The sequence below is a fragment of the Salmo salar genome, chromosome ssa06, assembly GCF_905237065.1.
Source record: "Salmo salar chromosome ssa06, Ssal_v3.1, whole genome shotgun sequence".
In the NCBI taxonomy this organism is placed as follows: Eukaryota; Metazoa; Chordata; class Actinopteri; order Salmoniformes; family Salmonidae; genus Salmo; species Salmo salar.
Window position 1 is genome coordinate 54,211,619 of NC_059447.1, and position 288,358 is coordinate 54,499,976.

The following is a 288,358-nucleotide window of genomic DNA, read 5'->3' on the forward strand; positions in this document are numbered from 1 at the left end:
CAAGAGCAGAACAACCACCAGCGCAACTGGTATGCCACGGTTGTAGCCGGTGCCCTTGCGCTCTACATGGTGTTCATTACGCCCTCCTGTAGTCCTAACATGGACCATTGGTGCCGTTCAGCGGCCAAGCCCACAGACTGAGGCAGTGTCGTCTCGGATGCTACAGAGTTACCCCGGCCTGAGCCACCAGGTGCAGTTGCCAAGGTGTCCCAGACAACAGAAGAAAGCTGAACCAGGGTTGTCTGGGCCAGTATGGGGCCACCAGCATCAAACGATGCTCCGCCGGGGCAACAGAGTCTGCAGGTAGGCCTGTAGCAGCATGGCCGTGGCGGCCAAGAGAGCAGAGGGACCCGTATGTCCAGTGCAGTGGCTACCCGAGAGAGTAGGCTCCTCATAGCCTCTCGAGCTGCTGGGGGGCGATGAAGCCTGGCTGCCGGCTTCTGATGGCCTGGTTGCCCGCTCACGGTGGTGAACAGTGCCAGCATCGTCCCCCAGGAACAGCCTATCCGACTCCTGCCACCGTCCAGGACTGGCAGCAGATGGGCTCTGCCTTCGGTGGCTCTGGCCATGCTTCCTGGGTGGGGTACTGGGCCCAGTAGAGGGACTAACAGCTTGCTGGCGCACAACTCCTGAGGGGGGGGAGCTCGTCCCCAGCCTGAGCCTGGCCGACCCACTCGCGCATGGCCTCCAATCGCGCCAGACGCAGGCGTTCTGAGACCCAGGGGGGATGCCACCATCACACCTGTCACAAAGGGAAGCCATAAGCTCAGCCTAGCCAACATGGCCACGGAGCAGGGGTCTGACGCCCTGGGAGAGCTTATGTTGTGGCCTGCTTGGAGGAATAGGAACCCGGTGAGGGATAAATTACCCAGTACCTCTGCATAAAACGGGGAAGACCCATGTGGGAAAAGCAGGTAGACAAAAAAACAGCAACCAGATAATGGATTTGATATTTTTTGTGTGTGTGTGTGTTTCACCAACAAGAAAAAAACCTGCATGGTAATTAGCAGAGAACCCGTGCGGGAGCAGCATGTTAAAGCAATTCACAACACACACAAAGAACAAGCCAGTCAGCAAGTTGTGTAAGGTAAATTACAGTTTGTGGCAGCAAGAGCCACCATACTAATGGATGCACACGGAGTCGTAGTGTAACGCTAACGAAACACAAGTACAACAAACCACGGGCGGAAGATACAGATCAACCGCATGCAGCGAGTGGAGCACTCGAGGAGGGGCTGGTTATGTGGCCAGCTGCTCCAGGCTGCAAACAGCCAGTGAGTATACTCCCACACAAGATATTACACTTATCAGTGACTTACCAAGCGAACTTCAGAAAGTGTGTACCTCAAACGATACAGACGTCCGCCGAGAAAATGAAAGAGAACGTGTGTCGAGGTCATGTGGTCTATATATGGGGGCAGACCCCAGCCATGACACAGGTGTACACGGGAGTAAATCTGTAAATCCTCACCTGGGATGTATCCCTCTGCCCCGGAGTGATACCAATATATTGGAGTGATCCAATATAGTGAAGCATAAGCTTGAATTGTTTACCATGTACGTTCGTTTCCTGAGTGAGTTTGAGACTGTGTTTGTTGTTTTTCAAGTGTACTGTGATCCTGCGACTACCGTTTCTCAGTAAAGTATTATGTTTATCCTTAACCACTGATTCCTTGTTTGGTCTCTTCTCTGCACCTGGGTCCAACCTCACCACGTCACACTAGATAAGCTAGATGCAGGCAAGAATGTGCAAGGCGGTATTGAATGTGTCAATGTCTGTCACCTCGATAACTCAAATTTGTGCACTTAAATTGTATTGCGGAGTGCTTGCCAGTCGATCTTGAGATGATTATTCATCTACTAAAATTCAGCCACACAAATCAATACCTATAATTGTCACGTCCTGACCAGTAATAAGATTATTTGCTATTGTAGTTTGGTCAGGACGTGGCAGAGGGTATTTTGTTTATGTGTTTCGGGGTGATGGTTTATGTAGTAGGGTGTTTGATTTATTATTTCCGGGTTTTTTGGTCACTGCTCTATGTTAGTCTATTTCTATGTTCTTTCTAGTTAGTCTGTTTCTATGTTTAGTTAGTTGGGGTGTGGACTCTCAATTGGAGGCAGGGGTTGTCTAGTTGCCTTTGATTGAGAGTCCTATATATTAGGGTGTGTTTGTTTGTGATTTGTGTGAGGTTGTGCTTGTTTAGCTGTCTATGCCTGACAAGACTGCATTTCGGCGTTCATCATTTTGTGATTTTTGTATATGTGTTTGTTTGGTTTTCTTTCTTTCTCCTATTAAAAGAAGATGAGTATACAACCCGCTGCGTTTTGGTCCTTTCCAGACGACAATTGTGACAGAACCTCCCACCTAAAATGGACCAAGCAGCGGAGTAAGGAGCAAGGGGAATTCAATATGGACTGGTGGGAGAAATGGACGTGGGAGCAGATTCTGGCTGGAGAGGGCCCATGGAGGAAGTCTGGTGAGGACCGGGAACGCTACCGGGGAACACGACTGGCGTTTAAGCCCGAGAGGCAGCCCCAATAAAAAAAATTGGGGGGGCACATGGGTAGTTTGGCTGGGCGAGGTTTGAGCCCCAGGCCAAATCCCCATACCTTTTCTGGGCAACCAGTGAATGGACAGGTCCCGTGCTTCGGGGTAATGGGTACTGTGGCGAGGCCAAGTATTTTTAGGCCGGTACGCGCAATACCCCACATTTGCCAGGAGGAAGTGGGCATCCAGCCAGTTAGAGCGATTTCAGTTCTGCGCTCGAGACCGCCAGTACGCCTCTACGGTCCAGTGCGTCAGCCCAGTCCGACTCGTCCTGTTCCCGCTCCCCGCACTAGCCCTGAGGTGCGTGTTCCCAGGCTGATACCTCCAGTACCAGCACCACGCATTAGGCTTCTAGTGCGTCAACCCAGTCCAACTCGGCCTGTTCCCGCTCCCCGCACTAGCCCTGAGGTGCGTGTTCCCAGGCTGATACCTCCAGTACCAGCACCATGCATCAGGCTTCTAGTGCGTCAACCCAGTCCGACTCGGCCTGTTCCCGCTCCCCGCACTAGCCCTGAGGTGCGTGTCCCCAGACTGGCACATCCAGTACCAGTACCACGCATCAGGCTTCCAGTGCGTCAGCCCAGCCTCGAGAGTTCGGCAATAGTGTGCAGTCCAGAGTATCCGGCAACAGTATGCGGTCCAGAGTATCCGGCAACAGTGTGCGGTCCAGAGTATCCGGCAACAGTGTGCGGTCCAGAGAATCCGGCAACAGTGTGCGGTCCAGAGTATCCGGCAACAGTGTGCGGTCCAGAGTATCCGGCAACAGTGTGCGGTCCAGAGTATCCGGCAACAGTGTCTAGTCCGGAACCGAGGGAGACTGCCTGCGACCCGGAACCGAGGGAGACTGCCTGCGACCCGGAACTGAGTGAGTCTGCCTGCGACCCGGAACTAGATATGTTTAACTGTATATCGAATGAGTCTGCCTTCAGTATGGAACGGAAGAAGTCTGCCGAAGATCCGGAATGAGGGGAGTCTGCCTACGGCCCGACACTGATCAAGTCTGTCTGCATTCTGGAGGACAGTAGGCCGGAGCCAGAACCACCTCTGGTATAGGTGGGTTGGGGAGGGGGGGTGTAGCACAGGTGCCGTCGTTGACGGCAGCCACCCTCCCTTTAGTTTAGGGGGAATTTTTATTTTTGTTTATTTATGAGGTGCATCCGGGGTCTGCACCTTGGGGGGGGGTTAGTACTGTCACGTCCTGACCAGTAATAAGATTATTTGCTATTGTAGTTTGGTCAGGACGTGGCAGAGGGTATTTTGTTTATGTGTTTCGGGGTGATGGTTTATGTAGTAGGGTGTTTGATTTATTATTTCCGGGTTTTTTGGTCACTGCTCTGTTGCTCTGTTAGTCTATTTCTATGTTCTTTCCAGTTAGTCTGTTTCTATGTTTAGTTAATTGGGGTGTGGACTCTCAATTGGAGGCAGGGGTTGTCTAGTTGCCTTTGAGAGTCCTATATATTAGGGTGTGTTTGTGATTTGTGGGAGGTTGTGCTTGTTTAGCTGTCTATGCCTGACAAGACTGTATTTCGTCGTTCATCATTTTGTGATTTTTGTATACGTGTTTGGTTTTCCTTCTTTCTCCTATTAAAAGAAGATGAGTATACAACCCGCTGCGTTTTGGTCCTTTCCAGACGACAATTGTGACAATAATCTCTTTCTGTTTTAACATTCGACAGTCCTCCATTCACAGCAATGTCTGAAAAGTCACGTGATTTACATAAAATATGACCAGTCCCTGCCCACTAATTGACTTATGCCTAGTTAGCGAGGTCAGATGCCACACGCCAACTCCTTGTCACGGTGATGCCAGGCAGGTAGCTAGCTAGCTAACTTTGTAGTCAGATATGTTCTTAAGTTGTGTGGTCGACAGCAGCAATAATAATACAAAAACAGAAAACGTATAATTTCCACAAGGAATGGGAGGGTTATTTTTTCGTCATGTGAAACTCAAATGTGTGTGCCTCATCTGCTATAATAGAGTTGCTATCCCAAAGAAAGGTAACAGAATGACATTTTAAAACCAGACAAAACCCAGAAAATAGTTTTTCCAGCAGACTGAATTACGAAGAAAAAAGGTTCAAGAACTAAAAGAATCGGCAACCATAGCATCTTATCGTGTGAGTCGCTTTCTTGCTAAACATAAAAATGTATTGAAAGATGGGGAGGAAGCATTTATTGATCAAGGAAGCATTTATTGAGGCTGCATCAATGACATTCAGTTTTCCAGAAATACGGTGAAAAGAAGATGTGAGGAAATAGCAGAAAACCTCGAGGATCAACTGAAGAAGGATATTGACAACTGCGAGTGTTATTCCCTCCAGTTTGACAAGTCCACAGATATGGTAGATATGGCACAGTTATGCATTTTCATCAGAATGGTATTTGACAACATGAGTACAAAGGAGGAACTACTCGCCATTTTGCCACTGAAAGGTCATACAAGGGGTGAAGATATTTTTCAAGCTTTTATGGAGTTTGCTAACAAATTCCAACTGCCTTTTTGTAAGTCTCCATTACTACCGATGGGGCACCCGCTATGGTAGGCCGCATTAGTGGGTTCATTGCATTCTGCAAACAAGATGATTCTTTCCAGGACTTTCTTAGTTATCACTGCGTAATTCATCAGCAAGCTTTGTGCGGGAAGATGTTAAACATGAAACAGGTGATGGATGTTCGATGAAGATTGTGTGTTCTATTCGAGCAAGAAGCTTACAGAGGAGGATACTTCGCTCTCACTTAGAAGAGACTGAAGCGAGCACACAGACCTGCTGCGCACGGATGTGCGGTGGCTGAGCCGAGGTACATTTTTAGGGAGATAGAGTGAGATGTTGCCTGGAATCAAGGAGTTTCTCAAGGTCTCCAAACATGCAGAATATGCGCAGCTAGAGGACACACAGTGGCTCCTGGATTGAGCTTTTCTCACTGACCTAATTTACATGCTTAATGAATTGAATGTAGAGCTGCAAGGAAAAGGAAAACATGTAATCGACATGATCAGCTCTGTGGACACTTTTAAATGCAAACTACAACTGCCCACATGAAAGCTGCAACACATGCATTCAGAACTTGAATGTCAGGGCAAGGATACAGCACAGCTTGATAGTGCACATTACATGGAGCAAGTCCAGAGCGTCTTATCTGAGTTTGACAGTCGTTTCACTGACTTTGCATCACTTGAGCCTATTGCCACTTATGTGCTTTCCATTTGGCACAGACAAAATTGAAGTTACCTGCTGCAGTACACACTATATATAAAAAAGTATATGGACACCCCTTCAAATTAGTGGATTCACCTATTTCAGTCACACCCATTGCTAACAGGTGTATAAAATCGAGTACACAGCCATGCAATCTCCATAGACAAACATTGGCAGTAGAATGGCCTTACTGAAGAGCTCAGTGACTTTCAATGTGGCACTGTCATAAGATGCCACCTTTCCAACAAGTCAGTAAGTCAAATTTCTGCCCTGCTAGAGCTGACCCAGTCAACTGTAAGTTCTGTTATTGTGAAGTTGAAACATCTAGGAGCAACAACGGCTCAGCCGTGAAGTGGAAGGCCATACAAGCTCAAAGAACGGGACCTCCGAGTGCTGAATCGCTTAGCGTATAAAAAATCTTCTGTCCTCGGTTGCAACACTCACTACTGAGTTCCAAACTGCCTCTGGAAGCAACGTGAGCACAATAACTATTCATCGAAAGCTTCATGAAATGAGTTTCCATGGCTGAGTAGCCACACCTAAGTCTAAGATCACCATGTGCAATGCAAAGCGTCAGCTGGAGTGGTGTAAAGTTCACTGCCATTGGACTCTGGAGCAGTGGAAACACGTTCTCTGGAGTGATAAATCACGCTTCACCATCTGGCAGTCCAGTGGACTAATCTGGGTTTGGAGGATGCCAGGAGAATGCTACCAGCCCGAATGCATAGTGCCCGAATGCATAGTGCCACCTGCCCTGACCTCAACCCCATCAAACACCTTTGGGATGAATTGGAATGCTGACTGCATGCCATATCTAATCGCCCAACATCAGTGCCCAACTTCACTAATGCTCTTGTGGCTGAATGGAAGCAAGTCCCTGCAGAAGTATTCCAACATCTAGTGGAAAGCCTTCCCAGAAGAGTGGAGGATGTTATAGCAGCAGATGGAGGACCAACTCCATATTAATACCCATGCTTTTGGAATGAGATGTTCAACGAGCAGGTGTCCACATACTTTTGGTTATGTAGTGTATTTCCGAGTTCTGTGTTCAGCTCTTTTTCCGGCAGTTGCTCTCGGTGTGTCGTACAATGCATCCATATGGCAGAGGGAGACATATTCATAACTAGAGTGCATTGGCCTGCCAGCCGTCCCAACGTAGATGGAACCCCATTTGTCCAAAAGCCCACCATTCAATCCCATATGGAATATTCGTCAATATAGCCACACAGCACACTGAACATCCCATATGCCGTTTCATGCTCGTGAATCGTGAGACAGAACAATATGTCCTCGTGAATAGCATCCTCCGGACATGTACAGTGGGGGGAAAAAGTATTTGATCCCCTGCTGATTTTGTACGTTTGCCCACTGACAAAGAAAGGATCAGCCTATAATTTTAATGGTAGGTTTATTTTAACAGTGAGAGACAGAATAACAACAAAAATATCCAGAAAAACGCATGTTAGAAATGTTATAAATTGATTTGCATTTTAATGAGGGAAATAAGTATTTGACCCCCTCTCAATCAGAAAGATTTCTGGCTCCCTGGTGTCTTTTATATAGGTAACGAGCTGAGATTAGGAGCACACTCTTAAAGGGAGTACTCCTAACCGCAGCTTGTTACCTGTAAAAAAGACACCTGTCCACAGAAGCAATCAATCAATCAGATTTCAAACTCTCCACCATGGCCAAGACCAAAGAGCTCTCCAAGGATGTCAGGGACAAGATTGTAGACCTACACAAGGCTGGAATGGGATACAAGACCATCACCAAGCAGCTTGGTGAGAAGGTGACAACATTTGGTGCGATTATGCGCAAATGGAAGAAACACAAAAGAACTGTCAATATCCCTCGGCCTGGGGCTCCATGCAAGATCTCACCTCGTGGAGTTGCAATGATTATGAGAACGGTGAGGAATCAGCCCAGAACTACATGGGAGGATCATGTCAATGATCTCAAGGCAGCTGGACCATAGTCACCAAGAAAACAATTGGTAACACACTACGCCGTGAAGGACTGAAATCCTGCAGCGCCCGCAAGGTCCCCCTGCTCAAGAATACATATACATGCCCGTCTGATGTTTGCCAATGAACATCTGAATGACTCAGAGGAGAACTGGTGAAAGTGTTGTGGTCAGATGAGACCAAAATGGAGCTCTTTGACATCAACTCAACTCGCCGTGTTTGGAGGAGGAGGAATGCTGTCTATGACCCCAAGAACACCATCTCCACCGTCAAACATGGAGGTAGAAACATTATGCCTTGGGGGTGTTTTTCTGCTCAGGGGACAGGACAACTTCACCGCATCAAAGGGACGATGGACGGGGCCATGTACCATCCAATCTTGGGTGGGAACCTCCTTCCCTCAGCCAGGGCATTGAAAATGGGTCGTGGATGGGTATTCCAGCATGACAATGACCCAAAACACACGGCCAAGGCAACAAAGGAGTGGCTCAAGAAGAAGCACATTAAGGTCCTGGAGTGGCCTTGCCAGTCTCCAGACCTTAATCCCATAGAAAATCTGTGGAGGGAGCTGAAGGTTCGAGTTGCCAAACGTCAGCCTCGAAACCTTATTGACTTGGAGAAGATCTGCAAAGAGGAGTGGGACAAAATCCCTCCTGAGATGTGTGCAAACTTGGTGGCCAACTACAAGAAACGTCTGACCTCTGTGATTGCCAACAAGGGTTTTGCCACCAAGTACTAAGTCATGTTTTGCAGAGGGGTCAAATACTTATTTCCCTCATTAAAATGCAAATCAATTTATAAAATTTTTGACATGCGTTTTTCTGGATTTTTTTGTTGTTATTCTGTCTCTCACTGTTCATATAAACCTACCATTAAAATTATAGACTGATCATTTCTTTGTAATGGGCAAACGTACAAAATCAGCAGGGGATCAAATACTTTTTTCCCCCACTGTAGGTAGGCCGAAAATGGGACGGCATTACAGAGAAAACCTAGGGCAGATGAGTCGAAGTTGAATTGGGGTAAGTAACTGCCGATCTGAAGTTCAAAAGTTATTGTCGGTTGTAAGAAATAATAGGGCATATATTAGGAAAATAAATTAAAAATGAATGGAAATTTGTCAATGTTACAGTGTGTGATGGCAACACCGTCGTCCTTCTACATACCGTTCTTCAGTATACTCTGTCCGTTTGCACACACTTTAAATATATCTTACATAACCAAGCTTCATATGCATAGGTAGGGGCTCTATATTTAAAAAAAAAACAGCTGACAGACTTTCTTTTTTTCTCCAGTGACTCAGCAGGTCAGACGCCAGGCACCAAACACACCAGGAATTCTCTTCAGGTATTTAACCTGAACATCCATCGTCACACCTGACATGACTCCTTTGACGGGGGCTCTGCTCCGAAGTTCAAAGCACAATACTTATGAATTCCAGATTATTTTGAGGCCCACTGCAATCTTCCTCTGCTCTTTAGAAACACAATTAATTAAAATAAGACCACTCCTGTTTACTCTGATGGACTCCACTTTTCTCAGCGCATACTTCACCATTTGACACCTCCAATGGATCTCCCACATATGCATCCTAACTCAACGCATCCCAAAAAGAAACAATTCATTATCCAATCATACACTTATCCTACACTCCAAATGTCCTTTTTGTTCCATTTTCCCACACTACTGTTGTCCATTCAGGACATTCAACTTCACCAACTTTGCTTGACGCGCTGCTTGATTCGAACTCAGCATCCACTTCCGCCGTCTCTCACTCAGTCGCCACCTCTCTGACATGCACTGTCAACTGTGGGACCTTATCTAGACAGGTGTGTTTCTATCTAAATCATGTCCAAACAATTGAATTGACCACAGGTGGACTCCAATCAAGTTGTAGTGACAGCTCTAGGATGATCAAAGGAAAATGGATGCACCTGAGCTCAATTAGGATTGTTATAGCAAAGTGGTGTGAATACTTATGTAAATGACATGTTTCTGTATTTTCTTTTCAATAAATTAGCAATAATTTCTAAAAGCATGTTTTTCACTTCGTCATTATGGGGTATTGTGTGTCGATCGGTGAGAAAAAAATGATTTCACCCATTTTGAATTCACGGGTATAAATAATATCTTAAGGCACTGTACATTACACATGTAGCAGAGAACTGATTTAATCCATTTTGAATTCAGGGGTATAAATAATTTATGAAGGCACTGTACATTACACATATAGCAAGTAGCAGAGAACTGTAATACCTTTTGGAAATACTGGATAAGAAATGTAATAAATTTGTACCTAGGAAATGTGTAAAATGTCCGGTCTTATTTCCATTTTTGCTTTCTTGTGAATATTTAAGGCACTATCACCAGGTTCACACTGTAACACCACTTCTGTGAAATGCTGATATTGCCAGAGAAAGTAGACCTGCTATAAGCATATGACAAGGAGAGCGATTGCTGCTGGGTGGAGTAGTTGTCAGTCAGTGCAGGGTCACATGTGCTCCCTCTTCGGCCTCTAGGTCACCACCTGCGTGTCATCAGACGCACCTGGACTCCATCACTTCCCTGATTACCTTCCCTATTTTTGTCACTCCCTTTGGTTCCTTCCCCAGGTGTCATTGTTTCTGTTTCTTGTCTGTGTGCTATTAGTGTTTCTTGTTTTGTATTATGTTCTGTTTATTTTATTAAAACACTCACTCCCTGGAATTGCTTCCCGACTTTCAGCGCACATCGTTAACAGTGATGCTCCACTTATACGTCAACCAAGCTTTCTGTCCTTAAATGGCTACACACAAATATCCCTCCACCCCCACCACACCGAAAACATAATAAACGTGATGTTAAATGGCAAGAAAAAGTATGGATTACCTAGATTTCTGCGTACATTTTACAGAAAATTTGATCTGATCTTCATCTGTCACAACAATAGACAAACTCAGTGTGCTTAAACTAATAACACAAATTATATTTTTGTTGTCTATATTGAATACATAATTTAAACATTCACAGTGTAGGTTGGAAAAAGTATGTGAACCCCTAGGCCAGGTGTGCTCAACCTTCTTTGATGTGAGATCTACTTTTTCATTTGCCAGCCTGATGAGATCAACCAGTCTCTAAATCTAAACCAACCAACAAAATGTATGAAATGCAACACACCACTGAGTATGGACCTGCTGCTATGATACCTATTTGATACCCAAATATAATGTGGACCAATAACATGTTTTCCACAAATAAGTGCAACTAATTTCATTTCCTACCTTACTGTGACTTTTGGCATTGAGTGGAGGCAAGTAGTTTTTCATAGTCAGGGCTGTAGCAGACTCACAGGTGTAGGTTGCAGACTCACAGAGGTAGGTTGATCCAAAAAGGGCTGATAATCTTATCTTATGTTGGGATACTTCTCGTCTAGCAGTAGCTCCCAGAATTCTTCCTTCATCTCAGTGGTTTCCCTGGATTTCAGCTGAATGTCACTTTGAAGGGTGAGAATTTCAGTTTCTGCTATAGTTGTGTCCAATTGAAAAAGTGATCCCATTTTGGAGGCAATGACTTCCACATGTACACTACCGATCAAAAGTTTGGGGTCACTTAGAAATGTCCTTGTTTTTTATAGAAAAGCACATTTTGTCCATTAGTTAATCCAAGTTTATCATTTTAAAAGGCTAAATGATCATTAGAAAACCATTTTGCAATTATGTTAGCACAGCTGAAAACTATTGAAGCAATAAAACTGGCCTTCTTTAGACGAGTTGACTATCTGGAGCATCAGCATTTGTGGGTTCGATTACAGGCTCAAAATGGCCAGAATCAAATAACTTTCATCTGAAACTCATCAGTCTATTCTTGTTCTGAGAAATGAAGGCTATTCCATGCGAGAAATTGCCAAGAAACTGAAGATCTCGTACAACGCTGTGTACTACTCCCTTCACAGAACAGCGCAAACTGGCTCTAATCAGAATAGAAAGAAGAGTGGGAGGCCCCGGTGCACAACTGAGCAAGAGGACAAGTACATTAGAGTGTCTAGTTTGAGAAACAGACACCTCACAAGTCCCCAACTGGCAGCTTCATTAATAGTACCCGCAAAACACCAGTCTCAACGTCAACAGTGAAGAGGCGACTCCGGGATGCTAGTCTTCTAGGCAGAGTTCCTCTGTCCAGTGTCTGTGTTCTTTTGCCTATTTTCTTTTTTTTTTTTTAAATTGGCCAGTCTGAGATATGGCTTTTTCTTTGCAACTCTGCCTAGAAGGCCAGCACCCCGGAGTCGCCTCTTCACTGTTGACATTGAGACTGTTGTTTTACGGGTACTATTTTACAAATACAGCACGCTAACTAAACATTACAAAATGGCCATTTGTCAGTTGTTGTGTCACTGTAATATTAGTATTGACTATAATTCTAAAGTCCCAAGGGGTCCCCATTGGAATTCTCTTGAATTCTTCCATGGGAATACCATAGGACTTTTCCATAAGGGATGCACTATAGGCCCTGTTGTCTGTGTGTGGGAGTTTATGCACTTTGTACTGTGAACCATCCAGAGGTGTGGTGGTCAATGGGAGTCAGATGCGGGGAATCCCCACCAACATCACAGGGTTCCCCAAGCACACCTATTATTACCGGCACAGGTGAAGGAACGGGAGCAAAACGCATAGGAGAAAAGAGAACAATGGAGACGCAGGAGAGGAATAACGCATGGGAAAAGAAGGAGAAATATAAAACGAAGAAACCAGAAAAGAAAAGAAGGGGACATTGACAGAAAAAGACAAAGAACAGATTAAAAGATGAAGACCGTGCGTGAGTCATTCCCGTAGCTGAGAGCCAAAGGCAAGCCTAGCCACAAAATAGTATTTAATATGATGATTATCGAAAGACCCTTTGGTTTACAAGTGAAGTGCTCTTAACCAAGATAGGTTTTTATTTCCCCTTTCTTGAACCAGCCGAGTGCCATGCTGTGAATATCAAATATATAATGTAGATTTTTGCAACTTAAAAAGCTGACTCTTCCTCTGTATACACCACACCTCGCTACCTCATAGACTGGAACCCCTTTGGACCAATCACAGGACATACATACAGTATATCGCTGGTTTTTGATATGGTATGCCTTGAACCCACATCTCATAACTAATGTATCTAATAGACAGTTGCGGCCAAATATACTGCCACCCTTGCACTTTTCTTAAATAATTCCCTATTTCTTCTTCTTCTTCAAAAAAAAGTTTTACTTTTGGTCTCCACCAATATTCAACATTGCAGAACCAATTTTAGTTTTGTGAACTTAAGTTTACATTTATAATTAAGAAAAATTATTGGCACCCCAGAGCTAGTACTTGGTTGCACAATATTGGACCAAGAAATGTGCAGACAAATGCTTGTTGTAGCCATCAATAAGCTTGCTGCACCTTTCTACTGGCAATTTGGCCCACGTTTCTGCCGCAAATGCTCTAATTATTCCATGTTTGAGGGGTGCCCTCCACCAACTGCTGTTTTCAGCTCTCACCATAGGTTATGGATGTGATTCAGATCTGGACTCACTTGCCACTCCAGAACAGTCCAGTGTTTCTTCTTGAAATATTCCTGGGTGCTTTTGATGTTTGTTTGGGTCATTCTCCTGTTGGGAGATCCACAACCTTCAATGAAGATTCAGTTTTTGGATACTGGGTTGAACATTGGACTCAAAAACACCCGATAATATGCTGATTTCATGATGCCATGATGCGCACGTTCAAGACCCCCAGTACCAGAGCCAGCAATGCAATCCCACAGCATTATCAAACATCCCCATGTTTGATTGTAGGGAGGGTGTTCTTTTCATTTAATTATTAAAATGTTAACTTCCTCCATTTTGTACTTTACTTTTTATAGATGCAGACCTGAAGATGTTCAAGCAGCACCTTGAGAGCAAGCATCCCAAGTCTCCAATGGTCCCAGTACTGGTTGATGTCCAGGCCTAAGTGACCACACACACTCAAATGGACCTACAGGAATAATATTCTTACTTCATTCATACACAGTAGACATAGTATAAACCACCATGCTGTCAACAAAATGCTGTCCTCAGTCCTTAAGTTGTATTGTCTATGGCTCAATTTGTGGAAATGCTGAGCTCACTCATCGTCTTTAATGTTGTGATTCACAGACCTTTATTAAACCAGGTAGGCTAATTGAGAACAAGTTCTCATTTGCAACTGCGACCTGGCCAAGATAAAGCATAGTAATTCAACACATACAACAACACAGAGTTACACATGGAATAAACAAAACATACAGTCAATAATACAGTAGAACAAAAGAAAACAAAAAGCCTATATACAGTGGGTGCAAATGAGGTAAGTTAAGGCAATAAATAGGCCATAGTGGCGAAGTAATTACAATATAGCAATTAAACACTGGAATAGTAGATGTGCAGAAGATGAATGTGCAAGCAGAGATACTGGGGTGCAAAGGAGCAAGATAAATGAAATAAATACCGTATGGGGATGAGGTAGGTAGATAGATGGGCTGTTTACAGATGGGCTATGTACAGGTGCAGTGATCTGTGAGCTGCTCTTACAGCTGATGCTTAAAGCTAGTGAGGGAGATATGAGTCTCCAGCTTCAGAGATTTTTGCAGTTCATTCCAGTCATTGGCAGCAGAGAACTGGAAGGAAAGACGACCAAAGGAGGAGTGAGATATACCTGCTGGAGTGTGTGCTACGAGTGGGTGCTGCTATGGTGACCAGTGAGCTGAGATAAGGCGGGGCTTTACCTAGCAGAGACTTGTAGATAACCTGTAGCCAGTGGGTTTGGCGACGAGTATGAAGCGAGGGTCAACCAACGAGAGCGTACAGGTCGCAATGGTGGGTAGTGTATGGGGCTTTGGTGACAAAATGGATGGCACTGTGATAGACTGCATCCAGTTTGTTGAGTAGAGTGTTGGAGGCTATTTTAGAGATGACATCACCGAAGTCGAGGATCGGTAGGATGGTCAGTTTTACGAGGGTATGTTTGGCAGCATGAGTGAAGGATGCTTTGTTGCGATACAGGAAGCCAATTCTAGATTTAATTTTGGATTAGAGATGCTTAATGTGAGTCTGGAGAGTTTACAGTCTAACCAGACACCCAGGTATTTGTAGTTGTCCACGTATTCTAAGTCAGAGCCGTCCAGAGTAGTGATGCTGGATGGGCGAGCAGGTGCGGGCAGTGATCGATTGAATAGCATGCATTTAGTTTTACTTGCGTTTAAGAGCAGTTGGAGGCCACGGAAGGAGAGTTGTATGGCATTGAAGCTCGTCTGGAGGTTAGTTAACTCAGTGTCCAAAGAGGGGCCAGAAGTATACAGAATGGTGTCGTTTGCGTAGAGGTGGATCAGAGAATCACCAGCAACAAGAGCAACATCATTGACGTATACAGAGAAGAGAGTCGGCCCGAGAATTGAACTCTGTGGCACACCCATAGAGACTGCCAGAGGTCCGGACAACAGACCCTCCGATTTGATACACTGAACTCTATCAGAGAAGTAGTTGGTAAACCAGGTGAGTCAATCATTTGAGAAACCAAGGCTGTCGAGTCTGATAATAAGAATTTGGTGATTGACAGAGTCGAAAGCCTTGGCCAGGTCGATGAATACGGCTGCACAGTAATGTCTCTTATCGATGGCGGTTATGATGTCGTTTAGGACCTTGAGCGTGGCTGAGGTGCACCCATGACCAGCTCTGAAACCAGATTGCATAGCGGAGAAGGTACGGTGGGATTCAAAATGGTCGGTCATCTGTTTGTTAACTTTCGAAGACCTTAGAAAGACAGGGTAGGATAGATATAGGTCTGTTGCAGTTTGGGTCTAGTGTCACCCCCTTTGAAGATGGGGATGACCGCGGCAGCTTTCCAATCTTTGGGAATCTCAGATGATACGAAAGAGAGGTTAAACAGGCTAGTAATAGGGGTTGCAACAATTTTGGCAGATAATTTTAGAAAGAGAGGGTCCAGATTGTCTAGCCCGGTGATGTGTATGGGTCCAGATTTTGCAGCTCTTTCAGAACATCAGCTATCTGGATTTGGGTGAAGGAGAAATGGTGGGGGCATTGGCGGGTTGCTGTGGAGGGTGCCGGGCAGTTGACCGGGGTAGGGGTAGCCAGGTGGAAAGCATGGCCAGCCGTAGAGAAATGCTTATTGAAATTCTCAATTATAGTGGATTTATCGGTGGTAACAGTGTTTCCTAGCCTCAGAGCAGTGGGCAGCTGGGAGGAGGTTGTCTTATTCTCTATGGACTTTACAGTGTCCCAGAACTTTTTTTAGTTAGTTCTACAGGATGCAAATTTCTGTTCGAAAAAGCTAGCCTTAGCTTTTCTAACTGCCTGTGTATATTTGTTCCTAACGTCCCTGAAAAGTTGCATATCACGGGGGCTATTCGATGCTAATGCAGAACACCACAGGATGTTTTTGTGCTGGTCAAGGGCAGACAGGTCTGGAGTGAACCAAGGACTATATCTATTCCTAGTTCTACATTTTTTGAGTGGGGCATGCTTATTTAAGATGGTGAGGAAGGCACTTTTAAAGAATAGCCAGGCATCATCTACTGACGGCATGAGGTCAATGTCATTCCAGGATACCCCGGCCAGGTTGATTAGAAAGGCCTGCTCGCAGAAGTTTTTTCGGGAGCATTTGACAGTGATGAGGGGTGGTCGTTTGGTCGCAGACCCATTACGGATGCAGGCAATGAGGCAGTGATCGCTAAGTTCTTGATGACATCTATGAGGATGCCCGTGTTTACGGATTTGGGGTTGTACCTGGTAGGTTCATTGATAATTTGTGTGAGATTGAGGGCATCAAGCTTAGATTGTAGGATGGCCGGGGTGTTAAGCATGTCCAAGTTTAGGTCACCTAGTAGCACGAGCTCAGAAGATAGATGGGGGCAATCAATTCACATATGGTATCGAGGGCACAGCTGGGGGCAGAGGGAGGTCTATAGCAAGCGGCAACAGTGAGAGACTTGTTTCTGGAAAGGTGAATTTTTAGAAGTAGAAGCTCGAATTGTTTGGGTACAGACTTGTATAGTAATACAGAACTCTACAGGCTATCTTTGCTGTAGATTGCAACACCGCCCCCTTTGGCAGTTCTATCTTGGCGGAAAATGTTATAGTTAGCGATGGAGATTTCAGGGTTTTTGGTGGTTTTCCTAAGCCAGGATTCAGACACGGCTAAGACATCTGGGTTGGCAGAGTGTGCTAAAGTAGTGAGTAAAACAAACTTAGGGCGTAAGCTTCTAATGTTAAAATGCATGAAACCAAGGCTTTTACGGTTACAGAAGTCAACAAATGAGAGCACCTGGGGAGTGGGAGTGGAGCTAGCCACTACAGGACCTGGATTAACCTCCACATCACCAGAGGAACAGAGGAGAAGTAGGATAAGGGTATGGCTAAAGGCTATACGAACTGGCCGTCTAGCACGTTCGGAACAGAGAGTAAAGGGAGCAGGTTTCTGGGCACGATAGCATAGATTCAAGGCATAGTGTACAGACAAAGGTAAGGTAGGATGTGAGTACATTGAAGGTAAACCTAGGCATTGAGTAATGATGAGAGAGATATAGTCTCTAGAGACGTTTAAACCAGGTGATGTCATCGCATATGTAGGAGGTGGAACAACATGGTTGGTTAAGGCATACTGAGCAGGGCTAGAGGCTCTACAGTGAAATAAGACAGTCATCACTAACCAGGACAGTAATTGACAAGGCATATTGATATTAGAGAGAAGCATGCGTAGCCAAGTGAACATATGGGACCAGTGAGTGGTTGGGCTGACTGGGGATTCAGACAGTTAGCAGGCCGATGACCACGATTTGAATCCTGCAACTGAGACGGAATAACGTTGAGGGACAGGTTGAGACCCCGAGTATGACTGAACATGGCCCAGTTATTTGTGACAACAACCTAAAAGGTGTGCGGAAGCACACCAGCACCTCACGTTATGTTTATTCCATGGCCAACCACCCCTTATGGTCCCTCAACTTCAGACACTTTGGAATTCTCCATCTTATCTATATAAACCCACCATACCTCCACCCATTTTCCCTATGCTGCTTCCTTCACTTGTTCTTATCAAATAAATATGCGTATTCATTCATGATTATGGATACATTCTGCAATTAGTTAATCTGGCTTTGAATCTGCAATAGAACATGTCAACAAGTTAAGTTCTGATTTGCTTTAATACAGCAGTGCATTCTGACACCATTAATTTAAATAGATTTCAACTTGTCATATAGTTGGCAGAAATTAGAAGGGAATAAATAAAGACCTCCACTGGCTAAAGGAGAAGAGGATCTGGTAAAACAAGGGTATGTTTCTAATATCGTCTTGGAAGGTAGCTAGCTAGCTACATAGCTTCTTTGCAAAAGACAAGACTAGTATTTATGGCACATGAAAAATATCTGACTGCTACTAGGATAGTATTCTGTACGAGACACAATACCAAATGCATAAATAAGAAAACAAAAAATGACTTCAATTAAATATGGAAGAGTAAATTTAAAATGTTCTATATAGCTTCATTTTTCGATCAAGGTACCATCATCACCTCCTGTTTCAACATGATAATGCATGGCCCCATGTCGCAAGGATCTATACACAATTCCTGGAAGCTGAAAATGTCCCAGTTCTTCCATGGCCAGCATACTCACCAGGCATGTCACCCATTGAGCATGTTTGGGATGCTCTGATTCGACATCTACAACAGCGTGTTCCAGTTCCCGCTAATATCCAGCAACTTCGCACAGCCATTGAAGTGGGGTGAGACAATATTCCAAAGGCCACAATCAACTCTATGCGAAGGACTACATGAGGCAAATGGTGGTCACTGTTATGAGTGTAAGTGATGTTATGGGCACAGTTATGGGCACAGTGATGCCATCTGTTGGTAAATGTTAAGTAGTGCAACTCCAGTGTTTTTACCGGTGTGCTTAATATACCTAGATGGATTGTAATGTACTGAACAAGACTGGTTACTCTCATCAATGCCTCTGTTTCGTCATTTAACATCCAAACATGGCGTCAGAGAGTTGGATAACTAACCATGATTTCCGCAAATTAGAGTAAACTGTTCTGGTTTACAAAAAAATGCTTCTGTGAGTAAAATTTTGCTGAAATTGGCCTTAGGTAGAGTGAGTTTGCTAGTTAGCAGTTAGCTTCAGTGTTGTTAGCACTGGTTAGACATGGCAGTGAACATTCCCCTCCTGTCATTATGAAGCTCAGCAGAGATTAGAGCACGAACTGGGATACGTTTAGAAGTGAATGGGAGGACTATGCACTAGCCTCGGGACTTCTGGAATAGGATGATGATGTAGTGACTGCCACTTTAAGGACTATGATGGGAGCTGAATGCCGACACGTATGCTATCTATGAGCGTTATGTTTTTGGTGTTGCAAACAGGAGGACGGGGAGTCCATTGACAGCTTTGTCACTAGGCTAAGGGAAAAGGCAGCAACTGTGAATATGGTGCTTTAAGATGAACTGATCAGAGATCAGATGGTGCTTGGTATAGCTGATGAGGGCACGTGCAGACGTTTGATGTAAAATGGCGCCGGAGCAGAAGGCAGACGTTTTACGTGCCCCCAACCGATTGTGTTTTTTTTGTTTGTTTATCTGCGTTGTTTGTAACTTGTTTTTTGTTGTTGTTTTTTTTACTATTTTTGAACATAATGTGCCTGCTTCCATCTCTTATGACAAAAACAAACTTCTAGACATCAGGACTGCGATTACTCACCACGGTCTAGCAGAATCCTTTTTCTTCTTTGACGACTCTGACGAGTCCGAGGCGGAGGATATACGGCTCCCTCGGAAAAAGGCCCTGACCCCAGTGATCTGCGTGACGAGGAGGCGGAGAAAGAAAGGCCAGAGGGCGGGCTGCCTGCTGAGGAGTAGGAGGCGATCGAATAAACCCCCACTTCCCTCAATTCTGCTCGCAAACATGCAATTTTTGAACAATAAAATGGCCGAGTTATTGGGAAGATTAAACTACTAACGGGATATTAAAAACTGTAACATCTTATGCTTCATGGAGTCGTGGCTGAACGACAACAATATCAACATACAGCTGGCTGGTTATACGATGTACCGGCACGATAGAACAGAGGAGTCTGGTAAGAGAAGGGGCAGCTGTCTATTTCATTTTGTAAACAATAGCTGGTGCACGATATCTAAGGAAGTCTCGAGCTATTGCTCACCTGAGGTAGAGTTTCTCATGATAAGCTGCAGACCACATTACCTACCGAGAGAGTTTTCATCTATATTCTTTGTAGCTGTTTACATACCACCACAGTCAGAGGCTGGCACTAAGATAGCATTGAATGAGCTGTATTACTCCATAAGCAAACAATAAAACGCTCACCCAGACGCGGCGCTCCTAGTAGCCGGGGACTTTAATGCAGGGAAACTTAAATCCGGTTTACCTCATTTCTATCAACATAATAAAATGTACAACCAGAAGGAAAAGAACTCTGGACCACCTATACTCTACACACAGAGACACATACAAAGGTATCCCTCACCCTCCATTTGGCAAATCTGACCAGAATTCTATCCTCCTGATTCCTGCTTACAAGCTAAAATTAAAGCAGGAAGCACCAGTGAGTAGATCAATAAAAACGTGGTCAGATGAAGCAGATGCTAAGCTACAGGACTGTTTAACTAGCACAGACTGGAATATGTTCCGGTATTCCTCCAATGGCATTGAGGAGTACACCACATCTGTCATTGGCTTCATCAATAAGTGCATCGATGAGGTCATCCCCACAGTGACCGTATGTACATACCCCAACCAGAAACCATGGATTACAGGCAGCATCCGCACTGAGCTAAAGGCTAGAGCTACCACTTTCAAGGAGTGGGACTCTAACCCAGAAGCTTATAAGAAATCCCGCTATGCCCTCTGACGAACCATCAAACCAGCAAAGCATCAATACAGGACTAAGATCGAATCGTACTACACTGGCTCTGACACTCATCGGATGTAGCAGGGCCTGCAAACCATTACAGACTACAAAGGGAAGCACAGCCGAGAGCTGCCCAGTGACACAAGCCTACCTGACTAGCTAAACTACTTCTGTGCTCGCTTCGAGGCAAATAGCACTTAAACATGCATGAGAGCACCATCTGTACTGGAAGACTGTGTGATCACGCTCTCCGCAGCCAAGTAAAACCTTTAGATAGGTCAACATTCACAAGGCCGCAGGGCCAGATGGATTACCAGACAGTGTACTGCAAGCATATGCTGACCAACTAGCAGGTGTCTTCACAGAGATTTTCAACCTCTCCCTGTCCGAGTCTGTAATACCAACATGTTTTAAGCAGACCACCATAGTGCCTGTGCCCAAGAACACTAAGGTAACCTGCCAACATGAATACCGACACGTAGCACTCACGTCTGTAGCCATGAAGTGCTTTGAAAGGCTGGTCTTGGCTCACATCAACACCATTATCCCATTATCCCAGAAACCCTAGACCCACCCTAATTTGCATACCGCCCCAATAGATCCACAGATGATGCAGTCTTTATTGCACTCCACACTGCCCTTTCCCACCTGGACAAAAGGAACACCTATGTGAGAATGCTATTCATTGACTACAGCTCAGCGTTCAACACCAGAAAGCCCTCAAAGCTCATCAATAAGCTAAGGACCTGGCACGTCCTGATCCTAGTAAGATGTCATTTTCTATAGTAGAGTAGGTCAGGGCGTGACAGGGTGTCACGTCCTGACCAGTTTAGGTATTATTTGTATTGTAGTTTGGTCAGGACGTGGCAGAGGGTATTTGTTTTGGTTGGTTCGGGGTGGTTGGTTGTGTTTAGGGTGTGTGATTTGTTAGTTCTGGGTGTTGGGTATGTTCTAGGTTGTATTTTCTATGTTCTGTCTAGTTTAGTTTTTCTATGTTTAGGTTTGGGTGTGGACTCTCAATTGGAGGCAGGTGTTTCTATTTTCCTCTGATTGAGAGTCCTATATATAGGTATGTGTTTGGGGTTGTTAACCTCTCTAGGGTAGGTGGGACGAAATCGTCCCACCTACTCAACAGCCAGTTGAATCCCATGGCGCGTTATTCAAATACCTTAGAAATGCTATTACTTCAATTTCTCAAACATATGACTATTTTACACCATTTTAAAGACAAAGCTCTCGTTAATCTAACCACACTGTCCAATTTCAAAAAAGCTTTACAACGAAAGCAAAACATTAGATTATGTCAGCAGAGTACCCAGCCAGAAATAATCAGACACCCATTTTCAAGCTAGCATATAATGTCACATAAACCCAAACCACAGCTAAATGCAGCACTAACCTTTGATGATCTTCATCAGATGACAACCCTAGGACATTATGTTATACAATACATGCATGTTTTGTTCAATCAAGTTCATATTTATATCAAAAAACAGCTTTTTACATTAGCATGTGATGTTCAGAACTAGCATACCCCCCGCAAACTTCCGGTGAATTTACTAAATTACTCATGATAAACGTTCACAAAAAACATAACAATTATTTTAAGAATTATAGATACAGAACTCCTCTATGCACTCGCTATGTACGATTTTAAAATAGCTTTTCGGTGAAAGCACATTTTGCAATATTCTCAGTAGATAGCCCGGCATCACAGGGCTAGCTATTTAGACACCCACCAAGTTTAGCACTCACCAAAATCAGATTTACTATAAGAAAAATGTTATTACCTTTGCTGTCTTCGTCAGAATGCACTCCCAGGACGTCTACTTCAATAACAAATGTTGGTTTGGTTCAAAATAATCCATAGTTATGTTCAAATATCCTCTGTTTTGTTCGTGCGTTCAAGACACTATCCGAATGGTAAAGAAGGGTGACGCGCACGACGCATTTCGTGACAAAGAAATTCTAAATATTCCATTGCCGTACTTCGAAGCATGTCAACCGCTGTTTAAAATCAATTTTTATGCCATTTTTCTCGTAAAAAAGCGATAATATTCCGACCCGGAATCTGTGTTTAGGTTCAAAGATGATAGAAAATAAAAACATGGGGTCGACTCGTGCACGCGCCTCAGCCCATTGTCCTCTGGTGGAGCACTTGCCAAAAGCGCTAATGTGTTTCAGCCTGGGGCTGGAATTACATCATTCAGCTTTTTCCCGCCTTCTGAGAGCCTATGGGAGCCGTAGGAAGTGTCACGTTACAGCAAAGATCCTCAGTCTTCAATAAACAGAGTCAAGAAGCTCAAGGAATGGTCAGAGAGGGCACTTCCTGTAAGGAATCTTCTCAGGTTTTTGCCTGCCATATGAGTTCTGTTATACTCACAGACACCATTCAAACAGTTTTAGAAACTTTAGGGTGTTTTCTATCCAAAGCCAATAATTATATGCATATTCTAGTTTCTGGGCAGTAGTAATAACCAGATTAAATCGGGTACGTTTTTTATCCGGCCATGTAAATACTGCCCCCTACCCCCAACAGGTTAATTGTGGGTAGTTGTATTTCGCACTGCTGTTATTATTGTAGCCTGTGAAACTGTTGTTCTTTGTTTTCTTGTTTTCCATGTTCACGTTTATTTAATCAATTATAATGATGAGCACGCAACCCACTGCGCCTTGGTCCTCTCTCTCCTATGACAGCCGTGACACAGGGGGTGTTTTTGTGTTTTTCTATTTCTATGTTTAAGTTCTAGTTTTTCTATTTCTATGTTGGGATTGTTTGGGTTGATCTCTAATTGGAGGCAGCTGATCCTCGTTGCCTCTGTTTAGAGATCATATTTAAGTAGGGGTTTCTCTGCCTGGTTTTGTGGGTAGTTGTTTTCTATTTAGTGTATTTCACCTGACGGAACTGTGGTCGGTCGTTTTGTTGTTTTGTTCTAGTGTCTTCATAATAAAAGTGAATATGAGCACTATACACGCTGCGCCTTGGTCCCCTTTATACGACCCACATTACAGGACCCTGGGACTAAACACCTCCCTCTGCAACTGGATCCTGGACTTCCTGACGGGCCGCCCCCAAGTGGTAAGAGTAGGCAACAACAAATATGCCACTCTGATCCTCAACACAGGGGCCCCTCAGGGGTGCTTGCTCAGCCCCCTCCTGTACTACCTGTTCACTCATGACTGCACGGCCAGGCACGACTTCAACACCATCATTAAATTGGCCGATGACACAACAGTGGTAGGCCTGATCACCGAGAACAATGAGACAGCCTATAGGGAGGAGGCCAGAGACCTGGCCGTGTGGTGCCAGGACAACAACCTCTCCCTCAACATGATCAAGACAAAGGAGATGATTGTGGACTACAGGAAAAAGAGAACCGAGCACGCCCCCATTCTCATCGACGGGGCTGCAGTGGAGCAGGTTGAGAGCTTAATTTTCCTTGGTGCCCACATCACCAACAAACTAACATGGTCCAAGCACACCCTGACAGTCGTTAAGCGGGCACGACAATACCTATTCCCCCTCAGGAGACTAAAAAGATTTGGCATGGGTCCCCAGATCCTCAAATGGTTCTACAGCTGCACCATCGAAAGCATCCTGACGGGTTGCATCACTGCCTGGTATGGCAACTGCTCGGCCTCTGACCACAAGGCACTACAGAGGGTAGTGCGAACGGCCCAGTACATCACTGGGGCCAAGCTTTCTGCCATCCAGGACCTCTACACCAGGCAGTGTCAGAGGAAGGCCCTAAAAATTGTCAAAGACTCCAGCCAGCCCAGTCATAGACTGTTCTCTCTGCTACCACATGGCGAATGGTACCGGAGTGCCAAGTCTAGGTCCAAGAGGCTTCGAAACAGCTTCTACCCCCAAGCCATAAGACTCCTGAACATCTAGTCAAATGGCTACCCAGACTATTCACATTGCCTCTCAACACCACTGCCACTCTCTGTTGTCATCTATGCATAGTCACTTTAATTAACTCTACCTGCATGTACATACTACCTCAACTAACCGGTGCCCCCGCACATTGACTCTGTACCGGCACCCCCCTGTATATATTGTTATTTTTTACTGCTCCTCTCTAATTACTTGTTTCTTTTATGTCTTATTCTTAGCTGCATTTTTTGAGACTGCACTGTCGGTTAGGGGGCGCGTAAGTAAGCATTTCACTGTTGTATTCGGCGCATGTGACTAATAACATTTTATTTTATTTGATTTGAGAGAATGTGACCTGACGCTGATCTTGGCAGTGGAAACATGCCGTGCAGCAGAGCTTACTGATATATGGATAAGGTCCATGGCACTATAAAGGCAACATATGGGAAATGTCAATGCTACATTCAGGCAGCCAGTAAAGAAATTCCCCTTTGCCACAGCTAATGCTAATGCTAAAACTACAGCCAACTCTGCAGTAGACAACCCCAATACGTGCAGATGTTGTGAAATTTCTCATGGACGGGGAAAAGAACATTGCCCAGCCTATATGCAAATCACCTTGCGAGGGTCTGCATGAAAAGCAAGAGAAATTAGGGTAAAGTGCACTCCATTGAAACAAACACAGTCGTGGCCAAAAGTTTTGAGAATGACACAAATATTAATTTCCACAAAGTTTGCTGCTTCCGTGTCTTTAGATATTTCTGTCAGATGTTACTATGGAGTACTGAAGGATAATTACAAGCATTTCATAAGCGTCAAAGGCTTTTATTGACAATTACATGAAGTTGATGCAAAGAGTCAATATTTTCAGTGTTAACCCTTCTTTTTCAAGACCTCTGCAATCCGCCCTGGCATGCTGTCAATTAACTTCTGGGCCACATCCTGACTGATGGCAGCCCATTCTTGCATAATCAATGCTTTGAGTTTGTCAGAATTTGTGGGTTTTTGTTTGTCCACCCGCCTCTTGAGGATTGACCACAAGTTCTCAATGGGATTAAGGTCTGGGGAGTTTCCTGGCCATGGACCCAAAATATCGATGTTTTGTTCCCTGAGCCACTTAGTTATCACATTTGCCTTATGGCAAGGTGCTCTATCATGCTGAAAAAGGCATTGTTCGTCACCAAACTGTTCCTGGATGGTTGGAGAGAGGTTGCTCTCGGAGGATGTGTTGGTACCATTCTTTATTCAAGGCTGTGTTCTTAGGCAAAATTGTGAGTGATCCCACTCCCTTGGCTGAGAAGCAACCCCACACATGAATGGTCCCAGGATGCCTTACTGTTGGCATAACACAGGACTGATGGTAGCGGTCACCTTGTCTTCTCCAGGCAAGCTTTACCCCAGTCCTCAGCAGTCCAATCCATGTACCTTTTGCAGAATATCAGTCTGTCCCTGATGTTTTTCCATCCTCCAGTTATTCAAACTTAATCAGCATGACAGAGTGATTTCCAGCCTTGCTCCTCCCTGACTTAGCCAAACTACCCATATGCCACCCAAAACATTTTTGGGGGGGCTGCCTCTCAGCCTCCTCTTGCCGCCCCAGCCGTTCCTCCCAGTATCGCCGTTCCGCCTTCGCTGCCTCTATCTCCTCCAGGGGGCGGCGATACTCTCCCGGCCTTGTCCACGGTCCTGCCCCATCCAGGATTTCCTCCCAGGTCCATGACTCCAAGCCGTAGTGCTCGGTCCTGCTCCTCCTCCCACGCTGCTTGGTCTTCTTTTGGTGGTTGGTTCTGTCACAGACGTCGAAAGGATTAGACCAAGGCGCAGCATGTTGAGTGCTCATTCTTTACTTTTAATTCAGTAACACTTCACTAGAAAAAACAAACGACAGCCAACAGTTCCGTAAGGTACACAGACTATGCGGAAAACAACCACCCACAAAACCCAAAGGAAAACAGGCTGCCTAAGTATGGCTTCCAATCAGAGACAACGAAAGACACCTGCCTCTGATTGGAAACCATACTTAGCCAAACCTGGAAAACGAAACATAGAAAATGAAAACTAGAACACATTCCCCTAGAAACAAACAAACCAACCCCAAAACACACAAAACAACCCCCTGCCACACCCTGACCATTCTACTATGGCAAATGACCCTTTTCACTGGTCAGGTCGTGACACATAGGTCCGCTTTCATGGGCACATATTGTCCTCCACCGGATTGAAGGAGGATCCTGAGTTAGTGAAGGCTGCCTTATAAATGCTCCCCCACCCCTATCTGATGTGAAGGCATTGGAGAGCGTCGTCGAATTAGCCAAGTTCCAATCGCGGCTCTCTGGGGTGTGTGAGCCACTCAGGAGGCTCATGGACATGGACAAGGAAGGCATCTAGCATTGGCTCCTAAAACACGACGCAGCGGTGAGGGAAATAAACAACTGGTCACCCAGACACCTGTACTGTGATACTATGATGTGTCAAAACCTGTCACGATTCAGAGTGACTCGAGACAGAACTTGGCTGTATGCAGGAGGGCCATCCTGTGGCATTCGCCTCTAGGGCACTCACTACAATAGAGCAGAACTATGCCCAGATAGAGAAGGAGTGCCTCAGCATTGTGTTTGCATGCCAACACTTCCACCTTTACCTGCACGGGCGTGACAACATTACCGCAGCGACAAATCACAAGCCCCTTATTGTTATATTCAGCAAGCCTCTAATGAATGCTCTGAAACGACTGCAGAGCATGCTTCTGGCCCTACAAAGCAACAACCTCAAGGTGGTGTATAAGCCAGGGCCGGAGATGTATGTGAGTGACAGGCACAGCAGGGCTACTGTATCAGGCACACACACACGCTTCATGCATGAACAACACGCAGTGTGCAGCTTACAAACAGAGCAAGTGGATGTTGAACACATCAACCAGGCTGACTACCTCAATGTTACGGACCAGAGCCTTATACAAATCAGATAGCACACAGACAGGGACGAGCACTTCCAGGCATTGAGGTCTGTGATTCTGATGGGCTGGCCTGACGGCAAGGAAGAAACTGCTCTAGCCGTCAGAGAATATTGGCCAGTCAAAGAGGAGCTCAGTGTTCAAAACGGAGTAATATTCAAGGGTCAGAAAGTCATTATTCCCCGGTCTCTGCGCCCTGAGATGTTGGCACGCGTGCACTCAAGTCACATTGGAGGTGAGGCCTGTTACAGACAAGCACGTGACACACTGTATTGGCCATAAATGCACAATCTGCAATGAATATGCCATTGAGCAACCTAGTGAGACGATGATGTCGCATGAGCTACCGATGCCCCCCTGGCAGAGAGTAAGTCTAGATCTCTTACAGCACAGTGGCAAAGACTTTTTGCTGGTAGTCGATCATTATTCAAACTTCTGGGAGAGTGACCTCCTCCCCGACCTCTCAGCAGAGACAACGATCAAATGCTGCAAGGCTAAGTTTGCCCGCTATGGCCAGCCAGATAGGGTAATCTCAGATAATGGACCCCAATTCTCTGGATTTCAGTTCTGAAAATTTGGAGCAGAATGGGAATTCGAGCATATCACCTCAACGCCACAACACCCCTACAGAAGGCATGGATAGCAGCCAGGCCCAGCGCCTCATGGCAAGGCACTTAAAAGCAGCTCTGCCAGTAGCCAACACTCTTCTAGAGCCCTGTGTGGTGACAGACGTGCTGGTGAAGCTACCTCACAGAAGACAGGTCTCCAAGCTCATCTATGACGGGCCTCTGGAGACTCGGATCTTGTGTACAGAAAGTGGCACCACGCTCCTACTTGGTCGAAGTGAATGGATCACTGTACCGTCGTAACAGGGTTGACCTTCGGATTGCTGAGCCAGCACCTACTCAAGACCATGATGGTCATAGGGGTTGCATGACAAAGGATGGAACCCCAGCAAATCACGTGGGGCCTGAGGCACTGGGCGAAGAGCCAGGGGATCACAGTTCGGCCGCTCTCTCGCCCATCAATACTCATCTTAGACAGTCAGGTGACACGCCTGTGTGGGAAACCGCAGTCCTCGCAGACAAGCCCCCTGTCTTTTCACGCTGCGGGCGTCTGTCTCAGCCACCTAAAATACTAAATCTGAAGGTTTCCCATTTGGGATTGTTGACAGAGATATAAAAATATAGAAAAATTGGGAAAAGTGAAGAAACTATCAAAATGTGTTAAGTTAATACCTGAAAAAAACCTAAGCTGTTCATGTTGGAAATTATTACTAGGTTTGTTTTGTTAGTGAATTGACAGCTGCTGTCCTATTTTATAAAAGGCAGATGTTATGGGTGTAAGATGGCACAGTGTTGCCATCTGTTGGTAAATATTAATTACTGCAGCTCCAGTGTTTTTACCAGTGTGCTTGATATACCCGGATGGATTGTAATGTACTGATCAAGACTGGTTACTCGCATCAATGCCTCTATCTCGTCATTTAACATCCAAACAGTCACACCAGATACTGACAGATTTTCTGATCCATGCCACTACCTTTTTTTTAGGTATCTGTGACCAACAGATGTATATCTGTATTCCCAGTCATGTGAAATCAATAGATTAGGGCCTAATTCATGTATTTCAATTGACTGATTTCCTTATTTGAATTGTAATTCAGTAAAATCTTTGAATTTGTTGCATGTTGTGTTTACATTTTTTGTTTCAGTGTAGCTACAGAATTGTAACGTGATATGTGATGCTCCATATCATAGTGTCAGATGTAAATGTAAATGATGTAAATATATTGATAAAAGTCTCCTTGTCCGAGATAGATTTACATGGTTATCAAAACATGTTTCAACAATGGATAAACTTAATGGTGAAAAAACTGTTGGAAACATTTCTGTGTTTGACCGCTAGGTTTTATCGGTATTATGACGCGTCCACTGTGGGGCTCAGTTGGGATGCAGCTACCCTCATTTCTCTTCAGTCTAGCCAGTCCATCAAAGAAGACAAAGTTAACAAAACAGAAAAGAACATTTAAATATGTGGTTTTCAGCGATGGCTTTATGGGATAGCTAGCAACTTGTAAACAATGACCCATTCCTAAGTACTATTTTAATAGTAATGTTAAATAATACACATTGGCTGTTAAGCCAATAATATCATATGACTGTTGCCTTCCGTTTAAGTTTATTGGGATGGTAATGACGTGTGTTTTTGATTATAATTATTAGGTGGAGGTCGCTAGCTACAATAGTATCTTCAACCTAGCCTAGCTTTAAGTTAGCTAGCTAGCTGCTCTGCAGTTCAAGCTAGCTTGACTTGCTATAAAGTTAAAGAAATAAGTTGAGGAAAAAGTAACTAAACGAAACATGTTTTATTATCACCTGAAACAATATATATATCATGTCTTGAATAAAAAGGTCATATTTTGCAATCTCCCAAAATAAATGCGATCTCTGATGAGAGACAGGCTCTCCTCCAGTGGTGTGTATGGAATGGAATGGGTAATTGTTTACAAGTTGCTAGCTATCCCATAAAGCCATCCCATGAAGCCCACAGTAGATGCATCAAAACAGCACCCCATATAAAATAATGTATCTTCCGTCTCTCTGTGCTTCATCATTTTCCTTCAACTCGCAAGAGGCTGAATGTATCTCACCGGAGAAAGCATCCGAGCGAGGGAAACTGCGCCCCTCTGTCTCTGTATGTGAAGCCCATTTATCTGATGCTGTCTGGTCAAAAATAATATGATATTGTTGCATTGAATACAAGGGAAGCCAGCGAGCATTTGGCCTCCAATGATATATATTTTTTTATAATAGCCAATCAATGTTGAGCTAATCTGAGAATATGAATGATCCTGGTGCATCAAAAAAAAGGGTAAAGGAAAGCCAATTTGGATTTGGCTTCACACCAATCACATCACCTCAAAAGCCAAACGTCATTTACAGAAAAAACCTTAGGCCTATGGTAATGTCATTTGTTTTTGATTATAATTATTAGGTGGAGGTCGCTAGCTACAATAGTATCAAGGCACAGTGTCAAGGCATATGAACGAACAGGTTATAGAAGAAACAACACAATTATAACACATAGATTGTAATATGGCTTTTTTTTCCTGGTTTAGCTTCCCATGTGATTTTCCCACACTTCTCCGTTCAGGTTCAGCCGTGGGGAAAGACTCCATGAAGATAACCTAAGATGTAATGACATACGTGACGATGTAAACGGGCACAAGACTCCGTGAAGATGACGTTTGGCGTAATGAAAAACGTCACGATGTGTACAGGGCATTATTTGATGTGTATATTTTCTGACACGCAAAGACCCAAAAAGCGTTCCATATGAAAGCACCATTGCTCCCAGTGTCCGTCAATCATCCATAGAGTTTCCGGTGTGGGCAGGCGGGGGCTCCATGTTCCCTGGTCTCGACTCTTCTGCAAACTAGAGAGAGACAACGCTGGACACGATTTCAGCCACACCGGCTACTATTGGAAGCTATTAAGAAAAAAATGTTTAATCTTCGAAAAGACAGCCACTCCCCAATTTTGTGGGCATACCGCTCTTTAGCAGTGTTGAAGAAGATTTATTGGGCATGCGAATAAGTAGATAATCCGACCGGTCAACCTGAGATTCGACGGGAGGAAAACACGACATCACTTGTCGGGATTAAAGCAAATGGGACCCACTGGGCCTCGAGTCTGAGTGAAGGGAATACGGTGGCGACGCTTAGAACAAGGCAAATCTATGGATAAACATTGTTTATCAAAATGTCGGTATTTTCTTTTTTCTAGCTAGCTAGCAAATTGGAGTTTGGGATTTCAGGGGTGTATTCATTAACTCTTGTAACGTTAACTATTTATTGTTTAAGCACTAATCGGAAGCAAACAGTGCAAACTAAACGGGGAGGGACCCACCTGAATGTGTCCAATAAACTCATTTTCCTTTCAAAACGTTTCCGTTTGGAGTAAGCGGTTTCTGTTTCAAAACGTTTTGCAACATACTCGGCATAATGAATACACCCAAATGCTCCACTTTGGCAAAATAAATCTTTACTTTTTCGGTTGCGCTTGAAGGGGGTAGGGTTAGATTTCTTCTTCCATACCAACTCGGGGAGCGATTTTTCGAATAAGAGAGTGGTAACTAACTTAGCTCATTGATGATAGGAAAATGTCAGCGAAGGTACGCCTGAAGAAGTTGGAGCAATTGCTCGTGGACGGAACCCAAAAGAATGCAAGTTCACTGAGCGTCGAGACACTTCTGGATATACTGATATGTTTGTACAACGAATGCAGCAACTCTCATTTGAAACGAGAGAAGCACGTGACAGACTTTCTGGAATGGGGTAAGTTTTTAAATTTGATAGCCTGTTCTGATTTCACGGTCTGTGACAGGGCTCGTACTCTTTTTGTGCAATTATACATTCTCCGTTACTTGTAACCAATCTATGCTAACTCTGTAGCTGACAAGCTAACTGCATTTCTGATAATGGGATGGCCTAACTCAGTCATTTGGAATAATTACATAAAGCTTTATTAACATACTCGCACTTAAACCAATTAGCCTAATTAGGCTACTTCTATTTAGTCATGGTACATTGTGCATATAGTTGGTGAAATAACCAATACCGTCATGATCATTCTTTGTCGAAACCTCTTTACACTAAACATTCGTTTCTGAAATGTGGCCTGGTTAGTGTTCTCTTACAGAGGTGAATGTACTGTTTTTATTGGATTGCTTGTCTATCGTGACTAAGTGTGTGTGGAATCAAAATACAAACAGAATGCACTCAAAAGGATTGTGTTTTGTCAGGGAAACCAGTTGCTGATTTTTGGCCTTGCTTCAGCCTGTCTTGTCAGGCACTGTTTACATTTTACTTGTCAGAGCTGTTCTACAAATGTGACCACATCTCCAATTTGAACCTCATGCCCAAGGAATGGTGTTCAGAATCAGGTGAGGGTGAGGCTCATAACCTCTTGGTTTATAGTTTCCAGGTCAAGGGAAATGGAGGAATGTTCCAACTTAAAGGCATTCATTTAGCAAAATAGGCAAATTGTTATTATTCAGAATAAATAACAAGCAAACTATTCTTTGTGACAGAATTCCTCATGTTTTATGTCAGGACCCCCCCCTTCCCCTCCCCCACACACACACAAACTGTAGTCCACCCTGGCCTTTGGGCTGCAGTCATTCGATACAATGAGAGGTTTCTCTAACTTGGGCTTTTCATTGACACCATTAATGAGATTACACCCCAGTGTGTCAGCTCCTGAAAATACGGTTGTTGTCATCAGAAGGTGCCACAACTCCGTTTTCACTGTCCAAGAGAGTTCAGTGCACCACTCACTCCTCCTTTGGTCCTGAAACTGTCTTAAGTCAGCATCTTAAGAGGGGGTGAGAGAGTATGGCTGCACAGATTCCTGCCCTACCACTGGATTCATAACATGGGCTCATTTGGCCTGTTTGTGAATGGTCCTTTTGGAATTCAACCAGGGCAGCTAAATTATACTGTAGCGCAGGGCTCCCCAACCCTCTTCCTGGAGATCGACAGTCCTGTGGGTTTTCAGTTCAACCATACTTTAACACAACTGATTCTACTTATTAGCTGCTCAACAAGACCTTAACTAGCTGAATCAGATATGCTAAATTAGGGTTGGACTGAACCTACAGGACAGTAAATCTATAGGACCATAAATCTCCAGGAAGAGGGTTGGGCAGCCCTGCTGTAGCGTAATAAACTAGTCCCAAAACCCTACACATGATATGTGACCGTCATGTCCAAGAGTCAAGTTTATCTCTGTGGTCTTGGTCAGATCGAACACCTCAGGGTTGTGTTCAGTTATCACAAAATGGGTGAAGGGTAGAGCGATATACGCTACCGGTCAAAAGTTTTAGAACACCTACGCATTCAAGGGTTTTCCTTAATTTTTTACTATTTTATACATTGTAGAATAATAGTGAAGACATCAAAACTATGAAATAACACATGGAATCATGATGAACCCAAAAAGTTAAACAAATCAAAATATGTTTATTTGAGATGCTTTAAATAGCCACCCTTTGCCTTGATGACAGATTAGCAGGCTCTTGGAATTCTCTCAACCAGCTTCCTGAGGTATTCACCTGGATTTGCATTTCAAATAACAGGTGTGCCTTAAGTTAATTTGTGGAATTTCTTTCCTCTATGTTGGAGCCAATCTGTTTTGTGAAAGTAGGGGAGGTATACAGAAGATAGCCCTATTTGGTAAAATACCAAGTCCATATTATGGCAAGAACAGCTCAAATGAGCAAAGCGAAATGACAGTCCATCATTACTTTAAGACATGGTCAGACAATGCATAAATTTAAGAACTTTGAAAGTTAAAGTGCAGTCGCAAAAACCAAGCGCTATGATGAAACTGGCTCTCATGAGGACTGCCACAGGAATGGAAGACCCAGAGTTTCCTCTCCTGCAGGGGATAAGTTCATTAGTTACCAGCCTCAGAAATTGCAGGCCAAATAAATGAGTTCAAGTAACAGACACAGCTCAACATCAACTGTTCAGGGGAGACTGTCTGAATCAGGCCTTCATGGTCAAATTGCTACAAAGAACTACTACTAAAGGACACCAATAAGAAGAAGAGACTTGCTTGGGCCAAGAAATATGAGCAATGGACATTTTAGACCAGTGGAAATTTGTCCTTTGGTCTGGAGTCCAAATGGGAGATTTTTGGTTCCAACCGCCGTGTCTTTGAGACGCGGTGTGGGTAAATGGTTGATCTCTGCATGTGTATTTCCCACTGTGAAGCATGGAGGAGAAGGTGTGATGGTAGGGGGGTGCTTTGCTGGTGACACTCAGTGATTTATTTAGAATTCAAGGCACAGTTAACCAGCATGGCTAACACGGCATTCTGCAGCGATACGCCATCTGGTTTGGGCTAGTGGGACTATCCTTTGTTTTTCACCAGGACAATGACCCAACACACCTCCAGGCTGTGTAAGGGCTATTTGACCAAGGAGAGTGATGGAGTGCTGCATCAAATGACCTGGCCTCCACAATCACCCTACCTCAACCAAATTGAGATGGTTTGGGATGAGTCGGACCGCGGAGTAATGGAAAAGCAGCCAACAAATGCTCAGCATATGTGGGAACTCCTTTAAGGAAAAAAAAAGCATTTCAGGTGAAGCTGGTTGAGAGAATGCCAAGTGTGCAAAGCTGTCATCAAGTCTAAGGGTGGCTATTTGAAGAATCTCAAATAAACATTTTTTAACACTTTTTTGTTGTTGTTGGTTACTGCTTGATTCCATGTGTTATTTCATAGTTTTATGTTTTCACTATTATTCAGCAATGTAGAAAATAGTAAAAATAAAGAAAAACCCTTGAATGAGTAGGTGTTCTAAAACTTTTGACCGGTAGTGTACATTTTGCATACAAGGTACTTTTATATAAAGCAATCACATAACAATAATACATTACCAAACAACATAAGCGCTTTAATCTTACCCCTCAGTCACTGTCAGCATCCCACCTATCACCCTAGACCACCCTTGTTTGGTTTCCATGTGCCATATATTTTTCAATTGTGCTTTAATGTTTTAATTTTTTTTACCTTTCCTGAACCTGTGAACAGAAACAAGCTACATAGGGGCAATACCAGAATAAAATTATCTATTGATTGTCTCTTCGCAGCAAAATCTACAGTGCTGAGATTGGTGTATGTGTATGTATGTGTGTGTGTGTGTATATAGCTCTCTCTCTCTCTCGCTCTCTCTCTCGCTCTCTCTATATAGCTCTCTCTATATAGCTCTCTCTATATAGCTCTCTCGCTCTCTCTATATAGCTCTCTCTATATAGCTCTCTCTATATAGCTCTCGCGCTCGCTCTCTCGCTCTATATATATATATATATATATATATATATATATATATATATATATATATATATATAATCTCATTCTGCTAGTAGCAAGAATTGTATATCATTTAAATTGAAAAACTCTTAAGAGTTGAATCAAGGGTAGTTTTTTTGTACCAGTTCATAAACCATGTGCCATGGAATTGGTACATCGAATGCTCTTCCCATTTATTTTGCAACCTGTATTGGGCAGCCAATTTCTATCTTAAATATATGGCAGGCAAACAAGTTCCCTACCTTTTGCCTTTTCCATTTTTGCGGTAATGCTGTAATCAGTTGGTTGTAAGTTTGGATTGAGCAGACATTCCCATGTATTTTCGATAGCTGCACATGTGACATAACTCCACTGTTTATATTCATTAACATAATACAATAAAATAAATCCATGTTTATATTAATCAGTATATTTGAGTTTAACCATAACAATTGTTGTTTTATTTGTTATATATTTTCTGGGGGATAAAACTAACATTTTAACCAGCTTTGTATGGCTTGTTTAAGAAAGGACGATACTTTAAAAAAATGTCATTCTTAATTAGTCGTAAATTAGAAATTGCAATCTGTATAAAGGCAAATGCAATTTTTGAACAAAGGATGAGCCTTTTTTAATAATCTACTGGTGAACCATTTTGGGTTGAAGTATGAGTGAAGCTTTTGGTGAGAAATTTAAAGCTTTAATATTTACATTTTTTAGCCCCCCCTAGTTCATATTCATTATATAAATAGGCACGTTTAATTTTGTCTAGCTTAGCATTCCAAATAAAAATATTTTTTCCTCATATGATTTAAAAAAACAAGTCGTCTGGAGTAGGCAGCGCCATTAGTAAGTAAATATGTAAACTATCATAGGACCGAAGAGTTAATCAATGTGATTTTCCATCAAGTATTTACCTCTCCATGGTTGCAGAATCTTAACTATTTTTGCAAACTTTTTATTGAAATGAATTGTGGTAAGTTAATTTATATTTTTTGAGATGTGAATACCAAGTAGGTCTACTTCACCATCCGCCCATTCTATTGGTAAACTACAAGGTAGTACAAACACTGTCTTTTTAACGATCCAATATGTAATATGGTACTCTTGTCATTAATTTGGTGTTAGTTCAGAGAGGCTAGAAAAGTGATCAAGCTTCAATGACACTGCAGGGATCTAGATTGTGGACTTAAGAAAAACATTGATACATTGATACTTTTTTGTTTTTATCCCCTCGATTTCTAACTCCTTGATGTTCATGTTGGTTCCTATTTTAATAGCTAGCATTTCAATGGCCATAATAAATAGATATGGAAACAATGGACACCCTTGTTTTACTCATCTTAAAAGCTCAATACTTTCTGAAAAGTGACCATTATTTACTATTTTACATCTGGGGTTGCTGTACATAACTTTAACCCATTGTATAAGAGATTCAGCAAAATGTAAAGTCATCCTGGTATTTATATATAAATTCTAGTCATACTTTATCAAATGCCTTTCAAAATCTGCTATGAAGACCAGGCCTGGTATCTTTGTTTGTAATGTTCAATTGTTTCAAGTAATTGTCATTATCTCCAATATATCGTCCATTTAAAAAAAACTGTATGATCAGGATGAATATATCTGGTAAAACCTTTTTATTCTATGTGTTATGCATTTAGCCAGGATTTTTGCATCACAACATTGAAGTGTAACATTTTAAAAGGACTGGATATTTATACTTTTTTAGTAGTAATGAAATCAGACCTTGTTGTTGAGTACTTGAAAGTCTACCATTTTTATAGGAGTAATTAAAACAACCTAATAATGGATCTTTGAGTACATCAGAAATGGTCTGATATACAGTGGGTATATAAAGTCACCACCCCTATTCAAAATGTACACCTTTTGCCTTACAGCCTGAAGTGAAAACACTATCAGACTATTTTTCAGCTTTATTTACACACAGTAACCCACTATCCTTGTGAAGGAAAAAAAAAATCCCGAAAATGTATTAAAATTAGAACCACCTTGTGCTTGAATTATAGCCATGAGTCCCTGAATATGTCTTCACTAACTTTGCACACCTAGACTGTGCAATATTTGCCCATTCTTCTTTGCAGAATTGTTCAAGCTCAGTCAAATTGCATGGTGACCTCTCATGGACTGCCCTCTAGTCATTCCACAGATTCTCTGTGATTTAGGTTGGGACTCTGACTAGGCCACTCAAGGACATTCAACGTGTAGAGGTAGAGTGTTCACTTATCCAAATAGGTTAATTTACTGTTACTTACACATTTTTCCCCCCAAAAATGTAAGTGTTTTCATTTCACGCTGTAAGGCAACAAAATGTGAACATTTTGAAAAGGGGTGGTGACTTCCTATACCCACTGTACGTGGTATACCATCAAGCCCTAGTGTTTTTCCAGACTGAAAAGATTTAATAGCCTCAGTTCCTATTCTGTAAATTGGTCTTTCTGGAAAAATATTAATTTTACTTTTATTATTTTTAGGAAGTAAATCCTTAGATAACATTATTCAGTGGAAATGGAGGAGACTGAAATATTTATATGCTTATAATTTGGTGAATCATGGATGATATCTAGGTCTGTTGTCACCAAGACCACCTGACGCACCTTTGTGTCCTAAGGCAAACCCTTGGCCGCCAACTGGCGTAGGCCAGAGGGAAATATGGGTAGTCCCGTGATAACATAATTCAATACTGACACCCTTCACTAACACATTCAAAGCCCCGTAGGTCTATTGCATATCTATGAGGGTGCTTTTGAAGAGAACTAACCAAATTAACATGGAAAACAGTCAGAAAAAAAAATAGTAACAATAATAGATCATATTAATAGAAATAATAACAGCACAATATTTATAGATCATATTAATAGAAATAATAACAGCACAATATTTATAAAGTCATGCTCATATTTAGAAAGTCCTAGCAAGGCTATAAGATTGAATTGTTTTGGAGAAAAAAATAGAAAAAAAATGAAGAGAACTGTATGTATCAATCACACACAGTTGAAGTCGGAAGTTTACATACACCTTAGCCAAATACATTTAAACTCTGTTTTTCACAACTCCTGACATTTAATCCTAGTAAAAATTCCCTGTTTTAGGTCAGTTAGGATCACCACTTTATTGTAAGAATGTGAAATGTCAGAATAATAGTAGAGCGAAGGATTTATTTCAGCTTTTATTTCATTCATCACATTCCCAGTGGGTCAGAAGTTTACATACACTCAATTATTATTATTTGGTAGCATTGCCTTTTAAATTGTTTAACTTGGGTCAAATGTTTTGGGTAGCCTTCCACCACCTACCCACAGTAAGTTGGGTTAATTTTGCCCCATTCCTCCTGACAGAGCTGGTGTAACTAAGTCGGGTTTGTAGGCCTCCTTGCTCGTACACGCCTTTTCAGTTCTGCCCACACATTTTCTATAGGATTGTGGTCAGTGCTTTGTGATGGCCACTGCAATACCCTGACTTTGTCTTTGAGCCATTTTGCCACAACTTTAGAAGTATGCTTGGGGTCATTGTCCATTTGGAAGAACCATTTGTGACCAAGCTTTAACTTCCTGACTGATGTCTTGAGATGTTGCTTCAATATATCCACATAATTTTCCTCCCTCATGATGCCATCTATATTGTGAAGTGCACCAGTCCCTCCTGCAGCAAAGCACCCCCACAACATGATGCTGCCACCCCTGTGCTTCACGGTTGGGATGTATTGATCAAAAAGTATTTGATCCCCTGCTGATTTTGTACGTTTGTCCACTGACAAAGAAATGATCAGTCTATAATTTTAATGGTAGGTTTATTGGAACAGTGAGAGACCAGAATAACAACAAAAAAATCCAGAAAAACGCACGTCAAAAATGTTAAATTGATTTGCGTTTTAATGAGGGAAATAAGTATTTGACCCCTCTGCAAAACATGACTTTGCCAACAAGGGTTTTGCCACTTGTTGGATTTTTTTGTTATTCTCATCTCTCACAGTTCAAATAAAACCTACCATTAATATTATAGACTGATCATTTCTTTGTTACACTGGCAATACTAAAGTGCCTATAAGAACATCCAATAGTCAAAAGGTATATGAAATACAAATCGTATAGAGAGAAATAGTCCTATAATAACTACAACCTAAAACTTGTTAACTGGGAATATTGAAGACTCATGTTAAAATGAACCACCAGCTGTCATATGTTCCCATGTTCTGAGCAAGGCACTTAAACGTTATCTTTCTTACATGGCACATATTGCACTTTTACTTTCCCAACACTTTGCTTTATATTATTTAAACCAAATTGAACATGTTTCATTTATTTGAGGCTAAATTGATTTATTATATTAAGTTAAAATAAGTGTTCATTCAGTATTGTTGTAATTGTCATTATTACAAATAAATACATGTTAAAAAAATCGTCCGATTAATCGGTATCGGGTTTTTGGTCCCCCAAATAATCGGTATCGGCGTTGAAAAATCATAATCGGTCGACCTCTAGTAGCTATCACTCTCAGCCACGTTGTAATCTTCGAGTCCTTCAACATTTGGTTGTTTTACATACAATTTATCGACCACTAGACGAACATTCTGCTTCTCTGCTCGGAGCCTTTTGAAAGTGGGGTACAGGGCATTTCATAGGGAAATTGTTTATTAATAAAGAATGGGGTGTTCTTCAGTTCCCTACCCTGTTGTAACAAAGCAGTTTTCATTTTGTAGTGAGTTGGCATATTGCTACGATCGGATGGGGGCTTCCCTAACCTCCCCTCTGCCACCGAAACTGAGGCCTTTGAAAATCAATTGTATCCACCTATTCTTCTGTCATCTTGGTTCATTTTCATCAACACCTTCACTTTTTCCTCCTTTGACTGATAGTTTTTGTTTTCATCCTCCTTTATTCCCGTTATAACAATATTTTTCTTCATTCTTCTGCACTTTAAAACCTCTTTGGGATAGGGGCAGTATTGTCACGTCCGGATGAAAAACGTGCCCAGAGTAAACTGCCTGCTACTCAGGCTCAGAAGGTAGGATATGCATATTATTAGTATTTGGATAGAAAACACTGAAGTTTATAAACCTGTTTGAATGATGTCTGTGAGTATAACAGAACTCATATGGTAGGCAAAAACTTTAGAAAAATCCAACCAGGAAGTGGGAAATCTGAGGCTGGTAGTTTTTCAAGTGAAACCCTATCCAATTTGTAGTGTTAACGGGGTCATGTTGCACTTCCTAAGGCTTCCACTAGATGTCAGTCTTTAGAATGTTGTTTCAGGCTTTTACTGTGAGTAGGGAGCGAACAAGAGGTCCTGGAACCAGGTGTCCCAGAATAAGGCACGAGTTCAGTCACGCGCTCGGCCTTGGGAGCGAGCTGACTTCATCTTCATTCCTAAAGAAAGGAATCGTCCGCTTGGAATTATATTGACGATTTATGTTAAAAACAACCTAAAGATTTATTCTATACATCGTTTGACATGATTCTACAAACTGTAGTATAACTTTTTTGACTTTTCGTCTGGAGTTTGCATGCGCGCGCCTGGAGTAGTGAACCTGACACGCGAACAAAATGGAGGTATTTGGACATAAAGGATGAACTAAACGAACATTTATTGTTGAACTGGGATTCCTGGGAGTGCATTCTGATGAAGATCATCAAAGCTAAGTGAATATTTATAATACTATTTCTGAGTTTTGTTGACTCCAAGATGGCGTGTTTCTGTTTGGCTTGTTGTTGTCTGAGTGCCGTACTCCGATTATTGCAAACGTGTGCTTTCGCCGTGAAGCTTTTTTGAAATCTGACACAGTGGTTGCATTAAGGAGAAGTTTATCTATAATCCTATGCATAACCCTTGTATCTTTCATCAAAGTTTATGATGAGTATTTCTGTAAATTGATGTGGCTTTCTGCAAAACCACCGGATGGTTTTTAGAGGCAAAACATTACTGAGCATAACGCGCCAATGTAAACAGGTTTTGGATATAAATATGAACTTTATCGAACAAAACATACATGTATTGTATAACATGAAGTCCTATGAGTGCCATCTGATGAAGATCATCAAAGGTTAGTGATTCATTTTAGCTGTATTTCTGGTTTTTGTGACGCCTCTCCTTGCTTGGAAAATGGCTGTTTGGCTTTTCTTGTTAACCTGTTAGGGCTAGGGGGCAGTATTTACACCGCCGGATAAAAAACGTACCCGATTTAATCTGGTTACCACTCCTACCCAGTAACTAGAATATGCATATACTGATTACATATGGATAGAAAACACCCTAAAGTTTCTAAAACTGTTTGAATGGTGTCTGTGAGTATAACAGAACTCATATGGCAGGCAAAAATGTGAGAAGGTTTCATTCAGGAAGTGGCCTGTCTGACAAGGTGTCGTTCTTCTTGTCTCTGTTTATTGAAGAGTGAGGATCTTAGCTGTCCCGTGACACTTCCTACGGCTGCCATAGGGTCTCAGAAGGCGGTAAAAAGCTGAATCGTGGCTTTGCAGGCTCTGGCTGAAAAAAAGTAGCGCGTTTGGGTAGTGGCTGGTTACAGTACTGTGAGACTCAGGCTCGTGCCCGCGTCGACCGAAAGCTTTGTTTACTTTCCTCTGTTTAGCTAAAAGGAGATTCCCGGTCGGAATATTATCGCTTTTTTTACGAGAAAAATGGCATAAAAATGGATTTTAAACAGCGGTTGACATGCTTCGAAGTACGGTAATGGAATATTTAGATTTTTTTTTGTCACGAATTGCGCCATGCACACGACCCTGATTTACCATTTCAGATAGTGTCTGGGACGCACAAACAAAACGCCGCTATTCGGATATAACGATGGATTATTTTGGACCAAACCAACATTTGTTATTGAAGTAGCAGTCCTGGGAGTGCATTCTGACGAAGACAACAAAAGGTAATCAAACTTTTATAATAGTAAATATGATTATGGTGAGTGCTAAACTTGCCGGGTGTCTAAATAGCTAGCCCGTGATGCCTAGGCTATGTACTTAGAATATTGCAAAATGTGCTTTCACCAAAAAGCTATTTTAAAATCGGACATATCGAGTGCATAGAGGAGGTCTGTATCTATAATTCTTAAAATAATTGTTATGCTTTTTGTGAACGTTTATCGTGAGTAATTTAGTAAAATGTTAGCGAATTCCCCGGAAGTTTGCGGGGGGTATGCTAGTTCTGAACGTCACACGCTAATGTAAAAAGCTGGTTTTTGATATAAATATGAACTTGATTGAACAAAACATGCATGTATTGTATAACATAATGTCCTAGGGTTGTCATCTGATGAAGATCATAAAAGGTTAGTGCTGCATTTAGCTGTCTTCTGGGTTTTTGTGACATTATATGCTAGCTTGAAAAATGGGTGTCTGATTATTTCTGGCTTGGTACTCTGCTGACATAATCTAATGTTTTGCTTTCGTTGTAAAGCCTTTTTGAAATCGGACAGTGTGGTTAGATAAAGGAGAGTCTTATCTTTAAAATGCTGTGAAATAGTCATTTATGTTTGAAAAATTGAAGTTTTTGTATTTTAGAGGAGTTTGTATTTCGCGCCACGCCCATCATTGGATATTGGAGCAGGTGTTCCGCTAGCGGAACGTCTAGATGTAAGAGGTTTTAAGTTGCTGACGAGCTATTTATTTTCATGAACTGAAGTTCAATTTCAATAGGCAAATGAGGCAACCTTGCTAATACTCACAAGGATTCCTAAGAGTAATGAAAATGACTGCAGGTTCTACTGGTCATTGTTTTCAGGCTGGTTGTATTGGTGCTAGCTAGGTACCAAGCTAAAGCTAGCTACCCCAGAAGTTGCGGTTTAACAAATGCTTTATTACTAACGTGATATTGTAACTGCATCGTTCGTGGCCGGTGTTTGCTTGTTTGCAGACTTTTTTTGTCCATAATTCCACTTTGACATTATGGGATATTGTGTGTAGGCCAGTGACATAAAATCTAAATGTAATCCACTTTTTAAATTGACTAACACAACAAAATGTGGAAAAATTCAAAGGGTGTGAAGAGACTCGGGTGACGAAATTGAATTTTGAAGTATATTACATTATTTCTCACTGGTAATACATAGTAAATCTGAGTTTGGTGAGTACCAAACTTGGGTGTCAAAATAGCTAGCCTGTGATGGCCGGGCATCTACTCAGAATATTGCAAAATGTAGGACATAGCGATTGCATAAAGGAGTTCTGTATCTATAATTCTTAAAATAATTGTTATGTTTTTTGTGAACGTTTATCGTGAGTAATTTAGTAAATTCACCGGATGTGTTCGGTGGGAATGCTAGTTCTGAACGTCACATGCTAATGTAAAAAGCTGGTTTTTGATATAAATATGAACTTGATTGAACAAAACATGCATGTATTGTATAACATAATGTCCTAGGGTTGTCATCTGATGAAGATCAAAGGTTAGTGCTGCATTTAGCTGTGGTTTTGTTTTTTGTGACATTATATGCTAGCTTGAAAAATGGGTGTCTGATTATTTCTGGCTGGGTACTCTCCTGACATAATCTAATGTTTTGCTTTCGTTGTAAAGCCTTTTTGAAATCGGACAGTGTGGTTAGATAAAGGAGTCTTGTCTTTAAAATGGTGTAAAATAGTCATGTTTTTTTGAGGTATTTGTAATTCGCGCCACGCTCTACCATTGGATATTGGAGCGGTGTTCCGCTAGCAGAACGTCTAGATGTAAGAGGTTAAGGTAAACATGCTTAAATTATATTTAAAGCGTCCTCTTTAACATCTTGCACTGCACGTCCACAAATCGTAGTTGCTTTGACATGAATGGCATTCATTTAAGGCTACCAGTAATCTATTTAATTAAAAGACAATGGTTCTTCTTTCCATCAGTGTGAACAGCTGATGCCTCTGTCACTGTGCTGCCCGTTCTCCAAGTGGCACTGTCCTGTGCCAAGCGTATACTCTCTGGATCTGTTTGGGAGGCTAAAGCAGCTGTCAAAGCTGCAGGCACCCTCCTGCATACTGAACATTCTAAGGCATAAAGAACTACCAACTACCGAAAATGGTTTAAAGTCACGCTGCTAGAATTGTCGAAGTACTCTCTGTACTGAATACATTTTTCCAAAAAAGCAGCTCAAGTGTAGGCAGAGACCTAATTAGAGTTTGAGCTATGAATGAAAAAGCAATAAACTGCTCTCTACATTTCCATTCACGCTATTGTGATGTTTGCCAAAAAAGTGCAAATAATTTAATGTTTGCGGAGATTGGGTGCTAAATTTGCAGAGGGACAGTGGTCCTATAAAAAGTACATTAATACAAAGCTTCTGTAGCTGGTGTTTCACTTTCAGCATGTAATCATTCTGATTGCCGGTGATGGGAGTTTATTGTAATTGACAAGATGGGGTTTTTGTGAATTACAGAAATAACACAATTTAGGCTGAGAATATGAAAGGCTGGTCTTCGTCTTCAAAGGGTTTTGCTTTGATAATGTTGGCACTTCAATCGACATAGGACACCTGATGGTTGTGTGAAGACACTAGTGTGCAAGTCATTTTCGTTGTCACTTTCCTTATACTAACAAGGCCCACGTGTAGGCCTATCACTGTCGCTCTCTTGTTATGCATATGCAGAGCATCAAATCGAGATTATAATCTGAGAGCTCATTTCATAATGATGGTTTACGGAATCGTTCAGGCAATCCAGTGTTTGTGTTTGGGTGATTGGTGGGTGGTCACTTGGCCCACCGCTATCTGCTCTGTCTCAAGGGGACACTGCCTACCCACATTTTTATTGGTTAAGTAAATCCTCACCACCTCACCCAATGTCTTGAATGCTGCGAGGCTTCAGTGAAACAGTAGGGACCAATCACATCAGGGATTTAAAAAAACCTAACAGGGATCTGAAGGCAAAGGGTGCGCTCAGTTTTAAGTTGTCAAAATCATCAATGCTAATGGTCCACAGTTTTTAGCATGCACGTTTGTTACATTTTGTGGTAGCCATTACTCCACACTTCATGCGTGTATCGTGACCCTTTTGTGAGCTCCATTGCCGAGCCGTAAACCCGTCATTCTGTGTGTAGGCTCTGAAGCATCTGCCCAGTGAGAGGAACTGATGCCTGATTTCCACCACAGAAGGGAACGAATGTCTCGTCTGTTTAAATGAACACAGCCGAGAGGCAGGTTGCTCCCTCTGTTTAGAGAAAAAGGCTTGGGAGTGATAAACGCACTGTACGCCATCCCTCCTCGCAGGCTCGGCCTGCATGTCCTCATATGGTGAGGAGTGCTGAAGATTGGCTCCTCGCAGGCCCTGATTGGGTCCGTGCCAGCCCTCCCACAGAGCCTTGTAAACCTGGGAGGAGGGATGGCGTACAGTGCCCACAGTCTGTGGCTGTGTTGTGAGGTCTGTTGGCCATACTGGCTCATGACTTAGTCTGCTGTTTTGGTTGTCTGTCTTGACCAGATCACTATGGAGACAGGTTTATTTTCCAAGTAAGCATGCTCAAGTTGATTTGGCTGCCGTTTCCCAAATAGTTTGGAGTTAAGGCATATTTAAACAAAGAAAAGTATCAGCACTTGGAAGCTAGGGATGGGCACGGTTAATCGAATATCCGAACGGAAAAAAATATATAGTCCTATTTTATCAATGGAAAGACTGTCTAAGTTAAATAATTATCTATATGACATTGCTACACACAAGGATATACTATGACATATGAAATTCCCACAAAAACTTTAGTTTTTTTTGACAGTCATACCGTAGCCTACACGGGTTTCACGCCTTTGTTGTTATTGTCGGGCATTCAAAGTGACACTAGGCTACAATCGGGCTCCATGTTTAGCTATCAATGTCCGAGACCTCTAATCAATGCAAAATGGAATTAAAATTACAGAATTCAATTGGCTAAATGAGGAGTAGGCTACAACAAGCAACCATCAGGTAGGTTGTTTTTCATTTGAATTAAGTCGTAGACGAGGACGGGAAGCAGCATAATATGGCTGGTGATCTTTGTTAGCTTCGATTTTAAGCAGTCAAGAGAAGCTCTACCAGATGGGATGATGGATAATATATGGGATCTCCAAGTTTGTTTCAGTAGCACCAGTCTGTATGGCTCTCTCCGTCCTGTGTGTAACTGACCGGCCCTAGCCCATCCCCCGCTCTGCTGTAAGCAGAGCTCCCAAGTCACGCAGGCTGCACATCAAGCTAGTTCCCAACTTTTTAACATTTTATTTTGACTATCTGGGTATCAGAAAACATTTCATGATTATTCAAATAGTGATATTATTTTAAATGCCCATCCCTATTGAAAGCCTAAGTAACATTTTCTATGCAGTTGCTAACATTGCCGCAAACCCTCTGATCCCATTTTGTATGTAACACATCAGCATGACAAAGATAAGTTCATTGGATAATGTTGACAAATGGTCTAATGTAAAACATCAGGGTCTTTGAAATTTGTGTAACAACGTGTGGATATTCACACAGGTTCGTCCTATGGTTGAGAAACTTTGAGGTACACAGACCGACTGCTCGTGCTTCATGCATGTGCTAGCAAGGCTCATGTGACCGAACTGCTATACTAAAACAGATTCACCTAACATATGAAACAACAGGGATATTATATTTACATTTACATTACATTTAAGTCATTTAGCAGACGCTCTTAACCAGAGCGACTTACAAATTGGTGCATTCACCTTATGATATCCAGTGGAACAACCACTTTACAATAGTGCATCTAAATCTTTTAAGGGGGGGGGGGGGTTAGAAGGATTACTTTATCCTATCCTAGGTATTCCTTAAAGAGGTGGGGTTTCAGGTGTCTCCGGAAGGTGGTGATTGACTCCGCTGTCCTGGCGTCGTGAGGGAGCATGTTCCACCATTGGGGTGCCAGAGCAGCGAACAGTTTTGACTGGGCTGAGCGGGAACTGTGCTTCCTCAGAGGTAGGGGGGCCAGCAGGCCAGAGGTGGATGAACGCAGTGCCCTTGTTTGGGTGTAGGGCCTGATCGGAGCCTGAAGGTATGGAGGTGCCGTTCCCTTCACAGCTCCGTAGGCAATCGCCATGGTCTTGTAGCGGATGCGAGCTTCAACTGGAAGCCAGTGGAGAGAGCGGAGGAGCGGGGTGACGTGAGAGAACTTGGGAAGGTTGAACACCAGACGGGCTGCGGCGTTCTGGATGAGTTGTAGGGGTTTAATGGCACAGGCAGGGAGCCCAGCCAACAGCGAGTTGCAGTAATCCAGACGGGAGATGACAAGTGCCTGGATTAGGACCTGCTCCGCTTCCTATGTGAGGCAGGGTCGTACTCTGCGAATGTTGTAGAGCATGAACCTACAGGATCGGGTCACCGCCTTGATGTTAGTGGAGAACGACAGGGTGTTGTCCAGGATCACGCCAAGGTTCTTAGCACTCTGGGAGGAGGGGACAAGGGAGTTGTCAACCGTGATGGCGAGATCATGGAACGGGCAGTCCTTCCCCGGGAGGAAGAGCAGCTCCGTCTTGCCGAGGTTCAGCTTGAGCTGGTGATCCGTCATCCACACTGATATGTCTGACAGACATGATGGTGTAATGTGAGCTAGGTGTATGCCTGAAGTTTATTTTTTCCCATTTGTTTCTTGCAGTGAAGCCATTCACCACCACCGTGAAGGAGATGCGTCTGCACAGGGAAGACTTTGAGATGCTCAAGGTGATCGGCAGGGGAGCATTTGGCGAGGTAAGACTGCCTGAAACAACCAGTCATGCTTCAATTCAGTATAAAGCTTTATTGGCATGAAATACATGGGTTAACCTGTCACTATCGTGAGTGGAAAAGCTTTGAGAGCCAGAGAGGAGGTATGCCAAAGTTTGTCAAATGTTTTCAGACGTCCCAGGGCTACCTAGTCCCCCTCCCAGGGCTATCTATTTTGTAGATCCATATAGCATGCAGATCATATTCAGTGATGATATTTTCAGTGTTATCCACATAATTATTTTACGTTGCTATGGGCACAACCAAACAACGTAAGTGATGGATTCGACTTCGGCTTTACTTTCCTACTGCAGTGTGCCGGTGGCAAACTTCCTGAGTAAAGGAGTCAATTTATATAGCATTAAAGTAAACAAGTGTAAGTATAATTGTATATTTTTCATTAATGTTCACTAATGTTAGCTACACAATGTACTGAACAAAAATATAAACTCAAATATAAAGTGTTGGTCCCATGTTTCATGAGCTTAAATAAAAGATAGCAGAAAGTTTCCATACACACACAAAGTTTCTCTAAAATGTGCATAATTTCATCCCTGTTAGTTAGCGTTTGTCCTTTGTCAAGATAATCCATCCACCTGACAGGTGAAGCACATCAATAAGCTGATTAAACAGCATGATCGTTACACAGGTGCACCTTGTGCTGGGGACAATAAAAGGCCACTCTAAAATGTGCAGTTTTGTCACACAACACAATGCCACAGATGTCTCAAGTTTTGAGGGAGTGTGCAATTGGCAAGCTGACTGCAGGAATGTCCATCAGAGCTGTTGCCAGAGATTTTAATATGCATTTTTCTACCATAATCCACCATTTTAGAGAATTTGGCAGTACGTCTAACTGGCCTCACTACCGCAGACCATGTGTAACCACGCCAGCCCAGTACCACAACATCAGGCTTCTTCACTTGTGGGGAACGTCTGAGACCTGCCACCCGGACAGCTGATGTCGGTTACGACTCTGAACTGCAGTCAGGTCAAGACACTGGCAAGGATGACGAGCACATAGAGCGAGCTTCCATGAGACAGTTTAGCTTTGCAAAACCTAATAATTTCTGACCAAAACTGTCTCATGGAAGTTCACTCTGTGTGCTCTTCATCCTTGCCAGTGTCTTGACCTGACTGCAGTTCTGCGTCGTAACCGACGTCAGTGGGCAAATACTCACCTTCAATCTCCACTGGCAAGCTGGAGAAGGGTGCTCTTCACGGATTAATCCCAGATTCAATTGTACAGGGTAGATGGCAGACAGTGTCTATGGCGTCGTGTGGGCGAGCAGTTTCTGATGTCAACGTTGTGAACAGAGTGCCCCATGGTGGCGGTGGGGTTATGGTATGGCCAGGAATAAGCTACGAACACAATTACATTTTATCAATGGCAATTTGAATGCACAGAGACACCGTGACGAGATCCTAAGGCCCATTGTCGTGCCATTCATGCGTCGCCATCACCTCATGTTTCAGCATGATAATGCATGGCCCCATGCTGCATGGATCTGTACACAATTCCTGGCAGCTGAAAATGTCCCAGTTCTTTCTGGGCCTGCATACCAACCAGACATGTCACACATTGAGCATGTTTGGGATGCCCTTGATCAACGTGTGCGACAGTGTGTTCAAGGTCATGCCAATATACAGCAACTTCGCACAGCCATTGAAGAGTAGTGGGACAACATTAAACAGGCCACAATCAACAGCCTGATCACTCTATGCGAAGGTGTGTCACACTGCATGAGACAAGTGGTGGTCGCACCAGATACTGATTGGTTTTCTAATCCCCGCCCCTGCTTTTTTTTTTCTGTTACAGTATCTGTGACCAGTTATGTGAAATCCATAGATTAGGGCCTAATGAATTTAAAATTGACAGATTTTCTTATATGAACTTACTCAGTAAAATCGTAGAAATTCTTGCATGTTGCGTTTATTTTTGTTCAGTATATTTTCCTTTATTTTCCCCTGACCCTACAACCGCGCCCCTTATTGGAGTAAACTAATGGACAACGACAGTATAACATTACACTGTTGTAAAACGATTCTGTTTCGGATAGCAAGATTTTTATAGTTGAATCCTTATGATATGAAGTGATTGATACTGCATGAACACGCAGTGTGATTAAAAACAATTACCTGATAGCTATGTCAGTGAATTAAATCAGAAGGATGTACGAAATATGATTTGACCTTAACCAGGCAGGTTTCAAGGCAGCTCAGTCAACTGAGACCGTTCTCTGCTCTAGAAAAAGCTGACTCTCTCCACTGTTCTCAACCTCCTCGATCTATCTGCAGCCTTTGACACCGTGAACGATCAGATCCTCCTCTCCACCCTTTCAGGGCTGATTGTCTCAGGCTCTGCACTCTCCTGGATTGCATCCAACCTGGCAGGCCATTCCTACCATGCAGCGTGGAGAGTATCTGTGTCTGTACCATGTGCTCGCTATACTGGTGTCCCCCAGGGCTCGGTTCTGGGCCCCCTCTTTTCTCTTTACTTCAATTTCTCTGCTCTGTCATATCCTCACATGGTCACTCATCATTGCTATGCAGATGACACTCAACTACTTTTCTCCTTCCCCCAACCTTCCTTATTCTCCCATGTCATCCTGCTATTGTGGATACTCCACTGGCTTCCAGCCGAAGCATGCATCATCTTCAAGACCCTGGTGATTGCCTAGGGAGCAGCAAGGAGAACTGCCCTCCTTACCTTCAGGCTATGCTCAAACTCTACATCCCAACACGAGCACTCCGTTCCGCCACCTCTGGTCTTTTGGCTCTCCCACCCGTATGGGGGGGCAGTTCGTGCCCAGCAAAGCTCTTCTCTGCCCTACCTCTTTGAAGGGTATCTTAAATAACTCTCATGGCACCCCAACACAAAAATTGGTTATACACTAAGGGCCACATTGAAACAGAGGTGGTCCCTGCAGATATCTCCTTACTATTAACCTCTTGGGGCTAGGTGGGACGCTAGCGTGCCACCTGTGGTGCACTCCATCAACAGCAGGTGCATTTCAAGAGCGGCAAATTTGAATCCAAATAAATGTCAAAATTCAAATTTTTCAAAAATACAACTATGTTACACCATTTGAAAGATAAACATCTCCTTAATCTAACCACGTTTTACGATTTCAAAAAGGTTTTACGGCGAAAGCATAAATTTAGAGTATGTTAGGACAGTACATTTACAAGAGTTGTGTGTAATGTTTTGTCAAGTCAAAGACAGGGTCACCAAAACCATAAAACCAGCTAAAATGATACACTAACCTTTTACAATCTCCATCAGATGACACTCCTAGGACATTGTTAGACAATGCATGCATTTTTAGTTCTATCAAGTTCATATTTATATACAAAAACAGCGTTTTTCAACATTGATGTTGAGGAAATCGTTTCCCTCCAATAACCGGCAGTCAAGTCAGCGTCACAAATTAAATAATTAAAATTAGAAAACATTGGTAAAATATTATATTGTCATTTAAAGAATTATAGATTTACATCTTTTGAACGCAATCAACTTGCCAGATTTAAAAATAACCTTACTGGGAAATCACACTTTGCAATAATCTGAGCACTGTGCCCAGAAAAATACGCGTTGCGATACAGACTAGACGTCATGTTGGGGAGATCTAAAATCGAAAATACTATGTAAATAATCCATTACCTTTGATTCTCTTCATCAGATGTCACTTCCAGGTATCACAGGTCCATAACGAATGTAGTTTTGTTCAAAAAAGCTCATCATTTATGTCCAAAAATCTCCGTCTCGTTAGCACATGATGTAAGCCAGCCGGACTTCTCGTCATGAACGAGGGGAAAAAATATATTTCCGTTCGTTCAAACATGTCAAACGTTGTATAGCATAAATCATTAGGGCCTTTTTTAACCAGAACATGAATAATATTCAAGGTGGACGAATGCATAGCCTTTTATAACGTATTGGAACGAGGGTACCCAACATGAAGTAGCGCGCCAGGTGTCTAATGGGACATCACCGTTCCATGGCTCTTGTTCGGTCAGATCTCCCTCCAGAAGACTCAAAACACTTTGTAAAGGCTGGTGACATCTAGTGGAAGCAATAGGAAGTGCCAAAATATTCCTAAACCCCTGTGTTTTTCAATGGGATAGGTTTAAAATCAATACAACACATCAGGTATCCACTTCCTGTCAGAAAATGTCTCAGGGTTTTGCCTGCCAAATGAGTTCTGTTATACTCACAGACACCATTCAAACAGTTTTGGAAACTTTAGAGTGTTTTCTATCCATATATAATAAGTATATGCATATTCTAGTTACTGGGTAGGATTAGTAACCAGATTAAATCGGGTACATTTTTTTTATCCAGACGTGCAAATGCTGCCCCCTAGACCCAACAGGTTAAGACAGACTTCCCTCAAGAAGGCAGGGGCTGTACTGGACATTGAAAATGAGAAGGCAGTGATGTTTAAACACCCAGTGACCCTTGAACTTACTACCTCAGGACACTATTGTGTACATTTTTTAGACAAAGACGACGTAGAGTCCGTGAAAATCTGATTCGGACAGACACAGAAAACATGGAGATTCTGACAGTCACAGAGAACATGACCACAGAGGGAAAATACAAAGTATTGTTAACTTCACAAACAGTTTGGACATGCTAGAGTTGACAGACTTCAGAAATTAATCAGCGGTACTGGGAGTAATGATGAGTATTTCTATTCAACGGCAGATAGTGAGCATGTCAATGAAACATGCCAGAAGTACAAAAAACCTAAGCCCAGACTTGCTTTTTTTTTGTGCTGGAGGTCTTGTGAACACAAAGAAACCCAGTGAAGTCATCAAGCACTTCATTCATGACTGGATATGTGTGCGTGGCCCTGCCCCAGAAATTGACAATGGAGAAGAAATCAACAATAATCAAATGGCAGACAAATTCAACATGGAAATAAAGACTGCTGCATCCAGTCCATAGAGCACTGGACTTTTGGAGAGACATAATCAAAGACTCAGAGATTATGCTGAAAGTGAAGCAAGACAATGAATGTGACTGGGAAACAGCCCTAGATTGGGAGCTGATGGCAAAGAACTCAATGCACAATGTTCCTGGCTACAGCCCATACCAGCTAGTATTCAGGCAGAACCCTAATCTTCCCACTGTACTGGTTGACAAGCCACCAGCACCAGAAGCTTAACTCAAGCTGACACTTTCCGTTACTGAGTGTCTTTAGGAGCACCAGATCCGATGCTTCTTTTATAGTCAGACAGTCACAGAATCCGCTGGGGGACTGCACCTTTCAGCACTACATGCAGCGAGAAAGGCATTCACTGAAGAGGTGTTCAGAGAGAATTTGCAGGGCTCTGTGTAAACAATTCTGTCCCACAGATGAGAAGTACGAGACTGGAGACAAGTGTACCACAAACGAGTTGACTGTCGAGGGGAAAGGACCCGGAGTCGTTATTGGCCAAGATGGTATGGTGATATATTTGAGGCACCATTGTCTGGGTGCACAACTGAAGATTGCAGAAAGTAAATAAATTATCAAGAATTTGGAAGGGCTATTGCTGAGAATCGGCCTATCGAAAATGACACAAAGGTCATAGACACAAACCTACCAGATGTCGCATCCACTGATGTGGACACTGAAACTGACACAGGAAATGGAGCAGAGACCTTCAACCATGACACAGGTAATACTGTTGATGAAAACATTGAACAGCAGCCACATGTTAAAACATGGTTGTTCCAATCTGAAAACTGCACACTAACCTTTGACGATCTTCATCAGATGACACTCCTAGGACATTGTTACACAATACATGTATGTTTTGCTCGATAAAGTTCATATTTATATCCAAAAACAGCATTTTACATTGGCGCGTAATGTTGAGGAATGTTTTCCCTCCAAGCCCTCCGGTGAATGAGCACACATATTACAGAAATACTCTTCATAAACTTTGATCAATATAGAAGTGTTATGCACAGAATTATAGATACACTTCTCCTAAATGTAACCGCTTTGTCAGATTTCAAAAAAGGTTCACGGCGAAAGCACAATTTGCAATAATCTGAGTACAGCCCAGAAGACACCAATAACAAGCAAACAGAAACCCGCCATCTTGGAGTCAATAAAACTAAGACATTACATTATAAATATTCACTTACCTTTGATTATCTTCATCAGAAGGCACTCCCAGGAACCCCAGCTCCACAATAAATGTTCGATAAAGTTCATATTTATTTCCAAATAATCCATTTGGTTCGCGCGTTAGGTTCACTATCCAAATCCACAACGCGCATGCTTACTTAGTCCAGACGAAAAGTCAAAAAAGTTATACTACAGTTTGTAGAAACATGTCAAACGATGTATAGAATCAATCTTTAGGTTGTTTTTATCATATCTTGAATAAAATTCCAACTGGACCTATCCGTTCTCTTTAGGAGTGAATATGAACTCAGCTCGCTCCCAAGTCATTGCGCGTGACTGAGCCCATGCCTTATAATGGGACACCTACTTCCTTGTGCTGTAATTCCCATCAAATTCACCATATAATCTTCAAACACTGTTCTAAAGACTGTTGACATCTAGTGGAAGCTTTAGGAAGTGCAAAATGAACCCTAAGTCACTGTATACAATCAAGGCAATCACTTGAAAAAACTCCAACCTCAGATTTTCACCTTCCTGCTTGACATTTTCTCAGGTTTTTGCCTGCCATATGAGTTCTGTTATACTCAGACACCATTCAAACAGTTTTAGAAACTATATATATATATATATATATTTATTTTTTTATTATTGTAATGATGACAATTACAACAATACTGAATGAACAGTTATTTTAACTTAATATAATACATCAATAAAATCAATTTAGCTTCAAATAAATAATGAAACATGTTCAATTTGGTTTAACTAATGCAAAAACAAAGTGTTAGAGAAGAAAGTAAAAGTGCATTATGTGCCATGTAAAAAAGCTAACGTTTAAGTTCCTTGCTCAGAACATGAGAACATATGAAAGCTGGTGATTCCTTTTAACATGAGTCTTCAATATTCCCAGGTAAGAAGTTTTAGGTTGTAGTTATTATTGGAATTATAGGACTATTTGTCTCTATACGATTTGTATTTCATATACCTTTTGACTATTGGATGTTCTTACAGGCACTTTAGTTTTGCCAGTGTAACAGTATAGCTTCCGTCCCTCTCCTAGCTCTTACCTGGGCTCAAACCAGGAACACATCGACAACAGCCACCCTCGAAGCAGCGTTACCCATGCAGAGCAAGGGGAACAACTACTCCAAGTCTCAGAGCGAGTGACGTTTGAAACGCTATTAGCGCGCACCCGGCTAACTAGCTAGCCATTTCATATCGGTTACACCAGCCTAATCTTGGGATTTGATAGGCTTGAAGTCAAACAGCGCAATGCATTGCGAAGAGCTGCTGGCAAAATGCACAAAAGTGCTGTTTGAATGAATGCTTACGAGCCTGCTGGTGGCTACCACCGCTCAGTCAGACTGCTCTATCAAATCATAGACATAATTATAATATAACACACAGAAACACGAGCTTTAGGTCATTAATATGGTTGAATCCGGAAACTCGCGTTTATTCTTTCAGTGAAATACGGAACCGTTCCGTATTTTATCTACCGGGTGGCATCCCTAAGTCTAAATATTCCTGTTACATTGCACAACCTTCAATGTTATGTCATAATTACGTGAAATTCTGGCAAATTAGTTCGCAACGAGCCAGGCGGCCCAAACTGTTGCATATACCCTGACTCTGCGTGCAATGAACGCAAAATGACACAATTTCACCTGGTTAATATTGCCTGCTAACCTGGATTTCTTTTAGCTAAATATGCAGGTTTAAAAATATATACTTCTGTGTATTGATTTTAAGAAAGGCTTTGATGTTTATGGTTAGGTAGAGTCGTGCAACGATTGTGCTTTTTTTGCATATGCGCTTTTGTTAAATCATCCCCGTTTGGCGAAGTTGGCTATCTTTGTTAGGAAGAAATAGTATTCACACAGTTCGCAACGAGCCAGGCGGCCCAAACTGCTGCATATACTCTGATTCTGTTGCAGAGGTGACACATTTTCCCTATTTAAAAGAAATTCATGTTAGCAGGCAATATTAACTAATATGCAAGTTTAAAAATATATACTTGTGTATTGATTTTAAGAAAGACATTGATGTTTATGGTTAGGTACACGTTGGAGCAACGCCAGTCCTTTTTCGCGAATGCGCACCGCATCGATTATATGTAACGCAGGACAGGCTAGATAACTACACATGGTTGATGATATTACTAGTTTAACTAGTGATTATGATTCATTGATTGTTTTTTATAAGATCATTTTAATGCTAGCTAGCAGCTTACCTTGGCTTCTTAACCTGTTGGGGCTAGGGGGCAGCATTTGCACGTCTGGATAAAAAAAATGTACCCGATTTAATCTGGTTACTAATCCTACCCAGTAACTAGAATATGCATATACTTATTATATATGGATAGAAAACACTCTAAAGTTTCTAAAACTGTTTGAATGGTGTCTGTGAGTATAACAGAACTCATTTGGCAGGCAAAACCCTGAGACATTTTCTGACAGGAAGTGGATACCTGATGTGTTGTATTGACTTTAAACCTATCCCATTGAAAAACACAGGGGCTTAGGAATATTTTGGCACTTCCTATTGCTTCCACTAGATGTCACCAGCCTTTACAAAGTGTTTTGAGTCTTCTGGAGGGAGATCTGACCGAACAAGAGCCATGGAACGATGATGTCCCATTAGACACCTGGCGCGCGAGTTCATGTTGGGTACCCTCGTTCCAATACGTTATAAAAGAGTATGCATTCGTCCACCTTGAATATTATTCATGTTCTGGTTAAAAAAGGCCCTAATGATTTATGCTATACAACGTTTGACATGTTTGAACGAACGGAAATATATTTTTTTCCCCTCGTTCATGACGAGAAGTCCGGCTGGCTTACATCATGTGCTAACGAGACGGAGATTTTTGGACATAAATGATGAGCTTTTTTGAACAAAACTACATTCGTTATGGACCTGTGATACCTGGAAGTGACATCTGATGAAGAGAATCAAAGGTAATGGATTATTTACATAGTATTTTCGATTTTCGATCTCCCCAACATGACGTCTAGTCTGTATCGCAACGCGTATTTTTCTGGGCGCAGTGCTCAGATTATTGCAAAGGGTGATTTCCCAGTAAGGTTATTTTTAAATCTGGCAAGTTGATTGCGTTCAAGAGATGTAAATCTATAATTCTTTAAATGACAATATAATATTTTACCAATGTTTTCTAATTTTAATTATTTAATTTGTGACGCTGACTTTTGTATTTGTGTTCATGCCTTGTCTCAGCTAGACGTCCTTGGACTACTACTTGGTACTATTTAAAATGCACACACACACACCGAACACACACACACACTTGGCACAAGGAGGTCCGGACAACAGCCCTGCTTCCAGGAAACCCTCAGGAAAGGAATACCGTAACCAAGGGGGAACTGCCCAAAATAGTGTTTCCCTTAACAGATAATGTCCCGCACACACTGATAATGTGCCATTTCACATAAACTGGGCAGGGCCATTTAAGTTCAGTCCAGTGCTTTGGCTGCTAGCTAGGATGTGGTTTGTTTGCTTTAAGGGGTGCCATCTTGAGGGTGGTAACACTGATAAAGTTCAAACTTTATGATACTTTTTGTGAAACCAATACTCCACGTCACTTTTTGCTAGTTAACACAATTAATTCAACCATTGTTATTGTCGATTTCAAAATATAAGACCTAGTTGTAAGCGCTAATTTAATAGCTTGGTCACTCGTGTGTGTGTGTGTGTGTGTGTGTGTGTGCGCGCTGTTACTTTGCACTTTCTCACTGTGAGTGTTTCTATGTGAACAAGGCTGCGAGTCTCTACGTCCTGTTAGCTGCTGTTGCCGTCGACTCTGCCCTACCTCGCGCCCTCTGCAGTTTCCCGTGGGCTTGTAAGTTACATGATGCCTTTCCAGATAAACAGGAAATGCAGGCCAAACACTTATGATGGATAGTGTCTCCCTCTCTGTCTCTCTCTCACCACATTTAACAAAGTCCTTTTCAGGGAGAAATGGCGGTCAGAGAACCGTCCCTCTCCGACTAATGCCAAAAAGCTCACTCCGTCTTGACTGTTCCTTCCTCCCTCTGAAACTCACCCTGCATGACTTTTAAAACAAGGGAGAGCAAGAACGACTGTGATAAAAGTGAGAGGGAAAGAAGAGGGAAAGGGAACCAAGAGACGGGAGCAAAAGCCTGATAATCACAGAGAGAGTGATGGATGAGTAGAGGGAAAGGGAACCAAGAGACGGTCGCAAAAACCAGATAATCACAGAGAGAGCGAGGGATGTGAAGAGTGAAAGGGAACGCAGGACACAGGAGCAAAACACAGATCCTCACAGAGAGCGAGGGATGAGAAGAGGGAAAGGGAACACGGGAGACGGGAGAAAAACCCAGATAATCACAAAGAGAGCAGAAAGAATAGGGAAAGGGAACCAAGACACAGGAGCAAAAAACAGATAATCACAAAGAGAGCGAGGGATGAGAAGAGGGAAAGGGAAACTAGAGATGGTCGCAAAAAACAGAATCACAGAGCGAGCGAGGGATGAGAGGAGGGATAAGGGAACCAAGAGAAGGGAGCAAAAGCCAGATAATCACAGAGAGCGAGGGGAAAGAAGAGTGAAGGGGAAAATAGAGTCAGAGGGGGAAGGAGAACACAGATGGATGCTGAAGTGGATTTGGTCCGACACCCACTAGACCGGCTACTTTGCATGCGCAACTTTTTTTTTCTTTCTACATGTACATGTATTTCAATCAGTTCACCCACACTGCTTGCGCCTGTCAACCAGTGTTTGTGTTGCCAAACACCCATTTACTTTTTCCACATTTTGTTACGTCACAGCCATATTCTGAAATTGATTAAATTAAAAAAAATCCTCCAACCACAATACCCCATAATGGCAAAGCGAAAACAGGGTTTTAGAAATGTTAGCATATTCTAAAAAAAAAACAGATACCTTATTTGCTATGCGACTCGAAATTGAGCTCATGTGCATCCTTTTTTCATTGATCATCCTTGATGTTTCTACAACTTGATTTGAGTCCACCTGTGGTAAATTCAATTGATTGGACATGATTTGGAAAGGCACCCACCTGTCTATATAAGGTTCCACAGTTGACTGCATGTCAGAGCAAGTCAAGCCATGAGGTCGAAGGAATTGTCCGTTGAGCTCCGAGACAGGATTGTGTCTCGGCACAGATCTGGGGAAGGGTACCAAAAATTGTTTGCAGCATTGAAGGTCCCCAAGAACACAGTGGCCTCCATCATTCTTAAATGAAAGAAATTTAGAACCACCAAGACACTTCCTAGAGCTGGCTGCCCGGCCAAACTGGACAATCGGGGGAGAAAGCACCTAAAGGACTCTGATCGTGAGAAACAAGATTCTCTGGTCTGAATGCCAAGCGTCAAACCTGTCCTTGAGTGACCAAGCCAGAGACCGGACCATCACCCGATCGAACATCTCTGGAGAGACTTGAAAATGGCTGTGCGGTGGCGCTCCGCATCCAACCTGACAGAGCTTGAGAGGATCTGCAGAGAAGAATGGGAGAAACCCCCCAAATACAGGTGTGCCAAGCTTGTAGCGTCATACCCAAGTAGACTCGGATGCAACTGCTGCCAAAGGTGCTTCAACAAAGTACTAAGTAAAGGGTCTGAGTACTCATGTAAATGTAATATTTCAATTTTATATTTTTTATAAATTTGCCAAAATGTCTTAATCTGGTATTCCTTTGTCATTATGGGGTATTATGTGTATATTGATTAACCTGTTGGGGCTAGGGGGCAGTATTTGCACGGCCGGATAAAAAAACGTACCTGATTTAATCTGGTTACTACTCCTGCCCAGTAACTAGAATATGCATATAATTATTGGCTTTGGATAGAAAACACCCTAAAGTTTCTAAAACTGTTTGAATTGTGTCTGTGAGTATAACAGAACTCATTTGGCAGGCCAAAACCTGAGAAGATTCCATGCAGGAAGTGGCCTGTCTGACCATTTCTTGCCCTCCTTGATCATCTCTAACAAATACAGGGGATCTCTGGCATGACGTGACACTTCCTACGGCTCCCATGGGCTCTCAGAAGGCGGGAAAAAGCTGAATGATGTAATTCCATCCCCAGGCTGAAACACATTAGCGCGTTTGGCAAGTGCTCTATCAGAGGGCCATTAGACTGAGGCTCGTGCATGAGGGGATAGCATGCTTTTACTTTCACTCTCTTTGTAATAAAAAACGATTTCCCGGTCGGAATAGTATCGCTTTTTTACGAGAAAAATGGCATAAAAAATAAATTTTAAACAGCGGTTGACATGCTTCGAAGTACGGTAATGGAATATTTAGATTTCTTTTTGTCACGAAATGCGCCATGCTCGTCACCCTTATTTACCCTTTCGGGTAGTGTCTTGAACGCACGAACAAAACACCGCTATTTGGATATAACAATGGATTATTTGGGACCAAACCAACATTTGTTATTGAAGTAGAAGTCCTGGGAGTGCATTCTGACGAAGAACAGCAAAGGTAATATCATTTTTCTTATAGTAAATCTGACTTTGGTGAGTGCTAAACTTGCTGGGTGTCTAAATAGCTAGCCCTGTGATGCCGGGCTGTCTACTTAGAATATTGCATAATGTGCTTTCACCGAAAAGCTATTTTAAAATCTGACATATCGAGTGCATAGAGGAGTTCTGTATCTATAATTCTTAAAATAATTGTTATGCTTTTTGTGAACGTTTATCGTGAGTAATTTAGTAAATTCACCGGCAGTGTTCGGTCGGAATGCTAGTCACATGCTAGTCACATGCTAATGTAAAAAGCTGGTTTTTGATATAAATATGCCACAGAGGTTAAGAAAAAAAGTACTTTGATCAATTTTAGAATAACGTAACGAAATGTGGAAAAAGTCGAGGGGTCTGAATACTTTCCGAATGCACTGTATTTTTGATGCTAGAGAGAGAGACTGCGAGAGAGTGCCGTGCAATGATTTATAGCAATGATATTCGATTGATAAGCTGTATAAAACTCTGCAGCTGCCATTAAAAATAAAAAAATATATATAAGGTGACCCTGAAAGCCAGGTGGAGATGTGTAAATTAGACGCGCATCCGGTCTTTACATTACTGTAGAATAGGCAATGCTGCAGCAAATGCAGGCCTACCTGTCACAAGAAAGTTACCATGATGAGATGATACTGTAGGTCTACACACTGAGACGGTCTGTCCCCACCATGAGCATTGATGATTCATCATGCAGAGGGCAATAGATATGCCGATTTAGACATCACTTCATGCTCATGGTGGGGACAGACCGTCTCAGTGTGTAGACCTACAGTATCAAATCATGGTAACTTTCTTGTGACAGGTAGGCCTGCATTTGCTTCATCACTTCATGCACTTTATGCTGTTCATATAAATAATTTATTATAATTTACTGGTTTCTCGCAGTTATTTATCCTTAGAAAAGTGACTGGTTTTGAGGGGTAAATCTCGCTAACCGGGTTCCCGCCATTCAACCTTAGTAGCGTATGATTCAAAAAGTTAGCTACATTATATATATAAAAGTATATGGACACCCCTTCAAATTATTAGATTCGGCTGTTTCAGCCACTTCCGTTGCTGACAGGTGTATAAAATCGAGCACACAGCCATGTAATCTCCGTAGACAAACATTGGCAGTAGAAGAGCCTTTCTGAAGAGCTCAGTGACTTCCAACGTGGCACCGTCATAGGATACCATCTTTCCAACAAGTCAGTCTCAAATTTCTGCCCTGCTAGTGATGCCCCTGTCAACTGTAAGTGCTGTTATTGTGAAGTGGAAACGTCTAGGAGCAACAACGGCTCAGCCACAATGTGGTGGTCCACACATGCTCACAGAACGGGACCGCCGAGTGCTGAAGCGCGTAGCGTGTAAAAATCGTCTGTCAGTTTCAACACTCACTACCGAGTTCCAAACTGCCTCTGGAAGCTTCATCAGCGCAGTAACTGTTCTTCGGGAGCTTCATGCAATGGGTTTCCATGGCCAAGCAACTGCAAACAAGCCTAAATTGAGGTCAGGGCTTTGTGATGGCCACTCCAATACCTTGACTTTGTTGTCCTTAAGCAATTTTGCCGCAACTTTGGAAGTATGCTTGGGGTCATTGTCCATTTGGAAGACCCATTTGCGACCAAGCTTTACCTTCCTGACTGATGTCTTGATGCTGCTTCAATATATCCACATAATTTTCCTCCCTCATGATGCCATCTATTTTGTGAAGTGCACCAGGCCCTCCTGCAGCAAAGCACCCCCACAACATGATGCTGCCCCCCCCATGCTTCACGGTTTGGATGGTGTTCTTCGGCTTGCAAGCCCCCCCCCCTTTTTCCTCCAAACATAACGATGGTCATTATGGCCAAACAGTTGTATTTTTGTTTCATCAGACCAGAGGACATTTCTCCAAAAAGTACCATCTTTGTTGGGTGGGGATGGTTTGTCCTCGGGGTTTCGCCTGCCATTTCAGTTCTGTTATACTCAGACATTATTTTAACAGTTTTAGAAACGTTAGTGTGTTCTATCCAAATCTACTAATTATATGCATATCCTAGCTTCTGGGCCTGAGTAGCAGGCAGTTTACTTTGGGCACGCTTTTCATCCGGACGTCAAAATACCGCCCCCTAACACAAAGAAGTGAACAAGAAATTTGTGGAGTAGTTGGAAAAACGAGTTTTAATGATTCCAACCTAAGTATATGTAAACTTCCAACTTCAACTGTAAGTATCTAACCCCTGTCCCCAGATGTATCTGAAGCACCATAACTGTTGGTTTAGATGTATTTGGCCGGTAAGTGCTTGTGTACGGTTTTGAATTTGCATCTTAATAAATCCATTTTCTCCAATTTCCGCCTAAAATGACATACCCAAATCTAACTGCCTGTAGCTCAGGACCTGAAGCAAGGATATGCATTTTCTTGATACCATTTGAAAGGAAACACTTTGAAGTTTGTGGAAATGTGAAATTGTCGGAGAATATAACGTAAAAGATAATACAAACCAAAAAACAGGCTGTTTTTTTTTCCATTTTTGAAATTTAAGAGAGAGGCGTACATTGAGGCAGGGATTCTAGGTGTAATTTAGATGTTGTCCACAAGATGGCAGCAGTGTATGTGCAAAGTTAGACTGCCACGAGTCCCAAATGTGCCGACGTGGTCAATTTATACATTTTTAAGTACATAACTATAGAGCACATACAAAAATGACATGGTAATACAACATTTAAGTTTACACACTCCCAGGAATGTCATACATGATGGATTATTAGCTTCCCTACAGAATAAAACACTAACCTTCACACATCTGGATGGCCGGGCGGGGTGGGTGTGGAGCCAGAAACAGCAGTGGGGTCTAACTGTAGAACCCAGTTCGAAAATATAAAAATTGATTTTATCAAACAAAATTATGCTACATTTTATCTCTGGGACCCTTAGGATGACAAGTGCAAGATTACTGAATGTAAGTACATTGTTTACTTTCAGAGGTGAATGTTTTTCACCATTTGCCGTGATAAGTGTTTTGTTCTGCACTATCCTCAAACAATTGCATGGTATATTTTGGCTGTAATAGCTACTGAAAATTGGACAATGCAGTTAGATTAAAAAAGTTGGCTGTTTACAACGTCATTCTAGTCACATTATTGTATATTGAGCAACAACTGTCCTGGTTTAGGGACACCAATTCTGTAGAGGTAAAAAGCTTTTATGTCTTTTTAATCATAGCTCATTAACAGCTCTCATACATATGTCTAGGGCCAGAACTATTTTACGGACCAGAATCTCCACAAGCCAGCATACTACAGTGTTTCCCCTAACATTGTACATATGGCTTTTTGCCCTCCCACTAAGCTCTGTCCCACCCCTGTCTAAAATATTTTGGCTTCAACATTTTTGATTTTAGGGCCTAATTGCGCCCCATCTGGAAAATAATCAAAATAGGCCCTCACATCAAAATCCAAAATGTTTAAGCCAAAATATTTTAGACGGCGGGACAGAGCTTAGTGAGAGGGCAAAAAGGCCGTATGTACAATGTTAAGGGAAACACATATAGGCCACATTCAGTGTCCAGAAATACCGATTTCCGATTGTAATGAAAACCTGACATCAGCCCTAATTAATCGGTCGACCTCTAATCAAAACACTGGCTGCCACCCAAATGGCACCCTATTCCCTAGGGCTCCCGAGTGGCGCAGCAGTCTCAGGTACTGCATCTCAGTGCTAGAGGCGTCACTACAGACCCTGGTTCCATCCCGGGCTGTATCACAACTGGCCGTGATCGGGAGTCCCATAGGGCGGCGCACAATTGGCCCAGCGTCATCCGGGTTAGGGGAGGGTTTGGCCGGGGTAGGCCGTCATTCTAAATAAGAATTTGTTATTTAACTAGGGAAGTCTGTGAAATACATAAAAAATAAATAGTGCATTTCTCTTGACCAGGGCCCAATATAGCTAATATGGTGCCATTTGGAATGCACCCACTATCTTAGAAAGTAGTGGGTCCTGGGGGAGACTCCTAGTTTACAGTAACTAGGCCAGTAGTAAAGTGCAGGAAACATCAATAAGGAAGAACCGGCAATTCTCAGCTCTCTTAATTAGGCTGCATTTTAATTTTAATTTCTCTCCCCGTCTCTAGGTTGCGGTGGTGAAGATGAAGAACACAGAACGCGTGTACGCCATGAAGATCCTGAACAAGTGGGAGATGCTGAAGAGAGCAGAGGTAAGGATCATACTGTAGTGTCCAAAATCTCCAATTGAAAGCTATAAATAGAAATGCTAGATGGGATATTCCCAGTCAAGTCAAGGTCTTGTAGTTTTATTTATATGTGATAGAGCAGACCCATTTCCGCATACTGATTTGTGCTCCCAATAAGTGCTCAAGGCTTCATTTTCATGGTTGACAATGATTATGTTAGCCACGCTCACCCAGACAAACACTTGTATTTATTATGGATCCCCATTAGCTATTGCCCTCTTCCTAGGGTCCAGCAAAATTAAGGCAGTTTATACCATTTTAAAATCATTACAATACATTCACAGATTTCACAACACACTGTGTGCCCTCAGGCCCGTACTCCACCACGACCACATATCTACAGTAATAAATCCATGTGTATGTATTGTGTGTGTTGCTTCAGTCCCCGCTGTTCCATAAGGTGTTTTTTAATCTGTTTTTTTAAATCTAATTTTACTGCTTGTGTCAGTTACTTGATGTGGAATAGAGTTCCATGTAGTCATGGCTCTATGTAGTACTGTGCACCTCCCATAGTCTGTTCTGGACTGTGAAGAGACCTCTGGTGGCATTTCTTGTGGGGTGTTAATGGGTCTCCGAGCTGTGTGCCAGTAGTTTAGACAGACAGCTCGGTGCATGTCAAACATGTCAATACCTCTCATAAATAAAAGTAGTGATGACGTCAATCTCTCCTCCACTTTCAGCCAGGAGAGATTGACATGCATATTATTAATATTAGCTCTCTGTGTACATCCAACGGCCAGCCGTGCTGTCTTGTTCTGAGCCAATTTCTATTTTCCTAAGGCCTTTTTTGTGGCACCTGACCACACGACTGAAAAGTAGTCAAGGTGCGACAAAACTAGGGCCTGTAGGACCTGCCTTGTTGATAGTGTTAAGAAGGCAGAGCATCACTTAATTGTAGACAAACTTCTCCCCATCTTAGCTATTACTGCATCAATATGTTCTGCTTAAATGACTACAAACCCGTAGCACTCACGTCCGTAGCCATGAAGTGCTTTGAAAGGCTGGTAATGGCTCACATCAACACCATTATCCCAGAAACTCTAGACCTACTCCAATTTGCGTACCGCCCAAACAGATCCACAGATATTGCAATCTCTATTGCACTCCATACGGCACTTTCCCACCGGGACAAAAGGAACACCTACGTGAGAATGCTATTCATTGACTACAGATCAGCATTCAACACCATAGTGCCCTCAAAGCTCATCACTAAGCTAAGGATCATGGGACTAAACGCCTCCCTTTGCAACTGGATCCTGCACTTCCTGATGTGCCGCCCCCAGGTGGTAGAGGGTAGTTAGCAACACATCTGCCACGCTGATCCTCAACACTGGAGCTCCTCAGGGGTGCGTGCTCAGTCCCCTCCTGTACTCCCTGTTCACCCACGACTGCGTAGCCAGGTACGACTCCAACACCATCATTACGTTTTCAGACGACACATCAGTGGTAGGCCTGATCATCGACAACGAATGGACAGCCTATAGGGAGGAGGTCAGAGACTTGGCCGGGTGGTGCCAGAATAACAACCTATCCCTCAACGTGACCAAGACTAAGGAGATTATTGTCGACTACAGGAAAAGGAGGACCGAGCAGGCCCCCATTCTCATTGACGGGGCTGTAGTGTCCACATCACCAACAAACTAGATAGTCGTAAAGAGGGCACGACAAAGCCTATTCCCGCCTCAGGAAACTAAAAAGATTTGGCATGGGTCCTGAGATCCTCAAAAGGTTCTACAGCTGCAACATCGAGAGCATCCTGACTGGTTGCATCACTGCCTGGTACGGCAACTGCTCGGCCTCCGACCGTAAGGCACTACAGAGGGTAGCATGTACGGCCCAGTACATCACTGGGGATAAGCTGCCTGCCATTCAGGACCTCTACACCAGGCGGTGTCAGAGGAAGGCCCTAAAAATGTTCAAAGACCCCACCCCAGTCATACTGTTCTCTCTGCTACCGCATGGCAAGCGGTACCGGAGTGCCAAGTCTAGGACCAAAAGCCTTCTCAACAGCTTTTACCACCAAGCCATAAGACTCCTGAACCGGTAATCAAATGGCTACCCAGACTATTTGCGTTGTGTCCCATCCCCAACCCCTCTTTATACTGCTGCTACTCTCTGTTTACCATATATGCATAGTCACTTTAAAAGGATCGGCGTTCCGTCAACGGGACAGTTGTAAATCATGCAGCGCGTTATATCAAGATAGCAGATTTTAGAGTAACAGCAAATGTTGGTACATAGCAGTGTCTTACATCGGCTGAAAGCTTAAATTCTTGCTAATACACTGCTCAAAAAAATAAAGGGAACACTTAACCTGTTAGGGCTAGGGGGCAGTATTGACACGGCTGGATAAAAAAACATACCCGATTTAATCTGGTTACCACTCCTACCCAGTAACTAGAATATGCATATACTTATTACATATGGATAGAAAACACCCTAAATTTTCTAAAACTGTTTGAATGGTGTCTGTGAGTATAACAGAACTCAAATGGCAGGTCAAAACCTGAGAGATTCCTTTACAGGAAGTGGCCTGTCTGACCATTTCTTGAACTTCTTTTCCATCTCTATCATTTACTAAGGATCTCTGCTCTAACGTGACACTTCCCACGTCGTCCATAGGCGCTCAGAGCCCGGGAAAAAACAGAATGTCGTCATTCCAGCCCCAGGCTGAAACACATTATCGCCTTTCTCAAGTGGCCGATCAAGGGACACTGGGCTTAGGCGCGTGACCCGACCGCCCCCGCCTTTGTGATTTTTTTCCTCTGTTTGCCGAAAAGGAGATTCCCTGTCGGAATATTATCGCTTTTCTACGAGAAAAATGTCGTAAAAATTGATTTTAAACAGCGGTTGACATGCTTCGAAGTACGGTAATGGAATATTTAGAATTTTATTGTCACGAATTGCGCCATGCGCGCGACACTTCTTTACTATTTCGGATAGTGTCTGGAACGCACGAACAAAACGCCGCTATTCGGATATAACGATGGATTATTTTGGACCAAACCAACATTTGTTATTGAAGTAGCAGTCCTGGGTGTGCATTCTGACGAAGGCAACAAAAGGTAATCAAACTTTTATAATAGTAAATATGATTATGGTGAGTGCTAAACTTGCCGGGTGTCTAAATAGCGAGCCCGTGATGCCTGGGCTATGTACTTAGAATATTGCAAAATGTGCTTTCACCAAAAAGGACATATCGAGTGCATAGAGGAGGTCTGTATCTATAATTCTTAAAATAATTGTTATGCTTTTTGTGAACGTTTATCGTGAGTAATTTAGTAAAATGTTAGCGAATTCCCCGGAAGTTTGCGGAGGGTATGCTAGTTCTGAACGTCACATGCTAATGTAAAAAGCTGGTTTTTGATATAAATATGAACTTGATTGAACAAAACATGCATGTATTGTATAACATAATGTCCTAGGGTTGTCATCTGATGAAGATCATCAAAGGTGAGTGCTGCATTTAGCTGTCTTCTGGGTTTTGGTGACATTATATGCTGGCTTGAAAAATGGGTGTCTGATTATTTCTGGCTTGGTACTCTGCTGACATAATCTAATGTTTTGCTTTCGTTGTAAAGCCTTTTTGAAATCGGACAGTGTGGTTAGATTAACGAGAGTCTTGTCTTTAAATAGCTGTAAAATAGTCATATGTTTGGGAAATTGAAGTAATAGGATTTTTAACGTTTTGAAAATCGCGCCACAGGCTGCCAGTGGCTGTTACGTAGGTGGGACGCAAGCGTCCCACCTAGCCCATAGAGGTTAAACAACACAATGTAACGCCAAGTCAATCACACTTCTGTGAAATCAAACTGTCCACTTAGGAAGCAACACTGATTGACAATAAATTTCACATGCTGTTGTGCAAATGGAATAGACAACAGGTGGAAATTATAGGCAATTAGCAAGACACCCCCAATAAAGGAGTGGTTCTGCAGGTGGTGACCACCACAGACCACTTCTCAGTTCCTATGCTTCCTGGCTGATGTTTTGGTCACTTTTGAATGCTGGCGGTGCTTTCACTCTAGTGGTAGCATGAGACGGAGTCTACAACCCACACAAGTGGCTCAGGTAGTGCAGCTCATCCAGGATGGCACATCAATGCGAGCTGTGGCAAGAAGGTTTGCTGTGTGTCAGCGTAGTGTCCAGAGCATGGAGGCGCTACCAGGAGACAGGCCAGTACATCAGGAGACGTGGAGGAGGCCATAGGAGGGCAACAACCCAGCAGCAGGACCGCTACCTCCGCCTTTGTGCAAGGAGGAGCAGGAGGAGCACTGCCAGAGCCCTGCAAAATGACCTCCAGCAGGCCACAAATGTGCATGTGTCTGCTCAAACGGTCAGAAACAGACTCCACGAGGGTGGTATGAGGGCCCGACGTCCACAGGTGGGGGTTGTGCTTACAGCCCAACACCGTGCAGGACGTTTGGCATTTGCCAGAGAACACCAAGATTGGCAAATTCGCCACTGGCGCCCTGTGCTCTTCACAGATGAAAGCAGGTTCACACTGAGCACATGTGACAGAGTCTGGAGACACCGTGGAGAACGTTCTGCTGCCTGCAACATCCTCCAGCATGACCGGTTTGGCGGTGGGTCAGTCATGGTGTGGGGTGGCATTTCTTTGGGGGGCCGCACAGCCCTCCATGTGCTCGCCAGAGGTAGCCTGACTGCCATTAGGTACCCGAGATGAGATCCTCAGACCCCTTGTGAGACCATATGCTGGTGCGGTTGGCCCTGGGTTCCTCCTAATGCAAGACAATGCTAGACCTCATGTGGCTGGAGTGTGTCAGCAGTTCCTGCAAGAGGAAGGCATTGATGCTATGGACTGGCCCGCCCGTTCCCCAGACCTGAATCCAATTGAGCACATCTGGGACATCATGTCTCGCTCCATCCACCAACGCCACGTTGCACCACAGACTGTCCAGGAGTTGGCGGATGCTTTAGTCCAGGTCTGGGAGGAGATCCTTCAGGAGACCATCCGCCACCTCATCAGGAGCATGCCCAGGCGTTGTAGGGAGGTCATACCGAGCCTCATTTTGACTTGTTTTAAGGACATTACATCAAAGTTGGATCAGCCTGTAGTGTGGTTTTCCACTTTAATTTTGTGTGTGACTCCAAATCCAGACCTCCATGGGTTGATAAATTGGATTTCCATTGATTATTTTTTTGTGATTTTGTTGTCAGCACATTCAACTATGTAAAGAAAAAAGTATTTAATAAGAGTATTTCATTCATTCAGATCTAGGATGTGTTATTTTAGTGTTCCCTCTATTTTTTTGAGCAATGTATATAAAATGGCAAACATTTCTAAAAACTGGTTTTGGCTTTGTCATAATGGGGTATTGTGTGCAGTTTGATTAAAATGTGTATCCATTTTAGAATAAGACTATAACGTAACAATGTGGAAAAGGGAAGGGGTCTGAATACTTTCCTATTGCACCATGTATGATAAATCATTGCTAGCATTGGTTACAAACTGCCACTGCTACAATCTGCCAATAGCAATGCGTCAGCCATATGAGGGGAAGGTAGGCCTCGTTGAAGATGGCTATCTTAATTTACACCATATAAGTTAAAGGTAAATCTGAATAATCTCATGAAAAAAAGTGACTAAAATGACTGTGACTAAAACTAGATTAAAATAGTCGAGGTTTAGTCGACTGATAAGAACTAAAATTAAGAGGGATGAAATTACTAAAAGTGGACTAAAACTAAATCTAAAATACCTGATGAAATGTACTAGTTACAAATCCAGTTAGAACACAGTACATTGTTTGTCATAAGGTTTGGCCCTGGATTGTGACGTCAGTCTGGTAAAATACTGTAGATACAAACAGTTGTTTGAGTATGCCCATTGCCCAATAGGTTATTGCTATTTTGTTTATTATTTTCAGTTTAGGAATAGATTTAGTAAGCATCTGTATCTTTTTTTTAACGTAATGTTTTGCAATTGAAAATTATTGGCCAAGTTCAGGTTGTAAAGTAAGTAGCATTTCAAGAGCCGGAACGGCTCTTAGGAGCAGGAGCCTATCTCCTGTTTCTGTAGCGTGAGGCAGCGTGACGTAGAAGTACACCCTCTGGACGGGATGCTAGTCTGTTGCAGGTCCTTGCCCCTAATCCACCTCTTTAATGCTTAGTGCCAAACAGAGACTCATAGGCTCCCATTTTTAGTATTTGGTATGACTTTGCCGGGTTTCAAACTCCCAACCTTCCAATCTCAGGCGGACACTCAAACCACAAAGGCACCGAGTTGGTACATTTATGTAGTACCTTCAATGTAAAAAAAAAAAGAAGAAAAAAAAGTATTATTTGTTGGCATTTAGCATGCCCAATTAGTGAACTATTTTGATAATATGGACAAAATGGACCTATTAGGGCATTAAACACTGAGTGTACAAAGCATTAGCAACACCTGCTCTTTACATGACATAGACTGGCCAGGTGAATTCAGGTGAAAGCTATGCTCCCTTATTGATATCACTTGTTTAATCCACTTCAATCAGTGTAGAGATGGATTTTTAAGCCTTGGGACAATCAAGACATGCATTTGTGTGTGTGTGTGTGTGTGTGTGTGTGCGCCATTCAGAGGGTGAATGGGCATGACAAACACCTTGTTCAGTCCATGCTCCGACGAATTGAGGCTGTTCTGAGGGCAAAAGGGTGTGCAAAACAATATTAGGGAGGTGTACATGCGGAGTGTCTTTTAGATGCATTTCAAATTTTGCACACAAAGTAGGTTTGCAAAATTCCCAGAAGCTTTGCTAAAGTTCCCACGTTTTTCCAGAGAACCTGTTTGGAGGATTTTTGGAAATGTGGGAATAGCAAACAGCACTGAACATACCGGTAATCCTGTTTACCCCCATGACATCAGTCTTGACATGTAATAGGGTGCATGAGTGAGAGCAAGCAAGTGGGGGATCTATGAATGACCATTTGTGTGTGAGGGAAATTGTGAGAAAGAGACTGCTCGAGTGAGAGTATGAGTACGGGAACTTAGTGACTGAGAGGAGGAGGGTTAAATATGTGGTTTTTAGTGACTGAGCGCAGGAGGGTTCAAAGATGTGGTTTTTAGTGACTGAGAGGAGGAGAGTTAAAGATGTGGATCAAATCAAAGTGTATTTGTCACGTGCGCCAAATACAACAGGTGTAGACCTTGCAGTGAAATGCTTACTTACAGGCGCTAACCAATAGTGCAAAAAAGGCATTAGGTGAATAGGTAGGTAAAGAAATAAAACAACAGTAAAAAGACAGGCTATATACAGTAGCGAGGCTACATACAGACACCGGTTAGTCAGGCAGATTGAGGTAGTATGTACATGTAGATATGGTTAAAGTGATACTGCATATATGATGCACAGAAAGTAGCAGTAGTGTAAAAGAAGGGGTTGGCGGGTGGTGGGTGGCGGGACACAATTCAGATATCCCGGTTAGCCAATGTGCAGGGGCACTGGTTGGTCAGGCCAATTGAGGTAGTATGTACATGAATGTATAGTTAAACTGACTATGCATATATGATAAACAGAGAGTAGCAGCAGCGTAAAAGAGGGGTTGTGGGGGGGGGGGGCACAGTGCAAATAATCTGGGTAGCCCTTTGATTACCTGTTCAGGAGTCTTATGGCTTGGGGATAACAACTGTTGAGAAGCCTTTTTGTCCTGGACTTGGCACTCCGGTACCGCTTGCCATGCGGTAGTAGAGAGAACAGTCTATGACTGGGGTGGCTGGGGCCTTTGACAATTTTTAGAGCCTTCTTCTGACACCGCCTGGTGTAGAGGTCCTGGATGGGTCAAAGATGTGGTTTTTAGTGACTGAGAGGAGGATGGTTCAAAGATGTGGTTTTTAGTGACTGAGAGGAGGATGGTTCAAAGATGTGGTTTTTAGTGACTGAGAGGAGGATGGTTCAAAGATGTGGTTTTTCAAGAATTCCTCAATCAGACTGACCTGTATGAACTTGACCTTTTTTAAAATAGTATTTTACTGTTTTCCAATTCTCTGTTGATCCACATTTGTGTGTGTGTGTGTATTGCGCGCCTGTGTGTGCACGCAACTAGGGAATATGTCATAGCTGACCCCTCGATGTCATTGTTTCCTACACAGACGGCGTGTTTCCGCGAGGAGAGAAACGTTCTAGTGAACGGAGACGGTCAGTGGATCACCACCCTCCACTACGCCTTCCAGGACGACAACTTCCTGGTAACAGCTTTACACACACACACGCACACATTATGTTCTTCTATCCTCGTGAGGACCTAAAGTATATTTTCATTCAAAATCCTGTTTTCCTTAACCCCAAACCCTTACCCTAACTCCTAAACCTTACCACTAAACCCTTACCCTAATTGTAACGCTGAACCTAAAATAGCCTTTGTCCTCATGGGGATGTGGGAAATATCCTTGTGGGGACATTTGGGGATTTTTAGGTCCCCACAAGGATAAAAGAACCAACACACACACACTTGTGTATACTCTGTCTGGGTGTGTAGTATCTGTGTGTGTTTATGTATACAGTGCATTCTGAAAGTATTCAGACCCCTTGACTTTTTCCATATTTTGTTACATTACAGCCTCATTCTAAAATGGATTAAATGCATTTTTTTATGATTAAATATTAAAAACAGAAATACCTTATTTACAGAAGTATTCAGACCCTTTTGCTATGAGACTCGCAATTGAGCTCAGGTGCATCCTGTTTTCATTCATACCTAAGAAGACTCGAGGCTGTAATCGCTGCCAAAGATGTTTCAACAAAGTACTGGGTAAAGGGTCTGGATGCTTATGCGAATGTGAAATTTCAGTTTTTTTATTTGAATAAATTTGCTATAATTTCTAAAATCAATTTTTTGCTTTGCCATTATCGCTGCAATACCTGGTGATGGACTGCTGTGTGTGTGTGTGTGTGTGTGTGTGTGTGTGTGTGTGTGTGTGTGTGTGTGTGTGTGTGTGTGTGTACACTGTAACCCATACCCTGTCTCTCCTCTGTAGTACCTGGTGATGGACTACTGTGTGTGTGTGAACACAATATAACCCGTCTCTCCTCTGTAGTACCTGGTGATGGACCACTGTGTGTGTGTGAACACAATATAACCCGTCTCTCCTCTGTAGTACCTGGTGATGGACCACTGTGTGTGTGTGAACACAATATAACCCGTCTCTCCTCTGTAGTACCTGGTGATGGACCACTGTGTGTGTGTGTGTGTGTGTGTGTGTGTGTGTGTGTGTGTGTGTGTGTGTGTGTGTGTGTGTGTGTGTGTGTGTGTGTGTGTGTGTGTGTGTGTGAACACAATATAACCCGTCTCTCCTCTGTAGTACCTGGTGATGGACCGCTGTGTGTGTGAACACAATATAACCCATACCCCATCTCTCCTCTTTAGTACCTGGTGATGGACTACTATGTGGGTGGTGACCTCTTGACCCTGCTCAGTAAGTTCGAGGACCGTCTCCCAGAGGACATGTCCAAGTTTTATGTGGCCGAGATGGTGCTGGCCATCCACTCTATACACCAACAACACTACGTACACAGGTAAGAGGGATGTGTGTGTGTCAGTGTATCTGTGACCGATTATATAGAAAGGCAGATCTCGCTCTGGAAGTGTTTGAAGAGAGTTGTGTGTGGATGTGAATCTGTAACAGGTACAGAGTAGGCAGAGCTCTCTCTGAGAGGGAACTGAGTGTGGAAGTGCTGAAGTGTGTGTGTGAGGGGGTCTCTCCCCACATGACTGGCCCCGTACCTGATGCCAGGGATATGTCTGGTTGTGGGATATGGAAGAGTCTTTTCCTGGAAGCAATGCCCCCTGGGCAATGGAGTCCTGGCCAGCCATCCTGCGCTGCTCCTTCCTTCCTGCCCGACCCACAGACAGAGGCTGCTCTCCCATTCTTTATTACTCTACCCTTCTCCCCGAAGTGTGCACTTGTTCACTCCCCCTCATGGATTTAAAAAGGAAAGAAGGGACTTATTTGATGATTGTGCTGAAAAACTCCCTGTAAGCCCCATGCTTACACAAACCTATTCCCCCTCAGGAGTCTTAAAGTGTTTGGCATGGATCCTCAAAAGATTTTACAGCTGCACTATCGAGAGCATCCTGATGGGTTGCATCACTGCCTGGTATGGCAACTGCTCAGCCTCAGACTGCAAGGCACTACAGAGTGTACCACTAGGCTACCTGCCGCCCCAGTGTGGGTGTGTGTGCGCGCATACGGCCCAGTACATCACCGGGACCAAGCTTCCTGCCATCCAGGTCCTCTATACCAGGTGGTGTCAGAGGAAGGCCCTAAAAATCATCAAATACTCCAGCCACCCTAGTCATAGATTGTTCTCTGCCAGCGCACGGCAAGTGGTACCGGAGCGCCAAGTCTAGGTCCAAGAGGCTTCTAAACAGCTTCTACACCCAAGCCATAAGACTCCTGAACTTCTAATCAAATGGCTACCCAGACTATTTGCATTTGATCTAATGCTTTGGAATCTGTAAGGAGGACTGAACGGGGAGGGAATTTGACCACAGCCAGAGAGAGGAAGGGTCTGGTACCATTTTGACTTGTAGTCCTTTTCCCTTAGCCCCTACCCATCTGAATGGGATAGGTAGGTGTAATCGCCCACAATGTGGGCTTTCCAATTGGGCTAAGTGGAGCCTAATGCATATTGCTTTTCCCCCTATGGCATCCTTTCAGATTTGGGAACACCGGAGGGGCCAAGGGCCAAAATGGAACGGGCCGTATTAGACTGATGTACTGCAGTGAGATAGAGGGGGAAACTGAGGGAGAGGGACAAGATTAATCAACAGAGGGAGGGAGGGAAAGAGATGGAGGGTGGGATAGAAGGGGAACGATGGGAGAGGGAGAGAGATGAAGTGTGAGAGAGAGGGAGCAACAGAACGAGAGAATGAAGGTGTTGGTTGAAGCCTACTTTCTCTCTGTCACACACACACTCCGAACACACACACACACACACACACACACACACACACACACACACACACACACACACTAGAGCTGGGACTATAAACCGAAAATGATTCACTGACTTTATCGATTAGTTATTGCAGGCATTTTGCTGATATCATTCGTTGCGATAAGTAGCCTATACTAGAGAAATGTGAAGTTTGAAATGAAATACGTTTGCGAATATGAGTGATTGTTAACCCTTTACACTCGTACCTGTACACGGGTTGAAAATGGCAGATATGTGCTTAAATTGGAACGTAGAGGCTGTACAGTAATTGTCAGAGCTCTGGCTCTGCGCTTCATGGTGCGGTATGGGTTTTGACTGACAACCGTTTTGAATTTGAGCACCACGTGTGACAGGAAGTTGTCCCCATCCCTCCCTGTAGGGCAACTTTTGCATTTTTTTGTTGTTGTCTGAGTGAGGGAAATGCTGATGACTCAATGAAAGATGAGACTTTTTGAAAGATGAGACTTTGAAGATTCTAATAAATAACCTCTGATGTCATGAAAGCGAGTTCAAATATGTATTTCACATTTCCAAATCATAAATCTCCTTTTGTATACAGTGTAAATGTTTATGATCACTATGTTCGATGCACAGTTACAGGATTACCTGGCGTCATACCCTAGATTGTTCTGAACAGAATTATTGCGAAGAAAATTTGCCACGGCACACACACCTGAATGCACTCATGACTCCTTTCTCTCCGCACCGACATTACGATCTGGTTCTCTGAATTGCCTTGTGAAAGCCTAACACTGTAAGATCGTATTTTATGACTTAGCGAGTCATGTTGGCAATAGAATAAGCTTTAAAATCATGGCCACCTGAACCAGGGTACGATTTATAATGGACCGTTTTTGGATTGCGTAAACAACAACAGCAATTGTGTGATTGCAGGGATGTGTTCCAAGGGAAACAACTGCAAGTGTGCTTGCTCTTAACGGCAAAGCAAGGAGAGCTCAAAAAGTAGTTTCTAGTTGACTTTTCGTCAAGTCATAAAAGTAAATTGAAATTACTTGGGGTCTGTGCCCACTTTGGAGAGGTGTGTGGCCACTTAGAGACACCAGTTAGTCCTCTCACTCAAACCCTTGTAATGTTTTGGTCCTATGTTGCATCTACAGTTGAAGTCGGAAGCTTACATACACTTAGGTTGGAGTCATTAAAACTCGTTTTTCAACCACTCCACAAATTTCTTGTTAATGAACTATAGTTTTGGCAAGTCTGTTAGGACATCTACTTTGCATGACACAAGTCATTTTTCCAACAATTGTTTCCAGACAGATTATTTCACTTATAATTCACTGTATCACAATTCCAGTGGGTCAGAAGTTTACATACACTAAGTTGACTGTGCCTTTAAACAGCTGGGAAAATTCCAGAAAATGATGTCATGGCTTTAGAAGCTTCTGATAGGCTAATTGACATCATTTGAGTCAATTGGAGGTGTACCTGTGGATGTATTTCAAGGCCTACCTTCAAACTCAGTGCCTACCTTCAAACTCAGTGCCTCTTTGCTTGACATCATGGGAAAATCAAAAGAAATCAGCCAAGACCTCAAAGAAAATTGTAAACCTCCACAAGTCTGGTTCATCCTTGGGAGCAATTGCCAAACGCCTGAAGGTACTACAATAATACGCTAGTATAAACACCATGGGACCACGCAGCCGTCATACCGCTCAGGAAGGAGACGCGTTCCGTCTCCTAGAGATGAACGTACTTTGGTGCAATAAAGTGCAAATCAATCCCAGAACAACAGCAAAGGACCTTGTGAAGATGCTGGAGGAAACAGGTACAAATGTATCTATATCCACAGTAAAACGAGTCCTATATTGACATAACCTGAAAGGCCGCTCGGCAAGGAAGAAGCCACTGCTCCAAAACCACCATCAAAAAGCCAGACTACGGTTTGCAAGTGCACATTGGGACAAAGATCGTACTTTTTGGAGAAATGTCCTCTGGTCTGATAAAAAAAAAAAAACGTTTTGGCCATAATGACCATTGTTATATTTGGAGGAAAAGGGGAGGCTTGCAAGCCGAAGAACACCATCCCAACCGTGTAGCACGGGGGTGGCAGTATCATGTTGTGGGGGTGCTTTGCTGCAGGGGGAACTGGTGCACTTCCCAAAATAGATGGCATCATGAGGGAACGAAATTATGTGGATATATTGAAGCAACATCTCAAGACATGTAGTTAAAGCTTGGTGGCAAATGTGTCTTCCAGATGGACAATGACCCCAAGCGTACTTCCAAAGTTGTGGCAAAATGGCTTAAGGACAACAAAGTCAAGGTATTTGAGTGGCCATCACAAAGCCCTGCCCTCATTCCCATAGAAAATGTGTGAGCAGAACTGGAAAAAGTGTGTGTGAGCAAGGAGGCCTACAAACCTGACTCCGTTACACCAGCTCTGTCAGGAGGAATGGGCCAAAATTAACCCAACTTATTGTGGGAAGCTTGTGGAAGTCTACCTGAAACATTTGACCCAAGTTAAACAATTGAAAGGCAATGCTACCAAATGCTGAGTGTATGCAAACTTCTGACCCACTGGGAATGTGATGAAAGAAATTTAAAGCTGAAATAAATCATTCTCTCTACTATTATTCTGACATTTCACATTCTTAAAATAAAGTGGTGATCCTAACTGACCTAAGACAGGGAATTTTTACTAGGATTAAATGACAGGAATTGTGAAAAACTGAGTTTAAGTGTATTTGTCTAAGGTGTATGTAAACTTCAACTGTGTGATATATATATATATATATATATCTCTCTCAGGGATGATCAATGGAAACAGGATGCACTTGAGCTCAATTTAGTCTCATAACAAAGTGGCTATATATATATATATATATATATATATACAGCCACTTTGTTATGAGACTAAATTGAGCTCAAGTGCATCCTGTTTCCATTGATCATCCCTGAGATGTTTCTACAACTTGATTGGGGTCCACCTGTGGTAAATTCAATTGATTGGACATTATTTGGAAGGCACACAGCTGTCAATATAAGGTCCAACAGTTGTCAGTGCATGTCAGAAGAGAAACCAAGCTATGAAGTCGAAGGAATTGTCCGTAGAGCTCAGACAGTATAGTGTCAAGGCACAGATCTGGGGAAAGGTACAAAAATGTTTTTTGCAGCATTGAAGGGCCCCAAGAACGCAGTGGCCTCCATCATTCTTAAATGGAAGAAGTTGGGAACCACCGACTTCAACTGATTCCCACATTTTCCAGGAATATTCTTATCATGTTACTAAATGTATCCGCAGTATTTTCAGGTTTCGTTATCAACAAATGCAGTGAAAAGTACTGTAAAATGTCACACAAAATAAACAGTGGTAATGTTTGGATTCAGTCTTGTCAGGTGTAAAGGGTTAATGGGACAATTGATGGCTACAACCATCATAGTAGTTGTTTAAAGGATAAAAGAACTGTGAAAATAAAGGAGCCATGGTAGATTGCTTTAGTGCACTGATTGACAAACACACCACCTTACACTTTGTTTGTTCTCTACTCTAATGGTTGTGTGTGGATGCTTCGGTTTGTGGGAGAGAGAGAGGGAATGAGTATCTGTAAAGAGAAATGTATGAACAAAGGTGTGTGTGTGTGTGTGTTAGTTTGCGTTGGGATGTTTGTGTTTAGGTGTTCATGCCGTTCCCACTGTGCCCAGCATGGTGCCAGGATTAGTAAAACAGAGGGCACTGCCATGGAGCGGGAATAGAGGGGGAACGGGGGAGAGAGAGAGAGGGACGGTGGATGAACAATGGCGAGTTGTTCAGCTCAGACAGCCACCCGGGAGAGAAATGTTGAGGGGAGGGTGTGTGTATTGAGCCGTACATTTTATCCGATGCACTTTAAGGTAATCTTTAAGACAATGTCACAATTATATACAGGGCTATATATCGGTGGAGAGGAGACATGGCCAATCCGAACCATTTGTCTCTCTCTACCTCTCTACCGCTCTCTCTCTCTACCTCTCTACCTCCTCCTCCAGAGATATCAAGCCAGACAACGTGCTGCTAGACATGAATGGCCACATCCGGTTGGCCGACTTTGGCTCCTGCCTGAAGATGATGCTGGACGGCACGGTCAGTCAGACACACACACACACACACACACACACACACACACAGATTTAGCCAATAAGTAAAATTGTTTAAAGTTGGAATCTGCCTTAGGGGGAAACCGCTCCACTGGCTGCCCCACCACCATTGTTTTTGATGCCGAGCTGAGGAGCTACGGACAGCATGGTAAAAAGAACACACTGAACAGCACTGGCACTGCAAACTGCTTCCAGAGGGAGATTGCCACTGCTAGGAAACAATACAGATCATCAGCTTCTCAGCGTACTCATGCTCTTCGTGGGACAGGTTTTTGAAAAAGTTGTTCAGGGCCTGGTCATCACGATCAAAATAGTACGCCATGGACAGGTAGACATATGAAGGGTACAGCTCCAGGTTGAGAGAGGATGGATGCATCACAGGGTCACCTACAGTGCAGTGCCCCTGGAGCAATGTAAACCTCTCTAGACCCATAGGACTTGAAGCCTCTCTTTCTCTAGACATACTAGCCCCTTAGCTCCAATAGACAGGAAAGCACTATTTTTTTACATTTTAGTCATTTAGCAGACGCTCTTATCCAGAGCGACTTACAGTAGTGAATGCATACATTTCATACAATTTCATACATTTTTTTCTGTGCTGGCCCCCCGTGGGAATCGAACCCACAACCCTGGTGTTGCAAACACCATGCTCTACCAACTGAGCTACAGGGAAGGCTGTAGCTCACTATGCTTCTACTACTGTATGTGTGTGTCACGTGTACACCTGTGACAATGACATAACCCCACAGGCTATGCCTCATCTTCAAAATACGTCACAAGCATAGAATGCAATATACAGAAGTTCAGGCTTTTTTTCTAACTGCCTGACACTGTTTCCCAAATGGCATCCTTTTCCATATACAGTACACTGCTTTTGACCAGAGCCCTTATTCGTTTACTAGAAAGCATCACGTTCGGATGATGCATGCGCATCCCGGTACCAAAAAGCTCTGTAGCATGATAGCTTAACATTTAAAGTCGGGACCTTGACAAACTTAAGTGAGTGGGTGATGACCATGAAAACAAGCTTGACTGCCTCTGGCTTTATCTAGCTCTTTGTGATATTTTACCTTGCCTCGCTAACTTGCTAGGTAATCCATCCTCCTCTGACATATGCGATGATGAAGTTGCATGTGATTTGTATCCACTGCTTGGTAAACAGAGGTTTCTGATGAACTGCACTCGCTACTTTTCATGACGGGCTGGTAAATGGATCTATAGGGGATGTGGTGCTATTTAGCATGCAGACAGAGTGGTCAATAAGAGACTCTTACGCTTTAGTCAGGTCAATGAAGATGTCAATGAGGAGTGACTTACAGTAAATACTTCCAACCATAGAAATAGAATGACTAGAGATTACAATAGATTCTAATTATTTACATGCAACAAGGACCTGAACAGTCTTATATAGAACTAGTAGCAGAAGTAGAAGCCACATTCAAATGCAACAGTCTTGCAGAACTGTGCAGCAGCAGCACTCCGGGTGAAGTTTTCCCTAGGAACAGATCTAGGATCAGCTTTCCCTTCCCCCAATCTTAACCTTAACCATTTGTGGGGGGAAATGCATAACCGATGCACGATCAGCGTCTAGGGGCAGCTTCACCCTGCTGCAGCAGCAGCAACTTTAGACCGATGCGCACCAACGAGGACATATCTACAGAACAGTTTACACACAAACTGTTTCACACTCCACAGCAGCTAACATCATCACCCAGTTTTAGTAGATTAAAATGGTAATGGTGGCTATATAATCAGATTTAGGAGGCTTCACTTTAGTGTCTTTCACAGAACCTGATTAACTGACAACAAGAAATATGCTCAATTTGTGTTTAGCCAATAAGTAAAAATTATATTTTTAATCAGTGTTGTTTAAAGTTGGAATCTGCCTTAGGGGGAAACAGGGCCACCACCATTGTTATTGTTGCCGAGCTGAGGAGCGTCACGCAGCATGGTAAAAATACCCTCCAAGGATGCTCAATCCTCTCCCCAAGCTTCCTCTGACTTTGCAGTTTCCTACATTTCCCACAAAGCCACTCAGGATTCTGCTCTCTGAGCAACTGGGCAGCACCATGCAATAGGAGAAATGTGATGGACCCTCTAAATTACACATTTCTCCATGTAAGAAGATAGGGGGAAAAAAAGGATCAATGGCTCATTCAAGAAAATACAATCTTCCTCTTTGACATCGGCCAGCATTGAAATCTGACATGTACGATAGACATTTTTGCGATCTAAAAGTCATCTTTCTATTAACTTCTGGTCTAGTGAGAGTGGCTTTATCACAATGCTATGTCATACCAGCTGTAAATCTTCCTGCGTGAACGGCAAGAGCTCATGAAAACATGAAATGACCCGGAGAATCTATAGAACATGCTCAGAGAAGCCCCAAAAATATCTATCATTTAAAATGGGTGAATCTTTCCTTGAAGGTCTGACTATATGCCTCTGGTCTCTAAACTTCTTACACAAAGATTAACGACAGTCCAAGCCGTGTATGCAACGCCAAATTACCATTTGAACTTGATTAAAAATCAAAGTAGCTCAGGAGTAGGCTTAATCTGTCTAGGAATCAAGCTCTTAATTTTTTATTAAGATTTGTCTCCCTCTTAAAAACCTAGCATCTGTAAATGACTTGATATGCCGAGTGCCCTCAGAGTTCAACGGGTGTAAAATGGAAGGGTTGCATCCCAAATGGCACCCTATTCCCTACTATAGTGCCTTGCAAAAGTTTTCATCCCCCTTGGCGTTTTTACTATTTTGTTGCATTACAACCTGTAATTTAAATGGATTTTTATTTGGATTTCATGTAATGGACATGCACAAAATAGTCCAAATTGGTGACGTGAAATGAAAAAAATGACTTGTTTCAATAAATTCTAAAAAATAAAAACCGGAAAAGGGGTGTGTGCATATGTATACACCCCCTTTGCTATGAAGCCCCTTAATAAGATCTGGTCCAACCAATTACCTTCAGAAGTCACATGTGTTCACCAAAAGGCATGTAGGAGACTCCCCTAACATATGGAAGAAGGTACTCTGGTCAGATGAGACTACAATTGAGCTTTTTTGCCATCAAGGTAAATGCTATGTCTTAGGCAAACCCAACACCTCTCATCATCCCGAGAACACCATCCCCACAGTGAAGCATGATGGTGGTGGCAGCATCATGCTGTGGGGATGATTTTCATCGGCAGGGACTGGGAAACTGGTCAGAATTGAAAGAATGATGGATGGCGCTAAATACAGGGAAATTCTTGAGCGAAGCCTGTTAGTCTTCCAGAGACTTGAGACTGGGACGGAGGTTCACCTTCCAGCAGGTCAATGACCCTAAGCATACTGCTAAAGCAACACTCGAGTGGTTAAAGGGGAAACATTTCAATGTCTTGGAATGGCCTAGTCAAAGCCCAGACCTCAATCCAATTGAGAATCTGTGGTATGACTTAAGATTGTTGTACACCAGCGGAAGCCATCCAAGTTGAAGGAGCTGAAGCAGTTCTGCCTTGAAGAATGGGCAAAAATCCCAGTGGCTAGATGTGTCAAGCTTATAGAGACATACCCCAAGAGACACGCAGCTGTAATTGCTGCAAAAAGGTGGCTATACAAAGTATTGGCTTTTGGGGGGGTGAATAGTTATGCACGCTCAAGTTTTTCAATTTTTTATCTTCTTGTTTCACAATAAAAAGTATTTTGCATCTTCAAAGTGTTAGGCATGTTGTGTAAATCAAATGACACAAACCCCCCAAAAATTTATTTTAATTCCAGGTTGTAAGGCAACAAAATAGGAAAAATGTGAAGGGGGTGAATACTTTTGCAAGCCACTGTAGTCCACTACCTTTGACCAGGGCCCATAAGGCTCTTGTCAAAAGTAGTGAACTATATAGGGAATTAGTGTGCTGTTTGGGATGGAGACAAGGGCTCATAGTTCCTAATGTTTTTTATGACATGGTGTAAGGGAATTACAAGCGGTTAGCTGAGCGCTAACAGGCCAAGGTTTTATTGAACAATGTTTCAAAAATAAAGATTAAGATGGGCAAAAGAACAGTCACTGGACAGAGGAACTCTGCCTAGAAGGCCAGCATCCTGGAGTCAGCTCTTCACTGTTGACATTGAGACTGGTGTTTTGCGGGTACTATTTAATGAAGCTGCCAGTTGAGGACTTGTGAGGTGTCTGTTTCTCAAACTAGACACTCTAATGTACTTGTCCTCTTGCTCAATTGTGCACCGGGGCCTCCCACTCTTTCTATTCTGGTTAGGGCCAGTTTGCGCTGTTCTGTGAAGGGAGTAGTACACAGCGTTGTACGAGATCTTCAGTTTCTTGGCAATTTCTCGCATGGAATAACCTTCATTTCTCAGAACAAGAATAGACTGACGAGTTTCAGAAGAAAGTTATTTTGTTTCTGGACATTTTGAGCCTGTAGTCGAATCCACAAATGCTCATGCTCCAGATACTCAACTAGTATCAACTTGCTTCTTCGGACAACAGTTTTCAGCTGTGCTAACATAATTGCAAAAGGGTTTTCTAATGATCAATTAGCCTTTTTAAAATGATAACTTGGATTAGCTAACACAACGTGCCATTGGAACACAGGAGTGATGGTTGCTGATAATGGGCCTCTGTACGCCTATGTAGATATTCCATAAAAAATCTGCTGTTTCCAGCTACAATAGTCATTTACAACATTAACAATGTCTACACTGTATTTCTGACCAATTTGATGTTGTTTTAGTGGACAAAAAAACAAGGACATTTCTAAGTGACCTCAAACTTTTGAAAGGTTGTGTACATATTACCTCAACTAACCATTGCCCCCGCACATTGACTCTGTATTTCAAAAAAATATATATTTACTTCTTAAAGCATTGTTGGTTAAGGGCTTGTAAGTAAGCATTTCACTGTAAGGTCTACACCTGTTGTATTCGGAGCATGTAACAGAAAAATTTGATTTGCTTTTAAATGTTTCTAATATTTAAATGTTCAAACTTGATGAGGTGCTTGAAGGCCATAGTGGGTTTTTCAAGTAGTATTTGAACCGTCATATCAGAGCCAACTCAAACTGGGTTTTTAATACTTGAATAGGGTCTCATTATACACACACAAACCTCTGATTTCATCACAGCAGGACCTCTTTACAAGTACAATGTTAAATCGTGCTTCTCTGACAACCCTTCAATTCCACCCCTCATTTGTAGTTCCCAACCTCTCTCCCCCCTCTTTCCTATCCTATTCCAGGTAAAGTCGTCTGTGGCTGTTGGCACTCCGGACTACATTTCCCCTGAGATCCTGCAGGCCATGGAGGACGGCATGGGGAAGTACGGCCCAGAGTGCGACTGGTGGTCGCTGGGGGTCTGTATGTATGAAATGCTCTACGGGGAGACGCCCTTCTATGCAGAGTCACTGGTGGAGACCTATGGCAAGATCATGAACCACGAGGTAAACTTGAGGAAACTGGCTGACATTTTTTTTGAAAAGTTCAGTTTGTTGCGACAATGTGGTGAGGTGAAGCTGAAAGCGGGCCTTGAAAGTCTATGCTTTCACACATTTGTGTCCATTCCTGAACACAAGGAAAGGATGCTGTGCAAGAGAATTGGGTCACAGGTATGGGTAGGGAAATCTGGTCTTAGATCTGTGTTTAAGGACCAGCATGTTGCCTACCTCTGAGGCAGGACAAAGTGAGGGGGCCCTAGTGACAAGCTTGCAACAATATAGGGAATTTAGCTTGTGTGTGTGTCATCAGCATCCAAACTGCCTTAGTGACAGCTAGCAACTCGCATATGCTTTTCCTGCCTCCTTTTCTGAATCTATTGGCCAGCAATAAGTGCTACATATTCCAAACAGTTGAATAATGAATTTTTTTAACCATTTATTGATTGTTTACTTCCAAATGTACAGTATTTCACAGTTACACGGTACACTTATCAAATATTACAGGCATTTTAATTATGAATGGGTTGAAATAGTCTGTCATGGTTTATAGATTGTTTATAGAATACTGCCTTCACAAAGTATTCACACCCCTGGACTTTTTCCACATTTTGTTGTTACAGCCTGAATTTACCATTTTATTGAGATTTTTGGGTCACTGGCCTAAACACAATACCCCATAATGTCAAAGTGGATATAAAAAAAGTATTTTTTTTCAACAAAATAATTACAAATGAAAAGCTGAAATGTTTTGAGTCAATAAGTATTCAAACACTTTATTATGGCAAGCTTAAATATATTCAGGAGTAAAAATGTGCTTAAGAAGTCACATAAGTTACTTAACTCACTCTGTGTGCAATAATAGTGTTTAACATGATTTTTGAATGACTACCACATCTCTGTACCCCACACATACAATTATCTGTAAGGTCCCTCAGTCGAGCAGTGTATTTCAAACACAAAGATCAGGGAGGTTTTTCAATGCCTCACATAAAGGGCACCTATTGGTAGATGGGTAAAAATAAAAAGACACTGAATATCATGCATGGTGAAGTTATTAATTACACTTTATATGGTGTGTCAATACACCCAGTTACTACAAAGATATAGGCATCCTTCCTAACTCAGTTGCCAGAGAGGAAGGAAACCATTCAGGGATTTCACCATGAGGCCACTGGTGACTTTACAACAGTTGGATCAACAGCATTGTACAGTCCTGGCCAAAGGTTTTGAGAATGACACAAAGTCTGCTGCTTCAGTTTGTATGATGGCAATTTGCATATAATCCAGAATGTTATGAAGAGTGATCAGATGAATTGCAGTTAATTGCTAAGTCCCTCTTTGCCATGCAAATGACCTGAATCCACAAAAAACATTTCCACTGCATTTCAGCCCTGCCACAAAAAGACCAGCTGACATCATGTCAGTGATTCTCTCGTTAACACAGGTGTGAGTGTTGACGAGGACAAGGCTGGAGACTACTCTGTCGTGCTGATTGAGTTCGAATAACAGACTGGAAGCTTCAAAAGGAGGGTGGTGCTTGGAATCATTGTTCTTCCTCTGTCAACCATGGTTACCTGCAAGGAAACGTGCCGTCATTGCTTTGCACAAAAAAAGGCTTCACTGGCAAGGATATTGCTGCCAGTAAGATTGCACCTAAATCAACCATTTATCGGATCATCAAGAACTTCAAGGAGAACGGTTGAATTGTTGTGAAGAAGGCTTCAGGGCGCCCAAGAAAGTCCAGCAAGCGCCAGGATCAGGGCACCACCAGTGCAGAGCTTGTTCAGGAATGGCAGCAGGCAGGTGTGAGTGCATCTGCACGCACAGTGAGGCGAAGACTTTTGGAGGATGGCCTGGTGTCAAGAAAGGCAGCAAAGAAGCCACTTCTCTCCAGGAAAAACATCAGGGACAGACTGATATTTTGCAAAAGGTACAGGGATTGGACTGCTGAGGACTGGGGTAAAGTCATTTTCTCTGATGAATCCCCTTTCTGATTGTTTGGGGCATCCAGAAAAAAGCTTGTTTGGAGAAGATAAGGTGAGCTAGCATCAGTCCTGTGTCATGCCAACAGTAAAGCATCCTGAGACCATTCATGTGTGGGGTTGCTTCTCAGCCAAGGGAGTGGGCTCACTCACAATTTTGCCTAAGAACACAGCCATGAATAAAGAATGGTACCAACACATCCTCCGAGAGCAACTTCTCCCAACCATCCATGAACAGTTTGGTGACGAACATTGCCTTTTCCAGCATGATGGAGCACCTTGCCATAAGGTAAAAATGATAACTAAGTGGCTCTGGGAACAAAACATCGATATTTTGGGTCCATGGCCAGGGAACTCCCCAGACCTTAATCCCATTGAGAACTTGTGGTCAATCATCAAGAGGCGGGTGGACAAACAAAAACCCACAAATTCTGATAAACTCCAAGCATTGATTATGCAAGAATGGGCTGCCATCAGTCAGGATGTGGCCCAGAAGTTAATTGACAGCATGTCAGGGCGGATTGCAGAGGTCTTGAAAAAGAACAGTCAACACTTCATGTAATTGTCAATAAAAGCCTTTGAGACTTATGAAATGCTTGTAATTATATTTCAGTGTTCCATAGTAACATCTGACAAAAATATCTAAAGACACGGAAGCAGCAAACTTTGTGTAAATTAATATTTGTCATTCTCAAAACTTTTGGCCACGACTGTAGTTACTCCACAATACCAACCTAATTGACAGAGGGAGAAGAAGAAAGACAGACTGTACAGAATAAAAATATTCCAAAACATGCATCCTGTTTGCAGCAAGGCACTAAAGTAATGCTGCAAAAAATGTGGCAATGCAGTTAACATTCTGCCCTAAATACATTACTTAGTACCACTCTCCATATTTTCAAGCATTGTGGCGGCTGCATCATGTTATGGGCATGCTTGTAATTGTTAACATGCGGAGTGCCAGAATTGCATAACTGCTAGAATGGCCATGATGGTCATTTTGACTGTTGATATTTCAATTGTAAAAATATTCCATAATAAATAATACCTTCCTAAATAAATGCATTTATTATGTTAAAATAGGTCATAAGAAACCTGACTGGAAGACAAGTTGCTGGCCCATCCAGACTACACCTAAACAATATTGAAACTAATTCCACACATATAATAATAATAATAATAATAATAATAGATGTGGCCTAAAGACAACATTAAATTGACAATAGTCTGATGGGTGACAAAATTATAAATTGTTGAATGGAGAGCCTGATGACCTGCGGAGAACGTATTGACAGCGTGCATTGACAAAGAAGCAAGGACCTTACCAAAGAGCACTCCTTCCATATCATTCTACAGAGGTCCATGCAGGCCAGATGTTTTGATTGCTATACCCTACTAGAAAGAGCAGATTTCAAGGTTTCTAATTAACCTATTTTTGCCAAACAATTGAACAGATTGTCTTAATGCACATGCTTTTTGTTTCATAGTTGAAACAAAGGCACTCCACGAGTGAAATCAATTTTGTATTTGAAATGATGTACAATGCATTTGGAAAGTATTCAGACCACTTGACTTTTTCCACATTTTGTTACATTACAGCCTTGTTCTAAAATTTATTAAATTGTTTTTTTCCCCCTCATCAATCTACACAAAATGCTCCATAATGACAAAATGTCACATTTACGTAAGTATTCAGACCCTTTACTTTGTTGAAGCAGCTTTGGCATCGATTACAGCCCCGAGTCTTCTTGGATGTGACGCTTCAAGCTTGGCACACCTTTATTTGGAGAGTGTCTCCCATTCTTCTCTGCAGATCCTCTCAAGCTCTTTCAGGTTAGATGCACAGCTATTTTCTAGTCTCTCCAGAGATGTTCGATCAGGTTCAATTCCGAGCTTTGGCTGGGCCACTCAAGGACATTCAGAGACTTGTCCCGAAGCCACTACTGTGTTGTCTTGGCTGTGTGCTCAGGGTCATTGTCTGAGGTCCTGAGTGCTCTGGAGCAGGTTTTCATAAAGGATCTCAATGTACTTTGCGCAGTTTTTTTTCCCTCGATCCTGACTAGTCTTCCAGTCCCCCGCTGCTGAAAAACATCTCCACAGCATGATGCTGCCACCACCATGCTTCACCGTAGGGATGGTGCCAGGTTTCCTCCAGACGTGACGCTTGGCATTCAGGCCAAGAGTTCAATCTTGGTTTCATCAGACCAGGGAATTTTGGCACACTCCAAGTGGGCTGTCATGTGCCTTTTTACTGAGGAGTGGCTTCCGTATGGCCACTCTACCATATAGGCCTGATTGGTGGAGTGCTGCAGAGATGGTTGTCCTTCTGGAATGTTCTCCCATCTTAGTGGAACTCTGGAGCTTTGTCAGAGTGACCATCGGGTTCTTGGTCACCTTCTTTGTCACCTCCCTGACCAAGGCCCTTCTCCCCCGATTGCTCAGTTTGGCTGGGCGGCCAGCTCTAGGAAGAGTCTTGGTGGTTCCATACTAATTCCATTTAGGAATGATGGAGGCCACTGTGTTCTTGGGGACCTTCAATGCTGCAGAAATGTTTTGGTACCCTTCCCCATGTCTGTGCCTCGACACAATCCTGTCTTTGAGCTCTACGGACAATTCCTTCGACCTCATGGCTTGGTTTTTGCTCTGACATGCACTGTCAACTGTGGGGCCTTATATAGACCTTGTGTGCCTTCCCAAATCATGTCCAGTCAATTGAATTTACCGCAGGTGGTCTCCAATCAAGTTGTAGAAACATTTCATGGATTATCCATGGAAACAGGATGCACCTGAGCTCAATTTCTAGTCTCATTTCAAAGGGTCTGAACACTTATGTAGGTAAGGTATGTATATTTTTTATTTTTCAAAACATTTCTGAACCTGTTTTCGCATTGTCATTATGGGGTATTGTGTGTAGATTGAGAACATATTTAATCAATTTTAGAATAAGGCTGTAATGTTACAAAATGTGGTTAAGTCAAGGGGTCTGAATACTTTCCGAATGCACTATATAGCCTACATTAACAAATGAAGGAAATTATGTTCTTTCAAGTATTTACATTTCGTATTCGAATGTTGCCGAATACCTTCATAAACACAACCAAATGACATTGGTTCGAAGGGGGGGGTCCAATGAGGCCACGCTTTTGTTGTTACATTTATTTATTAAACTGGTTGGCTATTTGTGTTCCTCGAGGCCCGGTTAAATATACATATGGTCATTGTGACCTTCATGGTGCTTTGAGGATCAGTTTTTGTATTTTGTTATATTTGTCTATTAATACTGCTAGTGTAAAATACACATATTTAGGGAAAGGTGGGTTCAAGGTTTTTATTGTAAATGGTCAGATTGGCTGTTTTTTAGCAATTCTAGCATTTAGGATTTGAGTTTTTCAGGATGGAAAAGAAATGTAGTGGAGCTAAGCACAGACAAAATCCTAGAGGAAACCTGGTTGTCTGCTTTTCCACCAGAAATTAATTCACCTTTCAGCAGGACAATACCCTAAAACACTTGTCCAAAATTGTTGTCTAGCAATGATTAACCTCTTGGGGCTAGGTGGGACGCTAGCGTGCCACCCGTGGTGCACTCCATCAACAGCAGGTGCATTTCAAGAGCGGCAAATTTGAATCCAAATAAATGTCAAAATTCAAATTTTTCAAAAATACAACTATGTTACACCATTTGAAAGATAAACATCTCCTTAATCTAACCACGTTTTACGATTTCAAAAAGGTTTTACGGCGAAAGCATAAATTTAGAGTATGTTAGGACAGTACATTTACAAGAGTTGTGTGTAATGTTTTGTCAAGTCAAAGACAGGGTCACCAAAACCATAAAACCAGCTAAAATGATGCACTAACCTTTTACAATCTCCATCAGATGACACTCCTAGGACATTATGTTAGACAATGCATGCATTTTTAGTTCTATCAAGTTGATATTTATATACAAAAACAGCGTTTTACTATGGCATTGATGTTGAGGAAATCGTTTCCCTCCAATAACCGGCAGTCAAGTCAGCGTCACAAATTAAATAATTAAAATTAGAAAACATTGGTAAAATATTATATTGTCATTTAAAGAATTATAGATTTACATCTTTTGAACGCAATCAACTTGCCAGATTTAAAAATAACCTTACTGGGAAATCACACTTTGCAATAATCTGAGCACTGCGCCCAGAAAAATACGCGTTGCGATACAGACTAGACGTCATGTTGGGGAGATCTAAAATCGAAAATACTATGTAAATAATCCATTACCTTTGATTCTCTTCATCAGATGTCACTTCCAGGTATCACAGGTCCATAACGAATGTAGTTTTGTTCAAAAAAGCTCATCATTTATGTCCAAAAATCTCCGTCTCGTTAGCACATGATGTAAGCCAGCCGGACTTCTCGTCATGAACGAGGGGAAAAAATATATTTCCGTTCGTTCAAACATGTCAAACGTTGTATAGCATAAATCATTAGGGCCTTTTTAACCAGAACATGAATAATATTCAAGGTGGACGAATGCATAGTCTTTTATAACGTATTGGAACGAGGGTACCCAACATGAAGTAGCGCGCCAGGTGTCTAATGGGACATCACCGTTCCATGGCTCTTGTTCGGTCAGATCTCCCTCCAGAAGACTCAAAACACTTTGTAAAGGCTGGTGACATCTAGTGGAAGCAATAGGAAGTGCCAAAATATTCCTAAACCCCTGTGTTTTTCAATGGGATAGGTTTAAAGTCAATACAACACATCAGGTATCCACTTCCTGTCAGAAAATGTCTCAGGGTTTTGCCTGCCAAATGAGTTCTGTTATACTCACAGACACCATTCAAACAGTTTTGGAAACTTTAGAGTGTTTTCTATCCATATATAATAAGTATATGCATATTCTAGTTACTGGGTAGGATTAGTAACCAGATTAAATCGGGTACATTTTTTTTATCCAGACGTGCAAATGCTGCCCCCTAGACCCAACAGGTTAACAACCATTTTGACACAGCTTGAACAATTATTTTCAATAAAAATGTGCAAATGTTGCACAATCCAAGTGTGGAAAGCTCTGAGAGACATACCCAGAAAGACTCGCAGCTATAATCACTGCCCAAAGGTAATTCTACAAAGTATTGACTCAGGTTTGAATATTTATGTAAGTTAGTTATTTCTGTATTACATTCTCAATAAATTAACAAACAATTCTTAAAACATGTTTTCACTTTTTCGTTATGGGGTATTGTGTGGTGGCTGATTTTTTTTTATATATATATATATATATATATATATATATATATATATATATATATATATATATATATATATATATATATATATAAAAAATCAGCCACCTCCACACAATACCCCTATATATATATATACTCCTCAAAAAAATAAAGGGAACACTTAAACAACACATCCTAGATCTGAATGAAAGAAATAATCTTATTAAATACTTTTTTCTTTACATAGTTGAATGTGCTGACAACAAAATCACACAAAAATAATCAATGGACATCTAATTTATCAACCCATGGAGGTCTGGATTTGGAGTCACACTCAAAATTAAAGTGGAAAACCACACTACAGGCAGAACCCTCATGGTGTCTGTTTCTGACCGTTTGAGCAGACACATGCACATTTGTGGCCTGCTGGAGGTCATTTTGCAGGGCTCTGGCAGTGCTTCTCCTGCTCCTCCTTGCACAAAGGCGGAGGTAGCGGTCCTGCTGCTGGGTTGTTGCCCTCCTACGGCCTCCTCCACGTCTCCTGATGTACTGGCCTGTCTCCTGGTAGCGCCTCCATGCTCTGGACACTACGCTGACAGACACAGTAAACCTTCTTGCCACAGCTCGCATTGATGTGCCATCCTGGATGAGCTGCACTACCTGAGCCACTTGTGTGGGTTGTAGACTCCGTCTCATGCTACCACTAGAGTGAAAGCACCACCAGCATTCAAAAGTGACCAAAACATCAGCCAGGAAGCATAGGAACTGAGAAGTGGTCTGTGGTCCCCACCTGCAGAACCACTCCTTTATTGGGGGTGTCTTGCTAATTGCCTATAATTTCCACCTGTTGTCTATTCCATTTGCACAACAGCATGTGAAATTTATTGTCAATCAGTGTTGCTTCCTAAGTGGACAGTTTGATTTCACAGAAGTGTGATTGACTTGGAGTTACATTGTGTTGTTTAAGTGTTCCCTTTATTTTTTTGAGCAGTGTATATATTTTTGAATTCAGGCTGTAACAAAACATTTGGAATAAGTCGAGGTGTATGAATATTTTCTGAAGGCACTGTATATCGCTGTAATTCTGTTGATTTGCCCTTATCTTTTCCTGCGGTCTTTCTGACTTTCTCTTTGTTGGTCTCACTCTGTTGTCCTCCTTCTACTTCCTTTGCCGTTCCTGTGCCTCATTTGGTCAGGCTCCCTAATGTTACCCCCTCTTTCTCTGAACTCTCCTTCATCGCTCCCCCTCTCACTTTCACCCCCATTCTTTTTTTTTTCATCCCCTCCTGCTTCTTTTGCAGATATTTATATGTGAGTGTTTTTGTAATGAATGCTATTGACACTATAAAGGAGATTTTAAGTCCTGATTCCCCTCTTCCTCACTTCCCTGCTCTCTTACAGGAGCGTTTCCAGTTCCCCTCAAACATCAGTGATGTGTCGGAGGACGCCAAGGACCTGATCTCGAATCTCATCTGCGGCCGCGAGCGCCGCCTGGGCCAGAACGGTATCGGTGACTTCAAGGACCACCCATTCTTCGCTGGCATCGACTGGGATCACATCCGCTCCACCGAGGCGCCCTACATCCCCGACGTCAGCTCCCCATCTGACACCTCCAACTTCGACGTAGACGACGATATTCTTAAAAACCCGGTGGGTGGGCTTGGGGAAACAAGCTATCTAGCTAAAGATTACAGAAAAATAGCTAACTAGCAAATGCTACCTAGACTCAAGCTAGCTAGTTAACACTAACTGGAAAGGAGCTAGCTAATTAATGCTAACTGGAAACAGCTAGCCAGCCAAGCTAAAGTGAATGAACTCTATTTCACTGATTGGCCAGCGAAAGACACTCAGTTATAGTCCCAGGTCCCTGGTTAAAAATGAAAAACAGAAGTGTTTTTGTCCTCCACGACCTCAGTAGTTTAATTACTTCTTCCCTTGGTCAGTTTGGCTGTTCAACTCTAACCGATCTCTCTCTCTCTCTTCCTCTCTCCTACCCAACAGGACATTGCCCCTCCAGTTACGCACACCGGCTTCACTGGCCAGCACCTGCCCTTCGTGGGCTTCACCTACACCACGGACAGCTGCTTCTCGGACTGCGGCAGCGTCAACAGAGCCGGCCTGTCCGACGGGGGCTCCCAGGAGGGCGGTCACAGGGACCAGGAGAGGGAGCTGGGGGTGGAGGTTTTCGAGAGGAGGATCCGCCAGCTGGAGCAGGAGAAGCAAGAGCTGAGTCGCAAGCTGCAGGGTGAGAGGGCAAAAAGAAACACACACACACAGATCGCATGCGTAGACACACACCAGCGAGGCCAGGAGAAACATGCACACACAGACACCCTTGATACACACCCTTAGTGACCCACAGTTTAAAGTGAACATGACTTCTGACCCTTGACCTGTGTTTCTTGCCCTCTCTGACCCACTCCAGAGTCCACTCAGGCTGTGCAGTCTCTCCACGGGCCTGGCCGTGGGGCCTCCACCCAGGGCCGAGACAAGGAGATGAAGAAGCTCAACGAAGAGATCGAGAGGCTCAAGAAGAAACTTGCAGGTCAGTGTCTCTCAATGTAACCCAATCTGGCAAACCAACATCATTGACTGGCAACTCAACACTGTCTGGGCGTTTTAAATCAGGCCTGGCTGGAACACAAAGGTCAAATACCTGAAAGTGTTTGATGTGCCCTTGGTTTACTTTTGGGGCTATTCCAGCGCAACACAAGTATCCTTTCACCTAAACCCTTTAGATAGCTTTACAGATCTCCTTTTTGAGTTATTTTGAACTGCTGATGTAATTGCATTTGTGTGAACATATTCTAAATAATTTGGAGTTAGAATGTTACACATCACCTGAAAGGACACAACCTCTACTATCTACGTGTTTGTCTGTTCACAGCTGTTAGTCAGCAGATAATGACATTTGAAAACATCACTAATCTGAGAAGATATAAGGCACCGAATTCCAGTGGCCTTTTAGGCAGAGATGCACGTGTAGTTCTGAGTACCTTCTCAAAAGTCCAAAATCTGTAATAAATTCCTGACAACTGGCCTCTGAACATTCAAACTGCAAAATGGATAGATTTGGATAGAAAACACTCTAAAGTTTCTAAAACTGTTAACATTATGTCTGAGTATAACAGAACTGATATGGCAGGCGAAACCCCGAGGACAAACCATCCCAATAAAAAAAGTTTTCAGCCTACCACTGTTTTCAATGGCTGTCACTTTTATTGACTGTCACAATGGCTGTCACTTTTATTACTTTTATTAAGGCAAAATCCTCCCACATTGCAGTTCCTAGGGCTTCCACTAGATGTCAAGTCTTTAGAAAGAGTTTCATGCTGGTTTTTTGGAAAACTGAGCCAGAAATTGTAATTTTTCTAGGTGGCTCCCATTTTGGCTGTAGTGTTTCCAAGCGCGTCGAAGAGAGCACATTCTTTGGTATTTTTCTCTGGTAAAGACACTAACGATTCTCCGTCTTAAATTTGATTGTTTATTTATGTATTAGGGTACCTAAGGTTTGATTTATAAAAGTTTTGACTTGTTCGGAAAAGTTTATTAGTAACGTTTGTGATTCATTTTGTATGCATTTTGATGGAGGGAAACTGGGTGGATTATTGACTGAAGCGCCAGCTAAACTGAGTTTTTATGGATATAAAGAAGGACATTATTGAACAAAATGACAATGTGTGATGTATCTGGGACCTTTTGGAGTGCCAACAGAAGAAGATCATCAAAGGTAAGGCATTTATTATATAGCTATTTCTGACTTTTGTGGCGCACCAGCCTGGTTGAAATATGCTTTTGTATGCGGGGCGCTGTCCTCAGATAATCGCATGGTGTGCTTTCGCCGTAAAGCCTTTTTGAAATCTGACACAGCGGCTGGATTAACAAGAATTTAAGCTTTACTTTGATGTATTACCCTTGTGATTTCATGAAAGTTAAATATTTATAATTCTGTAGTTTGAATTTCGCGCTCTGCAATTTCACTGGATGTTGGCCAGGTGGGACGCTAACGTCCCACCTGCCCATAAGAAGTTAACCCACATAATGCTTACATGGATAGACCCTTCATTAACATCTAAAATGGTCTCTGATGCTTATGATTTGCTGCTGTCTGTTAACATCCCACATAATGCTTACATGGATAGACCCGTCATTAACGTCTAAAATGGTCTCTGCCACTTATGATTGGCTGCGACCTGAACTGGGTTACCATTTGGGAAAAAAGATTTGTTACCTCTAAAAACCCAGCACACCTGCTTATACAGTATAAGCTTATACATAAGTTATGCAACCCCATTTAGGCGTTTTAAGATGAAGCTGATTCCTACTCCAATATGTGATAGATGCCGTATGAATGCTGTTGGAACACTAATGCACATGTTCTGGTCACATGTTTCAGATTTCCTTACAAAAATGATGGGTTTCCCAGTGAACAAAGATGCACCTTTATTTTTATTGAGTGATGACTCTTCACTTGTACTGCAACTGGTTCAGAAAATAATCATTTATGCAGGGTTAACAGCAGCAAAAAAGGTTATCCTTAGTGCTTGGATAAACCCTACAATCCTCTCGCCTCAAACATGGTTATCATATTTTCAAGATATGGTTCGTGTAGAGCGATCAGTGGCCGTTATAACAAAGCTCGGGCAAATCCAATTGATGCAAGGGATCTATTATGCTAAACTCTATCAGATATCAACGACTCTTGACCAAGCAATGGACCTACATGGTAGAGGAGTGGGGGGGCAACATTTTATTTTCTGACAAGAATATAGTTTTTTTTATTGTATACTCTACTTCCTTTCTGTATATGTCATATTGTGCACTCAAATAATTGACTCCTGACAGTATATAAATATACTGCTCAAAAAAATAAAGGGAACACTTAAACAACACATCCTAGATCTGAATGAAAGAAATAACGTTATTAAATACTTTTTTCTTTACATAGTTGAATGTGCTGACAACAAAATCACACAAAAATAATCAATGTAAATCCAATTTATCAACCCATGGAGGTCTGGATTTGGAGTCACACTCAAAATTAAAGTGGAAAACCACACTACAGGCTGATCCGCACAAAGGCGGAGGTAGCGGTCCTGCTGCTGGGTTGTTGCCCTCCTACGGCCTCCTCCACGTCTCCTGATGTACTGGCCTGTCTCCTGGTAGCGCCTCCATGCTCTGGACACTACGCTGACAGACACAGCAAACCTTCTTGCCACAGCTCGCATTGATGTGCCATCCTGGATGAGCTGCACTATCTGAGCCACTTGTGTGGGTTGTAGCTCGTCTCATGCTACCACTAGGAGGAACCAGCACCGCCAGCATTCAAAAGTGACCAAAACATCAGCCAGGAAGCATAGGAACTGAGAAGTGGTCTGTGGTCCTCCCCAAAAAATGAAGGGACCCACCGACACAGCCACCGATCTGAAATGAAAGACTTATTAAATACGTTTTCGGGTCTCCCGAGAGTTGAATGTGCTGACCGTCACTACTAATCAGTGGACTCTAATTATCAACACGGCACGGTGGATTTGGGCTGTACAACTCAAAATTGTGGGGAAGCACAACCACCTGACGGCCCTCATACCACCCTCATGGAGTCTGTTTCTGACCGTTTGAGCAGACACATGCACATTTGTGGCCTGCTGGAGGTCATTTTGCAGGGCTCTGGCAGTGCTTCTCCTGCTCCTCCTTGCACAAAGGCGGAGGTAGCGGTCCTGCTGCTGGGTTGTGCCCTCCTACGGCCTCCTCCACGTCTCCTGATGTACTGGCCTGTCTCCTGGTAGCGCCTCCATGCTCTGGACACTACGCTGACAGACACAGCAAACCTTCTTGCCACAGCTCGCATTGATGTGCCATCCTGGATGAGCTGCACTATCTGAGCCACTTGTGTGGGTTGTAGACTCCGTCTCATGCTACCACTAGAGTGAAAGCACCGCCAGCATTCAAAAGTGACCAAAACATCAGCCAGGAGAGCATAGGAACTGAGAAGTGGTCTGTGGTCCCCACCTGCAGAACCACTCCTTTATTGGGGGTGTCTTGCTAATTGCCTATAATTTCCACCTGTTGTCTATTCCATTTTGCACAACAGCATGTGAAATTTATTGTCAATCAGTGTTGCTTCCTAAGTGGACAGTTTGATTTCACAGAAGTGTGATTGACAGGTTACATTGTGTTGTTTTAAGTGTTCCCTTTATTTTTTTGAGCAGTGTATATATTTTTGAATTCAGGCTGTAACAAAACATTTGGAATAAGTGGAGGTGTGAATATTTTCTGAAGGCCTGTATATCGCTGTAATTCTGTTGATTTGCCCCTTATCTTTTCCTCTTGGTCTTTCTGACTTTCTCTTTGTTGGTCTCACTCTGTTGTCCTCGCTACGCTTCCTTTGCCGTTCCTACTGTGCCTCATTTGGTCAGGCTCCTAATGTTACCCCCTCTTTCTCTGAACTCTCCTTCCTTGGCTCCCCCTCTCACTTTCACCCCATTCTTTTTTTCATCCCCTCCTGCTTCTTTTTGCAGATATTTATATGTTAGTGTTTTTGTAATGAATGCTATTGACACTATAAAGGAGATTTTAAGTCCTGATTCCCCTCTTCCTCACTTCCCACTGCTCTCTTACAGGAGGCGTTTCCAGTTCCCCTCAAACATCAGTGATGTAGCCGGAGGGCGTAAAGGACCTGATCTCGAATCTCATCTCACGACGCTGGCGCCGCCTGGGACCAGAACAGTATCGGTGACTTCAAGGACCACCCATTCTTCGCTGGCATCGACTGGGATCACATCCAGCTCCACCGAGCGCCCTACATCCGGCGTCAGCTCCCCATCTGACTTACTCCAACCCAGCGTAGACGACGATATTCATAAAAACCGGTGGGTGGGCTTGGGGAAACAAGCTATCTAGCTAAAGATTACAGAGAAAGTAGCTAACTATGCACATGCTACCTAGACTCAAGCCCCCAAGCTAGTTAACACCTAACTGGAAAGGAGCTAGCTAATTAATGCTAACTGGAAACAGCTAGCCAGCCAAGCTAAAGTAGAATGAACTCTATTTCACTGATTGACCAGCGAAAGATTTCTCAGTTATAGTCCCAGGTCCCTGGTTAAAAGTGAAAAACAGAAGTGTTTTTGTCCTCACGACCTCAGTAGTTTAATTACTTCTTCCCTTGGTCAGTTTGGCTGTTTAGCTCCCAACCGATCTCTCTCTCTCCTTCCTCTCCACCCAACAGGACTATTGCCCCTCCAGATTACGCACACCGGCTTCACTGGCCAGCACCTGCCCTTCGTGGGCTTCGCCTACACCAGGACAGCTGCTCGGACTGCGGCTTGGCGTCAACAAGCCGGCCTGTTGACGGGCTCCCAGGAGGGCGTCACAGGGACCAGGAGAGGGAGCTGGGGGGTGGAGGTTTTTCGGAGGAGGATCCGCCAGCTGGAGCAGGAGAAGCAAGAGCTGAGTCGCAGCTGCAGGGTGAGAGGGCAAAAAAAAACACACACACACAGATCGCATCGTAGACACACACCAGCGAGGCCAGGAGAAACATGCACACAGACCACCGCTTGATACACACCCTTAGTGACCCACAGTTTAAAGTGAACATGACTTCTGACCCTTGACCTGTGTTTCTTGCCCTCTCTGACCCCACTCAGAGTCCACTAGGCTGTGCAGTCTCCACGGGCCTGGCCGTGGGGCCTCCACCCAGGGCCGAGACAAGAGGATGCAGAAGCTCAACAGAAGAGATCGAGAGGCTCAAGAAGAAACTTGCAGGTCAGTGTCTCTCAATGTAACCCAATCTGGCAAACCAACATCATTGATCGGGCAACTCAACACTGTCTGGGGGCGTTTTAAATCAGGCCTGGCTGGAACACAAGGTCAAATACCTGAAAGTGTTTGATGTGCCCTTGGTTTACTTTTGGGGCTATTCCAGCGCAACACAAGTATCCTTTCACCTAAACCCTTTAGATAGCTTTACAGATCTCCTTTTTGAGTTATTTTGAACTGCTGCATGTAATTGCATTTGTGTGAACATATTCTAAATAATTTGGAGTTAGAATGTTACACATCACCTGAAAGGACACAACCTCTACTATCTACGTGTTTGTCTGTTCGCAGCTGTTAGTCAGCAGATAATGACATTTGAAAACATCACTAATCTGAGAAGATATAAGGCACCGAATTCCAGTGGCCTTTTAGGCAGAGATGCACGTGTAGTTCTGAGTACCTTCTCAAAAGTCCAAAATCTGTAATAAATTCCTGACAACTGGCCTCTGAACATTCAAACTGCAAAATGGATAGATTTGGATAGAAAACACTCTAAAGTTTCTAAAACTGTTAACATTATGTCTGAGTATAACAGAACTGATATGGCAGGCGAAACCCCGAGGACAAACCATCCCAATAAAAAAAGTTTTCAGCCTACCACTGTTTTCAATGGCTGTCACTTTTATTGACTGTCACAATGGCTGTCACTTTTATTACTTTTATTAAGGCAAAATCCTCCCACATTGCAGTTCCTAGGGCTTCCACTAGATGTCAAGTCTTTAGAAAGAGTTTCATGCTGGTTTTTTGGAAAACTGAGCCAGAAATTGTAATTTTTCTAGGTGGCTCCCATTTTGGCTCGTAGTGTTTCCAAGCCGTGATTAAGAGAGCACATTCTTTGGTATTTTTCTCTGGTAAAGACACTAACGATTCTCCGTCTTAAATTTGATTGTTTATTTATGTATTAGGGTACCTAAGGTTTGATTTATAAAAGTTTTGACTTGTTCGGAAAAGTTTATTAGTAACGTTTGTGATTCATTTGTATGCATTTTTGATGGAGGGAAACTGGGTGGATTATTGACTGAAGCGCCAGCTAAACTGAGTTTTTATGGATATAAAGAAGGACATTATTGAACAAAATGACAATGTGTGATGTATCTGGGACCTTTTGGAGTGCCAACAGAAGAAGATCATCAAAGGTAAGGCATTTATTATATAGCTATTTCTGACTTTTGTGGCGCACCAGCCTGGTTGAAATATGCTTTTGTATGCGGGGCGCTGTCCTCAGATAATCGCATGGTGTGCTTTCGCCCGTAAAGCCTTTTGAAATCTGACACAGCGGCTGGATTAACAAGAATTTAAGCTTTACTTTGATGTATTACCCTTGTGATTTCATGAAAGTTAAATATTTATAATTCTGTAGTTTGAATTTCGCGCTCTGCAATTTCACTGGATGTTGGCCAGGTGGGACGCTAACGTCCCACCTGCCCATAAGAAGTTAACCCACATAATGCTTACATGGATAGACCCTTCATTAACATCTAAAATGGTCTCTGATGCTTATGATTTGCTGCTGTCTGTTAACATCCCACATAATGCTTACATGGATAGACCCGTCATTAACGTCTAAAATGGTCTCTGCCACTTATGATTGGCTGCGACCTGAACTGGGTACCATTTGGGAAAAAAGATTTGTTACCTCTAAAAACCCAGCACACCTGCTTAAGTACAGTATAAGCTTATACATAAGTTATGCAACCCCATTTAGGCGTTTTAAGATGAAGCTGATTCCTACTCCAATATGTGATAGATGCCGTATGAATGCTGTTGGAACACTAATGCACATGTTCTGGTCACATGTTTCAGATTTCCTTACAAAAATGATGGGTTTCCCAGTGAACAAAGATGCACCTTTATTTTTTATTGAGTGATGACTCTTCACTTGTACTGCAACTGGTTCAGAAAAATAATCATTTATGCAGGGTTAACAGCAGCAAAAAAGGTTATCCTTAGTGCTTGGATAAACCCTACAATCCTCTCGCCTCAAACATGGTTATCATATTTTCAAGATATGGTTCGTGCAGAGCGATCAGTGGCCGTTATAACAAAGCTCGGGCAAATCCAATTGATGCAAGGGATCTATTATGCTAAACTCTATCAGATATCAACGACTCTTGACCAAGCAATGGACCTACATGGTAGAGGGAGTGTGGGGGCAACATTTTATTTTCTGACAAGAATATAGTTTTTTTTATTGTATACTCTACTTCCTTCTGTATATGTCATATTGTGCACTCAAATAATTGACTCCTGACAGATATATAAATATACTGCTCAAAAAAATAAAGGGAACACTTAAACAACACATCCTAGATCTGAATGAAAGAAATAACGTTATTAAATACTTTTTTCTTTACATAGTTGAATGTGCTGACAACAAAATCACACAAAAATAATCAATGTAAATCCAATTTATCAACCCATGGAGGTCTGGATTTGGAGTCACACTCAAAATTAAAGTGGAAAACCACACTACAGGCTGATCCAACTTTGATGTAATGTCCTTAAAACAAGTCAAAATGAGGCTCAGTAGTGTGTGTGGCCTCCACGTGCCTGTATGACCTCCCTACAACGCCTGGGAATGCTCCTGATGAGGTGGCGTATGGTCTCCTGAGGGATCTCCTCCCAGACCTGGACTAAAGCATCCGCCAACTCCTGGACAGTCTGTGGTGCAACGTGGCGTTGGTGGATGGAGCGAGACATGATGTCCCAGATGTGCTCAATTGGATTCAGGTCTGGGGAACGGGCGGGCCAGTCCATAGCATCAATGCCTTCTTCTTGCAGGAACTGCTGACACACTCCAGCCACATGAGGTCTAGCGTTGTCTTGCATTAGGAGGAACCCAGGGCCAACCGCACCAGCATATGGTCTCACAAGGGGTCTGAGGATCTCATCTCGGTACCTAATGGCAGTCAGGCTACCTCTGGCAAGCACATGGAGGGCTGTGTGGCCCCCCAAAGAAATGCCACCCCACACCATGACGGACCCACCGCCAACCGGTCATGCTGGAGGATGTTGCAGGCAGCAGAACGTTCTCCACGGCGTCTCCAGACTCTGTCACGTCTGTCACATGTGCTCAGTGTGAACCTGCTTTCATCTGTGAAGAGCACAGGGCGCCAGTGGCGAATTTGCCAATCTTGGTGTTCTCTGGCAAATGCCAAACGTCCTGCACGGTGTTGGGCTGTAAGCACAACCCCCACCTGTGGACGTCGGGCCCTCATACCACCCTCATGGAGTCTGTTTCTGACCGTTTGAGCAGACGCATGCACATTTGTGGCCTGCTGGAGGTCATTTTGCAGGGCTCTGGCAGTGCTTCTCCTGCTCCTCCTTGCACAAAGGCGGAGGTAGCGGTCCTGCTGCTGGGTTGTTGCCCTCCTACGGCCTCCTCCACGTCTCCTGATGTACTGGCCTGTCTCCCTGGTAGCGCCTCCATGCTCTGGACACTACGCTGACAGACACAGCAAACCTTCTTGCCACAGCTCGCATTGATGTGCCATCCTGGATGAGCTGCACTATCTGAGCCACTTGTGTGGGTTGTAGACTCCGTCTCATGCTACCACTAGAGTGAAAGCACCGCCAGCATTCAAAAGTGACCAAAACATCAGCCAGGAAGCATAGGAACTGAGAAGTGGTCTGTGGTCCCCACCTGCAGAACCACTCCTTTATTGGGGGTGTCTTGCTAATTGCCTATAATTTCCACCTGTTGTCTATTCCATTTGCACAACAGCATGTGACATTTATTGTCAATCAGTGTTGCTTCCTAAGTGGACAGTTTGATTTCACAGAAGTGTGGTTGACTTGGAGTTACATTGTGTTGTTTAAGTGTTCCCTTTATTTTTTTGAGCAGTGTAGTTTTGTGTGTGTAGCCAAACACATTTAAACTCCGTTTTCCACAATTCCTGACAAACATTTCTGAAGGCTTTTGTATATAGCTGTAATTCTGTTGGTTGCCTTATCTTCTACGGTCTTTCTGACTTTCTCTTTGTTGGTCTCACTCTGTTTGTCCTCCTTCTACTTCCTTTGCGTTCCTGTGCCTCATTTGGTCAGGCCTATCTACCCCCTCTTCTCTGAGCTCATGTACTCCCCTATGCTTTCACCCCATTTCTTTTGTCCCCTCCTACTTCTTTTTGCAGATATTTATATGTGTGAAATTATTTTGTGTGAATACTATTGACACTATAAAGGAGATTTTAGAGTCACAATTCCCCTCTTCCCTCTACTTCCCTGCTCTCTTACAGGAGGCGTTTTTAGTTCCTCAAACATCAGTGATGTGACGGAGGGCATGAGACCTGATACGGGAAATCTCATCCTCGAGGCCCACGGCGCCGCCTGGTAGAAGCAGTATCGGGTGACTTTAGGATACCATTCTTATGGCATTGTTCGGATCATCAGCTCAAGCCTACATCTGACGTCAGCTCCCCATTCGGCACTCCAGCAGCGTGAAGCGGCTGGTATTCTTAAACCGGTGCAGGGTGGGCTTGGGAAACAAACTATCTAGCTAATTACAGAAAAATGGCTAATTAGCAAATGCTACTAGACTCAAGCTAACTAGTTAACACTAACTGGAAAGAACTGTGGTAATGCTAACTGAGAGCAGCTAGCCAGCTGGCTAAGTGAATGAACTCTATTTCACTGATTTATTGTGAAAGACACTCAATTATAGTCCCAGATTCCCTGGTTAAAAATATGAAAAAACCAAGTATTTTTGTCCTCCACGAGCCTCAGTGGATTTAATTCTTCCTTGGTCCAGTTTGGCTCATTCCATCTATAGATCTCTCATCTCTCTCTTCCTCTCTACCCAACAGGACATTGCCCATCGGTGCTTTTGGCTACTGTGTACCTACCATTGATGAACTACCTACGGTTAACTGCTTCTGGTTCATTTGGCTAATCCAACAGAGCTTGACACATCAGCAGAACTCAGGAGGGCAGTCACAGGGACAGGAGAGAGGAGAAGCGGGAGTGGAGGGTTTCCGAGAGGAGGATCCACCAGCTGGAGCAGGAGAAGCAAGAGCTGGTCATAGCTGCAGGTGAGGCAAAGAAAACACACACACAGATGGCATGCGTGAGCCACACCCAAGCGAGACCAGGAGAAACATGCACACACAGACACCGCCAGTACACATGTTTACAGTTTAAGGTGAACATGACTACCTGACCCTTGGCCTGTGTTCCCTGCCTCTCTGGCCCTCCAGAATCCACTCAGGTGCAGTCTCTCCACAGACCCCTGGCGGTGGGCCTCCACAGAGCCGAGACAAGGAGATGAAATATGAAGAGTCGAAACCAAGAAGAAACTTGCAAGGTCAGTGTCTCTCAATTACCAGCAATCAGCAAATAACTTGTGACTGTATCAACACTGTCTGGGCGTTTCAATCATGGAAGCTAGCTTTCGTTTAAAGGTCAAATACTAAAGTGTTTGATGTAACCTTGGTTTACTTTTGAGGCTATTCAAGCGCAGCACAAATGTACTTTCACTAAACTAGATAACTTTACAGATCTCCTTTTGAGTTATTTTAGACTGCTGATGGTACATTGTGTGAACATATTCTAAAATAATTTGGAGTTGAATGTAAACATCACCTGAAAGGACACAGCCTCTACTATCTACGTGTTTGTCTATCGCTGTTGATCGGCAGATAATGACATTTGAAAACATCACTAATCCCCAAGAAGATATAAGGCACCGAATTCAGTGGCGCACAGGCAGAGATGCGCGATGGTTCTAGTACCTTCTCAAAAGAAGTCCAAAATCTATAACATTCTGACAACTGGCCTCTGAACATTCAAACTGCAAAATGGATAGATTTGGATGAAAACACTCTAAAGTTTCTAAAACTGTTAACATTATGTCTAGGTATATGAGAAAGAACTGATATGGTAGCTTAGTAAACCATCCCAATAAAAAAGTTTTCTTCCACTGTTTTCAATGGCCATCACTTTTAATGACTGTCTAATTGCTGTCGCACATTACTTTATTAATTAAATCACTCCATTTAGGATTCCTGGAAACTGCTAGATGTCAAGTCTTTGAAAGAGTTTCCCAATGCACGGTTTTAGGAAAACTGGTAGGGGAAATTGTAATTTTTCTAGGTGGCTCCCATTTGGCTGTAGTGTTTACAAGCGGCATTCGAAGAGAGCATTCTTTATTTTCTCTGGTAGAAACACTAACGATTCTCCGTCTTCATTTGATTGTTTATTTATGTATTAGGGTACCTGAGTTTGATTTATAAAAGTTTTGACTTGTTCGGAAAAGTTTATTAGTAACGTTTGGATTCATTTTGTATGCATTTGATGGAGAGCTGGGTGGATTATTGACTGAAGCGCCCAGCTAAGCACAAATTTTATGGATATAAAGAAGTTTTATTGAAACAAAGCAGCAGTAATGTGATGTATCTGGGACCTTTGAGTGCCAACAGAAGAAGATCATCAAGGTAAAACATTTATTATGCTTCTTCAGCTTTGTGGCTAGCCTAGTTGAAATATTCTTTTGTATGCAGGCGCTGTCTCAGATAATCGCATGGTGTTAGCTTTCATACAGTAATGTAGAAATCTGTTGTGGCTGGATTAACAAATTTAAGCTTTTACTGATGTATTGTAGTTTCATGAAAGTTAATGTTTATAATTCTGGTTTGATTAAGCTCTGCAATTTCACTGGATGTTGGCCAGGTGGGACGCTAACGTCCCTGCCTCAAAAGTTGCTTATAATACTTACATGGATAGACCCTTCAAGTAACATCTTAAATGGTCTCTGTTCTTATGATTTGCTGCTGTGTTAACATCCACATAATGCCCATGGATAGACCGTCATTAACGTCTAAAATGGTCTACCACTTATGATTGGCTGCGGCCTGAACTAGGTGTTATATTGGGAAAAAAGATTTGTTACCTCTAAGCCCTTTACACCTATATACAATATAAAACACCATAAGTTATACAACCCCATTTAGGCGTTTTAAGATTAAGCTGATTCCCTACTCCAATATGTGATAGATGCAGTATGAATGCTGTTTGGAACACTAATGCACATGTTCTGGTCTTACATGTTTCGGAATTTCACCACACAAAAATGATGGGTTTCCCAGTGACAAGATACCTTTATTTTTGTTTAGTGTTGACTCTTTCCGCATACTGCAACTGGTTAAAATAATCGACATGGGTTAACAGCAGCAAAAGGTTATCAACAATGGCAGATACAAACCTGATCCTCTGCGCCTCAAACATAGTTGTCATATTTCGAATGTGGTTCCGTGTAGGCGATCAGTGGCCCCGTTATAACTAAATAGGGCAAATCCAGTGTGATGCAAAGGATCTAATGCTAAACTCTATCAGTTATCAGCGACTGTGACCAAGCAATGGGCCTACATGGTAGAAAGAGGTGGGAGACTTCTTGTTTATTTTCTGACAAGATATAGTTTTTTTTATTGTATACTCTGCCCTTTCTGTATGTCATATTGTGCCTCAAATAATTGTCCTGACGGTATATAAATATGCACTCAAAGCAAGGAACATAAACAACGCACATCTAGATCTGAATGAAAGAAATAGCGTTTATTAAATACTTTTTGCGCAGATTTGGATAATAGCGACCATAAAATCACACAAAAATAATCAATGTAAATCAGTTTATCAATAGGAGGTCTGGTTTGGAGTCGCACTCAAATTAAAGTGGAAAACTTACACAGGCTAACCCTCATGGAGTCTGTTTCTGACCGTTTGAGCAGACGCATGCACATTTGTGGCCTGCTGGAGGTCATTTTGCAGGGCTCTGGCAGTGCTTCTCCTGCTCCTCCTTGCACAAAGGCGGAGGTAGCGGTCCTGCTGCTGGGTTGTTGCCCTCCTACGGCCTCCTCCACGTCTCCTGATGTACTGGCCTGTCTCCTGGTAGCGCCTCCATGCTCTGGACACTACGCTGACAGACACAGCAAACCTTCTTGCCACAGCTCGCATTGATGTGCCATCCTGGATGAGCTGCACTATCTGAGCCACTTGTGTGGGTTGTAGACTCCGTCTCATGCTACCACTAGAGTGAAAGCACCGCCAGCATTCAAAAGTGACCAAAACATCAGCCAGGAAGCATAGGAACTGAGAAGTGGTCTGTGGTCCCCACCTGCAGAACCACTCCTTTATTGGGGGTGTCTTGCTAATTGCCTATAATTTCCACCTGTTGTCTATTCCATTTGCACAACAGCATGTGACATTTATTGTCAATCAGTGTTGCTTCCTAAGTGGACAGTTTGATTTCACAGAAGTGTGGTTGACTTGGAGTTACATTGTGTTGTTTAAGTGTTCCCTTTATTTTTTTGAGCAGTGTAGTTTTGTGTGTGTAGCCAAACACATTTAAACTCCGTTTTTCACAATTCCTGACATTTAATCCTAGTAACAATTCCCTCTCTTAGGTAAGTTAGGATCACCACTTTATTTTAAGAATGTGAAATGTCAGAATAATAGTAGAGAATGATTTATTTCAGCTTTTATTTCTTAATTCACATTCCCAGTGGGTCAGAAGTCAGGTTTGTAGGCCTCCTTGCTCGCACACACCTTTTCAGTTCTGCCCACAAATTTTCTATGGGATTGTGGTCAGGGCTTTGTGATGTCCACTCCTATACCTTGACTTTGTGTCCTTTTGCTACAACTTTGGAAGTATGCTTGTGGTCATTATCCATTTGGAAGACCCATTGCGACCAAGCTTCAACTTCCTGACTGAGATGTTGATACAATATATCCACATAATTTTCCTTCCTCATGATACCATTTATTTTCTGAAGTGCACCAGTCCCTCCTGCAGCAAAGTGCCCCCACAACATGATGCTGCCACCCCCGTGCTTCACAGTTGGGATGGTGTTCTTCGGGCTTGCAAGCCGTCACCCTTTTTCCTCCAAACATAATGATGGTCATTATGGCCAAACAGTTATATTTTTGTTTCATCAGACCAGAGGACATTTCTCCAAAAAGTACGATCTTTGTCCCAATGTGCAGTTGCAAACCGTCTGGCTTTTATATGGTGGTTTTGGAGCAATGGCTTCTTCCTTGCTGAGCGGCCTTTCAGGTTATGTCAATATAGGACTTGTTTTACTGTGGATATAGATACTTTTGTACCTGTTTCCTCCAACATCTTCACAAGGTCCTTTGCTGTTGTTCTGGGATTGATTTGCACTTTTCGCACCAAAGTCCGTTCATCTCTAGGAGATAAAGCGGTATGACGGCTGTGTGGTCCCATGGTGTTTATACTTGCGTACTATTGTTTGTACAGATGAACGTGGTACCTTCAGGCGTTTAGAAATTGCTCGCAAGGATGAACCAGACTTGTGGAGGTCTACAATTTTTTTTTCCTGAGGTCTTGTCTGATTTTTGATTTTCCCATGATGTCAAGCAAGAGGCACTAGGTTTGAAGGTAGGCCTTGAAATGCATCCACAGGTACACCTCCAATTGACTAAAATTATGTCAATTAGCCTATCAGAAGCTTCTAAAGCCATGACATAATTTTCTGGAATTTTCCCAGCTGTTTAAAGGCACAGTCAACTTAGTGTACGTAATCTTCTGACCCACTGGAATTGTGATACAGTGAATTATAAGTGAAATAATCTGCCTGTAAACAGTTGTTGGAAAAATGACTTGTGTCATGCACAAAGTAGATGTCCTTACCGACTTGCCAGAACTATGTTTTGCTAACAAGACATTTGTGGAGTGGTTGAAAAACAAGTTTTAATGACTCCATCCTAAGTGTATGTAAACTTCTGACTTCAAGTGTATGTATATATATGTGTGGGGGTGCTTTTCTGGTGACAGTCAGTGATTTATTTAGAATTCAAGGCACACTTAACCAGCATGGCTACCACAGTATTCTGCAGCGATACGCCATCCCATCTGGTTTGCCCTAAGTGGGACTATCATTTAAACAATGACCCAAAACACACCTCCAGGCTGTGTAAAGGCTATTTGACCAAGAAGGAGAGTGATGGAGTGCTGCATCAGATGACCTGGCCTTCACAATCACCAGACCTCAACCCAATTGAGATTGATTTGGGATGAGTTGGACCGTAGGGTGACGGAAAAGCAGCCAATAAGTGCTAAGCATATGTGGGAACTCCTTCACGACAGTTGGAAAAGCATTCCTCATGAAGCTGGTTGAGAGAGTGGCAAAGGGTGGCTACTTTGAAGAATCTCAAATATATATATATTTGTTATTTCATAGTTTTGATGTCTTCACTATTATTCTACAATGTAGAAAATAGTAAAAATAAAGAAAAACCTTTGAATGAGTAGGTGTTGTCCAAACCTTTGACTGGTACTGTGTCTATATATAAGGCCCGTCTATGGTTCTTCATCTGTAGGGCTTAGTTCTTGTCACCTTTCGCATAAACAAAGTATTATGTTTTATTCGTTATGTTTTTTACAAACTAAATCAAAGGTTTCTCCCTGAAGCCCAGTCTGAAGCCACTGTCCAGTAAAATTGTGACCTTTTGGGAAACATTGACCCTAACCTATCACCATCCCGCTAACCAGGAAGTCCCTCCCCCTTTTGCCGTCTTTCAGACTCTGATAAGCTGGAGCACCAGCTGGAGGAGGTGGTGACGCTGCGCCAGGACTTCGAGAGCTCCTCCTCCAAGCTGAAGACCCTGGACAAGCAGGTCAAAGCCCTGAGACTACAGAAGGAGGAAATCCACAAGGTAACATCACTCTTCTCTTCCCCCCCTGACCTTTAAACCCACCCCCCTACTTCAGGGTTATTTTCATTAGTGCACACCATGTGTTTGTTATTGGACAAGTTCAGGCAGCCATAGAAACCTACCATTTTCACATCTTGGGGTGGAGCTGGAGATTATGAATTGAATGTTGAAAAAGGGTGGAATTTCCCTTTAAAGAATTTGTACAATACTAATTGTCTATGTACGTTTATAGTGTCAGTCAAGCTTATAATTGATAGTACACTGATTACTTTTTCTTTCTCTCCTGATTCCTCTCCTCTCATGCTGTCCTCCTTTCTCTCTTTCTCTCATGCTTTCGCTCCCTCTCCTTATTTCATCTACTCACCTTTCATTCTGTCTGGCTCTTTCCCTCTCACCATCTCTCCTGCCTCCTCTGCGCGCTCTCTTTTCTTTTGCTGCCCTCTTCCTCCCACCCTTCCTTCTTTCTCTCTCCTGACTCTTTCTTTCTCTCAATTTCCCTCCCCCCTCTCACCTACCCACCCACCCTTTCACTCGACATTTCTCTCCCTTCCATCTCTTCCCCCTCTACAACCTACCTCCCCCACATCTCTCACCCTCCTTCCTTCTTTCTCACTCTCTCCCTCCCTCCCTTATCCACTCTCCCCTCCTCTCTCACCCCCCCGCTTCCCCTCTCCATCTCCACCAACAGCAACTGGTGGAGTCCCTGGAGCGCCTCAAGTCCCAGACCAAGGAGCTGAATGAGGCCCATAGCCAGCGGAAACTGGCCCTTAAGGAGTTTTCTGAGCTGAGTGAACGAATGGCCGAGCTGCGTTCCACCAAGCAGCGCCTCTCGCGCCAGCTCCGCGACAAGGAGGAGGAGATGGATGCTGCTGTAAAGAAGGTGGACGCAATGCGCCAGGACATCCGCAAGACTGAGAAGGCTCGCAAGGAGGTGAGACGTAAAAGTTGACTAGCGCGCTGCTCACTAATGCTAACACTTAAAGTGCTAGCATTTAGCTTTCTAACTAAACACTTAGCTTAGCTAACTAACAATTTGTTTGGTTATACTTAGCTTTATAACACTTTGCTCGATAACAGTTAGCTTGCTAAACTTTACCTTGCTTGTACTTAGATTGCTAACTCTTAGCTTGCTAACGTTTATCTTCTTTGCTTGCTATGAGTCTTTGCTTGGTAGCATCAATGATGGTGGATAATTTAAGAGTTCACTCAGGCCATTTACCATTGAAAAAAAGGTGTCAAGGTTCCTGTCTGTAAGTGGTCGTTCCCTCTCTCTCGTGAGCATGCTTTCCCGTGTGAGCTCACGGTTCCTTCATAATCTCTGGCATGCTCACACAAGAGAGGGAACAGCTGCTTCTGGTCTACTTATTGTCCCCACCCTGACCAGAAACAATTTGCCAGTGAGATGTCTCTTTTCTCTATAGTCTCTGGGACACCACCTCTGCAAAACCTCCACCTCCGAAATTTTTGCAAGGTGGAAAATTTCGGAGGTGGAGGTTTTGCTTTCTCTACCATCTCTGGTAACATTTGGCTTGCTAAGTCTTAGTTTACTAACATTAAGTTCACTAAAACTTAATATGCTAACAATTGTGGATAAAGTTAGCATGCCGGAGGCGGAATAGCAATGTGTTAGCAACATTAAGCTAATTAGCAATGTTTCGTTTTCTGTGATGAGGGCATAATTGAGTGTATTGGTTGTAGAGGTCGACCAATTATGATTTTTCAACACCGATAACGATTATTGGAGGACCCAAAAAAAGCCGATGCCGATTTCTTCTTTTTTTAAATTTTTTTTTAAAATTTGTAATAATGACAATTACAACAATACTGAATGAACACTTATTTTAACTTAATATAATACATCAATAAAATCAATTTAGCCTAAAATAAATAATGAAACATGTTCAATTTGATTTAAATAATGCAAAAAGTGTTGGAGAAGAAAGTAAAAGTGCAATATGTGCCATGTAAAAAAGCTAACGTTTAAGTTCCTTGCTCAGAACATGAGAACATATGAAAGCTGGTGGTTCCTTTTAACATGAGTCTTCAATATTCCCAGGTAAGAAGTTTTAGGTTGTAGGAATTATAGGACTATTTCACTCTATACGATTTGTATTTCATATACCTTTGACTATTTGATGTTCTTATAGGCACTTTAGTATTGCCAGTGTAACAGTGTAGCTTCCGTCCCTCTCCTCGCTCCTACCTGGGCTCGAACCAGGAACACATCGACAACAGCCACCCTCGAAGCAGCGTTACCCATGCAGAGCAAGGGGGAAAAACTACTCCAAGTCTCAGAGCGAGTGACGTTTGAAACGCTATTAGTGCGCAACCGGCTAACTAGCTAGCCATTTCACATCGGTTACACCAGCCTAATCTTGGGAGTTGACAGGCTTGAAGTCATAAACAGCGCAATGCATTGCGAAGGGCTGCTGGCAAACCTAGGAAAGTGCTGTTTGAATGAACGCTTACGAGCCTGCTGCTGCCTACCATCGCTCAGTCAGACTGCTCTATCAAATCATAGACTTAATTATAACCTAATAACATACAGAAATACAAGCCTTAGGTCATTAATATGGTCGAATCCGGAAACTATCATCTCGAAAACAAAGCGTTTTTCCTGTCAGTTAAGTACGAAACCGTTCAGTATTTTATCTAACGGGTGGCATCCCTAAGTCTAAATATTCCTGTTACATTGCACAACCTCCAATGTTATGTCATAATTACGTAAAATTCTGGCAAATTAGTTTGCAACGAGCCAGGCGGCCCAAACTGTTGCATATACCCTGACTCTGCGTGCAATGAACGCAAAATGACACAATTTCACCTGGTTAATATTGCCTGCTAACCTGGATTTCTTTTAGCTAAATATGCAGGTTTAAAAATATATACTTCTGTGTATTGATTTTAAGAAAGGCGTTGATGTTTATGGTTAGGTACAGTCGTGCAACGATTGTGCTTTTTTCGCAAATGCGCTTTTGTTAAATCATCCCCCGTTTGGCGAAGTCGGCTATCTTTGTTAGGAAGAAAAAGTCTTCACAGTTCGCAACGAGCCAGGCGGCCCAAACTGCTGCATATACCCTGACTGTTTGCAAGAGAACTGACACATTTTCCCTAGTTAAAAGAAATTCATGTTAGCAGGCAATATTAACTAAATATGCAGGTTTATATATACTTGTGTATTGATTTTAAGAAGGGTATTGATGTTTATGGTTGGCGTAACGTGTACCTAAGCGATTTATATGCAACGCAGGACAGGCTAGAAAAACTAGTAATATCATCAACCATGTGTAGTTAACTAGTGATTATGATTCATTGATTGTTTTTTATAAGATACGTTTAATGCTAGCTAGCAACTTACCTTGGCTTCTTACTGCATTCGCGTAACAGGCAGGCTCCTCGTGGAGTGCAATGTAAAGCAGGTGGTTAGAGCGTTGGACTAGTTAACCGTAAGGTTGCAAGGTTGAATCCCCGAGCTGACAAGGTAAAAATCTGTCGTTCTGCCCCTGAACAAGGCAGTTAACCCACCGTTCCTAGGCTGTCATTGAAAATAAGAATGTGTTCTTAACCTCCCTGGGCAAGGTGGGACGCTAGTCAACAGCCAGTGGAATGGTGTGGCGTGAAATACAAATACCTCATAAATACTATAACTTCAATTTCTCAAACATATGACTATTTTTCACCATTTTAAAGACAAGACTCTCGTTAATCTAACCACATTGTCCGATTTCAAAAAGGCTTTACAGCGTAGGCAAAATATTAGATTATGTCAGGAGAGTACCCTGCCAAAAAAAATCAGACAGTCATTAACAAAGCAAGCATATATGTCACAAAAACCAAAACCACAGCTAAATGCAGCACTAACCTTTGATGATCTTCATCAGATGACACTCCTAGGACATTGAACAAAACATGCATGTATTGTATAACAATCAAGTTCATATTTATATCAAAAACCAGCTTTTTACATTAGCATGTGATGTTCAGAACTAGCATACCCACCGAACACTTCCGGTGAATTTACTAAATTACTCACGATAAACGTTGACAAAATACATAACAATTATTTTAAGAATAATAGATACAGAACTCCTTTATGCAATCGCGGTGTCAGATTTTAAAATAGCTTTTCGGGGGAAAGCACATTTTGCAATATTCTGAGTAGATAGCCCGGCCATCACGGCTAGCTAATTTGACACCCACCAAGTTTGGCCCTCACCAACTGAAATTTACTATAAGAAAAATTGGATTACCTTTGCTGTTCTTCGTCAGAATGCACTGCCAGGACTTCTACTTCAACAACAAATGTTGTTTTGGTTCCAAATAAGTTATATTGAAATGGCTCCGTTTTGTTCGTGCGTTCAGGTCACAATCCGAAGGGTGACGTGCGAGCGCATTTCGTGACAAAATATTTCTAAATATTCCATTACCGTACTTCGAAGCATGTCAAACGCTGTTTAAAATCTATTTTTATGCGATTTTTCTCGTAAAATAGCGATAATATTCCAACTGGGCGACGTTGTATTCATTCAAAGACTGAAAGAAAAACATGGAGTCGTCTCGTGGACGCGCATCTCCAGTGTCATTGTTCACTGCCTGACCACTCACAAAAACTCCTGCTGTTTTTTGCCCAGAGACTGCAGAGACATCATTCCACTTTCTGGCGCCTTAGAAAATGTCACGTTACAGCACAGATGCTGTATTTTTGATAGAGTTGCAACAGAAGAACAAATTGTCAGACAGGGCACTTATTGCATGGAATCTTCTCAGGTTTTGGCCTGCCATATGACTTCTGTTATACTCACAGACACTATTCAAACAGTTTTAGAAACTTTAGTGTTTTCTATCCAAAACTACTAATTATATGCATATTCTCGTTTTTGGGCAAGAGTAGTAACCAGTTTAAATCGGGTACGTTTTTTATCCGGCCGTGCAAATACTGCCCCCTAGCCCCAACAGGTTAACTGACTTGCCTAGTTAAATAAAGGTCTAAAAACATAAAAAAAATTGGCGTCCAAAAATACCGATTTCCAATTGTTATGAAAACTTGAAATCGGCCCTAAATTAATCGGCCATTCCGATTAATCGGTCGACCTCTAATTGGTTGTGGTTGATATGTGTATTGTTAACTGTGTGTGTGCTTATGTAAGAGTATCTATGTACAAGAATACCAGACTTTAAACCTCAACACACAACCTGTTTTAGTGCTTCGGCCTCCTCCTGCCATTCAGAAAGCACAAACCAACTTCTCTCCTCTTCAGCTGTATCTTTTATCATCAGCTTTTTATCTATTTGTTTTTTTCTCCATCTGAATGTCAGTATCCCCTTAAGGGCCTCGTCTTTCATGTGCTGTCTGCATTGGCGACAGAGGAATGCACTACTTGGGATGTCCTCTACAGCTCCCCTTAAGGGCCCTATGCAAACGGAACAACGGAGTTCCGTTTGCTTCCCTCTGTTTGCGTCTCTCTCTACACTGTTCTACGTACCAAAGTGCGGCTGAATTTTTGGAACAGAGCGTATAAGATACACCATAGCTCAGTTTGCATAGAGTTTGTAGAGCCCTTTAGGGGTTAGGAAACATAATACACACACTGCCAAAACAACCCATGGTTGCATCTCAGTAGTCCTAAAATTGCGTCCTCCACCTACACTGACATTGAAGAACTAGGCAGGTTAAAGCAAATTCCTAGTAGGCTTCCTCCATATTGCTTTGGCCTTGCCCGTGTTTTTAGATTAGTGCAGATGGAGTGGAGACTTAAGACTATTGAGATGCACCCTCAGGCCGAGATGAGTGCTAAGAGTCCACATGGGTTTTGGTGACCCCAGCTAAAGTTAATGGGGCCAGGGAGGGTTCAATGCTGGCAGGGTGATAGACCAATGTCTCATCTCCTCACCATCTCCCAATACTGTTCATTCATATGCACAGTACTGGTATGCATAATGCCAATACACACATTTACTCAATACATGCCCATGAATGTTTGGTGTGGTTCAGAATGAGAACATGGTAAATGTGTGCATAAATATTTCCTGGTAGAAGGATATAAAACTCTGGGTATGATGACGTTAACCTCTGCTTTGTCTCCATGTGTTAGTTGGAGGCCCAGTTGGAGGATGCCAAGGCGGAGGCATCTAAGCAGCATAAGCTGCGCGAGCACAGCGAGGTCTACTCCAAACAGCTGGAGATGGATCTGGAGAACCTCAAGGTCAGAGTTCACACTCTCTTTTTCACTGATGTTCCAGTGCCCTTTCTCGTTCTCTCTCCCTCTTCTACCGGTCTCCACTCTCCTCTCTCTACCCCTACTAGTACCTCTAATTCTCCCCGCCTACCTCTTTCTCCTTTCACTGATATGCTTCCCTTCCTTTTCCACCCTTTTCCCTATCCTCTTACTCTTTTCCCTATCCTCTTACTCTTTTCCCTATCCTCGTACTCTTTTCCCTATCCTCGTACTCTTTTCCCTATCCTCGTACTCTTTTCCCTATCCTCGTACTCTTTTCCCTATCCTCGTACTCTTTTCCCTATCCTCGTACTCTTTCCCCTATCCTCGTACTCTTTCCCCTATCCTCGTACTCTTTCCCCTATCCTCGTACTCTTTCCCCTATCCTCGTACTCTTTCCCCTATCCTCGTACTCTTTCCCCTATCCTCGTACTCTTTCCCCTATCCCCGTACTCTTTCCCCTATCCCCGTACTCTCCCTTTCATTCTCTCTCTTTCCCCTCCCCCACTTCCTCGCTCTCTCCGCTATCCTCGTACTCTTTCCCCTATCCCCCTGCTCTATCTTTTTCCTTCTCCCTTCACATTTCTCCCCTCTCCTCTCTTCCCCCCAGCTCGCTGAGGGGTCTTCCCTCTGGCATGGCTATATTGTGTGTGTTGTTTGTTTGTGTTTGTTGTTGTTGGCAATGGGTCTATGGGGGCCAGCTGTCTACTAACAGCTGGCCCCCATTAAGCATTATGGAGGCTTGGCTGGGTTGCATTAGAGCAAAGTTTATGGCCTGGCATTCGAAACTACTTTACTGTGTATATACTTCTCATCTAAACCAGGGCTGGCGTCCTGGAAGCAAGGCAATAATGATGAGAGCAAATATGAGAGAAGCATTTTAGACATTCTTGTCTGTCGTTTTTGTGAGGTTGCTAGCCTGTCAGTTTGTCCACCCCATTTTCAGATTTTTTCCTTTTCAACAGGGGTTCAAACTGTAGAACCCAGTTCCTACATTTTAATATAAAAATGGATTTTATCCAACAAAACAATGCTACATTTTATCTCTGGAACCCTCAGGATGACAAATCAGAGCAAGATTTCTGAATGTAAGCACATTATTTACCTTCAGAGATTAATGTATCAAACCAGTTGCTGTGATAAAGGTTTTGTTGTACACTCTCCTCAAACAATAGCATGGTAGTTTTTCACTGTAATAGCTACTGTAAATTGGACAGTGCAGTTAGATTAACAAAAATGTAAGCTTTCTGCCCGCATAAGACATGTCTATGTCCTGGAAAGTTTGCAATTACTTACAATATCATTCTAGTCACAATGGCACACGTTAGCAACAACTGTCCCGGTATAGGGACACCGATCCCGTAGATCCTCAAGAGGTTAACTTTTTCTCTCTTTCATGTTGTACATTTTTTGTTTATTTGCCATTTCTCTCACTTCCTCCCCCCAGGTGAAGCAGCTGGGCAGCGTGCGCGGCAGCGGAAGCAGCAGCCCAGGGCTGCTTCAGGAGCTGTCCAAGGTAAAGTCGGAGCTGGACAAGAAGGTGCTGTTCTACGAGGAGGAGCTGGTGCGCCGCGAGGCCTCCCACACCAGCGAGCTCAAGGGCCTCCGGAAGGAGCTCCACGACTCGGAGGGCCAGCAGCTCTCCCTTAACAAAGAGCTGCGCGTGCTCAAGGACAAGCTGGAGAAAGCCAAGAAAGAGAGGTGGGTTTAGGATAGGCTTTTCCAAGAGCAAGAGGTGGGTTCGGATAGTAGAGGTTTAGCTAGGACAGGTTTTAATAGCATAGGCTTTGTCGCGAGTGAGAGGTGGGCTAGGCTAGCACCCACTATATGGCTAAAGTAACAAAACATTAATAAATTAATTATTTATACCCATTGATTCTTGGAGAATATAATTCAACTGTCAGTTCAACTGTCGTACCCCATCAGAACCTCAAATATAAACTTGTTTTACTCCAATCTTTGTAAACAAACACTATAGCTTCAAAACAAGCCTATCATTTAGATCTCATGGATGGTTAGTACTTGCATCTATCAACCGTCTATGGATGTAAGAGTGGCTACATTTCTCCTGCCCCATCCCCAAGCTGTTTAACCAAGGGGTGACTGCTTTGTTATTTGTTTGACCTGCAGACTTGAGTACTTGATCTCATTCTGTGCAGGCAAACCGAGATGGACGAGGCAGTGGGCGCTCTGAAGGACAAGTATGAGCGTGAGCGCAGCATGCTGACCGAGGACAACAGCAAGTTGACCGCAGAGACCGACCGGGTAAGGACCACACATAGGTACAGAGGTACACGCTGTGGGAAAGACAGGTGTTGTGAATGGACACTTAACCTGACACTCTCTCTCGCTACCGCTCTTTTCTTCTCCCCCCCCCCACTCTCTACCTCTTTCCTGCTCTCTCCTTTCCTGTCACTCTTTCCCCTCTCTCCCCCCCTCTCCATCTCCCCCACTATCTCCCGGTCCCCCCCTCCATCTTCTGCTATCTCCTGCTTTCTCTCTCTCAGCTGTGTACGTTTGTGGACAAGCTGACCGCTCAGAACCGTCAGCTGGAGGACGAGCTGCAGGACCTGGCCTCTAAGAAGGAGAGCGTTGCTCACTGGGAGGCCCAGATTGCTGAGATCATCCAGTGGTGAGTGGAAAAGCAGCTATACGTGGCCGTGAACTTGTCCAATAGGATGGCAAATGTTCCTTTTCTGTTTTAAAATGTTTTGCCATGGTGTACCTTAATGAATATAAGCCTCAGTAATCCCTGTGTAAGGCCTGTATAGATTCTTCAGAAACCTTTCCTAAGCTGATGTCTGTTTGATCCCGCAGGGTGAGCGATGAGAAGGAGGCCCGCGGCTACCTGCAGGCCTTGGCCTCCAAGATCACCGAGGAGCTCGAGTCACTCCGCTGCTCCAGCCTGGGCTCCAGACCCCTGGTAAGATGGGTACCAGAGAGAAACCCACGCACACGCCCCATCCCCTCCGTGGTGTTTGTGTGTTTGTACCAAGGGATTCTATCTGTCATTGTTAAATTAGCCCCCCCTGGTCTGAGCGCAGGCGTCACTAGGGAATGCCACCATATCAGACGGTTCCTTTCCCTTGTTGCCGTGATTCTAAAGATCCCCTACTGAACACAATTCTTTTATCCTTTTATAACAACTTGTTTTACACACACTCCATTGACACTAGAGCTGGATGTTAATTGAAGCGATCCAGGTCAAATGCCTGACTGGAGGGTACAGCAGCTGTTTTTGCGCACCACAAGCTGTGTAGTGTGTAGGCTACACCCTGTCTACTCATTTTACCTTGTCATTACTGCTGTGCTGCAGTAAAAACCTACAATTTATCCAATGCCCCAGTGGTGTTTCCCACTGAAAGTTTGCCGGAATGACTCATAGGAGCGTGATGGTACGAGTACACCCCCTGGACAGAACGGTAATCTGTCGCAGGGACTTCCTTACCCACAATCTATTTCCTTAATGCTGAGTGCCAAGTAGAGACAAATCAGGTCCTATTTTTATAGTCTTTGATATCAACCTTCCAATCTCAGGGCGAACACGCTAACCACAAGGCCACACTGAGTTGGCCCCATAGTGCACAACTTTTGACCAGAGCACTATGTATGGAATACGGTGCTTATGGAGTAAGTTTGACTTACTGTAGACCCATAGTTCAGTACTTTTAACAGGAGCCCTATGGGCCTACAGTAAGTCAAACTTACTCCATAAGCACCGTATTCCATACATAGGGCTCCTGTTAAAAGTACAGAACTATGTATGGAATAGGGTGCTTATGGAGTAAGTTTGACTTACTGTGCTTAATAAGTCACATAAGTTGCATGGACTCACATGGTGTGCAATCATTTTGTTTAACATTAAAAAAATGATGACACCTCATCTTTGTACTCCACACATATAAGGTTCTGCAGTCGAGCAGTGAATTTCAAACACAGATTCAACCTCAAAGACCAGGGAGGTTTTAATATGCCTTGCAAAGGGCACCTATTCGTAGAAGGCACTGTATTTGACATGGCTTTCAGTCACAATGAACAAAATTTAAGCAATTACATTTCATATAGCACCCAAGCTACTTTCAGTAGAAAGGGCTCCACATTTGTGCTGCACAAAATGTACACACAGTTTAATATCCTGGACTGTGCTCCATATTAACGTTTGTACGTCATTGCGGTCAGTGGTTCACATACAGTATATAGCACTGTATCGATCCTGAATGTGATATTGAGATGAGCATCCATTCCAGACATATTGCCCCTATCTCTCTCTTTCTCTCTTGCTCTTTCTCTCCCTCCCCCCATATGATGCCTCATTTCCTGTCTCATTAGGCCGCGATGTCACGCGATCCGCCAGCATCCACGGAATGTCATCTCAGCTTCCTGAAAAGTCCATTTGTCATCGGCAGCTGAATGGCGCTCCCTCATTCGCTCAATAAAACACGTCCGTCGCATGTGTTTGTGAGAGAGGGTGGGGTGGAATTGATGAAATCTCATAGGATTTTTGCACCTGCTGAATTGTATTTTAGTTGGGCCGATATGGTTGTTTTCAAGGTTTATTGTTGAACAGCTGTTTTCACTGAGGCCATGTTCAGTTATCTTTTTTTCTAGAATGATGGATTCTTACGTCTTACATGAATTACATGTGGACTATTACATCACAGCTTGATTATAGACAGGAATCCAGTGATTCCTGGAAAACCAGTCACCAGACTTTCCATGGAGAGAATGTGAATACAGGAGCAGATTCAGCACATAGAGAAAGTGACCTTATTGGCCAGTTGCGGAGTCACTCATCTCTGACAGGAATCAGTTAAGTGACTTAGTTAACCCATTTTGGCCCACCAGAGAATCCAAACCACATTCCTGGTGTTGTCAGCGCCATACTCTTAACTGCACCCCATACTCAGAGCGAGTTGAGTTGACCATACCCAATAATTGGCCACTGATTAATGTAATCACATGAAACCTTGCTCCCCACCTTGAATACAATATAATAATCATGCCTCGTCCCCAGGACCCCCTGTGGAAGGTGCGTCGCAGCCAGAAGCTAGACATGTCGGCCCGTCTGGAGCTGCAGTTGGCCCTGGATGCCGAGATTCGGGCCAAGCAGCTGGTCCAGGAGGAGCTCCGCAAGTGTAAGGCTGCCAACATCTCCTTTGAAAGGTCAGCCCCGCCCAGGTGACCCCAACCGTAAAGAAGAGAATGTGCTCAACTCTAAATCCTCATATGTAATGGCATAGGTTTTGGCTTACACCATCCTCAGTGCGCGTGGTGTGTATGTGTGACACACTAGAATTGCAAGGAAGGCGCTCCCATACGATGTTGCAGCTTTGTTTTGTTACAATATTAGTTTTATTTTTTTCAGATACACAATATAAAGCATTCTATTTGGAATATGTGACCGACCGGCTCAATTCAGTCTTATGTAGCAAAATTTGAAATTGTGTTTTTTACATTGGATAAAAGTAAAGACTCAGAGCTAGAAAATGGTATATCATACACTACAGTTGAGGAACAATTGGAAAGTAATTCTGCTTTGAAAGTTGATAACCTCACTTTTGAGAAAATGGCCTTTTAACGTTTGGGTACACCTACTGGAGATCTCTTTGTCTACACCCATTGAGCATTGTTCACACCCTCTAAAGCCTTAGCCCCACCCATCCCTTTAAGGATTCACATGTGAGGCCATGTACTAAACAACCAAAGATTTCAAGGCTAAAGGCTGGTTTATACTACGGGTTTGTACATTTAATCTGGAGTGCCAGAGTGTGCTCAGAGTGCTGAATTCAGAGCATTGTCAGATTGTCCGTTCGTAAATTCAGAGCATTTCGCTCTGAGTGTTCAGTGTGCATACTGGACGTTCTGGCCGTGGAGTAGGGTTGATCCGAGCGTTCTGAACTAACAGCAGCAGTCAAGAACCCAAGCTAACTGGCTAACGTTGGCTAGCTTGCTAGCTACTTCGACACAAATGAGACAACAGGTCACTGACCATTTTACTCGCCCTAGCAAAGCTGGTTAGGCAGTGTTCATGTTATCCAGAGAGTTGGTGACTGCAACTGTGCTGCTGGCAACAATTTAATTACGCTTTTAACATTTACTGACACCGGCCATATTTAACGGGTGTTGAGCGTTCGTAAATTTGTGAACATTCTATTAAAATGGTTACTTACATAGTGGTCTTTTGTTTAGATGTGTAGCTAGTGGCGCATCGGTCTAAGGCACTGCATCTCAGGGCTAGAGGCATCACTACAGACCTTGGTTAGATTCCAGGCTGAATCATAACAGGCCGTGATTGGGAGTCCCATAGGGCGGCACACAATTGGCCCTGCGTCGTTAGGGTTTGGCCGGGGTAGGCCGTCATTGTAAATAAGAATTTGTTCTTAACTGACTTGCCTAGTTAAATAAAATAATAAATAGCGCAACAATGAACCATAATCCCAACTCAGAACGTTACTACCATGCATGAATTTGCAGGTAGCTAACCAACCAGATTCAATGTAACTAGATACATTAGGCTATAACTAGCAATGCAATTGGCTCAGAGATACGAATAATATAACTACACGCAGATCATACACGTAACGTTAGCTAGCGAGCCAGCCAGCTGATGTTAACTAGCTAAAAGTACACTTGAACTTGAAATTAAAACAACTTCCTGACAAAATTAGAAAAGTGTAATATCTGAAAATTGAGCTAGCTAGACTAACTTACTCGTATACATGTATGGACCATGGTTGCCCTTAGTTTGAAGGTATAATCCAGAGACAGGTTTTTATACAACCGCCTTCTGTGTGTTCTCTTTTCAACTCCGTCTGCATATTTGCAATCAAACGCTAGAATATTCTCCATCTCCTTAGCTATCATTCTCTAATTCCACTGATTTCAAAACTCGGTCCTCCAGAAAGTGGAGAGCAACACTTTTGCAGTTCTACTAAGTGATGTCTTTCAAAAAAGCTGTGTTAGAATGGATTACTTACACATACTGACCAGCTCATGTTATAGACAGAAGTGTGCTACATGGCAGACCAATCCAAAATAATTTCTCGGCATGTCCAGCCCAGTCATTATCTCAGCCAATCAAGACTTTTTCTGTGGCTCAACCAACTAGGCTCGTAATATAACAATTTTATTCGGATTTACAGATGGCATGCAAGTTTGTTATTAAGGCACATGAAAGTTCACATGTTCCAGAAGTAATTTCTGCCAAAAAACACATTTTGATTTAAAGAAAAGTTTATGTTCAAATGAAGTAGTGACGCGTGACATAGACCTACTTTCCTGAAACGAGTCACATATGAAGTTATTATACAGTACCAGACAAAAGTTTGGACATAGCTACTCATTCGAGTTTCTTTCTTTTTACTATTTTTTTACATTGTAGAATTATAGTGAAGACATCAAAACTATGAAATAACACATATGGAATCATGTAGTGACGAAGGGTTAAACAAAATATTTGAGATTCTTCAAAGTAGCCACCCTTTGCCTTGATGACAGCTTTGCACGCTCTTGGCATTCTCTCAACCAGCTTCACCTAGAATGCTTTTCCAACAGTCTTGAAGGAGTTCCTACATATGCTGAGCACTTGTTGGCTGCTTTTCCTTCACTCTGCGGTCCAACTCATCCCAAACCATCTCAAATTGGGTTGAGGTTGGGTGATTGTGGAGGCCAGGTCATCAGACCAAAGGACAGATTTCCACCGGTCTAATGTCCATTGCTTGTGTTTCTTGGCCCAAGCAAGTTGTCTCTTCTTATTGGTGTCCTTCAGTAGTGGTCTCATTGCAGAAATTCGACCAAGAAGGCCTGATTCACACAGTGTCTTCTGAACAGTTGATGTTGAGATGTCTGTTACTTGAACTTTGAAGCGTGTATTTGGGCTGCAGTTTCTGAGTCTTGTAACTCTAATGAACTTTTCCTCTGCTGCAGAGGTAACTGGGTCTTCCTTTCCTGTGGTGGTCCTCATGAGAGCCAGTTTCATCATAACACTTAATGGTTTTTTCGACTGCACTTGAAGAAAATTTAAATGTTCCGTATTGACTGATCTTAAAGTAATGATGGACTGTCGTTTCTCTTTGCTTATTTGAGCTGTTCTTGCAATAATATGGGCTTGGTCTTTTACCAAATAGGTCCATCTTCTGTATACCACCCCTACCTTGTCAAAAGGCAAGGGTGGCTGCTTTGAAGAAACTCAAATATAAAATATATTTTGATTTAACACTTTTGTTTACAACATGATTCCATATGTGTTATTTCATAGTTTTGAAGTCTTCACTATTCTACAATGTAGAAAATAGTAAAAATAATGAAACTCTGGAATAAGTAGTTGTATCCAAACTTTTGACTGTATTTTTATTTTTTTAAATAAGAATTTCAACCTCACTTCAACCATAACCCTGATACTAACCCCACATACATACACCACACACACACACACACACACACAAGCATCCGCAGTCACCACCCCACATTGTTTGCTCCAGGCATTTGACCTTTCAAGGGATGTGGAGACATGTATCTTCTCAAGGGTCAAACGTGAAAGAGCTAATGCAAGGTAGCTAGCTAGCTAGATGTTGATCTATGCGAAGATGTAGTTTTATTTCGATTAAGTAAGCATGACTGATCTTCTTTCACATTTGAAAGCCATGAGGAGAATGATGTGGAAACCACGTGTTTTTCTCTCTCTCTCTCACCCCATGACACACACACACACTTTCAATCTCTCACACAGCAAACTGAAGGATTCTGAGTCCAGGAGCAGGGAGATGGCGGAGCAGCTGAAGAGCATGAAGAAGGACTTGGAGAGCTGCTCCCGCTCGGTCAAAGGTTGGCCAACCATGCTCTGACCCGAACCTAACCTCTGGCCAACCATGCTCTAACCCTGAACCTAACCTCTGGCCAACCATGCGTTACCCCTAAACTGTCCCTGTCATATGTCAACCTTTCACAAATACATTGCCATCAAAAAGTATACATACCCTTCGACTTTTTCCTCATTTTGTTGTTTTACAGCCTGATTTCAAAATGTATTAAATAGATGTTGTTCTATCCCTCTACAAACAATACCCCATAATGATAAAGTGAAAACCCGTTTTAATAAATGTTTGCAAATTTATTGAAAACAAATACAAATATCTAATTTACATAAGTATTCACACCCCTGAGTCAATACTTTGTTGAAGTACCTTTGGCAGCAATTACAGCTGTGAGTCTTTCTGGGTATGTCTCTCAGAGCTTTCCACACCTGGATTGTGCAACATTTAACCATTATACTTTTCAAAATTATTCAAGCTCTGTCACATTGGTTGTTGATCATTGCGCCGCAAACATTTTCAGGTCTTACCGTAGATTTAAGTCAAAACTGTAACTTAGCCACTCAGGAACATTCACTGTCTTCTTGGTAAGGAACTCCAGTGCAGATTTGGCCTTCTGTTTTATGTTATTGTCCTGATGAAAGGTGAATTAATCTCCCAGTGTCAGGTGGAAAGCAGACTGAACCAGGTTTTCCTTTAGGATTTTGCCCCCTGCTTAACTCCATTTATTTTTTTTATCCTGAAAAACTCCCCAGTCCTTAACGATTACAAGCATACCCATAACATGATGCAGCCACCACAATGCTTGAAAATATGGAGATGGTACTCAGTAATGTGTTGTATTGGATTTGCTATACACATTTGTTATTCAGGACAAAAAGTGAATTCCTTTGCCACATTTTTTGCAGTATTACTTTAGTGCCTTGTTGCGAACTGGAACGCATGCTTTGGATAAATGTATTATCTACATTCTTCCTTTTCACTCTGTCAATTAGGTTAGTATTGTGGAGTAACTACAATGTTGATCCATCCTCAGTTTTTTCCTATCACAGCCATTAAACTCTGGAACTGTTTTAAGCAAATGTTTACTCCTGAACTTATTTAGGCCGTGCCATAATTAACAAATGGGTTAAATACTTATTGACTCAAGACATTTCAGCTTTTAATTTTTTATTATATAGTAATAGTAGTATAATAGTAGATTAACATAATTCCACTGATATTATGGGGTATTGTGTGTAGGCCAGTGAAAAAAGAAAAATCTCAATTTAATCGTTTTTTTTTATTCAGGCTGTAACACAACAAATTGTGGAAAAAGTCAAGGGGTGTGAATACATTCTGAAGGCGCTCTAGGTTGTTAGATTCTCTTCATCCGGACTAATATAACCAGTATTTGGTATACTATGCTTCATACAAATGTTGTATGATTGTAGTTGGTCGTACAGGTTTAGAATAAGGTTTGTTTGGTTTTATTTGATCATTGGAGATGCACATACATCCATAACTTCTAAGGATTACCTCTCAGATATAAACAGAACATTACATTTCATTCTCTAGTAATGTCAGTTACATGTTTCCCTTCAACTGTACAAATATGAACAGTATTCCTCTCTAGAATCATTTTAAATACAGGCTATGAACATAATAGCTGACTGTCCTTCTCTTCTAAACACAGGGATGAAGCTGCCTGATTTCCAGGACTCAATTTTCGAGTACTTCAAAACCTCTCCCCTGGCCCATGACCTGACGTTCAGAGTGAGTGTCTCTCTGCACGTCTCTCTCTCTCCTCCGTCACATGTCAGAAACAAACCTTAATAGCCACTGTCTTGCCGCCTCTGTGTGTATTGGTGGTGACAGGCCAGTGGGAGTTGATAAAGATATTTCAAAGGGTGGGAGACTTGGCACACCAACATAAACAGACACACACACAAACTAAAATCCTTAGATGCAATGATTGAGACGCACATCCACACAGTTCAAAATGTGAGAGTGCCAAGCTCCGGAGTTCATATCACCAAGCCCTCTGATGTGCTCAATCACCTCATCACCTCAAAGGACTTCAATAGCGCGGAGGGGGGAAGCGAGCGGTATCATACTTCCTGACCCTCTCCCCACAGAATAAATCGGTGTTATGTTACCCATCAGCATATGGTAACCAGATGCAGCCACCACGGTTTGGACAGGATCTGCAGCGAATGGGACAAAGTTATGAAAGGGAGAAACTGCACCGGAGAGAGTAGAGGTACAAGAAAGCTGGCCGTGACCTGAACTTAATGAGAGAGAAGCTAGTTTGGTCTAACTGTTTCCCCTCATTTTCATCACAAGTGCGTGTGGCTTTGCGGTGGAAAGATCTTACTGCTCAATGCAAACGTGAGCAAGGTTTTTTTTTCACTGCCTGGCTGCCTCAAGTTTGTAAAAAAAATGGATTAGTCAGCATCGAAATCACAACAGGGCAGCTTAAAGGCCCCAGAAAACCTGATTAAGTGTTTGTTCAGAGGAAACGTATTATTGTAAAGGGGCCATTTTGTCTCTGTTCCTTCAAGTCTTAGGTCCATAAATTGAAACAGGATAAACCATCGGAAGCGATGGTCTAATTATGTTCTTGCCGTAAACCCTGGTAAATTACCTTGTCAACTCTTGACCCCCTTGTTATTTTCTTTGCAAAATAAACCCCCGAAAAACCTGTGCTTTTTAATTTTTTTGGTCCCTCTCGTGTGTCACCCTTCCAAAAAAGGACTCGGTCTCTTCCTCGTCCGCATATGAAGTAAGTTTGCTGCTCAAAGCTCTTTACCCCTTTTTCTCACAGTTGACCCCTAACCCGAGGGGTTGTGCTGCCAGTGTACAAAAAGGTCAGGAGGAAAGCATTGAGCTTCCTCCTGGTGTGTTGCCCTATTTTTTAGCAATTAGCCATTATCCAGTAGCATGCTAATATGCTCCTTTTAATGTCTTGTCTCATATAGTAGTGTGCATACTCTTATAGTTTGAACTTTTCCTAGTACTTCTATTGTTAATATTGTGAACACGTTCGCTGCTACACTTTTAGTGGAATAAAATGACTTGTGATTAGCACAGTTTTTGGCTAATGCTAATTTAGCTAGAAGGATGTTATGCTAAAATAGACCTTTTCATAGCTGGTGGCACTCTCCTCCCCTAGTAAACCTCCCCCTAAACCTGCATAGCATGTGTTGGGCACTAAAAGGTTACTGAGCTGCTCCTCTAGAACGTGCTTCCGCATTAGAATCCCCACCTTAGCATTAACCGGCCCTCTAACAGCTAATACCGCTAACGTCAGTCATAACTCCTCAGTAGTATAGCCAGTCACCTCACAAAACCCTGTTAAGTATTAGCATACTTGTTATCTTCCTGCACAACTAACAATGAATCAAAAGGAATAAAACCTTGAATGAGTGGGACAATATATAACCTGCCCTTCATTTTACTTTCATTAAAAAGTGATTAGCATCGGATACCTCCATGATTTCTCCTAATCTTGCCAATCTTTTTTCAAAAGTAAAAACCTTATCTGTGACATTGTTAGGCTATACACGTGTTCAATGTAGACTACATAACGTTTCAGTTGATACGCTCTGTGGTTAAATTGACCATGGTTATAATGCAATTATTGTGTATAGTCAGGTCAATATAATAGTCCCTTTAAAGTGTTTAGATGCTTTGCAAAAATAACAATTTCCCTAATAATCATGTTTACATGGACATGTCTGAAATCAGGCAACCTGATGGGACTTTTGATAAATGCAGAAAATCGGCAATCAAAATGAACATTCTACCACAGTGACCACGTTATTTTTGCAAAGACTATTTGAGTTTGGACATATAAAGTTTGTTTTAAAACTATTTATAAGATGCATTCTTTCAGTTTTTCCAAACTCAATTCACTCGCTCATAAGGAGGCTTGTGCTATCCAGTGCTGGCACATCCGTAGATCAAATACACAACTGGAACACAGATGAAGCTATTTACATGTCCTAATAGAAAACCAGGTGTTTTAAACGGCCTATGCTTACTTCGATTATGACCTTACACCAATTAAGATAAGCAGAGTAAGGCGTACGTGGCCTTCTGCCATAAGTAGTTTAATATTGAATTGTGTGTTCATGTAAACGTACTCATTTGTTAGACTCTGAAGTGGGCCGTATACTGAAGGTTTCTCACAGATTAGTAGATCATCGACATCAAAATAGTGTATGATGACATGATTTGTGTATAATACAGTATACTGTTAAGTTTTACACAATACAGTGCCTTCAAATTATTCACACCCCTTTACTTATTCCACATTTTGTTGTGTTATAGCCCAAATTAAAAATGGATTGTCACTGGCCTACACACAATACACCATAATTTCAAAGTGGAATGATTTTTTTTGACATTTTTACCAATTAATAAGAAATGGAAAGCTCAAATGTCTTAAGTCAAGTTGAAAATAAGTTCAGTAGTAAAATGTTTAAGTCACATGAGTTGCATGAACTCACTCTGTGTGCAATAATAGTGTTTAACATGATTTTTGAATAACTACCTCATCTCTGTACCCCACTAAATACAATTATATGTAAGGTCCCTCAGTTGAGCAGTGAATTTTAAACACAGATTCAACCACGAAGACCAGGGAGGTTTTCCAAAGCCTCGCAAAGGAGGGCACCTATTGGTAGATGGGTAAAAATTTTAAAAAAGCAGACATTGAATAACCCTTTGAGCATGGTGAAGTTATTAATTACACTTTATATGGCGTTTCAATACACCCAGTCACAACAAAGATAGACGTCCTTCCTAACTCAGTTGCCAGAGAGGAAGGAAAGCACTCAGGGATTTCAATCGAAGGTCAATTGGGACTTTTAATAGCTGTGATAGGAGAAAACTGAGGATAGATCCACAAAAGCATTGTAGTTACTCCACAATACCAACATAAATGACAGAGGGAAAAGAAGGAAGCCTGTAAAGAATACAAATATTCCAAAACATGCATCCTGTTTGCAATAAAGATGTTTTCAAGGGCTCTCGAGTGGCGCAGCGGTCTAAGGCACTGCTTCTCAGTGCTAGAGGCATCACTAATTTATTACATTTACATTTAAGTCATTTAGCAGACGCTCCTATCCAGAGCGACTTACAAATTGGTGCATTCACCTTATGATATCCAGTGGAACAACCACTTTACAATAGTGCATCTAAATCTTTTAAGGGGGGGGTTAGAAGGATTACTTTATCCTATCCTAGGTATTCCTTAAAGAGGTGGGGTTTCAGGTGTCTCCAGAAGGTGGTGATTGACTCCGCTGTCCTGGCGTCGTGAGGGAGCTTGTTCCACCATTGGGGTGCCAGAGCAGCGAACAGTTTTGACTGGGCTGAGCGGGAACTGTGCTTCCTCAGAGGTAGGGGGGCCAGCAGGCCAGAGGTGGATGAACGCAGTGCCCTTATTTGGGTGTAGGGCCTGATCGGAGCCTGAAGGTATGGAGGTGCCGTTCCCTTCACAGCTCCGTAGGCAATCACCATGGTCTTGTAGCGGATGCGAGCTTCAACTGGAAGCCAGTGGAGAGAGCGGAGGAGCGGGGTAACGTGAGAGGACTTGGGAAGGTTGAACACCAGACGGGCTGCGGCGTTCTGGATGAGTTGTAGGGGTTTAATGGCACAGGCAGAGAGCCCAGCCAACAGCGAGTTGCAGTAATCCAGACGGGAGATGACAAGTGCCTGGATTAGGACCTGCGCCGCTTCCTGTGTGAGGCAGGGTCGTACTCTGCGAATGTTGTAGAGCATGAACCTACAGGATCGGGTCACCGCCTTGATGTTAGTGGAGAACGACAGGGTGTTGTCCAGGATCACGCCAAGGTTCTTAGCACTCTGGGAGGAGGACACAAGGGAGTTGTCAACCGTGATGGCGAGATCATGGAACGGGCAGTCCTTCCCGGGAGGAAGAGCAGCTCCGTCTTGCCGAGGTTCAGCTTGAGGTGGTGATCCGTCATCCACACTGATATGTCTGACAGACATGCAGAGATGCGATTCGCCGCCTGGTTATCAGAAGGGGGAAAGTAGAAGATTAATTGTGTGTCGTCTGCATAGCAATGATAGGAGAGACCATGTGAGGATATGACAGAGCCAAGTGACTTGGTGTATAGCGAGAATAGGAGAGGGCCTAGAACAGAGCCCTGGGGGACACCAGTGGTGAGAGCGCGTGGTGCGGAGACAGATTCTCGCCACGCCACCTGGTAGGAGCGACCTGTCAGGTAGGACGCAATCCAAGCGTGGGCCGCGCCGGAGATGCCCAACTTGGAGAGGAGGATCTGATGGTTCACAGTATCAAAGGCAGCAGATAGGTCTAGAAGGATGAGAGCAGAGGAGAGAGAGTTAGCTTTAGCAGTGCGGAGAGCCTCCGTGACACAGAGAAGAGCAGTCTCAGTTGAATGCCCAGTCTTGAAACCTGACTGATTAGGATCAAGAAGGTCATTCTGAGAGAGATAGCAGGAGAGCTGGCCAAGGACGGCACGTTCAAGAGTTTTGGAGAGAAAAGAAAGAAGGGATACTGGTCTGTAGTTGTTGACATCGGCGGGATCGAGTGTAGGTTTTTTCAGAAGGGGTGCAACTCTCGCTCTCTTGAAGACGGAAGGGACGTAGCCAGCGGTTAAGGATGAGTTGATGAGCGAGGTGAGGTAGGAGAGAAGGTCTCCGGAAATGGTCTGGAGAAGAGAGGAGGGGATAGGGTCAAGTGGGCAGGTTGTTGGGCGGCCGGCCGTCACAAGACGCAAGATTTCATCTGGAGAGAGAGGGGAGAAAGAGGTCAAAGCACAGGGTAGGGTTGTGTGAGCAGGACCAGCTGTGTCGTTTGACTTAGCAAACGAGGATCGGATATCGTCAACCTTCTTTTCAAAATGGTTGACGAAGTCATCCGCAGCGGGAGGAGGGGGGGGGGGGGGGAGGAGAAGGTAGCAAAGAGCTTCCTAGGGTTAGAGGCAGATGCTTGGAATTTAGAGTGGTAGAAAGTGGCTTTAGCAGCAGAGACAGAAGAGGAGAATGTAGAGAGGGAGTGAAAGGATGCCAGGTCTGCAGGGAGGCGAGTTTTCCTCCATTTCCGCTCGGCTGCCCGGAGCCCTGTTCTGTGAGCTCGTAGTGAGTCGTCGAGCCACGGAGCAGGAGGGGAGGACCGAGCCGGCCTGGAGGATAGGGGACAGAGAAAATCAAAGGATGCAGAAAGGGAGGAGAGGAGGGTTGAGGAGGCAGAATCAGGAGATAGGTTGGAGAAGGTTTGAGCAGAGGGAAGAGATGATAGGATGGAAGAGGAGAGAGTAGCGGGAGAGAGAGAGCGAAGGTTGGGACGGCGCAATACCATCCGAGTAGGGGTAGAGTGAGAAGTGTTGGATGAGAGCAAGAGGGAAAAGGATACAAGGTAGTGGTCGGAGATTTGGAGGGGAGTTGCAATGAGATTAGTGGAAGAACAGCATCTAGTAAAGATGAGGTCAAGCGTATTGCCTGCCTTGTGAGTAAGGGGGGGAAGGTGAGAGGGTGAGGTCAAAAGAGGAGAGGAGTGGAAAGAAGGAGGCAGAGAGGAATGAGTCAAAGGTAGACGTGGGGAGGTTAAAGTCACCCAGAACTGTGAGAGGTGAGCCATCCTCAGGAAAGGAACTTATCAAGGCGTCAAGCTCATTGATGAACTCTCCAAGGGAACCTGGAGGGCGATAAATGATAAGGATGTTAAGCTTGAAAGGGCTGGTAACTGTGACAGCATGGAATTCAAATGAGGAGATAGACAGATGGGTCAGGGGAGAAAGAGAGAATGTCCACTTGGGAGAGATGAGGATTCCAGTGCCACCACCCCGCTGGCTCGATGCTCTAGGGGTATGCGAGAACACGTGGGCAGACGAAGAGAGAGCAGTAGGAGTAGCAGTGTTATCTGTGGTAATCCATGTTTCCGTCAGCGCCAGGAAGTCTAGGGACTGGAGGGTAGCATAGGCTGAGATGAATTCAGCCTTGTTGGCCGCAGACCGGCAGTTCCAGAGGCTGCCGGAGACCTGGAACTCCACGTGGGTCGTGCGCGCTGGGACCACCAGGTTAGAGTGGCAGCGGCCACGCGGTGTGAAGCGTTTGTATGGCCTGTGCAGAGGGGAGAGAACAGGGATAGACAGACACATAGTTGACAAGCTACAGAAGTGTTGTTTCTTGTATTATTGTCTCTTGTGTCTTTAGAGAACTGTTTCACTTTGATATCCTTTTTCTTCTGTCCTGATTTTCTCTTTCTTTTCTTCTGTTAACTAGATATTCTTTGTTGTTCTTCGTTAGCTAGCTAGCTTCTTCCAAAAGAGTCCCTAGCAACTGCTTAGCAACTGGTAAACAATTAAGCTAGCTAAGATAACTACAATTTTATGAAAAATAATTATTTTTCAAAAGCCTATCTTCTTTGTTTGTTGCTTGTTTTTTCTCCTATTCAGTCTTGCAGTTTTCTTTTGCTTTTTTCCGATGTACTTCACTCTAAAAACCATGTAAATTTCAATATTTGTAGGAGCTCATTTTTCAGCTGCTGCTGCTCAAATTGGAGTTCCCGAACATGAAACATTATTATTAACTGACTTGCCTAGTTAAATAAAAATAAGCCACTAAAGTAAAACTGCAACAACAAAAAATGTGGCAAAGGAATGTACTTTGTCCTGAATACAAAGGATTATGTCACTGAGTACCACTCTTCATATTTTCAAGCATGGTGGTGGCTGCATCATGTTATGGGTATTCTTGTCATTGGCAAGGACTAGAATAGAGCTAAGCACAGGCAAAATCCTGGAGGAAAACCTGGTTGTCTGCTTTCCAACAGACACTGGGAGTCAAATTCACCTTCCAGCAGGACAATAGCCTGAAACACAAGGCCAAATGTACACTGGAGTTGCTTACCAAGATGACATTGAATGTCCCTGATTAGCCTAGTTACAGTTTAGACTTAAATCAGCTGGAAAATCTATGGCAAGACTTGAAAATTGCTGTCGAGCAATGATTAACAACCAACTTCAGAGCTTTAAGAATTTAGTAAATAATAATGTTCAAATATTGTACCATCCGGGTGTACAAAGCTCTTAGAGAATTACCCAGAAATACTCACAGCTGTCATCACTGCCAAAGGTGATTCTAACATGTATTGACTCGGGTGTAAATACTTATGTAAATAAAAATGTCTCTTTAATTTTAAATACATTAGCAAAAAGTTCTTAAACAAGTTTTCACTTTGTCATTATGGGTTTTTGTGTGTGTATAGATGTGACAAAAAAATGTAATCAATTTTGAATTCAGGCTGTAACACAATAAAATGTGGAATAAGTTAAGGGGTGTGAATATTTTCTGAAGGCATTGTAAATATGGGCTGATGTACACTGCTCATAAAAATAAAGGGAACACTAAAATAACACATCCTAGATCTGAATGAACTAAATAATGTTATTAAATACTTTTTTCTTTACATAGTTGAATGTGCTGACAACAAAATCACACAAAAATAATCAATGGAAATCCAATTTATCAACCCATGGAGGTCTGGATTTGGAGTCACACTCAAAATTAAAGTGGAAAACCACACTACAGGCTGATCCAACTTTGATGTAATGTCCTTAAAACAAGTCATAATGAGGCTCAGTAGTGTGTGTGTGGCCTCCACGTGCCTGTATGACCTCCCTACAACGCCAGGGCATGCTCCTGATGAGGTGGCGGATGGTCTCCTGAGGGATCTCCTCCCAGACCTGGACTAAAGCATCCGCCAACTCCTGGACAGTCTGTGGTGCAACGTGGCGTTGGTGGATGGAGCGAGACATGATGTCCCAGATGTGCTCAATTGGATTCAGGTCTGGGGAACGGGCGGGCCAGTCCATAGCATCAATGCCTTCCTCTTGCAGGAACTGCTGACACACTCCAGCCACATGAGGTCTAGCATTGTCTTGCATTAGGAGGAACCCAGGGCCAACCGCACCACCATATGGTCTCACAAGGGGTCTGAGGATCTCATCTCGGTACCTAATGGCAGTCAGGCTACCTCTGGTGAGGACATGGAGGGCTGTGCGGCCCCCCCAAAGAAATGCCACACCACACCATGACTGACCCACCGCCAAACCGGTCATGCTGGAGGATGTTGCAGGCAGCAGAACGTTCTCCACGGTGTCTCCAGACTCTGTCACATGTGCTCAGTGTGAACCTGCTTTCATCTGTGAAGAGCACAGGGCGCCAGTGGCGAATTTGCCAATCTTGCTGTTCTCTGGCAAATGCTAAACGTCCTGCACGGTGTTGGGCTGTAAGCACAACCCCCACCTGTGGACGTCGGGCCCTCATACCACCCTCATGGAGTCTGTTTCTGACCGTTTGAGCAGACACATGCACATTTGTGGCCTGCTGGAGGTCATTTTGCAGGGCTCTGGCAGTGCTCCTCCTTGCACAAAGGCGGAGGTAGCGGTCCTGCTGCTGGGTTGTTGCCCTCCTACGGCCTCCTCCACGTCTCCTGATGTACTGGCCTGTCTCCTGGTAGCACCTCCATGCTCTGGACACTACGCTGACAGACACAGCAAACCTTCTTGCCACAGCTCGCATTGATGTGCCATCCTGGATGAGCTGCACTACCTGAGCCATTTGTGTGGGTTGTAGACTCCGTCTCATGCTACCACTAGAGTGAAAGCACCGCCAGCATTCAAAAGTGACCAAAACATCAGCCAGGAAGCATAGGAACTGAGAAGTGGTCTGTGGTCACCACCTGCAGAACCACTCCTTTATTGGGGGTGTCTTGCTAATTGCCTATAATTTCCACCTGTTGTCTATTCCATTTGCACAACAGCATGTGAAATGTTTTGTCAATCAGTGTTGCTTCCTAAGTGGACAGTTTGATTTCACAGAAGTGTGATTGACTTGGAGTTACATTGTGTTGTTTAAGTGTTCCCTTTATTTTTTTGAGCAGTGTATTTTAGTTTTATTCACAAAACCACATCAACTCCGTACATGTCCCTAGTATTCCTTCATGATGGTCAAATACTAATTGCATTGGCAGTTCTTATGTGTATGAGTTGGTGCAGGTGTTGTTGAGATGTGCTCCCCGCCTCAGATACTGATACTAGTTTATCAAAACACTAGTTAGTACATGGGAAACACAAGTATTTGAGGAGAGGAACACATCTGGACACAACACAGGCATTTAGACACTGGAAATTAGTACCACCCGCCCAGTACATAGACACACACACTTACTTGTCCTGTCATTCCTCTCCCTCCTCCAGGGCAGCTCTGTCAGCGAAATTGACGCCACGCCCCAGAAGTCCGACGTCCTCTCCCCGTCAATCTCTGTGGCATCCGAACAGGATGTGAGTGTCCACTCACTCACTCACTCACTCACTCACTCACTCACTCACTCACTCACTCACTCACTCACTCACTCACTCACTCACTCTCTCACTCTCTCACTCTCTCACTTCCGCCCCGTCGCACATTCCTCCCAGACATCCTTTCTTCAGACGTTCCCTTTGTGTCATCCCAGTTCACCAGTCACCATTGTACAATTTAAGCTTTTGTGGTGTGCTATGACTCACAATGCCTATTGTTCATTTTAACAGGGTTTAGGTGTGTTTTAACTCATTATCAAATTAGGTGAAATGCAGGGACATTTTTCCAGTCAATTAATTAAATTAATTTCTAGAATTAACATTTGACCTTAGTCATTCAATGAGCTACATTCAGGATTATCTTATCCCAGTAAAGCGTAGTTCAGTTTCACAGTATAGAACCAGAGTTCTTTTCATTAGGGTATGCAAGGGAAAAAGTCTTGCAACGGAAAAAAAAGAAAATTGTGTTTCTTATTGGGCAACTCAATGTAGTCCCTCCCTGTTTCAGTAAATTATCTTCCATTTGGTGCCGTATGAACACGACTCAGCTCTATCCTTTTTCCATTCTGACCTGCTGACCTGTGAACTTTGACCGCTCTCTCTCCCACAGGAGCCAGTCCCCAAGCCCCCTGCTGCTGCCCCTGCCGCCCTGTCCCCTGTCTATCAGACATCTCTGCTGACCGCACCAAAGGTACCGCCTGGCCCCACACACACGCTGTCAGGTAGTCTGTAATGCTTGGCTGTGTGTTCTGTGTTCTTATCTCTCTCTTCTTGTGTGTGTTTGCGTGCATGTGCCCGCAGCCCAAAGCACACCAGCTGAGCATCAAGACCTTCTCCAGCCCCACCCAGTGCACCCACTGCAGCTCCTTGATGGTGGGCCTCATCCGCCAGGGCTACGCCTGCGAAGGTAGGTTTCATACACACGAACGACCACGCTCTCCGCCGCCATTGTCGGTGAGTTGGGGGACTGAGGATTTTTTTTTCCTGGCAAACAAACTAACATTTTAAATAAACAGCAGATCTGATACTGCAGCTCGCCATTGTACTGCATGTATCCTTGTAAACGAATACTCTCTCTCCCTCGCTCTCGCCAGTGTGCTCCTTCATCTGCCACGTGTCCTGTAAGGACAACGCCCCCCTGGTGTGCCCCATCCCCCCCGAGCAGGCCAAGAGGCCGCTGGGCATCGACGTACAGAGGGGCATCGGCACCGCCTACAAGGGCTTCGTCAGGGTGAGCACCTAGTGAAAGGTTATGACTGTAGAAATAGAATGACTAGAACATGCATTCTGGCTGCATGTTGTGTGTACCAATAAGTGTGCAGTCAGAGGCTTTTTCCCATTCAAGTCAATATAATTCTATGGTTAAGTCATGGTCTTGGCCCTGAAGTTTCAGAGTGTCATGCGTAATTCAGTTACATGATAATTCACTAATATCATTTTGGGATGTTATATCCGATGTAATTAATGTTTAGTTCATGTTTTAAGTATCCCTATACTTCTGTTATTACGGTGCTATCACTCTGTTATTAGTGCGCCTGTGCAGACGTTTCCCTTGTTGTTGGACCGGGCCTGAGTGTAATGGCAACTATGTACCGTGGAGATACTGTGAAGTAAACGGTGTTAAATTGGAACCTAATCATTGTGTCATTTGGAGTTAACAATCAAAACATCTAAATTCTGTTCAGCTTAACAAGATAGGAACTGTAGCGTGCATTGGAATTGAACAACATAAACAGACCTCAATTGAAAGGTTGCTGCTCCCCTCTCCGTCAGATCCCCAAGCCCACGGGGGTGAAGAAGGGCTGGCAACGGGCGTACGCCGTGGTGTGTGACTGTAAACTCTTCCTGTACGAGGTGCCTGAGGGCAAGTCCACCCAGCCGGGCGTGGTGACCAGTCAGGTCCTGGACCTCAGGTAGGATGTGTGTGTGTGTGTGTGTGTGTGTGTGTGTGTGTGTGTGTTTGTGTTTGTTTGTTTGTTAACACTATGTTCTGTGTATGTCCACAGGGATGAGGAATTTTCCGTCAGCTCCGTCATGGCCTCAGACGTCATCCACGCCACCCGCAAAGATGTCCCCTGCATATTCAGGGTAAGCTTCGAACTGCAGCATGAAAAATGCTATATGTCTAAAGTTATTATATTGACCCTTTTTTATAATATATTCCTACTATGGGATGATGTTTCCTATCGGAGAAAACCCAATAAACAATCTCTAAGTAAAGTCATTATTGTAACACTTTCTGAAGGATGTTATAACTATGAGTTACTATGGAGTGTTGTATTGAATCATACACATAATAAGTATCATAACACATTACCCTTTTTGTGAATGTTATTATATTGATTACTCAAATTTTATTCTAATCTACTGTTAATATGTGATGTTTCCTATGTGAAAAAAGTTAACACAAACAAAATTGAAATAAGAATAATTAAACATGGGTTTTATATAGCAATTTTCTGCTGCATTTCCATGGAGACTTTACCCCCACACCAGTGTGTTGCCAGTGTTTATGTTAATGTTAACTGTAGTGTAATTGTGTCCATTAGGAGTGTGACACTGAACTTTGGGAGAGCAAAATCAACAACCTCATCAAGACTGTTGCTTTGTGAGAAGGTGTTAAAGTTCGAAGTTGTTGTTTTGTAAATGCCAGCTGAAAAGTACCAGTGACCTGGCTTTTGCCCCAGGTGAAAGCAGGTTTTCCGGCGCCATGGCCCAGTGAAACAACAGGTGCCGGCCCCCGTAGATGGAAACAGAAAAGTCTGAGCCTTTTGGGTAAAACACTGCGGTAAATCCTGTATGGAAATGCACCATTAAAGGACCCAAAGACACTTCCAGTTATTATTAACCCTCGCCCTCGCCTCTGTCCCAGGTGACATCATCCCTGTTGAGCTCGCCAGTGTGCACCGCCTCCCTACTGGTGCTGGCGGAGAGCGAGGCAGAGAAGAGGAAGTGGGTTGGCATCCTGGAGGGCCTTCAGAGCATCCTGGCCAAGAACCGCCTCAGGAACTGCGTGGTGCACGTCATGCACGAGGCCTACAACTCGTCACTGCCCGCCATCAAGACCATGCTCTCCGCCGCCATCGTCGGTGAGTTGGAGGAAATGGAAATGTATGTGACATTTACATCTCACCAACACAACTGCGCTGTGTGTGTGTGTGTGTGTGTGTGTGTGTGTGTGTGTGTGTGTGTGTGTGTGTGTGTGTGTGTGTGTGTGTGTGTGTGTGTGTGTGTGTGTGTGTGTGCGAGGCATACGACTCCTCTCTGTCTGCCATCAAGACCACACTCTCCATGATCAGTGAGTGGGACAGTGGGCCTCATTTATCATTCGTGACCAGCAAAACATTTGTGTAAATCTTTTTTTCTGATTGCAGCTTTTACACAGTTTAGTAGCTGGAACAGGTAAAAAAAAAAACTATATTCAAGGGTTAAACATTTGTTCAATCTCTTGTGGGTTTTGTTTATGCGTTTTTCATAGTAACAAATGTAAGGTATGTATTGATGAATAAATGAGTTCCAGAATGTGTTGGAAAAATGGAGAGGGGGAAATAGAAAGAGAGCGAGGGAGAGAGAGAGAGAGGTGTATGCAGAGAATGTGTGACTGTCATAAAGTGTGACTGACTGTTGACTGCTCTTCTCTCTGCAGATCGAGAGCGTATTGCCCTGGGCACAGAGGAAGGCCTGTTTGTAGTGGAGGTCACCAGAGATGGTAAGAATATACTTATCCGACATCTGGTCATATTCACTCATAGGCTGTTTTCACATATGACATTCGATACCATGGTACGGGTTTCTGGGCGTTTTCACAGTTTGACATTCGATACAATGGTACGGTTTCCTGGGCATTTTCACAGTTTGACACCATGGTACGGTTTCCTGGGCGTTTTCACAGTTTGACATCCAATACCACAGTACGGTTTCCTGGGCGTTTTCACAGTTTGACATCCGATACCATGGTACGGTTTCCTGGAGCGGTTGTGAAAATTCGACCATATACGTTGTGCTTTCACAAGACCTGAAAATCACAGTTTCATGGTGCGATTTGCCTAGACGCTCATTCTGCATGACAGTAGCAAGCTAGCTTGTTTACAACAGGCAAAAAAGTTGCTCAACTCGCACTGGCACATCACGATACCTGGTACTGTGGTCCTGGATCTTGGACCCACCACAGGATTTGTTTCAAACAGAGTTAATTTGCATCTCTCAAATGTTCTATAGTGTAGATCATCAGCTCCAGGATCTGGATCAAACAGGGATATGTGAGAGCTCCCATAGAGGCTCAGATGATATGATATGAACAGAACTGGCTTTGTGCACAGCAACATGTAGACTCCTCGATGCAGCTCAATAATTTTTAGACTTCTGTAATTTTGCTTGTCATACTATCAACAAATCTGTTGATAAGTAACTGCTTGCTAAGGTTACGGTTAGGTTTAGATTAAATGTAAGGGTTAAGGTTAGAGCTAAGGTTAGGGTCAGTAGCTAGTTAGTTGAAATGTTACGGATGGACTATCCAAATAAGTTGTTAATGGGATATGTGAGATCGCCCATAGAGGCTAAGATGATACGGAACATAATTACAAATAATTTGTAGACTGCAAGAAGCCAAAACAGATATAATATTTGCCTAACACATAATAATTTCAAACCCTTCTGTCTATTATGTGTGGGAATACGAATACTTTGGAACAGATTTCCAAAATTAAAATCACTTGGAGATGATTTTATTTGGCCCCTCAAGTTTTCTGAGCAATTGTTGGACATAAGACTATAAAAACATAATCAAATCAGCTCCGTGATTTAAATTTAGCAAATCTGTTCCAAAGTATTGATATTCCCACACATAATAGACAGAAGGGTTTGAAATGATTGTGTTAGAATATTTGACTATCTGTTTGGGCTTCTTGCAGTCAATTTGCAGTCTACAAATTATTTGTAATTGTGTTCCGAATCATCTGAGCCTATATGGGCGATCTCACGTATCCCTTTATGATCCAGATCCTGGAGCATTTGTTATCCTGATGATCTGCTCTATAGAGCATTTGTGAGATGCAAATGAACCCTGGCTGAAAATTTGGCTCACGGGCTGCTAGTTGGGGAGCCCTGCCCTACAGACTCCCCTGTTGACTCCCCCCTCTCTCCCTCCTCCAGTGATCGTCCGGGCGGCTGACTGCAAGAAGGTGCACCAGATCGAGCTGATCCCAAAAGAGAAGATGGTGGCCCTGCTGTGCGGACGCAACCGCCACGTGCACCTGCACCCCTGGGGGGCGCTGGAGGGGGCTGAGTCGGCCTTTGACATCAAGTTGACAGAGACCAAGGGCTGCCAGGCGCTGACCACCGGCATGCTGCGTCCCGGGGGACCCGCCTGCCTGCTGGCCGCCATCAAGCGCCAGGTCAGTATTTATTTATTTACTTATTTACACATGCAGGCAAATTTAGTGACTAAAGTAAAACAAAGTTAGTTAATAAAAGAGTTCCAATACAAAATAGTTAAAATTTCATGTGAAGGTGAAGTTATGTGACTTTTATAAGAAATGGGGGGGGGGAGTCATAAGATACATTTATCTTCCCCACTTCAAAACAAACCATATAAAGGTAGCATCCATAAAGTCTTCATAAGCACTGCATTGATGCTTTGCAAATCATTCATAAGCGAACTCATACTAGCTACATCAAAGGTGACATGAAAGGTCCTTTACATCTGCTGCTTTGCCTGAATATATGGCAAAATATCCCCCCACCACCTCTACCAGGTGCTGTGCTATGAGATCACCTGGGCCAAGCCGCACCACCGCAAGCTGTGGGAGGTGCAGGCCCCGGGGGTGGCCCAGTGGCTGGGCATGGTGCGTGAGCGCCTGTGCGTGGGCTACCCCTCGGGCTTCGCCCTGCTGGCCCTCCAGGGTGAGTCATCGCCCGTAAGCCTGGTGAGCCCCGGGGACCCGTCGCTGGCCTTCCTGGCCCAGCAGCCCCTGGACGCGCTGCACGCCCTGGAGGTGGGCACGGCCGAGCTGCTGCTCTGCTTCAGCCAGCTAGGCATCTATGTGGACCCCACAGGAAGGAGGAGCAGGGCCCAGGAACTGATGTGGCCCGCCACGCCGCTAGCCTGCAGTACGTAACGGTTTTGTTTTATTTTAAGTGGTTAAGTTGGGTTAGGCAAGGTTTGGAGAAGAAATACAGTGGCCTTGCTGGTCTAACGGTAATGCTGCAGCATCTGGCACACACATCTATGGTTTCGGCACAAGTTTGAATCCGGCCTACTGCTCTTTGACACAACTTCTCCCTGTCTTTCCCCACTGTCATCTTCTATCTGTTCAATAAAATCAGAAACTATCTTAAAATGTACGGTGAGCTCCAAATGTATTGCGACAGTGACAATGATGTTGTTGTTTTGGCTCTGTACTCCAACACTTTGGATTTGAAATGATACAATCATTGAAGTTAAATTGCAGACTTTCAGCTTTAATTTGAGGGTGAACCGTTTATCACTTTTAGTACATAATACCCCCATTTTAGGGGACCACAATTATTGGGATAAATTCGCTTACAGTACCAGTTAAATGTTTGAACACACCTACTCGTTCCAGGTTTTTTTTCCTTTTTTACAATGTAGAATAATAGTGGAGACATCAAAACGATGAAATAACACATATGGAATCATGTAATAACCAAAAAAGTGTTAAATCTAAATACATTTTATATTTGAGATTCTTCAAAGTAGCCACCCTTTGCCTTGATGACAGCTTTTCACACTCTTGGAATTCTCTCTACCAGCTTCACCTGGAATGCTTTTCCAACAGTCTTGAATGAGTTCCCACATATGCTGAGCACTTGTTGGCTGCTTTTCCTTCACTCTGCGGTCCAACTCATCCCAAACCATCTCAATTGGGTTGAGGTCGGGTGATTGTGGAGGCCAGGTCATCTGATGCAGCACCATCACTCTCCTTCATGGTCAAATAGCCCTTACACAGCCTGGAGGTGTGTTGGGTTGTTATCATGTTGAAAAACAAATGATAGTGCCACTAAGCGCAAACCAGATGGGATGACGTATCGCTGCAGAATGCTGTGGTAGTCATGCTGGTTAAGTGTGCCTTGAATTCTAAATAAATCACAGACAGTATCACCAGCAAAGCACCATCACACCACCACCTCCATGCTTCACAATGGGAACCACACATGCGGAGATCATCCGTTCACCTACTTTGCGTCTTACCAAGACGTGGCAGTTGGAACCAAAAATCTCAAATTTGGACTCATTAGACCAGTGGATATCTGTCCTTTGGTCTAATGTTCATTGCTTGTGTTTCTTGGCCCAAGCAAGTCTTCTTGTTATTATTGGTGTCCTTTAGTTGTGGTTTCTTTGCAGCAATTCGACCATGAAAGGCAGTTGATGTTGAGATATCTGGTTCTTGAACTCTGTGAAGCATTTATTTGATCTGCAATTTCTGAGGCTGGTAACTCTAATGAACTTATCCTCTGCAGCAGAGGTAACTCTGGGTCTTCCTTTCCTGTGGCGGTCCTCATGAGAGCCATTTTCATCATTGCGCTTGATGGTTTTTGCAACTGCACTTTCAAAGTTCTCAATGTTCCGCATTGACTGACCTTCATGTCTTAAAGTAATGGACTGTTTCTCTTTGCTTATTTGAGCTGTTCTTGCCATAATAAGGACTTAGCCCTATTTGGTAAAAGACCATCTTCAGTATACCATACCTGCCTTGTTACAACACAACTGATTGGCTCAAACACATTAAGAAGTAAAGAAATTCCGCAAATTTACTTTTAACATGGCACACCTGTTAATAATTTAAATGCATTTGTGGTGACTACCTCATGAAGCTGGTTGAGATAATGCCTAGAGTGTGCAAAGATGTCATCAAAGCAAAGAGTGGCTACTTTGAAGAATCTAAAATATATTTTGATTTGTTTAACACTTTTTTGGTTACTACATGATTCCATATGTTATTTCATAGTTTTGATGTCTTCACTATTATTCTACAATGTAGAAAATTGTACAAATAAAGAATAACTCTTGAATGAGTAGGTGTGTGCAAACTTTTGACTGGTACTGTTTGTGTATTAAAGTAGTTTAATACAGTCTGCTCTGTAACCTCATAGTCATTGTATCATTTCAAATACAATGTGCTGGAGTACAAAGCCAAAACAACAACTTGTCACTGTCCCAATACTTTCAGATCTCAGTTTGTGTGTGTGTGTGTGTGTATGTATATATATATATATATTTTTTTTTTAAGAAATGCAGAATGACATGTAATAATAGGGCTTAACAACAATGTCGGCTCCAGATAATAGTGGTAGAGACACCTTATAACAGCCTATGTAGAATGCCTGAATGCATGACACCCAGAAATTGTTAGCTATCCAAAGGGGCACTAACAGACAACATTTTTATATTATTCAAACATGAAAACGATCTGGTATATTCGATCCTACAAATAGATGAAATTGTGGAGGCCTCTTGTTTTTGCTCAGCGTGTGTCTCCTGTGTGTCCGCCAGGCTCCAACTTGTCTTACCTGACGGTGTACAGCGAGTACGGAGTGGATGTGTTTGACATCCACACCACCGAGTGGGTCCAGACCATTTCACTGAGGAAGGTAAGAGCAGCTTTCCATGGCTACCCATCCACATTGCTCCTGCCAACTGATGAGTCTGGATTTGCCACTCTCCCCATTGATTTCTAGATTGCAAACACATTCTCACCGTTCTGATTGGTCCCAGAACCGATGGGTTAGGCCTGAACAGGCTTACATGATGGGGTTATTATCTTTGATACTCTGATTGGTTAGATTTGTTAGAGACGATCCAATCGCTGATTAATTTTTGTACAACGCCCCCCATTTTGAAGTCACACAAATGACTTGAAGGATTGCAGTTTCAGACTAAATATATGTAGCGATCGATAGAGTAGATCAATTAAATTCAGGGTGAGTCATCAGGCAAAAGAGCAGCGCTGCCCGTTCAACAGTCTGGAATGTCCATCTGTGTGTGTTGTGTGCGGTATGTCTAGTCTACGCTGTGTAGCTCTTAGCGACAATGCTAATGATAAACGGAAACCTGGAAAAACAAAACGTAGAAAACAGAATTTGGGAAAAAACATAATGGAATCAGGCAAAAATCTGGATTTTATAGGGCTCTACTGGACCTAGTTCACTCTTATCTATTGAATTTGAGTCAATGGCATTACCTTGCCCATGTAGAACAATGGTTCTGGTTGAACATAATGCTCTATTTCATGTGTTGGAATAATTTTGAGTAGTGGCAAATTATTTTCTGCCTTGCCTGCATTTTCTTGTGCATGTCACTAGATGTATTGTGAAATTACATTGTTGCCTTTGTGTCCCCCCACTGCATGACTGCCTGTTGAAAGTACACAAGAGTGCCCCTGCATGGATGTGGGGTGTAAATGCACCAATGACGTTAAAATGAATCTGTCTAGTGTCTGCTTGTATACACTGAGTGTACAAAGTAGAGGTCGACCGATTATGATTTTTCAAGCTGATACCGATTATTGGAGGACCAAAAACAGCCGATACCGATATATCGGGCAATTTCTTCAATTGTTTTATATATATTTGTAATAATGGCATTTACAACAATACTGAATGAACACTTTTATTTTAACTTAATATAACACATCAATAAAATCTATTTAGTCTCAAATAAATAATAAAACATGTTAATTTTTGTTTAAATAATGCAAAAACAAAGTGTTGGAGAAGAAAATAAAAGTGCAATATGTGCCATGTAAGAAAGCTAACGTTTAAGTTCCTTGCTCAGAACATGAGAACATATGAAAGCTGGTGGTTCCTTTTAACATGAGTCTTCAATATTCCCAGGTAAGAAGTTTTAGGTTGTAGTTATTATAGGATTATTTCTCTCTATACCATTTGTATTTCATATACCTTTGTCTATTGGATGTTCTTATAGGCACTATAGTATTGCCAGCCTAATCTTGGGAGTTGATAGACTTGAAGTCATAAACAGCACAATGCTTGAAGCACAGCGAAGAGCTGCTGGCAAACGCAGGAAAGTGCTGTTTGAATGAATGCTTACAAGCCTACTGCTGCCTACCACCACTCAGTAATAACACACAGAAATACGAGCATTAGGTCATTAATATGGTTGAATCCGGAAACTATCATTTCGAAAACAAAACGTTTATTCTTTCAGTGAAATATGGAACCGTTCCGTATTTATCTAACATGTGGCATCCCTAAGTCTAAATATTGCTGCTACATTGCACAACCTTCAGTGTTATGTCATAATTATGTACAATTCTGGCAAATTAATTACGGTCTTTGTAAGGAAGAAATGGTCTTCACACTATTCGCAACAAGCCAGGCAGCCCAAACTGCTGCATATACCTTGACTCTGCTTGCCCAGAACGCAAGAGAAGTGACACAATTTCCCTCGTTAAAAGAAATTCATGTTAGCAGGCAATATTAACTAAATATGCAGGTTTAAAAATATATACTTGTGTATTGATTTTAAGAAAGTGATTGATGTTTATGGTTAGGTACACATTGGTGCAACGACAGTGCTTTTTTCGCTAATGCGCTTGTTAAATCACCCGTTTTGGCTAAGTAGGTTGTGATTCGATGATAAATTAACAGGCATCGCATCGATTATATGCAACGCAGAACAAGCTAGATAAACTAATAATATCATCAACCATGTGTAGTTACCTAGTGATTATGTTAAGATTGATTGATTGTTTTTTATAAGGTAAGTTTAATGCTAGCTAGCAACTTACCTTGGCTCCTTGCTGTACTCACGTAAGTTAGTCAGCCTGCCACGCAGTCTCCTCGTGGAGTGCAATGTAATCGGCCATAATCGGTGTCCAAAAATGCTGATTACCGATTAATATGAAAACTTGAAATCGGCTCTAATTAATCAGCCATTCCGATTAATCGGTCGACCTCTAGTACAAAGCATGTCAGACTGACCAAGTGAAAACTATGATCCCTTATTAAATCCACATCAATCAGCGTAGATGACAGGGAAGAAGGATTTTTAAGCCTTGAGACAATTGAGACATGGATTGTGTATGTGTGGCATTGAGGGTGGATGGTCAAGACAAAAGATTTAAGTGCCTTTGAAAGGGCTATGGTAGCAGGTGCCAGGCGCACCGTTTGTGTCAAGAACTGAAACGCTGCTGTGTTTTTTCAAGCATTGGAGTCAACATGGGCCAGCATTCCTGTGGAATGCTTTTGACACCTTGTAGAGTCCATGCCCCAACAAATTGAGGTGGTTCTGAGGGCAAAGGGGGGAGTGCAACTCAATGTTAGGAAGGTGTTCTTAATGTTTTGTACACTCAGTGCCATGTGTCTATATGGTGTTGTAGCCTGTAAGATATTCTTGAGCAGGCAAAATTAAATGTGTGAACAGGTGATCCACTACACACGTTTGATCATGTTACATATTTAGACGCATTGGTGCTTGCATTCAAAACTCACTTAGGCAGATGCATAGATTCTCAGACACTCTCACTCTCTCTCACATACAAACACACACTTGTACCTAGCCACACCCCTCCAACTCCTGGAGAGCTACCCTCTTGTAGGTTTTTGCTCTAACCCTAATCTAGTGCACCTGATTCTAATAATTAGCTGATTGATAAGCTAAATCAGGTTAGTTACAACTGGGGTTGGATTGAAAACCTACTGGAGGGTAGCCCTCCAGGAACAGGGAGCCTAATGCCCCATCTTGGTGAGTGTATGAGAGGATACGTGTTCTAATCTCGGGTGTGTGTAGGGGGTGAGTGTTAAGTGTGTGCACACCCATGAGTGAGAAGAGTGTTAGTGTTTTTGGGCACGTGTGTTTTTACGCATCATGCGCATGTTTATACCCCTTCATGCGTGTATGAATGTGTGGCTTGGTGTAACCCATGTCCCTGCCCTCCTCAGATAAGGCCTCTGAATGTGGAGGGCAGTCTGAACCTGCTGGGCTCCGAACAACCACGCCTCATCTACTTCAGCAACAACTCCACAGGTACAAATACACCTCAATATACTCACTCACTTACATATGGCCCAATACAAAACTATATCTCAATATACTCACTCAGTGCCTTTTTCCACATTTTGTTGTTACAGCCTGAATTCAAAATGGATTAAATATATCTATTTTTTTCTTTAACCTTTATTTAACTAGGCAGGTCAGTTAAGAACAAATTCTTATTTATAATGACGGCCTACCAAAAGGCAAAAGACCTCATGTGGGGACGGGGGCCTGGGATTAAAAATAATTAATTAATTAAATACAAATATAGGACAAAACACACATCACCACAAGAGCGACAACACTACATAGAGACCTAAAACAACAACATAGCAAGGCAGCAACACATGACAACACAGCATGGTAGCAACACAACATGGTAGCAGCACAAAACATGGTACAAACATTATTGGACACAGACAACAGCACAAAGGGCAAGAAGATAGAGACAACAATACATCACGCAAAGCAGTCACAACTGTCAGTAAGAGTGTCCATGATTGAGTGTTTGAATGAAGAGATGGAGATAAAACTGTCCAGGTTGAGTGTTTGTTGCAGCTCGTTCCAGTCGCTAGCTGCAGCGAACTGAAAATATTAGCGACCCAGGGATGTGTGTGTTTTGTGGAACTTTAACAGAATGTGACTGGCAGAACGGGTGTTGTATGTGAAGGATGAGGGCTGCAGTAGATATCACAGATGGGGGGGGGGGGAGTGAGGCCTAAGAGGGATTTATAAATAAGCATCAACCAGTGGGTCTTGCGCCGGGTATACAGAGATGGACAGTTTACAAAATGTATTGAGTGCAGTGATGTGTCCTATAAGGAGCATTGGTGGCAAATCTGATGGCCGAATGGTAAAGAACATCTAGCCACTCTTACCTGCCGATCTATAAATGATGTCTCCGTAATCTAGCATGGGTAGGATGGTCATATGAATCAGGGTTAGTTTGGCAGCTGGGGTGAAAGAGGAACAATTACGATAGATGAAACCAAGTCTAGATTTAACTTTAGCCTGCAGCTTTGATATGTGCTGAGAGAAGGACAGTGTACTGTCCAGCCATACTCCCAAGTACTTGTATGAGGTGACTACCTCAAGCTCTAAACCCTCAGAGGTAGTAATCACACCTGTGGGGAGAGGGGCTTTCTTCTTACCAAACCACATGACCTTTGTTTTGGAGGTGTTCAGAACAAGGTTAAGGGTAGAGAAAGCTTGTTGGACACTAAGAAAGCTTTGTTGTAGAGCATTTAACACAAAATCCGGGGAGGGGCGAGCTGAGTATGAGACTATCATCTGCATATAAATGAATGAGTGAGCTTCCTGCTACCTGAGCTATGTTGTTGATGTAAATTGAGAAGAGCGTGGGGCCTTGGATTGAGCCTTGGGGTATTCCCTTGGTGGCAGGCAGTGGCTGAGACAGCAGATTTTCTGACTTTATACACTGCACTCTTTGAGAGAGGTAGTTAGCAAACCAGGCCAAAGACCCCTCAGAGACACCAATATTCCTTAGCCGGCCCACAAGAATGGAATGGTCTACCATATCAAAAGCTTTGGCCAAGTCAATAAAAATATCAGCACAACATTGCTAAGAATAAAGTGCAATGGTGACATCATTGAGGACCTTTAAGGTTGCAGTGACACATCCATAACCTCAGCGGAAACCAGATTGCAAACCAGAGAGAATACTATAGAAATCAAGAAAGCCAGTCAGCTGATTATTGAAAAGTTTTTCCAACAGTTTTGATAAACAGGGCAAAATAGAAATAGGCCTATAACAGTTAGGATCAGCTTGATCTCCCCCTTTAAATAAAGGACGAACCATGGCTGCCTTCCAAGCAATGGGAACCAGAGAGGAGAGACAGGTTAAAAGGTTTGAGATAGGCTTGGCGATGATAGGGGCAGCAGCTGTTGGTTCCACTTTTCTGGGCTCCGTTATTTACTTAACAAATAAGGAACACTCAAAATGTGCACTTATAAATCATAACAATTTGAATCAAAATATAGCTGTAGACAGCAGTCAAAGATCAAACATGAGACACAACTGATGTCTCTCCTGAGTTCTGCCCCGAACAAAAGAAAGACAGGATCTTATATACCCTATATCAAACTCTGCATGTGCAGCTAAAATAACAAGTTATTCTTAACACAAGGTTTCTGAGAACCTGTCTCAGTGGCATGCAAATCTGCTCTTGTTTCAGAGAAAAACAGACACACACTCTGTGTCTCGCTATCACCCTCAGTCCCTTTTCTCACTCTCAGACGCAGGGTTGCGGGTTCTGGCAGAGAGCTAGACACAGATAGAGGCCTCAATATTGAGCTATACAGTGAGCATAAGTACAATGGCACGGAAGCAAATTAATAACAACATAATCTTCTTTAGAAGAAACCCATCAATTTTAATCCTTCACAGCCTTAAAGAAGAAAGGGTCTAAACCATCTGACCCAAATGGTTTTTTGGGGTCAAGTTTCAGGAGCTCCTCTAGCACCTCAGACTCAGTGACTGCCTGCAGGGAGAAACTTTGTAGCGGGGCAGGCAAAAAAGAGTGAGAAGCATCGGGGATAGTCGCATTTAAAGGGGTGGGAGATGAGGAAATGTTGAACGGGCAAGGAGGCATATCTACACACAATAACCCATAATGACAAAGTGAAAACAAGTTTTTAGAAATTGTAGCGAATTTATTGAGAATGAAATACTGAAATATATAATTTACATAAGTATTCACACCCCTGAGTCAATTACAGCTGAGTCTTTTTAGGTAAGTCTCTGAGCTTTGCACACCTGTATTGTACAATATTTGCCCATTATTCTTTTTTTTAATGTCTTCGAGCTCTGTCAAGTTGATTGTTGATCATTGCTAGACAGCCATTTTCAAATCTTGCCATAGATTTTAAAGCCAATGTGCAGTGCCTTTGGGAAGTATTCAGACCCCTTGACTTTTTCCACATTTTTCATTAGTTTACAGCATCATTCTAAAATATATTAAATAGTTTTTTTCTCTCATCAAGCTACACACAATACCCCATAATGACAAAGCAAAAACAGTTTTTTTTTTACATTTTTGCTAAATTATAAAAAAATGTAATGTGCTTTGGTATTCATACCCTTTCCTCAGTACTTTGTTGAAGCACCTTTGGCAGTGATTACAGCCTCAAGTCTTCTTGGGTATGACGCTATAAGCTTGGCACATCTTTATTTGGGGAGTTTCTCCCATTCCTCTATGCAGATCCACAAGCTCTGTCAGGCTGGGTGGGGAGCGTCGCTGCACAGCTATTTTCAGGTCTCTCCAGAGATGTTGGATCAGGTTTAAGACCAGGCTCAGGCTGGGCCACTCGCGGACTTTGAGACTTGTCCTGAAGCCACTCCTGCGTTGTTTTGGCTGTGTGCTTAGGGTTGTTGTCCTGTTGGAAGGTCAACCTTCGCCCAAGTCTGAGGTCCTGAGAGCTCTGGAGCAGGTTTTCATCAGGGATCTCTCTGTACTTTGCTCCATTCATCTTTGCCTCGATCCTGACTAGTCTCCCAATCCCTGGTACTGAACCCCCCCTCAGCATGATTCTGCCACCACCATGCTTCACCGTAGGGATGGTGCCAGGTTTCCTCTAGACGTGACACTTGGCATTCAGGCCAAGGAGTTCAATATTGGTTTCATCAGACCAGAGAATCTTGTTTCTCATGGTCTGAGAGTCCTTTAGGTGCCTTTTGGCAAACTCCAAGCAGGCTGTCATGTGCCTTTTACTGTGGAGTGGCTTCCGTCTGGCCATATAGGCCTGATTGGTGGAGTGCTGCAGAGATGGTTGTCCTTCTGGAAGGTTCTCCCATCTCCACAGAGGAACTCTGGAGCTGTGTCAGAGTGACCATCGGGTTCTTGATTGCCTCACTGACCAAGGCACTTCTCCCCCGATTGTGCAGTTTGCCCGGGCGACCAGCTCTAGGAAGAGTCTTGGTGGTTCCCAACTTCTTCCATTTAAGAATGATGGAGGCCACTGTGTTCTTGGGGACCTTCAATGCTGCAGAAATGTTTTGGTACCCTTCCCCAGATCTGTGCGTCGACACAATCCTGTGTCGGAGCTTTAAGGACAATTCATTCGACCTCATGGCTTGGTTTTTGCACTGACATGCACTGTCAACTGTGGGACCTTATATACAGTGAGGGAAAAAAGTATTTGATCCCCTGTTGATTTTGTACATTTGCCCACTGACAAAGAAATGATCAGTCAATCATTTTAATGGTAGGTTTATTTGAACCATGAGAGACAGAATAACAAACAAAAAAACAGAAAAACGCATGTCAAAAATGTTTTAAAATTGATTTGCACAGAGTAACTGAAAGGCTGCAAGCTCGAATCCCTGAGCTGACAAGATAAAAAATCTGTCAGTTAACCCACTGTTCCTAGGCCGTCATTGAAAATAAAAATATGTTCTTAACTGACTTGCCTAGTTAAATAAAGGTAAAATTAATAAATAAACAAGGACATTTCTAAGTGACCCCAAACTTTTGAACGGTAGTGTATATGTTAGGGCTTTACACCCCCCCTGCTATATTGTGGATAAAGAGTTACCTGTCTGACAGAACACAGAGGGTGTTCTTTAATGGAAGACTCTCCAACAAAATCCAGGTAGAATCAGGAATTCACCAGGGCAGCTGTCAAGGCCCCTTTACTTTTTTCAATCTTTACTAAAAACATGCCACGGACTTTGAGTAAAGCCAGTGCGTCTGTGTGTGCGGATGACTCAACACTATACATGTCAGCTACCACAGCAACCGAAATGACTGCAACAATTAACAAACACCTGCACTTAGTTTCAGAATGGGTGTCAAGGAATAAGTTAGTCCTAAATATTTTTTTAAAAAAGCATTGTATTTGGGGCAAATCGAGTAACCCTGTATTGTAAACTGTCATGGTCAAAACATATTGATACAACAGTAGCTAAGATGGGGATAAGTCTGTCTATAATGTAGCGCAGCTCTGCCTTCTTAACAGCACTATCAACAAGGCAGGTCCTACAGGTCCTAGTTTTGTTGCACCTGGACTACTGTTCTGTCGTGTGGTCAGGTGCCACAAAGAGGGACTTAACAAAATTGCAATTGGCTCAGAACAGGGCAGCACGGCTGGCCCTTGGATGTACACAGAGAGCTAACATTTAAAATATGCTTGTCGATCTCCTGGCTCAAAGTGGAGAAGAAATGTACTTCATCACTACTTGTATCTGTGAGAGGTATTGACATGTTGAATGCACCGAGCTGTCTTTATGAACTACTGGCACACACCCATGCATACCCCACAAGAAATGCCACCAGAGGTCTCTTCCCGGTCCCCAAGTCCAGAATGGACTATGGGAGGCGCACAGTACTACATAGAGCCATGACTACATGGAACTCTATTCCGCATGAAGTGACTCATGCCAGCAGTAAAATTAATTGAAAAAAACCCAGATAAATTTACACCTTATGGAACAGCAGAGACTGATAACATATTCACATTTCACACATGTACACATGGACTGTGTTAGTAGAGGTGTGATGGCACCCACTTAATATGATGTGAAATCTGTATTGTAATGTTTAATTTTTTTAATAATTGCCTTAATTATGCTGGACCCCAGGAAGAGTAGCTGTTGCCTTGGCAGCAGCTTATGGGGATCCATAATAAATACAAGCTCACAGCATATTGCATGGAGCATAGCCAGATAACTTAGGCCTACAGTAGGCCAACTCATATTCTGTACCAGTATGGGGTCTATTATAACCAATACTGTGTCAGGTATGGAGTCTATTATAACCAATACTGTGTCACGTATGGGGTCTATTATAACCAATACTGTGTCACGTATGGGGTCTTCCCTGTGGCTCAGTTGGTAGAGCATGGTGTTTGCAACGCCAGCATGGTGTGTGCAACCCCAGGGTTGTGGGTTCGATTCCCACGGGGGGCCAGTACAAAAAAAAAATGCATGCATTCACTACTGTAAGTCGCTCTGGATAAGAGCGTCTGCTAAATGACTAAAATGTAAAATGTAAAATATGGAATCATGTAGTAACCCAAAAAGTGTTAAGCAAATCAAAATATATTTGAGATTCTTCAAAGTAGCCACCCTTTGCCTTGATGACAGCTTTGCACACTCTAGGCATTCTCTCAACCAGCTTCACCTGAAATGCTTTTCCAACAGTTTTGAAGGAGTTCCCACATATGCTGAGCACTTGTTGGCTTCTTTTCCTTCACTCAGCTGTCCAACTCATCCCAAACCATCTCAAATATATATATATATAATAAATTCATGCTCTACAACATTCGCAGAGTACGACCCTGCCTCACACAGGAAGCGGCGCAGGTCCTAATCCAAGCACTTGTCATCTCCCGTCTGGATTACTGCAACTCGCTGTTGGCTGGGCTCCCTGCCTGTGCCATTAAACCCCTACAACTCATCCAGAAGGCCGCAGCCCGTCTGGTGTTCAACCTTCCCAAGTTCTCTCACGTCACCCCGCTCCTCCGCTCTCTCCACTGGCTTCCAGTTGAAGCTCGCATCCGCTACAAGACCATGGTGATTGCCTACGGAGCTGTGAAGGGAACGGCACCTCCATACCTTCAGGATCTGATCAGGCCCTACACCCAAACAAGGGCACTGCGTTCATCCACCTCTGGCCTGCTGGCCCCCCTACCTCTGAGGAAGCACAGTTCCCGCTCAGCCCAGTCAAAACTGTTCGCTGCTCTGGCACCCCAATGGTGGAACAAGCTCCCTCACGACGCCAGGACAGCGGAGTCAATCACCACCTTCCGGAGACACCTGAAACCCCACCTCTTTAAGGAATACCTAGGATAGGATAAAGTAATCCTTCTAACCCCCCCCTTAAAAGATTTAGATGCACTATTGTAAAGTGGTTGTTCCACTGGATATCATAAGGTGAATGCACCAATTTGTAAGTCGCTCTGGATAAGAGCGTCTGCTAAATGACTTAAATGTAAATGTAAAATACCAAACCATCTCAAAAACCAATACTGTGTCACGTATGGGGTCTATTATAACCAATACTGTGTCACGTATGGGGTCTATTATAACCAATACTGTGTCACGTATGGGGTCTATTATAACCAATACTGTGTCACGTATGGGGTCTATTATAACCAATACTGTGTCACGTATGGGGTCTATTATAACCAATACTGTGTCACGTATCGGGTCTATTATAACCAATACTGTGTCACGTATCGGGTCTATTATAACCAATACTGTGTCACGTATATGGTCTATTATAACCAATACTTTCACATATATGGTCTATTATAACCAATACTTCGATCTGATCTGTCTGATCTCAACTTGAAAAATATTTCCGTAACCTGCAAGTTCCATGTATTGTGTTCTATTTGGAATAACATGATGATGCTGGCCCATGTTGACTCTAAATCAAATGTATTCATATAGCCCTTCTTACATCAGCTGATATCTCAAAGTGCTGTACAGAAACCCAGCCTAAAACCCCAAACAGCAAGCAATGCAGGTGTAGAAGCACGGTGGCTAGAAAAACTCCCTAGAAAGGCCAAAACCTAGGAAGAAACCTAGAGAGGAACCAGGCTATGAGGGGTGGCCAGTCCTCTTCTGGCTGTGCCGGTTGGAGATTATAACAACATGGCCAAGATGTTCAAATGTTCATAAATGACTAGCATGGTCCAATAATAGTAATCACAGTGAACAGGTCAGAGTTCCATAGCCGCAGGCAGAACAGTTAAATCTGGAGCAGCAGCACAACCAGGTGGACTGGGGACAACAAGGAGTCATCATGCCAGGTAGTCCTGGGCCATGGTCCTAGGGCTCAGGTCCTCCGAGAGAGAGAAGAGAAAGAGAGAGAGCATACTTAAATTCACACAGGACTCCGGATAAGACAGGAGAAATACTCCAGATATAACAGACTGACCCTCGCCCCCGACACATAAACTACTGCAGCATAAATACTGGAGGCTGAGACAGGAGGGGTCAGGAGACACTGTGGCCCCATCCAAAGATGCCCCCGGACAGGGCCAAACAGACAGGATATAACCCCACCTACTTTGCCAAAGCACAGCCCCCACACCACTAGAGGAATATCTTCAACCACCAACTTACCATCCTGAGACAAGGCCGAGTATAGCCCACAAAGATCTCCGCCACGGCACAACCCAAGGGGGGGCGCCAACCAGACAGGAAGACCACGTCAGTGACTCAACCCACTCAAGTGACGCACCCCTCCTAGGGACGGCATGGGAGAACACCAGTAAGCCAGTGACTCAGCCCCTGTAATAGGGTTAGAGGCAGAGAATCCCAGTGGAGAGAGGGGAACCGGCCAGGCAGAGACAGCAAGGGCGGTTCGTTGCTCCAGTGCCTTTCCGTTCACCTTCACACTCCTGGGCCAGACTACACTCAATCATAGGACCTACTGAAGAGATGCGTCTTCAATAAAGACTTAAAGGTTGAGACCAAGTCTGCGTCTCTCACATGGGTAGGCTGACCATTCCATAAAAATTGCGCTCAATAGGAGAAAGCCCTGCCTCCGGCTGTTTGCTTAGAAATTCTAGGGACAATTAGGAGGCCTGCTATTTGTGACCGTAGCGTACGTGTAGGTATGTACGGCAGGACCAAATCGGAAAGATGGGTAGGAGCAAGCCCATGTAATGCTTTGTAGGTTAGCAGTAAAACCTTGAAATCAGCCCTTGCCTTAACAGGAAGCCAGTGTAGGGAGGCTAGCACTGGAGTAATATGATCAAATGTTGGTTCTAGTCAGGATTCTAGCAGCCGTATTTAGCACTAACTGAAGTTTATTTAGTGCTTTATCCGGGTAGCCGGAAAGTAGAGCATTACAGTAGTCTAACCTAGAAGTAACAAAAGCATGGAATCATTTTTGGACAGAAAATGTCAGATTTTTGCAATGTTACGTAAATGGGAAAAGCTGTCCTTGAAACAGTCTTGATATGTTAGTCAAAAGAGAGATCACGGTCCAGAGTAACACCGAGGTCCTTCAGTTTTATTTGAGACGACTGTACAACCATCAAGATTAATTGTCAGATTCAACAGAAGATCTCTTTGTTTCTTGGGACCTAGAACAAGCATCTCTGTTTTGTCCGAGTTTAAAAGTAGAAAGTTTGCAGCCATCCACTTCCTTATGTTACGAACCGGCTCAGTTCGCAACAAAAGGGAGACAACGGGGAGACAAGGAGTATCAAAATATATATTTATTAAATAAAGTAATTATCAATGGTGTGTAATCAGTAGTGTAAGTGAGTGTTTGCATGCATAAATGTAATGTTGAAGGGTGCCAAAGCAAACAACCAAAAACAACAAGGAATCTTTGGGTTGTCTGAGAATTTATAGCACGACTTTTGATGCTCCTTGGTTTGGGTCTGAGCAGATTATTTGTTGCGATTGCAAACGTAATAAAATGGTGGTCCGATAGTCCAGGATTATGGGGGAAAACATTAAGATCCACAACATTTATTCCATGGGACAAAACTAGGTCCAGAGACATGTTGGACAAAAACCCACTGAGTCGATGATGGCTCCGAAAGCCTTTTGGTCTGTGGACTTTTCCATGTGAATATTAAAGTCACCAAAAATTAGAATATTATCTGCTATGACTACAAGGTCCGATAGGAATTTGGGGAACTCAGTGAGGAACGCTGTATATGGGCCAGGAGGCCTGTAAACAGTCGCTATAAAAAGTGATTGAGTAGGCTGCATAGATTTCATGACTAGAAGCTCAAAAGACGAAAATGACGGGTTTTTTGTAAATTGAAGTTTGCTATCGTAAATGTTAGCAACACCTCCGCCTTTGCGGGATGCGCGGGGGATATGGTCACTAGTGTAACCAGGTGGTGAGGCCTCATTTAACACAGTAAATTCATCAGGCTTAAGCCATGTTTCAGTCAAGCCAATCACATCAAGATTATGATCAGTGATTAGTTCATTGACTATACCTGCCTTGGAAGTGAGGGATCTAACATTAAGTAACCCAATTTTGAGATGTGAGGTATCACGATCTCTTTTAATAAGGGCAGGAATGGAGGAGGTCTTTATTCTAGTGAGATTGCTAAGGCGAACACCGCCATGTTTAGTTTTGCCCAACCTAGGTCGAGGCACAGACACGGTCTCAATGGGGATAGTTGAGCTGATTACACTGTGCTAGTGGCAGACTCCACTAAGCTGGCAGGCTGGCTAACAGCCTGCTGCCTGGGCTGCACCAAATTTCATTGTGTTAGAGCCCTGTCTAGGTTCGTAGATAAGATGAGAGCACCCTTCCAGCTAGGATGGAGTCCGTCACTCCTCAACAGGTCAGGCTTGGTCCTGTTTGTGGGTGAGTCCCAGAAAGAGGGCCAATTATCTACAAATTATATCTTTTGGGAGGGGCAGAAAACAGTTTTCAACCAGCGATTGAGTTGTGAGACTGCTGTAGAGCTCATCACTCCCCCTAACTGGGAGGGGGCCAGAGACAAATACTCGATGCCAACACATCTTTCTGGCTGATTTACACGCTGAAGCTATGTTGCGCTTGATTACCTCTGACTGTTTCATCCTAACTTCGTTGGTGCTGACGTGGAGTGATTTATTTCAGCTTTTATTTCTTATATCACATTCCCAGTGGGTCAGAAGTTTACATTCACTCAATTCGTATTTGGTAGCATTGCCTTTCAATTGTTTAACTTGGGTCAAATGTTTTGGGTAGCCTTCCACAAGCTTCCCACAATAAGTTGGGTGAATTTTGGCCCATTCCTCCTGACAGAGCTGGTGTAACTAAGTCGGGTTTGTAGGCCTCCTTGCTCGCACACGCTTTTTCAGTTCTGCCCACACATTTTCTATAGGATTCAGGCCAGGGCTTTGTGATGGCCACTCCAATACCTTGACTTTGTTGTCCTTAAGCCATTTTGCCACAACTTTGGAAGTATGCTTGAGGTCATTGTCCATTTGGAAGACCCATTTGCAACCAAGCTTTAACTTCCTGACTGATGTCTTGAGATGTTGCTTCAATATACCCACATAATATTCCTTCCTCATGATGCCATCTATTTTGTGAAGTGCACCAGTCCCTCCTGCAGCAAAGCACCCCCACAACATGATGCTGCCACCCCCGTGCTTCATGGTTGGGATGGTGTTCATCGGCTTGCAAGCCCCTCCCCCTTTTTCCTCCAAACATAACGATGGTCGTTATGGGCAAACAGTTCTATTTTTGTTTCATCAGACCAAGGGCATTTCTCCTAAAAGTACGATCTTTGTCCACATGTGCAGTTGCAAACCGTAGTCTGGCTTTTTGATGGCGGTTTTAGAGCAGTGGCTTCTTCCTTGCTGGGCAGCCTTTCAGGTTATGTTGATACAGGACTCATTTTACTGTGGATTTAGATACTTTTGAACCTGTTTCCTCCAGCATCTTCACAAGGTCCTTTGCTGTTGTTCCGGGATTGATTTGCACTTTTCGCACTAAAGTACGTTCATCTCTAGGAGACAGAACGCGCCTCCTTCCTGAGCGGTATGACAGCTGTGTGGTCCCATGGTGTTTATACTTGCGTACTATTGTTTGTACAGATGAATGTGGTACCTTCAGGCGTTTGTAAATTGCTCCCAAGGATGAACCAGACTTGTGGAGTTCTACACATTTTTTTTCTGAGATCTTGTCTGATTTCTTTAGATTTTCCCATATTGTCAAGCAAAGAGGCACTGAGTTTGAAGGTAGGCCTTGAAATGCCTCCACAGGTACACCTCCGATTGACTCAAATGATGTCAATTAGCCTATCGGAAGCTTCTAAAGCAATGACATTTTCTGGAATTTTCCAAGCTGTTTAAAGCCACAGTCAACTTAGTGTATGTAAACTTCTGACCCACTGGAATTGTGATACAGTGAATTATAAGTGAAATAATCTGTCTGGAAACAATTGTTGGAAAAATGACTTGTATCATGCACAAAGTAGACTAAATCAAATGTATTTATAAAGCCCTTCTTACATCAGCTAATGTCACAAAGTGCTGTACAGAAACCCAGCCTAAAACCCCAAACAGCAAGCAATGCAGGTGTAGAAGCACGGTGGCTAGGAAAAACTCCCTAGAAAGGCCAGAACCTAAGAAGAAACCTAGAGAGGAACCAGGCTGAGGGGTGGCCAGTCCTCTTCTGGCTGTGCAGGGTGGAGATTATAACAGAACAACAGCACGGAGTTATCAGGCCAGGTAGTCCTGAGGCATGGTCCTTGGGCTCAGGTCCTCCGAGAGAGAGAATTAGAGCGAGCATACTTAAATTCACACAGGACACCAGATAAGACAGGAGAAATACTCCAGATATGACTGACCCTAGCCCCCCCGACACATAAACTACTGCAGCATAAATACTGGAGGCTGAGACAGGAGGGGTCGGGAGACACTGTGGCCCTATCCTTCGATACCCCCGGACAGGGCCAAACAGGCATGATATAACCCCACCTACTTTGCCAAAGCACAGCTCCCAACAACCTTTAATTCTCTGAGCAATTTTATTATTATAAAATCATTTCATTTCCCCCTTTTTTACACGCAAGATAGCTCAGTATTTGAATTATTTTATAATCAGTTTTGATCATCTTTATCAATAATGTCGGACCCCACTATATATGGGTCTTTTATATATGAATACATTTCTAAATGGTTTGATATACATTGAAATATGATTTTCTTTCAGCTTCACATGTCTACTTACAGGAATAAAAGTGTAGATTGGTCTCTTTGGGCCTTAACTCCACCTAGCAACAACAAAATTGAACGTGAAACGTGGACACTGCTTGTTTCTTTGTCATGCCTAGTAGCCAGGTCTGTTTGTGCTTTAGTCAACTATTCATTTATTCCTGAAGAAAGAAAAAGATTAACAGCATTTCTATATTTTAAGTAGTTTATATAATAAAATACAATGGTTTCTGTCAACAAACTCATTGACAAAAATAAACAAATGAAATCATAATCCATAATCTCTTCAAGCATTGTGTGTGTGTATGTGTATGGATGGCGGTTCTGACGAGTTGTTCTGCAGAGTTATTATACCACTCTCTCTTGAATATCTTACTTTGTTATTTTCAGATCACATTTTTCCTCTTTTTGTAGCTTTGGCAAATACGTGTGTGGTTTCTAAACTCTGCAAAAAAAGAAACGTCCTCTCACTGTCAACATGGTTTATTTTCAGCGAACTTAACATGTGTAAATATTTGTATGAACATAACAGACATGTTGACATGTGACTAACAGAATGTGACTAACAGAAATGTAATGTGTCCCTGAACAAAGGCGGGGTCAAAAGTAACGGTCAGTGTCTGGTGTGGCCACCAGCAGCATTAAGTACTGCACTGCATCTCCTCCTCATGGACTGCACCAGATTGGCCAGTTCTTGCTGTGAGATGATACCCCAATCTTCCACCAAGGCACCTGCAAGTTCCCAGACATTTCTGAGGGGAATGTCCCTAGCTCTCACCCTCTAATCCAACAGGTCCCAGACGTGCTCAATGGGATTGAGATCCGGGCTCTTCACTGGCCATGGCAGAACACTGACATTCCTGTCTTGCAGGAAATCACGCACAGAATGAGCAGTATGGCTGGTGGCATTGTCATGCTGGAAGGTCATGTCAGGATGAGCCTGCAGGAAGGGTACCACATGAGGAGGAGGATGTCTTCCCTTTAACGCACAGCGTTGAGATTGCCTGCAATGACAACAAGCTCAGTCCAATGATGCTGTTACACACTGCCCCAGACCATGACGCACCCTCCACCTCCAAATCGATCCCGCTCCAGAGTACAGGCCTCGGTGTAACGCTCATTCGTTCGACGATAAACGCAAATCCGACCATCACCCCTCGTGAGACAAAACCACGACTCGTCAGTGAAGAGCACTTGTTGCCAGTCCTGTCTGGTCCAGCGACGGTGGATTTGTGCCCATAGGCGACGTTGTTGCCGTTGATGTCTTGTGAGGACCAGCCTCACAACAGGCCTACAAGCCCTCAGTCCAGCCTCTCTCAGCCTATTGCGGACAGTCTGAGCACTGATGGAGGGATTGTGCGTTCCTAATGTATCTCGGGCAGTTGTTGTTTCTATCCTGTACCTGTCCCGCAGGTGTGATGTTTGGATGTACTGATCCTGTGGCGGTGTTGTTACACGTGGTCTGCCACTGCAAGGGCGATCAGCTGTCCGTCCTGTCTCCCTGTAGCGCTGTCTTAGGCGTCTCACAGTACGGACATTGCAATTTATTGCTCTGGCCACATCTGCGGTCCTCATGCCTCCTTGCAGCATGCCTAAGGCATGTTCACGCAGATGAGCAGGAACCCTGGGCATCTTTCTTTTGGTGTTTTTCAGAGTCAGTAGAAAGGCCTCTTTAGTGTCCTAAGTTTTCATAACTGTGACCTTAATTGCCTACCGTCTGTAAGCTGTTAGTGTCTTAACGACCGTTTCTCAGGTGCATGTTCATAAATTGTTTATGGTTCATTGAACAAGCATGGGAAACAGTGTTTAAACCCTTTACAATGAAGGTCTGTGAAGTTATTTGGATTTTTATTTTTTATCTTTGAAAGACAGGGTTCTGAAAAAGGGGACGTTTCTTTTTTTGCTGAGTTTATATATGTTCAAGCCTTTCCCTGTAGGTTTTACAGACACTCCCCACTTGGATGCAACCCTTCTAATTTAGTGTACCCTGCACGCGCAACCATGTGGAGTTCCGGGTCTCTGGCAGCGTTAGGAAATGCTCTACAACATCTCTAGAGTACGACCCTACCTCACACAGGAAGTGGTGCAGATCCTAATCCAGGCATTTTGTCCTCTCCCGTCTGGACTACTGCAACTCTCTGTTGACTTGGCTCCCCGCTTGTGCCATCAAACCCCTGCAACTTATCCAGAACGCAGCAGCCTGCCTGGTTTTCAGCCTTCCCATGTTCTCTCATGTCAACCCGCTCCTCTGCACACTCCACTGGCTTCCAGTCGAAGCTCTCATCCACTACAAGACCATGGTGCTTACGTCTGGAACAGCAAGAGGAACTGCCCCTCCCTACCTTCAGGCTATGCTCAAACCCTACACCCCAACCCGAGCACTCTGTTCTGTTACCTCAGTTTCTTGGCCCCCTCACCCCTATGGGAGGGCAGCTCCCTCTCTGCCCAGTCCAAGCTCTTCTTTGTCCTGGCACCCCAATGGTTGAACCAGCTTCCCCCTGAAGTTAGGACAGCAGAGTCCCTAACCATTTTCCGAAAACATCTGAAACCCTACCTCTTCAAAGAGTATCTTAGATAGTCCTCCCCCTCACTAAGTCACTCTGGATAAGAGCGTCTGCTAAATGACAAAAATATAAATGTAAAAGTGTTAATGAGTGTCTGAACTAGCCGTCATTGCTTCCTCTGTCCTTGTTTCCTCCACTCCTTGCCTCTCCTTGAAAATGCATTGGAAAGTGCAATGTGCTTTGAGATGGAAGTGAGGAATGGAGGAAACAATGAAAGTCTTAATTACATTTCCTTGATTCCTCTCGCCGCTTTCTCAAAACTCAGAGGTGAGGGACCTCTGACCTTCTTATCCAATGGGTTTTAAAGAGACAAGGAGTGAGGATGTGACGATCAAGGAAATGCAATTTGGATTATTCCAAGGAGAGAGGAAGCAAGTCTTTGACAGCTATTACAATTTTTTGACCGTGCTAGACTGACTGACTGACTGAGTTTCCATAATACCCATGGCCTGTCCAGAAACAATCCCTAGCCCCTACTGCCCAGAGTCTAGACACTTGTGGAGATCTGAGCGGGATTGATGGATGGTGACATGTTGAGAGCTCCACCCTACCCTCTGGTAGGCTCAGTGAAATTTTGGCGGTGTTGCTTACACCTGTCCAATCCTGTCAGATCTCCACAAGGGTCTAGGGGTTAGGGGGTTGTTTCTGGACAGGACCACACAATGATTCAGGTGTGTGGTTCACCTACAGCATGACACTTGAGGAATTGGTTGTGTGTTTCATTCCATTGCTATAAAGTAAAACTGCAAAGAATGTAGCAATTTACTTTTTGTCCTGAATACAGAGTGTTATGTTGGGGGGCAAATCCAATACAACACATTACTGAGTACCATGCATAGTGGTGGATGCATCATTTTATGGGTATGCTTGGTGTAATTGTTAAAGACTGGGGAGTTTTTCAGGATAAAAAAGAAAGGGATTGGAGCTAAGCACAGGCAAAATCCTAGAGTCAAACATTTTTCAATCTGCTTTCCACCAGACACTGGGAGATTTATTCACCTTTCACCATGACAATAACCTAAAACACAAAGACATATCTACACTGGAGTTGCATACCAAGAATACAGTAAATGTTCCTGAGTGGCGAGTTACAGTTTTGACTTAAAAATATACTTGAAATCAATGGCAAGATCTGAAAATGGTTGTCTAGCAATGATCAACAACCAATTTGACGGAGCATGAAGAATTTTGAAAATGTTGCACAATCCAGGTGTGGTAAGCTCTTTAGAGACTTACCCAGAAAGACTCACAGCTGTAATCACTGCCGAAGGTTCTTCTATAAGGTGATGGCTCAAGGGTTGGAGATACTTATGTAAATTAGATATTTCTATTTAATTTTCCATGCATTTGCTAACATTAAAAACAATCACTGTCATTATGGGGTGTTGTGTGCAGATTGGTGAGAGAAGTTTTTATTTAATCCATTTTGAATTTGTGCTGTAACAACAAAATGTAGAAAGTCAAGGGGTATGAATACTTTCTGAAGGCACTGTATACAGTATCCCCAAATACACTCACCTACACCTTAAAGGTAGACTCAACGAAATGACGTTGCCATGAGCAGCCCCGCAGATATTGAGATGAGCGTGATGTAAGACTTCACTCTCACAAAGTCACACACAGTATCTACACATGTGTGTGGGTTGGCTTCACACTGTTACAATGTGGTAGCCAGGAGGAGAAGTTGAGCCTCGCGCTTCAACACTCTTAGTTGTTGCAGAAATTGACCCCCTATGCTGTTTTTCTTGCTGCATCTACATCATATCGCTGAGTCTACCTTTAATATACTTACTAACTACAGACCCCTCAATGCCTTAACTCTCTACTACCTCCTCAGGCACAACTACACCTATACATAATATAGTCATTAACGAATCCTCAGGAGCATTTCGGTCTCAGTACAGCTTTTCAATATAGTCGCTCTCCAGAAGGTGACCTGGCCATCCCGGAGACGTCTGGCAACAGTAAGAAGCTGATGATGAGGACACGCAGCAAGAGAAAGTTCCTCTTCAAGGTCCCCGAGGAGGAGAGACTTCAGCAGAGGAGGTAACCTTTTTTCCGATCCCATTTTATACTTTGATTGACTTTTGGACTGTGACGCAGTAAAGTAGAGAGGGGAGACAGAAAGTAGGGGCCTAGACAAGGGAGGTGGAGTCTGGGCTTGAACCACAGTCGCCAGGAGGTTATTTGTGGTCCGGAGTAGAGAGCGCTTCTGCTCGACCATCAGAGGAGGTAACATTACTCTGTTCACTTATCATTATTATCCCTTTCATACTAAGATGTTTTTCTGGCAACCATCATAACGCCAACCTTTTTTCCGCCTTTTCTTTATATGTGACCGACCGTCTCGATTCGGTCTTATGTAGCAAAATTTGAAATTGATTTTTACATTGGATAAAAGTAGAGATTTGGTATATCATTCCCATTGTTCCTCAACTGTAGTGTAAGTAATTCTGCTTTGCAAGTTGATAAACTTGTAACCTCGCTTTTGAGAAAATGGCTATAACTAGCTCTGAGATTAATAATATTACTACACAGATCATACACATAATGTTAGCTAGCAAGCCAGCCAGCTAACGTTAGTTAGCTAGCTAACAGTACTCTTTAACTTGAAATGAAAGCGACTTTCTGACAAAACATATATCTGAAAAATGTAACTAGCTAGACTATATTACCCATATACATGGATGGACGCTTCTCCCTCTGTCACGGATGCCATGGTTGCCCTTAGTTTGAAGTAATCTGGAGACGGGTGTTTCATACAACAGCCTTCTCTGTGTTCTCTTTTTTTTAATTATTTCTGCATATTTGCAATCAAACGTCAGAATTTTCTCCATATCCTTAGCTATCATACTTAATCCACTGATTTCAAAACTCGGTCCTCCAGAAAGTGTAGAGCAACACTTTTGCTGTTTTACTACGTGATGTCTTTAAAAAAAAAAGCAGTGTTAGAATGGATTACTTACGCATACTGACCAGCTCATGTTATAGACAGAAGTGTGCTATATGGTAAACCAATCTGAACTCCTCTCTCGGCATGTCCAGCCCACCCATTATCTCAGCCAATCAGGGCTAGCGGGAAGGTTCCTGTCTTTTTACATGGCTAAAACCGACTAGGCTCATAACTTAACAATTTTATTCGGATTTACAGATGGCATGGAAGTTTACATGTTCCAGAAGGCATTTCTGATAAAAATACAATAATTACATTCAAATGGCTGTCCTGTGAAGTAGTGATGCGCAACACGCCTAGTTTCCTGAAACTAGTCACATACCGGTATCAAAGCCGAAACCTTTATTTCCGCCAAATGACCTAGTAATCATTTCGGTAAAGTTCTGCCTGCGGCTTAGTATGAAACATTGGCACCCACTATGCTCTTAAGAATTATAGATACAGAACTCCTTTATGCACTCGCTATGTCCGATTTTAAAATAGCGTTTCGGTGAAAGCACATTTTGCAATATTCTGAGTAGATATCCTGGCCATCACAGGCTAGCTATTTTGACACCCACCAAGTGTGGTACTCACCAAACTCCGATTTACTATTAGAAAAGTTTGATTACCTTTGCTGTTCTTCGTCAGAATGCACTCCCAGGACTTCTACTTAAATAACAAATGTTGGTTTGGTTCCAAATAATCCATAGTTGTATCCAAATAGCGGCGTTTTGTTCGTGCGTTCAAGACACTATCCAAGGGTGACGAAGGGTTACGCGCCCGACGCGTTTCGTGACAAAAAATGTCTAAATATTCCATTACCGTACTTCGAAGCATGTCAACCGCTGTTTAAAATCAATTTTTATGCAATTTTTCTCGTAAAAAAGCGATAATATTCCGACCGGGGGTCGTTGTTTTCGTTCAAAGAGAGAGAAAGTAAACATGGTGTCGGCTCGTGCACGCGCCTCCAGTCTCATTGTCCTCAGATCAACCATTATCCAAATGCGCTAATGTTTTTCAGCCAGGGCCTGCAAACCCACCATTCATCGTTCTGGCGCCTTCTGAGAGCCTATGGGAGCGTTAGAAAATGTCACGTCATGCCAGAGATCCCCTGTTTTGGTTAGAGATGATCAAGAAGGCCATGAAATGGTCAGAGAGAGCGCTTCCTGTTTGGAATCTTCTCAGGTTTTGGCCTGCCAAATGAGTTCTGTTATACTCACAGACACCATTCAAACAGTTTTAGAAACTTTGGAGTGTTTTCTATCCAAAGCTAATAATTATATGCATATTCTAGTTTCTGGGCAGGAGTAGTAACCAGATTAAATCGGGTACGTTTTTTATCCGGCCGTGTCAATACTGCCCCCTAGCCCTAACAGGTTAAACACGTTTTTGGTTGCTGCATGATTCCATATGTGTTATTTAATAGTTTTGATGTCTTTGCTATTATTCTACAATGTAGAAAATATTTTAAAAATTGAGAAACCCTTGAATGAGTAGGTGTGTTGTAACTTTTGACTGGTACTGTACGTCAGTTTGTATACCCCCATTGTAGTACACTCACTGTGTACAACTATTCACAATAATACACACTGACCATTGTTAACCACGTGTCTTGTGTTGACAGAGAGATGCTGAGGGACCCTGAGCTGAGATCCAAGATGATCTCTAACCCAATCAACTTCAACCACGTGGCACACATGGGCCCCGGCGACGGCATGCAGGTCCTCATGGATCTGCCTCTGGTAAGGGCCTCAACTGACCATCCGGTCAACACAGCTTGAGCCAAAATGTCTGCCTCATATTGTATTAATAACCCACGAACAAAAATGGCCTCCCAACCCCCTGATAAGCTTACTGATATTGCAGGTGACAAAACAGGAGCCATAACAGCTGGATTCTAACGATCACAAGACACCGCTGGAGCCAAAATTGTGTCTCCTAACATTTTCTGACAGCAGCAGCTCCCACTCCTAACTCCACAGAATAGCACTGCTATACTACCTTCTCCTACTTTCCACCATCTCTGCCCATGTTTTCCTCCTTTTGGAGAATGACCCTATTGTCCACACCCTCTTTCACTTTCTCCCTCCCTCTTCCCTCTTTTTTCCTCTGTGTCCTGTTTGTGTCCTTTTTCCCCTCTCTCTCTCACCCCCTGCCCGGCCCAGCAGCAGAGCGAGAGCACCACCCCCCCCCCCTCATCCTCCCGTCACCACGCCCTGATCTCCCCACCGAGCAACTTTGAGCACATCTATCACATGAGCCTTGTGTCGGCCGACCTCTACCTGCAAAAAGAACCTGCCACCACCACCTACTCGCTGCAGCACTGCATCCTGCCCCAGTTCTCCTCCTCTCCCTCCACCTCCTCCCTAGGAAGGGTAGGCCTAACCTGACGCTTCCCACCCCTCCTGCCTCCTCCTTTTACCACCACCACCTCTTTTGCGCAATTACACATCGCCACCCTATGCCAGGGTACTGGTAGTCAAATATGAGCCTGGAGGACTGCTGGTTCTCGTTCTCTCTCTTTGGTTGTTAATTGATTGATTCACTTTCTTTTTTAATTGGACAGAGTTACCTGGTGACCCAGGTCTGAATCAGTCCCTAACTAGAGGGAAATTATACAACTGGCTGTACTTCTACCCTTATGGCCTAGATTTGAGGAAAAGACCCCTATGCACTTGTGTGAATCTGAGGGGATAAGCAATATCATTGATCATACCTATCTAACCGTTCGTCTTCGATCTCCACAAGTAAATAGGGAGGTGGTACGAGGGGTCGACTTGGGACCGGGCCTATTTCCAGCGTTCCCACCACCCTCTCTCTCACCCCTTTGCACTCTTCCTTCTTCCCATTCCTTCCTTTCTCGCTGTTCTTTTTTCCATTTGCTGAAGTGCAGTGAGTTTTTCGAAAGCTGGTCGTTTTATTTCGGCTGATGTCATATGAGTCTGTTTTTCTGTACTGGCTGCAGTGTGTGGTTGTGTTTTGTGTGATCTCTGCATATTTGTCATGTTAAAAACGGCAACATACTTGAAAAGCTTACCTCAGGGTTTCAATGGAGAGAAAGATTTGAAAAAAAGGTTAATTTCATTAGTAGACAGCCACCAACACCAAAAGTGAAGTAGACACTTCCCTATGGCTGTTTCCCCCCCCATAGAATTTTGTGAAAACATGCCACGGTACGTGTGACTTGTTTCAGTCAAACGAGGGACTTGCTGTGCATTTGGAGTTTATTTATCACAAAGTGAGTGTGTGTGTGTGTGTGAGCGTGTACAAGGCTGATGTAAGTAAACATTTCACGGTATGGTCTACACCTGTTATATTCGGTGCATGTGACAAATACAATTACATTTTATTTGGTTTAATGTGTGAGCATCCATGTAAATGTCTTGACGTTGTCTACTCATGTACATGGGTCGTGTTCATTAGGCACCCAAAGGAATTAAAGTCAATGAAACAGGGAAGGTCCAAAATGGGACTTGTCCAATAAGAAACACTAATTTTAAAAAATGTTTTAAAACGTATTCTGTTGTGTGTCCTAATGAGCATAAACCTGTTCACTCATATAGTAAGGTCCTTCTATACCAATGGCTGTATTTGTCACTGGCTTGTCTGTGTGTGTTGGCGACTGCGTGGCGGCACAGAGTGTGATGCATTCTTCTCAGGACGACCCGGCCAAGGATAAGCCCCGCCCGCTATCCAGTATCTCCCGGCAACAGAGGAGCAAGACCCACATCACCCGCACAGCCTCTGGTGAGAGGATCCCAAGCACACGCACCTTCCACATGTGAACACATACAACACGTAATGCATACATTTCAACACACACACTAGTAAATCCATTCTCTCTCTGTCATTGATGCTAATGGTCTGTGTCTCGGTGTGTGTGTGTGTCACTGTGTCACTGTGTCATGGAGGTGCAGACTTTGGAGAAGCAGGATCGTCGCGGAACATCTCCGACCCAGACGGGGACTTCGAAAGAGAGGTAAAGACACCACACACACACACACACATCACTCACACATTTACTCAATCTATGCTCCTCTCTTTTCTCTGTCCATCTCCCTCTATCCCACATTCTCTGTTACCTTAAATTCAACTATCTTCCTGGGTATGATGACACATTCTCTGACTTTGCCAAAGCAAACATTAATCATTAATATTTCAGTTTGTATTGTTAAAGGCTACAGTATATGGAACTTTTTCTTATTGGAATGCTTTTAAGCCAAAAGGGGTCCCCTAAATGGACAGAAATATTGTCCAGAAATTACCTAATTTGATAGGAAAATGATAGACCTCTCCACACTGATGAGCAAAAGCATATTGTCTGCATAAAGTAAAGGATGTGTGTGGTTTCATGAGAAAAGACATTGCTTTTTATTTTATGTATATGAACCAGGCAACAGTTGAGCCAAACAATTAGCAACTTAAAGGAATAGTTCACCCAAATGACAAAATGCCACATTGTTTTCCCCTGTAAGCAGTCTATGGACAAGGTACTGTATGACAGCAATACTTAGTTTCACTGGCACTGAGCACTGTTACATGCACACAATAATACGATTATTGTGGATAGTCAGATTAATATAATAGTTTAAAATGTTTACATGCTTTGCAAGAAGAGCAATTTCCCTAATAATTCTGTTTACATGGACACATCAGGCTGCTAATCAAAATAAACGTTCTACCACAGTGATCATGTTCATTGCAGTTCTTGACACAAACCGGTGCACCTGGCACCTACTACCATACCCCATTCAAAGGCACTTGCATCTTTTGTCTTGACCATTCACCCTCTGAATGGCACACATACACAATCCATGTCTCAATTATCTCAAGGCTTGAAAACCCTTCCTTAACCTGTCTCCTCACCTTCATCTAGACTGATTGAAGTGGATTTAACAAGTGACAAAAAGGGATCATATCTTTCACCTGGTCAGTCTATGTCTTGGAAAGAGCAGGTGCCCTTAATGTTTTGTACACTCGGTGTATAAAGTTTGTATGTGAAAACTATTTCTAAGATGTATACTTTCAGTTTTTCTGAACTTGCGTATAAGTGGGAGGCTTGCGCTACCGGTGCTGGCACATGTGCAGATCAAATACGCAGCTGGAACGCCAATTTAAGCTGTTAACTTGTCCTAATAATTAGAACGATTTCTCAGAAAACCAGCTGTTTTAATCAGCGTATGCTTACTATGCCAATTAAGATACATTTGGTAGTGTATGTGGACACCTGCTGGTCGAACATCTCATTCCAAAATCATGGGCATTAATACGGAGTTGGTCCCCCCTTTGCTGCTATTACAGCCTCCACTCTTCAGGGAATGCTTTCCACTAAATGTTGGAAAATTGGTGCGGGGACTTGCTTCCATTCAGCCACGAGCATTAGTGAGGTTGGGCACTGATGTTGGGCGATTAGGGCTGGTTTGCAGTCGGCGTTCCATTTCATCCCAAAGGTGTTTGATGGGGTTGAGGTCAGGGCTGTGCAGGCCACCGATCTCGCCAAACGATTTCTGTATGGACCTGGCTTTGTGCATGGTGGCATTGTCTTGCTGAAACAGGAAAGGGTCTTCCCCCAAAATGTTGCCACAAAGTTGGAAGCACATGTTGGAAAGGTAGAATCCTGTGACGGAGCCACGCTGAAAGTCACTGAGCCATTCTGCTGCCAATGTTTGTCTATGAAGATTGCATGGCTGTACACCTGTCAGAAACGGGTGTGGCTGAAACAACCAAATCCACTAATTTGAATGGGTGTCCACATAGTGTAAGTAGAGTAGGTGTTTACATGACTATTTCCGTGCTCTAACTACTGCCATAATCAGTTTAATATCGAATTATGAGTGTAAATATACTCACTGTTTTCACATGCTAACGTTTTTGCATTTGTGGCACAAATCCCATTCAAGTCATGAAACCAATATTAGCGTTTTTCGCACGTTATGTCCAAATAATCCGAAAGTATCTAAAATTGATTGTTAAGCTCAACAAAATCACTTGTAGACGTGATGTACGAAAAATGCTAATATCAGTCCCATGACTTGAATGGGATTTGTGCCACAAATGCCAGAGAAACGAAACCAAAGCATGGATTGCTGTCATACCTTGTCCATAGACTGCTTACAGGGTAAGGAAACCAATATGTAATTTGGGTGAACTATCCCTTTAACCTGTTGGGTCTAGGGGGCAGCATTTGCACGTCTGGATAAAAAAAATGTACCCGATTTAATCTGGTTACTAATCCTACCCAGTAACTAGAATATGCATATACTTATTATATATGGATAGAAAACACTCTAAAGTTTCCAAAACTGTTTGAATGGTGTCTGTGAGTATAACAGAACTCATTTGGCAGGCAAAACCCTGAGACATTTTCTGACAGGAAGTGGATACCTGATGTGTTGTATTGACTTTAAACCTATCCCATTGAAAAACACAGGGGTTTAGGAATATTTTGGCACTTCCTATTGCTTCCACTAGATGTCACCAGCCTTTACAAAGTGTTTTGAGTCTTCTGGAGGGAGATCTGACCGAACAAGAGCCATGGAACGATGATGTCCCATTAGACACCTGGCGCGCTAGTTCATGTTGGGTACCCTCGTTCCAATACGTTATAAAAGAGTATGCATTCGTCCACCTTGAATATTATTCATGTTCTGGTTAAAAAAGGCCCTAATGATTTATGCTATACAACGTTTGACATGTTTGAACGAACGGAAATATATTTTTTCCCCTCGTTCATGACGAGAAGTCCGGCTGGCTTACATCATGTATTTTTCTGGGCGCAGTGCTCAGATTATTGCAAAGTGTGATTTCCCAGTAAGGTTATTTTTAAATCTGGCAAGTTGATTGCGTTCAAGAGATGTAAATCTATAATTCTTTAAATGACAATATAATATTTTACCAATGTTTTCTAATTTTAATTATTTAATTTGTGACGCTGACTTGACTGCCGGTTATTGGAGGGAAACGATTTCCTCAACATCAATGCCATAGTAAAACGCTGTTTTTGGATATAAATATGAACTTGATAGAACTAAAAATGCATGCATTGTCTAACATAATGTCCTAGGAGTGTCATCTGATGGAGATTGTAAAAGGTTAGTGCATCATTTTAGCTGGTTTTATGGTTTTGGTGACCCTGTCTTTGACTTGACAAAACATTACACACAACTCTTGTAAATGTACTGTCCTAACATACTCTAAATGTATGCTTTCGCCGTAAAACCTTTTTGAAATCGTAAAACGTGGTTAGATTAAGGAGATGTTTATCTTTCAAATGGTGTAACATAGTTGTATTTTTGAAAAATTTGAATTTTGACATTTATTTGGATTCAAATTTGCCGCTCTTGAAATGCACCTGCTGTTGATGGAGTGCACCACGGGTGGCACGCTAGCGTCCCACCTAGCCCCAAGAGGTTAACTCTCTAATCCATCTTTACCATAAACACCCTCTCTCTTCCCTCAGCCGAACTGGGACTCCACCCCCTCCAACAGCCCCAACTCTCCCCACCGCAGCCATCTTTACCATAAACACTCTTTCTCTCTTCCCTCAGCCGGACTGGGACTCCACCAAGCACTCCACGCCCTCCAACAGCCCCAACTCTCCCCACCGCAGCCAGCTAACGCTGGATGGCCTGGAACACGCCCTGGATGGCTGAGGACCCCACCACCTTACACACATAATGCGTGCTTAATCACTCGACGCACCTACATTCAACATAGTACTTGTGTATCGCTGCAAAAGTGCCAAGAACAGACTGTGTCCCAGCCACCCCCACCCTGATTTTTGATGAAGGTTTATCGGTTTGGTTCCCCCCATTCCTACTTGTCTCCTTTCCTCTCTTCCTTTTCACTTTTTTAAGGGAGGGTGCCACCAGGTACACCCCACAGCACTACTAGCAATCCTGTGTTGACGGCTCTCCCCAACACACACACACCTCTCCAGTTCCCTGTTGGAGGAGCCACCCATTTTCCTATGAGTTTTTAAGGGTTATTAATACTTAGTTTAGGTTATTGATACATAGATGCATGCGAGGAACTGAATTAAAAACCAAGGTCAATGACGATAGGACACTCACAGGAAAAAAAGCATTCATGATGAACTATCCTAATCATAGGTATATGTTTGTGTTTCTAAACAAAGATTAGAGAAAAGAGTGAAGGATAACTTTTTGTTTTTAAACTGTAGAGTATGGGGTACACACAACTGAATAGTGAAAGAAAGGGCAACCTTCAAAGGGACCATAAACCCCCCACATTCCAGCCCCTGCCATACTGGCGTTGTAACCCCTATTGAGCTGTTCACGGACAAGTGGCCATTCATTTGAGAGCAGTACCTACCCAGGGGACGAGCTGCCACTCAACAGACTGCAGGGGTTTTACTGTTAAGCTAAACCAGTGGGCATCTTTTACAGTAATTACACATCTCCCGCCAGCCTTCATGACGTGGATTATTTTTAACTTAGATCTTTTGCCATAAAAGTATAGTTGGCAAAACCAATGTGCCATAGCCACATAATCATGAGACTAAGACAAAGTGGGAATCTGAACAGTGAAAAGGACCACAACTCATAGGATTATTAATGAGTTCTCACAAGCTGCTGCAGTCGTTTGCTCTGTTTAAATAAGTATGTGTGTGAAGAGCCGCTCACCATAGAGAGAGAAACTCCTGGACAAGGCCCTTCATTTTTAATCGTTCGATCATGAGTGAGAAGCATTAGCCTAGTCAAATAAAATAAAAATAGCGGAGGTGTAGTCATAGCACCGTACCGCCACAAGGGGGCATGTGAATATTGGTCCTCCTCAATTGTGGGACGTTTCATTGTACATTAAGAAGCGTGAGATACTGCACAGGCATGTGTGGCATATCCAGTTTAATCACTAGTGTGCCTTCAGTGCCATTTTCTTTTTTTGTCTTGCAGCACCACATTCAGATCATTTACTGAAGTGACTTTAACTCTGCAGGCCATCGGTGAGAGGGGGGGGGTTCAGAAACACTGTATTAAACTTGCACATGTTTTAATCCCAGGAAAATCCTCTGATTTTGTGTCGATCTTTCTCGGATTTTGTTTTTCTTCCTGGACTTCTTTTAAGCTCTGAAAATGTGACTTTTCTCTTCAAAACACTACTACTTTTTTCCTCTTAAATCACCAGTTGAAATCTTTGTAATTAATGAATTGTTAGCAACAAACATTTGAACAGAAAATAAAATATTATCTGTTGTGCTTCGCTTGTCTCTGTGTGCGCTGTTTTTTTCTATACTGTATCTATTGTATATGGATTATATCACCTCAAAACACAACTTTAATGCTATGAATTTATTTAATTGTTTAATTGTGATGCATGAAAAATATGTCTAGAAAATAATGAATGAATAAAACGAATGGTGAAAAGTTCATGGGAAGTACAGTTTAAGTATTTTTTTTTTTTTTACACGCAATATAGAGTTGAAGTCGGAAGTTTACATACTTATGTTGTCATTAACCTGTTGGGGCTAAGGGGCAGTATTTTCACGGCCGGATGGAAAACGTACCCAAATTAAACCGGTTACTACTCTGGCCCAGAAAATAGAATATGCATATTATTAGTAGATTTGGATAGAAAACACTGAAGTTTCTAAAACTGTTTGAATGGTGTCTGTGACTATAACAGAACTCATATGGTAGGCAAAAAACCCTGAGAAAAATTGAATCAGGAAGTGGGAGAAATGTAGTTTTTATTTTGAATCCCTTGAGAAACTACAGTGACATAGGATTTACGTTGCACCTCCTAACTCTTCCATTGGCTGTCAACAATCTTTAGGAACTGGTTTCATCCGTCACCTGTTACCGGGCAGGAAATTGTGGCTCAGTCAATCACTGGCCAGTATGAGGACAGGTGTCTTCATCCCTGCCTGGGATGAATACCTATTGCCCGGTTGTAAAATTATTGCAATTTTACTTTAAAAAATACCCTAAAGGATTGATTGTAAACATCGTTTGACGTGTTTCTACAAACGGTAATGGAACTTTTGACCATTTCGTCTATGGATTTGTGTCCACTCCACATGGCATTGTAAAGTGTTTTGGATGGGTCAACAAAACGGACGTATTTGGACATAAATGAGGGACTTTGCAGAACAAATGAACATTTCTTGTGGAAGTGGGTGCCCTTCCGAGTGCATTCCGCCGAAGATCAGCAAAGGTAAGAAAATATTTCGAACATATTTTTAGAGATTTGTTGACGCCGTGGTTGTAGGCTAACTGTATAGCTTAGCATTGAAACCTAAGTTCTGTACTCAGAATATTGAACAATGTGCTTTTTCCGTAAAGTTACTTTGAAATCTGACAGTGGTTGCATAAAGGAGTAGATTATCTCTAATTCTTTAAATAAGATTTGGATAGAAAACACCCTAAAGTTTCTAAAACTGTTTGAATGGTGTCTGTGAGTATAACAGAAGATTCCAAACAGGAAGCGCTCTCTCTGACTATTTCTTGGCCTTCTTGATCATCTCTATCCAAAACGGGATCTCTGGCATAACGTGACATTTTCTAACACTCCCATAGGCTCTCAGAAGGCGCCAGAACGTTGAATGGTGACTTTGCAGGCCATGGCTGAAAAACAGTAGCGCATTTGGATAGTGGTCGATCTGAGAACAATGAGACTGAGGCACGTGCACGAGCCGACACCATGTTTTTATTTCTTTGTCTTTGAACGAAAACAGGGTTTCCCGGTCGGAATATTATCGCTTTTTTACGAGAAAAATCGCAAAAAAATTGATTTTAAACAGCGTTTGACATGCTTCGAAGTACGGTAATGGAATATTTTGAATTTTTTTGTCACGAAACGCGCCGGGCGCGTCACCCTTCTTTACCCTTCGGATAGTGTCTTGAACGCACGAACAAAACGCCGCTATTTGGATATAACTATGGATTATTTGGAACCAAACCAACATTTGTTATTGAAGTAGAAGTCCTGGGAGTGCATTCTGACGAAGAACAGCAAAGGTAATCCAATTTTTCTTATAGTAAATCTGAGTTTGGTGAGTAAGAAACTTGGTGGGTGTCAAAATAGCTAGCCTGTGATGGCCGGGCTATCTACTCAGAATATTGCAAAATGTGCTTTCACCGAAAAGCTATTTTAAAATCGGACATAGCGATTGCATAAAGGAGTTCTGTATCTATAATTCTTAAAATAATTATGTTTTTTGTGAACGTTTATCGTGAGTAATTTAGTAAATTCACCGGAAGTGTTCGGTGGGAATGCTAGTCACATGCTAATGTAAAAAGCTGGTTTTTGATATAAATATGAACTTGATTGAACAAAACATGCATGTATTGTTTAACATAATGTCCTAGGAGTGTCATCTGATGAAGATCATCAAAGGTTAGTGCTGCATTTAGCTGTGGTTTTGTTTTTTGTGACACTATATGCTAGCTTGAAAAATGGGTGTCTGATTATTTCTGGCTGGGTACTCTGCTGACATAATCTAATGTTTTGCTTTCGTTGTAAAGCCTTTTTGAAATCGGACAGTGTGGTTAGATTAACGAGTCTTGTCTTTAAAATGGTGTAAAATAGTCATATGTTTGAGAAATTGAAGTAATAGCATTTCTAAGGTATTTGAATATCGCGCCACGGGATTCCACTGGCTGTTGAGTAGCCCATAGAGGTTAAATATTAAAGATGTAGTTTAACTCGGACTGGTGTGTTTGTAACTCTCCTCATTTGGTAATGCAGAAATTGGCCACCACAGACACTGCTCCAAAACCACCATAAAAAAGACAGACAGTTTGCAACTGCACATGGGGACTAAGATCATACTTTTTGGAGAATTGTCCTCTGGTCTGATGAAACAAAAATAGAACTGTTTGGCTATAATGACCATTGTTATGTTTGGAGGAAAAAGGGGGATGCTTGCAAGCTGAAGAACACCATCCCAACCGTGAAGCACGGGGGTGGCAACATCATGTTGTGGGGGTGCTTTGCTGCAGGGGGGACTGGTGCACTTCACAAAATAGATGGCATCATGAGGGAGGAAAATTATGTGGATATATTGAGCAACATCTCAAGACATCAGTCAGGAAGTTAAAGCCTATAGAAAATTTGTGGGGAGAAAAAGTGTGTGCGAGTAAGGAGGCCTACAAACCTGACTCAGTTACACCAGCTCTGTCAGGAGGAATGGGCCAAAATTCACCCAACTTACTTTGGGAAGCTTGTGGAAGGCTACCCAAAACGTTTGACCCAAGTTAAACAATTTAAAGGCAATGCTACCAAATACTAATTGAGTGTATGTAAACTTCTGACCCACTGGGAATGTGATATAAGAAATAAAAGCTGAAATAAATCATTTTCTCTTCTATTATTCTGACATTTCACATTCTTAAAATAGTGGTGATTCTAACTGACCTAAAGACAGGGAATTTGTACTAACATTAAATGTCAGGAATTGTGACAAACTGAGTTTAAATGTATTTTGCTAAGGTGTATGTAAACTTCTGACTTCAACTGTACATGTAAGAAGATACATATAGTGGTCACTTTGTCAGGAAAACAATTATCTGAAAAATCAAAGAATGCTGCTCTTAATGTATGTGATTGTTTGTCAAAACTCTTAACCCATTAGGATTTCAATTTAGTTTTAGCCCTTTCTCCCAGCTGCGAAGATAAGACATAAGAAAAGAAGGCCATTATAAATTGAGCGATCACGCAATCTGTCATTCATGCAAATGATCAAACCGCTTTATCTTGCACCTTTGCTTTTCCAGCTGTATGCTTTGCCAGGTTTCATTAGTACCTTTGCAGACTTCGCGGCTAACCATTGAATTACATAGGATCTCTAGGATGCCAACACCCTTTCCATGTCCTGTACTACGACCATCCAGAGAAGGAACTGCCAGATGCTTCATAATTGCCTGGAAGTAAAGCAGCACTGGAAGCCAAATGTTAAATGGAATACAACATGGATAAGGGTGTGAAAAAATCCCATTTAAACACGATTTAAATATATTTTCGGAAAGGCTGTGGTCACCATTAAATTAATACATTAAATATATACATCTTATGGTAGTGGGTAGCTATTTTATAGCTTTTTCACAGGTCCATTATTTTCCCATATACATCTTTTGGCAACCCTATATTATTGGCAGCCCTGGTGTGAAGGGGAGGTATGGCAGAGCAGACCGTTATATGACCCTAAATATTTTTGATGTGCAGCTTGGAATTACAATTTAACAGAACCAGTGCTTCTAGCGGAAAGAAAATCTCACATCTGTGATGTTGTTAGACAACATATGGTTGTTTCTTCCTCTTCAGAGTGCACTGGTGCACAAGTGATACATTGTGTCATTTTAATTTACTGTGAGAAGGTCTTTCAAGTTCTGCACTGTACATTCTAAAGGTTTATATAAAAATGAAGTTTATAGACTATTACATATCACTGGAGTAGCCTACAGGCAAACTATTTCATTTTTTCACAGATCCCCCTCACCTACTGAACGAACGGCTGAACACTCCACCACTGCTTTGTTCTTCCGTCAGGTCAGATAAATCATACAATTCAATGGTGCTCTTCAGGAGGAATTTCATCCCAGGGGTTATCACTATTATGAACAACTCCCGATATGGGCAGGAGTGGAGTGGGATCAGAGTGTAGGAAAGGTATCTGTATGACTGTTCCTATTGTTTTCTGCTGTGTTTTCTATATGTTTTGTTTAGGCCTATGTGATGTGCGAGAAATGCTACGATTTCCTCTTGTAGGACAAATGTGAATCAAAATTGTTTTCACTTTTCCTAAATTACTTGCAGATCAATGACTGTCAACACAGTTACAATGAGGGGGAAAAAGTATTTGATCCCCTGCTGATTTTGTACGGGGATTTTGTAAGGGGACAGGACAACTTCACCACATAAAAGGGACGATGGACGGGGCCATGTACCGTCAAATCTTGGGTGAGAACCTCCTTCCCTCAGCCAGGGCATTGAAAATGGGTCGTGGATGGGTATTCCAGCATGACAATGATCCAAAACACACGGCCAAGGCAACAATGGAGTGGCTCAAGAAGAAGCACATTAAGGTCCTGGAGTGGCCTTGCCAGTCTCCAGACCTTAATCCCATAGAAAATCTGTGGAGGGAGCTGAAGGTTCGAGTTGCCAAACGTCAGCCTCGAAACCTTAATGACTTGGAGAAGATCTGCAAAAAGGAGTGGGACAAAATCCCTCCTGAGATGTGTGCAAACCTGGTGGCCAACTACAAGAAACGTCTGACCTCTGTGATTGCCAACAAGGGTTTTGCCACCAAGTAATAAGTAATGTTTTGCAAAGGGGTCAAATACTTATTTCCCTCATTAAAATGCAAATCATTTTAAAACATTTTTGACATGCGTTTTTCAGGATTTTTTGGTTGTTATTCTGTCTCACTGTTCGAATAAACCTACCATTAAAATTATAGACTGATCGTTTCTTTGTCAGTGGGCTGACAAGGTAAAAATCTGTTCTGCCCTTGAGCAAGGCAGTTAATCCACTGTTCCCTGGGGCACCAATGATGTCGATTAAGGCAGCCCCCCGCACCTCTCTGATTCAGACGGGTTGGGTTAAATTTGGAAGACACATTTCAGTTGTACAACTGACTAGGTATCCCCCTGAAGGAAAGGACGCATCAGTTGTCACAAAAGAGTATGCATTTTTGGAAGGTAGAAAGAATTTTAATAAGAGCTAAATAAATTGTGAACAACCAATTCGTCACGTTTGAATCAATTATCTGACCAATGCATGTTACATTTGGATCGGTTTGGGTTCTGCAGACCAATGCACTTGCATCTTAAACATTTGAATAGGGGACCGATGCGAATCAGTGAATTGTTACATCCCTACTAAATATGTGCTGTACAATTCACCATCTGCTGTAGAATTTGCACACTATACATAATGGAAAACACTATACTTTGAAACAACACCGTACATAATTAAAACCAACACTGTACTTTGAAACCCCTCTTATGTTTTAAGACCCTGGTGCTTGCCTATGGAGCAGAAAGGGGAACTACCCCTCCCTACCGTCAGGCTATGCTTAATGAGTAAAGACAATTGGAAAAGAGACGTGTTCTCAACTACCATAGTCTTTTGTCTGTCAAATCATGTGGTGAAGCCACAGAACAGCAACCCGACATTGGACACCATGACGAAAAAGGCATTTGTGTTCTCAGGACAAAATGATAAAGTAAATCTAATGACACACTGACTCAATAAATATTGTGTTCATAGAATAACAACAATGTACAATTATAATATGCACAACAGGTGAATGGTCTTGGAGGTCCACTGTGGCTATTTCTGCTGTTCCCCCCCAAATAGTACATAGTTCACAGCAGGGATCAGTCCATAGAGGTAGGGACCCCCATGAAGAAAAGAGTGGCCGATCAAACAGGTGAGTGACGCTGGTGTTACCTAAATGGGAGTCACAGAATATAGAGTTAATTAAAGTGACTAGTAAAATGTAATGAGTTATTAGCATAATTCAACTGCAGTCACAGATAAGTGCAAGTTCACCCAAATTCTTCAAACTCTTTACCTACTCATGTTCAACTGAAAATCATTCTGCAGTCTGTTCATTATTGTAGAGAGGATGCTGCGCGTCACCCCTTCAACAGCAGTATCCGCTATAAATGGAGACAAGCTGGGGTTTACATGACAGGCTATTTAATTACATGCCTAATATTGGCTAGAACTCTAAAATAAATAAAAGGGAACGACTGCAAGGATACACAGCACAGGAGGCTGCTGAGGGGAGGACGGCTCACAATAATGGCTGGAACGCAGTCAATGGAATGGCATCAAACACATGGAAACCATGTTTGATGTATTTGATACCATTCCACTAATTCCACTCCAGCCATTACCACGAACCCGTCCTTCCCAATTAAGGCGCCAGCAACCTCCTGTGATACAGAGGTACATATTTGCAGAAGAAGGTGCTCTTCGGGGTTGGTTGATTGGTCATCAAAAACAAGGTGGACCATGGCATTCTTCTTTTTAATTAAAATGTCTTTATTGTGACTGCATGAGCAATAGAACAATATCTTAAAAACTGTAAAATGTTTATTACATGGCAGCAGACAATGGTCTTGTTTGCTGCCATCTACTGGGCTTTTTACACATTGCCCTCATTGCTTTTATCATTGCATTATTCCCTGACAAAGACCAGTGGAGGTGATTATATGAGAGTACCAGAACAATTGTCAGGTTTTACCTTCAAGTCAGAACTTAAGCCACTCCACTTTCAGTGCCTTGTAAAAATATATCAATGCCAACTCCTGTTCTTCCACACTGTCTCGGAGGTCCATTGATAACTTTAAGGCACCAAACCCTGGTGACTGATTTTGCAAGGGAAAATCCATCCGAATATACCATAGAGCTAAACGATCTGGTTTATAATGCCTGATATACCAGGACCCAAACTACCCAGTTTATAATAATAAGTAGGACATATACCCTCGACAGAATTGACTGAAACCCCTTGCTGTTCCTCGTCCACACTTGCCCCGCGTGATGTAGATGGTGATGGTAAAAGATCAAGGGCTGGCACTGCGTCCTCGTGATTATATTCTGCAGTACTTCAATAAAGAAATCAGTGCCATACATTTTGGAACATAAGACTGAGGGTCACAATTGTCTGTGTAAGGTCTGCAGTGATCCAAAGCTTATTATTGAGATAGCATTTAGACATCTTTGTGGGGACTAACATGTCCTCACAGAAATGAATGTATGCAGTCATTGTTGACACTTACTCCTCAAGAGTATGCTGCTAGCAGTGGAACCGGGAGGGCTAAGAAACAGCGACTAGGAGCATGAATAAAAACACGCTGGTAGGCTTGACAAGACGAACTGGCAACAGACAAACAGAGAACACAGGTATAAATGCACTGGGGATAATGGGGAAGATGGGTGACACCTGGAGGGGGGTGGAGACAGGTGAAACAGATCAGGGTGTGACACCTGTCAAAAAGTGTTAAACAAATCAAAATATATTTTACATTTTTCAAAGTAGCCACCCTTTGCATTGATGACAGCTTTACACTCTATTGGCATTCTCTCAACCAGCTTCACCTAGAATGCTTTTCCAACATATGCTGAGCACTTGTGGCTGCTTTTCCTTCACTCTGCGGTCCAACTCATCCCAAACCATCTATATTGGGTTGAGGTCGGGTGATTGTGGAGACCAGGTCATCTGATGCAGAACTCCATCACTCTCCTTTGTCAAATAGCCCTCATACAGCCTGGAGGTGTGTTGGGTCATTGTCCTGTTGAAAAAATATATATTAAAGTCCCACTAAATGCAAAAAAGATGACATTGCTGCAGAATGCAGTGGTAGCCATGCTGGTTAAGTGTGCCTTGAATTCTAAATAAATCACACACAGTGTCACCAGTAGAACACCATCACACCTCCGCCATGTTTCATGGTGGGAACCACACATGCAGAGATCATCCATTTACCTACTCTGCGTCTCACAAAAACACAGTGGTTGAAACCAAAAATCTCAAATTTGGACCAAAGGACAGATTTCCAACGGTCTAATGTCCATGGCTCGTGTTTCTTGGCCAAAGCAAGTCTCTTCTTATTGGTGTCCTTTAGTAGTGGTTTCTTTGCAGCAATTCAACCATGAACTCATGATTCACGCTGTCTCCTCTGAACAGTTGATGTTGACATGTCTGTTACTTGAACTCTGAAGCATTTATTTGGACTGCAATTTCTGAGGCTGGTAAATCTAATGATCTTTTCCTCCGCAGCAGAGGTTACTCTGCGTCTTCCTTTCCTGTGGCAGTCCTCATGAGAGCCAGTTTCATCATAACGCTTGATGGTTTTTGCGACTGCACTTGAGGAAACAAAGTTCTTGAAATGTTCTGCATTGACTGACCTTCATGTCTTAAAGTAATGATGGACTGTCATTTCTCTCTGCTTATTTGAGCTGTTCTTGCCATAATATGGACTTTTACCAAGTAGGGCTATGTATACCACCCCTACCTTGTCACAACACAACTGATTGGCTCAAATGCATTAAGAAGGAAAGAAATTCCACAAATTCACTTTTAACAAGGCTCACCTGTTAATTGAAATGCATTCCAGATGACTACCTCACAAAGCTAGTTGAGAGAATGCCAAGAGTGTCACGATTCTCTAAAGCAGAACCCAGAAGCCGACCAGGACAAGGTGAGTAAAATGAAGGTGAGTATTTATTTACAGAGTCAAGGTGAAAACAGAATAATCCAGGAGACGGAGCGGCAGCAGAGGTGAGTTGATGAGAGTGAATAGGCAGATCCAATGATGTCACAGAAGCCACCGACGACCAGGCGGGTGGGTGAATGTTCCGGGAGAATGACTGTAGACAGAGTAAACGGAGGTGAGTAACAGGTAAAAAGTACAGAACAACAAAACTAACTCTAGTGACTTGAGGCTGACACAACATACTGTTCATTGCTAACGATCCAGCGGGGAATGGATGTCAGGTCAGAGCTTATGAAGAGAAGAGGTGATGATCAGGACCAGGTGTGCAGATGGCTGATGAGATGCAGGTGCGGGTAATTGAGAGATCTCCCGCCTAGCTTCGTCACCCGGCTACCAGACAGGGTGTGTTCAGAAACCTCAGGAAACAACTCCAAAAAAGAAAACAGGCAGAACACAGACTCAGGAAGCGGGATTCATGACAAAGAGTGTGCAAAGCTGTCATCAAGGTAAAGGGTGGCTACTTTGAAGAATCTCAAATATAAAATATTTATATTTGTTTAGCACTTTTTTGGTTACTACATGATTCCATATGTGTTATTTCATAGTTTTGATGTTGTGAGGGAAATGTTATGTTTATGTATCAAATCAATGCTACAAAGTATCGAATTAATGCTACTTTCTAATAACTAACTAGAAAGGTTCATGCAGTTGGCTGACTGATCGCGTATGGAGGAATCCTCATTATCGCTGTTCGTCAACTTGGCAGTACGCCCAGAATATTACTATGGGAACAACCGAGGTATCTCAGTTTCAAGGTCTCAACTTGGAGAGAGAGAGCCTCATGAGGTATTGGTCAGTCACATGTGCGAGCCACCGGTAGTGATGAATTAATTATGCTAAATCATGCAAATATAACTTGTCTGTGTATAACCGTATATAAGACAACTGCTGGGACTGCCCCAACAGAGCTTCTGATAGACCTGTACGGTGTGCAGAGTTTGTTGTAACCTCTCCAGCTTGCTGATAATAAAGTCATTCATTTTAAGATTGGCTTCAGTTGTCCCTGATGTTGAATTTCCACCACAATCAGGCATCACGAATGGGATCAGTGATTCTACCTGTGGAGCATCCCAGTGAAGGTCTGTGAGGGAACACCGGTGGTGCATTCCATGTGAAGGCTTGCAAGGGAAATTCCCCTCTGACCAAAGACGACGTGGACCCGCCCAGACCAGACTTTTACTGTGAGCTAACCGGGGGAAGATACCTGATCCGCGAACCTCTGAAGGACACGTCTACTGAATTTCAGTAAGTCAATTTAAATGTATTACTATAAAAATAAAATAAAAATTATAAAACCAATCAACTTTAACATAAAGATGTAGAAGAATGGTACCACTAGTCTTAGAAGAAGGTTAGAACTAGTCTTAGGAGAAGGAGTCTGTGAGAGGCCAACTTGAAAGTAAAGAAAGAACACACAAGAAGGTTAAAGTGAAGGGATGATTTCAGAAAGTGGGAGAGAGAATCAGAAAATGCTAAATATAAAGCTGTAAAAGGACTGATGGTAAAGCAAGTGGAACTGGAGAAGAAAGGGGAAGATGAAAATAACAAGCTTGGCTGGGATTTCTCTGAGGGGAACCCTTGCATGGGGACCCCCTTGTATCTGCCACTGCCAAATCCTCCACCAGCACACGGAGATGGTGGCCTCCCACCCCCTCCTAACCCAGTTGGGTTTGGGACTGTGCCAGGTGGAGGAGCCGTGGGATTAGGAGCTGTTGGAGGGGCTGCAGGTGCTGGAGCTGAAGACAGAAAGCTAACAGCAAAAACAAGGGCCAAAGGAGAGGGAGAGTGAAGAACTGGAGAAACGTAAGAGAAAAGAGGAAAGTAGAGAAACAATAAGCAAATGAAGGAGCGCAAACAGGAGGCATGAAGAAGAAAGTAGTCAAGACGAAGACAAAAGGAGCAGCAGCGAGGACAGTAAACGAAGGACAAAGCAGAAGAGACCAGCAGAAGGATAGAAAGAAAACCTCCAAAAAGAAGCTTGAGCGAACATTTCCAATAATATGCTACCCCAACACCGCTGGAGGTGGGATGTTGGAAATGGCGAAACTGTGGGAAGTTAGGGTATTTTTCAAAACATTGTCCTGGAGTGGGCCCTGAAGCTGACGGAGGGAGAGACCGGTGCTTCTACAACTGTGGGTAGGTAAGGCATCTTTCAACACACTGCACAGTAGGAGAAGGCCAAGGAGAGTGGCGGTCCACACCTGTGGGCATGCAGGTGAAAAACCCATTCGATAGGGGAGGTGGATGAGGGGCCTACCAAACAGAAGAAGAAACAAATTAAGAAAACAATGATGAAGAACCAGAAGAAACATGTCAAATGCTAAAATTGACCACCCTGTACACCCAAACCCCTTATTGATATCTTAGTTAATAAACATAAAATTACATTCTTGGTGGACACTGGGGCCGCGGTCTCAGTGTTGAAAATGTCTGCCCTGTCTGTCTCCCCCTCTAAGAAAACAATGCACACAGTGGGAGCGTCTGGAATTCCCTCTGAAGAATGTTTGACTTTTCACTTGAACGTGGAGTAGGGAGAGGGCAAATGGAGACACCGATTCCTGTACTCCTCCTCCTGCCCAGTAAATGTATTAGGAAGAGATTTGATGTGTAAAATGTTTTTATTTATCTGTTGCCTGTACTGAAGAAGGATTGTCATTGTGATCGAGAGAAAATGGAATCTTCCCATGCCTGAGGGGTAGCTGAAAGAGAAATGTATCTTCCTGGTTGCATGGTAACTGGAAGTGTCTGAATACATACAGTGACTTGCGAAAGTATTTACTCCCTTGGCATTGTTTCCCATTTTGTTGCCTTACAACCTGGAATTAAAATAGATTTTTTGGGGGGTGGGGTTTGTGTCATTTGATTTACACAACATCCCTACCACTTTGAAGATGCAAAATATTTTTTATTGTAAAACAAACAAGAAATAAGATAAAAAACGGAAAACTTGAGCGTGCATAACTATTCACCTCCCCAAAGTCAATACTTTGTAGAGCCACCTTTTGCAGCAATTACAGCTGCAAGTCTCTTGGGGTATGTCTCTATAAGCTTGGCACATCTAGCCACTGCGATTTTTGCCAATTCTTCAAGGCAAAACTGCTCCAGCTCCTTCAAGGTGGATGGGTTCCGTTGGTGTACAGCAATCTTTAAGTCATACCACAGATTCTCAATTGGATTGAGGTCTGGGCTTTGACTAGGCCATTCCAAGACATTTAAATGTTTCCCCTTAAACCACTCGAGTGTTGCTTTAGCAGTATGCTTAGGGTCATTGTCCTGCTGGAAGGTGAACCTCCGTCTCAAATCTCTGGAAGACTGAAACAGGTCTCCCTCAAGAATTTCCTTGTATTTAGCGCCATCCATCATTCCTTCAATTCTGACCAGTTTCCCAGTCCTTGTCGATGAAAAACATCCCCACAGCATGATGCTGCCACCACCACCATGCTTCACTGTGGGGATGTTGTTCTCGGGGTGAGGTGTTGGGTTTGCGCAAGACATAGAGTTTTCCTTGATGGCCAAAAAGCTCAATTTTAGTCTCAACTAACCAGAGTACCTTCTTCCATATGTTTGGGGAGTCTCCTACATGCCTTTTGGCGAACACCAAACGTGTTTGCTTATTTCTTTCTTTAAGCAATGGCTTTTTTTCTGGCCACTCTTCAGTAAAGCCCAGCTCTGTAGACTGTACGGCTTAAAGTGGTCCTATGGACAGATCTCCAATCTCCGCTGTGGAGCTTTGCAGCTCCTTCAGGGTTATCTTTGGTCTCTTTGTTGCCTCTGATTAATGCCCTCCTTGCCTGGTCCGTGTGTTTTGGTGGGCGGCCCTCTCTTGGCAGGTTTGTTGTGGTGTCATATTCATTCCATTTTTTTATAATGGATTTAATGGTGCTCTGTGGATTGTTCAACGTTTTGGATATAAAACTATATAATCTACCATAATGCATTTTGAAAAATAGCTACGACCTACCTAATGAACACAGCTTTGGTGTGACCGCCATCTAAAAAAGGAATGGTTTTGACTGCATGGAACATTTGGAAATGAAGCTTCTCCTCCCGACCATGCTGTTCTGCTCCTAAAATTGCAACTTTACCCTCTTGTAAAAATGAAAAACTGCTATTAAACTATATCTACTTGAAAATAAAGTTGAATCCCTCCCCCTCTTAAAGTAAACGTATAAGGCGATTATGATAAAAAACTATTTAGTTCATGGTTATTGTTAGTTACATGATTATACGTTTTTTGTGCCAGCCTTACCGCTGTCACCAATCTGTAACCCTTAATTCTGGTTGTAGATCATTTACACTGTTCGGCAGTAAAAGTGAACACGGGTTACAATGCAAAACTGTACTTGTAGTTTAATTTCTCCGGACCAAGAGATAAAGCTGACCAGTCTTGAACAATTCACTCTTTTTTTCTCCCTCACTCCCATCACACGCAGGTGCCTCTGGGAATACCATGCTTTCAAAATAAACATCCCCAGGGTACAAACAATAACAATTGCGCCAAAATAATAAGACATAAAACGAAGGCTACAGTGATTACACATGCAGAAACGTGTTTGCTGACTGTCCCTGCATCTTGATGAAAATGGAGGGCACAGGTATTACATGTTGTCCATATTTCCAGTATGCTCAAGGCCTTTGCTGAACAGCTCACTGCAATATGCAACTTCAACTGATTGTGGGTCATTTTCACACCAAAATCTGGATTAGCCAGAGGTGGTCCATACCCATCCACCACTTTATGGGAGAGTGCAATATGCTGCACATCTGAAGCTGTAAGTTGCAAACGTGGACTACTGGCAGGGAGCTTCCGCAACAGCACTGAGTGTTTGACTGGAGGCTTCCAGATGCTGCATTTCCTCTTAATTAACCATCAGCCGTGATTTCTACCTTCGAGGGGTCTCTCTGCACAGGGTGAGAGCCGCCATAGAAATGTGTTCAAATCAAACAAACATTCTGACGCCTTTCCTGTCTATCAGCGTATTCTCAACAAAATCAGCATAGAGCAGGGTAATGCGGATTTTAAGGTTGGGCCTTACATATGAGAACATGCAAATGGGTAATCATGTTTATAGAAACTAGACCTTTTGCATCTTCTCAGATATGGGTTTAAATGAAGTAATGCAACCATCATAATATCCTATGACCAATTCCCTCCTTTTCTCAGTGTGTGCCGAATTGATATAAAAAAGGAGGAAAACACTACCCGATTTCATATTTGATTTAGATTTGACCACAAGGGAACAGTCAATACACAGTGTCTGACAGACATTGTTTTTCCTCTTGTGCTGGCTGGCCTTAGAATACCAGAAAACTCTCTTCCGTAATTTCTTATTTTTTCTGATGAAAAGCTGATCACAACATAAGTCACAATAAACGAGGCAAGTATTGCACTGCGGTGATAAAAAAAAAAAGAGAAAAGAAACCTGAGACATTGTTTTCTGTTTTATTCAGACTTACTGACCTGCTACAACAGTATTGCATAGAGTATAAATGTGTCAAAATAAATTATATTACAGAACACAGAGTTTGTGGTCAGAACAAAATAAATGGACCAGACAGTGGTTGTGAGGCCGGTTGGACATACTGCAAAATTCTCTAAAGATGTTGGATGTGGCTTATGGTAGAGAAATTAACATTAAATTCTCTGGCAACAGCTCTGGTGGACATTCCTGCAGTCAGCATGCCAAATACATGCTCCCTCAAAACTTGACATCTGTTGCAATGTGTTGTGATAAAACTGCACATTTTAGTGGCCTTTAATTGTCCCCAGAACAAGGTACATGTGTGTAATGATCATGCCATTTAATCAGCTTCTTGATGTGCCACACCTGTTAGGTAGATGGATTATCTTGGTAAAGGAGAAATGCTCACTAACAGGGATGTAAACAAATTTGTGCACATCATTTGAGAGAAATAAGCTTTGTGTGGGTATGGAACATTTCTGGGATCTTATTTCAGCTCATGGGACCAGCACTTTACATGTTGCGTTTATATTTTTGTTCAGTGGAAATATCAGTCACCGTCAAACACAAGGTCTTGCAGCCCTCTTCATGTTTGGTTCAGTATAAATATTTTGGAGATTTACCAGAGGGCTATGGAGTTACCTGACCAGCCAGAATTATTTAACAGGTATTCTATTATTATACCATATTCCATTTCTCAATCCAGGGATATTGACTGGGTTTTACAAATGTACATGTACCACCTGTACTGCAACTTCATATTTTGGTTAATTTAGCGATGTGGCTGCAGGCTGAAAACAGCAAAAAGCTGCCAGTTTTAGACTGCCTGGTCCATAATAATCTTCCATTTATTTGTTATAATCAGAGTTAGTTACATACATCTAAAATATCAATCGATGATAACAATCCAGGGGAGAATGACTGTCACCTCACATTGAGGATTTCAAGTTTAAGGTGGACCGCAGTACTGCAGACATTGTTTCCAGAGAACAGGATCCCCCATTGTAGAGAATGGCAATATTCGTGGATATATAGAAAAACATTAACACAATCATGGTGCCAATATTTTAATCTATTATTTCACCAGATGTATGTCCTTGAACCGATTACTTTAAAATCACACAAAGTGAAAAGGATCATTTAGTTGCTAATAGCAGCCTGCAGTACCTCAGTCAGCCTTCAACTGGAGATCCTCAATGAGGGGGCAGGACTGAGCAAGCCTGCAACTTCACTTCATACAGTAGCTTAAACTGAGCATGAGACGTTTCCAAAAACTCCATGTTGCAAGATGGTGACACGCTGAAATGACACTTCCTGATCTTTAAACACGCCACTGAGCATTCTCAAATGGGGTGACGTCATCGATGGCTTCGCCCATTTTTTTTTTTTTAACAGTCTATGTAAATCTCATCATGATCCGCAACAAATATTTACAGACGTGTTTTTTTTTTACATTACCTATTCGATGTAAATTAAATGAGTCCGGAACTCTGTTACAAAAGCCCAAGACCCTTAATATACTGCATTTATCTCAATCTTATCAAAATAAACAAAATCACACAGAAACTGTATAAATACAACAAAAAAGCTTACAAAGCTTAAACTCAACTCATTCAATGCACTGTTCTCAGCAGTGTGAGCAGGGAGGATCCACTGAAGTGTGCTGATGGTGTGAAAGAAAATTCTCGTTGGTTTTATTGTTCCGTTTTGTGGTGATGTTCAGGCTGACTCTGTCCTTAGGGTGGGGTCTGTGTGCAGTCATGCTGGAAGGACGGGAGGGGTGTGTGTGTGTGTGTGTCATCGGCAGAGCATCAACACCTGGGAGTTGTTTGCTTTGAGAGTTTACAACAGTAGTGCCGGTAGCCTGTGCCCCAACCTCTCATCTAAAATCTGCCTATTTCAGAATGTGACTCAATGCAGACATGATCATTTCTGTTTAATTTACATATTACTTTGTATTCTTATTGGCTGACTGGAAAAAAGGGGACTCTTTTTTTTGGGGGGGGGCGCAGCGCTTACACATAGCAGCTGTTGTGAAACTCTTCCGTGTAGCCTTTTCCACAAGAAAGGGCCGTGTCACGTGATGGCAGCTACTGCTCCCCTCCCCTGTCTCGGGGAGCACATACACTATATACACTCACACAAAAGTGTGCAGACACCTATTCAAATGATTGAATTTGTCCATTTCAGCCACACCCGTTGCTGACAGGTGTATAAAATCAAGCACACCGCCATGCAATCTCCATAGACAAACAGACAGTAGAACTTTACTTCTGTAGGAAAATAAAAGGCATGTGATGAATCAGAAATTGTGGAATATAATTACTGTCAACCTAAAATATTGTAATATAATTATACAGTTTATATAACCTCTATGTAAAATATATATATATAAACAGACCATAATGTCAACATTTTTGTTTTCTTTGAAAGCTGTGAGTGCTATTAGATATAGATATGATACAATATCAGTACATGTTGCATATTCAACTTGTGTAAGTCCTATCAACTGATTTCAGCCAGTATGATTGACTGGAATGTTGGCAATTAATTTGAAACATTTATGGAATCATTATTTAAAAAAACTGTCTGGCCAGCTAGCAAACATACAGTGCGGATAAATTCTCCAAATTCATTAGCTTACAAAATATCTTATCTCAACACTGGAAAACAATGTTTGACCAACTCCCTGACCAAAACGGCTGACTTTTATCTCATCATAAGATGGTTCATGTCCCTTTTAGTATAGACCCAGTCAGTATTAGATCATCACGACCCTATGCGCCTGTGCGGAAAACAACCTGTGGTTACCTAGGTTACCCCATTGGCTCACAGCAAAAATGTAACCTTTTTCAAACGCATGCTTTAGTCCATTACAAAACATTTGATTAACAGGTCTAAAGATGACTTTTCAACATCGCCTGCTCCCTAGCATTCTCACTACTTAGAAAAACTATTGTAGGGCTTCCCTCATGCACCTTTTCATGACTATGCTAGTATTGTTGTCTCTACCTTTTTGCCCTTTGTGCTGCTGCCATGTGTTGCTACCGTGTTATGTGCTGCTGCCATGCTGTGTTTTGTCCTACATCTTTTTTATCCCAGCCCCTGTCCCCGCAGGATGACTTTTGGTAGACCGTCATTGTAAATAAGAATTTGTTCTTAACTGACTTGCCTAGTTAAATAAAATAAATAGCCACTTGAGTGCTAGCTAGCTACCGACCAGAACATTAAGTTTGCCAAGACCAACACCACAAAACAAGTAGACTATACAGCTACAAGTAGTGAGTAGAGTTCCAAACAGACTGTATTAAACCAGTTAAATGTCTTACATGTGATGAAATGTTTTCCACACACACAGCTACGTGTAGCCTACTTGGACACCGTGTCCCCACATTTCCCACACGGATAGCCTGAAGCCACAAGGCTCTCCTGGCAGGCTCCATTTCCCTACGTTGGAGAATAGCCTGAAGCCTCAAGGCTCCATTGCCTTACGTTGGAGAATAGCCTGAAGCCACAAGGCTCCATTTCCCTACGTTGGAGAATAGCCTGAAGCCATAGGGCTCTTCTGGCAGGCTCCATTTCCCACACGAATAGCCTGAAGCCACAAGGCTCTTCTGGCAGGCTCTATTTCAATACGTTGGAGAATAGCCTGAAGCCACAAGGCTCTTCTGGCAGGCTCCATTTCCCTACATTGGAGAACAGCCTGAAGCCACAAGGCTCTTCTGGCAGGCTCCATTTCCCTACGTTGGAGAATAGCCTGAAGCCACAAGGCTCTTCTGGCACGCTCCATTTCCCACACGAATGACCTGAAGCCACAAGGCTCTTCTGGCAGGCTCCATTTCCCTACGTTGGAGAATAGCCTGAAGCCACAAGGCTCTTCTGGCACGCTCCATTTCCCACACGAATGACCTGAAGCCACAAGGCTCTTCTGGCAGGCTCCATTTCCCTACGTTGAAGAATTGTGAAACAGAAGGTCTGGATTTTTGACCTGGCTACATGTACATTGAATAACACAGCAGCTTTTCGGCATGTTTTGTTACTTCTATAACAAAAATAAACAGACGCCCAAGTTGCCTCTTTTACAATGTGAGCCAAAAGGATGCTGGTTTTCCTCAATTTGTGCCCGTGGTCGATGGGAATTCCTTTATTATTACGTGAATACCAACTGGGACTATTCTAATTCTACGAATACCTTGGTGTCTGCATTTTTAAACAATCGTTAAAGTGGAAAATATACATGGTATTCAATTGTATGTACAGCTCTTCAATGAGACAGACACCACTAAATGCTTAAACGAATGCAGTCTAACAAAACACTGTTCCCAAGTAATCAATACAATGTCACCTTAAGATTCTCAAAACATGTGAGTGACCAAACCGCAAACCAAATACTCAAAATCTTGTGCCGATTATATTTTGTTGTCCGCTACTATCTGATTAAAATGACCAAAATGGATGGATAAGGCATCAATGTAAAGTCACAGAATTATCGACTATGCTGAGACTCGCATCCGGAAAAGGCATTCTCTGGCGTAAAAATATCTGCATTATTGACAATCAGAAGTTTATGTTAAAGGAACAAGACCAATCAGAACACAATATGTGAAGCTCTTTGAATAGTGAGACAGACAGCTGTTGTTTTAGAGAGAGGTAGTGTGAGGATTGAACAAGTCCCGGTCTATTTAATTAATTCTTGATAAATTATTGCAATGCTCCAGAAATACATGGTGGAATCCATCCACAAAAATGTCCTTGTTACACAGGTCGTCCTCTTTGTCAAAGAATGCACTGGTTAATAACCATCCAGTATAACGTCTCAATGGTAACGCTTTGTGATTGTTGCTCTAAGTCACTGCTTATTAAAGTAATCTTGTTAATGTAAAAGATGGCACCAGCGGGCCACCAGAAATATGCATTCATCATACAGTAGAGGTATATCGGCCAAGTAATCATCAGAACTTATGAATAAATATACCAAGTTCTTTGTATAAAAATAGAGACTTAAAAAATAAATGAGTCATTCTTCCCACCACCAGCTCATAAAATGGGCAGCTGTGAAATGGCGCCAATCAGTCAGTCAGGAGCATACCAGGATCTCAATGATGTGGTCGAGGTCATTGAGATACCGCTGCAAGGTGATGCTAGAGGTGGTGCAGAATCCCTTGAGGTTGTCGTCATTCCCAAAGGAGGCTCTGCTGCTCCCGCTGCGAGGGGGGCAGCCCAGGACAAAGTCAGATGGGTCGTACATTGACGTGTCAATGTCCTCAAAGATGTCGTCCAGCTGCAGGTCCGTCAGGTAGCTGGTGGAGTTTGTAATTTCAAAGGATCCAAACAGCAGAAGCGGAGACTTTCCGTCGTCCTCCGACCACAGTCTCTCAGGGAGTCCTGTGCAGGCAGACTCTGCGTCATCTTCACAAAGCAGTGAGGGTGAGGACAGTGCGGCCACTAGGGTGGTGGGGGGCACATGCGGCAACTCGGGTGAATGGCGCAGTGCAGCAGGGGCTTGAGGCAGTGAGGGGGCTGGAGGGGGGGAATCCAAAGGGTGTGGGCCTCCCTCCTGCCTCATCTCCCGCTGAATCTGGTGCAGAGTGTTAGCCAGCAGCACCGAGCGGTGCAGGCTGGGCTCAGCTCGCCGCTGGCAGCTCTGGAGCTTGAAAAGGCACAGGTCCAGCACCAGCTGCCTCTGCTGAGGGTAGGGCATGTCCAGCACCGGGTCCTCGCATTCACTAAGCTTTCGCTTCAGCCCACAGCCCACCATGTACCTGTGGCGGGAACAGGAAGAGAAGGATGTCAGACAGGGCCTACAATTAACACCCGCCATCTGCGGGTAAATTTTGGCATTGTAAGATGTTTATTTCACCGGCCACGTTGGTGGATGGTCAAGGCTCCACAGTGCTTGCATTTGTGAATAAAATGTCAAGTATGATCACATTTAGTCAAAAATGTTGCAGTAGCGGTTTTCAAAGTACTGCCGTTAATTTACCAGCTATGAAACCTAAATCGCACAAAGTCAAAGGACTAGGAATCCCATATAGCCTATCCCACCTCGCACTGCAACACTGCCTAACCGTGGGCACCTAAAGAGCTGATGGAAAGAAGCATTTTCTTGGGCACAGGCATACAAGTTGATGTAAATTACTTGAAACAAATTCTACTGAAGTGAGACTGTCCTTGTGTTTTGTCCATTTACATTGTTCGCAAGCCATTTTGTTTTTCAATGTTCGAGTTTCAACTGCTTAGGAAGAGAAGACAACGCTACTACTAGTCACACTCAATCTCACGGGCAGAAACATGACAAGTCGCGTTACCACAGTAACCTCCCACCCTTAAAGGGGCAGGTGACCATTGTCTTATGTGATATTTTGGTTAAAAGACTCAGGGTCACAAAAAGTTATGAAATTAAACAATACCGCATTTCTTACTGGTAATACATTTGTTTTACAAAGCAAGCTGCATGCTCTTCTGTTTTTTGTTGGGTGTAATTTTAGCAGGGGAAAAATATTTTGTCAGGTAACAAAGCTGAGTGGCTGGTAGCTTTTAAATCTAGCGTTTTATTCTTAAAGACTGACTTATCCATCTCAATACTGAAGTGGCATGAGCACCATCTGTTGTCCTGGCTATTGAAAGAAATCATGAAAAGTGTGTTCTTTTGAATTGGGGCCCATCCTTCACTGATCGTCATTCTTTAAATAGCCATCTCTGCAGTGAGGTTCTCTTGTGGAATGGTCTTGAGTGGCATAGGCCCATTGTATTCTCCTTTTGTGCTTTCAGTGGCATGTTCGGAAGAAATAATCTGAAGGGTGTGCTTGCAATGTTCTCCACAGAAATATTCAGGAAGAACATTGTCAGATTTAAGTAAGTTAATGTGAAGGGCTCTGCAACAACATACATCTGTCCCCGAATAAAGAGTCTTGGTCGACCAAGAGTCGTTTGTTCTTTCAACCAATCGATTGGTCAAAATGTTTAAACTAGGGATGCACGATATATCGGTGAACATATCGGAATCGCCAGATATTAGCTCAAAATGCCAACATCGGTATCGGGACGAGGTCTAGTTTAACGACGATGTGCAAAACCGATGTCAAACCTGATGTGCATACCTATATAACGTAATGACGCCACATAAAATGTTGCGCTACACGAGCAAATCAGCATTCCTAACATAGTCCACAATGTCTGCTGTGTGTATCGAGCAGTCATTTGAAAGAGTAAGACATTTCAGTGAGACAACTCAAAAGGCGAAATCCATTAACGAAGATAATGGAATTCATTGCCCTTGACAAATCAATCGTTCCGTCGTGGGTGATGTTGGCTTTTGCCGACTGGTCGAGCACCGGTACACATGTTGCCCTACCGGAGTTACACATTAGTAGCGTCACTGCAATTAGCTTCAAGACATACTATGGAACGCCGTTTGGGTCTTTTCGTGTCAAAAAAGATACACCTCAAATAACACCAATTGACAAGTCAAATAACACTATTTGACACATTAATCTGTTGGGGCTAGGGGGCAGTATTTTCACGGCCGGATGAAAACCGTACCCAATTTAAAACAGGTTACTACTCTGGCCCAGAAAATAGAATATACATATTATTAGTAGATTTGGATAGAAAACACTGAAGTTTCTAAAACTGTTTGAATGGTGTCTGAGTATAACAGAACTCATATGGCAGGCAAAAAACCTGAGAAAAATTGAATCAGGAAGTGGGGGAAATTAGAAATGTAGTTTCTTTTGAATCCCTTGAAAAACTACAGTGACATAGGATTTACGTTGCACCTCCTAACTCTTCCATTGGCTGTCAACAATCTTAAGGAACTGGTTTCATCCGTCACCTGTTACCGGGCAGAAAATTGTGGCTCAGTCAATCACTGGCCAGTCTGAGGACAGGTGTCTTATGACGCACGTGACTTTGTTGTTTTCTATTTTTCTTCTGGGATGAATACCTATTGCCCGGTTATAAAATTATCGCAATTTTACATTAAAAATTACCCTAAAGGATTGATTGTAAACATCGTTTGACGTGTTTCTACAAAGGGTAATGAAACTTTTGACCATTTCGTCTATGGATTTGCGTCCACGCCACATGGCATTGTAAAGTGTTTTGGATGGGTCAACAAAACGGACGTATTTGGACATAAATGATGGACTTTGCAGAACAAATGAACATTTCTTGTGGAAGTGGGTGCCCTTCCGAGTGCATTCCGCCGAAGATCAGCAAAGGTAAGAAAATATTTCAAACATATTTTTAGAGATTTGTCAACGCCGTGGTTGTAGGCTAACTGTATAGCTTAGCATTGAAACCTAAGTTCTGTACTCAGAATATTGAACAATGTGCTTTTTCCGTAAAGTTATTTTGAAATCTGACAGTGGTTGCATAAAGGAGTAGATTATCTCTAATTCTTTAAATAATTGTTATAAATATTGTCAGCGTTTTTGAGTTCTTCTGTAAATGTGCCTATTCACCGGAAGTTATGGGGAGAAAACGTTTTCTGAACGTCATGCGCCAATGTATAAATTGGGTTTTTGGATATAAATATGAACTTGATCGAACAAAAAATGCATGTATTGTCTAACATGATGTCCTAGGAGTGTCATCTGATGAAGATTGTCAAAGGTTAGTGATTAATTTTAGCTGCATATCTGGTTTTGTGACGGCTATCCGTGCTTGGAAAACTGCTTTTTTTTTTGCTCATGTGCTATCCTAAAATAATCTAATGTTTTGCTTTCACCGTAAAGCCTTTTTGAAATCGGACAATGTGATTGGATTAACGAGTAGAGTATCTTTAAAATGCTGTATAATACTTTAATTTTAATTTTGAGATTTTTTTGTGAATTTCGCGCCGTGCCATCTCACTGGTTGTTGTCCAACCAATCCCGTTAACCGTATTTTATCTCGAAGGGGTCCTCTAGAGGTTAAATAAGCTTTTAATTTGACACCTCAAATAACACAGTTCTATTATAGAATGTTGTGTGTTCTGAATGTGCAAGCCAAGTGCCACCACTATTATCTGTAGCACTGTCAAAGCTGTACAAAAAAAGTCTGCAAACATCAGCCATGAACGATGTGTTTACAAAACCGCGTTGGTAATAAAGCATTATTTGTTTGACCACAACTTCTGGGGTAGCTACAACCAGCTTGCAAACAATGACCAGTAGAAACTGCAGTCATTTTCATTAGCAATGATTTAGGAATCCTTGTGACTAAGTATTAACTAGGTTGTCACTTGTTGGTCGCCAATTGAAATTGTCTTCAGTTCATGAAAATAAATAGCTAGCCAGCTACTTAACCCTGTTGCCCAAAGATAACGTTATAAGTAGCCAGCTAGCTAGTGAGGCTCGACAGGACTATGAAGCTAGCCACAATAAGTATTAGGCACAATAGTGGAATTTGCTTTTTGCATTCAAAATAAAAAGTACCTCTTTGAAAGTGAGGCAGAATGTTACAATTGGTGGAATCATGACATATTTACACTAGATAATGTTAAACAAGTTCAGAATGTGAAGCAATTAAATAGGGTATCAATCTACTCAATACCAACAATATTGTTTCCCAATGTCCTCAGAGTTAGACTCCAAAAGCATCCACTCAGTATTGTTTTTTCTCTGGAATAGTGTTCAATACACATAGGTTGACAATAAATGCTGTGCCTCAATTCACAGTTGTTTGAGTCCCGCAATACGAATGTTCTCTGGGTGTCACTAAGTAGACTGATACGCCATGTCATTGATCCACAATCCATAGGTATGGCTGTACAGTGAAATAACTATGCCCCCAATGCAATTCTAAAGTATAACATCCAGTGTGATTTCAACAGATTTGTAAAATGATTGTCTTTTGTTGATTTTATACAACATTCCAACCTCGTTTAGCATGATCTATTCAATTATGGCATAATTCTATTTACAGTGGGGGGGGGAAAGTATTTGATCCCCTGCTGATTTTGTACGTTTGCCCACTTACAAAGAAATGGTCAGTCTATAATTTTAATAGTAGGTTTATTTGAACAGTGAGAGACAGAATAGCAAAAAAATCCAGAAAAACGCATGTCAAATTTTATAAAATGATTTCCATTTTAATGAGGGAAATAAGTATTTGACCCCTCTGCAAAACATGACTTAGTACTTGGTGGCAAAACCCTTGTTGGCAATCAGAGGTCAGACGTTTCTTGTAGTTGGCCACCAGGTTTGCACACATCTCAGGAGGGTTTTTGTCCCACTCCTCTTTGCAGATCTTCTCCAAGTCATTAAGGTTGAGGCTGACGTTTGGCAACTCGAACCTTCAGCTCCCTCCACAGATTTTCTATGGGATTAAGGTCTGGAGACTGGCTAGGCCACTCCAGGACCTTAATGTGCTTCTTCTTGAGCCACTCCTTTGTTGCCTTGCCCGTGTGTTTTGGGTCATTGTCATGCTGGAATACCCAGTCACGACCCATTTTCAATGCCCTGGCTGAAGGATGGAGGTTCTCACCCAAGATTTTGACAGTACATGGCCCCGTCCATCGTCCCTTTGATGCGGTGAAGTTGTCCTGTCCCCTTAGCAGAAAAACACCCCCAAAGCATAATGTTTCCACCTCCATGTTTGACGGTGGAGATGGTGTTCTTGGGGTCATAGGCAGCATTCCTCCTCCAAACACGGCGAGTTGAGTTGATGTCAAAGAGCTCCATTTTGGTCTCATCTGACCACAACACTTTCACCAGTTCTCCTCTGAGTCATTCAGATGTTCATTGGCAAACTTCAGACGGGCATGTATATGTATTCTTGAGCAGGGGGACCTTGCGGGCGCTGCAGGATTTCAGTCCTTCACGGCATAGTGTGTTACCAATTGTTTTCTTGGTGACTATGGTCCCAGCTGCCTTGAGATCCTTGACAAGATCCTCCCGTGTAGTTCTGGGCTGATTCCTCACCATTCTCTTGATCATTGCAACTCCACGAGGTGAGATCTTGCATGGAGCCCCAGGCCGAGGGAGATTGACAGTTCTTTTGTGTTTCTTCCATTTGCGAATAATCGCACCAAATGTTGTCACCTTCTCACCAAGCTGCTTGGCGATGGTCTTGTAGCCCATTCCAGTCTTGTGTAGGTCTACAATCTTGTCCCTGACATCCTTGGAGAGCTCTTTGGTCTTGGCCATGGTGGAGAGTTTGGAATCTGATTGATTGCTTCTGTGGACAGGTGTCTTTTATACAGGTTACAAACTGAGATTAGGAGCACTCCCTTTAAGAGTGTGCTCCTAATCTCAGCTCGTTACCTGTATAAAAAGACACCTGGGAGCCAGAAATCTTTCTGATTGAGAGGGGGTCAAATACTTATTTCCCTCATTAAAATGCAAATCAATTTATAACATTTCTGACATGCGTTTTTCTGGATATTTTTGTTGTTATTCTGTCTCTCACTGTTCAAATAAACCTACCATTAAAATTAGACTGATCCTTTCTTTGTCAGTGGGCAAACGTTCAAAATCAGCAGGGGATCAAATACTTTCCCCCCCACTGTATTTGCATCACTGCCAATGGCATACTTGTATTCATTTTTTATTTGACCTTTATTTAACTAGACAAGTCAGTTAACCTGTTAGGGCTAGGGGGCAGTATTGACACGGCTGGATAAAAAACGTACCCGATTTAATCTGGTTACTACTCCTGCCCAGTAACTAGAATATGCATATAATTATTGGCTTTGGATAGAAAACACCCTAAAGTTTCTAAAACTGTTTGAATGGTGTCTGTGAGTATAACAGAACTCATATGGCAGGCCAAAACCTGAGAAGATTCCATGCAGGAAGTGGCCTGTCTGACAAGTTGTGTTTCATCTGGGCTCTTTTTATTGAAGATTTAGGATCTTTGCAATAACGTGACACTTCCTACGGCTCCCATAGGCTCTCAGAGCCCGGGAAAAAACTGAAGGATATCGAGGCAGGCTCTGGCTGAAACACATTATCGCGTTTGGCAAGTGGCCGCTTAGAGTATTGTGGGCTTAGGCGCGTGCCCGAGTCGACCGAATGCTTTATTTTCTTTCCTCTGTTTACCTAAATGCAGATTCCCGGTCGGAATATTATCGCTTTTTTACGAGAAAAAATGGCATAAAAATGGATTTTAAACAGCGGTTGACATGCTTCGAAGTACGGTAATGGAATATTTAGAATTTTTTTGTCACGAATTGCGCCATGCTCGTCACCCTTATTTACCCTTTCGGATAGTGTCTTGAACGCACGAACAAAACGCCGCTATTTGGATATAACTATGGATTATTTTGAACCAAACCAACATTTGTTATTCAAGTAGAAGTCCTGGGAGTGCATTCTGACGAAGACAGCAAAGGTAATAACATTTTTCTTATAGTAAATGTGACTTTTCTGAGTGCTAAACTTGCTGTGTGTCTAAATAGCTAGCCCTGTGATGCCGGGCTATCTACTGAGAATATTGCAAAATGTGCTTTCACCGAAAAGCTATTTTAAAATCGGACATATCGAGTGCATAGAGGGGTTCTGTATCTATAATTCTTAAAATAATTGTTATGCTTTTTGTGAACGTTTATCGTGAGTAATTTAGTAAATTCACCGGCAGTGTTCGGTGGGAATGCTAGTCACATGCTAATGTAAAAAGCTGTTTTTTGATATAAATATGAACTTGATTGAACAAAACATGCATGTATTGTATAACATAATGTCCTAGGGTTGTCATCTGATGAAGATCATCAAAGGTTAGTGCTGCATTTAGCTGTGGTTTGGGTTTATGTGACATTATATGCTAGCTTGAAAAATGGGTGTGATTATTTCTGGCTGGGTACTCTGCTGACATAATCTAATGTTTTGCTTTCGTTGTAAAGCCTTTTTGAAATCGGACAGTGTGGTTAGATTAACGAGAGTCTTGTCTTTAAAATGGTGTAAAATAGTCATATGTTTGAAAAATTGAAGTTTTTGCATTTCTAAGGTTTTTGAATAACGCGCCATGGGATTACACTGGCTCTTACGTAGGTGGGACGATTTGGTGCCACCTATCCTAGAGAGGTTAAGAACAAATTCTTATTTTCAAAGACGGCCTAGGAACAGTGGGTTAACTGCCTTGTTCAGGTGCAGAAACGACAGATTTTCACCTTGTCAGCTCGGGATTCGATCTTGCAATCTTTCGGTTACTAGTCCAACGCTCTAACCACTAGGCTACCTGCCGCTGAAGGCTAACCGCAAAGTCCACTATTGTGGCTAATCCTTATTGTGGCTAGCTTCACAGATGGGTCCGACCACCATTAATCAAATAAGAACTGTCTTGTAAATTAGGGTTATTTTAGATAGCTAGCTAACTATATAGCTAGGTGTTAACTATAGTTACTGAAACAGATGTCGTTTTGCTATGTTTTTGGGGAAGAACTACATTGTTTGCATCCATGAGCTAGCTAGCTTTTTTACGACCAGCACTGTAGGTGCGCGAGACAACTTTACCAGCATCATTGCATACTTATCGATGAATCGTTGTGACATATGAAATACGAATGTGTGTAATCAATGTGTAATAAATAGGTTATATTATTGTGACGTGCAGTCATTCAGGTCCTGATTGGTCAACAAGCTTATTTGACGAGTCAAAGTGTTATTTGACATGCAAAGACTCAAACAGCGATCCTTAGTATGAGAAATCCTAGTTGAGAATGAAAGGACTGAACAAATGAACAAAACAGCTCAGCAAGTGAAATAAGTAGGTTTTGATTATGTGCATTTCCCACCGTAAAGCATGGAGGTGGCGTTATGGTGTGTGGGGTGCTTTGCTGGTGACACACACTTAACCAGCATGGCTACCACACTATTCTGCAGCGATATGCCATCCCGTCTAGTTTGGGCTTAGTGGGACTATCATTTGTTTTTCAAAAGGACAATGACGCAACACACCTCCAGGCTATGTAAGGGCTAGTTTACCAAGGAGAGTGATGAAGAGCTGCATCAGATGACCTGGCCTCCCCAATCCCCCGACCTCAACCAAATTGAGATGGTTTGGGATGAGTCAGACCGCAGAATGAAGGAAAAGCAGCCAAAAAGTGCTCAGCATATGTGGGAACTCCTTCAAGACTGTTTGAAAAGCATTCCAGGTGCAGCTGGTAGATTGAACGCCAAGAGTGTGTAAAGCTGTCATCAAGGCAAAGGGTGGCTTTTTGAAGAATCTCGAATAGATTTTGATTTGTTTAAACACTTCTTTGGTTACTACATGATTCCATGTGTTACTTCATTGTTTTGATGTCTTCACTATTATTCTACAATGTAGAACATAGTAAAAACAAAAGAAAAACCCTTGCATGAGTAGATGTTCTAAAACTTTTGACCAGTAGTGTACATGCACAGATCAAATAGGCTACATCACATGTATAAGACCCATATTAAGGGTTACCTCAGTAGTTGGATGAGTGAAAAATGTCCCTTCTGCTCCTTGACTGAATTCATTCAAAATGCATTGTTGTTGCTATCCTTGTGAGGCAATCCAGGTGTGCATTGGTCAGTCAGTTTCTCTTACACAATATTCATTGTTGAAAATGTTGCTTCACATGAATAAGTGCTGACAAAAAATGATGTCCACACTGCTTTAGAAGTTGGGTACCCTGTGTCTGGCACAAGGCTCCAGAAATGGTTAACACCTGATCTGAGATCACCTTGCAATGTGTCATTTGCCTGCAGCTCCACTATCTCACTCTCTATTCCAGCACAGTCAGGACAGCTGGCTATGATGACTGGGGTCAGAGATAACACTGGCACATGAAAGGGGTTCTCAATTAAGTTAAACTCCTTGTACTCCATGATATCCTTGAATCTTGACTGAAACGCCAACTTCAACTCTTCCAACACAGGCACAAATGCATCATAGCTAAAATGTAGCAGTATGTCTGGGTTGGATGTGGTGACTGCTCTGGCTCCTCTCTCCCCTTGCTTGCAAAACATTTACAGATTTGAGGGAGAGAGAGAGAAATCTTTCCAAAACTCTGCCACAAGACAGCCATCTCACCCAATTGTGAAATATCAAGTCGCCGCATTCTGTCTGGTATTCCTCCATCAACTCGCGGAATTGCCGGGGATTCAGTGCCCTCGCAATAATGTTAACCATGTGCACGACTTGCTGCATCACATTCTGTAAGTCAGTCTGAAGTTAGCCACAAGTGCTTCCTGATGAATGATATGTAACAAATTCGGGAATATCCTCTCTCTCATCAGGTCTATGAGTCCCTTCTCCTTCCCTCGCATGTTTGGAGTGCCGTCAGTGCACACAGATGCCAGATTTGACCAGTCAATATTATTATCAGCAGAAAATGTAACAAGAGATTTCAGAATATCCTCTCGTTTGTCCCTGAAGGGGCAGTAAACAAAGGTTGCTCTATACGACTCATTTTGAGTGAAGCGAAACCAAACACATAATTGGGCAATGTCACTCAGATCAGTGCTTTCGTCAAGCGCAATACTAAAACACTGCACCAAGTATGTCTTCTATGCATCTTGCTATGGTCAAGTCAGAGTTGCAGTCCCTTAATTTGCTTTAAAATAGCTTCCTTGTTTGTGAAACCAGCATACAATATTTCGGCTGTGGCCAAAAAATCTTATTTGACAAACTCCGCGTCTGTGAAGGCCTACTTGTTTCTCACGAGCATCAAGCAATCTCATATGTTGCCTCTGTCTTTTCCTCTGCATCAGTGCAAGATCTGTCCATCATTTGTTGTCCTTTGAGTTGTGCTATTTTGTTGTTTCTGAAGTTGCTTTGTGGCAGATTTGTTTTGTCAAAGTGGGCATAGTGTGACTGGAAATGTCGCTCTAAATTTGCTTGTTTAAAACAATTGACTGCCTTCTGGCAAATAAGACAAGGTGAGCTAGTCCCATCATGCAGTACAAAAAAATACTTGTCTGTCCATTTCTCTTGGAACGTTGTGTTCTTGAATCGACTGTATCCTCCTCTTAGCCACCGGAGCCACGTTAGCCATCTGCATTTCCCTGCCGCCATCTTTGATTCTCCGTAGGTTGTTCGTTCATAGCCGTCATGTTCTCCAGCAGTTGCGTTCTATTTCGGCCTTTGGTCAACAGCTGTGCTACACTGTCATCTATCTGCCGTTCGGGGAACAATAGCTACTTTTTTCCCCCTCACTGTATTTGATCCCCTGCTGATTTTGTACATTTGCCCACTGACAAAGAAATTATTACATTACATTTACATTTAAGTCATTTAGCAGACGCTCTTATCCAGAGCGACTTACAAATTGGTGCATTCACCTTATGAAATTGGTGCATTCACCTAGGTATTCCTTAAAGAGGTGGGGTTTCAGGTGTCTCCGGAAGGTGGTGATTGACTCCGCTGTCCTGGCGTCGTGAGGGAGCTTGTTCCACCATTGGGGTGCCAGAGCAGCGAACAGTTTTGACTGGGCTGAGCGGGAACTGTGCTTCCTCAGAGGTAGGGGGGCCAGCAGGTCAGAGGTTATCAGTCTATAATTTTAATAGTAGGTTTATTTGAACAGTGAGAGACAGAATAACAAAAAAATCCAGAAAAAACGCATGTCAAAAATGTTAAATTGATTTGCATTTTAATGAGGGAAATAAGTATATGACCCCCTCTCAATCAGAAAGATTTCTGGCTCCCAGGTGTCTTTTATACAGGTAACGAGCTGAGAATAGGAGCACACTCTTAAAGGGAGTGCTCCTAATCTGTTTGTTACCTGTATAAAAACAACTGTCCACAGACGCAATCAATCAGATTCCAAACTCTCCACCATGGCCAAGACCAAAGAGCTCTCCAAGGATGTCAGGGACAAGATTGTAGACCTACACAAGGCTGGAATGGGCTACAAAACCATCGCCAAGCAGCTTGGTGATAAGGTGACAACAGTTTGCGAATAATCGCAAACGGAAGAAACATAAATCTCCCTCGGCCTGGGGCTCCATGCAAGATCTCACCTCGTGGAGTTGCAATGATCATGAGAACGGTGAGGAATCAGCCCAGAACTACACGGGAGGATCTTGTCAATGATCTCAAGGCAGCTGGGACCATAGTCCCCAAGAAAACAATTGGTAATACACTACGCCGTGAAGGACTGAAATCCTGCAGCGCCCGCAAGGTCCCCCTGCTCAAGAAAGCACATATACATGCCCGTCTGAAGTTTGCCAATGAACATCTGAATGATTCAGAGGACAACTGGGTGAAAGTGTTGTGGTCAGATGAGACCAAAATGGAGCTCTTTGACATAAACTCAACTCGCCGTGTTTGGAGGAGGAATGCTGCCTATGACCCCAAGAACACCATCTCCACCGTCAAACATGGAGGTGGAAACATTATGCTTTGGGGGTGTTTTTCTGCTAAGGGGACAGGACAAATTCACCACATCAAAGGGACGATGGACGGGGCCATGTACCGTCAAATCTTGGGTGAGAACCTCCATCCCTCAGCCAGGGCATTGAAAATGGGTCGTGGATGGGTATTCCAGCATGACAATGACCCAAAACACACGGCCAAGGCAACAAAGGAGTGGCTCAAGAAGAAGCACAATAAGGTCCTGGAGTGGACTAGCCAGTCTCCAGACCTTAATCCCATAGAAAATCTGTGGAGGGAGCTGAAGGTTCGAGTTGCCAAACGTCAGCCTCGAAACCTTAATGACTTGGAGAAGATCTGCAAAGAGGAGTGGGACAAAGTCCCTCCTGAGATGTGTGCAAACCTGGTGGCCAACTACAAGAAACGTCTGACCTCTGATTGCCAACAAGGGTTTTGCCACCAAGTACTAAGTCATGTTGTGCAGAGGGGTCAAATACTTATTTCTCTCATTAAAATGCAAATCATTTTATAACATTTTTGACATGGGTTTTTCTGGATTTTTGTGTTGTTATTCTGTCTCTCACTGTTCAAATAAACCTACCATTAAAATTATAGACTGATCATTTCTTTGTCAGTGGGCAAACGTACAAAATCAGCAGGGGATCAAATACTTTTTTCCCCCTAACTGTAATTGAATCAAATTTTTTTAATTTGATCAGTTTCGTCCAGATGCAATGTTTTCCTTACTGTCCTCCAAATCTATGCAGAGTGCATCGGAGTATAATTATTGTAGGCCTGCATTGACAAGCATGAGCGGTCTTTCAATCATGCAGTCACGAGATGCGTTTGAGATCAAAGCGAGCCTAGCCGCTTTTGTTGACAATAATTGCGCGTGAGTTATTTGCCCAGTTATAGATCATTTTTCGTCAGCAATGAAAATCCTGGAAAGGTCATGGTGTGTGCGCATCACCTGCGTGTGTGCCAGTGGGCCGTTGCCAGAGGAGAGACAGGTAGGTAAAATAATGATATACACACTAACTAGCCAATTGAAAACGTGTAGTTTAGCTGGGTCTCTCACTAGTTGTAACTATAAGCTTGCAATAACCATCGAATTAATGTCCCGTGGAAATCTAATTAGCATAATACAAAATCCCCATAAAAATGTTTATTTAAAACTAGAGAGATGTGCTTGTTTTTTTTGCATGGGCTGCATCCCAAACCACCGATATCGGCTTTCCACATCTGCGGTGAAAGGTGGCAGAGCTACAGCAGTGTTTTTCAGACCATGAGGCATCCCAAAAAAAATTACAATTAAAAAATTTAAAAAAAAATAATAATAAATTTAAAAAAATCGGTCTGTAGCATGCAAACAGTTTGGGCTACACATTCATTTTACCCCTCTGTGGAAAGGTGATTCTCTCACGAACATGTGGGTTTTTCTCAAGTCTTGCCTGATCTGTTTTTCCATGTATGAATCTGTTACTCAATGCGTTTAAGGCCAAACTCAATGTTAGAAATAAAAAAGTATATTTTTTGATACCTAAAGGGTCCTAAAATTCCAAATCAATCAGCTAAATTATCCCTGGTATGATCGTAAAACAATCCCATATATTAGTTTAGTAGAACCCCCCAGGCTTAAACTCTAGAGCAGCGGTCCCCAACCACCGGGCCGCGGGCACATTCGCTACCAGGCAGCACGGAAACGATAAATATTATTATTTTATTTTATTTTTAAATCAGTAAGATCGCTGGAGAACTTCTTCAGAAGGGGTAAGGGAGATAAAAGGCCCAACGACGATGCCGATAATGGAGAGACAGCAGAGGCCGAGATTGCGAACCCAAAAAATAAAAGCCTCAATCAATAGAAAATATGATGAGCCCTACCTAAAATATGGCTTTATTGTGACAGGTGACTCGCATGCTCCAAGCCCAGTGCATAGTATGTGGAGATGGCCTATCCAGGGGGAGGTCGCTTGCCAGAGTGTTTGAGTTACGAGAGCCGCTGCAGAGATTTTTCAAAAAGAGTCATCACTGGCAGCACATTTCAATGACGAGGAATGGGTTGCAAAAGTCGCTTACCTGTGAAACATATTCAACCTGCTCAATGAACTCAAATCTGTCACTTCAGGGGAGAATGACAACTGTCTTCAAGTTGGCAGATAAAGTGGCTGCATTCAAAGCCAAACTGGAACTGTGGGGACGGCGAGTGAACAGGGGCATATTTGACATGTTCCAAACATGAGCGGGATTTTGGGAGAGACTGGGCCGTCTTTCTCCCAGCTGGTGCGCGATCACCAAGCGTCGCTGACAACGGAGTTCGAGCATTACTTCCCAACCGCCAAAGACCCACGAAGTGCGAAGGAATGGATCCGCGACCCATTTGTGAATGTCCCAGGTGAATCGTCCATGTCCGTGCAGGAAGATGATCAACTCCTTGAGGTTGCAAATGACAGTGGTCTCCCATCACCCCAGATGGGACCGTCTTGTTGCCGGGAAACAAGCTCAGTGCTCCCACTGATTCAGCGTCATGATTCAGCGTCATGGTGAGTTGCAATGTTTTTATTATATGGTCATTAGAGAAAAATACGCACTTTGTTTTTAGAATTTTATCACGGTAGACCTACTTAAACGCAAATGTTATTAAAAAGCAGCTATACTAAACTTACAGGCCTAATCAATATTCCGGTTGTGTCGTGACCCCCCCCACCCCACCCACCCCCCACGGCCGGTCCGGAAAAAAATATTGTCTATATGGGACTGGTCCATGGTGCAAAAAAGGTTGGGGACCGCTGCTCAAGAGGGTTAATGTCATTGTCATGTCCAATGTCCTAAAATAACTTTCCTCAGTTTATACAGGTGCACAGTTAATGAAACCAATGCTGCATACTCCAGTTGTAAAACAGTCTCTAAAGCGCTGAAAATTGGAAAGGATTCAGCTGCTCAACAGGACCTTGATTAGCGGACTCTGGCGTGTGTATGTGACGTAGAAGTCCGTCACTGGCCGCGGGCAGCATTTGGTACTTTAACGCACGCACACATTCATCACTCCTCCCTGCTCCGTTATCAGATAAGTTAACAATGTGGGTCGACACACAAGTTAACGTCTCTATCTTAGTACATACATTTCACACTTACTTCAGTAACCAGTTAGGGTATAAAGAAATAAAGACAGGTGTTCATATTTAATATAAGCAATATTTAGTATACTTATCGATGTTATGGATGAGCGCGGTTGTTTGTTCTGTTCCTCTCTCTCTCCATCTCTGTCGCTTCCAGGTATGCTGGATAAGGACCCGAGCTAAGGGAATTGGGCTTACTTTGTAGTGCCTGTCCGGAATGGCTCATTAATGTAAACGGGCATATTGGAAGACACTGTCAGTAGTGATGTAATTTTGTAAATGTTATATTGTGATGTTGTTTCATAAACGTGTTGCAATGTATATATTTTGGTATGTTTAGATAAATGGAAACTGTATGTTGAATAGGTAATTGCTTAATTAATTAGTGTTAATTGTTCTGAGGGGAGGGGCTACCCCTACAAAAGGAGCCTCTCTCAGTTCATGGAGAGGCATTTTGGATTGAGCTGTGGGTGGGGCAGCTTTGTTTTTAAGCTGTCCCATAAGGTATATGTTTGATGGCAGTACTGTTGTTTTGTTCCGGAATCACTATGTAAATAAACACCTTTGCACAGAAGAACTTTTGCGGCTCCGCCATCTTTTTATTTTTTATAGAGGTTAGGTTTTCCAGTTTAGCCTTCTGGCCTACTCTACGTGACATATGGTGGCAGCAGTGGGATGGCGCACCGCAAATCAGTGAATTCCAACAAGAGAGGTAAAGGAATGCGTACAGGATTGCGTTCTCAGCAGCAGCATCAACTGTCATAAAAGGTAATTGAAGTTGAAACTGGGTGGAATACCATGGAATCTTCTGGTGAAGAGGTTAATTATGAGAAACTAGGAGCCCGACCAAGGGGCCAAACACAACCAGAACTGTTTGAACTACCGGTTGAACCAGCAGATACAGTAATAAGAGACCAGCTGACTGAAGGAGCAGTTGGGGGACCAGAACCACACCCAACCATGGTAGCCCTTTTCCAGCAACTTTTCACCTGCCTTGAGAAGAGGGACGAAGACCTCAAGCAGGAGTTTCGGGGCCTACGCCAATCTATCCTCACAGCTCCTCACCAAGCGGAACTCGTCAGTGAGAGCCCAAGATTGGGTCTGCCAACACCAGGACGACAAAGGCTCGACGCAGCAGGGACTTCAACTCCACAGCAGGATCCCCAAGCAGTAATGAGGCCAGCCCCAGCACCAGGAGACCAGTCCAGCAGTGTTAACGTTCATCTTCCAGCATTCCTGAGGAAGGAGCCAAAGATGCCCTCATACCAGCAGGGGGAGGACATTGAAAACTACTTGCTGAGGTTTGAGCGAATGGCCAAGACGTGGCAGTGGCCGGAGGTAGAGTGGGCCTGCAGGCTTGTCCCATTGCTCACGGGCAAGGCCTTAGAGGCTTACACAGCAATGGATGAGGGGCTGTCCAACGTCTACAAGGGCTTGAAGGAAGCGCTGCTGATGAAGTTCGACATCTCCTCGGAGACCTACCGTCAACGCTTTAGAGCTGCATCGACGCCATCGGGTGAGTCACCGACAGAGACGTACCACCGCCTCAAGGGTCTCTACCGACGATGGGTTCAACCAGAGGAGAAGACACAGGACGAGATCGGTGAGGTCATCATCCTCGAGCAACTTCTACAAGTTCTACCACACGACATTCGAACCTGGGTTCGAGAGCACGAGCCCAAGGACGGGCTTATGGCGGCCAAGCTTGCGCTGCAGTACCATAATGCACGTAAAGGGGGCCCACCACGACCTGCAGCACCCGCTCCAAGGAGTCTCCGAGACACAAGGGACATCAGAGATACCCGAGATGGTGGAGGTAACTCTGGGGGTTATGTGTCTGGGAGGAGGGAGGTAAGGGATTATGCAGTTCGCTCTGATGGGAGGGGTCTGACCTGTTTTTACTGCCGACAGCAGGGGCACAAGGCTTCAATGTGTCCGCTACGTAAATCCAAGCTCTCAGGTTACTGTTATGTGCCCAGAGAGGGGGATGGTGTTCAGAATAGACAGACTGGGGAAGGGTCAGTCTTGGTATCTGTATAAGTGAATGGTAAAAGTCTTACTGCAATGATTGACACCGGCAGTTCCCTGTCGTTGATCAGAAAATGTAATGTACCTGTTAATGACATTGATTACGGTCACCAGACACTGATCCAATGTGTCCATGGTGACCAGTCACAGCAGCCCACAGCTGAACTCACAGTGGAGATTCAGGGTCAGAAATACCTCCTCAAAGTTGGGGTAATGGAGAAGCTACCTTTTGAGATGATTTTGGGGAGGGATGTGCCTGTACTCTCTGATCTGTTGGGAAGTGTGGGGGGTCAGCTATATGAGCAGTCAGTTTGCCAGTCTGATGTTCAGGTGTCATGTTCAGTTGTCACTCGTGCACAGGCCAAAGCTGGTTTACAACCTCTGCCTGACTTGTGTGAGGGGGGAACCAAAGGGCCCAGAAAGTCACGCCGCCAGCGGCGTCTTGAGAAGTATGTGGGAACCCCTGTACCTGATGTGTCTGGGTTAGAAGTGCAATGGGAAGTTCCACAAAATTTTGCTACACTGCAGAAGTCTGATGCAACCTTGAAAGGTTTATTTGATAAGGCCTTAGCTGGGGACAGCCAATCTTCATGTGGGGGAATATACACAGTAGACAACCACATACTCTACCTTGGGTCAGAAGCAGATAGCAGGAAGTTAGTGGTGCCATCTACATGTAGACCACTTGTTCTCAACCTTGCACATACAGTTCCATGGGCAGGCCATCTAGGGCAACATAAGACCTATCTTAGGCTAGGCTCCCGTTTCTTTTGGCCCTCCATGTATACTGATGTACAAACATACTGCAAAACATGCCCCACGTGCCAGAAAACCAGTGCTGTCCGTAGGTCTGACCGGGCTCCTCTATGTTCACTGCCAGTTATCTCTACCCCATTCAAGAGAATTGCAATGGACATTGTTGGACCCTTGGAGAAGAGTAGTGCAGGTTACCAGTATATATTGGTGATCTGTGACTATGCCACCCGGTTCCCAGAAGCCTTCCCACTCCGTTCCATAACCACTCCAAAAATAATCAGTGCTCTTGTTCAGCTCTTTTCTCGTGTAGGAATCCCAGATGAAATCCTGACGGACCAAGGCACAAACTTCACTTCACGACAGATGGTTCAACTCCAACAACAAGTGGGCATTAAAGGCTTGAGGACCACTCCCTACCATCCCCAAACGGATGGGCTTGTAGAGAGATTCAATCAAACGCTCAAGAATATGCTGAGGAAGTTTGTGGCTGACACTGGTAAAGACTGGGATAAGTGGTTACCCTTTCTGCTTTTTGCTTACAGGGAGGTGCCTCAGGCATCGACAGGTTTCTCACCATTCGAACTCCTCTATGGATGGCCAGTGCAGGGACCACTGGACCTGCTGAAGAAGTGCTGGGAAGGTTCCCCAGGAGCTACCTCAGGACAGGGGATTGTCCAGTACGTTCTCCAGATGCGAGACAGGCTGGAGCGGTACCGAGAGGAAGCTAGGGAAAACCTTCAGCAAGCCCAGAAGGCCCAGAAGCGAGGGTATGACCAGCACGCTCGCCACAGAGCGTTTGAGCCAGGACAGAAAGTCCTGCTCCTCCTTCCCTCGTCTACCAGCAAGCTCCTTGCACAGTGGCAAGGGCCGTACCTAATCGGGAGGAAGATGGGCCCGGTGACCTACGAGGTGCTGCACCCGGACAAGGGTAAGGAGAAGCAAACCTACCATGTGAACCTCCTCAAGGCCTGGGAGGAGAAAGGGGAACTCTCCAAGGTAAAGTCCTTTCTGGTAGAAGAAGAGGACGAGTCAGATGGGGTCACAGAGGCATGGAAAGGACGAGCAGAGGTCATACTGGCTCACCTAGAAGAAGACAAGCAAGATGAGCTGAAGCAGCTGTTTGGCAAGTATCCGGCCCTCTTCAGTCAGAGGCCAGGAAGAACCAAAGTCCTGGAACACGTCATTCGTTTGAAGCCTGGCCAGAACCCTGTCCGCCAGCATCCTTACCGTGTGCCTGAGAGGCTGGTGGTAGCCCTCAAAGAAGAGGTCCACACCATGATAGAGATGGATGTTGTCGAGCCATCATCAAGTGAATGGAGCAGTCCTATTGTCATTGTCCCAAAGAAGGATGGCTCTTTGCGTGTCTGCATGGACTTCCGTAAGGTGAATGCCATCTCCCAGTTTGATGCCTACCCCATGCCCCGCATTGACGACTTACTGGAGAGAATCGGTAGAGCTCATTACATCACCACATTGGATCTCTGCAAAGGGTACTGGCAGGTGCCCCTGGACGAACCATCCAAGGCCTACACTGCCTTCCGGACACCGATGGGCCTGTTCCAGTTTAAGGTCATGCCGTTTGGCCTTCATGGGGCCCCTGCAACTTTCCAGAGGCTTATGGACAAGGTCCTCCAGGACTGTGACGATTACTGTGCTGCTTACTTGGATGACGTGGTGATCTACAGCCACTCCTGGGAGGAGCACATACAGCATCTTAGCAGAGTCCTGGGGAAGATCCATGATGCAGGCCTCACGCTTAACCTCCTGAAGTGTGAGTGGGCAAAACAGGAGACTAAGTATCTGGGTTACCAGCTGGGTAAGGGTGAAGTTCGACCTCAGGTGGACAAAGTGGAGTCCATCAGGAACAGCCCTCAACCCAGAACCAAGACACAGGTGAAGTCCTTCCTAGGTCTGGCAGGATGGTACCGGAGATTCATTCCGCAGTTTTCGACCATCGCTGTCCCTCTAACCAACCTCACTTCAAAGGTGGCCAGCAACCCTGTGAAGTGGACTGAGGAGTGTGAGGAAGCCTTCAGGATACTGAAAAAACGACTGTGCTCATTCCCTGTTCTCCAGACCCCTGATTTTCAGAAGAGGTTTCTCGTGCAGGTGGACGCTTCGGCTGTGGGAATTGGAGTTGTACTGGCCCAAGGGGAGCCAGGAGAAGAGCTTCCTGTACTGTACCTGAGTCGGAAGCTGTTGCCGAGGGAAACCAGGTATTCGACAATCGAGAAGGAGTGCCTGGCTATAAAGTGGGCCCTAGATAGCCTCCGTTACTACCTTCTTGGGAGGGAATTTGACCTGCACACAGACCACACAGCACTGACCTGGATCCAGACCATGAAGGACCGGAATTCTCGTGTGACCAGGTGGTATCTGGAGCTCCAGCCTTTCAGGTTCTGTGTCCGTCATAAGGCAGGAAAAGAAAATGTCACGGCAGACTACCTATCCAGACTCCCGAACCTGGTCGCTTCAGGAGAGGAGGAAGGTAATGTGACGTAGAAGTCCGTCACTGGCCGCGGGCAGCATTTGGTACTTTAACCTGTTAGGGCTAGGGGGCAGCATTGACACGGCTGGATAAAAAACATACCCGATTTAATCTGGTTACCACTCCTACTCAGTAACTAGAATATGCATATACTTATTACATATGGATAGAAAACACCCTAAATTTTCTAAAACTGTTTGAATGGTGTCTGTGAGTATAACAGAACTCAAATGGCAGGTCAAAACCTGAGAGATTCCTTTACAGGAAGTGGCCTGTCTGACCATTTGTTGAACTTCTTTTCCATCTCTATCATTTACTAAGGATCTCTGCTCTAACGTGACACTTCCCACGTCGTCCATAGGCGCTCAGAGCTCGGGAAAAAACAGAATGTCGTCATTCCAGCCCCAGGCTGAAACACATTATCGCCTTTCTCAAGTGGCCCATCAAGAGACACTAGCTTATGCGCGTGACCCCGACCGCCCCCGCCTTTGGGATTTTTTTCCTCTGTTTGCCGAAAAGGAGATTCCCTGTCGGAATATTATCGCTTTTCTACGAGAAAAATGTCGTAAAAATTGATTTTAAACAGCGATTGACATGCTTCGAAGTACGGTAATGGAATACTTAGAATTTTATTGTCACGAATTGCGCCAAGCGCGTGACACTTCTTTACTATTTCGGATAGTGTCTGGAACGCATCGAACAAAACGCCGCTATTCGGATATAACGATGGATTATTTTGGACCAAACCAACATTTGTTATTGAAGTAGCTGTCCTGGGTGTGTATTCTGACGAAGACAACAAAAGGTAATGAAATTTTTATAATAGTAAATATGATTATGGTGAGTGCTAAACTTGCCGGGTGTCTAAATAGCGAGCCCGTGATGCCTGGGCTATGTACTTAGAATATTGCAAAATGTGCTTTCACCAAAAAGCTATTTTAAAATCGGACATATCGAGTGCATAGAGGAGGTCTGTATCTATAATTCTTAAAATAATTGTTATGCTTTTTGTGAACGTTTATCGTGAGTAATTTAGTAAAATGTTAGCGAATTCCCCGGAAGTTTGCGGGGGTATGCTAGTTCTGAACGTCACATGCTAATGTAAAAAGCTGGTTTTTGATATAAATATGAACTTGATTGAACAAAACATGCATGTATTGTATAACATAATGTACTAGGGTTGTCATCTGATGAAGATCATCAAAGGTGAGTGCTGCATTTAGCTGTCTTCTGGGTTTTGGTGACATTATATGCTGGCTTGAAAAATGGGTGTCTGATTATTTCTGGCTTGGTACTCTGCTGACATAATCTAATGTTTTGCTTTCGTTGTAAAGCCTTTTTGAAATCGGACAGTGTGGTTAGATTAACGAGAGTCTTATCTTTAAATGGCTGTAAAATAGTCATATGTTTGAGAAATTGAAGTAATAGGATTTTTAAGGTTTTGAAAATCGCGCCACAGGATAGCCGTGGCTGTTACGTAGGTGGGACGAATTCGTCCCGCCTAGCCTAGAGAGGTTAACGCACGCACACATTCATCACTCCTCCCTGCTCCGTTATCAGATAAGTTAACAATGTGGGTCGACACACAAGTTAACGTCTCTATCTTAGTACATACATTTCACACTTACTTCAGTAACCAGTTAGGGTATAAAGAAATAAAGACAGGTGTTCATATTTAATATAAGCAATATTTAGTATACTTATCGATGTTATGGATGAGCGCGGTTGTTTGTTCTGTTCCTCTCTCTCTCCATCTCTGTCGCTTCCAGGTATGCTGGATAAGGACCCGAGCTAAGGGAATTGGGCTTACTTTGTAGTGCCTGTCCGGAATGGCTCATTAATGTAAACGGGCATATTGGAAGACACTGTCAGTAGTGATGTAATTTTGTAAATGTTATATTGTGATGTTGTTTCATAAACGTGTTGCAATGTATATATTTTGGTATGTTTAGATAAATGGAAACTGTATGTTGAATAGGTAATTGCTTAATTAATTAGTGTTAATTGTTCTGAGGGGAGGGGCTACCCCTACAAAAGGAGCCTCTCTCAGTTCATGGAGAGGCATTTTGGATTGAGCTGTGGGTGGGGCAGCTTTGTTTTTAAGCTGTCCCATAAGGTATATGTTTGATGGCAGTACTGTTGTTTTGTTCCGGAATCACTATGTAAATAAACACCTTTGCACAGAAGAACTTTTGCGGCTCCGCCATCTTTTTATTTTTTATAGAGGTTAGGTTTTCCAGTTTAGCCTTCTGGCCTATTCTACGTGACAGTGTAGGAGCAGCTTTGGATAAAAAGCCTGCACACCCAGTACCTCTAGACAAAGGGTTGACAAACTGTGTCTTTAATACAGTAGCCTATCATAGCAGTATTTTACTTTGTGGGGGGTTGCGTCTTGCTCAAGGTCACAAAGGCAGGATATGTAATACATGGGATCAGAGACCAGCAGCTTTCCATGGTCAATACCAGTGGTAATAATTCTAAGTTATTGTGAAGTCTTTCCTTGCATCATACAACAATTTTCTACTAGTGTTGAACTGTATACCGAAACATCCAAAAAGGTTTGTACTAGACAGGTTTGGACATGTACGCTTGCCCTGATGGACAGACGTGATCCTCTCAATCACGTGATTGAGAGGATCAAGTATGTCCATCAGTGCAGCCCAGTTACAGCACTTAGAGTAAAGTCCCAGATAGTACATTGAGAGACATTTCACTGGATGTATAAACGTGAAGCACCCGCTTGGCGTTTCCACTCACTGCCAAATATAGTGAGAGGAAGCCCAGTGGCCGGCAGTGGGAGAAGATTAAACAAGATGGATTTTGGCTGACATTCAGTTAATTTTCTCAATGAAACATTTGATTTCAATACAGATGTCAGTTCCCAAAATGAAGACATGTTACGAACAGAGTGGATTAAGTTTTGTAGACTTTACCCTTTGCATTCCATTGGCAAAGGCAAATTGAGTTAATTGCACACTTCAGAGTAGGCGTTCCGTAACAGAAATATGCAAATGTTGGGATTGTTTGTCTTTGGAGCCCCATGAAAATCAGCTAAAACAAGCACAATAACTCACACACACACTCCAATGAAATAATATGCATTCACCTGTACTGAAAATAGACCTAGGCTCCATCTTGATTTCCCCCCCCCCCCCTTTTTTTATTTACCTTTGAAATAAATTACCAGTGTTGTTTTGTAGATTGCCTTTACCAAAGTCAGATTGATTGGATGATTGTATTATTGATTCATTACATGCATACGATATTTAACTCAAAAGATGGCCACCGATGGAACAGAGCAGAAGTTGAGTCTGGATCAAGCGCCATTCTGTGACTTTAGTTATTAACACGCCTTTGTGGTACTGTTTTGGAATAGAGTATCGTGATACTAAAATTGGTATCGAAGTCAAATTTCCTGTATCATAACACTTGTTAATACACACATGAAGTAAGTTGAGGCAACAAAGTTAGCTGAGACAAGCACGTGATAATGTCTCTCAGCCCTGGAGGCAACAGCTATACAACCAGGAGAGTGCAAGGAGGGGTGCAGGCTGTGGCGGAAAGTGGGAGGAGAAAAGAAAACAAGGAAGTGCAGTGGGGATATAAGGCGGATACTATCAGAGTTATGAACAGTTAAGCGGACAGACTGCTCTGTCACTGGGTGGCAGAGCCACCCTGACGAGATGAGTTACATTCATGAGGTAATAAGTTAGTCACTATGCAAGACACTGAGAAGCCCTCAACTACTGATTTCGTTGGGGTTGAGCATATGGATCCAGAGTCAAGGGGGAAATAACTGCCTGCAACATTTTACCTACATTCTGAAGTATCAGAATGACTTATTTTCTAAAGTATTTGGTCTTATACATCACTATGGACACAAAGATGCTCACTTGATTAGCAAAAACGATCAATTAATTGTAACATGCCTCCTTTCAGAAAGGTCTGCCACTTCACTAATAGACACAGCATGAGATTATTACTTATGTGCCTTGTTGTACAGTGAACAGTTGAGCTGGTCGGCAGATATTAGCCTTTTACGGATGTATTTGTGTCAGCATTTATTAGACCGAAAAGGACCGATATAAAATGCAGAGAAACACTGAACATTTCTTTTTGCATTTCAATATTTGTCCTGAAGAGGGCACTCTTTACATGTCAATGAGCCAATATTGCCATGGCGCTCTACAGCAAGACTGGACACCAGGCTAGGGCTGGGCAATATGGAAAAAATATATCACAATATTATTCACATTTGACGGTATGACAGTTATTTTATGTTTCGAATAAATATCCTGAGTAGTTCCTGACCCTAGGGTGGAAACAAATTATACGTGATTTCAAAATGGGGCTTTCTCCATTTAAAACCGTTCAATCCAACTACCCCCCTCCCTTAAAGAAAATGCATATCCTGCACTTTAAAATAATTTTCACACTGCCACGCAGCATGATATAGGCAAACAAATCTAGGTCTAGTTAATTGAACTGTTGGAATCATGGAAATATAATGATTCATCTAATTCTATCGTTGGAATATAGTAGAATACGTTTCACATGACAAATGAGTAACACCTCTCCTACCATAAATTACGGACTATTAAGCGCACCTGAATATAAGCCGCACCCACTGAATTAAAAACATTTTTTTATTTTGAACATAAATAAGCCACACATGTCTATAAGCCGCAGGTGCCTACCGGTACATTGAAACAAATTAACTTTACACAGGCTTTAATGAAACACGGCTTGTAACAAAAAAAAATTGCAGTAAGCTTTAGTTGTCTTTTTGCACTGAGTCAATTCCTCACGCTGCCGTTTCCAACGTCTTATCGACTCATTAAGACCAAGCTCCCGTGCAGCAGCTCCATTTCCTTTTCCAACAGCCAGATCAATCGCCTTCAACTTGAAAGCTGCATCATATGCATTTCTCCGTGTCTTTGCCATGATGGTGACAAAATGACTACCGTAATCAGAATGATGGGAAGTTTGAGAGCGCTCGATTTAATCTAAACAGTAAACAAAAAAGTTGTTTGACCTTAACCCGTTTGCCAATTTCATTGGTCTAATGAAAGCTTCATGCCGCCAAAAATCTGAGCACGTCACAGAATGTGTTTTTTGGAGAAAAAAAAAAATGAAAGCGGGAAAAATCCATATATTAGCCGCGTCATTGTTTAAGCCGCGAGGTTCGAAGCCTGGGAACAAAGTTGCGGCTTATAGTCCGGAAATTACGGTAGATATTTTGTGTGTACGCATTGATATGTAGGCTACGCGTGCCTTTTAAAAAATTTTTATGTAGTTCTGTACTTGAGCTGTTCTTGTCTATTGATGTTCTGTATTAGGGTGACTCACAAAATCTTGGTTTCAAAGATTTCAAACATGAAATCTTTAGACTTGCAATACATTTCCTTTTTAGGCATTAATAACAAGGTCTGAAGTGTTTGTGAGCATTAAATTGTCAGTAAATGTTTTTAAATTAACACATTTAACATTTTCAAAAACAAGTCCTTAAAAATCTCATCACCACAACAGTCGATACCATTAGGAAAGCTAATAATCAAAAAATAATAATAATTGAAAATGTTAGTCATGCAGTTACTTGAAACTCTGAAACAAATATAACATTTGATTTTGACTGCTCTCTCATTACCGCAACATCTTCCACAATCTACAACCTAATATTTTTAGATATTTCATTGAAACCTGACATTTTCAAAATGATGTGGCAAACCTGAAAGAACATAACTTATAGATTCTGCACATGCATTTAAAAGCAATTTACAATTTTTCCATTCATTAAAATAACATTAAATGAACACCTGTTGCGGTAATGATACCTAGGTTTCAGAAATGAGGTCGACAATTTCTGTAATGATAATAAGTATACTAAGACTGAGGTATGATTAAAAACATGACATTTAATGTAGAAAATAAATGAGAGATTGGCACAATCATGGATTCAAGTTCAATCAAATTCATTTTGCAGTGCTTCAAAAGTACATAACATACATAGGCTGAAAACATCCAAAAACAGAGCAGGACATGTCATCGTCACTACAGACACTGGCCTGGGGATGATGTTTCTATGACCCCAAGCTGGTGCAGCTTCTTTATCTTCAAGCCAAAGTTTCCATGCCTTTTGCAAGCACATGTTTCTCTGTCTGTGACTCGTTTAAAGAATTGAGCCTTGGAAAGGTTGTGCCTTGGATTCTCAGACAGAAATCTTCTATGAAGATATGCCATAGCGTCCGTTATTAAGGCTCTCTTATGGAATAACTGTCCCTTTTTCCAAAGTTCTCCAGATTACCCATTTATTAGTGTTGACTTCATCTCGATGAAGGAAGCGGCTAACAAGTGTGTGCATTAGTCTTCTCCGGCTGTAATGTTCTCTGATGACACCTCTTTGCCTTCCATGTTGACAATTACCTGCTTCCTCTTGGCCATCATCTCAAGTCTTTTCAGTCTTTTCTTTGGATTGACCATCTCTTTGGTCCTCTCCAGAAGCTTCTCTTCTGTGTAGTGCAACTTTGCCCAAAATTTTGATAGTGTTTTCTTTCTTCTGTTCCTCTTTTTGGGTGATTCCTTTGGGGTAGATGTCTTCCTTGGTCCTGGTGTCTGTAGAGATGTCTCTCTTCTTTTAGGAGTTGATGGCAGGACATTTACCTGCTGAGGTGAGAATGGCTGTTCTCTTGGGGAGGCTGCATCTTCTTAATTTGCTTCTTGAACATGTTGAAGTGTATCATTTTCCTCGCTTGATGGTGTTATGTCATTACAGCTTTTAGCAGTTTCTTTTTTCTGTAATTCCTGTGGAGTTGTCCCGCCACAGTTTTTTCTTCTTTTCATGTTGCTTTGTCGGATATTGATTTTACAATTTTGCTTTCATTTTTGATATCTGGAAAAGGGAAGGAAGCATGACATGAAATGAGCATGTCTCAAAACATGGGAAAAATCTTACTGTTATGGACACATCATCCTATAGTAGAGACTGAATGGCTTACTGACCGTGTGTGCGCGTATCCTACAGTAGGGACCGAATGGCTTACAGACTGTGTCTGTGTGTGTACACATCCTATAGTAAGGACTGAATGGCTTAGACTGTGTGTGGACATCCTATAATACAAACTAAATGGCTTACTGATTGTGTGTGTGGTGGACGCGTCCGCGCTATTTGTAGACTTCCTAACACTGTAGGGTATTGACTTCCTATTGACACTGTATGAGGGCATATATAAAAATATAAAACTCTTGCTGTAACCTCTCCAACCCCCAACCTCTCTCTTTCCTTCCTTCTGTACTCTTCCAGCAATTCTGGGTTGGTGTAAACTTTTTCTCTGAATTTTGTCAGCCTTCGCTAAAGCTTTCTTTTTGTCACTTGCTGACTGTCTGCATTAAACAGGACATAAAGCAAAATACCAACAGTTAGTGAATAACTTAAATTAACAGTTCAATATAAATATTTAAAAATATAGTCTGATTAAATTCTCTTTACCGAAATTCTCTCTACTGCAACTCGCCTTAAATTGCTGCGTTAAGTGAGAATGGTGCTGTGGAGGATGAGGAACATTAGCATGTTTTGCTAACAATAGAAAAGCCATGATGACTAAGCAAATTTGTACTTGTTGTACATAAGACATTAAGTATATTTTCATAGAAAATTATAAATCGAATGTTTTTCTAAATGTTAAAAACTACCTGTATCGGTAATGATAATCAATCACTGTTGTGTACGCAGTCTGACAAGAGAATGTTTAACTTTTAACTGGAATGTTTGTTTTTTTTCACCTTTATTTAACCAGGTAGGCAAGTTGAGAACAAAGTTCTCATTTACAATTGCGACCTGGCCAAGATAAAGCAAAGCAGTTTGACACATACAACAACAGAGTTACACATTGAGTAAAACAAACATACAGTCAATAATACAGTAGAATAATAAGTCTATATACAATGTGAGCAAATGAGGTGAGATAAGGAAGGTAAAGGCAAAAAGGCCATTGTGGCAAAGTAAATACAATATAGCAAGTTAAACACTGGAATGATAGATTTCTAGTGGAAGAAAGTGCAAAGGAGCAAAATAAATAAATAAATACAGTAGGGGAAGAGGTAGTTGTTTGGGCTAAATTATAGATGGGCCATGTACAGGTGCAGTGATCTGTGAGCTGCTCTGACAGCTGGTGCTTAAAGCTAGTGAGGGAGATAAGTGTTTCCAGTTTCAGAGATTTTTGTAGTTTGTTCCGGTCATTGGCAGCAGAGAACCGGAAGGAGAGACGGCCAAAGGAGGAATTGGCTTTGGGGGTGACCAGAAAGATATACCTGCTGGAGCACGTGCTACAGGTGGGTGCTGCTATGGTGACCAGTGAGCGGAGATAAGGGGAGACTTTACCTAGCAGGGTCTTGTAGATGACCTGGAGCCAGTGGATTTGGCGACGAGTATGAAGCGAGGGCCAGCCAACGAGAGCGTACAGGTCGCAGTGGTGGGTAGTATATGGGGCTTTGGTGACAAAACGGATGGCACTGTGATAGACTGCATCCAGTTTATTGAGTAGGATATTGGAGGCTATTTTGTAAATGACATCGCCGAAGTCGAGGATCGGTAGGATGGTCAGTTTTACGAGGGTATGTTTGGCAGCATGAGTGAAGGATGCTTTGTTGCGAAATAGGAAGCCAATTCTAGATTTAACTTTGGATTGGAGATGTTTGATGCGAGTCTGGAAGGAGAGCTTACAGTCTAACCAGACACCTAGGTATTTGTAGTTGTCCACATATTCTAGGTCAGAACCGTCCAGAGTAGTGATGCTGGATGGGCGGGCAGGTGCAGGCAGCGATCGGTTCAAGAGCATGCATTTAGTTTTACTTGTATTTAAGAGCAGTTGGAGGCCACGGAAGGAGAGTTGTATGGCATTGAAGCTCGTCTGGAGGGTTGTTAACACAGTGTCTAAAGAAGGCCCAGAAGTATACAGAATGGTGACATCTGCGTAGAGGTGGATCAGAGACTCACCAGCAGCAAGAGCGACATCATTGATGTATACAGAGAAAAGAGTTGGCCCAAGAATTTAACCCTGTGGCACCCCCATAGAGACTGCCAGAGGCCCGGACAACAGGCCCGGTGAACCAGGCGAGGCAATCATTTGAGAAACCAAAACTATCGAGTCTGCCGATGAGTATGTGGTGATTGACAGAGTCGAAAGCCTTGACCAGGTCAATGAATACGGCAGCACAGTATTGTTTCTTATCGATGGCGGTTACGATATCGTTTAGGACCTTGAGCGTGGCTGAGGTGCACCCATGACCAGCTCTGAAACCAGATTGCATAGGTGCGGTGGGATTCGAAATGGTCGGTAATCGGTTTGTTGACTTGGCTTTCGAAGACCTTAGAAAAAGGCAGGGTAGGATAGATATAGGTCTGTAGCAGTTTGGGTCAAGAGTGTCCCCCCCTTTGAAGAGGGGGATGACCGCAGCTGCTTTCCAATCTTTGGGAATCTCAGACGACACGAAAGACAGGTTGAACAGGCTAGTAATAGGGGTTGCAACAATTTCGGCAGATAATTTTAGAAAGAAAGGATCCAGATTGTCTAGCCTGGCTGATTTGTAGGGGTCCAGATTTTGCAGCTCTTTCAGAACATCAGCTGACAGGATTTGGGAGAAGGAGAAATGGGGAAGGCTTGGGCGAGTAGCTGTGGGGGGTGCAGTGCTGTTGACCGCGGTAGGGGTAGCCAGGTGGAGAGCATGGCCAGCCGTAGAAAAATGCTTATTGAAATTCTCAATTATAGTAGATTAATCGGTGGTGAGAGTTTCCTATCCTCAGTGCAGTGGGCAGCTGGGAGGAGGTGTTCTTATTCTCCATGGACTTTACAGTGTCCCAGAACTTTTTGAGTTAGTGTTGCAGGAAGCACATTTCTGCTTGAAAAAGCTAGCCTTGGCTTTTCTAACTGCCTGTGTATATTGGTTTCTAACTTCCCTGAAAAGTTGCATATCACGTGGGCTGTTCGATGCTAATGCAGAACGCCACAGGATGTTTCTGAGTTGGTTAAGGGCAGTCAGGTCTGGAGAGAACCAATATCTGTTTCTGGTTCTAAATTTCTTGAATTGGGCATGCTTATTTAACCTCTCTGGGCAAGTGGGACGCAAGTGAACAGCCAGTGGAATCGCGTGGCGCGAAATACAAATACCTCAAAAATGCTATAACTTCAATTTCTCAAACATATGACTATTTTACACCATTTTAAAGACAAGACTCTCATTAATCTAACCACATTGTCCGATTTCAAAAAGGCTTTACAGCGAAAGTAAAACATTAGATTATGTCAGGAGAGTACCCTGCCAAAAATAATCACACAGCCATTTTCAAAGCAAGCATGTATGTCACAAAAACCAAAACCACAGCTAAATTCAGCACTAACCTTTGATGATCTTCATCAGATGACACTCATAGGACATTATGTTATACAATACATGCATGTTTTGTTCAATCAAGTTCATATTTATATCAAAAACCAGCTTTTTACATTAGCATGTGATGTTCAGAACTAGCATACCAACCGAAAACTTCCGGTGAATTTACTAAATTACTCACGATAAACGTTCACAAAAAAACATAATTATTTTAAGAATTATAGATACAGAACTCCTCTATGCACTCGATATGTCCGATTTTAAAATAGCTTTTCGGTGAAAGCACATTTTGCAATATTCTCAGTAGATAGCCCAGCCATCACGGCTAGCCATTTAGACACCGACCAAGTTTAGCCCTGACCAAACTCCGATTTACTATTACAAAAGTTTGATTACCTTTGTTGTCTTCGTCAGAATGCACTCCCAGGACTGCTACTTCAATAACAAATGTTGGTTTGGTCCAAAATAATCCATTGTTATATCCAAATAGCGCCGTTTTGTTCGTGCGTTCAAGACACTATCCAAAGTGTAAATAAGGGTCACGAGCATGGCGCAATTCATGACAAAATATTTCTAAATATTCCATTACCGTACTTCGAAGCATGTCAACCGCTGTTTAAAATCAATTTTTATGCCATTTTTCTCATAAAAAAGCGATAATATTCCGACCGGGAATCTGCGTTTAGGTAAACAGACAAAAGAAAACAAAGCATTCTGTCGACGCGGGCACGAGCCTGAGTCTCACAGTACTGTAACCAGCCACTACCCAAACGCGCTACTTTTTTTCAACCAGAGCCTGCAAAGCCACGATTCAGCTTTTTGCCGCCTTCTGAGAGCCCATGGGAGCCGTAGGAAGTGTCACGTAACAGCAGAGATCCTCTGTAATGGATAGAGATAATCAAGAAGGGCAAGAAATTGTCAGACAGGCCACTTCCTGCATGGAATCTTCTCAGGTTTTGGCCTGCCAAATGAGTTCTGTTATACTGACAGACACCATTCAAACAGTTTTAGAAACTTTGGAGTGTTTTCTATCCAAAGCTAATAATGATATGCATATTCTAGTTTCTGGGCAGGAGTAATAATCAGATTAAAATCGGGTACGAATTTTATCCGGCTGTGAAAATACTGCCCCCTAGCCATAACAGGTTAACAAACCTGACTTTGCAATACCATTACAGAAGGTCAAGTAAAAACTCAAACCGGTCCGTGCATCAACACTGGTAATATAGTAAAATACAGTATACCGCCCAGCCCTACACTAGGCATATAACCAAGAAACTACGCCCGTCGGAGAGCTGGAAGCTAGCCAGCTCAATAAAGTGTAAAAAATGTACACTGGGAATATACTGTTAAGTGAAGTGCCATGGTAGGGTGTTGGGTGTCATGACAAACAATGGATGCTATGCCCAAATGTAAAGCAAGTGTCATGCTAAGAGCGTTCAAACTCTGGTAACATTAACATTACAGTAGTGAAGCCCACAAAATCTGGGGTTTTATATTGGCTTTTTGCGAAGGGTATTCCTCAAGCTGTGTCATTCAAAAACATAGGTTACTACTTCGTAGCTACGTTTTATTGGTTGGGTTGTCACGGACTGGTCCAAATTCAAGTTTCGCCACTCCCTTTTAGCCAGCTAACTAGCTGTGTGAGAGTACCTGATGTCATTCACTGAGAGATAGTGCAACCCTACCCCTAACAAGAACTGTTCACTGAGGCAATGCTTGGGGCGAGAGGCAGTACCGTGTCAGCGGCAGATTTTGTGGTCAATGTTTTTCCTTTCAAGTGACTACCAGAATTCAGTGGCTACAGCTCTACAATCGATGATAACATAACTAATACCAATATATTGAAAATGTCCTATGTCGTTTTCCAGCTGGCTGGCATAAGGCTGCTAAAAATGTTTTGCTGGAATCAGCGCAGTTTGTCCTCTTTAAAAAAAAAACATTTTTTGGTGCTCCTAAATTTTGTTTGGTGCTTACATTAATGTTATTTCCTCAAATTTAAGAAATCAGCTTCATGAGTATATTTGTAGGGCTGTTTTAAGCACAACCCATACAGAAAATGTATTTTACTTTATTATAATTGTTTTGCTATAATAAAACAAATCGGCAGATACAGTATATTGGTTATCTGTGAATATTTCCACTAAAATCGGATCCAAAAATCCCATATTAGCTGTGAACAAGTAAGCATCACGATTAATGTGTGAACAAGTGGTGCAGTTGACCACATTTTAATATCGAACTGAAAAAGCTCTTATGCAATCCATATTTTTAAAATAAGATATATTTTCGCAGGCTGCTGTCACACGACAAAGAACAGAATGTGGTCCTGAACCATTTCATCAATCTTAGTGTAGGGCAGACACCTAGCCTACATTTTGCCAAATTAAACTGGCTGGTTGATACAACCTCGTATTGGCTACAATGAGCTGTAAGTGTCAGAGACAACCAGCTACATGAAGCCCGAAATGCAAAAAAAATTACTAGCGAGCAGTCGAGAACTTGGCTAGCCAGCTCAGCTAACGTTAGCCAAATTAGTAGCAAACGTTAGCAAGCTAGGTTTAGTTAGCTAGTTATGACGTTTCTCGTAGCAGAGTACTAAGACGGATTTTAAAAATAGCGAACATGGTAACACAATGCTAACTAAAGCAAGTAAATTATCTTGATTGAATAAAGTATATTACCTTGACGAAGGGAGGACATGTCTATGTTGTTCAGGTCCTTTCACGTCAGACTCCACATCCAAACGACACATCGAGGCAGTTCGAATTCCGCTTTTCCTTCTCACCGACGACTTATCGTAGGATACAATAACCCTTTAAACCATATCGTTGTTCTTTATTAGTTAGCTAGTTCTTCCAGTCAGTTCACATTTAACAGTAAATTGTTGTCCACGGCAAAGTAAGAAACGTGTGAGACCACCTAGGGACTATTCAACGCTAGCTAGCTGCATACCGCTCAATGAATCAGCTAGCGGAGACAAGAATACAGTTATAGCTAGCAAAAAAACATATACTGTTAGCTACATTATGCTAACAGGCCTTTGAAATTACAACAATCTTAAGACTTTGAAAGTCGAAAAGTGAAAGTCTGGACATTCCTGGCCAAAACTCCTCTATGGCAGACATCAAATTAACTGAAGAACTACCTCCAGTACCGTTCAACACTCTGGTTACATTGAAGTTGTAACCTACCCGAAGGGAATCAGGTAGGAGAACCTTGAATGGTCCAATGAAATGTCAGGCCCGCCTAGTAACTACGTCTGATTGGCAAAGTAGAATCCCCCTACCTTTAACGCTGCAATATGTAACTTTTTGGGGCTACACGGCCAAAGTCACATTTCAATTGAGTTATCTGTTATTCTCATTGAAAGCAAGTTTTAAAAGCCGTATATGTCTTCTATGTGCTGGGTTTCTATGATGCCCGTTCTTAAGTTTCCCTTTTTGCGTATTTTACTTTCGGTTTTGTACACCAGTTTCAAACAGCTGAAAATACAATATTTTTTGTTATGGAAAATATATTTCACAGCGGTTTATGATTTGTATTTGTATTTATTATGGATCCCAATTGGCAGCAGATACTTTTCCTGGGGACCAGCAAAATTAATGCCTGGTATATACAATTAAAAACGTTGTATTACATTTCACAACACATTAAGTGTGTGCCCTCAGGCAACTACTCTACTGCGACATATCTACAACATAAAATGTACGTGTTCTTGTGTGTCTGTGCCTGTGTTTCTTCACAGTTCTCGCTGTTCCATAAGGTGTATTTTTATCTGTTTTTTTTTTTAATCAAATTTTACTGCTTGCATGAGTTACTTGATGTGGAATAGAGTTCCATGTAGTCATGGCTATGAAGTAATGTGCGCCTCACATAGTCTGTTCAGGACTTGGGGACTGTGAAGAGACCTCTTGTGGCATGTCTTGTGGGGTATATGATTCTCTACACAATGACTGCTTGTTTTGTCACATAAACTGAAATTAAGCAAACTATTAGAATTTTTGCAACCAGGAAATGGCGGAGCGATTTATGCATATTGCACCTTTAATTAGTTAACTTTAGTTCTACTGCCTTGCGCTCACATACTGGAAATGTAACAATATGAAAATATTGCAAGGAGATGATTCAAAGGGCATTACATTTTTTGGCAGATAATAGCAGTGACGAATAAGTATGAGGAAAAATGTGAACTGTGTTTGGGCCAATTGGCCAATCTCAGGTCTTATAAGAAAAACACATTTTGAATCTTTTGGATAATTTTTTCATTTTCAGAATATGGTATATGCTGCAGCCCCAGCAAGGGTGACAAAAAAATACATGGTCACATGACCAGTTCCCAGGCCATCATTGAAAATAAGAATTTGTTCTTAACTGGCTTGCCTAGTTAAATAAAGGTACAAATATATATATTTACCATCACAGACCGGACCTACAAACAAAAATATAGCCAACCAATATCTAGGAGAAAGAAGACAATAGGCATGGTTTTTGAATATAACAAAAAAAAAAACAGGCAACTGCTCTCATGTACCACATGCTACAGTATCCCCCCTCTCCAGAAGCATCCATGTGCCCATGCTCCATAAATGTCTCCCCTAGGCATCCCGCCACTGCCACCAGTGTAGCTGACCAATATCTAGGAGAGAAGTGTCGTACAGGGGGGCAATCTTACAATCCTGCGGACAGAGATGAAAGCTCTAACACCTACGCCAATAGCCCAGGCAAAACAATTGCAAGGTGCATTCAATGGGATTTGCAGTAATTTAATTGCTTTAAAGTTACAATGCAGCCGTTTTGATCTCAGTATCAAATCATTTCTGGGTAACAATTAAGTAGCCTACCTTACTGTGATAGTTTTCAAATAAAATTGTCAATAATAATGAAAATAGCTTCTTAGATAAGAGCAATTTCTCAAGCAAGAATTTAGCTAGGACTGTCTGGGAGTGGTCTGAGAGGGAAGGGAAAAACTGAAAATGAGCTGTTATTGGTAGAGCGGTTTGGAACTGTCTTTATTGGTCTATTAACTAATTCAACAGGCAGGCCAAAACTCCATCAGGCTGAAATTTCAGGCAGTCTTTTTAACAGCTCTTACACTAAAAGGGCATTATCATAATTTTCACAGTATTATTCTAACCTCATAGTATATAAATACTCAATATATACAAAGTATGTGGACACCCGTTCAAATGAGTGGATTCGGCTATTTCAACCACACCAGTTGCTGATAGGTGTATAAAATTGAGCAAACAGCCATGCAATCTCCATAGACAAACATTGGCAGTAGAATGGCCTTACTGAAGAGCTCAGTAACTTTCGATGTGTCACTGTCATAGGATGCCACCTTTACAACAAGGCAGTTCGTCAAATGTCTGCCCTGCTAGAGCTGCCCTGGTCATCTGCAAGTGCATTTGTACATTAACACAAGATAAATGTTTATCACATATAATTTTCATGTGTCTGTAAAAGATGAAGAATTGAGTTAGCTGTTAGCTACTTTTCATTAGCTTCAGTGCTATTTCTCCCTAGGGACACCTAGCATAGCAATATCAAGCATACAGTTGCATTCTATTAACTTTATTTTATATTTAAAAAGTACCCAATTGTCTTACTTGAGTAAAAGTAAAGATATGTTAATAGAAAATGACTAAAGTAAAAGTGAAAGTCACCCAGTAAAATACTAGAGTAAAAATCTACAAGTATTTGGTTTTAAATATACTTAAGTATCAAAAGTAAATGTAATTGATCACATTTACTTAAGTATCAAAAGTAAAAGTATAATAATAAAAAATTCATTCTATGAAGCAAACCAGCCAGCACAATTGTATTTTACATTTTTTTTGGACAGATAGCCAGGGGAACACTTCAACACTCAGACATCATTTACAAACGAAGCATTTGTGTTTAGTGAGTCCGCCAGATCAGGTAGAAGGAATGACCAGGGATGTTCTCTTGATAAGTGTTAAGCATTCAAAATGTAACAAGTACTTTTGTGTGCAGGGAAAATGTATGGAGTAAAAATTACATTATTTTCTTTAGGAATGTACTGTAGTAAAAGTCAAAGTTGTAAAAAATAAAAATAGTAAATTAAAGTGGTCATGTGTTTGTTACTTTTGTGTTAGTTGCAGTTTCACATTGTGATTTAATAAGGAAACTTCCAAAACGGTACCCTGCTTCTCACGGAGTTATTTAAATGAGTGTTTAGCTAACTGGATAGCTGGATAAGGGCTACTGTACATTTAGCCAAAGCAGAAGTAGCCCAAGCCAGAGCAGCTTATGCGAGGAGAGAGATAGACATTAAGGTTGAGAAGGCCCGCCTCGAAGCTACCTTGGATGCCCTGCAGGAAGAGGAAGAGAAAGATGCTGCACAAGCTGAGGCATAAATACTGGAGGGAGCTCTAGCGGAAGTAGATCTTGGTTTGGCCGGCAGGGTCTCACCCTCAGTCCCACGTCAAAAACGCCTTCAGCGCACATTAGACTATGCGATAGACCATGCTAGCCTTACTTCAAGTCAGCAGTTCAACAGAGTGAGAGACGAAGAACCACGTGCCTCTGCCGACAGTTACATCATGTAATGTGCGCTGTGCCACCAACCAAACAGACAGACGAAGAGCTTGAACCAGGTCATATGACCCTTGCCACTGTGAGCAAGGTCAACAACCAGAGGAATGGAGGGCTAAAATAAGAAAGTCACCAGCAGTCTCCTACTCGTTCCCATGGGAACCCCTGTAGAGCCTCTACTCATGGTGACCATGGCGTAACCCCCACCACCTACGACCTTGCCAAGTACCTTGCCCGCAGCCAGTTGGTCGCTACAGGGTTAACCACATTCGATGGGCTTGGAAAGCCTCCTTCCGTAATACCACATCAGAGCTAGGCCTTTCAGCGGGAGAAGACCTTGGCTTGGCTCACAGTCTTCCGAGAGCACCCAGGATAAAGGCAGTCCATGGCTGTGCTGGCTGTGCTGATGATGCTCTGGGAGAGACTTGAGGAAAGCTACGGCTCACCCAATGCGATTGAATGGGCTCTCATTTGCCAAGTTGGAGAACTTCCCCAAGGTGACAAATAAAGAACCCCAGAGACTCTGTGACCTTGGAGATCTACTATTGGAGTTCGAAGCTGCAAAGCAAGATGGCTACCTACCTGGCCTATCGTACCTGGCTGTAGGATAAAGGCAGTCTATGTCAGACATCCGCCAGCAGTGCTGATGATGCTCTGGGAGAGACTTGAGGAAAGCTACAGCTCACCAAAAGCCATTGAAAGGGCTCTCTTTGCCAAGTTGGAGAACTTCCCCAAGGTGACAATTAAAGAACTCCAGAGACTCTGTGACCTTGGAGATCTACTATTGGAAATCAAAGCTGCAAAGCAAGATGGCTACCTACCTGGCCTATTGTATATAGCCTCATTATTGTTATGTTATTGTGTTACTTTTTTATTATTTTTTACTTTAGTTTATTTGGTAAATATTTTCTTAACTCTTCTTGAACTGCTCTGTTGGTTAAGGGCTTGTAAGTAAGCATTTCACGGTAAGGTCTATACTTGTTGTATTTGGCACATGTGACAATTAAAGTTTGATTTGATTTAGAGGTCGACCGATTAATCGGAATGGCCGATTAATTGGGGCCGATTTCAAGTTTTCATAACAATCGGAAATCGGTATTTTTGGACTTTTTTCAATGACGGCCTAGGAACGGTGGGTTAACTGCCTTGTTCAGGGGCAGAACGACAGATTTTTACCTTGTCAGCTCAGGGATTCAATCTTGCAACCTTACGGTTAACTAGTCCAACGCTTTAACCACCTGCTTTACATTGCACTCCACGACGTTACGCTCCAACCATAAACATCAATGCCTTTCTTAAAATCAATACACAAGTATATATTTTTAAACCTGCATATTTAGTTAATATTGCCTGCTAACATGAATTTCTTTTAACTAGGGAAAATGTGTCACTTCTCTTGCAAACAGAGTCAGGGTATATGCAGCAGTTTGGGCCGCCTGGCTCGTTGCGAACTGTGAAGACTATTTCTTCCTAACAAAGACAGCCGACTTCGCCAAACGGGGGATTATTTAACAAAAGCGCATTTGCAAAAAAAGCACAATCGTTGCACGACTGTACCTAACCATAAACATCAATGCATTTCTTAAAATCAATACACAGAAGTATATATTTTTAAACATGCATATTTAGCTAAATGAAATCCAGGTTAGCAGGCAATATGAACCAGGTGAAATTGTGTCATTTTGCGTTCATTGCACGCAGTCAGGGTATATGCAACACTTTGGGTAATTTGTCAGAATTTTACGTAATTATGACATAACACTGAAGGTTGTGCAATGTAACAGGAATAACGTTTTGTTTTCGAGATGATAGTTTCCGGATTCGACCATATTAATGACCTAAGGCTCGTATTTCTGTGTGTTATTATGTTATAATTAAGTCTATGATTTGATAGAGCGTAAGCATTCATTCAAAATAGCACTTTGCGCTGTTTATGACTTCAAGCCTATCAACTCCCGAGATTAGGCTGGTGTAACCGATGTGAAATGGCTAGCTAGTTAGCCGGGTGCGCACTAATAGCGTTTCAAATGTCACTCGCTCTGAGACTTGGAGGAGGTGTTCCCCTTGCTCTACATGGGTAACGCTGCTTCGAAGGTGGCTGTTGTTGATGTGTTCCTGGTTCAAGCCCAGGTAGGAGCGAGGAGAGGGACGGAAGCTATACTGTTACACTGGCAATACTAAAGTGCCTATAAGAACATCCAATAGTCAAAGGTATATGAAATACAAATCGTATAGAGAGAAATAGTCCTATAATTCCTATAATAACTACAACCTAAAACCTCTTACCTGGGAATATTGAAGACTCATGTTAAAAGGAACCACCAGCTTTCATATGTTCTCATGTTCTGAGCAAGGAACTTAAACGTTAGCTTTTTTACATGGCACATATTGCACTTTTACTTTCTTCTCCAACACTTTGTTTTTGCATTATTTAAATCAAATTGAACATGTTTCATTATTTATTTTAGGCTAAATTGATTTTATTGATGTATTATATTAAGTTAAAATAAGTGATCATTCAGTATTGTTGTAATTGTTATTATTACAAATAAATAAATAAAACAATCGGCCGATTATTCGGCATCGGGTTTTCTGGCCCTCAAATAATCGGCATCGGTATCGGCGTTGAAAAATCATAATCGGCCAACCTCTAATTTGATTTACCTGGACACATCCAGAGGGGTGAGCACTATCGTAGGGAAGCTCCCGTATGGCCTGCAGGAAAAGTGGACATCATACAGGTCAAAAGCTAGAAAACAATGTCACCTTCCCTCCATTCTGGATGTTCGCCAACTTTATTCGTAGGGAAGCCAAAGTCAGGACCTCCAGCTTCAACCTTTTCTCCTCCCATTCGGCACCTGTCAGAATAGATAAGCAAGACAGACATGGGAAGACAATATCTGTCCACAAGACACAAGTGGCACTCCCAGGTCTCCATGTTAGACAATAAATGTTTGTTTTGTCATGTCTTTGGCATCATTAAAACTGAAGACATATTTATCAAATAACTCTCTGTAATTATTATTACGCGATTAAACTGATTAATCGTGTAACGGTAATTAACTGGAAGTCGGGGCACCAAGGAAAATATTCAGATTACAAAGTTATAATTTTCCTAATATATCTTTCAGATATCATAATATCTGATCTATTAGTCTTCGGATTAATGATATATTCTTTACCTCGTCAGTCTCATTCCAAACGTCGTAAATTGTTGGTTATCTGCACGAACCCAGTCTTCACTATGAGTCATCCATACATCAATTGTCTTAAAATCATTTATTTACTAACTAAGTAATTCACAGAAATGCATAACAAACAGTAGGTATCGTTACAAAGAAATGATAAAGGAATGTTCCCTAGTGGGCTAAACCGGCATGGCGGCTTGTTAGACAAAAGGTTGATAAGAGTTGATGATTATAACAATTGAAATGCTAAGTCTTTGCACATGAACGCTCACTCATTCGGGAACAATTGCAATCAATATATATATATATATGCTCAGTGTGTCGTTGGGATCTTTGTTGAAAAGTTTGTTTCTGTTGGAGAGTTTTGTCCTCGCGTTCTCTCTCTCTCGGTTAGGATGGGTAGTTCAGAGTGACATTCATTAATGTTGTTATAGGACAGATGTTTCGGTGGTCTTCGCGTTCAATGATACCGAATTCCTAGCTGCAGACTAGTAATTAATATCAAAGACTTATTATTCTGTCGGTATCGATAGTCTAAGAGTTTAACCACGTGGTATGGTTAAAGTTCAGAACGAGGAATGCATGGTCAAACCTTGGCCCTCTCGTTATCGAGGTAAGCTGGTCTCCAACCTTTAGCCACTCGTAATGGAGGTAAGCTCGGTCTGGTGATAGAAACCCTGGGTGGGGGTTATATTCGGGAATAGCAGAAAAAGGCTGTCTCATGACACCAGGTCCCATCTGTTCATGGGGGCATGCCGATGACTTGGTGAAAGTTTAAACAGAAATACAATTCTCTCACATTAACATTTTACAAGCATCCCAACATATTCCAAATAGCTTTATCCTTAATCATTAATTTTATACAACCATTAGATGTAAGTCTCACAACTGAGGCGATTATATAAACAGCACCATGGTAATGTGGCCGTGTTGTCTCTCATGAGATTCACAAAATTGTACCAAACGGACCAGTTCGTAGCTGGATTCTTCACCGATCTTTTATACCTTCTCCAGAACATAAATGTCGTTCGGGTCTCCAATTCTGTGAGGTGGAAGAATTCCTTGGTTCTTTCTATGAAACCCACTCTCTCTTTATACTGTGGCCATGAGGCAGGACATTTTCTTAGGAATTTACGACCGCTCTCACAGAGCCTGGGTAGGGGAGACAGAGGTAGGGGGATGGTGCATAGAAAACCCAAAGAGGGCAACGTCATGACAGTTTTGTTCGATAAAGTTCATCTTTATGTCCAAATACCTCCTTTTTGTTCATGCATTTAGTCCAGTAATCCAAATGCACAAAGCGCGGGCACAAAGTCCAGATGAAAAGTCCAAAAAGTTTCATTAAAGTTATTAGAAACATGTCAAACGATGTATATAATCAATCTTTAGGATGTTTTTATCATAAATCTTCAATAATATTCCAACCGGACAATTCCGTTGTCATTACAAAGGAAAGAAAACGAGCGTCTTGCTCACGGCCACGCACGAGACTAAACTAATGTCTTTCAGCTTGACCACTTGTTGAAACAGCTCTTATTCGATCCCCTTTCACAATACAAGCCTGAAACAACTTCTAAAGACTGTTGACATCTACTGGAAGCCTTAGGAAGTGCAATCTGACCCCACAGACACAGGATATTGGATAGGCAATCACTTAAAAAAAACTACAAACCTCAGATTTCCCATTTCTTGGTTGGATTTGTCTCAGATTTTTGCCTGCCATATGAGTTCTGTTATACTCACAGACATTATTTTAACAGTTTTGGAAACTTTAGAGTGTTTTCTATCCAAATCTATCAATTATATGCATATCCTAGCTTCTGGACCTGAGTAACAGACAATTTACTCTGGGCACACTTTTCATCCAAAATTCCGAATGCTGCCCCTATCCTAAAAAAGTTCAAATCCTGTATCCTGCTGTGCCGGTTTCCCTGCCTGATGCTGTTTATCCTCTCATTGCAGTTTTGCCGCTCTGACTCTGTTTCCTGTCTCCTGTTCCACATCTCACCACCCTGCTACCCTGTTCTGGATTCAGCTCACCACCACTCCCTTGGATTCCCCTCCGGACCTGTTTACCCTGTCCCAACCGAGCTCACTCCAATCTCATTCTCCACATCTGGTTTCCTACAACTCATCTGAGCTTCCCCGGGTCTGCACTCCGTCTCTCCCTGTGTTACAATAAATACCTTGGTTCATTCATCCCTGTTTCCTTGTCTGAATCTGCTCGTGGGTTCCCCTGTGCTGCTCCGCCTAACAACGTTGGCTGCATACTATCGTTGACAGTGACTGCTCAGAGTTGGAGGCCGAATCAAGCAATCTAAATTAGGAACAAACAATGTCAACCCCATCAAAATTCCAGGTCGCCACCACCTGACAACCTTGCTTGTGCATCACCACCATGAGGCTGTGAAGCATCAAGGGAGACATTTCACATAGGGTACCATTCGAGCAGATGGACTCTGGTTGGTTGGAGCTAACAAGCTGACCAGACCGAATGAGTGCGAGCCTCCGCCATCGTGCGCAAGGTGATTTAAAAACAAAAATTATTTGTCCCCCCCACACCAGACGCAATCAGGACACGCAGGTTGAAATATCAAAACAAACTCTGAACCAACTATATTCATTTGTGGACAGGTCGAAAAGCATTAAACATTTATGGCAATTTAGCTAGCTAGCTTGCTGTTGCTAGCTAATTTGTTCTGGGATATAAACATTGGGTTGTTATTTTACCTGAAATGCACAAGGTCCTCTACTCCGACAATTAATCCACAGATAAAAGGGTAAAAGTTTGTTTTCTAGTAATCTCTCCTCCTTCAGGCTTCTTCTTCTTTGGACTTTATATGGCGGTTGGCAACCAACTTTAAGGTGCATTACCACAACCGACTGGACTGGAGTGTTGGCCTCAGTTCACCTTTCAATCACCCACATGGGTATATGCTCCTATAAACCAATGAGGAGATGGGAGAGGCAGGACTTGCAGCGCGTCGAGCATCACAAATAGAACCAGGTTCTATTTTAGCGGCTGGCCAAGCAGACGCTCGTTGACACGTGCGAGCAATGTGGATGCAATGATTGAATAACATGTATGTGTACATTTATTTTGCAACACTTGCGGTCTGGTCAGCATGTAAGGGATGTGGTGCAGTCTTCAAGTGTGTCACGTGCAATAAGCTCCATGGGAAGAGGAAACTCCAGCAGATGGCAGAACTGCCAGCTGAGTGGCTACAGGTAGCACCACTTTTCACTTACGTAGGTGTGGACGTTTTCGGCTCTTGTGCATATGGGAGGTGGTCTCACGCTGCACCAGAGGAGGACACGCCAATAGCAAAAGGTGGGCGGTGATGTTCTCAAGAGCTGAACACATAGAAGTAATTTAATCACTAAGTGCTTCCAGCTTTATAAACGCCCTGAGAAGATTCTACTCAGAGGGATAGCAAAGCAGATACATTCAGATTGCGGAACAAACTTTGTTGGTGCTTGCTGAGACCTGAGGATGGATGGATCAAGGTCCAATTCAGAGAGCAAGTAGAGGTATCTCCAAGAACAGAAATGTACCTGGGTATTCAACCCACCTCACTCATCCCAAATGGGTCGTGCATGGGAGTGGGTGATTGGCATTGCACGTCGTATCCTTGACTGCATGCTCCTCAAAGGTGGATCTTCACACCTTACACAGTCCTGACAACACTGATTACCAAGGTCACTGCTGTGATGAATGCCAGGCATCTCATCCCAGTATCTTCAGACCCAGAATCACCCCTCATCCTCACTCCAGCTATGCTCTTGACCCAGAAGACTGGCATCCCCCCTCCTCCACCAGCCAAGTTTGGGGAAGTAGGACTCTACAAGCAAGAGTGGAAGCAGGTACAAAGTCTAGCGGACACCTTTTGGAACAGGTGGCGGGAGGAGTATCTCTGTATGCTGCACAGCCGATGCAAGTGGCAGGACAAGAGGCCAGATCTTAAAGAAGGGGATGTTGTCTTAATGAAGGACAGTCAGGATAAAATAAATGAATGGCCTATGGCCATCAGTGTGAAGACCCTTCCCAGCTGGGACGGGATGGTGAGGAAAGTCAACGTGAGAGTTGTCAAGGAGGGAACTACTTCTCTCGGCCTATCTCCGAAGTGGTTTTTCTTCTTTCTTCAGAAGACCTCAGTGGTCAGAGTTAGGTTTATGTAGGATTGTTAAAGACCCCAGGCAGGGAGTGTTTTGGACCTGTTAGTTGTTTAGCACCCCCTAGTGTCAGTTTAAGTGCAGCAGTGTAGAATTTACCTGTTTGTGTCATGTGACAGGAAGCAGTTTCCGAAGTCAAGCAATGTGTAAGATGTGCAAGTGTGACAGAGTAGTTACAGTCCTACTTTATAAGCTTTGTAAGACGCAATGTCTAAGTACATTTGTTTATTAGCACAAGATAAAAGTTTGTCACAATTTTCATGTTTCTGTAAAAGTTGAAGAATTGAGTTAGCTGTTAACAACTTTGCATTAGCTTCAGTGCTATTTCTCCCTAGGGACACCTAGCGTAGCAATATCAAGAATACAGTTGCATTCTAGTAACTTTATTTTATATTTGAATCTAGATTGAGTACTCATTCCTCATTTAGTGCAGTTAATGTGTAAGCCATTCTGTGCTCTATACTACTGTAACTAAAAACATGTACTTTCGTGTTTGTTGCAGTTCCACTCTGTGATTAAATTAAACTTTCCAAACTGCACCCTGCTTCTCAGAGTTATTTGAATGTTTAGCTAACTGGATAGCTGGATAAGGGCTACTGTACATTTAGTGAGTCCAGTATAATGACATTATAGACGATTCTGTCCTTCCAACTTTGTGGCAACAGTTTGGGGAAGGCCCTTTCCTCTTTCAGCATGACAATGTACCCATGCACAAAGCGATGTCCATACAGAAATTGTTTGTCAAGATTGGTGTGGAAGAACTTGACTGGCCTGCACAGAACCCTGACCTCAACCCCATCAAACACCTTTGGGATGAATTGGAACACCGACTGAGAGCCAGGCCTAACCGCACATCAGTGCCCAACCTCACTAATGCTCTTTTGGCTGAATGGAAGCAAGTCCCTGCAGCATTGTTCCAACATCTAGTGGAAAGCCTTCCCAGAAGAGTGGCGGCTGTTATAGCAGCAAAGTGGGAGGGGGGGAACCAACTCCATATTAATGCCTATGATTTTGGAATGAGATGTTGAACGAGCAGGTGTACACATACTTTTGGTCATGTAGTGGATATATGAAACACAGGCAAATCACGTTTTTGACTGCACTGAGCCTTTAATATGACATACCACAAGAGTAACAACTTTTCTGGGAGTTTCTCAACAAAGCCTAGAGGCGTTACTACAGACCCGGGTTCGATTCCAAGCTGTATCACAACCGGCCGTGATAGTGAGTCCCATAGGGCGGCGAACAATTGGCCCAGCGTCGTCCGGGTTAGGGTTTGGCCGAGGTAGACCGCCATTGTAAATAAGAATTTGTTCTTAACTGACTTGCCTAGTTAAATAAAAAAATAGATATGAGGTCCTTAGTTCTTGGGTTGTGATGACATTTGATTGTAGCGACATTACACAATACCTGGTAACCTTGTCAAGAGGCTCAGATCTATTGGTATAACAGTGAGGGGCTTGAGATAGAAGTGCGAAGGAAGGGTGTAGTGACCTTAACCTAAGTGCAACCTCATTAAGAGGTCCGGAACTTGTCATAACAGCTAAGGTATTGGGTTGACATTGGACAGGGATTAAAGTCCTGGTTAGGGCTGTCCCTGAATTCACTGCAGTGTCTGAATTCCTAGCGGTACGTCAGTAGTTGAAATCGCCAGCAGCAGGAATTATTTTTTAAGCAGGAAATTCTACGGATTTAAATCAGAAACATGATTGTTTGGCTTAGCAGCTTTAAATTGTTTTGAATAAGAAAAGGGCTCTTTAGTTCAAAGATTGGCAGGAAACCTCAAAATACTGGATAACCACACAATTCATTCATATTATGATGTTGGAACCTTTATTAAAAATGGTATAAACTGCAAGTTTACTCATAAAAAGCATCATCTTCTCAAGCTCATTGTCATGTATGTCAAGTGTATAGTACTTCATTATAAAAAAGAAACGTGGTATCTCCCACCTCATGGCTGTCTAATCAGAAACCAGTTGTTTACTCACAATATTATCTTGTGGCTAAGTGCAGGCTTTGAACGTGGTTAAAAAATAAATAACAAATTTTAACTGTTGGAATTTTTCAGCTGAAAAGAACAATTCTTTGCAAGTTCTCAGTTTGGTTTGAATAAGGTCATTACTTCACTAAAAGTATGCAAAGAAAGTCAAGAAACAAAATACCAATTGATGTTTGAAAGGTGAAAAGCTTCTGGAACCGTTAGTATTGCCAAGGTTTAACATCACCATATGATTGAAATTAATAAATAAATAAGTCATAACAGAAAATTAGACATATACCCATTATAATTATTCACTTGTAAGGAGACAATAATAACATATGTAACTTCTAATAGCAAACAAATGGCACCACATGCTAGGTGACAGCTAGCCGCAGTGCAAGATGGAACTGTCTGGCTCAAGAAGGCCATGTGTTTATAAGGAATAGTGTATATAGCACCAAACCATAGGCCAAGATCACATTATGAGCATACTAAACATAATTCATGTTTTCAACAATGCCCATTTGCTCTTGTAGCTCAAAGACACAACCAAAGATAAACCTGTGAAAGACAAGGTAAATTAGTCCCCAATCACACATTGAGCTTTTGTGCAATCGTCCTTGCTTACAAATGTAAAAAATAAAAAGACAGTCGGAAACAATTCCCAAGACTGTCTCTATAGCAAAAAATATATACTTTAACTATACATATTTTCTTTAAAAAATATTATTAATGTAAATGTTGTGCTGCTCTGAATTCATGTAGTGTAATAGGTACAATAATTTAAACCAAAAAGAGTACATATTGAAATACAAACAAAGTAAAGATAATAAATAAGTATGGTGAACTTGAGAAACCATTAACCTCTCAGATAAAAAAATGGCATTGCATGGAGATGGATATCACTCAGTTTCCATACAGAGGAAGGTATGTAGATACTGTATGTTCACACATACAAGACAAAAAGTCAGAGGCACAAGTTGAACCAAACAGTTGAGTTTTAAGTCTGTAAGCTATGAGCCGACAATGATCTCCATAATGTGGTCAAGTTCATTGAGATCGGTTCTACAGCTGGAGTTGGGGCCGTGGGAGGAGGCCATGCTGTCCAGAACGTTGTAAGGCCCCATCTTGGGGGTGCTCTGAATGCCTGTGAGCATGGTGTCCAAGTCATAATACGAGGCATCAACGGCTGAGAACAGCTCCTCTAGTGCCGGGTCTGACCCAGGGGTGTCATTTTTGATCTCGAACGTCCCAAACACCTGCCCCATCACCGTTTTAGCCCCCTCCTCAACCTCCGAACCGGAGTCTTTGATGACCCAGTCCTCTACCGCCGCCATTCTCAGTTCTGCCCTGTCCCAGCAGTGGTCGATGGTCCCCAAGAGGGCCGGGGCCCCGTCGCTAACTGTCACAGAACAGAGAGCCTCGTCCGTTACCACTTCTTCCTCACGGCAACTATCATAGGCCATCACCGAGTAGAGCTTGGGCCCACCGCCCTGCTGCTCCAGCGCCGATGACCGACACAAAACCTCGGTGGCCACCAGGTGGTCAGATGGGCCAGAGCCGCCGAAGGCCTCAGTGACCAACTGCCAGCTACCGTCATGGGTCATCTCCTCCTGGATATGGCGCACCGTGTTGGCAATGAGCACCGAGCGGCACATGTTGGGCTCCACCAGCATGTGGCACAGCTGCAGCTTGATCAGAGACATGTCCAGCAGGGACTGGCGCTGCCGGCTGTACAACACCGCCTTGTTGTCCGTCGCCGTGTCCACACTGTCAGAGAACTTGCGTTTGGTGCCCTTGGAGTACATGTTGGCCCTGTGGGTGGAGCCAAATAGGACTTTGGTTAGAACATATAAACCTTTTTAACAAGTAGCCTTTTCCATTCACATGGTAAGCTTAGTATTTCAGTGTTTTATATTGTTCTGTAAAGATGTCAAAAGTCCTATTTACTTATAATAAGATTTCTTAATAAAACATACTAGAATATCAAGCTTTCAAAAGGTTGTAATGACAATTTGCTAATGCTAGAAATGAAATGTACAACCTGGGTGCACCTGAAAATCAAAGATATTATGAATAATGTACTTGTGTTCATTTACTTTGCCTCACCTTTCCTACGTGTACAGACAGGCACATACACGAGGTGGCTTCCTCTTTTGCTCATCGCTTCAGTACGTTACTGAACAACTCGCTCTCGAAACTCTTAGCGGCATTCTAGTTAAAAAATATATATATTTCTCGCTGATATGAAAGGTCCTTATGCTTCCAAAACCGTACCGCAAGCGACACGTCTTAATGTTCAGATTGAGCATCGGGGATCTTAACAAAACTCCCCTGTAAAGACGAAGCCTTCGCCCAATGACTCCTATGAGTAATCTAATGGAACTGAGAGTTATGATCAAGGGGTATTGAACAACTGCTTCTGTTCTTCACTCTCTTTCAGGTCTTTTCAGACAGACCTGGAAGGTGCCAGCTAAGTGGAACATCCAACTTAGATCACCACACTGATAAAAAATATATAATTTGCTACCAGAATTCTTGTGATTGGATCACACTCTAGCTCTCCAGTCTTGAAACAGATAAATGTATGTTTACAGACAAAGAGTTATCAACAAAAAAAAACAGTTAACTATCAAGAGCATATTCCAACCAATGTCAGTAATGGTAAATAATTTTCAAAAGTACAAACTGTATCCCTAAAATAAATACATGCAGACTTGTTTCAGCCATTTGCAAGAAAGGCAAAACATGAAGATGTGGAAATTGGACCTTTGTCAATTCAAGCATAGTGCCTTCAATAGAAAAAAATAACCCACTAATATTAACCCAAAATATCACACCGAGTACAAATAAAATGGCAGACACGGACTGAAAATGGCTAAACAGCACTTTGTACATACATCCAGAACTGAGACGAGTGTTGGACACTTGCCTACAGCCACGGCGGCCAGCCAACCAGAGCTGCGGGAGCCTAAAAGTGACAAACATGCAACTAGAGCAGGGACAACACATGACTGTTCCAGCATGTCAATGCACATTACATCCAATGTCACTGGGTGACCCCGTGTGTGTGTGCAGAGGGGGGAGGGGAATATGCACTAGAACTCAGCTACTGGGACCAGGTGCTGAGGAACTATGAAAGGCTAATAATAATGCCCGCTTTACCTCCTCAATGCCAAGTTGTTTGTGTCACATCGCATTGGGTTAGAACCTAGTGTGGTTGTTTGAGCTTCAGGAAGAGGGAAGGGCAGTATGCATCGTTTTGTACACCAAACCAACAAACTGTTAGTTGCAGGCAAAAACTAAGAACCACATACGTAATGCAAAAAATATATAATGTTGAAGGGTGGAATTGTTATGGAAATTATAGGATTTGTTTGATAGTCACAAAGATCACAGGAGAAAATCTTAATTAACAACCATTAGCTATAAGGATAACACATAACACTGAAGGGGGGAGGGGTCAGTCAAGGTTGAGATGAAGGCATGGGAGATTAGCCTACCTGACACAAGAGCGACATCCCAGCACTGAAGAGACATTGACCAGAATGCAAGCCGACACATCCTCTGCAGCGTGACTAAAAACTACACCACATGTCAGGGGACACACAGCAGCAGCTATTTCACTTCCTTGCCCATTTGCAGTCATTTGAGAAAGTTACATTGTTTTTAGGGCAAAGTAGAAGTGACTTACTGACAGTGAAATGACATTTATGTTTCAAAAAAAGAAGTTGCATCTATGTACTTATTTCCCACACCTCAAATCGTGAAGCAATTTATGAGCATTTTCCAGGGTGAATAAACTCCCAGCTGCCTCTTGTATGGCAAATCGCAACAAAAAATCTTTACAGGACAAATGATGTTCAAATTGCCTACAGTGGATTGGATTTATTTTAATACTTCATCTTTGTACACGGCATTGCAGTAACAAACCTCTTAGACAGTTGAGTTTCCGGTGTTTGCTTTGACAGTGACATTAAACTCCAAGAGGGCCTTAATAGATTGATGGGCTTTGTTTCCCTTATAAAAATGTCAATTTTAAAAGAAAAAAATAACTGCCAAATAAAATGAACATCTTCCCTTTTGGCCACATATTATCCCTTAAAAGAAATGTTGCAGTTTAGTAGCTGCAGTCAACTGTGGTATTTTGGACACAGTAATTGCAGAAAAACTGCAATTCTATTACCTCCTATTACCTCATTTATGAATCATTATTTTACTGCTTTTTTTCCCCTTCTCTCTTTTTTTATTAACAAATATCAACAAACAAAAGAGGAATAGTCACATGCAAACAAGCATTCAAACAAACTATTTACATTGTCAGGAATCCTAAACAAACAAATCATATTCATTAATAATACAAGTTTTAATTGCCTTTTTGTTTTTCATTTTAGTTAAAGTGGTGCCATATTGTTTAAACTCATTTTTAAGTGAAAAAAAGTTTTGTGAATATGAAATGTACCTAGTATTATTAGCAGTTGAATGAAATATACTACATCTTTATCTATGTCAGAATTTCTGAAATAAATCATTATTATTTCAAAACCATTAAATTGCACAACCGGTCCTGATTTCTTTGTAACAAAATTCTGTATGTCAATCCAAAACATTCTACTATAAATACAGGCAAAAAACAAATGCAAAATGGTCTCCTTCTCAAGTCCACAGAAATCACAGTTATATTCAATATTCAGCTTGAATCTTTCCAAAACATGTTTCACAGGATAAATTCTGTAACATTTTAAATAAAACTTCCTTTACTTTGTTACTGATACAATATTTGTTAGCAATTTTCCATGCTTTCCCCCATTGTATATCACCATAGATATTTGACCAAAATAATCTTGCTGAGGGAATTGTAGTATCACAAACAATATTCCTAATCTGTTTATTACTACATTTATCTTTGATGTTAATATTGCCAATGAATATATTTTCATGTAAATCTATGTTACTTACATCAACCAAAGAGGAATTTAAAAGAGATACAACCCCCCTTGGAATCACATCAAAAACAATTGCATATTCTTTTGGGGTTATTGGAATTTTAAATTTATCAAGAAATTCCCCATATGAGAGTAGATATCCATCCTTATTCAGTAACTGACCAACCAAAATAATTTTATTCTCAAACCAGTTATGAAAAAAGAGGAATAGTCACATCAAAAAAGAGACTTCTTTTTAAATCGTATATCTCTGTTGTTCCATAAAAAGTATCTGCGAGGGGAAAAAATTGTGTTTATACACTAACATCCAAGCTAAAATTACCCGCTTATGGAATTTGGCCAACTTTACTGGGATTTTATCAATATCAAAATTATGTCGAAGCAAAAAAAATCTAAACCACCAAAGAGTCAAATAAATACTTAGGGAAGACATTCCAAATACTGTTCTGGTTCTTAACATACTTCAGAATCCAATTTATTGTAAAAGTATTATTTAGAGTATTGAAATCTAAAACCTAAAGACCTCCTTGTTCTTGGGTATTAGTGAGAATATCTTTTCGTAGATAGTGAGGCTTGTTCCTCCAAATAAAATGATAAAGAATCATTATTTTACTGCTATGTTAGAACGTAGCCAGAGCTCTTCGTCATCTGGCCAGTAATGGCAGCATTGTGACCACGTCAGTACGTGGGGCGAAGGGAGGAGTTATGTTGGCATGATGGTTTGTTAGAAATAGCGGTATGTGTAGGTTATTCAACACTTCGACAATGTAAGAGGCCTGGAGGGTGGAAAGGTGGGAATTTGAAAAACGTTACAAGAAAACACTGAAGATGAGCTACTGGGTTTTATAATTTACATCCACTGGTGTAGAGGTCAAATTATCCCTTACGAAAAAAGATTGCAGTCGGAGTGCAGTATAACTGCAGTATGCGGCAAATACTGTGTCCGTTTTTTTTTTTTTTTTACAGTATAACAAATTACTATAAGACAACAAAACTTGGCCCACCACGATAAATTACATAACATCATGTTGTTTGTGTTGTCCTCTTTAACTTACTTTTTAGACACGAACATAAAAACCTAGAGGGAAACGGAAGCCATTTTGAATAGACAATCTAACGTTACTCTTGCTAACTTCTGGTCGCCAAAGGCGCTAACAAGTAGTTTTAAAATGTATCCTGATAGACCACGTCTGGATGTAACCCATCAAAGTGTTGATTTATTACCAGTCTACTTACTGGTAACATAGGTTACAATGTAACAAATATCTAATGGAAAGTTCAGCAATAAATACCTCTCGTGAACTTCATGATAACTTACGTTCGAAATCGACCGCGCATTTGAAACACTTTCGGGAGACTTTTATTTTTAAAGAGCAAACTGACCATTTAAAACTCGTTACACTCAACACACATTACGTAATGCATATTTCAACGTATTGGGCTTACCTTTACAAAATCTGTTTTTAGGCCGAGGGTTCATGTGCTCTTCGTGAATAAACAAATTAAAGGCGCAGCTTCCACAGATTGCAGTCGAAGCACTGCTGCTTGGCGTAACGGGCAGAAGGGTGTCGTGAGCGGACACATAGGTCTTGATCGACAGGCCGTCTGTTGAAATGGGGGAAAACATGAACAAAAGCCACACTGAAGAAACAGGAGATGCCACACTAGTATTCTGCCAGCAGCACAAATGATGACGTCAAGTTTGTATGGTAATGAAGAAACCTTCAAAATAAAAGACCGCATTTCAAAACATTTCAATGTGCATAACTCGAAGACATTGAATTTTGGCGACTTTTATTGTGCCAACAACAAAAGGCAATAGGTTATTTAAGTAAACAAATAAACAAATATGGTTTTCACATTTATTTTCACAGAGAAGTCATACTGAGACTAGGATCTCTTTTACAGATGAGCCCTGCATAAATACTTGAAACACATACAATATACAAAATTACAAAACACTAAGAAAAACAGGCACATTTATCAACATAGAGATCATTACTCTGAACTGACCAAGGGGGACAAGATCATATAATAATCTGTAAATTGTTCCACATAAAGGGGGCAAAAAAACTAAAAGCAGGTTTATCCATCTCTGTGGAGACCGAAGGGGCCTCCAATGTTATCCAAGTCTGAGACCGGGTTTGGAAATTTGTCAGTCTAAATTAAATTAATGATGATAGACACAAGTTTCTGCATGAGTGCTTTGTAGGTAAACACAAGAAAATGCTGTTTTCTTCTTACATACAAAGAGGCCCGCCAAAATCACTTTTTGATACAAAGTACAATGGTGAGTTATTTTACCATCACCGTATAAACCTAAGGGCACAATGGAAAACATCATCTAGTGGTTTAAGTGTAGATGCTGCTGCATGCATACAGACGGTGGCGATTTTAGCATGTTAATCAATATTGGTGGCGCAAACAATGTTTTTTGGGGGGATGCAAAGCCACAACACAACACTAAACAATACATTCATTGCACTATAACGGTGACAAACGGTGCCCACAAATGGTGCCCACAAACATAAAGCTGTCCCAACATCACAGCTTTCTATTCAGCACCATGAAATGAATCCCTACCACCGCTACACCTGGCTATTAGCGGAGCTTTGTCTGGCGAAACAGTTCATTTAGCCTCATTTACTGCCTTTTTAAAAAACATAGCTGATATGGCTGACTTGCTTAAACAAATGTGGTTTCTACTGACAATTGAGATGTACAAACTATGGCATAAGGGAACGACGAGCGGATAAGAGGCAATCACTAATTTCGATTAAGACATTAATGAGTGAGCTAGGATGGACGTAGTCAATATAACTATTTGTTCAGCACTTTTGAAATGTACAGAGACAGAATTCAGAACATGGGCTGTTCTTACAGTATTCTCCATGTACACCAAGTCAGAACCATAGGATAAATAAAGGGGGCATGTAAGCAGACAATGAAAGCTCTTACAATATCCAATGATTATTGTAAGAGGCTATAGGCACATGTGCATCAGGCTATAGGCTACATGTGCACCATCAAGTCAGAACAGTAGACTAAGTTATGAGGGAGGAAAGGGACCAAATTATTAGGGTGAGGCACATGGGCTACTAACAGCTTACTAAACAACATACACTTAGTATTATTTTCTTGGCTACAGTATACATATCTCCCTGGCATATTACATCATTTATGCAGCAGCATACTATAAATTTTTTGTCTTACCTTGTTGTGCTGTGCTCAGTTGAAGAGGAAGGTGCGCAGCGATCCTTCTTGTGGGCGCTAGAAAGAGGCCCGAAATCCCGATTTAGAATTCCGAGTTGGATGACCGTTCAAAATAATTTTCCATATTTTCCCAGTCGGAGCTTGTTTTATCTGAGTTCCCAGTTGTCTTGAACTCACTGAAGTCTGAGATTTTTCAGTCCCGAGTTTCCAGTTATTTTGGAAGCGGCAAAAGTCATGCTGGATTAACAGCATGGTTACTGTATCCAACCCTATCAGGACAGCTTATTCAACAGAATAACATGGTCTACAGTACCCTATCAGGACAGCTTATTCAACAGAATAACATGGTCTACAGTACCCTATCAGGACAGCTTATTCAACAGAATAACATGGTCTACAGTACCCTATCAGGACAGCTTATTCAACAGATAACATGGTCTACAGTACCCTATCAGGACAGCTTATTCAACATAATAACATTATCTACAGTATCAAAAGCTTTCGACAAGTCTACAAACATGGCAGCATAATTATTTATATAATTTAAGGCATTTGCAATATCATTTACCAAAATACACTTCATGACACTGTCATGAAGCATTATGACCTTCCTATGTCGCTTTACTTGGACTAAGACAATACACTTTATGACACTGTCTAGAAGCATTATGACCATCATAATCATATAAGCCAGATAGGCCTATCACGTACAAGCCCTTTATATCAGTCATCAGTCAAAAAGAGGGTGTCTTGTCCTGCTCCTGAAATTTGCTCTTGCATTCATCCCAGTTATCAGCAACTGCGGTAGGTGCATGTCTGACATCAATGTGTGCTCAATTACAATGATTATTTAATATGGTCAATAAAAAAAGGTTTTGGGGGGTTTGACGCTCTTCTCAAGGTGTCGAAACCAGCCATAAAATAATTACTATTGTAGGTTTTGTGGGGTTTTACACTCTTGTGTAGGTGTCATAACCAGCCATAAAATTGCATAATATACACTATATACAGTGCCTTTGGAAAGTATTCAGACCCCTTGACTTTTTCCACATTTTGTTATGTTACAGACTTGTTCTAAAAACATGTCCTCATTAATCTATACACAATACCATATAATGACAAAACGAAAACAGGTTTTGAGAAATTTTTGCAAATGTATTAAAAGTAAAAAACAGAAATACCTTATTTACATAAGTGTTCAGACCCTCTGTATTGAGACTCGTTTCCATTGATCATCCTTGAGATGTTTTTACAACTTGATTGGAGTCCACCTGTGGTAAATTCAATTGATTGGACATGATTTGGAAAGGCACACACCTGTCTATGTAAGGTCCCACAGTTGACAGTGCATGTCGGAGCAAAATCCAAGCCATGAGGTCTAAGGAATTGTTCGTAGAGCTTCGAGACAGGATTGTGTTGAGGCACAGATCTGGGGAAGGTTACCAAAACATTTCTGCAGCATTGAAGGTCCCCAAAAACACAGTGGCCTTCATCATTCTTAAATGGAAGAAGTTTGGAACCATCAAGACTCTTCCTAGAGCTGACCAAACTGAGCAATCGAGGGAGAAGGGCCTTGGTCAGGGAGGTGACCAAGAACCCGATGGTCACTCTGACAGAGCTCCAGAGTTCCACTGTAGAGATGGGAGAACCTTCTAGAAGGATAACCATCTCTGCAGCATTCAACCAATCAGGCCTTTGTGGTAGTGCCCAGACAGAAGCCACTCCTCGGTAAAAGGCAACATGACAGCCCACTTGGAGTTTGCCAAAAGGATCCTAAAGGACTCTCAGGCCATGAGAAACAAGATTCTCTGGTCTGATGAAACCAAGATTGAACTCTTTGGCCTGAATGCCAAGAGCCACGTCTGGAGGAAACCTGGCACAATCCCTACGGTGAAGCATGGTGTCACGCCCTGACCATAGAGAGACTTTTTTTTCTCTATTTTGGTTAGGTCGGGGTGTGACTAGGGTGGGTGATCTAGTATGTTTATGTCTATGTTGGCCTGGTATGGTTCCCAATCAGAGGCAGCTGTTTATCATTGTCTCTAATTGGGGATCATATTTAGGCAGCCATTTCCCTACTGTGTTTTGTGGTATCATGTTTTGAGTTAGTGCATGTAGCACCTCTGAAGTCACGGTTCGTTGTTTCTTTATTTGTTTTGTTCAAAGTTTCACTTAATAAAATATGTAGAACTCAGAGCACGCTGCGCCTTGGTCCGTCTGTCCACGCAACCGTGACAGAAGATCCCACCGCACCAGGACCAAGCAGCGTGCCCGGGAGGAGAAGGTATCCTGGGCTTGGGAGGAGATAAAGGAGGAAAAGACATCCTGGACATGGGAGGAAATTATGGCTGGAGACGAAAGCCTTCCTTGGAAGCAGATGCAAGGAGAGAAGGGAGGACAGTGACGACGCCAGAGTTCGCGGCCACAAAGACAGCCTAAAAGACAGCCCAATTTTTTTTGGGGGGGGGCACACGGGGTGGTCGGCCGAGCCGAGGAATGAGCCAGAGACCGTCCGGTGTCATCTGCACCGGTTTCACGCATCTGGCCTCCAGTGCGCCTCCCCAGTCCTGTGTCTCCTCCACGCACTCGCCCTGAGGTGTGTCACCGTTCTGGTACAATTTGTGCCGGTTCTACGCACCAGGTCTCCAGTGCGCCTCCACAGCCCAGTACGTCCTGCGCAAGCTCCCTGCACTCGCCGTGCGAAGTGTGTCATTGTTCCGGTACAATTTGTGCCAGTTCTACGCACCAGGTCTCCAGTGCGCCTCCACAGCCCAGTACGTTCTGTGCCAGCTCCCCGCACTCACCGTGTGGAGTGTGTCATCTGTCCGGGACAATTTGTGCCAGCTCTACGCATCAGGCCTCCAGTGCGCTTCACCAGTCCGGTACGTCCTGTGCCTGCTCCTCGCACTCGCCTTGAAGTGCGTGTCACCAGTCCAGAGCCTCCGGCGACGGTTCACAGTCCAGAGCCTCCGGCGATGGTTCACAGTCCGGAACCTCCTACGACAGTCCACAGTCCGGAACCTCCTACAACGGTCCACAGTCCGGAACCTCCTACGACGGTCCACAGTCCGGAACCCCATACGACGGTCCACAGTCCAGAACCCCCTGCGACCGTCCACAGTCCGGAACCTCCTGCGACAGTCCACAGTCCGGAACCTCCTGCGACGGTCCACATTCCGGAACCTCCTGCGATGGTCAACGTTCCGGAGCCTCCAGCGGGGGTCAATGGTCCGGAGCTTCTAGGCAAGGTGTCCAGTCCTGCTCCAGGGCAGGAGCCTCCCTCTGCACCGGTGCCCAGTCCAGGCACGGTGTCCAGTCCAGCTCCAAGGCCGGAGCCTTCCCCTGCGCCAGTGCCCAGTCCAGGCATGGCGTCCAGTCCAGCTCCAAGGCCGGAGCCTTCCCCTGCGCCGGTGCCCAGTCCAGGCATGGCGTCCAGTCCTGCTCCATGGCCGGAACCTTCTTCTGCGCCGGTGCCCGGTCCAGGCACGGTGTCCAGTCCAGCTCCAGGACAGGAGCCTTCCTCTGCGCCGGTGCCCAGTGCAGGCACGGCGTCCAGTCCTACTCCAAGGCTGGAGCCTTCTGCTGCGCCAGTGCCCAGTCCAGGCACGGCGGCCAACCCCACTCCATGGCAGGAGCCTTCCTCTGCACCGATGTCCTGTCCAGGCACGGCGTCCAGTCCCGCTCCAAGGCTGGAGCCTTCCTCTGCGCCGGTGCCCAGTCCAGGCACAGCGTCCAGTCCCGCTCCAAGGCCGGAGCCTTCCTCTGCGCCGGTGCCCAGTCCAGGCACGGCGGCCAACTCAGCTCCATGTCCGGAGCCTTCCTCAGCGTCGGTGCCCAATCCGGGTACGGCGTTCTACCCGGCTCCATGGCCGGACCCGTGGTCTGGGCGGGGGCAAAGTCCCGCACCAGAGCCGCTACCGATGCTGGCGGATCCGCGAGCGGAGTGGGTACTTCGCCCCACACCGGAGCCGCCACCGACGCTAGATGCCCACCCGGACCCTCCCCCTTAGAGTCAGGTTTTGTGGCCAGAGACCGCACCTTGGGGGGGGTACTGTCACGCCCTGACCATAGAGAGCCTTTTTTTCTCTACTTTGGTTAGGTCGGGGTGTGACTAGTGTGGGTGATCTGGTATGTTTATATCTATGTTGGCCTGGTATGGTTCCCAATCAGAGGCAGCTGTTTATCATTGTCTCTGATTGTGGATCATATTTAGGCAGCCATTTCCCTACTGTGTTTTGTGGGATCTTGTTTTGAGTTAGTGCATGTAGCACCTCTGAAATCACGGTTCGTTGTTTCTTTATTTGTTTTGTTCAAAGTTTCACTTAATAAAATATGTGGAACTCAGAGCACGCTGCGCCTTGGTCCGTCTCTCCACACAATCGTGACACATGGTTGTGGCAGAATCATGCTTTGGGGATGTTTTTCAGCGGCAGGGACTGGGAGACCAGTCAGGATTGAGGGAAAGATGAATGGAGCAGAAAGATCCTTGATGAAAACCTGCTCCAGAGTGCTCAGGACCTCAGACTGGAGTGAAGATTCACTTTCAACAGGACAACAACCCTCAGCACAAAGTCAAGACATCGCAGGAGTGGCTTAAGGACAAGTTTCTGAATGTCCTTGAGTGGCCCAGCCAGAGCCCGGACTTGAACACAATCTAACATCTCTGGAAAGACCTGTGCAGCATTGCTCCCCATCCAACCTGACTGAGTGTCAGGCTGTGGGTAACTGGTGCATGGAATCAGGCGCAGGAGAGCAGAGATGAGTGTACAAGGTAATTTATTCCACGAACAGCACCAGTATAAAACAAATACTAAAGGTGCGTGAAATTACCGGTCACTCATAAATAACGGGCATAATAACGAACCCGGCAAACAATACCAGCCAACAAGTAATGACCTGAAACCAGGTGTGTAGAAAACAAAGACAAAACAAATGGAAAATGAAAAATGGATTGGCGATTGCTAGAAAGCCGGTGACATCGACCGCCGAACACCGCCCGAACAAGGAGAGGGATCGACTTCGGCGGAAGTCGTGACACAGAGCTCGAGAGGATCTTCAGAGAAGAATGGGAGAAACTCCCCAAATAAAGGTGTGCCAAGCTTGTAGCGTCATACCTAAGAAGTAGACTGTAATCGCTGCCAAAGGTGTTTCAACAAAGTATTGAGTAAAGGGTCTGTCACGTCCTGACCAGCAGATGGAGCTAGTGTTTTAGTTTTGGTCAGGACGTGGCATGTTTGTGTTTGTTAAATGTTGGGTTGATGATTGGGACTTCCAATTGAAGGCAGGTGTGTATAGTTGCCTTTGATTGGAAGTCCTATATAGGTGTGTGTGTTTGTCTTTGGGGTTGTGGGGAATTGTTCTGTGTTGAGCCTATGCTTTGCCAGACTGTTTGTTGGTTGTTCGTTCATTCTCATGGTTTGTTATTTTGGCATTCATTTTGATAGTTAATAAAAGTCAAGATGAGCCTGCACATACCTGCTGCGTTTTGGTCCTCTTCTCTCCAGTACGACATTTTTAAGGATGAGTACAACTTATTTTATGACAGAATTCCCCACCAACAAAGGACCAAGCAGCGGAAGAAGGCTGGCGAGGTAAGGGAGACCGAGAGGCACCCCCAAGATTTTTTTAGGGGGGGCACAAGGGCTGTTTGACGGGGCAAGAGCTGCCCGCCAGTCAACAGTCGCCAGAGCTGCCCGCCAGTCAACAGTCGTCATCAGAGCTGCCCGCCAGTCAACAGTCGTCATCAGAGCTGCCCGCCAGTCAACAGTCGTCATCAGAGCTGCCCGCCAGTCAACAGTCGTCATCAGAGCTGCCCGCCAGTCAACAGTCGTCATCAGAGCTGCCCGCCAGTCAACAGTCGTCGTCAGAGCTGCCCGCCAGTCAACAGTCGTCGTCAGAGCTGCCCGCCAGTCAACAGTCATCAGAGCTGCCCGCCAGTCAACAGTCGTCAGAGCTGCCCGCCAGTCAACAGTCGTCAGAGCTGCCCGCCAGTCAACAGTCGCCAGAGAGGTCAGACTGCGCTGAACTGCCGGAGTGGCCAGACTGCGCTGAACTGCCGGAGTGGCCAGACTGCGCTGAACTGCCGGAGTGGCCAGACTGCGCTGAACTGCCGGAGTGGCCAGACTGCGCTGAACTGCCGGAGTGGCCAGACTGCCCTGACCTGCCGGAGTGGCCAGACTGCGCTGAACTGCCGGAGTGGCCAGACTGCCCTGACCTGCCGGAGTGGCCAGACTGCCCTGACCTGCCGGAGTGGCCAGACTGCCCTGACCTGCCGGAGTGGCCAGACTGCCCTGACCTGCCGGAGTGGCCAGACTGCCCTGACCTGCCGGAGTGGCCAGACTGCCCCGACTGTCCCGAGTGGCCAGACTGCCCCGACTGTCCCGAGTTGCCAGACTGCCCCGACTGTCCCGAGTTGCCAGACTGCCCCGACTGTCCCGAGTTGCCAGACTGCCCCGACTGTCCCGAGTTGCCAGACTGCCCCGACTGTCCCGAGTTGCCAGACTGCCCCGACTGTCCCGAGTTGCCAGACTGCCCCGACTGTCCCGAGTTGCCAGACTGCCCCGACAGCCTGGAACGGCCTGCACCTGAGCCACCTCCAGGATAGGTGGGTTGGGGAGGGAGGGTGTAGCACAGTGCCGTCGTTGACGGCAGCCACCCTCCCTTCCCTCCCTTATGGTTTAGGGGTTATTGTTTGTTGGGTTTTTGTTGGGGTATTGGGGATTTTCTTTTTTTTCTTTTTTAGGTGCATTCCGGGGTCTGCACCTTGAGGGGGGGTACTGTCACGTCCTGACCAGCAGATGGAGCTAGTGTTTTAGTTTTGGTCAGGACGTGGCATGTTTGTGTTTGTTAAATGTTGGGTTGATGATTGGGACTTCCAATTGAAGGCAGGTGTGTATAGTTGCCTTTGATTGGAAGTCCTATATAGGTGTGTGTGTTTGTCTTTGGGGTTGTGGGGAATTGTTCTGTGTTGAGCCTATGCTTTGCCAGACTGTTTGTTGGTTGTTCGTTCATTCTCATGGTTTGTTATTTTGGCATTCATTTTGATAGTTAATAAAAGTCAAGATGAGCCTGCACATACCTGCTGCGTTTTGGTCCTCTTCTCTCCAGTACGACATTTTTAAGGATGAGTACAACTTATTTTATGACAGGGTCTGAATACTTATGCAAATTGTGATATTTCCGTTTTTTTATTTGTATAAATTTGCAACAAATTCTAAAAACCTGTTTTTGTTTTGTCATTATGGGGTATTGTGTGAAGACTATTTAATCCATTTTAGAATAAGGCCGTGTGTAACGAAACAAAATGTGGAAAAAGTCAAGGGGTCTGAATACTATCCAAATGCACTGTAAGTTATGAACTTCAGAGGGTGGTGAAAGTGGTCATTAAAAAACATTTATAATGAATGAAACAGTTGGAAAATTGATTAAGAAACTCAAAACTTTCTGAACTTTTAAAGATATTGATGGAATTATAACACATAAAACATTTTGCTTTTAGGAATTTAGGTGGGAATTAAGGTATAACATGTGTTGTCTATAATGTGTTGGTGTAAGATGTAACTTTTTTTATGCACTCTCATTTTATGCTCACTTTTTTTGTGTTAAAATAAAGTTAGTTATATGTGCCTCATTTGCATAAATGCAATGGTTATTTGCATATATGAACACATTAACATATAGATGCAAAGGAGAGGCAATGTATTCCATTGAGCCCATTTCATTCATTACCTTGGTGTGTTTGACAGGTTTTAAAACATTTCTGTGGTCGAAAAGTTAACAGGAAAATAACAAGAGGCACAAGTTGCAGGGGTAAATCAAAAGTCGTGCTATAAATTCTCAGACAACCCAAAGATTCCTTGATGCCCTTCCAGACTCCCTCTGCCTACCCAAGGACAACAGAGGACAACAATCAGTTAACCACCTAACTGAGGAACTCAATTTAGCTTTGCGCAATACCCTAGATGCAGTTGCACCCCTAAAAACTAAAAACATTTGTCATAAGAAACTAGCTCCCTGGTATACAGAAAATACACGAGCTCTGAAGCAAGCTTCCAGAAAATTGGAACGGAAATGGCGCCACGCCAAACTGGAAGTCTTCCAACCAGCTTGGAAAGATAGTACCGTGCAGTATCGAAGAGCCCTCACTGCTGCTCGATCATCCTATTTTTCCAACTTAATTGAGGAAAAGAAGAACAATCATGTGGTTGTTACTGACAAGGAGCACATGGCTGAGCTCTTTAATCACCACTTCATTAAGTCAGGATTCCTATTTGACTCAGCCATGCCTCATTGCCCGTCCAACATTTCCTCATCTCCCACTCTTTCTAATGCGAATACCTCCCTCTTTTTCCACTGCCTCGCTACAAAGTTTCTCCCTGCAGGCAGTCACTGAGTCTGAAGTGCTGAAGGAGCTCCTTAAACTTGACCCCCAAAAAACATCTGGGTCAGATGGTATAGATCCTTACTTATTTAAGGTTGCAGCCCCTATCATCGCTAAGCTTACAGTGAGTTAAAAAAGTATTTGATCCCCTGCTGATTTTGTACGTTTGCCCTCTGACAAAGAAATGATCACTATAATTTTAATGGAAGGTTTATTTGAATAGTGAGAGACAGAATAACAACAAAAAAATCCAGAAAAACGCATGTCAAAAATGTTATAAATTGATTTGCATTTTAATGAGGGAAATAAGTATTTGACCCCTTCTCAATCAGAAAGATTTCTGGCTCCCAGGTGTCTTTTATACAGGTAACGAGCTGAGATTAGGAGCACACTCTTAAAGGGAGTGCTCCTAATCTCAGTTTGTAACCTGTATAAAAGACACCTGTCCACAGAAGCAATCAATCAATCAGATTCCAAACTCTCCACCATGGCCAAGACCAAAGAGCTCTCCAAGGATGTCAGGGACAAGATTGTAGACCTACACAAGGCTGGAATGGGCTACAAGACCATCGCCAAGCAGCTTGGTGAGAAGGTGACAACAGTTGGTGCGATTATTCGCAAATGGAAGAAACACAAAAGAACTGTCAATCTCCCTCGGCCTGGGGCTCCATGCAAGATCTCACGTCGTGGAGTTGCAATGATCATGAGAATGGTGAGGAATCAGCCCAGAACTACACGGGAGGATCTTGTCAATGATCTCAAGGCAGCTAGGACCATAGTCACCAAGAAAACAATTGGTAACACACTACGCCGTGAAGGACTGAAATCCTGCAGCGCCCGCAAGGTCCCCCTGCTCAAGAAAGCACATATACATGCCCGTCTGAAGTTTGCCAATGAACATCTGAATGATTCAGAGGACAACTGGGTGAAAGTGTTGTTGTCAGATGAGACCAAAATGGAGCTCTTTGGCATCAACTCAACTCATCCCTGGGTCGCTCCTCTTTTCAGTTCGCTGCAGCTAGCGACTGGAATGAGCTGCAAAAAACACTCAAACTTGACAGTTTTATCTCCATCTCTTCATTCAAAGACTCAATCATGGACACTCCTACTGACAGTTGTGGCTGCTTCACGTGATGTATTGTCATCTCTACCTTCTTGCCTTTGTGCTGTTATCTCTGCCCAATAATGTTTATGCCATGTTTTGTGCTACTACCATGTTGTGCTGCTGCCATGTTGTGTTGCTACCAAGTTGTTGTCATGTGGTGTTGCTACCATGCTGTGTTGTCATGTGTTGCTGCCATGCTATGTTGTTGTCTTAGGTCTCTCTTTATGTAGTGTTGTGGTGTCTCTCTTGTCGCGATGTGTGTTTTGTCCTATATTTATTGTTTAATCCCAACCTCCGTCCACGCAAGAGACCTTTTTCCTTTTGGTAGGCCGTCATTGTACATACGAATTTGTTCTTAACTGACTTACCTAGTTAGATAAAGGATAAATAAAATAAAAAATAAATACAAATCCTGTATGAAATCGTTGGCTGGACTTCGCTAAAGATCCGTAGATCTCTACATTACTCCCTTTTTGTTTACAAGGCCCTAATTCATAAATTCCGTCTTTGCTGTTGAAGTAGAGAATCCTGAGTTGCCTAACCCGTTCACAGGATTGGTTAATTCTTGAGGTTCCTTGGGTCTCCACCGAGCTAGGTAAATCTGCTTTCAGTTTTAATGCACCGTATTGCTGGAACAAAATTCCAAATAGATTTCATCTAATGTTCTGGTGCCTTTTGGGCAGTTTAGAGTATTGATTGGGGACTTATTTGTGGAGGAATGTAACTGTTTTTCTGGGTGATTTGGGATGTTTTACTTTTGCCTCCCATGACTGTGTTTTTGTATTTTAATGTGTATATTTTGTGTATAATATGTATATTTGTGTTGTATTGTGCAGGGCACATTTGAAAAAGAGACCTATGTCTCAATTTGTATCTTCCCTGGTAAAATAAAGGTAAAAAATTATTAAAATAAATTATGATTAAATTAATGCCACAAACCTGGGACATCGAAGAGCAGCATGTGATTATCACTATTCAATAGCGCCAGTGGTGGAAAAGTACCCAATTGTCATACTTGAGTAAAAGTAAAGATACTTAATAGAAAATGACTCAAGTAAAAGTGAAAGTCACCCAGTAAAATACTACTTGTGTCACGACTTCCGCCGAAGTTGGCTCCTCTCCTTGTTCGGGCGACGTTCGGCGGTCGACGCCACCGGCTTTCTAGCCATCGCCGCTCCATTTTTCATTGTTCCGTTTGTTTTGTCTTGTTCCCTGCACACCTGGTTTACATTCCCAATCACACTGCATGTATTTATTCCTCTGTCCCCCCCCCCCATGTCTTTGTGTGAAATTGTTTCGTGTTACGTGTTCGAGGTTACGCGCCAGGCTGGTATTTATGATCCGTGTTATTGCACGTAGTATGCTTATTTGATATCATTAGCTTTTGTGACTGTGTTTTGCGCTCTGCACTTCGGCTATTGTGGCTGGAGGTTTTGACGCAGTTGCGTCCATCTGCTGTTTTCTCCTGCCTCAATAAAGTGTATGCCTGTTCACAACTCTCTGCTCTCCTGCACCTGACTTCGCTACCAGTACGCACCCAACACCCTGACAACTTGAGTAAAAGTCTCAAAGTATTTGGTTTTAAATATACTTAAGTATCAAAAGTAAAATTATAAATCTTTTCAAATTCCTTATATAAATCAAACTAGAGAGCATCACTTCCATATTTTGTAATTTACGGATAGCCAGGGGCACGCTCCAACACTCAGACATAATTTACAAACAAAGCATGTGTTTAGTGAGTCTGCTAGATCAGGAGCAGTAAGGATGACCAGGGATGTTCTCTTGATAAGTGTGTGAATTAGGCAATTTTCCTGTCCTGCTAAGCATTCAAATTATAACGAGTACTTTTGGGTGTCAGGGAAAATGTATGCAGTAAAAAGTACATTCTTTTTTTTAGGAATGTAGGGTCGTTACTTTACTTTTCATTAATCTGATGACTGTTATTCATCTAATCAACTAACTATGTTTAACTGTTACCCGATTAAATGAATCATGTCACAATTCACTCATTAGGAATTTGGGGCACCACGAGAGCAGTTCTTTAAAGAGTTACCATCTTCAAATTAAACTCTAAAGGTCTTTACCTATTACATCCATAAACAGTCAACTCATTAATCATAACCTCATATCATATCATCATTCTGAACAGTCGTAACCTCCTGTATCTGCAAAAACCCCAGACTTACTTATGAGTCAATACTACACAAATTGGTTTAATTATTTATTTACTAACTAAATGGTAACACAGGATAAACATACACACTTAATACATTAAAACAGGTCCCTAGCAGACTGACACAATATGGCAGATTGTTACAACAGATATGGAGAGGGCGAGAGAGAGAGAAAGAGAGAGAGAGAGAAAGGGACAGAGACATAATACTTTTAGAAACTACTCTCACAGTAATCATATACTTTGCAGTACAAACCGCACCCGTTTGGAGTATCAAATCATTAATGTATTTACGTGTAAATGCCTTGGTTAGCCGTGTATCTCTGTCGGAACCAAGCCTTCTTGGAAAGGGATTTGCTTGGGCCTTTCCCATCTTCTACTGTTGTCCTCCTCTGCCGTTGTCTGGTATCTGTTGACTTGTCATGTAGTCCTGAACAGAACTACAGAGTTTATTCTACTTTCCATTCGCTCCTGAAGCTGCCTCTTTGAAGATAGGCTAGCCAGCCATGTCGATTGTTCCTATTGGGGGATGAGAGTAGCGTACTCCGGTGATTTGAGAAGAATAGTAGAATGGTCCCACTTAAATTCGCTTTTCTAGATACTTTACTTAGGATAGCTAATCACCCGTACCAGTGATTGTCCGTGAGGTGACGTTATCATCTCTACCTCGTGTTGAGATTTCAAGGGGGTGGTGACTACTCACTTGTACAAAGTTATAGAAACAATTTCCTCTTATAGTTTCTAAGATCACATCCCTCTCTTAACAAAAACACTTTCATCATGTTTCATATTTCATGCACAACGTCATATAGTGTGTATACTTTTCAAGTTACAGTATTTCCTTTATAACATTTTTAATGACATCACAAAATAACAACCCATATGACATTAGTGTTCTTTTAGGTTACCTCTACTCATTCCCCACATTCTATGTTAGAAATATTGTTCCAGTATTCACTTTAGAACGTGTTTGAGTTTTGGCGGGAAAATGTCTGCGTACATGTCTATGCACATTCCTGTGTGAACATTGGAGAGGGATGTTCTCTGAATGTTCTAATCTGTGAGTTACAACAGGGTGTGAACTGTCAACCCCCCACCAGCTCCCTTCTACCCCCTCTGCGGGTGAGAGGGGGTCTGGCTGAAGTTATTTTTTGCCAAGCTGATCTGACCTATTTGGATCCTCATAGGACAGTCATGACAGTAGTGAAGTTAAAGTAAAAGTAGTCAAAAATATAATTAATAAAGTACAGATACCCCCCAAAATAACTTAAGTAGTACTTAAGCAGTACTATTTTTACACAAGGACTTTACACCAGTGAATAGCACAGATTCTTATGTTTTTCCATGTTAGGAATTAGACCAGCACAAATAACCCAATAAGGAATGTAATGGAGTAAAAGTAAAAGTTGTCAAAAAATATAAAGAGTAAAGTAAAGTACAGATAGCCCAAATATAATTTACACCACTTGTTGTCACAAATATCCGGCCCATGCCCAGTCATACTCGGATTCTCAGCGTGTGTCCCTCAAAGTCAGTCCGTCTCATTTGCAGCATTCAAATCATGGTAATCGTGTGTCTGTGAATCACAACATTGAAGACGATGAGTGATCTCAGCATTTTCACAAATTGAGCCATATACAATGCAACTTAAGGACTGAGGACAGCATTTTGATTGACGACATGGTGGTTTATACTATGTCTACTGTGTGTGAATGTTGTAAGAATCTTACCCCAGCTGTGGGTCCATGTGAGCGTGTGTGGTCACTTAGGCCTGAACATCAACCAGTAACTGGGAGCATTGGAGACTTGGGATGCTTGCTCTCAAAGTGCAGGAAGTTAATAATCAATCTGTGGCTTAGATTGAATTCAATGTTGACACAAATGATAAACTAAGCAATACACTGCAACAAACTACTACAAATATGAAAGACTGTACCACACAGGCCAGTCCAATAGCCTACACATGGAGAGGAACCTAAAGGCTCATACAGTACCGTAAATTCTGGACTATAAACCGCAACTTTTTTCCCAGGCTTTGAACCTTGCGGCTTAAACAATGACGCGGCAAATATATGGATTTTTCCCGCTTTCAATTTTTTTTTCTCAAAAAAAACACATTCTGTGACGTGCTCAGTTTTTTGCCGGCATGAAGCTTTCATTAGACCAATGAAATTGCCGAACGGGTTAAGGTCAAACAACTTTTTGGTTTACTGTTTAGATTAAATCGAGCGCTCTCAAACTTCCCATCATTTTGATTACGGTAGTCATTTTGTCACCCTCATCATGGCAAAGACACGGAGAAATGCATATGATGCAGCTTTCAAGTTGGAAGGCGATTGATCTGGCTGTTGGAAAAGGAAATAGAGCTGCTGCACGGGAGCTTGGTCTTAATGAGTCGATGATAAGACGTTGGAAACAGCAGCATGAGGAATTGACTCAGTGCAAAAAGACAACTAAAGCTTACTGCAAATGTTTTATTTTTTGTTACAAGCCGTGTTTAGTTAAAGCCTATTTATTTTTGTTACAAGCCGTGTTTCGTTAAAGCCTATTTATTTTTGTTACAAGCCGTGTTTCGTTAAAGCCTGTGTAAAGTTAATTTGTTTCAATGTACTGGTAGGCACTTGCGGCTTATAGCTTATTTATGTTAAAAATAATATATCTTTTTTAAATTCAGTGGGTGCGGCTTATATTCAGGTGCGCTTAATAGTCCGGAAATTACGTTACCAACCAATACTACTCACCTGACAGACAGGGCAGGTGTGGTCCACAGCTGCTCCCTTCTTGTTCTTAGGCAATACACAGCCCTTAGCAATGGTACAGTGGCTTGCAAAAGTATTCACCCCACTTTGTTTTTTTTCTATTTTGTTGCCTTACAACCTGGAATTAAAATAGATTTTTGGGAGGGTTTCTACCATTTGATTTACACAACATGCCTACCAATTTGAAGATGCTAAATATTTTTATTGTGAAACAAACAAGGTTGGTATTTGTAAACAACAGCTGGTGCACGAAATCTAAGGAAGTCTCTAGATTTTTCTCGCCTGAAGTAGAGTATATTGTGATAAATTGCAGGCCACACTACTTGCCAAGAGAGTTTTCAGCTATACTTTTCGTGGCTGTTTATTTACCACCACAGACAGATGCTGGCACTAAGACCGCACTCAGTCAGCTGTATAAGGAAATAAGCAAGCAGGTAACCACTCACCCAGAGGCGGCGGTCCTATTGGCCGGAGCCTTTAATGCAGGGAAACTTAAATCAGTTCTACCAAATTTCCATCAACATGTTAAATGTGCAACCAGAGGGAAAACAATTCTAGATCACCTGTACTCCACACACAGAGACGTGTACAAAGCTCTCCCTCACCCTCTATTTGATAAATCCGACCACTACTCTATCCTCATGATTCCTGCTTACAAGCAAAAATTAAAGCAGGAAGCATCAGTGACTCGGTCTATAAAAAAGTGGTCAGATGAAGCAGATGCTAAACTACAGGACTGTTTTGCTATCACAGACTGGAATATGTTCCGGGATTCTTCCGATGGCTTTGAGGAGTACACCACATCAGTCACTGGCTTTATCAATAAGTGCATCGAAGACGTCGTCCCCACAGTGACTGTACGTACATACCCCAACCAGAAGCCATGGATTACAGGCAACATTCGCACTGAGCTAAAGGGTAGAGCTGCCGCTTTCATGGTGCGGGACTCTAACCCGGAAGCTTACAAGAAATCCTGCTATGTCCTGCGACAAACCATCAAACAGGCAAAGCGTCAATACAGGGCTAAGATTGAATCATAATACACCGGCTCCGACGCTCGTCTTATGTGGCAGGGCTTGCAAACTATTACAGACCACAAGGGGAAGCACAGCCGCGAGCTGCCCAGTGACACGAGCCTACCAGATCAGCTAAATCACTTCTATGCTCGCTTGAGGCATGCATGAGAGCATCAGCTGTTCCGGACGACTGTGTGATCACGCTCTTCGTAGCCGACGTGAGTAAGACCTTTAAACAGGTCAACATACACAAGGCTGCGGAGCCAGACGGATTACCAGGACCTGTACTCCGGGCATGTGCTGACCAACTGGCAGCTGTCTTCACTGACATTTTCAACATGTCCCTGATTGAGTCTGTAATACCAACATGTTTTAAGCAGACCAGCATAGTCCCTGTGCCCAAGAACACAAAGGCAACCTGCCTAAATGACTACAGACCCGTAGCACTCACGTCCGTAGCCATGAAGTGCTTTGAAAGGTTGGTAATGGCTCAGATCAACACCATTATCCCAGAAACCCTAGACCCACTCCAATTTGCATACCACCCAAACAGATCCACAGATGATGCAATCTCTATTGCACTCCACACTGCCCTTTCCCACCTGGACAAAAGGAACACTTATGTGAGAATGCTATTCATTGACTACAGCTCAGCGTTCAACACCATAGTACCCTCAAAGCTCATCACTAAGCTAAGGATCCTGGGACTAAACACTTCCCTCTGCAACTGGATCCTGGACTTCCTGACGGGCCGCCCCCAGGTGGTGAGGGTAGGTAGCAACACATCTGCCACGCTGATCCTCAACACTGGAGCTCCCCAGGGGTGCGTGCTCAGTCCCCTCCTGTATTCCCTGTTCACCCACGACTGCATGGCCAGGCACGACTCCAACACCGTCATTACGTTTGCAGACGACACAGAAGTGGTAGGTCTGATCACCGACAACAACGAGACAGCCTATAGGGAGGAGGTCAGAGACCTGGCCGGGTGGTGCCAGAATAACAACCTATCCCTCAACGTAACCAAGACTAAGGAGATGATTGTGGACTACAGGAAAAGGAGGACCGAGCACGCCCCCATTCTCATCGACCGGGCTGTAGTGGATCAGGTTGAGAGCTTCAAGTTCCTTGGTGTCCACATCAACAACAAGCTAGTATGGTCCAAACACACCAAGACAGTCGTGAAGAGGGAACGACAAAGCCTATTCCCCCTCAGGAAACTAAAAAGATTTGGCATGGGTCCTGAGATCCTCAAAAGGTTCAACAGCTGCAACATCGAGAGCATCCTGACTGGTTGCATCACTGCCTGGTACGGCAATTTCTCGGCCTCTGACCGCAAGGCACTACAGAGGATAGTGCGAATGGCCCAGTACATCACTGGTGCTAAGCTGCCTGCCATCCAGGACCTCTACACCAGGCGGTGTCAGAGGAAGGCCCTAAAAATTGTCAACGACCCCAGTCATTCCAGTCATAGACCGTTCTCTATACTACCGCATGGCAAGCGGTACCGGAGTGCCAAGTCTAGGACAAAAAGGCTTCTCAACAGTTTTTACTCCCAAGCCATAAGACTCCTGAACAGGTAATCAAATGTACTGTATATAGCCTGTCTTTTTACTGTTGTTTTATTTCTTTACCTACCTATTGTTCACCTAATACCTTGTTTGCACTATTGGTTAGAGCCTGTAAGTAAGCATTTCACTGTAAGGTCTACACCTGTTGTATTCGGCGCACGTGACAAAGAAACGTTGATTTGATTTGAAGTAACTGGGTAAATGTACTGGGTAAATGTGACCGACTTTAGTCACTGTTGTGAATCTTTTATTTCAACAATATTCTGGATCTGTTTGCAATGAAACGGTCTGTGTATCATGTATTTATTGGTTATTTGATTCAAAAGATGCTGTGGACAAATGAAAAACGGCTCCTTTATCGTTATTGGTTTCTGAATTAAAAAACAAATCTCGTTCTCATTTATTTTGTCAAAATGGGACATAGAATCAAACAAATAACAACTAAATGTATTTAATTTTTGCTTTGCTCAAACCCGGAACTACATGCCCCCTCATAGAATATTCACGGGGTTAAGGGTTGTGTTTACAGTCTAAGTTGGTAGCACAAAGAATGGATTTGACTGTTTGAGTGTGACAGTAAGATAAAAATACTCATGTTAGCTAAGATGCAGAACTTTCATGAAGTTAGCATGCCAATGGAACAAACTCACAACAATGGAACAAAGTTGGCTTGCACTAGTTGGCTAGCTAGCGCTGGCTACAGCTGTGTGTGTGAGTGTGTGTGGTCCAAACCTGTTTGCATACAGTTAAGGTGTTGGATTAACAGTCACTGGATCTGGGTTTGAGTCCTGGTTGAGGCTACCCCACAGATTCGCTACAATATAGTTCCATAGTTGGTTTTGTTGACCCTCCTTTTTAACTGCCCTTAATTTACCCATTTCTAACTACAACTTCAGGAGAGGATCAGTTGGATAGGATCAGCTTGAGAAAAGTGAGGTCTAGAATCACTGATCTGCAAATAGTATTCTCTGCAAAATAATAGGCTTTATGTGGTTAAGTTTCAGCTCCCCTGGTATAGGCGATTCCCCCACACCGAACACACATGAACAACCAGACATTGATTGAATGGAGACAGTTTGTTTCAATTAAATAACATTTCCTAGGATTTTCTAACTCCAGCAAACCTAGTGGATCATGCTGGAAATACCGGTAAAAGCAAAGTGCCTAAAAGAACCTACCAAAATGCATGGCCCTAGTCCTGGGTCAAATCTCAAATATGGCTGAATTGCAGTAGTGTACACTTTTTTTAATCCACTAGATGGCAGTAATGTGCTACCACCTCTACTGAAAGTTGACAGATGTCACTTGTATAGAGTTAGCTGTTTCAAAGTATAATGTGAGCATAAAGCCCATTTTTCAGTTGGTTTTTGAATCAGAGTAAACAAAGTAAAACATACCAATCCCAGTCCTAATTTCAATATAGTAAAGCTTGCTCATATGTTAAAAGTGTACACCGCTGAAAGTAGAGACTGGGTTTAAAAGCTCTCATAGGGTTTTTGACATGATCATTTTGGTGGGTGCTATGCTGGCCCAAAGTTTCCATGGCCACAAAATGATGAATGAGAATGTCATAGTAATGGTAGTGCCTAGTTGGAGAACAGTTTGCTTTGCACCTCCTCAGTATAATATTTATTTTGCTGCTAATGGACTCAGATTGAGCCTAGTCCTATACTAAAAAGCAAGATCAATGGAGATTACTCATTGAAAGTGTTTTTAGTCTCAGACTAAGCTTAATCTGTGTCAGGGAAACCTGCCCTTAGTGTACCACAGGTACCTTTTACTTACTTACCTTTTACCTCATGTAGTTCTAGTAGAGATACATCTATAATATGATTTCTGCTGTCCACTTTATCTCTCAGTATTACATCTAGTGGCCTTTTTGGGTACTTAAATTATCCGCTGGCTTCTGATTATCTCTTGCTCTTTGTGTGGCATTTGTGTGGCCTTCTTCCAAAACAAGTAGTGATGAAGTCAATCACTTTTCCACTTTGAGCCATGAGAGATTGACATGCATATCATTAATGTTAGCTCCCGTGTACTTTTAAGAGCCAGCCATGCTGCCCTGTTCTGAGGCAATTGTAATTTTCCTAAGTCCCTTTATTGCCACCTGACCACACGACTGAACAGTAGTCCAGGTGTGACAAAACTAGGGCCTGTAGGACCTGCCTTGATGATAGTGTCGTGGAATATTTCTGATTCAAAGGAGAGCGACTTTGTCATTTCTTCAAACAATCATCATTATTTAATATCGATTCATTATTGCAATAATGAAGCTGGTCAATCCCACACCCTGAACATAAATTATCCTTCATTGGATTGATATAAACAAAAAAATATTGTGAAGAAATTCTCAGCAATTTAAATCGGTGTACATTTGGTCAGCATGGTGGAAATAACTATTTCCATGCCCATAGCACCATCTATAGAAAATAAAATTAGCATATCTTGTTGGACAAATCCAGGTAGTGACTCCTGGTTTAAGTCAAATGTATTCCTTTGGTGCCTAATGAACATGACCCAGGACAAGCATCATGATTCCACTATTTAAAAGGCAACTCCTATAGTCTCTGTGCCATTAGCACCATACCTTCTATAGTACCTGAGTATTATCATTATCATTCAAATGTAATTTGGTAATTGGCTTATACTCCCCTATCACACGATCAACCTCATCACAGAGTCACAGGGTAAGGAAGTTAGAGGGCTAATCCTTAGGAAGAAATCTCAATCATCCAGCAGACCCAATCTGGTGATATTTATATCGAAACAAAACGGAAGCAGAACAAACAACACAACAATACACTCCTTCATATATCACTCGATACACTTCTATATATCACTCATATCAATCCAAAACCCTCAGAGGACTGGTAATTCCCCCATTTGGACACATGACTCACAACATGATTACACTGCTGGTTAAATAAAAAATAAATATACAAAAATTATATCAAATCAAATTAGAATGACTACCCTCAATAACTCCATAAGGAAATAATTGTATCCCAAAATATATAGGTCATAGTAAATAGACTTGAGACAGGTCTGCCCTTACTGTGGTCCGATTCACACATATAACTATTAATTATAAACTTCTCCGTAATTATGAGTGTTTACATATTACATTTAGAGTTGAAGTCGGAAGTTTACGTACACTTAGGTTGGAGTCATTAAAACTAATTTTTCAACCACTCCACAAATTTCTTGTTTTGGCAAGTTGGTTAGGACATCTACTTTGTGCATGACACAAGTAATTTTTCCAACAATTGCTTACAGACAGATTATTTCACTTATAATTCACTGTATCACAATTACAGTGGGTCAGAAGTTTACATACATTAAGTTGACTGTGCCTTTAAACAGCTTGGAAAATTCCAGAAAAGGATGTCATGGCTTTAGAAGCTTCTGATAGGCTTATTGACATCATTTGAGTCAATTGGAGGTGTACCTGTGGAGGTATTTCAAGGCCTACCTTCAAACTCGGTGCCTCTTTGCTTAACATCATGGGAAAATCAAAAACAATTCAGCCAAGACCACAGAAAAAAAATTGTCTGGTTCATCCTTGGGAGCAATTTCCAAACACCTGAAGGTACCACATTCATCTGTACAAACAATAGTACGCATGTATAAAAACCATGGGACCACACAGCCGCCATACCGCTCAGGAAGGAGACACGTTCTGTCTCCTAGAGATTAACGTACTTTAGTGCGAAAAGTGCAAATCAATCCCAGAACAACAGCAAAGGACCTTGTGAAGATGCTGGAGGAAACAGGTACAAAAGTATCTATATCCACAGTAAAACAAGTCCTATATCGACATAACCTGAAAGGCCGCACAGCAAGGAAGAAGCCACTGCTCCAAAACCACCATAAAAAAGACAGACTACGGTTTGCAACTGCACATGGGGACAAAGATCGTACTTTTTGTAGAAATGTCCTCTGGTCTGATAAAACAAAAATATAACTAATTGGCCATAATGACCATCGATATGTTTGGAGTGAAGCACAGGGGTGGCAGCATCATGTTGTGGGGGTGCTTTGCTGCAGGAGGGACTGGTGCACTTCACAAAATAGATGGCATCTTGAGGAAGGAAAATTTTGTGGAAATATTGAAACAACATCTCAAGACATCAGTCAGGAAGTTAAAGCTTGGTCGCAAATGGGTCTTCCAAATGGACCCCAAGCATACTTCCAAAGTTGTGGAAAATGGCTTAAGGACAACAAAGTCAAGGTATTGGAGTGGCCATCACAAAGCCCTGACCTCAATCTTATAGAAAATGTGTGGGCAGAACTGAAAAAGTGTGTGCGAGCAAGGTGGCCTACAAACCTGACTCAGTTACACCAGCTCTGTCAGGAGGAATGGGCCAAAATTCACCCAACTTATTATGGGAAACTTGTGGAAGGCTACCCGAAACGTTTGGCCCAAGTTAAACAATTTAACCTCACAAGGGTAGGGGGCACTATTTTCACCTCCGGATGAAAAGCGTGCCCAAAGTAAACTGCCTGTTCCTCAGGCCCAGAAGCTAGGATGTGCATATAATTGGTAGATTTGGATAGAAAACACTCTAACGTTTCCAAAACGGTTAAAATAATGCATGTGAGTATAACAAAACTGATATGGCAGGCGAAAACCTGTGAAAAAATCCATCCAGGAAATTGGATTTTTTTAAATGTTTGTAGTTATATATTGAATGCCTATACAGTATCCCATGACTTAGGACTCAAATTGCACTTCCTATGGCTTCCACTAGATGTCAACAGTCTTTCGAAATTGTTTCAGGCTTGTATTCTGAAAATTGAGGGAGTAAGAAAACTCTGAGTAAGTGGATAGTGGAAAGTCCCCAGACTTGTTTGCTGTGCACGACCGAGAGCACGCCTTTCTTGTTTTTCTTTTATATTGACGAAGCTATTGTCCGGTTGAAATATTATTGACTATTATGACTAAAAACAACCCATTTTCTCATTTCTTGTCTTATCTTCACAGAATCCATATATAACGTCAGACATCTTAGGTACTCATGTCAACCACTCCATGCGCGTTTCCAACGACTCTCCATCGACACAAAGCAGCTCTGCAAACATACTCCCAGCGGAACCTAAGAACCCGTCTGGTCTTCAAGGACTCCCTAGCCTCCCAGAAAAGCCTATATAATTACCGCTAATACCCATACATATAAAATAAACATCCCGCGCTCAATAACACCCTGTGATATTATATGATGGGCAGTGATAACTTTACATATTGAAACTTATTATCCAAGTTTAAATCAGCTTATTATACACATTTCTATATCATATTATCCAAACTTCAGATGAACACTTATTTCCACACTCACACAACTCACACAGCCCCATTCACACAGTACTGTTCCCAAAACACACTTAATCAATTAGTTGTTTTCTACAATATTTTTATAACCCGCAGGAATACTTTCTAATTTCTATCTTAGTTCCTAGGATAACACAACTCATACATTTACATCTTACAATACTAACCCATTGTATTGCAATGCATCACGGCAATACCATGTAGGACTCCGACCATGTAGGACTCCGAATAATTTCTTACTTCAGGACAGTACAATCACGACTTCCTATTTATTATGCCGATACCATTAGGATCTCATAACCTTAATATGGCAGTACCTTCAGGACTCCGTATCTCTTATTTCTAAAGTGGGGTTTGGTTTAAAACAATTACAGGTGCACCTTACTATCTTATACTATATCATTGTAATGCATTCTCTAATATTTCTATAGCGCTTTTTAGTCCACACAGGTCTCTGGCCCACACCGGACTTTAACCCAAACAGGGTTTTTGCTTTAAAGTCTTAACTAGTCCACACAGGTTCTAGTATTCATCCGGTCCACACAGGTTTGGATGGTCATCCAGCCCACACAGGTTTGGATGGTCATCCAGCCCACACAGGTTTGGATGGTCATCCAGCCCACACAGGTTCTAGTATCCATCTGGTCCACACAGGTTCTAGTATCCATCTGGTCCATACAGGTTTGGATGGTCATCCAGCCCACACAGGTTCTAGTATCCATCCGGTCCACACAGGTTCTAGTATCCATCCGGTCCACACAGGTTCTAGTATCAATCCGGTCCACACAGGTTTGGAAGGTCATCCAGCCCACACAGGTTTGGATGGTCATCCAGCCCACACAGGTTCTAGTATCCATCCGGTCCACACAGGTTCTAGTATCCATCCGGTCCACACAGGTTTGGATGGTCATCCAGCCCACACAGGTTTGGATGGTAATGATAAATGATCTTAACTAGTTCACAACAGATTCTAGTTTTCATCCAATACACACAGATTCTAGTTTTCATCCAATACACACAGATTTGGATGCTAACGTTATCTGACAGTTCCCTCGGAACCCCATTTTCTTAAAAAATAATAATAATAATTGTTACCAAGAAATGTCAGTCCCTCCCTATTTATCTGCCTCTGTTCAAAATTAAGTATCCATTCTGCTGACGCTCCCAGCCAGGCGGGGGTCCGATCTGCTCCGTCTAGCGGAGTAAGGCTTCCCCGGCTGCATCTAATGCAACTCCTGTGCACGGTTAACCTGGATTTCCCTGGCTAACAATCAGGAACAATCAGCTAAATGAAGATTATCATCCCCTCCTCATTGCAAAATACTGTTGTGGAATATTTGGAGAGAGACTGTCATTTCTTCAAACAATCATCTTTAGTTATTATTGATTAATTATTGCGATAATAAAGCTCGTCGATCAGAAATTGCTGTCATTTTAATTCTTGTGATGTATGTAGATTTTCTATGATGTAGGCATAAAGCCAGTTGCATTTCAACCACATTATTTTACTGTACCTGGTTGTACTGTACACAGGCTTTTGTGGTAATACGTGGTTATTGAAAATTAGTAGCCTAACAAGTTTCTACAAGGCCCCAGTCACATTTGCAATCGAATGATTTTAAACATTGCAAATACTGTTGTATATGTCATTTGCAATGTATTACATTTGTAATTGTATGCTGATGAAACATGACATTTGTTTCCACCACAAAAGTGTATTACCTAATAGTGTGCATCGTTTTTAGTATCGGCTTGTAAGCCAGGTAACTAGGAGGAGGCAGCTGAGGAGGAGCCCGTGGTGATGGAGGAGGCAGAGAAGGGGACTGTGGTCACCATAGAGGAGGCAGAGAAGGTGACCGTGGTCACCATAGAGGAGGCAGCTGAGGAAGGGCCCGTGGTGATGGAGGAGGCGGAGCAGGTGACCGTGGTCACCATAGAGGAGGCAGCTGAGGAAGGGCCCGTGGTGATGGAGGAGGCAGAGAAGGTGACTGTGGTCACCATAGAGGAGGCAGAGAAGGTGATCGAGGTCACCATGGAGGAGGGAACTGTTACCAAACAGGGCAGGTAAGCGAGAAAGCTGAATATTAAGCAGAAATAACACTGGGGACTCTGTCAATCACGTGCGACAGCAGTAAGCGTTAATTCACATAGACAGTGTAGTGTATGCCAGCGTAATTGACAGGAAAAGCCATTATAAATCGAAGTTACCTCATTACTCAAGTTTTCTAGACTACATGCCCGTGATCTAAATAAAGTAGTCATCAGTGCATTTTATTTCAAATAGATATCCAACCTATTTTTTTCACAAATCAGTTTTACTGCTTGATTAATAATGTGTTTGAGGTCATGTTGTTGGGGCTTACCTGTCAAACGGTAGAGGTAGTGTTTCCTCTGTTTCACACTGAGGTAAAGCCCCTCAATCTTCTTCTGGAGATGCCCCGTCTGCCCTATCTGACTATCTTGAAGTGTGGCTGTCAAACATAGGGCAAGTTACAAACATGACTACACTGACATTAAAGCAATTATGAAGTTGAGAGACATTCACTTTTCTACCTGTTGAATTCAGGCTTGAAATATACTCATTCCTGTCATCATATTAGAACATATTGATTACATTACATATATAAGAAATGTTTTTGTTAGGGTTCAATGAAGGGCGAATAGGAACTTTGGAAATGGAAAGTTACTGAGTGAGACAAGGGGAAGTAGAGAAAGATTTTCTGGTTGTCCGTTTCTGCTCTATTTGTTCAGAACCTAACACACATTCAGGCCACTGCTGGACCTCAGCAACCCACTCCTGAAGCACAGCGTCGTTGATGTCCAGCTCTTCCCGCTTTTCTTCAAGGAGGCTGGTCTCCTCTTTCAGTCTTTTGACATTCTAAAAAAATAAAATTCAATTAAGGAATAACATAGGTGAAGGTTCACATTTTTCAAGTGAATCAGACTAAAATATTTGACTTTAATATATACAGTCAATCTTGATGTTTTCCTACATCAAGATGACTAATACAATTTTAAAAAACTGAGCCAAGATTGCAGACAGAAGATCAGACATGTAGAAATAGAAGGAGAAAGCAGATACAGGTAAAGAAGCCCCGCCCAAAAATACTTTCACATATCTCTTTGCTAACATGCGATCCATGTTGGAGAACTTCCTCTTATTCCAGTCCATTGCCAGTAGTGTGATCATGTCTATCCGTACTGTTGGAAAAACATCTTCAGTCAGCTATTATAATAAATTACTACTGTGTGCCTAACCAATCAACATAAAGACTGCAATTACAGTCATGTGTAAGACAAAATAAAAAAAGTGAAAATCATTAACATTACATAACATCATCATAGCATCATCAGTTAATAACTAGACCTTCATACAAACTTGCAACGCTGAATTCTTGATGCACAATCGAACATGCTGCTATATGCTGTCGTATGCTGCCAGCATGCCCACAAGCGAGTCACAATGGGCAACCGGCAATTTTCCGCTATCTAGTGTACATTCACCGTCAGGTTCCCGTGGTATTCGGATTCTCTTGGCTCCAGCGACACAATTAATCAAATTTCAATCAAATGTATTTATGAAGCCCTTTTTACATCAGCCGATGACACAAAGTGCTATACAGAAACCCAGCCTAAAACCCCAAACAGCAAGCAATGCAGATGTAGAAGCACAGTGGCTAGGAAAAACTCCCTAGAAAGGAAGGAACCTAGGAAGAAACCTAGAGAGGATCCAGGCTCTGAGGGTTGGCCAGTCCTCTTCTGGCTGTGCCGGGTTGAGATTATAACAGTACATGACCAAGATGTTCAAACGTTCATAGATGACCACCAGGGTCAAATAATAATAATAATCACAGTGGTTGTAGAGGGTTGTTGGAATCGGCTAAACTTTGATCATTGAGATAGGAAATGAAAGAGACTGGGTTATGTCAGAAGTTAATGGTTCTCTGAAGAAAAACCAATGGACATCTGTGGATTAGATGACGGAGGGTTTTAGGTCAGGAGGTGAGGACAGATTCTCTTAAGGCAGTAATAAAGGTTTGTTATCCTGTTACCCTCTTTATTACTTTCCTGTGGGGCCATAAACTGTAAGGATTGGAGGAGGAGTGTTTTAAGTAGGATGTGTATAACTGTGAAGTGAGAAATGTTTTGCTGTCTGATTACAGCTGTACAGAACCTTTGGGAAGAATTAAACTTGGTTAAAGCTTCTCTAGTGTCCGTGAGTTATTTACTCTGAAAAATAAGAACCTAAAAGGGTGCAACAGGTCAGCAACTCAGGAGTAAATGTCAGTTGGCTTTTCATAGCCGAGCATTCAGAGTTAGAGACGTGTCATTTTTTTCACTCTATTTTTTCTATTTCTATGTTGTCAGGGTCTAGTTTTGTATTTCTATGTTGGGGTTTTGTTGGGATGATCTCCAATTAGAGGCAGCTGGTCCTCGTTCTCTCTAATTGGAGATCATACTTAAGTAGGGGTTTTTCCACCTGGGTTTGTGGGAGATTGTCTTTGAGTTAGTGTATGGTTCACCTCTGTGTCACGGTTTGTTGTTGTGATATTCAGTTTATTTATATGTATTGCATAGTATCACAGTGAAAATAATTGTGGATCGACACACACGCTGCTCTTTGGTCCGCTCCTTCCTACGACAACCGTGACAGGTTGAGTCTGAGAGTTGCAGTCCCTTAATTTGCTTAAACTAGCTTCCTTGTTTGTGAAATCAGCATACAATTTTTGGCTGAGGCCCAAAAAACATTATTTGGCAAACTGTGAATGCCTTCTTTTTTCTCACGAGTATCCAAGCAATCTCATATGTTGCCTCTGTGGTTCTCTCTGCAACAGTGATAGACCTGTCCATCATTTGTTGTTCTTTGAGCGGTCCTTTGAGTTGCGCTATTTTGTTGTTTCCGAGGTTGCTTTGTGACAGATATGTTTTGTCAAAGTGGGCATGGTGTGACTGGAAATTTTGCTCAAAATTTGCTCGTTTAAAACAATTGACTGCCTTCTGGCCAATAAAACAATATGAGCTAGTCCCATCATCCCATCATTTATTTTTTTTACATTAAATCGATCCATGTCGACCAGACTGCAAAATTAGCTAGTAGCAAACTGATGTGTCGATCGCTGTAGCTGAACAGTTGCGCTCTATTTTGGCAAACATTCTATTTTGGCCTTTCTGTGGGCAGGTTTCTGCGGTCCTACTGCCAGGACCGGCCAGGGGAGTGGGCAAGGTTCGTGCCATGGGCCGAAATGGCTCAGAACTCTTTGCGCCACTCCTCTACCAACATGTCGCCATTTCAATGTGTGTTGGGTTATCAGCCGGTCCTGGGGCCATGGCATCAGAGCCAGACGGAGGCCCCTGCGGTGGAGGAATGGGTTCAGCGCTCAAGGGAGACCTGGGACGCTGTGCAGGAATCCCTGGAACGAGCCAGGGAGCGACAAAAGGCAAGCGCTGACCGGCACCGCAGCGAGGCCCCCGTGTTCACCCCAGGGGAGAGAGTCTGGCTCTCGACCCGGAACCTGCCCCTCCGCCTGCCCTGCCGGAAGCTGGGTCCGCGGTTTGTGGGGCCATTTAAAGTCCTGAGGAGAATAAACGAGGTGTGTTACAGATTACAACTTCCTTCTTATTATCGTATTAACCCCTCGTTTCATGTGTCTCTCCTCAGGCCGGTGGTAGCTGGTCCGCTGCAGGAAAATGAGGTACGGGAGGTCCCTCAACCCCCCGGCGTACACAGTCCGGTCCATCTTGGACTCCAGACGCCGGGCGAGGGGCCTGCAGTACCCCGTGGACTGGGAGGGGTACGGCCCGGAGGAGAGGTGCTGGGTACCGGTGGAGGACATATTGGACCCAGCGCTCATCCGGGAGTTCCACAGCCTCCATCCGGATTGCCCTGCGCCTCGCCCTCCGGGGCATCCTCGAGGCCGGCGTCGGCGCGCTGCGGGAGCCGCGCGTCAGGGGGGGAGTACTGTCATGACACCGATGGATGGTGGCGCCCCTCCTCGGCCGGGCGGAGCTCGGCAGTCGTCGTCGCCTGCCTACTAGCTGCCATCGATCCTTTTTTTGTTTCACTTTCTGTTGGTTAGGTCTAGGTAGGCACGCACCTGTTTTGGGTTAGTTATTAGTAGGGGGGGTTATTTAGTTTAGCGTAGGATGTCTGTGTTTGTGCGTGATTATGTTTCTTGTCCGTTTTGTGTGCTTGAGGAACGTGTGCTGGTTTTCCTCTGCCTGTGGTTGGTTTCTTTGTGTTCACCACCGCAGAAGTATTTAAGGGCTGCGTCCCTATTTTTTGGCGACCATATCTACTTTCTGGAATAAAGAAGTGTGGTCAAGAATTCTCTGTCTCCTGCGCCTGACTCTACCTCTCCTGCTTTCTTGAGCCAGCCCGTGACAAGACCTAAAACAACTTGATAGGTGTAAGCAATAGGGTGAATGCACTTTGAAGTAAATCTCAGCTCTGTTAAAAGTACACTCAAGAAAATATTTTATTGATCATAAATATTCAGAAGTATCATTAAAACAGGTTAATATGCCCCACTAATATTAGAAAATTAAACAGAAATCCATTAACTAAATCAAATCAATGATGAGAGAATAGTCAAATGAACTGATAAATGACACAGACATGGTGGTGTAGCAGGAGGATGTGAATGCATGAACCAATTCAAATCCCAGGTGAAGACATGTTGAATAATAATTACTGTATAAATGAACATGCACAATGTAATCATGGAAACTGAACACCCTATGTTAAAAGGACTGTGTCAGTATCCTTAACCTTGCAAACAGACAAAGAGCTATGAATGGATCAGTAGTTCACCAATAAGGTCATTGATTGGCTCAGTAATTCATTTTTTTACGTGTCTAGAACATTCATATCTTATATTCGGATAATTTTGTAGGGCTAGGCCCCTTTTTTTCTCAATTTCCTGCTGAAGGACGTGCCCAAAGTAAACTGCCTGTTGCTCAGGCCTTGAAGCCAGGATATGCATATAATTGGTACCATTGGAAAGAAAACACAATTCCAATGGCTTCCACAGGGTGTCAGCAGTCGATGTTCTAGATTTCAGGCTTGTAACTTCAAAAACGAATAAGAAATATCAGTTTTAGTACAGGGACACAGTCTTGCAAATTCGTGTTTGCGCGAGCCATGAATACAGGACGCACCTGCTAAAATCGGTTTCCTATTGAACATACTTCTTTCCGTAAGAAATATTATAGTTTGATTACATTTTAGGGTATCTGAGCAGTAAATAGAAACGTATTTTGACTAGTTGAAAGAAAGTTTAGGGGTAGATTTTCAGATTCCTTTCTCTGCACGTTGAACGAGTGGATTACTCAAATCGATGGCGCCAACTAAATTGACTTTTTGGGATATAAAGAAGGATTTTATATAACAAAATGACACTACATGTTATAGCTGGGATCCTTAGGATGACAAATCGGAGGAAGATTTTCAAAAAGTATGTGAATATTTAATCACTATTTGTGAATTTATGAAATCTGTGGATGTGAGGCGCCGTCCTCAAACAATCGCATGGCATGTTTTCGTTGTAATAGCTACTGTAAATAGGACAGTGCTGTTTGATTAACAAGAATTTCAACTGATATAAGACACTTATATGTACCTAAATGTTTAATATTCATAATATTTTATGATTATTTATTTGAATTGAGCACCCTCCAGTTTCACTGGAATTGTCCCATTTTTTGAGACGTGTCTAGAACATTCATATCTTATATTCTGATAAGATGGCAACCATGTTCTTTGTATGTTTGGTGGGACGATGGAATAGTCTCTTAATCTACATAAAACTGGACACATTGATGTTTTTGCCTTGTTCCCATGAATGTGTCTAGAACATTTTTATCTTATGTTCTAAAAACATGGCAACCATGTTCTGTGTATGTTTGGTGGGATGTTGATGGAATATTCTCTTAATCCACAGAATTTGAAACATGACTGTTATTGCAATGTTCTCATTTAACGAGTATAGAACGTTAATATCTGATAACATGGTAACCACATTCTGGGTAAGTTCTATTTGACATTAAGGGAATGGTCTCTTGGTGTAACGCCCTGGCCATAGAGAGGTTTTTTTTGTTCTTTATTATGGTTAGGCCAGGGTGTTACATTGGGTGGGCGTTCTATGTTCTTTTTCTAGGTTTTTTGTATTTCTTTGTTTTGGGCCGTGTGTGGCTCCCATCAGGCACAGCTGAAGTTTGTTGTTGTTGATTGGGAGTCACACATAAGGAGCATGTTTTTCCTTTGGGTTTTGTGGGTAATTGTATTCTGTTCGTGTGTTTTCCTGACATAACTGTTTCTGGTCGTTTTTGTTTTGTTTTGTATTGTGTTCATTCAGTCAATTAAAACCTCTAATGATGAACACATCCTCCGCTGCGTATTGGTCCACCTTTTCAGACGATGACTTCTCTGTTTCATCTGACGACGAAGACAGCCGTTACACTTGGAAACATTCCTTGCACATAACAGGAACATTACTATGAAAATGTTAGTTAATGACCTAATGAGACTCTTAAGGGAAGGTTCTCTAAAGTTGTTGGAATGTTTGTTGTTAGCTGGTTACTCTATTCGTGGAACGACCCACATGCTATTTATCGTTATATAACATGATTGATTGATTGATGGTTCTTTTGCTGAAGGACCGGCAGCAGTTGATTTTGTACTGGGGAAAGGTGGAGAGGTTCGCCTGAGGACAAGAAGATCGAGGAAATCCTCAGTAACTCGATAAAATAGGCTCTAGGGTGAAATTTCCCCTAGGTACAGATCTAGGATCGGCTTCCCTTCCCCCAATCCTAACCTGAACCATTAGTGAGAAAAATGCTAAATTGACACAGTATTAGTCTATGGGCAACTTCAACCTACAGTCATCATCAGTCATCTATAGTCATCATCACCACAAGTCGGCCTCAGTCACATGATCTGAGAGCTTTTCTATTACCAATCATGGACTGTCTCTAGCGCAATGCTTACAGTACACACTAGAGTTTACTAATTAGCTACACATAAAAACCTGAATTAGTTAAATCAGTGGTACGAGTAACTGACTTGGAGGAAAGTCAGAGTCAATGACCACTGAGTTACCTTGAAGGGCAGACATGCGTGCAGGCTTTTGTTCCATCCTAGAACTAATACACCCAACTCGGCTAATTACAGTCTTGACCAGTAGTCCGAATCAGGTGGTATAGGGCGAAGCTGAGAGGTACAGCCTGTACGTATAGTGACTCTACTGACGGAATGAGGTCAATATCCTTCCAGGATACCCGGGCCAGGTCGATTAGAAAGGCCTGCTCGCTGAAGTGTTTTAGGGAGCGTTTGACAGTGTTGAGGGGTGGTCGTTTGCCTCAATCCCATTACGGATGCAGGCAATGAGGCAGTGATCGCTGAGATCTTAGTTGAAAACAGCAGAGGTGTATTTGGAGGGCAGGTTGGTTAGGATGATATCTATGAGGGTCCCCGTGTTTATGGATTTGGGGTTGTACCTGGTAGGTTCATTGATAATTTGTGTGAGATTGAGGGCATCAAGCTTAGATTGTAGGATGGCTGGGGCGTGTCCCAGTTTAGGTCACCTAGCAGCACGAGCTCTGAAGATAGATGGGGGGCAATCAATTCACATATGGTGTCCAGGGCACAGCTGGGGGCAGAGGGTGGTCTATAGCAAGTGGCAACAGTGAGAGACTTATTTCTGGAAAGGTGGATTTTTAAAAGTAGAAGCACGAATTGTTTGGGTACAGACCTGGATAGTAAGACAAAACTCTGCAGGCTATCTCTGCAGTAGATTGCAAATCCGCCCCCTTTGGCAGTTCTATCTTGTCGGAAAATGTTATAGTTAGTGATGGAAATTTCAGGGTTTTGGTGGTCTTCCTAAGCCAGGATTCAGACGCGGCTAGGACATCCGGGTTGGCAGAGTGTGCTAAAGCAGTGAATAAAACAAACTTAGGGAGGAGGCTTCTAATGTTAACATGCATGAAACCAAGGCTTTTATGGTTTCAGAAGTCAACGAATGAGAGCACCTGGGGCATAGGAGTGGAGTTAGGCACTGCAGGGCCTGGATTAACCTCTACATCACCAGAGGAACAGAGGAGGAGTAGGATAAGTGTACGGCTAAAGGCTATAAGAACTGGTCGTCTAGTACATTCGGAACAGAGAGTAAAAGGAGCAGGTTTCTGGTTGCGATAGAATAGATTCAAGGAATAATGTATAGACAAAGGTATGGTAGGATGTGAATACATTGGAAGTAAACCTAGGCATTGAGTGATGATGAGAGAGATATTGTCTCTAGAAACATTTAAACCAGCTGATGTCACCGCATGTGTGGGAGGTGGAACTAAAGGGTTGGCTAAGGCATATTGAGCAGGGCTAGAGTGAAATAAGACAATAATCACTAACCAGAACAGCAATGGACAAGGAATATTGACATTAGGGAGAGGCATGCATAGCTGAGTGATCATAAGGGGTCCAGTGAGTAGTTAGGATGGCTGGAGACATGGCGATTCAGACAGCTAGTAGGCCGGGGCTAGCAAGCTAGCAGAAGGGCCTTAGAGGGACGTCACGACGGAGGAAGTCTGTTATTGCCTCCTCGTGCGGAGCCTCCTCGTGCGGTTATGTCGATAGACCAGTCGTGATGGATTAGTAAGGTTCCGTGTAGCAAAGGGGTCCAGTCCAGTTGGCAAAATAGGTATAGTGGCCCAAGAAATTGGCCGATGGATCTCTTCAGCTAACAGTCCAATATGCTCTAGACAGCAACGGGCCGCGGCTAGCAGGTTAGCAGCTGGGCATTCAGGGGACGTCGCGATGTAGGAGCCAGTTGAATAACCCCCTCGGGCAGATTACGTCGGTAGTCCAGTCATGAAGGAGTTCCGTGCCGGCAGTTAAAGGGGTCCGGGCCAATTGGCAAAATAGGTATTGTAGCCCCGGAGTGGCTGATGGACCTCTTCAGGTATCCGAGAGATGGGCCTAGCATGGTCTAGCTCCAGGCTAATTGGTGCTTGCTTCGGGACAGAGACGTTAGCCAGGAGTAGCCACTTGGATTGCAGCTAGCTAGCTGCGATGATCCAGGTGAAAAGATTCAGAGCTTGCGATAGGAATCCAGGGATATGGAGAGAAAATAGGTCCGGTATGCTATGGTTTGAATCGCGTTGTGCAAACTGGCGAGAGTTTTCCGAGCTAAAGGTTAGCTGATGACCTCTAGCAGTGGTTAGCTGACTACTAGCGAGTAGCTAGTTAGCTGGCTAGCTTCTGTTGGGGGATTCCGGTTCAGAAGTAAAGAAAAATACTTTAGAAAAAAAGCAGATCCACACCACAATGGGTGAGGCGGGTTGCAGGAGAGTATTTAGAAGTTGAGGTTTAGAAAAATATAAAAAAGGTATGCGAAGAAAAAGATATAAAAATATATTTTTTTTAATTTATTTTATTTCACCTTTATTTAACCAGGTAGGCAAGTTGGGACAAGACAAGACGAGGACAAAGACGTCTGACTGCTATGCCATCTTGTAATGGAATGTAAGTTATTTGGATTGAGAATTCTTTCTCCTTTTATTCTTTCAGTTCCTCTAGAGCTTTTGAAAACATGTCTCTGTGCAATGGCAATGGCCTGAACTTTTGTGCAATGGCCTACACTTTTTAATCATTAACCATTGAGTAAATGATACCAGGTTTTGTTTTACAAAGTGAGCTCTGAAACCAACCGAAATTCAAATAATTAACTTTACTAGTCTGTTATCAGTGGAGTTTATTGTCTGTAGGCTCTTCACTTTTGCAGCTCAGTTGCATGGAGCCCGATTCGTTTATTGTAGGGTTATTTTTATTTTATTTTTTAAAACGAAATTTTGGATTAATTCAATAGCCACATATTTACACTATTCATTTATATTGTAGCGATTCCTTAAATAAAGCCAGATTGTCAAGCAGGTAAAATTAATGTAGTTGCAAACAGCGTAAAAAATATTGCATGTGCTTATGCATGTCTTTTTCAATAAGTAATTGCAATACATTTTTTACGAGGAGGTGGTAGCCAGAGTTCACTGGAGCAATAAATAAATCATTGTCTGTCGCTTGATATTACTATATTCAAACCACGTGACACTTCAGAGCGCGAGGACTAGGACCTCCCTGCGCGCGTTGGTGGACGTGCAGACAGCTTTTTAACCGTTTCTGAACGTAGCATGTATGAAGATGGAACAAGCATCTCTTTCAGACAGCAATGAATGAACACTTACTACAGATTTCAAGAGACTATACAGCTAAACGGTGAGTTTATCTGACAAATGTTGATACGCGTGATGGTGATAATTGCAACTTTTAGGAAATGATTGATTTAGCATTAGCTCTGGTCCAGGTCGTTAGTTCCTTCGCAGTGCAGGTCACCTCAGTCACTGGTAGTCACGAGCAATAGTCACTCATTCATCTATGGGTGGGTGGTTGAGAACTCAGTTGGGGGTCTGCTGCATTAGCTGTTATTGTTGTAGCCGACATTGGGTAATTTTTCCCATTCATGGAAATGAAATAAAATAGTGAGTATCTTATATTTTATTAGTATTAGAAATAATATAATAATAAATAATAAAATAATTGTGATTATACATTCCAGGCGGCTATTCAGTATTAAGTGCCCAATAAAATAAGCAAGCATAACGTAGCTGTTCAACTTGTCACCTTGTTCATTTAGTGTGTTATTTGTTATTGGAAACAAAGGGATTATCAATATGTAATGAATATATGTCATTGTAAGTTTCATTGAAATTGTCTGCAATGCCTTGTCTTTTTTTGTTCCAAAATCACAGCTGAAATCTAAAATAGTAAAACATTTTTTCATCAGTCAGGTTGTTGTAGTAACCTTGCAGTGCATGTTGTTTATAAAAATACATGTTGACTTGTTGACATTTTATGGCAAGTAATGTGACACTAATTCTGTCCAGAGGGAAGGAATGCTACTGAAAGAGGTCACGACACGCAAACTCGACCAGTTATATCTTAACCCTATTCTCATAATAATGTGTGTCCCATCCCGTACACTGGCTAGCCTAGATATAATGTAGACCTACACGACCCACATGTCTCCCATTCAAACTATCAAGTGAGTTGAAAGAGGCCCTGAGACCTCCTCTCCCCAAATATGTCTGGAGCACCGAGATTAACGGGTGTGAAATGAGCGTGCATCACTCTCATTTATGGCAGGCGATACAATGAGAAAATGTTACATTTTCTCCGAAAGTAATCGTGTCCTCCTTAACCGTTGATGTGTCTCAGGAAACAGAGCATATAACACAATGAAGACAAAGCCTTACAGCAAGTCGAGTAACCCCGCTTTCTTTCAATATCGATCCAAAGTGTCTAGTCGGGATTCTATTTCAGCGCACAAGCTTGGTTTCAGAGATAATATATATATATATAATTCCGAATTTATGCAATTATAGCCCAGGCTGTATAGCTTCTACTGAACAATGGACCATGACTGAACCAATGTCATGGTCCATTGTTCAGTAGAAGCTATACAGCCTGGGCTATGAATTCTGAATGGTAAATTTCATGTAAAATTAATATATGGTACTTGTAGTACTGTATTAATGATTAAAATGTACATTTGTCTAATCTACAGTATCAGCTCCTTGTCTCATTTGCCAGGCAGCAGCTCCCTGATGCTTGTTTTTCCAATGCTGTAGTGATCCATTCAATAACCCATCTAATTTGAATTGTAACTAGGAAATGAACAATGTCTTATTTAAGCATCGATATTGAACAGCCACAGATGAGTGTTGCTATAGTGTTGCTCTTGTTCTTGGTGATTGTACCAGTCACAAGTAAAATGTAAAACACGGCTTCTTGACCCATACTCATTTCAGAAGTGAGTATATTATTTTATCAAGTAAAGACTGTTTCAAGTAAAGACTGGGCTGCTTCAATTTGTTCATTTCTCCTCAGCACATCACAGGGATTGTCAACTGTGTGACTGCAGGGTTAAACCTCAGACATTTTCAGTCAAAAAACCACAAGCTAGATGTAAGACTCTCTTTGCCTTGGCTTAGAGTGAAGTTTAATTAAATCACTCCTTTGACACAGGTCACTCAACAATTAAAATGCCAGAACTGGTTATCACCAGTTGGCTAGTATGCTGTTCAAAAATAACCTAATTCATCATGTCCTCATTCATTGATTAATTGCAAAACCTCCTCCAATCTCAGTAATTTGTTGGTGTAAATCTTCATTGGATTTCAGATTTATTCTAATCTAATATATTTGATGACTATGATATCTATCATTCACATGTCATCAGTGTTAAGTGGTGCACTTGTTTTTCCATCTACAGCATTTCCCCTCCTTTCTCCTCTGAGATGTGTGATGAATTTTTCAGGAGATGCGTTGTTAAGCTTGGGGGCTTGGATAAGAGGCGGAAGAGAGAGCGAGAGAGAACTGGTGGGGGTGGGTTCTGGGTTAGAGTTGTTGTTTTGCTGTGAGTGGTTAAGCTGGTCGTAGCCTACACCTCATACAGTTAGAGCTCTGTTGTGTGTGTGTGGTTAGATTTCTGTTGTGGTCTTTCATTTCAGGCACAGATGTTGCTAAGCAAAGAGGGGATGAAAAGGTGAAATAATACAGTCATACTGAACAAACATATAAACGCAACATGTTAAGTGTTGGTCCCATGTTTCATTAGCTGAAATAAAATATCCCAGAAAT

The 288,358-nt window shown here is 42.7% G+C and overlaps 4 protein-coding genes across 28 annotated transcripts in view; 2 read left to right on the plus strand and 2 right to left on the minus strand.

Moving 5' to 3' along the window:
* Positions 1-30,831: 30,831 nt before the first annotated feature.
* LOC106607646 (serine/threonine-protein kinase MRCK beta) lies at positions 30,832-176,744 on the plus strand. 13 transcript variants are annotated; one of them, XM_045720721.1, is made up of 38 exons: positions 30,832-31,782; positions 47,888-47,979; positions 64,737-64,820; positions 72,949-73,044; positions 74,223-74,371; positions 79,784-79,877; positions 85,122-85,322; positions 93,910-94,158; positions 94,510-94,753; positions 94,934-95,053; positions 110,855-110,988; positions 111,677-111,919; positions 117,081-117,191; positions 118,651-118,904; positions 119,363-119,468; positions 119,711-119,835; positions 120,021-120,126; positions 122,218-122,366; positions 125,932-126,026; positions 127,689-127,768; positions 137,248-137,331; positions 137,960-138,040; positions 138,151-138,256; positions 138,444-138,580; positions 139,123-139,262; positions 139,356-139,437; positions 140,222-140,438; positions 140,996-141,058; positions 142,501-142,742; positions 143,103-143,457; positions 145,862-145,959; positions 149,272-149,356; positions 166,519-166,633; positions 169,147-169,264; positions 169,691-169,897; positions 171,161-171,269; positions 171,434-171,501; positions 175,070-176,744. In XM_045720721.1, exons 1-38 carry the CDS (start codon positions 31,608-31,610, stop codon positions 175,172-175,174), a joined length of 5,319 nt encoding a protein of 1,772 aa, XP_045576677.1. In that variant the 5' UTR covers positions 30,832-31,607; the 3' UTR covers positions 175,175-176,744. The 13 variants fall into 13 exon arrangements, 10 of the variants coding, with proteins under 10 accessions (XP_045576677.1, XP_045576676.1, XP_045576678.1 ...); XM_045720720.1 differs by having other exon boundaries at positions 30,833-31,782; positions 166,516-166,633; XM_045720722.1 differs by having other exon boundaries at positions 30,833-31,782; positions 166,516-166,633; positions 171,440-171,501.
* Positions 176,745-191,202: 14,458 nt separating this feature from the next.
* Positions 191,203-230,741, minus strand: LOC106607647 (SERTA domain-containing protein 2). Of its 8 annotated transcripts, none has more exons than XR_006770274.1 (3): positions 229,959-230,461; positions 195,042-196,997; positions 191,203-194,884 (listed from the first exon to the last, which is right to left on the minus strand). XR_006770274.1 is itself a non-coding variant. In XM_014204813.2 (3 exons), the coding sequence occupies exons 2-3, from the start codon at positions 230,027-230,029 to the stop codon at positions 196,313-196,315; spliced, it is 756 nt and encodes a 251-aa protein (XP_014060288.1). In that variant the 5' UTR covers positions 230,030-230,090; positions 230,469-230,741; the 3' UTR covers positions 191,203-196,312. The 8 variants fall into 8 exon arrangements, 2 of the variants coding, with proteins under 2 accessions (XP_014060288.1, XP_014060289.1); XR_001329246.2 differs by having other exon boundaries at positions 191,203-194,938; XM_014204813.2 differs by adding an exon at positions 230,469-230,741 and having other exon boundaries at positions 191,203-196,997; positions 229,959-230,090.
* A 12,265-nt stretch (positions 230,742-243,006) lies between these two features.
* On the minus strand, positions 243,007-249,852 carry LOC106607648 (cell division cycle-associated protein 4). 4 transcript variants are annotated; one of them, XM_014204816.2, is made up of 3 exons: positions 249,573-249,828; positions 246,684-246,765; positions 243,007-244,995 (listed from the first exon to the last, which is right to left on the minus strand). In XM_014204816.2, the coding sequence occupies exons 1-3, from the start codon at positions 249,751-249,753 to the stop codon at positions 244,194-244,196; spliced, it is 1,065 nt and encodes a 354-aa protein (XP_014060291.1). In that variant the 5' UTR covers positions 249,754-249,828; the 3' UTR covers positions 243,007-244,193. The 4 variants fall into 4 exon arrangements, with proteins under 4 accessions (XP_014060291.1, XP_014060292.1, XP_014060293.1 ...); XM_014204817.2 differs by having other exon boundaries at positions 246,081-246,765; positions 249,573-249,827; XM_014204818.2 differs by lacking the exon at positions 246,684-246,765 and having other exon boundaries at positions 249,573-249,852.
* Positions 249,853-285,470: 35,618 nt separating this feature from the next.
* LOC106607649 (probable G-protein coupled receptor 132) overlaps positions 285,471-288,358 on the plus strand; it is a 6,581-nt gene continuing 3,693 nt past the window's right edge. Inside the window, exon 1 of one of the 3 annotated variants that reach the window (XM_014204820.2) lies at positions 285,471-285,934. In XM_014204820.2, the coding sequence (XP_014060295.1) occupies positions 285,892-285,934 (43 nt within the window). In that variant the 5' untranslated portion in view covers positions 285,471-285,891. Of the gene's footprint in view, positions 285,935-286,053; positions 286,206-288,358 lie in introns of those variants that run through there. The other 2 variants (XM_014204822.2, XM_045720727.1) reach the window with 2 other exon arrangements.

Bases quoted from the DNA above. Each gene is read 5' to 3' on its own strand.
- LOC106607646 (XM_045720720.1), top strand. From the start codon at position 31,608: ATGTCAGCGAAGGTACGCCTGAAGAAGTTGGAGCAATTGCTCGTGGAC. The intron at 143,458-145,861 runs GTACGTAACGGT...TGTGTCCGCCAG, and splicing joins CGCCACGCCGCTAGCCTGCA to GCTCCAACTTGTCTTACCTG. The intron at 149,357-166,515 runs GTACAAATACAC...GTCGCTCTCCAG, and splicing joins CTTCAGCAACAACTCCACAG to AAGGTGACCTGGCCATCCCG.
- LOC106607647 (XM_014204813.2), bottom strand. From the start codon at position 230,029: ATGTGTCGTTTGGATGTGGAGTCTGACGTGAAAGGACCTGAACAACAT. The intron at 196,998-229,958 runs GTAATATACTTT...TTCCCGCCACAG, and splicing joins CATGTCCTCCCTTCGTCAAG to GTACATGGTGGGCTGTGGGC.
- LOC106607648 (XM_014204816.2), bottom strand. From the start codon at position 249,753: ATGTTTTCCCCCATTTCAACAGACGGCCTGTCGATCAAGACCTATGTG. The intron at 246,766-249,572 runs GTAAGCCCAATA...CATGTGGTGTAG, and splicing joins TAAAAACAGATTTTGTAAAG to TTTTTAGTCACGCTGCAGAG. The intron at 244,996-246,683 runs GTAGGCTAATCT...CTCCACCCACAG, and splicing joins GGATGTCGCTCTTGTGTCAG to GGCCAACATGTACTCCAAGG.